We start from the raw sequence: 230,044 nt of genomic DNA, 5'->3' as shown, positions 1-230,044 counted from the left end.
TACAAACTATTACAGTAAAACACATCGACGAAAAATAAGTAATACTTACAGGTTGTGGCCCATAAACAGCTTCTGTTTTTAAAGTTGGAACTGCTCCATCTTTCAGGACAAGCCGTTGGGCGAATCCTGCATTGAACTCGCGAAGATTGTGGAAGCTTTCCTCCGTAAAATGAGCAGCACAGAGAGCAAGATTTGGGTAATAATTTTGAGGGACCGAGTTAAAAATAATTTTTAACCATTGATCCCTAACTTCCCCGTCCCTAGGAAGGCTGAACAAAGTGGACCTGCAATCCGGATGAAAATAACAGCGTTTCGTCGGCATCGCGGCAATGACACTCCAGCATACAACAACTCTTCTCAATCTCCACAGCAATATAAAATGGCCTCGCTCCCCACCCCGCCCCCCCTAATTTATTATTCTCGGAGGAGGGGTTTTGGGCTTAGTGATGTCAGCAACCCTGGAGGAATGTCGTGTAGTCCCTACCGGCCGTTTGCTGTAGTCCTTAGAAATGGATTTCTTTAAAAGCAAATATCTCCCTTTGCTTAAAACTTTGAACGTTGTAACTTTGCAGATGTTGTTTATGCTCAAACAGGAACATTACACACTAGCTAAAGTTAGAAAAGTGAAATCGTGTTTTATCACCCCTTTAAATACTGCACAAATAACACCTTAAACAAATTACGCCTAAGGACGTAACAGTTATGAGCGCGGGTAAACCGAAGGCTTGAATCAAGGGCAATCATCACCAATGACGCCATTACGTTGAGCGCAAAAGAACTAGTCAACCGTTTCTTCAACCAGTTTATTGAATCTAACTGTCCAAATGACTCAAGCTGTTAACTTTTTTAATATGGCTGACAATACCTCTGAGTTAAAACAAACCAATATCCCGGAGTAATTCATGCACTCAAACAGTACACTGACTGAACTGCTGTGAAGAGAGAACTAAAGATGAACGCTGAGCCAGATAACGAACAATAGACTTACTCGTTCACGAGTCAAGAACCGGTTGCATCGGTTTTCGGATCACCAGTACTTCACTTGGACAGTTTGATTCCATAAACCGGTTGAAGAAAACGGTTCACTGTTTAATGCGTATTGGAGACGCGAACCGTTTAAAACGATTCAGTTCGATTTGGTGAACTGGTTCAAAAAGATCCGGTTACATCGAATGATTCGTTCGCGAACCGGATATCACAAACTGCTGTGTTTTGAACTCTCTCTCACAACAGACACGGAAGAGAAGACAATGATGAATAAAGTCGTAGTTTTTGCTATTTTTGGACCAAAATGTATTTTCGATGCTTCAAAAAATTCTAACTGACCCTCTGATGTCACATGGACTACTTTGATGATGTTTTTCTTACCTTTCTGGACATGGACAGTATACCATACACACAACTTCAATGGAGGGACTGAGAGCTCTCAGACTAAATCTTAAATATCTTAAACTGTGTTCCAAAGATGAACGGAGGTCTTACTGGTTTGGAATGACATGAGGGTGAGTTATTTACATTTACATTTATTCATTTAGCAGATGCTTTTATCCAAAGCGACTTACAGATGAGGACAGTGGAAGCAATCAAAAACAACAAAAAGAGGAATGATATATAAGTGCTATAACAAGTCTCAGTTAGGTTAACACAGTACACGTAGCATGGGATTTTAAATAATATAATAAATAAAAAGAAAACAGATAGAATAAAAAAAAAGAATAGAGCAAGCTAGTGTTAGAGATCTTTACACATACACACACACATACAATTGCATAATAAATGAAAAGAAAATAGACTATAAAAAGATTAGAAAGGTAGTTAGATTTTTTTTAAGAATAGAATTAGAATAGTGAGTGTTAAAGTTAGAGGGTCAAATAAAGATGGAAGAGATGTGTTTTAAGCCGATTCTTGAAGATGGCTAAGGACTCAACTGCTCGGATTGAGTTGGGGAGGTCATCCACCAGGAGGGAACATTTAATTTAAAAGTCCGTAAAAGTGACTTTGTGCTTCTTTGGGATGGCACAATCAAGCGATGTTCACTTGCAGAACGCAAGCTTCTAGAGGGCACACAAGTCTGAAGTAAAAAATTTAGGTAAACGGGTGCAGAGCCAGTGGTAGTTTTGTAGGCAAACATCAATGCCTTGAATTTTATACGAGCAGCTATTGGAAGCCAGTGCAAATTGATAAACAGAGGTGTGACATGTATTCTTTTTGGCTCAATAAAAATTTAATAATAAAAAAATGAAAATTCAATGTTTATCTGCTTACCCCCAAGCCATCCAAGATGTAAGTGACTTTGTTTCTTCAGTAGAGCGCAAACTGAGATTTTTAACACAAACTCTTGCAGTCTGTCAGTCTTATAATGGATGTGAATGGGAATCACGGCTAAAACACACAATAAAACAAGCACTACAAACAAACAAAAAAAAACCATACACAAACAAAACCAAATTAAACCCTGTGGCTCGTGACAATGCATTGATGTGTAAAAACACAAAACAAGAAGACGCCTTGCACGCAGGCTTGAGAGTTTCTTGCACAGACCGATAGTTATGTGTCTTTACACATCAATGTATTGCCACAAGCTGCAGGGTTTAATTTGGTTTTGTTTGTATGATTTTAATTTATTTATTGTATGTTTTAGCCGTGATTCCCATTCACCTCCATTATAAGACTGACAGACTGCAACAGGTTGTGTTCTTTTGAAGAAACAAAGTCACCTACATCTTAGATGCCCTGGGGATAAGCAGATAAACATCAAATTTTCATTTTTGGGTGAACTATACCTTTAAGACCCAGCTCAACATCACAACATAAAGAGGAGAGGACACTTAACAAAACTGATTTCCATAAAGATAATTAATTTATTTTAAGTCAACATATTCTGTTACACCAAATACACAAAATAATGATCTTTAAAAAAAGCATCATAGGACCCCATTTAAGATGAAGCTGCTTTCTCCTTCCCTAAACTTCTTCGCAATGGAATATTTCCAGCAAATGTGGTATATTAAAACATAATTATAGTTATTTTTGAACGATTTTATTATGTAATGTCCTGCATGGCATGCCATCCGATGCTAGAAGCATCTCACCAACACCCACAGGAGTCTCGTCAGAACGAGGATGGCGCTGCACTGTGTGGCCGCTGGGTGTCAGTGGTGTACTGGGATTCACTATATTCACACAATCACTGCAGTAGTGTGTCCCAAATCATAGTACAGTACGTTGGAATGAGTATACCAAAGGTACCTGAATTATGCATCAATTTAACAGTGCAAATAAATATGATGGAAATGTAAGTCAGACCCAGTCATTTTTATAAAGATTGCAAGTAATGACATGGCGATTGTGCCTTCAGAGTCAATGCAGGTTTACTAGTGGTAATAACGTAACAGCCCACAAGGTGGGAGTGTTACATTGACAAGCGATCCGTGATGGTTATATTCTTCTGTTCCCTTTATAGGTTCACTTCTATGAAAGATATGCAGCGTCTTGTTCCCTATTCATGGAACCATGTTACAATGAACACCTGAAAAGTTGTAGTTATTAAGTTGAAGTATATAGCTGAAGTTATAATGCTAAAAGTTAAGAGTTACAACTTGTAGTATACTTTTGTAGTTTATTGTGGCCTTTATAGGTCTAAGGCAAAACAAACAGACCCATTACTGACGTGAGGATTTTTAATTGAATAGACTACTCCTGTAAGTATTTTTCTTTGTGTTGGAATTATTTCGAACGGGTCCTAAACAACGAAAGCATGAATGTGGCTTTTAGGATAAGTGATGAATATTAATGCCCAGTTAGATACTGTATATGAAAAGGCTAAGTAAGGAATAAACATTGACTTGACAAAAATCTTGGATGTGCACTGAAAAATCTAAAAATCTCTGAATCTAAATTGAATTTATTCAAAATATCTATATCTATATAAGATGGAATGGATTATAATAATGACAATTTACAGACTATTTGACAGTAGTTGCCATATCTAGACCACCTGACTATGAGGATAGTAGTGCATCTAGACATCCAGCATCATGTGACTTTTAATAGCAAGACTGTTTTTGGTGGAAAAACAGATCGTATTGATAGTAAAAAGGAAGAGCCAAATTCACAGATTCTGTACTGAAGTAATAGTACTTTTCCCATATTCTGTTATCTAGCATACAATTATATCTATTCTACTTACTGCCCACTTTTCAATGGCATTAACAATGGAAATGGCAAACCTAACAAACCTATTGATGGGTGTTGTGTTTGAGGTTTAAAAGTTCTCAAGATAGCCACCAGAGGTCAATAGACACCACAATTTTGAATAACTACAGCACAATGAACATAAGTGCTCCACTAAAAAGATATCAAATTTATATTTAAGCATTCTACAGAAAATAAATTATTTTATATTTATTTTATTTTTTAGCATAAATTCTACAATAAATTAACACATTGGCAAGAATTTCATGTAAATTTTAATTAGTAAACCTTACTTTAAAAAAACCATGCAAAACGAAAAAACAAAAAACAAGTGAAATAAGAATAGTGATCTGTAAAAACAATGATTTATTTAATGCTGTAAACATGCAAGTTCTGGTAACTCAGAATCACTATTTTCAACAACTAAATGATATACTATGTGTGTATTTCAAACACCTTATTTAAGTTGAGCTAACTCAAATAACATTTCCTCCATCTTGGGATTTCTAATTGTATTTACTTGAACAGCAATCTAGTTTACTTGCTAAAAGCATGGAAAACGATTGCCTTAAAAAAAACAAGCACTACTCCAGTAACTTAAGTGCTTCAAACATCCACTACAAATTCACAACAATGTTCTGTTCTTCACACATATACAATTACACATAAATTTAAGGTAGTGACAGTTCAAAGTTAATATATTTTTATATACTTTTCAATTCAGTTCTAACTTGTATTTCAAACATTTTGAAACAAAGCAAAAACAATCTGATTTAGGGTAAGCCAAACAGTGGAGGTAACAGAACGATGAGTTTAAGTAGGCACACAAGTTGCCTTTTTTTTTCTGTCTCAAGTCAAGCATCATACTGTAAGTGTTCTTCACAGTATTAGGGTAATCCAAACATAGCACAAGGTAGTCCAGAAGCAAATGGTCAAGGTAGACGCTGGAGAATTCTTTTTTGCAGTACTACCCTGAACAATGATGGCAGAAGGCACAGGGTCAAAACAGAGAAGATTTGGGAAAGTACATCATCTTAAATGATCGTCAACAATCCAACAGCAGGGCTGTCCAAAAAAAAAAATTAATTTCAAATATTTGTCAAATAATAATAATAGTAATAATAAAAATCAAAATTGCAAATTCGTTGCATTCAAACTTTAGGTCTGCATCAGCCGTCAGGCATATTTATCACATTTTCTAGAGGGACATCTATCAGAGTTGCACTTGTGTCTTGCACAAGAAAGCGGTATGTTTAGAAAGCCATGTAAAATTAACATGAGTTCAACTTTTAATAACATGTCTCAAGACTTTATGGTGTTTTTTCCCCCATCCTACTATATCTCATGTTTTTAAATTAAGAAAGTAGCCTATTCTTTGTGATTGGTTTTCCTGCCCTTTGTATTAAACTATTCATAATTTTTTCCCCTAATTGCTTAAGCATGTTTATTGATTATAAATGGTTTATAAACATTATTTTAAACATTATGCACTTTTTTCATGTTATTCATGTATATTCATGTTATTTGATTACGCTTTAAAGAAATGTGAATAAAATTTTGCGCGATGCTACTTCTTGTGGCCTCAGGAGAGAAGACTAAAGTTTTTGCCTAACTGAAATTACGCCTTTTAAATTTGAATAGAATTCTAATTTTGATGAGATTTAAGTAGCAAATTTGAAATTAGTTTTTCAGTCATTTTGAGAGCCCTAGTACCCAGACTGCATCAACATCAGACACCTGTGTAAAACCAAATAAAAACAATATTAGCAGGGAAATGTGGCTGATCAGTTTTCAGTGTTATCTGTCCTGCCTACACTGCATTTTGTTTATTTTTGTAATACAAATAAAGACATTTTCAGTGAAATACGATACATTTCTATCCTTCAACTTAATGTCTATTTACCCAGAACTGCAGACAGTTGATCATATATAAATCATGGCTCTTCTGCTTTTCCACTGTCAGGTCAAACCATTCTTGTTGCTAAGCCATTCCATTCTATGCCGATACAGATATTGTTTAATTCTTCCCTGTTGGGCTGTTAACAGAGCTCTTTGGAATGCAACATCAATGTGTCAGCAGTTAGTAATGCAAGAGTTAAAGGTGCAGTGTGTAAATTTTAGCGGCATCTAGCGGTTAGATTGCAAATTGCAACCAACGACTCGGGGCCTAAAGGGACTGTCCCAAATGGAAGACTTCATGTGCACTTGAGGTCTTACGGACTTATAATGGCCGCCGCATGCGTGTGTCTGTGTTCCTGTGGCTTAGTGGTAGGACATTGCATTATCAGTGCAAAAAGGCATGGGTTTGATTCCATGGGAACGCACATACTGGTTTAAAAAAATAAATAAATGTATATCCTTAACACATTGTATGTTGCTTTGGATAAAAGCTTTTGCTGAATGCATTAATGTAAATAATGCCATGCATGTGCCCTGCTCACCCAAAAGTCCCCACTCCAAGGGGGGATGATCAGTGTGAACTGTTTGGTACCGGCACACCCCAACTTGTGTAGTTCTGTCAAATCTGAGTTCTAGATGTAGAAAAACAAAGTTTAAGACATCCCAAAAATTACAGTACAAATATGTTTGTCAATAAAGAAGTTATTTACACGGTTTATTTTAAATATTATTAATAAATATAATAATAAAATAATAAAAATAATAAAAAATACTGAAAACACTGAAGGTAGCAACATACATTTTTAAGAGTTGTAGGGTGTGAAGTGTCCTCTTAGATTTTTCAAAAGAAAGCAAGAAAAGAAATACAGTGAAAAATATGGAAATTCGATTACAGGTATACTGGATCAGCAAGTAATTATTTGAAATTATAAATAAAGTTTAGCACATGATTGAGTCAAAAATGGCTCTACTGCTGTATAACAGTTTAAAATGAAAAACCTTACCGTCAGTGAAGACAGTTGCCACAAGCATGTTTCCTAAATATGACAAATAATTTTTCAGATAAAGGCAAGTTCCACTGTTGTGAATTGTAGATTACAGACACATTCATTTCTTGATATTTGCTTGCTTTACAAGAAAAAGAAAGAAAGAAAATTTCAATACATATCTACTTGAGGCCTCAGTCATAAAACCAGTTCAAAAGCAGCTTCTGTTTTCTGTCCTCTGTTTACTGTACTAAGTGAAATAATTACTGCAAGACAAGGAGCTCATTCAGTTTAAATCTTAAATATGTGATCAAGTAATGATTATGATTGTGATCCATTAAAAATATTGATGGTAAAATTTCCAATTGAAAAATGACTTTAACCTATGAAGTGGCCAAAGCCTCACAGTGTTATAAAATTATAGAGGGAAGTCAGGTTAACATTGCAAAATATTACTTTAAACCATTAATACTATGAGTGGCACATTAAGATTGACTAACTGTCAACTTTTACGTTTACTTCACTAAATCTTTATCTAATCATGACAAACTATATATCGTTGGAAAGGTCTAAGACTCCTAAACAGATATTTTACCAATCTTTTTTGTTAAAAATTATGTAGGAAAAGTAATAGATTAATTTATGGCAAGAGTGCACCCCAAAAACCTACATTATAACAGGAGTTCTGACCTTTGTTTAAAAAATTTGTTTCACACTTTAGAAATCATTAGAAATTATATATCACTTGAAAACATAAAATCTCAAAATTCATCCTTTGAAACCCATTTTAAATTCAAACATTGCATTACCATGAAAATGGTACATCAAATCATGTAACAAAATGGTTTTCAGTCATGAATTATAAAAATGTAGGTTTGTATCATGCACATTCAAGTCTATCTTCAAATATGTGAGTGACAGTTAAGGGGTTAAAACCTACTGTGAGCTCATCTTGGTGACTTTTAGCATGTTCTTGAACTGTATATTACCTTGGAATCTCTTTAATTTTGAACTAGCAACACATTTTTCAATTTGGCAAATAAAAAAAGTCTTACAATTCTCCAAAATGCACCACAAGTTCTGTTTTTCTGTAGTTTTTGTTCTAACAGCAGAATAGCAAAGATCTTTTGTGTCTGTTAGCTAACACCAGTGCTGACAATGAGTTAATGTCAGTTAAAATTAGAAGCACATAGAAAGATACAATCACACACAGATATTTGAAACTTACCATATTATTATTGTGTAGAAATAATCGATCTTTGTACAGTGGTTAAAAGCAAGCAGTCTCTTCTTCCAAGTTTCAGCAAAATTGGCGCACAAATTCAAAACATTATTGCTTGTTGCACATGCTCTCTATCTAGTCTCCGCCTCAGACGTCATGCCCACAGAAAAGTGGAAACATTCAGGAGTTTCGAAGTTGTCATCAGATTGATTGAATTATACAGGATTTCCGGGAGATGTGCGTGTCGCATTCTGTAACATTCCGTCTGGAAATTTATGCAGTGACGCCAAACACCCTCACGAAAGAAGAGAGCCATCATGTTTACAACTGTGACAACGAGCGCTTATTAGGATCAACTAAACAGTGGATTTTCAAAAGTATGTGAAAAAATTTAAAGTTTGTGGCAAAGAAGCTTTAAAACACGTCTGAAAGTTTTACACACTGGTCTGTTATTGTTGCGACATTGCCACGCCCCGAAATGTGATTATGAACGAAACAAACTGTGATTGGTAGTTTGACATGTCTGTCAAACGTGGGCGGGCCTTGACCAATGAAAGTTGCCATGAATTCCAGACCTCCAGCTGTCAGTCTGAGGTCTTTCTATAAAGTGGGGTAATACCAACTTTGCAAGGACAGCCTGGTGCTTCTGACCCACAGTCTGTAAGTACGTTTTCATATGTAAAGAATTTGCTACTGATGACTCAAACGCGAGTGTTGAGCAGTGTAAAATAACTTTTAGAGCTTTTTTTTTGTCAGATTTTATGTTTATGCAGCACGATATGCAACGCAATGCATAAAAAGACAGTGTAACTCATTTTAATCAGTAATTATGTCTTCACTGGATGCAACAAATTCTTTGTTTGAAATGGGTTTTATTGACTTTGACGGGACATATGGCATCACAGTATGGTAAGGGGCATAACATTTCCGTCACACACTTAAGGTATTCGGCCAATCAAAATGCACTGGATAGCTGGTCAGTCAGAGCACACCTCACTTTTCAGAACGATGAGCTTTGTAAATATCGACTCATTAAAAAAAAAAGGCGGACCATAGAGGAGCAACAATTATGTACAGTATGTGGACAATAATGTGTTTTTTGAAACTTAAACCACATAAACACATTGCAATACACCAAAATAAATAAATAAATAATTAATTTTAAGCAACATCATATGACCCCTTTAAAAATTGTCCTGGCTCTTATAAGCGGTCAGAATGGGAGTAGGAGGGTGTTTTTGTTCATCAGTCCCAAAGTAGTTAAGTGCATGGATAACTGATAATTTATATTATGGAAAATAAATATAGATCATTTTCTAACAAAAATGCATAGATTCGTAACAGGGGGCCTTTATTCATCCCTCAGAGCAGTGTGAGGCACTTTTTAATATGGATGGTTGTGCTTTATTTAACTACTTTTAGACTGTTGAACAAAAACACCCGCCTCACCTCATTCTGATGCTTGGAATAACCAGGACAATTTTTTATAAAACTCAGATTGGATTCGTCTAAAAGAAGAAGGCGGGTGAGAAAAACACTGTGTAATTTTCATTTTTGGGTGAACTAAAACTTTAATGCAGTAGTTTCACAAAGCTACATAAAAAGGAACCTAACTAAAAAAACTACAAACAGCGAGTGCAACTGAAAACAATAATATAATTGCTAGCAAACAAAGATCTGCCAAAGTACGAGGGCTATATATACAAAAGAGGGTAATGAACTAAAAAGACAAGTTCACAAAATAGAAAGGATGAGTAGAAACAGGAACGGAACAGAAGAGTCAACATGATACATACAGACAAGCACAGGATATGACTCTTGCTTCTACTGCATCTGTGGTCATGTCTATTTATGGTGTATAGGTAATAATTCAAGTAGTGCGGTTGCATCTTAGACACTACATACTAGGGTACAGTCTCTGTTCAGTGCAGCTGACCCAACAATATTTAAAAATATAAATTTTGTACCTTCATCTTACTGCATGCAACCTGTCTGTTAGCACTGATGAGAATGCACTCTCATTCTCTCTGATCACTTGTACAGTCAATATTTTCCATATGTTTCCACAATCTGTATATAAAAGTGTAACTTGAAGCAATAGGTTCATTAATTTTAATTCTGCTTTGATTCACCCTTTTAGATCCAGGTGTTGCAATATTAAACAATAATACATAGAGAAATCTTTAGTTTTTTATAATTGTGATGTTGTTTCAATTTTCATGTCCTGTCTTTGATGGTTGCTAAGACACAACCCGAATCCTCAGTAGATCTAGTGAAAGAGACAGAAGGTACATAAGACGCATGTCAAAAGAAATAAAGGGTATTGTTATAACTTTACAAGATTACCATTGCTCTCAATGGAGTTGTGTGACCTAAAGTTAACTGATGCATAGGTTACTTCATCAGCTGTTTGGACTGAAAGAAAATAAGAATATTTTTTAAATATTAACAGCCATATTAAGAGTAATTGACTTAATCATTAAAGTACTCAATTTAATATTAATTTAGTATTAACTATAATTAATAATGCACTCTAAAAGCAATTCAAGCTTTTATAATTGAATGCAGCTTTTTTTAAAGCGTTTTTTTTTTTTAAATTAAATAAATCAAAATAGTGATGTGAAAAAGCTGTTTTCTTGATGTCACAGTAGCTGACCAGATGTTAATTTGATTTAAATTGTTTTTATACAAATGTGTATGTTTTTTTTGTACATTTTTTACGTTTTTTTTTTTTGTGCATTGGGCAAACATGCATGAAACAGAAGTAAGCATAAGACTACTGACTGCTAATACTTACATTTAAAAACTTTCATTGCGATTATGATGATTACAATTAGCACTGCTCCTCCAACTGCTGCTCCAGCTATGATCATCCAAGGCCACCGGAAATCCACTGAAACAATGTTAATTGGATTATATATACTGTAATTGTGCAGTTGCAATCAAATTTATCAAATCCCCTTGACCTACAAGACATTTTGCTGCCGAGAACAATATTTTATGAAAACAGTTTAATAAAGGCATTGGTAAACTATATTACAGAAGGTTTATTAAAACACATCTGAGTGATTCTGAGAATGTAAAGTTAATGAATAGTAATAAAAAATATATATATTCTTTATAACCTCTAATAAACAATGCCTGTAAGTGCTTAGAAGCTCCTGTAACCTCTCTACTGCAATCTTAGACCATTCCTCGCCTGAAAAATATTTGGTTCGAATTCAACCAAATATTTTCAATGAGATTTAAATCTGGAGACTAAATAGGCCACTCAAGAACAATCTACAACCAATCCCTGAACACAGCGTGAGTAGATTTGGATGTATATAATATGGGATGACTGTCCACTGATTATCAAGCATGCACCAAAGGCATCACAATTCTTGCCAAAATGGCCTTATACTACAAATAATCCATGATATCATTCATATGGTCAACATTTCCACTTCATGCAAGTGCAAAAATTCCCTTTAATGATACTTATCCACCTCCATGTCTGACCAAGGAGATGATGTTCTTCTGCTTATAATTCTGCTTTTTGCACCCGACATACTGCTCGTTCAGTCAATACAGAAAGTTCCAATTTATTCACGTTACTCCATAAAACATTCTTCCAGAACTCCACAGGTCTATCCAAATTAATTATAGCTTGATGAAGTCAACATTTTATGTTCTTCTTAGTCAAGAGTGGCATTCGGCAAAATTTCTCAACATGAAGGCCATATTTGTTTAGTGTTCTTCTTACTTTCTGCATTGGATTTTGCATATCTCTGGCTGTATAATGCAGGTTTTTCTCAGTTGCTCTGATTAAACATTTTATGATATTGTGCTTTTTTTCTTCAACACCTTTGAGGGTTTTCTAGTAATACATATTTTATGCTTCGCAATGAGGCTGCCAGCTGTGTAGGAATGTCTTAGAAATCTTCATGTAGCCTTAGACTTCTAATGTAATAAAACTATTTCTTCTCTACAGCCTTTACCACATTTGCTACTCAACTACAGTGCATGGGTTCAGTTTATGTATGTGTAACAGCTCAAGTTAATTCTGTTTTTTTTATTTTGTTTCCAACCATACAAATAAATGACTTTAAAATAGCAATGCTGAATAGGGGTTGAATAATTATGACATAGTTATTAAAAAAAATCCTATAACTTTAAAAATATTACATTAAATACTGACACATTCACTTTTAATATACCAGTAAACTGTAACGGATGCAATTTTGATAAAATTCTGAATATTCAGAAAAGCTTGTATTTGTAAATTCCTATAGTTTCTGCATAATTTTGATTGCAACTATACATATTTTACCATATTGCCACCAAATGTAGCATGGTTTTGCAAACCTAATTTTAGATCTTGAAAAAAGTACAAGCACTGTGCACATGCACATATATTTAGACTCATCAGTTTTCATGGTGATTTGTCTCTCTTGACTGTGAAAATAAAGAAATAAGACAGTATTCTCATTTACCGTTGTGAAGTTCAATCCTCTTATAGGCCAGGAGACAGTTCTCTCTGAACAGAGAGCAGTGGTAGACACCTAAATCAGACTGCTGCACATTACTGATCTGGATGGAGAAGTCCAGCAGTTCAGACTCTAGTAATTTTGGGAATGCCTTAATCCGTCCACGTCGGTTATTCCAGAATTTAGTGTCACCATCCAGACTGATCTCCACAATTTCTCTTTTTGTTGAATTGAGGTGAGTCCACACCACACAAGATTCATTTGTCTGGTTTGAATTCAAGAAGTCTGATTCAAAGAAGCAGGGCAGCAGGACTTCAGACTGAAGCTCAGTAGGTAAACTGACATTCAAACCTTTAAAAAAAAACAAAAAACATTACTCAATATTGAAAAAATTACAAAAAATTGTTACCAAGAAGTTACAATACACTATTTGAAATGTGTATTTCATTATTTTATTATAATTTGAATGATTATTAAGAAAACAAAATCTACTGAAAAATTTGTGATATTAAACATACACTGAAATAAAATATTCATCTTACCATATGTACATGTAACTTCAATAATAAGCATCCTCATCATCCAGGAAATAAGGTCAGTTTTCACGCATGCCATTTTTCAGAAGAGCAGCAGCAGTGTTTTGTGTCATAGTCTTTACAAACAACACTATAAGAAGTCAATATTTTGGGGAGGTATCATTTTACTTCCGTTCAAGGACAAACCGCAGAAGCTGCAGCTGCAGCTACAATAGCTTGTGTTGTTTTATTCACCTTAAAATAAGCTGTAACTTAATAAAACCTAGTAAGTATAACAACTACGTAAAGATAACTAATTATACTTAAGTGAGGTAAGCTATTGGATTTTAAAGTGTGACTTCAAATCTGTCAAAGGAAACATTTTTATTCATATTTTCAAGACGGTTTGAACAAGATTTTGCATTTAAAGGGTTAGTTCACCCAAAAAAAAGAAAATTTGTCCATGTTTCACTCACCCTAAAGGCATCTTAAGTGTATATGACTTTCTTCTTTCAGACGAATCCAATCAGAGTTATATAAAACATTATCCTGGCTTTTCCAAGCATTAGAATGGGAGCAGATGGTTGTTTTTGTTCAACAGTCCCAGAGAAGTTAAATAAAGTGCATGGATGTCATTGAAAATTTATATTATGGAAAATAAATATGGATAATTTTCGAACAAAAATGCATAGATTCATAACAGGAGGCCTTTATTCGTCCCCCAAAGCAGTATGAGGCACTTTTTAATATGGATGGATGTGCTTTATTTAACTACTTTTGGACTGTTGAACAAAAACACCTGCCTCACCTAATTCTAACGCTTGGAAGGACCTGGACAATTTTTTATAAAACTCAGATTGGATTCATCTGAAAGAGGAAAGTCATATACACCTAGGATGCGTTAAGGGTGAGTACAACCCGAATTCCGGAAAAGTTGGGACGTTTTTTAAATTTTAATAAAATGAAAACTAAAGGAATTTCAAATCACATGAGCCAATATTTTATTCACAATAGAACATAGATAACGTAGCAAATGTTTAAACTGAGAAATTTTACACTTTTATCCACTTAATTAGCTCATTTAAAATTTAATGCCTGCTACAGGTCTCAAAAAAGTTGTCACGGGGGCAACAAATGGCTAAAAAAGCAAGCAGTTTTGAAAAGATTCAGCTGGGAGAACATCTAGTGATTAATTAAGTTAATTGATATCAGGTCTGTAACATGATTAGCTATAAAAGCTTTGTCTTAGAGAAGCAGAGTCTCTCAGAAGTAAAGATGGGCAGAGGCTCTCCAATCTGTTTAAGGCTGCGTAAAAAAATTGTGGAAAACTTTAAAAACAATGTTCCTCAACGTCAAATTGCAAAGGCTTTGCAAATCTCATCATCTACAGTGCATAACATCATCAAAAGATTCAGAGAAACTGGAGAAATCTCTGTGCGTAAGGGACAAGGCCGGAGACCTTTATTGGATGCCCGTGGTCTTCGGGCTCTCAGACGACACTGCATCACTCATCGGCATGATTGTGTCAATGACATTACTAAATGGGCCCAGGAATACTTACAGAAACCACTGTCGGTAAACACAATCCGCCGTGCCATCAGCAGATGCCAACTAAAGCTCTATCATGCAAAAAGGAAGCCATATGTGAACATGGTCCAGAAGCGCCGTCATGTCCTGTGGGCCAAGGCTCATTTAAAATGGACTATTTCAAAGTGGAATAGTGTTTTATGGTCAGACGAGTCCAAATTTGAAATTCTTGTTGGAAATCACGGACGCCGTGTCCTCCGGGCTAAAGAGGAGGGAGACCTTCCAGCATGTTATCAGCGTTCAGTTCAAAAGCCAGCATCTCTGATGGTATGGGGGTGCATAAGTGCATACGGTATGGGCAGCTTGCATGTTTTGGAAGGCTCTGTGAATGCTGAAAGGTATATAAAGGTTTAAGAGCAACATATGCTTCCCTCCAAACAACGTCTATTTCAGGGAAGGCCTTGTTTATTTCAGCAGGACAATGCAAAACCATGCTGCAGCTATAACAACAGCATGGCTTCATCGTAGAAGAGTCCGGGTGCTAACCTGGCCTGCCTGCAGTCCAGATCTTTCACCTATAGAGAACATTTGGCGCATCATTAAACGAAAAATAGGTCAAAGACGACCACGAACTCTTCAGCAGCTGGAAATCTATATAAGGCAAGAATGGGACCAAATTCCAACAGCAAAACTCCAGCAACTCATAGCCTCAATGCCCAGACGTCTTCAAACTGTTTTGAAAAGAAAAGGAGATGCTACACCATGGTAAACATGCCCCGTCCCAACTATTTTGAGACCTGTAGCAGAAATCAAAATTGAAATGAGCTCATTTTGTGCATAAAATTTTAAACTTTCTCAGTTTAAACATTTGCTATGTTATCTATGTTCTATTGTGAATAAAATATTGGCTCATGTGATTTGAAAGTCTTTTAGTTTTCATTTTATTAAAATTAAAAAAACGTCCCAACTTTTCCGGAATTCGGGTTGTAAAACATGGTGTAATTTTCATTTTTGGGTGAACTAACCCTTTAATGCAGTAGTTTCACAAAAGTTTCATGTTCTACAGTTCTACAATCTAGACATACAATAAAAAAAGGTGATGTAGGTAAAGTCAGAGGTGAGGAGAGACAGCATCCAAATGTAGATTAAATTTTAAGAAAGGATAACCACAACAAACAAAACACTACATAACAAGGAACCTAACTAAAACTCTATAAACAGTGAGTGCAACTGAAAACACTAACATAATTGCTAGCAAACCAAGATCTGCCAAAGTACAAAAGAGGGTAATGAACTAAAAAGACGTTGACAAAATAGAAAGGATGAGTAGAAACAGGAACGGAACAGAAGAGTCAACATGATACATACAGACAAGAACAGGATATGCTTCTAATGTATCTGTGGTTGTGTCTATGGTGTAGGTAATAATTCAAGTAGTGCGGTTGCATCTTAGACACTACATGGGTACAGCACAGTCTCTGTTCAGTGCAGCTGACCCAACAATACTTTAAAACTGAAATTTCGTACTTTCATCTTACTGCATGCAGTCTGTCTGTTTGCACTGATGAGAATGCACTCTCATTCTCTCTGATCACTTGTACAGTCAGGTTAATCCTAATCTTTCAAACTTGAGAAACAAAGTACAAGCACTGTGCACATTCACACATATTTAAACAGACTCATCAGCTCTAATGGTGATATGTCTTGCTTGACCTTGAAAATAAAACTTTTTAAGGCAGCATTTCAAGCAGCAGATGCACATCAAGACCGTATTCTCATTTAAAGTTGTGTAGTTCAATCCTCTTACAGGCTAGAAGACAGTTCTCTCTGAACAGAGAGCACTGGTAAACACCTAAATCAGACTGCTGCACATTACAGATCTGGATGGAGAAGTACAGCAGTTCAGACTGTAACGAATCAGCTCAAATGGGGAATTTGAATAATTAACCATAACAGGTTATAATTAATGATAAATATTTAGATGATCCATTGAAAGTATTTACTTGACATCTCAGTGTCAACTGTCTATCAATTCTAAGAACGTTAATTTCCTGGTTAAGGAAAATAACTTTCTTACTGTACAATATTACTCAGAGCGTGTAGCAAAAATCTGCATGATTAGGGGCTCCAGTTATGAGCAAACAATGAACAACCTCAAGTGTGATACAAGTAAGACTTTTTTAACTACATAAACACTTAAACTAATCACACACACACACACACACACACACACACACACACACACACACACATACACAGTGGGCATAGGAAAAAGGGTTAAAGCTTAAGCAGTAAAGAGAAGAGAATAAAAACATGAAGCTATGGTATCATTTGATATTCAGCAGATCTACAGTCTGAAGGAAACATTAGTTTCTTTGTTCAAACACACCTTTGTAAAGGGTGCAAATGATACTTAACGTATCAATTAATAAGACAAAGTCTGATACTTGGACATCTCGCCTGTTTGAAAGAGAGTCCTGATGCACTTTGGGGCTCCAGTAGGTTGGCTAAAGTTAGCTGATGAGAAAGAACCATTTTAAGTCAGAGGATTTTGATGAATGGAAAGTCAAGGCCGCAGACTTTAAGGGTTGCAGAAGAGTTTCTAGTTCACATCCTCATTCTCTTTCCATCTTTACCAACCTGATCTAACAGAACTGCAGATTGCCTGAGCTATGTGTTGGGGCCAACTGGGCATGCCTGCACCAGCTCAGGCGCTCCACACGGACACAGAAGACAAGAAGTCAGATTCGAAGAAGCAGGGCAGCAAGACATCAAACTGAAGCTCAGTAGGTAAACTAACATTGCTGATTTGATCTCCCCGACATACACTCAAAAAAATGATTTTTCAGTTTTGTTCACTTTACCTGAACAATTCATGTTGAATTAATGCCATTTTGGGTATTTTTCAGTTCAACATGATTGTGTCATGTTAAACTGACTTAAAACTGTCACTCGTTGGTTTAACATAAAGTTTTCATTTTGAAAGAACATGTTTCAATCAAGTACCTCAAAATAAGTTTTACACTTCCCATCATGCTTTGCACAGGACTGGATATGGGGAGAGAAAATGTTGAAATAAAGTGTTATTTTATGCAGTTTTTAGTAAAATGTGATAATAAGGAGACTTTTTCATGTCTAATGCTCTATTATGTGGGCATTTTAAAAGACTTTATATTGGTGTATTTTGTGCAAGTTACCATTGTGGTGAAGTGTGGAGCTTGTGGTTGGGTTGAGGACCTGCCAAGTTAGCTAAAATTATAATGTTGGCAATTTTATCTAGTAGGCAGGACAAAAATGTATATTGTTGACATGGCTTTGTTAGATATATTAGACATGACACAATTAAATGTAGTTAACAGGGCATTATTTTTTAGAGTTGGCATGGCAAAATTAGACCTAGTTAACCTGAAAAGATTTTCTCTATTAGGGATGGCAAAACTTTATCTAGTAGGAATAACACATTTTTTTTAAAGTCTTGACTAAATGAATTCAAGTTCATACAACAAGATTACAACAAATCATATCAAACAAATTAGATATTGTTGGAACAATGTAATTCAATTTCGTGGAAAACCTTTCCTTAATTTAATTAAGTTCGTTCAACAATTTTTTTTTTTGAGTGTACATTCAAACCTGTAAAAAAAAAAAATTATTACTTCTCAGTACCATCAATACTGAAAAATTACAAAAGAACTGCCTAGAAGATACAATTTGAAATGTGTATTTATTTATTTTATTATAATTTGAATGATTATTAAGAAAACAAAATCTACTGAAAAACTGGTGATATTAAACATGTACTGAAATAAATGATTCATCTCACCATATGTACATGTAACTTCAATAATAAGCATCCTCATCATCCAGGAAATAAGGTCAGTTTTCACGCATGCCATTTTTCAGAAGAGAAGCAGCAGGGTCATAGTCTTTATAAACAAAACTATAAGAAATAAATATTTTGGGGAGGTATCATTTTACTTTCATTAAAGCTCAAACTGTAATAGCTGCAGCTTGCAGTGTGTCCTTAATTGCTAACCTCTGGAGTCCCAAGGGCTTATACGTAAGCTAGATTTCTGAATTAATGTAAGAGGCACTTCTACACTGATTAGCTAAGGTTAAATAACATTTTTGAAACTGCTAGAGCTTTGTCACCTATGGTTATAATTCAAAATTTGAATAATGTAAAAATTAAAACAAAAAGATTACAAATCTATATAAAAAGACAAAGGAAATAAAAGCATAAAGCAAGTTAATTCTGTCAACTAATGTTAATACTGGAAACTAACTACAGCTAGTCAGCTGCTTAAGGGGATGTGGTTTTGTGGTAAGATGTTTCAAACTTTCGTAGGTCCAAGAGAATACACTCATACAAAAAATGGTGCTAAATATAATTACTTTAAGTGCTATATTGTGAAGTGGTGCAATGCATAAACATAAGAGGAACCTCATTCTCTTCCTTGAATTACTCCAATTTCATATGTTTGCTGAATGGGAATTTATTGCAATGGCAAAAGCTGTTCTGAATTACTTTAGTTTTTCTGAGGTCAAAAAGTCTCATGTAGTGTCCCTGAAATATTTCCTTATAGGGGGACCTTGGGGGCACAAAGGTTGAGAACCATGTTATCGTCAGTAAATACACTGTTTTTAATGTCATTTTTATTATCCTTTCCCAAAACGAAACTAAGAGAGTGTTATAGAACCTTTAAAGAACTATACAGAACTATACTATACAGGCTTAACAGGTTCTTTCTATGACAGTGGTGCTATAGCACCTTACCCACCCCATAAACGCTGAAGAACCATTTGTGTGTGTGTGTGTGTGTGGTTTATCACATTTACAGTTTTACTATAGTTATTCAAGTATTTCACTTCACCATTAAGTTGGACGTCTAGCACACACTGCTGTGTTATCTAATATGCATTTCTGTATGACAAATGATATGGCTGTTGCCTATTGATCAATGAGAGTTTTGAAGCCCTTAAATATTTCCATCAGCAGTAAGCAACAATGTCAGGAAGATCTAGCTAATATTACATCTTCACACAGTAATGAGCATCATTTTTGTAAACGTGAGGTTACTGAAAACACCTTTAAAATGTTTATGTAAATCATCAATCAATATTGGATCATTTCTATGAATCATTATGCAGCTTTATTTTAACACCCAACAGATCTCAGAACCCATCTTGCCTTATTTACATATTTCTGCTTTTCATTCAGTAATCAGTCATCTGAGTTTCGATACACAGTATAGTGGGCATTGACATTTCATCTTTGTGGTGATGGGCTCAATACACCTCTTCTGTTGCACCAGGTTTTGTGGCTTTAGTTCATGTCCTTACTGGTAAAGTCATCAGACACAAATAGTTTGCTGTTGAGACGCCTGTTTCAGTGGCAGTGCACCTTGTATATATAATTTTTTTTTAGTATAACTGGATAGACTGCCTGTGCCCTGCTGTTGTGTGTCTAAAGACAAAAGTTTGTTCTGTGCTATTCTATTTTTCTACAGAGAACCACTGTTTGTGCATAGTATTTACTTAGTTTATGATGAACAAATACTGATTCAGCAGACTGCGTGTAATACTAAAAGTACAGCACACACACTCCAGACATGCAAAAATAACAGTATCTTTGGTATTACAGCAAAAAGGTTTCCTGGAACATTATGACTCTTTGTTCATTACTACACTGTAAAATCATAGGATTACATGGTTGCTTAAAAAGTACCATTATTTTGTGTTGGATAATGTACAGCACGTTTCTCTTGATGCATATAGATTAAGTTCAGTGGACAAGCGCCACCGTGAGGCAGCTACTAATGTACAAAATGGAAAGGTGGATGCAGTTCAGTTAACATTGCATTTGAAGAAAATACAAAATTTGGTCCACTGAACTTAATGTGCAAATTCTATTGTTTTACGATTTCAAATTTTCTTTAAAGAGTTTATCCTCATCTTCAGCAAATAACACTTAATGTAGGACTGTTCTTCAAAAAGGCTATCATATGACATCAGAAGAATTAAATATAGTGCATGAGTGGCATTAAACTACGTTTATAATAGGCTACTTTAATTGTGCAAATAATGTTGGGGCTTGAAGTTTTCCTTTCCACATTTGTATTGCATGTAAAAGAACGGCTTCTATAAAACTGCTTTGTTCCACTGAAGAAAGAAATGAGACATGAGGATTTTTTTTTCCTTTAAATATATTAAGTTAGTATAGGTGGTATTTTTATTTGCTGTTTGTAATGTAATTTGCATGTAATGAACAGTCACATGCAAAATAATGAGCAAATACTCAAACACAACTTTCCTCCCACATGCCTTGAATTATTGACATTGCTGAACTCCACCTTTTAATAAATTTCTGCCCGTAAGTTATTTTCTCCAAAACCCTTAATCGTTACATAAATACAGTGTCAAATTTTTTTTAGCTCAAGTGACGTAAAAGTGAATGTAAATACACAACGAAGATGTACATACTGTTATGAATCAATTTATAAATTACCATTATTTCACTATACACATATTAGTCACATTAACCTTTTATACTAAGTGTAATAAATGTCCAAATGATGCATTAGTAGTCATCCATAAATTTATTCTCAACCATACATGTTGCCCTTTTTTAGTGCGTGTATGTGAACAATAATAAGATCAAGAGCTTAAGAAAACTTTTCAGTCAAATGACTGGTATAGTGTACATTTTTTCAGTACTTACCCAAGTTACTTGGCTATTTAATTAACTGTCACTCACAGTTTTGAACATACTGTAGACTTTATAGTGCTTGTTCCAAACTTTTTTTTTTATAATTCAACAATTTTTATAATTCATTAATGAAATTTTTTTTAACATGATTTTGATGTAACATTTACATGGTAATGCAATGTCTGATTTTAAAATGGGTTTTAAAGGATGAAATTTGAGATTTTAAGTTTTCAGTCGATATATAATTTCTTTAAAAAAATGTGATAGAGAAAAAGGCAACAAAGAAGTCTTTTTTTTTTTAAACAAAGGTCAAAACTCCAGTTATAATTTAGATTTTTGAGGGTGCACTCTTGTCAAAAATTAATCTATTACTTTTCCTACATAATTTTTAACAAAAAACATTGGTAAAATATATATTTGGGAGTCTTAGACCTTTCCAACGATATATAGTTTGTCTAGATTAGATTAGATTTGATTGTAATATAGCGAAGTAAATGTAGGTGTCCCGTATACGGGACGGGGTGACAGTTAAAGGGTTAAAATCATAGGTCAAATTGTATTTCACTGTGGATAACAATATTGATACTGATTTTTCATAAAAGCACCAATGAGTTTATATTATGGTTTATGTAAATATCTACAAAACAATCTATCTGCCATTACATTGAACGTGTGGTTTTGCTAGCTAAACACTGCCTGGCAGACTGTATGACAAGCAAACTGTATAACTGCAGTTAACTAAAAAATAAATAGTCATAAAACACAGATGCTTTTGATATGAAATATTATATAGCAGTGGCCTTTAAAAATCATTCCAGGATAACAGAAGCATCTGATTTAGCTTAATTTATATGTTCATACACTCAAAAAAAAAAAATATATATATATATATAAATTTTTTTCTGCTTACCTAATTTTCTAATACAACACGCTTTTTCATAATTGAGTGCACACAATTTAAACTTGCAAAAAAGCTATTGTGTTGGGATTACGAGAATTAATTTTACACAGTATGTCAGAAGATTTGCATAACACTGCACTGATGTTCACGCAAAGAAAGAGTACCTTTTATTCTTATTGTAGTATTTTTGTTTCCGCCGCTGCCATGTGGTATAGACGGTGTGTGTTTCACTGTGAAAGCAAAACTACTTTGTTTGGCCTTCCAAAAGAGGCCAATATCCGCTTCGTCATCCCTGGAGCTGATCTGTGCTGGTCGCTGAGGACATACATCAACTTCGCGCTGTGGATCGCTGTTTCATTGAGAAAGCAAAACTCTTTTGTTTTTGCCTTCCAAAAGAAAACATGACTATAAATCATGTTTATATCACATTTATAATGGGTTTTATGTCTATGTCTTGTTGCTCCGGACAGACAAGGCTTCACAATATGTTAAGAGGCATAACATTTCGGTCTCACACTTGAGGCATTCGTCCAATCACAACACGCTGGATAGCTAGCCAATAACAACACACCTCACTTTTCAGAGAGATGAGCCTTGCTCGGAATAGAGGACAAACAATAATGTACAGTATGTGGAAAATAATGTTTTTTTTTTTTTTTTTTTTTTTTTTTTTACCTTAAACCGCATAAACACATTTCTTTACACAAAATATACTAAATAATGTTCTTTTTATTAGTATCATATGACCTCTTTAAAGAGTTCCTTAATGTCGTGTCCACAGGTGAATACAATCAGGGCAATCACATGATCACTCGATACACACAGCTAATATAGTTGCAGGCAGCTCACTTGACCACATTACAGCTCCATATCACTTCGCATAGTTAACTGTAAAACCGGTCACGCAGTTTGCAGTTGTCAAAGTTAGCCAGTTAGCCTGCCCTATATAGTGTAGCAACTCAAAGGCTACACATGACATTTCTCACTAGCGAGGTAATAACAGTGCTGTTATGATGATGATGAGATGCGGAAAATGTACTTTTATCATCTTTCTGGCGCATGACACAAACATGAACCAAAACACAGCAAATAGCCTACTTGATGCACCTACTATATGTCTACATTACGATTATTTGACTTTAAATGCATCGATTAAGTCTCTTTGGAATAAATCACAGCACGTAACAGAAACGTGACTTATATAAAATATAAATATAAAAGATTATTAAAAAAATATATATTATATTCTTAAAAAGAAAATAAAAGCTATAGATTTTTTCCCTGCAGACCCTCTAGCACAGGGATAGGCAACTCCGCTCCTGGAGGGCCACTATCCTGCAGAGTTTAGCCTCAGCCCTCATAAAAACTCACCTGCCTGTATCTATCTAGTAATCCCGAAAACATTGCCTTGTTCAGGTGTGTTTTTAATTAGGTTTGGAGCTAAACTCTGTAGGACAGTGACCCTCCAGGACCGAAGTTGCCTATCGCTGCTCTAGCACTTTGAGAACTGCTGGTCTACAAAGAAGAAAGTGCTGTCTAGGCTCAGCCCCAGTGCAAGTTGTGTTGAGCTATTCATTAATCCGGTTGTTTGATGAAAAAAAAGATGAAATGTAGTTGGAATAAATGCATCAAGAATCCATACTCCTGCAGCAGGATGACTATGCCTCGTGAAACTGTGGAACAACTGATGACGGTACGGTTGACCTTCAGTTCGATTCCCAATTTTGGTTTTCTCATTTCAGAAGGAAAATCCATATTCCATCAACTACATAGACCTTGCCTCTATACAGTAGGCAGCAGCAGAGGACTATTATTTTGTTGAACGAACTGAGGATGATGTCACAGGCTCAGATTTGGTTGAACAATCGGCAGAAAGGGACATGTCATGACCGCCCAAAAGGGGAAAACAAATTTTTAAGTAGTTTATCCTGTCTTCTATCCGTAAACCAAAAAATAAAAAATAAAAAAATCGAACAAGTGAACAAATGAACAAATGAAAAAAAAAGAAAGAAAAAACGACCATTTTCTTGTTTCTGCTTATTTTATTTTGAATTGAAAAACGTACACAGACCCTTACGGGTTAATCAACATTAGTTCAGGAGGAATGATTGGGTTAATCAACATTAGTTTAGAAATTATGTGATGGTAAATTAACCCTGCTCACTGGAATGCCCAACCAGTAAAAATACCATAGATTATATAGATTCCAGATTAGTGGCTGTACTGGCTGCTAAGCTGTCTGCATATTGGAAATGTTAAATATATAGTTTATCATTCATGTTGTAACTATGTAGGCTAACGTTTGTCGTCGCATCGTTTCAATTACTATTGTTTTGTTCAGTCTCATTCAGAGCTGAAATATTAACTGAGTCTAACAATCCCACTTACTACAAAGTCACAAAATATGTGTGCTTATGTCTTGCGATCATTTCAGGTTTCCTAAAGGAATTCATGTAAAATATTTTGCTTTTGTTTTACACTCAGGAGTGAAGAGCCAGTTTTCCGTATCCATGGCCTCTACTCAAGCCACGATTCAGGCCTGTTACAGGGTGGGTGGTTTTAGTGTGTGTGTGTGTTAACTGTGTGTGTGGGACCATACCTGTTCATATAGTGAGCACTTAAAGGCACAATATGTCATTTTTCTGCTTTAAAAATAGCAGATATCACTATATCTATGTTATATATATTTTTTGTTGTGTACTTACATTATCCCGACAGTTTCCACGAACTTTCAAATCCGGAGAAAATTATTTAATTAGAAGACACGGCACGTTTCTTTATTTCCGTTTTGTCGCCCGTCTATGGCGTCATATAACCTTTGACCCCTCTAGTTTATCTAACTTCCTGCGGAACCGCCAAATACAAAGGTGAACAGAAGCAAAGACGAGACGAAGAAGAAAAAGTAGTAGCTAGCCTTGATCGAGACTATTATATTTTATATTTATATTGTTTATATTCGTATTTATACCTCAATCAATAACTTAGTTATGGATCATGATTATGCTTTGCCTGCACGTTCTGTGAAGCGCAAAAGTACGGGTGAAAAAAAATGACCTGAGAAGGTTTTGGGACGAAGAAGAAATGAGACACGGGTAAATATTGGAGTTGCATTTCCAAGATAGAGAGAGCTTCGTGACAAGCTGAAACTACAGAGAGATGCTTGCATTCTAATAAACAGGTATGCATCCATTCAGCTAACTGTATCTATCCGTATATTTTGTGAAACGATTATGTCTTGTGTAAAACGCAGACGGACTAGCTCTCATGTAGAGTATAATGTAAATCTACATGTGTTCTGTATCTAGCTGGATAAAGTAGCTTCAAATGCAGTTCACTATCTTGTTCGATATCATAGTATAAACGTAGCCTAATTATAATTATTAACGAAAGGCAACCGTGTTTTTTTTAACATATATTACTACTAGCTAGATGGAATATTGATTTGATAGGGGTCTGATAATTCATATATCTCTCCGTTCGAAAATACGTGATTGTCAAAATACTAAGGCCGATGACACACTGGCTGCGTGGCGTCTCTGCTGCGTGCCAGAAGCGTGGCGTGCAGCTGCTGCTGTAGGTGACATAGAGGGAGACTGCCGGCAGACCAGGCTCTTGTCTTCATGACAACAATATCTATACTTCATGTTGAACATAAATATAAAGCCTACTGATAAAGGACACCGTCAACAGTATTGACGGCAAAATAGACTATGTTTGACAGGTGCAATATTTGAAAATCGATAATTATTTATTTATTTTTTAAATTACATTTGTATCTGAATTTATGTCAACCTATAGACTTTCAAACATCAAAATGTCATGAATTAATATGTATTTGTGTACAAAATTACATATAAACATATTTTCCTATTATATTTTGCCTGGAAACGCTTCCAACACGCGTGCGTGTTGCGTGAAAAATAGGCGTCAAAAAGGGCGGAACGCCAAAGTTTCACGTGGAGCAATCGGAGATTTTTTTTTCTCCATGACAGGCTGCTGGCTCCCACTGTTAAATTTTTTATTTTTATTTTGGAAAAGCACTCTCTGTATTAGCTTAAAGCCCTAAAGTTTACATTGGTTACTGTATTCTTTCAATTGCTCTAAACAAGTATTTTGGGTGAACTTTTTTATTGAATGCTAGACATCAAGTTGTTGTTATTTTCATCTGAAAGAAGAACTTTTTTTCAGTAAGCTAGGCCCTATGTGTTCAGTAAGCTTGTTTCAGTAAGCTATGTGTTTTCAAGGCTTCAAGGTTTTATTGAATGCTATCTCTATACAATTGCAAAGTAATGCATTCTTAGTCAGTCTTTTATTTTGTAATTTTAAGAGCAATAAACATATATTGCAATGTTAAGGAATTCATGTTTTTTTCATTCAGATATGTAAATCAACATGTATAAATTGTTAGTAGTCAATTAATGGGGAGATAATCGAAATCGAATCGGCCCGAAAAAATTAATCGTTAGATTAATCGATGCATCGAAAAAAAAAAAAATAATCGCTAGATTAATCGTTTAAAAAATAATCGTTTATCCCAGCCCTAATGCCAACCCTCCCTAATTTTCCGGGAGACTCCCGAATTTCAAAGCCCCTCCCGAAAATCTCCCGGACCGACCTTTCTCCCGAATTTCTCCCGATTTCCACCCGGACAACAATATTGCTACACCATCCGTCACTGGGCGCCGTTTTAGACCAAACGCTTGCGCTCCCATGGCGTCTGTCGTTGCTATGCAACCAAACTGCGCTCTCCATGATGACGACGAAGAAGTATCAGCAAAGGATTAATTGATTTCTAGCCTCACCTCGGCTCGCATTAGCTTTACTACTAGATATATTTCTGGAGATGAGAAGGAAAAACCCGCCTGGAAAAAGTAGCGCACCACGTTGCTTCCATTATGAGCGTGCTCACCGCGGCCGCGCACCTATGGTTGAAATAACGACCTTGAGCGCGAAAAAGATGCGATATGTGAACGGCCCCTAGAAGCAGACGTCTGAAATGAAAGGCAAGAACAGCTATTTATTTAGCTTTAGACTGTTACATGAAAATTTAAAAATGAAATGTCATAATTATAATGTTTTGAGAGTTTACTTATGTAATTGTTGCATTAGGCTATGAATTAATAAATGTTTATTGATAAGATCTAGCTATTTCATATCTCTTCATTTACAGTAGCTAACAAATTAGGGTCTAACCTCCTGAGGAGAGGCCTTAAGAAATTGAATTTGTCAAATAAATGAATTACATTTTTCTTTGCGTTTGTGTATGTGATATTATATATGGCGACACATCGTTTGTGTATGTGATATATATGACGACACACAACCCCCCCCCCCGGGTCCTTTTTATAATCTCCCTAATTCTGAGGTCTCAAGGTTGGCAAGTATGATGTAGACAGCACTGTTTTGTTAACACACAGCTGGTAGAAACGGGCCTGGCAGCTCGCGCCAGTTCTAGACACGGTAAAAGTTTCCTGATTGTGACGGAAGGCCGAATTTACATGACACATTATAAATGAGCATAGTCTGCGATAGATACAGTGCCAAAAAGAAGAGAAGAGGATAAAGACAGAGGTAAAGAGATGTAGTGAATGAACAATTTATTGCATAGGAGTAAGATACTATAATTTCATGGCAGTTATTTTTACCTTAAACTTAATGTTAGCAGTTGTTCTGAGTTCTGAGTCCCCAGACTGTGATTTTGTACAATCATGTCAGTTTTAAGACGCATTTTTTATTATCACTTTTTTATTAATGTTTTACTCTACAGTTGTGCAGTTTTGGGGGGATACAGTACAGGCCAAAAGTTTGGAAACATTACTATTTTTAATGTTTTTGAAAGAAGTTTCTTCTGCTCATCAAGCCTGCATTTATTTGATCAAAAATACAGAAATTTTTTTAATATTGTGATATATTATTACAATTTAAAATAATTTGTTTTCAATTTATTATACTTTAAATTATCATTTATTTCTGTGATGCAAAGCTGAATTTTCAGCATCATTACTCCATTCTTCAGTGACATCCGGTCTATCACATGATCCTTTAGAAATCATTCTAATATGATGATTTATTATGAGTGTTGGAAACAGTTCTGCTGTAATGTGTGTGTGTGTGTGTGTGTATATATATATATATAGAAATCATGAACACAATGACAGGGTGAAATGGGCTGTGATGCATGGGGCGCCAGGTAAAATCTTGCCTAGGGCAGCAAATTGGTCAGGGCCGGCCCTGCATATGAAAACAAAGCAATGTCCGTTTTTCACGTCTCCCTTCATTATATCTAATGTGACCGCGCTGAACGCGCTATTCAGATTCTAGCCTCTTGTCACCTAGAAACTGTGATAGCTGCTGTAGACAAGTGACAGTAACATTGTACTTGAAGTGTATTTGACACAGAGGTCAATTCAGTAATTATGTTTTAAGCCATTTGTGATATTTCCCTTTTGGGGTTAAATTGTTCCAAACTTGAGATCAACTTGATTGTGTTACTTCACAACTTTGAAATTTTAGCTATTTCTACTCTTTCATTCTACTTAATTAAATCCTTAATATTTTGCTACTTATCAAAGTGTTTTACTTATTCAAAACTAGTTTATTCTTGACAAATATAACTTGTGTAAGTCTAGAATTTTTTCTGAGTAATTTTCTAAAAGAGAAGCATTTCATTCAGTGACATCAGAGGAGCCTTAATACAACATCTCTTTGGCATTTTTTTATTGAACCTGGTGCTGCTCCTTACTAGTCTGTTATAAAAGAAGGTAGGGGGCGCTACACTAGTCAATAATAAATATCATTGATCATCTAAATGCCCTGGTTCTTACAAATATAGCTGCACAGTCTTGTGGCATTTTCAATAAAGATGTATTGGTTTCTTAGTGTGAGTGATGAGCAGGATCTGAAATGTTGACCATTGCAAAATGGTGGACATCCAGACGTATCTGGAGCAGTAAAATGTGGCATCTACATATATCTATTTTCTATAAATACATATCTACATATATCTATATTTATACTTACTAATTATTGATATGACAATATTAGAAGCTGACATACGGTTGGCATAACCTACATTTCTGTTATGATGAAACAACACAGCTAAACGAAATGATGCAAGAATTTAAGAAGTTTAATAATAACAAATACTTAAAATATTATAAGTATGAAGACATTTGAAGGAAAATACAAAACAGTTTACAGTTTAACCCAAGATTAATTATAGACTGATTTGTGGACAGCACAAATTGACATCCATGAATATATAGTCATTTAAGAAAAGAAACTTGCTTAAACATCCATTTAAAACACCAAATCACAAATTAAGTAATATGATATGAAGCAATGACAGAAACTGATATACCGTTATATGTCAATATATTGTGAAATGCACAAGTTAATTATTTAATCATTTTAATTTTCACTTCTTTAAGGGATCCACAAAACATGGTGGAAAAAAATCTTCATCCTGTTGAGAATAAAAGACAAGGAAGGTGTTAGCATTAATGTAATATCCATTAAACAAAGATCTTGAGTCAAAGTCATCACTTACAGCAGTTGGTGAGTTGCTTCCATTCTGGAGGCACGTCAGCCTTTACAGATGAACAAGTGGACACATAATTATTGAAGGCATTGCAGAAAGCATTCTGACTTCCATTATTGAGACACATCTGGAAAAGGCAGTCAGCTGCAAATCGCCTCTTTGATATTATGTCATGGCACTGGGCAAATGGGCCTGTTTCATTCTCTAACAAGCCACAGTAGCTTTGTCCCCTATATAGCGATTTCTTTTCATCTGAGCAAGGTGGAAAGTGCCAGCAATTGCTGTTGCTTTCAGGGACACTCCAAGACTTTGCCCATTCTGTGATGTCTGTCATGCTGTTACCACTCGGTGTGACATAATCATCCTCCAAATCATTGTTGTAGGTTCCACACATCCCGACTATGTTATTGTAGTAGCTACTGGACAATGTCACCATAAGGGTATCTGCCCAGTTAAACTTGACCTCCAAGCCAAAATCTGTCTGCAAAACCCCTATACTGCCTGAGAGGGTGATGCTGATCCCCTCAGAATTCAAACTCACAGGAAGGATTGAAACTGTGCCATCAATCTGGATAGAAAAAAAGTAGAGGAAGCAACAGATGTCATTTCCAGAGTGTAGAGGAGCCAACCCTGCTCCTAGAGGGCTACGTCCTGTAGATTTGAACTCTAACCCAAATTAAACACACGTTAAATGCTAATCAAGATGTTAAAGACTACTTAAGGAAATAACAAGCATGGGTGTTATAGCAGGGTTGTAACTGAAGTCTGCATGGTTACCCTCGAGGAACAAGCTGGCTATGTCTGGTGCACATTATTACCACTGATATGTTTTAATATTGACTTGATGGATATTATGTCTGGAATTTTGATTTTTCTGTATTTAATGTTATGTACTGACTTACTGTCACACGATTGCGGTTGCCTTGAATGAATGTGATTTCATGTCCTTTGACTGTAATGGTGGCTGACTTCACGTAAGATCCACGTGTGCCTTTGAGCATATCATTCTTGTTGACAATGTTGAAAGTTGTCAGTGTTTGGTCTTTGCCTGAAGTTTTAACTAAAGTATAGGTGCAAGTGCCCTGGAAGGAGAAGTGGTTGCCATCAAAGGTTCTGTAATGAGGGTCTCCCTTGGCAATGCAAGAGGCCTTTGATTTTGCAATGCACATTGCCTTGTTGTCCTTCACAGTGCAGTACTCTTTTTCACGACACTCATGGTTACTGCAAGGATCTAAAACATGGATGCACATCTGTATTATAGTTTCATTTAAAACCTACAGTACTTGGGAAATGATGTACAAAGTTTGTACTTACCTTTCTTGTAACACCCAGTGACTCCTTCTTTTTTGTCACAGATCTGATCGGCACTGCATATCAAAGGTTCACAGGAGAATACTCCAGCTTTGCAGAGGCATTTTTCTGTACACTCATCCTGAATGACTGTCTCACCAGACTGCAAAACAATCAAGACACAATAAGTTTCAGTGACTTGTAGGATGTTTGACTACTGCAGGAATGAAATGGAATGGTTTCTCACCTTGTAAAATTTTCCATCTACTTGACAACCACAATCCTGCAGAGTCTTACATTCACCTCCATCAAACAAGAAGCCATCATCACACTGACATCCCTCCTGACATGGTGGACATCTCTTTGAGGTAGTCAGACTGGCACAGGTTGAGGAACAGGTGTCAGCGCAAAGCTCATAATGACTGTTACCTGAACACTCAAGTGCTGCAAGAATACAAGATTGTTTTAGGGACTGCTCAGGAATTTGTTTTGAGGGAGAAAATTTCATTCTACACCTCATTAAAGGCCACGTAAAGGCCAGCAATAGGATAAGAAAAAAGGTTATTTTGCAACCTGCAGCCACTTACGACAGAAGGTGTTATTCCTCCAGATGTTGATTGATGTTCCAATCTCTTGACAGCTGGCAACATACCTTTGTATGTGGCGACAGTGCACTGTCTTGTCATTTGGTTGGGCTGCCACATCTTTCACACATTCATCAAAGAATGTCTGAGGTGGTATTTTTTCGTAACAACCAGAAAATGGCCCCTTCTCTGAGATTAGTATACTGCAAGCTGTCTCTGCCTTTTTCTGTTGGTCTTTGTCGGGATTGAAACAATTGAAGGCACAGCCTGTTTTACACATCATTTTGTCTGATGGTGAAACCCAGGCCTCAGCAAAGTATTCCACAGAAGAAGTCTGAATGCCACCTGGCAGGAGAAAATCATCTGCACTGTTTCCATTGTAGTTACCGCAGAGACCTTTGACTGCATTTTTAAAAGTAGATGGGATCTCGATTTTGGCCATGGAAATAGTATCATATGTCAGTTTCAATCCAGAGTCTGTTTCCACAACAATATTAACACCACTCTGATAGACTTGGACAAATCCTCCATTTAGAGTCACTGGGAGATTGGTTTGAACTTTGTCCACCTGTAAAAAAAAAAAACCTTTTAGATAGTGGTTTTTGATCTTTTAAACTATGTTCAGTAATCGGTACATTACCTGAACCTCCCAGATGTGGCCAGGCAGCAAAGTTATGGTGGCTTGTCCTATTTGTATTTCAACTCTTCGAGTGAAGACAGTCTCAGAGGAGGACTGTTGTTTCACTAACACACTGAAAGAGCTCTCCTTATTTTTGTTCTGAGCCGTCTCTGCCAATCTATACTCACAGTCTCCTTCAACAGTAAAGGATTTCCCATCAAATGACTGATAAAGCCCTAATCCTGTCACTGAGCAAACTGCTTTGCCATCAGGGAAACAGCCCTGAACCCCATTCAGGACCTGGCACTTCTCGTTTGGTTTGCAATTGAATCCATCATCACACTGAACTCTTCCGTTCTCTTTGCACACACATTTCTGATTGCACTTGTCTTTAGGGAAGAACTCCTGGCCCAGCTGGTAGTACAGGTCCTTGTAAGTACAGCCACACTGCTGCGCAGCCACACAATCACCATCACTCAGGATAAAACCTTTGTCACATGTGCAGCCTTCAACACAGGGAGTGCCCTTACAGTTCTTGGGCTCAGTGGGGCCACGACAGGTCTGGGGGCATCCTGTTGCACAAACCTCATAGTGGCTGTTTGCCTTGCAGGTTGTAGCTGTAGAAATATGTCACTGTAAATGTCACTGTGTCTTTAATATAAACCAATAAACTACTGTAATGTGGATTTCAAATTACTTGAGATAAACAATGTAATACTAACGGCAGAAACTGTTGGTTCTCCAGGATTCCACTTGGCCAAGTGCCTCTTGGCAAGCAGCTGTGTATGCAGTAAGAGCACTGCAGAGGGCAGATGAATGGCCACCGTACATACACATATCATACACACAATCTTCATAAAACTGATTTGGATTCACTTTATCATGGCAACCTTTAAATGGTCCCTGTTTGTCTGTAATCTTGCTGCAAGGCTTTGTAAATGTGACTTGGTTTCTTTCTGTCGCATCACATTTAGGACATGCTTTGCCCTGACATGCATCTGAGCATCCAGGGTCATCTTTGACTTTCCAACTGGTTCCGAAAATTGTTGGGTTTGAAACAAGGGTGTTGTTAGGAGTCAGCAAATCATCATTGGCATTGCCGTTCCAGTTTCCACAAAGCCCTCCCAACTCACCGGAGTAAGTGCTGGGGAGAGTCAGCACTACATGGCTATCCCAGTTGAATTTTAAAGTCAGATCAAAGTCAGTTTTTATTACACCAAAGTTCCCGCTGTAGAATATTGAGAGGCGACCATCTTCTAGTTCAAATGGCAATTTCACATACAGATCATTGACCTTAAAGAAAAATGTATTCCATCAATTATGTTTTAATTCAAGCCTTTATTTTTTATTTTGGAGGTGAGTGTATAGTAAAATTAATTCATTGTATGCATGCAGTTATTCATATTATGGTGTAAAAGTGTGTTTTTGAAGAACTGACCTTTACTTTGCGTGGGCTTTCCTTACTTAAGACAATTGTGTATCCATAGACAGTTAATGATACAGTCTTGGTGAAAGAAACTGCCATGTTCCTTCCTCTGTTTTCATTCTTGACCAGTACCTCAAAAGGTATCAGTGATGGGTCAACTGTATTGAGTAGTTTGGACAAATAATAAGTGCAGGTTCCTTGGAAGTCAAAGGTTTTACCATCAAAAGTGCGGTAGTGTGGATCCCCTGCACCCTGGCAGGTACTATAGGACAATGGGTAACAGTCTTTCACTCCATTCTGTGTGCCACACACTAGAGAATTCTTACACTTTGTTGGTGTGCATTCAACATTTCCAGTTTGAGGGTTGCACACGCATTTCTCTGTGCATTGTTTCTCGCCCCAAAATGTCTGCTCGGGTAGATAATATTGGCCTTTGTATTCGCAGCCACACTTTTTTACAGGTATGCATTCATCCCCTTTAAGGACAAAACCTGCATTGCAGAGGCAGCCCTCTACACATGGCAGTTTGCACTCATTTGGACTATCTCGATTAGCACAGGTCAGAGGACAAGCTGAGCCGCAGGCCTCATAATGCATGTTGACTGGACAGTATGTGTCTTTTAGGTATTAAAGAAAGAAAAAAAAATGAATGAAACATCTGGCATATATGCAAATATTCTGCTTTTATGGTACACTTATTATAATTATTAATACCTTTGTTGTAGCATCCGATGGCACCATCTTTTTTGCCACAAATCTGATCTTTAACACATTCCAAGGTTTCACAGGAGAACACTCCAGCTTTACAGGTGCATTTCTCTTTACACTGTCCTCGAATTACTGTCTGACCAGACTGCAAAATAATATTTTGGTGGGAAAGACAAAAAGTTACAGTTTGATTACTATTAGCAAAAACAAAAAAGAACTGACCAGATAGATTCTCACCTTGTAAAATGTCCCATCTACATGACAACCACAGCTATCCAAAGTCCTACATTCACCTCCATCAAACAAAAAGCCATCATCACACTGACATCCTTCCTGACACAATGGGCATTTCTGTGACTTTGTCAGGCTTGCACAGGTCGTGGAACAGGTGTCAGCGCAGAGCTCATAGTGACTATTTTTGAAACATGTGAGTGCTGGAAGAAAAGAGAGCAATTAAAATTATTCAATTGAAGGTAGGACAATATATATACCAAATCTCCATTGGCATATCTTACAGGAAATTTAAAAGTATTAAGGGGCATTTAGATAAGCTATAGGAGAGTTATTGTTAAACCTGAAGAATGCAGTCACTTACGACAGAAGGTGTTATTCCTCCAGATGTTGATTGACGTCCCAATCTCTTGACAGCTGGCAACATACCGTTGTATGTGGCGACAGTGCACTGTCTTGTCATTTGGTTGGGCTGCCACATCTTTCACACATTCATCAAAGAATGTCTGAGGTGGTATTTTTTCGTAACAACCAGAAAATGGCCCCTTCTCTGAGATTAGTATACTGCAAGCTGTCTCTGCCTTTTTCTGTTGGTCTTTTTCAGGATTGAAACAATTGAAGGCACAGCTTGTTTTACACATCATTTTGTCTGATGGTAAGACCCAGGCCTCAGCAAAGTATTCCACAGTAGAAGGCTGAATACCGCCTGGAAGGAGAAAATCATCTGAACTGTTTCCATTGTAGTTACCGCAGAGACCATTGACTGCATTTTTAAAAGTGGATGGGATCTCGATTTTGGCCATGGAAATAGTATCATATGTCAGTTTCAATCCAGAGTCTGTTTCCACAACAATATTAACACCACTCTGATAGACTTGGACAAATCCTCCATTTAGAGTCACTGGGAGATTGGTTTGAACTTTGTCCACCTGTAAAAAACAATTACTTTTAGATTGTGTTTTTGATCTATTAAAACTATGGTCAGTAATCGGTACATTACCTGAACCTCCCAGATGTGGCCAGGCAGCAAAGTTATGGTGGCTTGTCCTATTTGTATTTCAACTCTTCGAGTGAAGACAGTCTCAGAGGAGGACTGCTGTTTCACTAACACACTGAAAGAGCTCTCTTTATTTTTGTTCTGAGCCGTCTCTGCCAATCTATACTCACAGTCTCCTTCAACAGTAAAGGATTTCCCATCAAATGACTGATAAAGCCCTAATCCTGTCACTGAGCAAACTGCTTTGCCATCAGGGAAACATCCTTGTAATCCATTCAGGACCTGGCACTTCTCGTTTGGTTTACAGGTGAATCCATCATCACACTGAACTCTTCCGTTCTCTTTGCACACACATTTCTGATTGCACTTGTCTTGAGGGAAGAACTCCTGGCCCAGCTGGTAGTAAAGGCCCTTGTAAGTACAGCCACACAGCTGTGCAGCCACACAATCACCATCACTCAGAATAAAACCTTTGTCACATGTGCAACCTTCAACACAGGGAGTGCCCTTACAGTTCTTGGGCTCAGTGAGGCCACGACAGGTCTGGGGGCATCCTGTTGCACAAACCTCATAGTGGCTGTTTGCCTTGCAGGTTGTAGCTGTAGAAATAGCATATTAAGGATGAATGTGACTATGTCTTTAATATAAACCAGTAAACTACTGTAATGTGGATTTCAAATTACTTGAGATAAACAATGTAATACTAACGGCAGAAACTGTTGGTTCTCCAGGATTCCACTTGGCCAAGTGCCTCTTGGCAAGCAGCTGTGTATGCAGTAAGAGCACTGCAGAGGGCAGATGAATGGCCACCGTACATACACATATCATACACACAATCTTCATAAAACTGATTTGGATTCACTTTATCATGGCAACCTTTAAATGGTCCCTGTTTGTCTGTGATCTTGCTGCAAGGCTTTGTAAAAGTGACTTGGTTTCTTTCTGTCGCATCACATTTAGGACATGCTTTGCCCTGACATGCATCTGAGCATCCAGGGTCATCTTTGACTTTCCAACTGGTTCCGAAAATTGTTGGGTTTGAAACAAGGGTGTTGTTAGGAGTCAGCAAATCATCATTGGCATTGCCGTTCCAGTTTCCACAAAGCCCTCCCAACTCACCGGAGTAAGTGCTGGGGAGAGTCAGCACTACATGGCTATCCCAGTTGAATTTTAAAGTCAGATCAAAGTCAGTTTTTATCACACCAAAGTACCCGCTATAGAATATTGAGAGGCGACCATCTTCTAGTTCAAATGGCAATTTCACATACAGATCATTGACCTTAAAGAAAAATGTATTCCATCAATTATGTTTAAAGTCAAGCATTTGTTTTTCTTTTGGAGGTGAGTGTATTGTAAAATTAACTAAATTTATGCATGCAGTTATTCATATTACGGTGTCAGAGTGTGTTTTTGAAAAACTGACCTTTACTTTGCGTGGGTTTTCCTTACTTAAGACAATTGTGTATCCATAGACATTTAATGATACAGTCTTGGTATAAGCAACTGCCATGTTCCTTCCTCTGTTTTCATTCTTGACCAGTACCTCAAAGGGTCTCCGTGATGAGTCAGCTGTATTCAGTAGTTTGGACAAATAATAAGTGCAGGTTCCTTGGAAGTCAAAGGTTTTACCATCAAAAGTGCGGTAGTGTGGATCCCCTGCACCCTGGCAGGTACTATAGGACAATGGGTAACAGTCTTTCACTCCATTCTGTGTGCCACACACTAGAGAATTCTTACACTTTGTTGGTGTGCATTCAACATTTCCAGTTTGAGGGTTGCACACGCATTTCTCTGTGCATTGTTTCTCACCCCAAAATGTCTGCTCAGGTAGATAATATTGGCCTTTGTAAGTGCAGCCACACTTTTTCACAGGTATGCATTCATCCCCTTTAAGGACAAAACCTGCATTGCAAAGGCAGCCCTCTACACATGGCAGTGTGCACTCATTTGAACTATCTCGATTAGCACAGGTCAGAGGACAAGCTGAGCCGCAGTCCTCATAATGCATGTTGACTGGACAGTATGTGTCTTTTAGGGATTAAAGATAGTAAAAAAGAATGAATGAAACATCTGGCATATAAACTAATATTCTGCTTTTATGGTACATTTATAATAATTATTAATACCTATGTTGTAGCATCCGATGGCACCATCTTTTTTGCCACAAATCTGATCTTCAACACATTCCAAGGTTTCACAGGAGAACACTCCAGCTTTACAGGTGCATTTCTCTTTACACTCTCCTCGAATTACTGTCTGACCAGACTGCAAAATAATATTTTGGTGGGAAAGACAAAAAGTTACAATTTGATTACAATTAGCAAAAACAAAAAAAGAACTGACCAGATAGATTCTCACCTTGTAAAATGTCCCATCTACATGACAACCACAGCTATCCAAAGTCCTACATTCACCTCCATCAAACAAAAAGCCATCATCACACTGACATCCTTCCTGACACAATGGGCATTTCTGTGACTTTGTCAGGCTTGCACAGGTCGTGGAACAGGTGTCAGCGCAGAGCTCATAGTGACTATTTTTGAAACATGTGAGTGCTGGAAGAAAAGAGAGCAATTTAAATTATTCAGTTCAAGGTAGGACAATTTATATTCCAAATCTCCATTGGCATATCTTACAGGAAATGTAAAAGTATTAAGGGGCATTTAGATAAGCTATAGGAGAGTTATTGTCAAACCTGAAGAATGCAGTCACTTACGACAGAAGGTGTTATTCCTCCAGATGTTGATTGATGTTCCAATCTCTTGACAGCTTGCAACATACCTTTGTATGTGGCGACAGTGCACTGTTTTGTCATTTGGTTGGGCTGCCACATCTTTCACACATTCATCAAAGAATGTCTGAGGTGGTATTTTTTCGTAACAACCAGAAAATGGCCCCTTCTCTGAGATTAGTATACTGCAAGCTGTCTCTGCCTTTTTCTGTTGGTCTTTGTCAGGATTGATACAACTCAAGGCACAGCCTGTTTGACACATCAATTTGTCTGATGGTGAAACCCAGGCATCTGCAAAATCTACCACGGAGGGTGCCTGAATACCACCAGGCAAAAGAAATTCATCTGCACTGTCTCCATTATAGTTACCACAGAGGCCTTTGACTGCATTTTTAAAAGTGGATGGTATCTCGATTTTGGCCATGGAAATAGTATCATATGTCAGTTTCAATCCAAAGTTTGTTTCCACAACAATGTTAATACCGCTCTGATAGACTTGTGCCAGTCCTTCATCCACAGTTGTGGGGAGATGGGTTTGAACATTGTCCACCTGTAAAGAAAACACCAACATAAAACTTAAAACTCTGTAGGCAGCAGTTCCTGATCTCCTAAAACTATGATCATTAATGAGTACATTACCTGAACCTCCCAGATGTGGCCAGGCAGCAAAGTGATTGTGGATTGTCCGATTTGTATTTCAACTCTTCGAGTGAAGACAGTCTGAGAGGAGGACTGCTTTTTCACTAATACACTAAAAAAGCTTATGTCCTCATCTTTGCCTTGAACCGTCTCTGCCAATCTGTACTCACAGTCTCCTTCAACAGTAAAGGATTTCCCATCAAATGACTGATAAAGGCCAAAGCCTGACACCGAGCAAACTGCTTTTCCATCAGGGAAACAACCCTGAACCCCATTCAGGACCTGGCACTTCTCGTTAGGTTTGCATGTGAATCCATCATCACACTGAACTCTTCCGTTCTCTTTGCACACACATCTCTGATTGCACTTGTCTTGAAGGAAGAACTCCTGGCCCAGCTGGTAGTACAGGCCCTTGTAAGAACAGCCACATCGTTCCATAGCCACACACTCACCATTGCTCAGGACAAAGCCTTCATCACATATACAGCCTTCAATGCAAGGAGTGCCCTCACAGGCCTTGGGCTCAATGAGGCCATGGCAGGTCTGGGAACATCCTGTTGCACAAACCTCATAGTGGCTGTTTTCCATACAGGATGCAGCTGTGGAGAAAGAGTATAGAAGACTAATTTTACAATATTTCTTGCATCAATTCTGAGTAATGTATAATTCAAAATCTTAAAGAGAGGTAAACAATGAAATAATGAAATGAATACTAACGGCAGAAACTGTCAGTTCTCCAGTCTTCCACTTGGCCAAGTGCCTCTTGGCAAGCAGCTGTGTATGCAGTAAGAGCACTGCAGAGGGCTGATGAATGGCCACCGTACATACACATATCATACACACAATCTTCATAAAACTGATTTGGATTTACTTTAACATGGCAACCTTTAAATGGTCCCAGTTTGTCTATGATCTTGCTGCAAGGCTTTGTAAAAGTGACTTGGTTTCTTTCTGTGGCATCACATTTAGGACATGCTTTGCCCTGACATCCATCTGAACATCCAGGGTCATTTTTGACTTTCCAACTGGTTCCGAAAATTGCTGGGGTTGTAGCAGGAGTTTTGTCAGGAGTGAGGAAATCATCGTTGTTGTTATTGTTCCAGTTGCCGCAAAGCCCTCCCACTTCACCAGAGTAAGTGCTGGGGAGAGTCAGCACTACATGGCTTTCCCAGTTGAATTTCAAAGTCAAATCAAAATCTGTTTTTATCACACCAAAGTACCCACTGCGGTATATGGAGAATCGACCTTCTTCTTGGTCAAATGGCAAATTCACAAACATATTGTTGACCTTTAGGACACAAATTACCAATTAATTAATTTTAGTTAAAAGTATTTTGAGTTTTTGTAGGTCAGCCTGTAATGACTTTTTATACACAGTTTTAATGTACTGACCTTCACTTTCCCTGGATCATCTTTACTCATGACAATTGTGTATCCATAGACATTTAATGATACAGTCTTGGTATAAGCAACTGCCATGTTTCTTCCTCTGTTTTCATTCTTGACCAGTACCTCAAAGGGTATCAGTGATGGTTCAGCTGTATTCAGTAGTTTGGACAAATAATAAGTGCAGGTTCCTTGGAAGTCAAAGGCTTTACCATCAAAAGTGCGGTAGTGTGGATCCCCTGCACCCTGACAGGTACTATAGGACGTTGGATAACAATCTCTCACTCCATTCCGTGTTTCACACACTTGGGATTTCTTACATTTTGTCACTGAACAATCAACTTTTCCAGTTTGAGAGTTGCATACACATCTCTCTGTACATTTTTGGTCCCCCCAAAATGTCTGCTCAGGTAGATAATATCGGCCATTGTATGTGCAGCCACACTTTTTCAAAGCTATGCATTCATCTCCACTGCGGACAAAACCTGTGTTGCATTGGCAGCCCTCCACACATGGCAGCGTGCACTTGCTTGGGGCATCTCGATCAGCACAAGAGGCAGCACAGGCTGTGCCACAGTCATCATAATGCATGTTGACTGGACAATCCAGTGCTTAGAGGAGAAGAGGAAAACCAAAATATAAATATTCTGATTATCTAGCACATTAATTGTATGTCAAATTTTTAACTCTATCAACAAAACCACAATTTTACAAACAGTACCATGTACATTTTCAGTTCACATTCATAAATCCAAATATGAAATGAATTTAAACTTATACGCATATACACACTTACGGCAGTTGGAAAGTGTCCTCCACTTTCCAGGAATCTTGATTCCAGCTGACATGCAAGCACCGACGTAGCTTTGAATGTTGTTGCAGAGGAAGTTTCTCATGGCATTATTAATACAGACATCATAGACACAGTTATCTACATACATCTGGGGATCAACAGTGTTGTGGCAAATAGCAAATGGCCCATCGGTTTTAGCCATGACACCACAGTTTGTGTCTTTTTTGTACTCCTCCTGAAGACTTAAAGAGCAGCTTGGGCATTGTCCATTGCAGTCATCATTGCAAAACAAATCATTATCTGGAGCTTTCCAGGTCTTAGCGAACGCAATGACATTGGAGAGCAGTTGGCCTTTAGGATCAATAAGTTCATCTCTTCGGTCACCATTATAGTTTCCACAAAGACCACCTAAAGTCTGGAAATAGCTACTTGGAGCTGTAATGTACAACATCATATTCCAGTCATATTTCACCTCTAAGCCAAAATCCGTCGATATAATGACATTCCATCCCCTCTGATCCACTTTTATTTTGCCGCCATCGATAGTTAAAGGCAGGTAAGTGTTTTCTCCATTAAACTAAAATGAGAAACACCAAAGAGAGAGATTTATTTATTGTTCAGAATGGTTATAATTACATTAAGTATCTAAAAGTTGTGAAGTGCTTTTCATTTTTACCTCTACTACTCCCCTTTGGCTGCCAGCCACCACTTTATGATTGTACACAAGGACAGAAACTGTCCTTACATATGCCACCCTTTTGCTTCCCCTGTGATTATTCTTTGCCAAGACGGTAAAAGGTGTGAGACCTTTTTGAAGCTTTGTATTGTTTACCATGATGTATGTACAAGTTCCCTGAAAGTCATACAGTTTCCCATCAAAAGTTTTGTAATGGGGATCACCAACTGCCTGGCATGTGGCAGTGGAAGTGGGAACGCAAACACCCTTTCTGCACTCCTCCTGCTGACGGCACTTAACGGTCTCACAGGGGTCTGGTGGAGCCGGCATTGTCGTAAAAGCTTAGGGAACAAAGACATTGTTTGTTTTTAACCCAGATTTAAGTCAGTTGCAATTCGTACGCCATTACTCAGTCATTTATTGTTATTCAGCCATGATTTCTTACCTGTGTTACACACTCCTGTTGTGGCATAACCATGCCTTATTTTTCCACCAAAAACATAAGCAGCCATCAGCGAATCACCAGATACAGTGATGGGACCTTTTCGTGTACCAAGTGACTTGGTAGCCCATACAAATTTTTGATTAGCAGGGAATGTTTTCCACTTCAATGAACCACTGATAGTGGAGGCTGATGCTGCTTCAGCAACAACAACAAGTGTGTTATCGTAGCCATCTTGAGCATGAATGGTCCATGATTTCGACATCTCAGAGGTGGGTATGACATTGGTTAGAAACTCATCATTGGGAAAATTGCTACTGAAATACATTACCATTACGTTTTTGCTACTTTGAATGAGCTTAGCATTTATGCTCAAATCAACCGCTAAAACGTCTCCAGCATTTAGCTTGTTCTTGTTGTGATACCAACTATGCCCACTGAAAACTGACACAATAGTGTTGTCCTCTGGAGCAATCACATAGGCTGTGTCCTTGCTGGAGGACTGATGCATTGCAGGGACCAGGTATTCATTGGCGAGAGACTCAACTGGCACCAGCTGCTCAAAGACATGCTCACAGGTGCCTACAAGCATGGAGCACTCGTGTCCTGCCAGAACAGCCACTGGAGACTTGGATTGAATTTTTGTTCCAGTCAAAGTGTCAAGACTGCGAAGCTGATAAACTTCGTAGGGAGCCAAACTAATGGTTCTGGTCTTTCCAAAAATGGCATTCCAAAGATTTCCTGAATTGGAGACAATCTCGACTGTGTTCATATAATTGCCATTGATTATGGCTACCAGCTTTTTATAAGGACTTGGACCCGTGTTTGGAGTAAAAACTACATAACGCTGGCCTAGTTGATTTATCGGGAAGATCACACTGCTGTCTCCGGTGAATTCCTTTATGTTGGATGAAACGACTGAGATATCGGCAGTAGAAGAGATGTACACGGTTTTGCGGAACGTTCCATCACCTTCAATCTCAGTGTTTTGTGGGAGGACAATCCATTTGGTCTCACCTTGTCCAATATTCACTATTTCACTGTAACTCAGTGCCTTTATCTCAATTTTCACAGTGGCAGGGGAATTATGTGCTGTTATGGTGAGAGTCAGACTTGCTTTTCCATATTGGTAATTTGTCATGAAAGCAGTGATGAATTCCCGGCCTATAGGACACCCGCTGACTGCTGTAGTAAAACAGGAAGACAGTATATATATTAATCACTGGGGTATATTTTTAGCAATAGCCAAAAACAAACAAACAAACAAACATTGTATGGGTCAAAATTATGGATTTTCTTTTATCCCTAAAATTATTAGGATATAAAGTAAGGATCATGTCCCATGAAGATATTTTGTAAATTTCCTACCATAAATATATCAAACCCTTTTTTTTGATTAGTAATATGTATAGCAAAGAAACTTTATTTGGACAACTTTAAAGGTGATTTTCTCATTATTTAGATTTTTTTGCACCCTCAGATTACAGATTTTCAAATAGTTGCATCTAAGTCAAATATTGTCTTCCCACATGGAAAGAACCTATATGAGGATATATGCGCATATATGAAACTTATATGCACATATATGATAATATATATGCTGCATATATGCCTATATATGCCACATAATGGCATCAGTCAGAGCGAGAAGTAGCCTACCAGTCAGGTAAGAAAATCTAAAGTTTTCCTTGTGTTAAGTCGAAGTCTTTAATTTCTATTTGAGTTTCCGTTTTGGGGTTTTGCATTCTTTCTAGTACTGTGTACCAGTAATTAGTTTATTGCGCCGTTAATAGATGATTTTGAACAGTTGGGAGATGTGAAAGCGCATGACTCTCTTGTAACGGTGGTTTGATCTAGTTTCTACCTAATGTGTGAGCCTGGAATAATGCGGTTCGACCAGTGTGGCTCTGTAGCGCAAAACTGTATTACAACTCTCCTGATTCAGTTGAAAAGAAGAAGACAGCGCTTCAGTTAACCTGAGAACCTGAGGTTGCTGAGTGGCATTTGGATGAGTATTTAAATATATACTGAGCTCCTTCCTCTCAATAACTAAATAAACACAACAAAAACTGACCGCGATGTAAAAGCAGCACTTAAGAACACATTTGATTACAGCGATGTGGATGTTTGCATGAACTCTGAGGTTCGGCACTCCAGTAAAGAAAAGTCCACCCACATGGAAATAACCTATATAAACATATATGTTTTGATATAGGTTTTTTTAATATATGTGACATATATAAAATTGGCCATTTTGTAATATAGGAAAACAGCCAATTTTATATATGTCACATATATTAAAAACCTATATCAAAACCTATATTAAAACATATATGTTTATATAGGTTATTCCCATGTGGGCTGACATGATACATCAATTGAAAGCTTATTTATTTAGCTTTCAGATTATGTATAAATCTCAATTTCAAGAAATGGACCCTTGTTACTGGTTTTTGTATTTGTATATTGTATATAAGTATTTATATATCGTTTTGTGGTCCAGGGTCACAAATACTATATATACTATAAAATATTATATATATATATATATATATATATATATATATATACTGTATATATAAATCACACATTATAAGTAGTAATAGTATAGCTTATCAAATAAATATTACTTTGCACTGAACAATTTTAAGTAGTAAAAATATATTACCAAAAAAAATATCTTACCAGTTACTGTTAAAACTGCCAGACAGAAAAGAAAAGACTGTGTCTCCATGGCTGAAAAAGAAGAAAAACATATTTACCCATCCTAAGGATTTTAGCTCTCTTAAGTCTTACAAGGAAAACACAATTCTTAAGAGAGAGCAATACTTACCTGTTGGCCAGGTTTCTTGTGAACAAAATATTTGATAAAGGGAGGGCTTATATAGTATTGCTGTGATGGGGAAAAAAACTTTCCGGAAACAGGAACTAATTTATAATGTAAATAAACTGTGTGTAAATTAAAGCTAATAAGCGTTCTGCATCACAGCTTTTGCAAACATGAAACTAATGACAGAAAGGCAGAAATAATGTTATTTTACACAATATTTGTGTTTCTAAAACAAATATACTTAAAGGAGGGAAGGATTCATATGGTTTGAAGTGTGTGTATATGGATTTAACTGAACACACCACTGTGTACATTTCCTCATTCTAAAACCAACAAACTTAACCATGTGTTTTCTAAATACATTGAAGATTCACGAAACATATGAGCTGTCACTGGGATGCTAGAACAGTCCTTTTGCAGTGGTGGCTTCAGCCAAAAATTTCCCATCAGTCACATGCTTATCAGAGTGTTCACATTAATCAATCAATGTGGGTGATTATGTTGTAAATGCATTTCAAGTATATTTGCGCAAATGCATATGATGTAATGTGAGTTTAGTATTTGATTTCTACAATCTTTGTCAGGGATGGAGTGTACTATGACACATTGTTCACACAGAAACAAGGCAGATGACTTAGGGTAGAAGATATTTGCGCAACTTTCCTGTTGAAATGGATTGTATGAGCCATTCTGACAGTACAAACAGAAACTGATGTGTTTTAATTACTTTGTTTGCCTGACATGTTTGCCTAGATAGTGTCGGTTGATTTTTTCCAGTATACTTTTTCGAGTCAAACTAGTTAATCCTCCACTTGAAGAGATCGGACTCCTCAGAACTGCTTCTGTTTATTTCCCTAATCCAATTCAAACCTGCCTCCAAAAAAAAGTTAATGAGTTCATGTCACCTGTCATTTGAAGATTAATATTACAAGATATTCGGTTGCACTCTTATTTAGGTTGGGGCCAAATAACTGAATTTGTGAATTCAACTTTTAATGGAAATCAACTTATAATGGAAATAACAAAGTGCCTTGAATCTGTCCATAGTATGATGACATCATAAAGAGGATATTTTCACACTTGGTCCTTTTTAGGGGCTCTGAGCGCATTCACGTGATTTTTGGCCCATACAATAAGTGAACAGTCCAAACGATCTCAGACCCCTCAGAAGTAGCCTGGTTAAAACCAGACCCTTTTCAGTTGAAACTGAGTTAGGGTCTGGCAAAGCCTATTAGACGTCTCGTTTCTAAAGGGGCGTCACCGACGGACCTCGTTCAAATGTCTCTGGGCGCAATTGGATAGACCTAAAACCAATCAGAGCGATGAAGGAGATGACGTATTCAGACTTGAAGGCTTCAAGTGTTGTTCTTTGCTCGGGTTTTAACGCAAAGTTAAAGTTTAAATCACTTAAAACAGACGCGATAACAGTTTCGAACGAATGTTCCTCTGCAGCATCCATCTTTGTAATGTACAAAATCTGCTTTACCGTCGCTGCGCTGTCGTCATCGTGTAAACCCCGCCTCAACGTTTCTGATTGGTGCCGCGATTTCGGCGGCACAGAAACAAGCTAGATAGTACGGTGGCCGAGAAGTGCAAAACAAAAATTTTCTGAATTGTCGTTGTGTTTTTGGATTTGTTATTTTGTTTTTGTAATTGTGATTTGTTTTGCACTTCTCGGCCACCGTAAGATAGTCCTCTTTGCCAGACTATTCTGTAGAGAGAATTGAAATTCGCCGGAAGTAGTCTGGGTTTTCCCAGTGTCGGGTCTCGGGGCTAATCACCTGTCTTTTTGGTGTGGGTGTGTGTGTGTTGGGATGGTTTGACAGCTCACCGCGTCTGCCTGTTTGTGTTTTCCCCGCCTCCCTTGTTTCCCCGTTGTTAACCTTAATTGTTCGCCACCTGTTCTCTATGTCCTTCTAATTTTTCCCCTTTATTATTCCCTGTGTTTCTCTGTCTATTGTCAGACTGTTGTTATTCATACCAATAGCTCCGATCATCTAGCAGCTCTTTGAACTCACCTTGTCGTGTCTTGTCCTCAGGCTCCAGTGTGTTTAGTTGATTCCTCTGCCCTTGTTCTTACAAGCCTTGAGCTCCTAGTAGCTTCCAGCTGTTCATCCCTCCGGTCCGGCGGTTATACGTACTTCTGTGAAACGTGACTCATCTGCTAGTCATCCTTTCACTGCGAGTGAAACGTGACTCATCTGCTACTCATCCTTTCACTGCGAGTGAAACCTGTGAGACGTGACTCATCTGCTACTCATCCTGTCACTGCGAGTGTAACCTGTGAACCGTGACTCTTCTCCTCTGTTTCGAATAAAGCCTTGAGTTTACCCGCATCTGAATCCAGCCTGCTTTCTCCTGACAGAACAGTCTGACCAGATTATGGATTCAGCGGGATCTGATCCGCTTCGCTCGGCTCTCGTTCAACAGGGAGTGTTGTTAGGGCAGCATGCCACCCAGCTCAACACCACCGCGCAGGATGTGGACGTTCTCAGTGCCCGAGTCTCCGAACTCCTCACACGGGTGGACGATCTTCAGCGAGAGGCAACGAGCCGGGGGCCCGTTCCTCACACCAGTATGTCACACGAGTCCGAACCCCATGCCAACAATCCGCCGGTCTACGATGGCGATCCTAACGCCTGTCAAGCGTTTCTCTCCCAATGCTCGCTGGTGTTTCCTCTGCAGCCCCGGCGTTACGCAAATGAAGAGACCAAGGTGGCTTATGTCCTTACACTCCTCTCGGGCCGTGCCCGCGAATGGGGAATCGCCGTATGGAGATCGCGGGCTCCCTCTTGTGCCACCTTCGCGGATTTCAGCCTAGAGATGGCCAAATTGTTTGATTGCTCTGCTCAGGGTGACGAGGCGGCGGCCCAGTTATCACGACTGTCTCAGGGGAGGAGCTCCGTCACTGACTATGCTATCCAGTTCCAGACTTTAGCTGCGGCATGCGGCTGGAATGAGAGCGCGCTGCGCGCTCGTTTTCTTGAGGGGTTGGATTTCGCCATTTCGGATGAACTCGCGGCCATAGAGCTCCCGCGGGAATTGGATAGGCTCATTAGTCTCGCGCTCCGCATTGAGGGTCGTCTTAGTCGGCGCCGCTCACAACGGCAAACACCCGCCCCGTGGCGCCACCTAGAGTCCTCCTCTGCCAGTTCAGCCAGCCGACAGCCCTCGGAGGAGGAGCCCATGCAGTTGGGTCGTCTACGGCTTACACCACGGCAGAAGCAGGAGCGTCTGTCGTCGGGGGCGTGTCTATACTGCGGCAAGGGAGGCCACTTCGCCCTTCAGTGTCCGTTAAAAGCCAGGGCCCACCAGTGAGGCGGAGAGTCCTGGTGGGCACGGTTCTCAGCTCAAGCTCTCCTGCAGCACGCACTCAGCTGCCGTTCCAACTCTCCTTCCAGAGTCGTTTACACACTGGACTCGCCCTTGTGGACTCAGGGGCTGAGGGGAATTTCCTTGATGCTGCCTCTGCTCAACGTTGGAGAATCCCGCTTGTTCCTTTAGTTAGTCCCGTTTCAGCATGGTCATTAGCTGGCCGTCCCCTTACCACCATCACCCACGTTACTCCTAAGATAGACCTCCATATTGCTGGCAGTCATCATGAGCGGATTGAACTGTTTATTATTGATTCCCCTAAGGCTCCTTTAATTCTGGGACACCCATGGTTGCACAAGCACAATCCCCACATTGATTGGGTTAGTAATTCTGTTTTAGCCTGGAGTCAGTCTTGTCACGTGTCATGTTTGGGTGCTGCTTTTTGTCCTGTCTCTGTGTCTTGTGTTCCTCAGGAGGATCCCTCTGACCTGACTGGTGTTCCGGCGGAGTACCATGATCTTCGGGCGGTCTTCAGTAGGGCCCGGGCCACCTCGCTACCTCCGCATCGCCCTTACGACTGTGCCATTGATCTCTTCCCGGGCTCTTCTCCGCCTAAGGGTCGTTTATATTCCCTTTCAGGTCCTGAGAGAGAGGCCATGGACAAGTACATACGTGAGTCACTTCAGGCTGGGCTCATCCGCCATTCCTCCTCTCCCGCTGGTGCAGGGTTTTTCTTTGTTCAGAAGAAGGACGGCTCCCTGCGGCCTTGTATTGATTACAGAGGTTTGAATGACATTACTATCAAGAACAGGTACCCCCTACCTTTAATGTCTTCTGCTTTTGAATTATTACAGGGAGCTCGGGTCTTCACCAAGTTAGACCTGCGCAACGCCTACCACTTGGTGCGCATTCGGGAGGGGGATGAGTGGAAGACGCCATTTAACACCCCTTCGGGACACTACGAGTACTTGGTTCTTCCGTTTGGTCTGACCAATGCTCCAGCCGTTTTCCAGGGACTCGTCAACAGTGTGTTGGGTGACATGATTAATCAATTTGTCTTTGTGTATTTGGATGATATTTTGATTTTTTCTTCTTCTCTCCAATTACACACCCAGCATGTCAGACGGGTTCTCCAGCTGTTACTAGAGAACCAGTTGTTTGTCAAGGCGGAGAAGTGCGAATTCCACGCTGAGTCTGTTACATTCCTTGGCCATATTATTTCTACGGAGGGGATCAAGCCTGATCCCGCTAAGATTGAAGCTGTTGCCCAGTGGCCGGTCCCTGACTCCCGGAAGGCTCTGCAGCGTTTCCTGGGTTTTGCCAACTTCTACCGGCGTTACATCTGGAATTTTGGTCAGATCGCTGCACCGCTGACAGCCTTAACCTCCACTAAGGTGTCCTTCAGGTGGAACCGGGAAGCGCAGGTAGCCTTTGACATTTTAAAGTCCCGTTTTGTCTCTGCACCTGTTCTGATGGTTCCAGATCCAGAGGCCCAGTTCATTGTCGAGGTTGATGCTTCGGACGTTGGGGTTGGCGCAGTTCTATCTCAGCGTTCCCTCCATGATGGGAAGGTTCATCCTTGTGCATTCTTCTCTCGTCGTCTCAGCCCTGCAGAACGTAACTATGACATCGGCAACAGAGAGCTGCTGGCGGTACGATTGGCCTTGGGTGAGTGGCGTCATTGGTTGGAGGGGTCAGCGCAGCCCTTCTTGGTCTGGACGGATCACAAGAACCTTGAATACATCCGTTCGGCCAAGAGGCTGAGCTCGCGTCAGGCCCGCTGGGCGCTCTTCTTTGCCAGATTCAACTTCACCCTCTCGTACCGGCCGGGATCAAAGAACACCAAGCCTGATGCCCTCTCTCACCTGTTCGGTGCTCCGGGAGGGGAGTTTGCGGCCGAGGCCATCCTTCCTGAGGGGGTGTTGGTCGGGGCTCTTTCGTGGGGTATCGAGCAGCGAGTTGAGGAGGCCGGTCGAGGGGTGCAGGTGCCGGGAGAGTGTCCGGCGGGCAGGTTGCCAGTGCCGGCTGCGCTGCGCTCTGAGGTCCTTGAGTGGGGTCACTCATCCAGGTTAGTCTGCCATCCAGGTATTCGGAGAACGTTGTCAGCCATCCGACAGCGTTTTTGGTGGCCTACTATGGCCGTGGATGTTAGACAGTTTGTGTTGGCCTGCCCCACATGTGCCCAAAGTAAGCCTGTCAATCGCCCTCCTGATGGTCTACTGCATCCTCTCCCTATCCCTTCCCGTCCTTGGTCACACATTGCCCTTGATTTCGTCTCTGGGCTTCCTCCTTCGAAGGGAAACACTGTAGTTCCCACGGTGGTGGATCGCTTTTCCAAAGCGGTTCATTTTATTCCCCTGCCCAAGCTACCCTCCGCCCGGGAGACTGCCCAACTGGTGGTGGATCACGTCTTCCGTCTCCACGGGTTACCGGTGGATGTTGTTTCAGATAGGGGTGCCCAGTTCGTCTCCCGGTTCTGGAGGGAATTTTGTAGACAGATTGGGGCCTCTGCTAGTCTGTCATCTGGTTTTCATCCTCAGACCAATGGGCAGTGTGAGCGGGCCAACCAGGATCTAGGAAGAATGCTCCGCTGTCTAGCATCCGAGTTCCTGGTGTCAGCAGCTCTCCTGGGCAGAATACGCCCATAACACCCTTCCTGCGGCCGCGTCAGGTATGTCCCCTTTTGAGTGTGCTGTTGGTTATAATCCACCTCTGTTCCCATCACAGGAACCCGACGCAGCGGTTCCATCCGCCCTGGCTTTCGTCCAGCGCTGCCGTCGCACCTGGGAGAGAGTCAGGAGGATTTTGGTCCAAACCTCTGACAGAAACAAGGCTGCAGCTGATCGTCGCCGGTCCTCTCCTCCTACCTATGTGTGTGGTCAACGGGTTTGGCTCTCTACCAAGGATCTGCCTCTCCGGGCGCCTTCTCGTAAGCTGGCACCCAGATTCATTGGGCCTTTCCGCATCACCAAGGTGGTTAGTCCGGTGGCGATCAGGCTCAAGCTCCCTCCTACTCTTGGTCGGGTTCACCCGGTGTTTCATGTTTCCAGGGTCAAGCCTGTGTTCTCTTCCCCCCTTAATCCTGCTTGCAGTCGCCCCACCCCCCCACCCCCTCGTCTTGTGGATGGATCTCTTACCTATACGGTTAAGAGATTACTCGATGAGCGGCGCCGCGGCAGGGGGTTTCAGTATCTTGTGGACTGGGAGGGGTATGGTCCAGAGGAGAGGTGTTGGGTGCCGTCCCGGGACATTCTGGACCGCTCGTTGATTGAGGACTTCCGGCGGCATCGAGGTAGGCCCCTTCCTAGAGCGCCAGGTGACACTCCTGGGAGGGGGGGTACTGTCAGGTCTCGGGGCTAATCACCTGTCTTTTTGGTGTGGGTGTGTGTGTGTTGGGATGGTTTGACAGCTCACCGCGTCTGCCTGTTTGGGTTTTCCCCGCCTCCCTTGTTTCCCCGTTGTTAACCTTAATTGCTCGCCACCTGTTCTCTATGTCCTTCTAATTTTTCCCCTTTATTATTCCCTGTGTTTCTCTGTCTATTGTCAGACTGTTGTTATTCATACCAATAGCTCCGATCATCTAGCAGCTCTTTGAACTCACCTTGTCGTGTCTTGTCCTCAGGCTCCAGTGTGTTTAGTTGATTCCTCTGCCCTTGTTCTTACAAGCCTTGAGCTCCTAGTAGCTTCCAGCTGTTCATCCCTCCGGTCCGGCGGTTATACGTACTTCTGTGAAACGTGACTCATCTGCTAGTCATCCTGTCACTGCGAGTGAAACGTGACTCATCTGCTACTCATCCTGTCACTGCGAGTGAAACCTGTGAGACGTGACTCATCTGCTACTCATCCTGTCACTGCGAGTGTAACCTGTGAACCGTGACTCTTCTCCTCTGTTTCGAATAAAGCCTTGAGTTTACCCGCATCTGAATCCAGCCTGCTTTCTCCTGACACCCAGGCTACCTCAGAAGCGAACCGAACCGAACGGAGACCATCTCTGGAGGTGGTCTGAGTACGGTTCAATAAAAACACAAATCGGCCTGGGCTTGATTTTTCCATTCACGAATTCTGTTGTTGTTTGGTCATCGGATGTCTCCGTACATTCAGCTGTTCATAATGGCTGCTTCTTCTGTCAGATCTCTACAAATTATTTATTCACAACGTACGCTCATTTATTTTAATTTCAAACTCTTCCGAGAGAGACGCATCTGTGCGTCTTGCCATTTTTGATATATGGTTCTACAACTACGATCACGCACATCCTAACCTGGGGTTACTAAACTATACTACTCTCTATTATGATTAAACTTTCAAAAACACCCATAGATCACATTAACAAAGTTGGTTTTGTCTCAATCGAATGTACACATATGGGAAAGAAATTGCATGTGTATCAATAATGATCTGTGCTTTACTGTAGTTCTACTACAACAGCCTATGACAATCAGTAAAATCTATATTATACTATCACTAATACGCTGTGGGGGAATAGTGGACTAGTGGTTGGAGATTTTGACTCCTAACCCTAGGGTTGTGGGTTTGAGTCTCGGGCCGGCAATACCACAACCACGGTGCCCTTGAGTAAGGCCCTGAACCACCAACTGCTCCCCGGGCACCGCAGCATAAATGTCTGCCCACTGCTCCGGATGTGTGTTCACAGTGTGTGTGTGTTCACTGCTGTGTGTGTGTACTTTGGATAGGTTAAATACACAGCACGGATTCTGAGTATGGGTCACCATATGATTGTTCCATACTTGAACGCTGCTTTCAAGGATACCTCAAGGCCTACTTTAAAAATTTAAAGCAGTTGAATAGATTTAATTATTTTTATTTTCTTTCCCCCACAATGTCTTCCTTGTGGTATAAAATAGGCTATATAAACAAGGAAAACAATTCTATTTTATATTTATTGTTACGACTGCTAGGGGTCAGCCGTAACAGGAAAAGGAAGAGAGTCTCAGAACCAGAGAGATGTTGAATAACAATAATTTATTTACAAGTTGGGACTTAGCATCAGGGGCAGACAAGGCCAAAATAACAAACAAAAATCCTCTTTTTTGTTAACCCTCTACACTTCCTAAATCAAAATGAAAGAAAACAAAATAAATAAAATACAGTTTCAATTTACCTGACTCTCTAAACCCAAAACAATGTAAAAAATGACATCAAAATAAAATGGCGTCTAACCCCCTACATCCCTCAACTAAAAAAAAAAAAAAAAAAAAAAAAAAAAAGATTAACAAAATGTTTACAAGAGATATATACAAGTTAACAACCAACAATGTACAATCGGAATCCAAAATCGTAAAATACAGAACATAGTCAATCAGACATGGGTCAAGTTAACCGGGAATATCACAGAATGGAGGCAAAGAAACAATACAACAGAATTATCACAGAACACAATCACAATCTTATACAGCAACACACTATCTCTCTGGTAAGACACTCAAAAATTTAAAAGCAATACTTAGCCTCCAACAAATTATCTCCAGGAACCGCCCATCTGAAGCAAACACAGAGAGAACACAAAAGGGGCAGAATGGAAACAACCAACAAATGACTTGGGCTCATAACTATATATATATATATATATATATATATATATATATAATTTAATATAAGCTCATAAAACAGAAAAGTAAGGTGAAGCGAAAGTCATGACATTTGCCAAGTATAGTGACCCACACTCGGAGTTGGTGCTCTGCATTTAACCCATCCAAGTGCACACACACAGCAGTGAATAGTGAACACCGTGAACACACACCCGGAGTAACCTAACCCTAACCATGAAATTTATTTATCCAACATACTACTTCATCAGCAATCCCATTTTATTTGAAACATTTAAAATCAAACAGGTATAGAAATGTATAACATATAAATTCAAAATATTACATAAAATGGAATAAAAAAATATTTAGAGACTAGAAATAAAACAGACTAATAACTAGAAACACAGACATTTTGTGTTTAAGTCATTCTGGTCTGAAAATACGGTTCCATTTTGTGTACCATGAAAGTCCAGTAGAAACACATGATATATCAGACATGAAAGTATGTATATATATTAAACTTATGATTGTTTTATACAACACTTTGAATTTGAAGAAGTGTTTTGAGGAGGGGTGTGAAGGGAATACAAAATACTCTTAACGTAACTTAAGTACGAAGACAAGAAGCAAACATCAGCTGAGAAGGTCAGAGGTCATTTGCTCTTACTTTGAAGAGATTCAGAAGTTATTGACATTTACGGCTAGGTTGTGAGTCACAACTTGTGGCAAGAATCAGAAAGACATTGGCGCCCTCTATAGGGAAGGTAAAGTCGTGGGAAACCAAATTTAGATAAACTGCAGTGGGATGTACTGTAATGTATTTTGTCTAGTCTTCTATACAGACTCTAGACCCATATTGTAAAGGCCCTATATATGTGTAATTTAAAAGCTGTAATGTATCTAATGTATCAATATATCTAAATAAGGCATCTAGGTTTACTAGTGATATCAAAATAAAATCTCTGTAGTGACTGTGGTTTACAAAGTTCATGTTACCTGTAAATCAATTTAGACCTGCCGATTTTTTCTGGAGCACCTGTTTGAGCTGGGTGTTTATGGTGTTTTGAGCAAGGCAGGTGAAACTACAGTACATCTTAAGCCATGTCTCACAGATTTGTAAAGTGTGAACCATCACAACACATCTGCATTACCACATTTCTGTCAACACTTCACCACACAACCTAAGAAACAAACGACAGAGGATATATGATTCCCATGTCTAGATAGATCTAACAATGTGAAGTTATTGCTGAAATAAGACCCAAACTTCCAGTTTATGCAAAAACTGAATAATCAGTTTTAAATTAAGTGAACCATTTAAAGTGACAAAAACATTACATTGTATTCCTTTTAGGACTTCAAATTAAGCACAAAAACAATTGTGTGTGTGTGTGTGTGTGTGTGTGTGCGTGCTGTATTCAGTCAGTAGATGTGTTGGCATCTACATACTTTTATGAGAATTTTGGAATATCAGATTTAAAAAATGTTGGATAGAAATATCAATATGCGCATAAATCCTAAACATGTGCACTAAAGACATATGTGCTCATTTGAAGTGAAAAATCCAGTGTTCCAGTGTTACTGACAATGAATTAGTGGCATCATGCACTTATTATTTTTGAGGGGGCACGAGTGGGGAGTGACGGGTGGTGGTCAGGGCCACTGCTGGCCAAATCGGTGCCCTAAGCTGAAATGTAAAAATAGAACTTTGATAAAAAGTTTATTAATTAATTAATTGTAATTAGATTATATTATTTACAAATTACAATTGTAGCTCTACAGAAAAAAATACAAACTAAAATTACACACATTAAATAAAACATTTAAAAAGATTAAATATCAAAATAAACAAATAATAAATTAAATAAAAAATCAACGACAGTGGCTGGAGGCTATTTACACTATGTGCAAATAGCAATTAGTTGCTATTTACACTAAGTGCAAATAGCAATGGATTCTATTTACACTAAGTGACAATAGTAGTATTTCTTTGAGATATTCTATTAACCAAGTGCAAATATCTATAGATTTAATTTACATCATCATCATCCCCGGCGCTACAGCTCTCAGAGAGCCTCGGCCTGCAACAGTCTGCCTCCAGAGGTCCCTGTCCTTTGTCAAAGTCCTCCATCTTCTGACTCCCATACGTCTGAGGTCATCTTCCACCTGATCTTGCCGCCTCAGTCTGGGGTGTCCTCCTTCATCCAGCATCCTTTCTACGTGACCAATCATCCTCAATCTTCCTTTGCGGATCTCACTGACTATATTTGGCCTCCCATAGAGTCCACTTCCATTATGATGAAATAGCAGGATTTTCTGAAATTTATACTAATTTCAAAAGAGTGGCAATTATCTGCACCTCTGTATTGTAGTAAAATATAAAACAGTATGCATTAATAACATATTGAGTGTAAATTATGATTTTAATAAAAAAAAAAAAAATGTATGCAACCTTATTGGGACAATAAAGCCCTCCCTACACCTCCCTACACGATACTTTATTTTCAAACTGAATAAATGATTTCCAAAAGAAATAAAGTTCGGCAAAAGGCGGATTCGAACTCGGGTCTTTTGTAGTGTTGATTATACCAACCACACGAAGGTGGACGGAGTTAGTGTAAATAGATTCTGCCAAGAATTTTTTTTTTTTTTGTGAATTGTTGGCCTTCTGGAAAGTATGTTCATTTACTGTACATGTACTCAATACTTGGTTGGGGCACCTTTTGCTTTAATTACTGCTTCAATTCTGCGTGGCATGAAGGTGATCAGTTTGTGGCACTGCTGAGGTGGTATGGAAGCCCAGGATTCTTTGACAGTGGCCTTCAGCTCATCTAATTTTTTTGGTCTCTTGTTTCTCATTTTCCTCTTGACAATACCCCGTAGATTCTCTATGGGGTTCAGGTCTGGTGTGTTTGCTGGGCAGTCAAGCACACCAACACCATGGTCATTTAACCAACTTTAGGTGCTTTTGACAGTGTGGGCAGGTGCCAAATCCTGCTGGAAAATGAAATCAGCATCTTCAAAAAGCTGGTTAGCAGAAGGAAGCATGAAGTGCTCCAAAATTTCTTGGTAAACGGGTGCAGTGACTTCAGTTTTCAAAAAACACAATGGACCAACACCAGCAGATGACATTGCACCCCAAATCATCACAGACTGTGGAAACTTAACACTGGACTTCAATCAACTTGGGCAATGAGCTTCTCCATCCTTCCTCCAGACTCTAGGATTTTGGATTTCAAATTAAATACAAAACTTGCTCTCATCTGAAAAGAGGACTTTGGACCACTGGGCAACAGTCCAGTTCTTCTCTTTAGCCCAGGTAAGATACCTCTGATGTTGTCTGTGGTTCTGGAGTGGCTTAACAAGAGGAATACGACAACTGTAGCCAAATTCCTAGACACGTCTGTATGCATTGAAACCAGCCTCAGTCCATTCCTTGTGAAGTTCCATTCTTGAATTGATTTTGCTTGACAATCCTCATAAGGCTGCGGTTCTCTTGGTTGGTTGTGCATCTTTTTCTTCCACACTTTTTCCTTCCACTCAACTTACTGTTAACATGCTTGGATACAGCAGCCAGCTTCTTTGGCAATGAATGTTTGTGGCATACCCTCCTTGTGAAGGGTGTCAATGATTGTCTTCTGGACAACTGTCAGATCAGCAGTCTTCCCCATGATTGTGTAGCCTAGTGAACCAGACTGAGAGACCATTTTAAAGGCTCAGAAACCTTTGCAGGTGTTTTGTGTTGACTAGCTGGTTGGCATGTCACCATTCTAATTTGTTGTTTGTGAATTGGTCGGTATTTGTTAAATGAGCCAAAATCATCACAATTAAAAGAACATCCAAAAAGCCAAAAAAGCTTCAACGGATTATTAACGTACCTGAAATGGATGCACTGGCTTCATTTGGGGCTTTTTTCACTTTTTATTTTCTCAGCGCCAGACTGCTGATGTTTTTTTCCCAGGGCATAGCTGTCCATCAATTATGATTATTTGCAGTCAGAGGCAAACATGAGGAGAGGGCGGGCGTGGACATCGATGCGGGAATGGTGCGTCATGTGTGCTTAGCCTAGCCTACTGTGTTCAAAGTAAAATGCATTTTTTATAATTATGTATATATGGTCATGTTTACATTTGTATTTGTATTGTATTTGTATATGCATGTTAATATTACTATAAAACAAAAGTATAACAACATAAAATTGATGGTATTTACTAGTTGCCATATCAACACTTGTAACAATTACAGAACCTCAGACACTTTGATCTTCTGAGACATACAATAGACACACAGTGCATTAACATACAGACATCTGTTCCCACATCTCACAGAAAGAAAATGCAGGAAAACACCTCTCACATATGCACTGGATAACTTCCTCTTACCCAGCTTACTCAAATTTATAAATAGTAAAATATAATGTTCTACGTGAATGCAAGTGCTATTTACAGTCATGTTTGGTGTCATTTGTATTGTCTCAGGGCGTCTGGTACAACAGTCTCAGTTTTACAAGTAGACTAAAAGGTGATAAAGATCCTAAGAGTTAAGAGATATTTTGCTCACTGTAGGGGCTGTGCCATTTCTCAATGTCTTTCATGCAAATGCCAGAAGAAGAAGAAGAAGAATTAGAGACAATCAACCAATTTGCCTTTCAACCTAAATTCAAGGTCATACTAAAATGGAGTCAGATTAAACAATAAAATCAGATTAGAATTTAACATAAATTGAATAACTTTGCGCACTGAAAAGACAGAACGCACAAGAATCCTTCAGCCAGCACCGGATACCTTCTTTGGACCGAGTGTGTGGACCTTACACACTTTACAATGAAAAAAGTGCGCCAAAATTCTAAAATCTTTTGAAGATATCGCTGAACATTTATTTAACCACAGTAAAAGTATTTCTGGCTTAAGTAAATTTTTCATCTCAGTTTTTAGTATTAATTTAAAATGAGGCAAATCTGCTATTACTCTCCAATCTGTTATTTATCAGTTTTTGTGATTTTTGTGTTTTTTAATGCTTCGCTAACTAGCAGAAGACACTTTAAATTCCAGTTGCAAAGATGGGGACCTTGTAACACTGCATTACAAAGTGCTATTCTTTGACATATAGCAATGTAATTTACACTATTTAGTTTAATGAAATGTAATGAGAAAACACAAGGAACAGGTGAATAAAGACTGACAGTCAATGTTTAATGTTTTTAAATGTTTAATGTTTAATGTTCAGACCTGATCAGAAGGTATTGTTTCAAGAAAAGTAAAGAACTTTTGTTAATTTATCAAAAACACCTTTATTGTATTTAAAAAAGTTAATAATTTTATTTTATTGACAAAATATTTTAGTTTGTCTTGTATATTTGTCTTGTATCATTATATAATCATGTTTATTGTAATTATCCCATGAACTTATTCTCTTAAATGGCCTGGGTATGCAGAGAATTCACATCTTATATGGACGAAACGCCACTAGTAATCTTTTTACATAACTACCACATATTGATGGTGTCATGCCATAACATATTTTTAATATGACATTGTAATTAAAGTGAACTTAATAAAAACAAAGTAAGTTACTAACTAGAACACTTTCATTGCACAGAAAGATAGTAAAGAACATTTATGCTACATTACCAAATAACATTATAATTTCATTATCAGAATTTCAGTCTAACCAGAGTTTAAGCACTCTCAAAATCTCTCATTTTAATCACTGAAGCCGTTTACACTGTGAAATGCATATCTTACTTGCATCGCATGCACTTTGCTGTTTCTGATGAGAGAATTCAGTAAGTGAGTGCGAACACTGAAAACAGGAGTTTCAGTGATGACTCATCAGAACGCTTCTGATTGGCTATTGCATTCATAAGCTCAGAATTGTGTGTGATTGGTTATAGTGCGCAGAGCTCTAAAACACGTCTTTGTCTGGCTCAGTGGCAGCAGTGAACACAGATATGAATTTAGCAGCTGGTGATGTGACACACTGAATGTTCTAATCAGATATATTGATTAAAAAATATTAATCAGCTATTTTTTGTCTTTTGTAAGCTGAATTCAAAATCTGAATTGAATAGCTGAACAACTGTTCTTTCAAGTCAGGTCTATTGTAAATCTAATGTACTGGCACAATTGACAATTGTAACATACACATCATTGAGCTTAATCTCATGTATTTTCACACAACTTTTCACACTATGTGACAAAACAGAAGCTATAACTTATTTGTGAAGAAGCTGATGGATATGAGAATTTCCACTCTGGTTTCCTGTGAGCATCTTGGCCTCGAGTAGCTAACTACTCAAATCTATAAGATGCTTCTTAACCATAGACACAGTTTATCCTGTCTTACTGTTGCATGTGAGGTTCTTTCACATTGTCCACAAAGAATTCAGTGGTTTAGGTGATAAAGTAGCTGAGTTTAGTTTCACACTCTTCATCTATAGTTACAACAACCAGCCTCATGCAGCTGAGCCAAGAAAATTATATATTATAAAATTACAAAAAACAACCAAGACATAAATATAAAGCCAATATACATGAATGATATACATTAGACTCTTTCCACAATTAGGGTAGTTATTAATACACATAAAAGGGTATGAATTAGTTTACTTTGGTTTCCCTAGTGCTTTAGAAAATGTCTTAATGATGTTACTTATTGTAACAATATCAAATATTTAGTATTTCTTGTCATATAAAACCAAACAATACAAGCTGGGAGTTCCATAAAAATATTGTCTATTTCTTGAGTGCTTTAATTTGTCTGTTTTGCTGCTCACTTGCTCATCTTCTCTCTCTTTGCTTGATGGTAGAGTAAAGGACCGTCTCTGGGTTGACGATGGTTTCTGATGCAGAGCCTTTTACAGGTTTAATATTCAGAAGAACTGATGAGGAAGTAGATAAAAAAAATAAGTAAATACAAAAATATAGTGAGAAAAATGTCTTGCAAAAGAGAGACTTTTTGCTGTCACAAGTTTGATGTAGTGTAAGAAAACGTCTGTAATAAAACATAACTCACAGTTACCTTCACTGTCATTGCAGTTGTGTGATTTAAGAACAACTGATGCATAGGTTATTTCATCATTTTTTTGTCCTAAAGAACAAAGAAAACAATAATGCATTTATATATATATATATATATATATATATATATATATATATATATATATATAAATTCCCATTTATATTTATATACAATTATATGTATATGTATATATATATACAGTGCCTTCCGTAAGTATTGGAACAGTAAAGACAAAATTTTTCTATTTGCTGTGGAGTCAAGAAATCTGTAACTATGATTAAAAGATGAATATCAGACAAAACTACAGAATCTCACATTTTATTATTGCGTGATTCAACACAAAGATGTTTTACCGGCTAAGATGATCAGCACTTTTAGGGTTTCATCTCCTTATCTGATGTGAGCATTCGTATTGGAACAGTTGCCTCACAGGTCTTTCTGTGTCCTAAAGTCTATGACGGCAGTAGAAGAATGAATTTGGAAGGGTACAAAATCATCTTGGCTACCAATATTCAAGGAATGCCAACAAACTCATTAGTAAGCACTTTATATTAGATCAGGACAATGACCCAAAACACTCCACCAGTTCAGTCAAGGTCTTTATCAGGGCAAAGAAATGGAAAGTCTTAGATCGCCCAAATCAATCTCCAGATTTCAATCCGATTGAACATTAATTTCATCAGCTGAAGAGGAGACTAAAGACAGAAACTCCCCAAAACAACCAACAGTTGGAATTGGCTGCATTAAAGGCTGGAGAAAAGCATTTCAAAGCATAAGACCAAGAGTCTGGTGATGTCTATGGGTTGCAGACTCACTGCTTTTAATCTTTTACTTAAATTCAACTGTTCCAATATTTATGCTTACATCAAATAGTGGGATGAACTCTAAAAGTGCTGTCCTTTTTATTTGGTAAAGCGTGTGTGTCGAAAGACCTTATAATAAAATGTGACATTCTGTAGGTTTGTCGCATATTCATCTTTTAACCATATTTGCAAATGTCTTGACTCCACAGCAGAGAAAGCAATTTTTTCTTTACTGTTCCAATACTTAAGGAGGGCACTGTATATATATATATTTGTAGTAATTCGAGCATTTCTCAAGATTACTCCATCACAATATATCCAGACTCATTCTAGACCACAGCAGGCATCAGTTTATATAACAATATACAATATACAGTATTCTGAGAAATAAGATTCACCTTCACTGTCATGGCAATTGTGTGACTTAGGAACAACTGACGCATAGGTTATTTCATCATTTTTTTGTCCTGAAAGAACAAAGAAATCAATACTGCCAGTTACAATCTTATTTTTTTTATGTAATTGAAGCATTTCTCAAGATTACTCCATCACAAAATAGCTAGATTCATTCTAGAGTAGACCACAGCAGGCATTGGTTAATACAGTATACTGAGAAATAAGATTTACCTTCACTGTCATGGCAATTGTGTGATGTGTGGTTGACTGATGCATCAACTGTTTGTCCTTAGAACAGAAAATATTCTTATTTGTTTATAAAATATAATACAGTAATCACCAAAATTATATGGGGAGCTAAAACACTTATTTACTTTAATTACTCACCCTCGTGTCATTATAAACCAAACCATTTTGGAATACAAATTAAGATTTTTTTGATGAAAAAACTACGGTCTCTAACACTGTTTGCTTTGTTCATAAAAAGTATACTTATAATAATAATAATACTTATATATAAAATTAAGGTTGAACCGCTGATGTCACATGGACTATTTTAACGTTGTTCTTACTACCTTTCTAGATCTTGAATGTGGTAGTTGCTTTACTGTCTATGTAAGGTTAGAAAGCTCTCAGATTTGATCAAAATGATCTTGTGTTCAGAAGACAAAAATGTTCTTATGGGTTTGGAACGACATGAGGGTGAGTTATTCATGACAGAATTGTCATTTTTGAGTTAAGGACTTGAGGTTCTCCTCAGTTTCACACAGGTGTCGAAGATGTCATTCTGGTCAGTTTCTAAATGTTATATTTTATGTATGTGCAGTTCAGCAATGAAATTAATAAAGTTTCTGGAAGTGCAGATCAAAGAGTTCATTTATAATTGTTTTTTCCTCATAATGTGCTACCTTATAAAATGCCACTTGTTTTAACAGGCTTCTCAAGTAACCATTCCAGAGACTGTATATCACATGTATTGAATATTGCCTACTTATAATTACTTTCACCAGCATTTATAACTAGCTCAGCATATTTTTTTTACATTTATATGGTTTGCTTTAACATCATAGCAGAGTGGTTAGACTCACGTTTTGTCCATGTACAGTAAACACACACAGTGATCAGACAGAGAAGCAGAAATCCTCCTCCTCCTCCTCCTGCTGCAACTATGAGCTGCCAGTTATTGAGCGGTGATAATTCAACAGCAGCCAGACCTGATCAAGATCATAAATACATCCACTTTATAACACAATATCAGGTTTCTACACACCAATAGTCTATTAATGTCCTTGTAAAGAGTTAGAATTTAAAAACTCACTGATTTCTATCTCTTTATAGCCCAGAGAACAGTTGGTATCTCTGAAGAGTTCACAGCGGTAGAGCCCCAGATCAGACAGCTGCACATCTCTAATCAGGATGGAGAAGTTTCCAGAGGCAACAGCAGCATCACGGAATGCCGTAATTCTATGGTGTCTGTTATTCCAGAAGCTTTCAGAATCATTTACTTTGATCTCTACAATGTTGTCAGTGATTTCAGTAATCTGAGACCACACAGCAACTGAACTCCTGTCCAGGTTTGATCCAGTGAGAGCTGCTTCAAAAAGGCACGGCAGCAGGATTTCAGACTGTAGTTCTGTGGTTAAATAGAGTCTGGTAATGAGCTTCCCTACACTGCACACACCTTGACCTGTGTGAAAGATTGACATATACAAGAGCTTGATAAAGTGGAAAAAAATCTAATAAGAAGTGCAATAAAAGCAGTATAGGTTATAATACAGATAATAAACAGAAGACATCTACCGACCTCTGCCATACACAAGACAGCAGCAGCACAATATGCCCACAGCAGAAAAACAGAGTCCAAACAGCTTCATGGTCTCATCTGATCACTGAAGCTGCAACAGAAAAGAACAGTGAGTTCCAGAGCAGCGAGGTGAGAATTTGTTGAGCATGTCACTTCCTGAAAAAGCTGAAAGTAGGTTTACTTGGTAAAACCACAGTGAAGATGCTCAATTAACAATTGGTAAATGGAAAACAGTTTTCCGTTTTCTTTTTTAAACAATTTCAAACAAATAAAACAGCAATTATTATGCTGTACAAAAAGTTTATATAATTTACATGGAATGTGTTCAGACAAGTGCAAGTTTTTGGTTTTCAATCTTCATTTCGCAAAAACCTCTTCATAGCAGCAGACACTGATGTTTATCTGCTTCAGGAAATAGATGCCTTTTCAGTAAAGGAATTATGATTCTGTTCTTCAAGTGAAGCAGTCAGTCTGTGTACTGATGCTGAAGCACAGCTGGCTCATGCTGCAAGACAATGATCTGAAACATGTCTCAGGCCTCAGAATGGTTTGAAAACAGGCACTTCATGTTTTGGAAGCCACACTTTAACTCCACTGAAATGCTGTGGCAACCCAAATCAAACCCAAAAATGACAATGTCACCGAGTAGGACTGAGACACAGCAGAGTGAAAAGCATAAATAACTACAGGAAATGTTTTCTGCAGGTTTTGCTGCTAATTGCGTTGTAACCAGTTCCTGAGTAATCTAAAGGAAGCAACCACTGGTTGTTACAGAAATACATCAAAGATGAATCCCATTTTTATTTGTTCATTATTCAGTTTTATGCATCCATAGGTTTTGCTTGGGGGAAAAATACAGAAAATCAGTCCAACAAAAACAAAACCATAAAAAAAAGTTACTCAAAATAAAGTAAACATTAACTTAAATATTATATATATATATATATATATATATATATATATATATATTTTTTTTTTTTTTTATTAAAACCTATAACAGTATATATTAATGACACTGAAATGTATTTTTGGTTCAGTTGGTTCAGTTTTTTAGCTTCATAAACATAGCATAGAAATAGTTTGATAATGTAAAAAAACAGTAATGGTTTTAAAATTAGTTTAACTAAATGGAACCAAGCAGTTAGAAAAGAAATGTCAAATTTATTTTGAGCATTGTTTTCTGCAATTTTGTTGCATTTGAATAGCTAGTGAAACTGAGTACATCTCACATGACACTTCAGCTGTTATCACCACAAACAGCCTTCTGTCGGTCGCCTTCGCCACAAAACAAATTCACTGACAACCATCAAAAGCAGAAAAACATCATTTTAGACCTACATATATAACACTGCTAGACACCGGGAACATGGATAAAGTAATCAGAAGTTATCAAACTATCCGTCTTTGTCCAAAACAATTCTGTATTTCACACTTCATCATGAAGAGCATCACAGAACGATTTACACATTAAAGAATAAAGCATTTTATAGCTACAAACCAAAATGTATTCTCTGTATTCTTTGCTATTCACCCAAAGGATAAATTAATAAAAATAAATTATACAAAATATAGAAGAACAGTTCAAATAAAGCCAAGTAACTTTCTGGCTGTATAGCCTGGCTATGCTCTATATTCCAAATTTGTATCCCTAGTATTTGTCATACTGAAATACACACTGGTGTGTTGAGAAAGACAGGTAAGAATGAGAATCTTAAGTGACTCATCTCTCAGGGAAAATAAAATACTTCAAAGGATAATAAGTTAAATTTGATATAAAAATAATCACTGTCCAACAGCAAACTGACACTTCAATTGATCTACTCCTGTTATTCCAGAAGTTTTTCTGTCCGATGGCGATGAGTGGGACTGCGTGCTGTGGAGGGTAACATGGTTTAAGAAGTAACATGGGAACATCACCTCAGCTTGCCTATTGCAGCTTTATGGTTAAGGTGATGCTACTCACTCACACCTACATCTTGCAAAGCATTACACTATCTGTGAGCTGTGTTCAGACCCTGTGAACTTTTAAGTCTATCTTTTGGAAAACGCACAGACTGGCTAAATAAAAATAAGCACTGTCTCACCGATGTTTGATGCCAATGGCTCCTCTGTGTTCACAGTGAAAGAGACCCTGATATTCTAAACTGAACTCAAGAACTTTTTAAAAACGATCAACATACATTTGATGGAATATTCATTAATGTTAGTTTAGTTTATCAGTATGTTAGTTTTAGTTTACAGTGGTTGCCAAAATGAACACTAGTGTTTTCACCAGCTAAAAGTGTTTAAGTCAGTAATTTTATCTTTAGCTTTAGTGTGTCAGAAGGAAATATCGATTTACATTTCCAAACATTCATTTTTCCATTAACTGTAATAATGCAGTGAGATTATTGTTTGCACAAGGAGTTTGGCGACAGCCAGCTCTCCACACAGAGATCCGATCTGATCATCATCAGTCTGTCTGGAATAACATGAAGAAACAGAACAAACTGAGACGGACTCAATCCAGAAGAACTGTGGCAACGTCTCCAAGATGCTTCAAGAGACCTGCAAAGCTCCAGTACTGTTAAACATTTTAGGCACTTGTGTAAAACTGCTGTAAAACGAGGGTACTATCAAAAATAATGTCATAAACAGATTTCCCTTTTCATTTATCTTCTATTAACTACATTTAATCAACAATTGGTGTGAGCATCCTTTGCATTTAAAGCAGCTTTTGCCCTCAGTGCACTTGTGCATAGTATTTCAGGTAGCTTTGCAGACAGGTTTCTTGGAGACGTTGATTGAGTCTGTCTCAGTTTGTTCGGTTTCTTCATGTCATTACAGACAGACTGATGATGATCAGATGATTCACTGACACCTAGTGCAAAATAATAATAAAAACTCACTGGATGGTTACAGTAAATGGCAAAATGAATGTTTGGAAATGTAAAACACATATTTCCTTCTGACACACTACAGCAAAAGAAAGAACTGACTTAAAACCATTTTTCAGCTGGTGAAAATACTAGTGTCCTAATCATTCTGGCCACCACTGTCTTATTAAACATAGTTCACTTGACTTCTAAAAGAAATGACTATTGAATAAATGATCCTGTGAGCATTTAGTCTTTTTGCTTTTTTCTCGACAAGAGCAGAAAGAAAGAGAGAGATGCTGAGAAGTATTCAGAAACTTCATTTATTCAGCTGCAACATTTATAATATATGACACAAAAACAGCTGATATTGATATACCCTGGTTTTGCAGTTTGGCGTTTTATTTCCATTATTCAGGAAAGGCTGGAAATTAGAGATGTGTTTGTTTATATGTTAGACAAGCAATGCATTTTACACACAGTACTGTTTATAAATGACAGGCTACTGTATCATTGTATTTAATTATGATATAAATGCACTCTTGCTTTCATATCAGTCCCTCATAGACAACTGTTGTGTAGGTCAGCGCATCAACTGCTGGACCTGAAAGATGATGTTAAGAGAAAATATTAATGATATGAAGCTTTGCACAATATGTTCTTTAGATTTAAGCATCTGCATTCTAGAGCAGTTTTAAATTGAAAACTATTCTATGGTGTCTTGAATTAAATCAGTCTGACCCAGAATTATATTGTCATCACACAAATAGGATTTTTTACTTGTTTTGTTTGTCTTCACAACATGCGACTTTCACTTCATTTGCTGTATTGTAGTAGCATGTGTGTTGTGTGAATTATTTTAAATGGTTACCGTTTGTTTTATAATATTAATACAATTTACTCATCAGGTCTCATAGCAGATTTATGAGACTCACGTTTTGTCCATGTACAGTAAACACACACAGTGATCAGACAGAGAAGCAGAAATCCTCCTCCTCCTCCTCCTGCTGCAACTATGAGCTGCCAGTTATTGAGCGGTGATAATTCAACAGCAGCCAGACCTGATCAAGATCATAAATACATCCACTTTATAACACAATATCAGGTTTCTACACACCAATAGTCTATTAATGTCCTTGTAAAGAGTTAGAATTTAAATACTCACTGATTTCTATCTCTTTATAGCCCAGAGAACAGTTGGTATCTCTGAAGAGTTCACAGCGGTAGAGCCCCAGATCAGACAGCTGCACATCTCTAATCAGGATGGAGAAGTTTCCAGAGGCAGCAGCAGCATCACGGAATGCCGTAATTCTATTGTGTCCATTATTCCAGATTCTTTCAGTACCATGTACTTGGATCTCTACAATGATGTCAGTGGTTTCAGTAATCTGAGACCACACAGCAACTGAACTCCTGTCCAGGTTTGATCCAGTGAGAGCTGCTTCAAAAAGGCACGGCAGCAGGATTTCAGACTGTAGTTCTGTGGTTAAATAGAGTCTGGTAATGAGCTTCCCTACACTGCACACACCTTGACCTGTGTGAAAGATTAGAAAAGGACAAGACTTTTATATTTTGCACATTTCAAAGGGTCAAATAAGATAAATGAACAACTGAAAAAATTCAGAAAATTTACTGACCTCTGCCACAGACAAGACAGCAGCAGCGGCACAATATCCAGACACCAGAGAAATACTCTCTCACCTTCATGGTCTCATCTGATCACTGACGCTGCAGTAGAAGTGAGAAAGGGTGTAATTTCCTCACAAATAGAACACATTCCGTGTTCACGAATGAATAAGCAGCAATACCAAATAACAGTCTTCACACATGACGATGAATGTGTGAATTCTGCTTCTGACAGTTTTTTGTTCAACCAATGAGATTCTTATTGGCATGTAAAGCTATAAACAGCAAAAACTCAGTATTAACCTCAGGCCAGTCAGATACTTATCTGACTTTTATCTACATTGAAAAAAACAAATTTTACTTTAATGTGTCAATTTATGGTTTTAACATGGCAATTATATTTTAATAAATTCAACTGCAATTACTCTTAAACTTTGACTCAAAAGAAATGCAAGTAGCTATAACGTAACAGTATATTAGATTTTAAAGTATATTTTTTATTCTTTTCTTGCATTCCCTGTGAATCAAACCCGTAATGTTGGCATTGTTAGCACTGTGCACTACTGTTTAAACTACAAGTATGTTGACCGGAAGAACTTACTCCAAGGGACAAAGACAAAAATTACATTAAAAACACAGGGTATACAGGCAGTACATAATGTGTCAAATTCTCTATTAAAATAAACATCTTTTCAACTACCAGTGAAGACAGAAACATTAAAGTTCCCACACAGAGGAAGGAAGAGATTTTTTTAAATTATTAGGCCACTAAACATCCCATCAGCTATTCTCTAAATAGCCTGTATTTACACAAACTGACCAAGACAATATTTTAGTTTTTTCTAGCAGCCAAAACTACTATTATTCTGTGTCAAGCAGAGTTACTTGTGTAGAAAATTATGTAAACATTTAGTAACAATTGCATCAACCTGATTTAGAAATGTCAAAGGTTGCCAATTTTCCAAAAGCTTCATGAAAAATCTGTAACTTAGTTTGGTTAAAATATATCAATTATAGTGTAAAAAACACCCCTTTTACCCAGTAAAATCAGCTGCATTTATGTAGATCGGGGGTGTATTCTCATATATATATATATATATATATATATATATATATAAACATGTAATCCACTGTCTTCAGCAGCTCAGATGTCAGGAAATGACGACAGCAGTTCATTGTAACATCCAACAACAGAACACCTCAGTCACTTCAGAGACATTCTTGTCTGATCGATCTGCTCCAGCGGTTTGGACTGATGACAGATCACTGAGAGCGGGTTTAAGGTAAGACACCAGTCCAGTCTGTGCCAAAACACTATATATACTATATGTCGATTACACAGTTGTGGGCGGGGCCTGTTTTAATGATTTTAGTAGATTAAAAAAAAAAAAAAAAACACCTCAAAACCCTGGTTGGATTTTTATATTTTTAGGGTGGTTGTGTACACATCGCCAACACACATTTCATTTCAAACAACTTGTAAATGTGCATGTAGCATCATATGACCCCTTTAAGTAAATGATCTGATGCTATAATAATCAGTTCTGTTCTAATGCTGCAGCATTCAGAAGTGATGCTGGGGAACTTAAAAAGGGAAGTATACCCCAATTATTGCCAATTGCCATCTTTTATTCTCCATGTCATTCCAGAATCTTCTTTCCTATATTATCTTGAATTTTTGGTATTTGATTGGAAAGAAACACAGTAGAGACAGGAAATACAGCGCTGTTTGTTTCAGAGAGGAGGAGCTCTGTTCTACTTTATTGATTGGTCTGCACATTTCTCATCCACTACCAAGGAGACAGTGACACAAACACTGGATTTTCAAAACCAGGGGACAAGTTACTTTTTTTTCCAAGTCTTGATTCAGAACAGACCAGAAAAAAAAAGAAAGTCACCCTTGCAAAGCTGGACTGTAAAATAGACTGATGTGATGAGCAATTAAAATTCTCTTTAATATTCAAGTTTCACCATTTTTTGTCAATGCATTTGTAAACACTTGACATCCTGTTAAAACAGGATGCTGAAAAATATAATAAAAGTACAAGCAAAAGTCCAAACATAAGCTCAACATTTTTTTTTTGACTTCTGAATAAAACGAATCCATCATATTAAAGGTGGTGTTATTCGAACAAAGCAGAAGCACATGAAGTGGGGAAAAAGATCAAGAGATGCCTCCATTAGCTTCCATCACATTTAACTATTTCTGCAAGTAACTAAAACTGAGCTTATTCACTTTCAGACCGAGATATTCAGAACTTCGATCGAGTGCTGCTACTCAGCAGCAACTAAGATAAATGGTACCGATTTTATACTAGCTCAAATTTCCAAGAATTGAAAATGCAGATGGAGTAAGAGACTGAAACATGAATATATCTGAAAGTGTCCCAGACCTCTTTATGACATTGAATAAATTAGATTACAGGTAGTATGATTTGAAGCTTCTCAAAATTACTAAAGAAAAAAAGTGCAACAATGGTGCAGAGATGTATCAAGTTTGGTACTTCCTCTTTTTATCTTTGTATTTTTGCTTTGTGGTCTAAGAAAATCACAAGTTGATAGAACATACACGTCATACGTGCTCCTTTATGATTAGTAAAAGAGGATTTACAAGTATATTCTCCGCAGAAACAAATTCATCTTCAAAAAGCAAAAAGGTTACAGGGGATGGGTGGGGGACCTTGTACAACCTCTAAGAAAACAGGCCGTAAGAACAGTTAGCAACCACAAAAAAAGCCAAACACTCCGATCAGATCTGCAACAGGCCACTACTGAAAACTAGAATTTGAAAAGAAAAAGAGAGAGAAAAACAGAAGAAACATTCATCTCAGGTCGAAGTGAATCAGACAAGCTCCTACACCAGAAAAGGCTGATGTTTTGTCCTCCTAATACAGCTGACGAATGATTGTGACTGCCTCCCTAAAGTAACAGGGCAGAGAACATCTCAACAGTGCTGCACAGACAGGCTCCGAATCTGGAGGGACAAAGGTAATGAAGTCCTTTTTGCGTTTTATTTGGAGTAGTTTCGATTAGATCATTACTGTCAGATGCTGGAAGCTTAACGCTCTTCGCCCGACTGACCACAAAAATCTCCACAGTGTCTTGTTGCACCCACCGATCCATCCAACTGGAATTTAAAAAGCAATGTTAAAATGCAGAAGAAGAAAAAAAAAAATGAGCTAAAGGAAAAACACAGCAAAAGGTTACTCTATTTACAGACATTGATTTTCTTTTTTTAAGACAAAAAAAAATCTTTACAAAAACATTTTCAGCAAACAAGTCTCTTTCTTTACAAGTTCTTCATCCTTTTGACGTTCACGTCTCTATTCACTTGGGATTTATCTAGTTCTCATCCCTAATGGGCCAAAAAAAAAAAATCATAGCATCGGATTTAATCCTGAAAATCAGTGGCTCTCTGCAATTCTCGCTCTGACCACCAATGGGCACCAAAGTAGCACCAAACGTGCATCCTCCTTCCCAGCAGAATCTCACTCTCAAATGGCAGTGAGTGGGATTCAGAAAGACAGCGAAAGGAGGGCGATGGTGAACAGGAGTGGGGCGTGGACTCTTGTGTAGGAGAGGGAGGCGGGCCCCTGCCTCAGTCGTCGCTGTCTGAGAGGGTCTCGTACTGCTCTGACAGAAGCGGTGGCTCTCTCTCCCATGCACGTGTTGAGGCCACGGGGCCAGAGGTGCCACTCTGTTGCTGCTGCTGGGACTGCATGGAGGGAGATGGGCAGGCCATGGAGGTGGGAGGGGTACTACTGAGCATGCGCATCGTCAGGGGGTTATAGGGGAACTGCATGGAACCTGAAGCAGGATGAAAGAGAGAAACATCTTAATTTTCAACTAATGTCACTAACAAAACAATTTCATCTAACAATACACAATCAAGGCGGTCACCTGTGGACGAAGGTCGGTCCTCCCAAGCCCAGGTGGGAGCCTGTCTGTGGTAATCGCCCTCCGAATGAACCGAGGACACAGAAGAGGGCCGCTCTCCAGCAGAGTACGCCTGGCCTGGGTTAGGAGACTTTGATTTCCTGCTGCTAGCTTTGCTCTGAAGCTTCTGCTTTCCTGCTGTGGAAACATAAAGATTGACAAAGATGTCAGCAGTGAGGTTTATGTCCTAGACACAGATTTGGTCTGGTCTTGAATGAAAACATTCAGAGCAGAGCAGAGGTATCACAATATTTTACTCTCTGGTTTTCACAGTAGGCGGTGAAATCACACCTTGTCGCTGGTTGCCACCGGTTACAAAACTGAAAGACGACAATGACGCATTTTGTAGATCTTACTCACGCACCAAAGCATGCTGGAAGTGATGACAGACAAAAGCAAAACACTCTACGTGCATGTAAAAAATATTATCTTGCTAATGTGTTTTTTTTTTTTTTTACAATTTTTTTTAGCAAAAACAAAAGTTGAGACAGTCTGTAGGAAGTGCCAATCAACAGCAAGCTGTTTTCAGAAACTTTTATACAGTTACAAACTCTCTCTCCACCTCCCTAAACTCATATCTGGAGTGAGATTAATTTGCCAAGAAAGAAGAAAACAAAGATAAATGTGACAGATCATCATTTGGCATGGCATGATTTATTTCTTTTCTTTTCTATAGATTTGATGAAAATATGAATATCATGAATTCTTTTGTCTGTGATAAACGATGTGACTGCCCTAATCCAGAGTGATAACCCACAGAAAACCAGTGTTAGCTGGGTATTTATCACACACCGATAACACTTTTTTGCAGCTATTAGCCAAACCACAAAGCAATCTGTAGAAAGTTCAGCATGTTGGTAGGTTTTTTTCTGTTTTAGGGAAAATGTATGTTCATTGATTTGATTGTAGAGTATGAACCTGTGTTAGGGGACGGGCTGGCCTCCTGTCGGCCGTCTGAAATACTGCTCATGCTGCCTGAGCTGTTTCCTGTCCCCAGCTGGGCTTGCTGCTGCTGCTGCTGCTGCTGCTGCTGCGGCTCCTCCTGCTTCTCCTCCATGTTCCCCATCAGAGCCTTTCTGATGATGTCCTCCAGACCCAGATTACTGGCTGGATCACTAAACGAGTGGTTTCTGGGGTTTACACTGTCTGTAGAACAAACATATATGCACATAATGGAAGCACAGAAAACCAATTTCAGTCTTTAAACTATAACAAACACAAACAAATGAAAATACATAAATCATACTGATGATGCTGTGAAACTCACTTGATGATGTTACTGCTGGGAGATTGAAGATCTCTGTGCCTGGCTGAGCATTACCTGTTGAGAAAAGGAGCAAATGGGAATAAGAATTAGGTGCTAATCAAGTGGCAACTGTCTAAATAAAATACATCAGTGTATCAATGCAGTGAAGTAAATGTTCTAAACTTGAATGTCAGTTTCTGAGAAAACGGGCTTGCTGTTGTCACTCACCGACTTCTGCTTTCCGGATGATCTCCTGCTTTTTGGACATAACCATAGGAGACGTGCTTTCCAGTTTGGTGAAGAATGAGGGGAGGTAACTGCTGCTGCCTGGTGACCGCGAGTCAGTCCTGACACAAAAGAAAGGTCTAAAGGTCACACAGTGCATGTGTCATAGGAAATCTGGGTAGCCCAAAATATCAGACAATAAACAGACAACAGTTTCAGGTATATAGGCAGTCCACATTGCATTTAAACTATTTTATTACATTTTCATTTTAGTTTCTTCATCGTTCTAAACAAAAGCCTGAAAAATGACATGTAATAATAATAAAAAAAAAGATAAATAAAGCCTTATACTTTGAAATGGAACAGAAAATTAATTTCTACCTCTGTTCAGGGAGATCCTGCTCTCGTCTCTGAACTACAGAGGCGTCCTGTTTATCCAACCCAGAATAACCCTGAGGAGGAGAGATGGGCTCATAGCTCTCTGGTCCTCGTCCTCGATCAGGAGACCTACCTGGCCTACGAGAGACAGATGGATAAGTTTTCACTGTTTTCAGTGTGTAAAAAGCATCTCATGCATTTTGGAAGGATTTGTGTAAGTGACCAAAAGATCTCAGATCAGGTTTCACAGATTATTTAAAGAGACTGTAAGCAATGTTAGTCCTTGTAGAACTTCAGCCAGATGTGGCCAATCAACTTTATTTTTTCAAAACCTGCCGGTGAAGACACTGTTGTATCAATGACAATGTTGTATTTAGAGACGGGGCAAAAGAGCAGTGTTGTCACAATTGTACAGCTAAAATGTCAGTGATCTGATTTAACTATTATGCTCTCAGCTTCTTACTTTACATAAAAGCCCATGAATGCCATTCCTGTGAATGAGCAAAAACTACAAGATTTGTGATTGACTAAAAGAATCTAACTTTGCCCCCCAATTGTTTTTTTTTATTATTTGGCAGATAACAAAACTTTTAGCATGCATTTAGGGGCACCCAAATTTTAAGTGAACCTTTACAGTGTTTTCAATAGAAACCATTTGTTGGGTGTGCCCATATACAAATATTTACATAAGCCATCATTTAAAAGTTTGGGGTAGAGCAAGGCCATTATAATGTTTTTGTAAGACTGAGTAAAATGTTTGGAGGTGTTCTTACACACTGTGTGTTTGTGTTCATATGTACCTGGCTCTGGGTTTATCGGAGGAGTTCTCGGGAGATACTCTGCTTGGTGGTCTCTGGTGGTGTGCAGTAGGAGCTGGGTTTTCAGGGCTATAGCGGTTATGGGGTTTAACTCGACCTACACCTCCTCCCATACCAGAGCTGAAAGTGGAGGAGAGTGAGGAGGAGGATGAAGAGGAAGGCAGCGAGCTGGATGATGGAGGAAGATCTTGGCTCTTGGCAAAGTCTTGCGTAATGATATGCTGCAAGACAGAGAGAAAAAGTGAGGGCAATGACAGAGGAGTGACGTGACAAAGCATCAAGAGTATGAGTGGGACTTACCGAAATGTGGTCAGCTAAGGTCATGATGCGGTGCGTTTTCGGGACAGGCCCATAACTGTCTGCCTGCGAGGAAGGGGGCTGTTGAGGTGCAGATGGTCCTGAATCTACCGACATCCTGAACCGGTTAAGGTCAAACCTTAATCCTATAAAACATAAGATCAGATAGATCAGTCTTAAATGGTAAACGTTTTTACTATTTACTAATTTTTTTCTTTTTGTTGGTGAAATATAACCTGGATGTGTTCCTGAAATATTTAACAAGATTCAGGGATCTGAAGTCTCACCTGAGCTCTTTTCTGATGGGAAATGGCCTTCGTTCTTCTCTTCTCTTAGGGCTGGAGAGTTAGCTGGGCTGATCACCTCAATTCCACCCTGAGCATCATAACGACTGGACGACACTGAACGACATATACACATGATGTTACAGCCTTTTAAGTAAATAAAGTTGGTTTGTTAGTATTGTAAGAAGAGGGTGTGCTAGCTACACCCTTAGCACACTGTGTTCAACCTGTATCTAAATAAACACTTGCTAGTGTTCAACAGAAAAACAAAAAAGTTGTTTGAAGACAACATATCATTGCTACAATTAAATCCATCTGTTAATATCTATGTTAATATTGAAACCTTAAGTGTGTATCATGGCATCCCCACAATGTGGCATAAAAAAATGAGCAGATTACCCAGAAGTTGGCATCGATTTCATTCCTGTGCCAAGAGCTACACTCCCTTTAATGGAATTACCCAGTCAAATCTGAGGTCAGAGGTTTGTGACTGTTGTCAGTCTCCGTTCCAGCTGGGTCACAGGTTGTGCTATCAAGGTTTGCTAAGACTATTAGGTCTCATGGCCTCAATGGCACTAGCAATCCTATTAAGTGTCCTGTCAATGCCCTCTGTTAGCAAATCCCTAATTATATGCCTTGACATTGTTTTTTTATGTTGTTCAGTTTCTTGAATTATTCTTTTTGCCTCTGAACAGGATATAAAGATGCTGGTGGCACTGTGACCAAATTGCACAAATCCTGCATATGGTGAAACATATCACTTCCTGTTTGCTCTGCTTTGTGACAACTACTGCTCAAAAGTTTGTAGCCAAGAAGATTTTTCTTTCTGAAAAGAGGATACTTCTATTTAGCAAGAATGCATTAAATAAATCGAAAGTATATCAAATACATTATTATTTCTAATCTAAGAATCCTGGAAAAATATCAGTTTTCACAAAAACATTTAGCAGCACAACTGTTTTCAGCATTGATGATAAAAATGAATGTTTTTGAAAACCAAATGAGCATATCTGAATGATTTCTGAAGGATCATGTGACACTGAAGTCTGGACAAATGGCTGCTTAAAACTCATAGGAATAAAATCACATCTTAAAATTGATCAGAAAGTAGTTCTGGTAAATTGTAATAATATTTCACAATGTAGCCTTGTAGGGTTGTTTTTTTTTTATTTTTAAGTCTGATGATATGTACTCAAGTCATAAACTGTACAGAGTTACGCAACCTTGTTAGTAAACTGATCATCATTATTATTACTCAACATATATAAAATAAAATAAAGACATTCTATCTGATGGCACTCACTGCTGCTGGAGGAGTCAGAGCTCTGTGAGCCTCTCTCACGGGAATCCTTATCTGGGGCAATCTGGCGCGTGATGATGACATCAATAAAGTTTGCAGCAGTTATGGTGGTCTTCCCATGTGTGCGTAGCTCCTCCTCCATGCGTGACTTGGTCGGTGGGGCTTTCTCTTTGCTCCCTGCAGCTCCTCCACCATCTGCATAAACAGGATGGGGAGGTTTCCCACTAGGAAGTGACACGTCCCCATATGGTGACTGCACGGAACGACGCTCCACCTCTTGCGACTCCTGTGCTGCTCGTCGTGATGTCATCATGTCATCCTCCCGGGAGCTACTGTTACTATGCTTGCCCTCCTTGACTTTCGCAACCTCCATCTGCGGGGCAGAGGCAGCAGCGTCCACCAGGGCGGCGAGGGCATCAGCTGCACTGTATCGGCTGGCTTGAGATGCAGCTGCTTGTGAGGGCATTTGCCTGGACAACCAAAACAGGGATAAGTTTAATAGAGCTTTAATAAGTTTAATATATATATTAGGGCTGGTAAGCGATTAAAATTCTTTATCTAATTAATTACGATGTGGTGATTAATTAATCGAATTAAATCGCACATCAAATTTGGAGAAATTACTCTGAAAAGTTAATTTATAGTCATTGTTGTGCAAAGCATCAAACAAAAAGTAGGTTCAGCAAGAAATATTTTGTTTGATAAAATTTATTACATATATTCTTTTGGACCATGTGAGCAAATGATGGCAGAAGCTAAAACTGCCAGTAGGTGGTGGTAAATGTCTTAATCGAGTCATTTATTCGATTCATTCAAATGGCTGATTCATTCAGGAGTGAAGAAAATGGTTCTTTATGAATTGTTGATTAGGCTTGTTCAACTTGAAGCGGATCATCACCATCAGACCGACCGGTGTGTGACATCAAAGAACCGCAAGAGCTTTGAGAGCAGACGACTCCTTATGCTTTTGAATCGCTCTCGCGGTACTTTGATGTCATACACCGATCGGTCTGTGCATTGCCACTTCAAAGCCAACACGACTATGGCCAATGGTTCAACCCGCCAAATGGTTCACCCAATTCGTTCAAAACGTGGATTAAGAAATGAAATGCCACTGTGTGTTGTTTAGAGATGAACAGTTCTGATTTTGTTTTTATCTTCTGGTTGGCAAAATTGAGAAAACAGACAACATTGTGTCTAAAATAACAATATTTACTTCTTATTAAACTGTAGTATGAGTATCACATTTGCACTCATGTGATATTTTATCGTGTGATTTTTCTTAATGTGATCTAAATATGAGAATTTCAAACGGAATTTTGCTCCATATTTTGAATTTTAGGGACATTTTCTAGGCTCCATCACACAGTAAGTCGTTGCTCTGCCTCATATTAGTCATCAATTGACTGTATGAAATGGCAGATGATCCACATAGGTCTGGGGCGGGGCAAGCCCTAATATATATAAAATGTTCATTTTATACGTGACAGCAAAAGAATTCCAAATGAATTGAATGGTTTAACCCAAGTGTTCTGAATAGGTATGATCACTGATGACCAGATATTTAGGCTTTTATTCACATGCACACATTGATCAACAAACATGGAAAGCAGAAGGCCAACTGTACTTGCTTGATGTTTGAGAACCAGTGAGGTTTTATGCTTCGAGCAAGTTAAAAATATGTTCATTAGTTCATTTTCACAATTGTATTTTTTTGTTTGGGTGAACTATCCCTTTAAAGCCAAAAAAAGTAAATAGATAAATAAAAACAAATTAGATAAAAATTAAAATTGAATTGAATTGAAAAAATGGTTTATAAGTTTATAATACAGTAAGTTAATATAAAGTTTATATAATACAAACAAAGTTAATGTGAGCATGTAATTATTAATAATAAAACTAGTAAATGATTATTAGATTGTGGTCATAAATAGTGCATTGCTCACATGAGTGGTGTAATGACGCTCTTGGAGTTGGTGCCCTGGAAGATGCTCGGCCGCTGTTGGACGACGCCTTCCTGTGATCTCACAGAAGGTGAAGTGGAACGCAGAAAACTACGGCTGCCTGGTCGGCCAGGTTGCTCAGAACCTGCAAAATAAACAAGTCCTGAAAATATTGTCAGAATACATCAGTTTGTTACAGACCAAGAAGAAAGGACCATTATTGGTGATATAATTTCCTTGGGAGTAGTCTTACCTCCACGCATATATTCCACCGATGCCCGTTCCCGTTCTCTCTGATCCATTTCTCGCACCCGGTCTCTTTCCCTTTCCCTCTCGCGTTCCTTCTCTCTCTGACTCTCTCTCTCCCTCTCCACAATAGCTGCAGTGGCACTGTGATGGGCAGGATGTCCTGTGAGGAGTGAAGAACAGGAAACACACAAAAAGTGGGGTTACAACCAAAAAGGCCCTTTACACTTGCTGCACTTTTGAGAGGGCCAGCTGTGCTGCTGTTAGGAATAGCAGAATGATATCAGTGATGTAAAATTGCACAGATATACAAATGTATATGAATAAACAAGGCACTAATCCATCAACCAAGGCATTCTCTTTAATACATGTTAGCATGTATTATTACCCCTTTTCCACTGAAATTGCTAATTCCCATGGGTGGGGGGAATTGCAAACTCTCCAAGACAAATAATAACATAAATAACTATATAAGTACAAAAGCTTCCCACAAACAAACATGCCTCACCTTTGTCTTTGTTTAGAAGTATTTCAAGAACACCAGGTTATTCACAAGTTATTTTCAGTGTTTTATGCAATCACAATCTGGTTTTGTTACAACAGTCAAGAGGTTACAACAAATACAATGCTAACCAATCAATGGACACACAATATTTGTAAATAAAATCAATGTGTTACAAGCAACACAACATATAATGGGATGTCTTCGAACTGTGCATTACTGCATCAGGTTTTTCATTGGTTAGAATCAAGCCATCTAGTTTCGTTGCATGCCAGCCATGCCCGTTTTTTCCAGGCGCTTCCGCACCGCATCGAGTTAAAAACATCTCAACTTCTCAGAATGACGCAAGCGCACCGCGGGTCATGTGACAAGAACCAACCAATCAGCTTCATCCTTTCCCGTAACAACTTTGAAAGCTCGGACAAGATGAAGGAACAGCTGACCATAGCTGTATATGGATTGCCATTTTGAAATAAATTTAGTAGCAGAGCTACTGCAATCGATTTTTAGAGCTGCAAATCCATTTATCCTTTGCTGAAATCTCCGCGTCTTCATGGAGAGAGCAGGTCATGGTTGCTTAGCAACGACAGATGCCTCAGGGGCGCAACTGCCCGAGCGCTTTGGAAAGAAGGTGAAAGTGGCACGCCTAGCGTTTTCCAAGTGTTTTTAGTAGCGATATGTGAACGGCCCCTTATACGTTATTAAATAAACTGTGTTTTGGTGAAGAGTCATCTAAATGGTAAACTCTCAGAAGAGATTAGGACTACTCAGATTACTATGTTTTAATTACACGTAAAAAAGTTTGCACCTCAATGTACTTAACCATATTAAAATATGTTTCATTGAAAGTTAAAAGAATCCTCATGCTTATTGGCTGCTTCCTCTATAGGAGCGTAACTTTGTGTGGTGGAGTAAAGAGCAAAAATAAACATGGACTATGCAGACACTTATTACTATGCTTCACCAGCAGACACAACAGAAGAATCAGTACCTGCAGAGCCGAACAAGCCGAAAAAGACTGACAAAAAAAATGAGTAAAAATATGGGCATCACTACTTAGGATTGTCTTTAAATCTTAAACCTTAATCTGACATTAAGCTTGCTTGTTTAAGATCAGCAAGATAGCTGCCTTTTTCTGGAATCGCCAGCAAATGTGGTTTGCGCACCAGCACCTTGGCGGTTGAAAACGGGTACAAAGCAAAATAATAAACTTTAACTATTCTTGTGAATAATGTGTACTATTAGAGTTGTTCCGATTCCGATACTAGTATCGGAAATATCTCCGATACCACAACAAATTCTGGCATCGGCAAGTACATGAACCCATATACCGATCCGATACCATTTTCAAGACCTAGTTATGAACGCTAGCTTTGCCTAACCGCTGCACGGTTCTTCTTCGCTGCTCAGAATGCATTGCAAACACAGGACGATGTGCTGTAATGCCACAAGCAACCCCTGTTTAGAGCAGCGAAGAAGAAATGAAAACGCGTTAGCAGCACTGATCTATATATGACTGGATCGCTCATCGCGTTCTAAACTGCCAACAGACAGTGAAGCCGCTTCAATATTACAGATCAGTGGTTAGCAGTATGTCCGCTGTTTAGCAGTATTTCAGACTGGACCAACCAGACAGTAAAACGGCGACTAGGGATGCCACAAGTACTGGCACTTCACTACCAAGACGGTGCTGAAAATTTTAAAATGTGATGATACCAGCATCTCTGTAGAACCGGTAGTAAGTTTGAGTATATTCGTTACCCGCAGCTGCGTTCAGTCGCTTCCGTGTTAGTCTAAGCGCAGGGCTCCAGACTGTAGCCGAATATATATACTAGTGTCTGTGAATATTAAACTGCAAAATACTATTTAAATATTACTCCTGCAAAGTCTACATCTCTGTGGGAGACGGGCGCAGATGCACGGGAGCTCGCTGTTTTGTGGCTTCTGCCGTGTGTCACTATATGAGGACATGAACGCATAAACCGTCACTTCATGAGAATTTAACGTTTCATTTGAGAAAACTGTCATATCATAAACACAGACACTCAAAGATCTTCATGGCGAGTAAATTGACAATATATTAAGCTACTGTTGTAGCCTACAGTAGATTTAGCTACGTCTCTATGTAGTAATAATACGTCTCTATTAATAATAATAATAATAATTATGCCTAGACGGTTGCTTGTTTTTTACTTGTTTTGTTGTAAAGAGATTATTTGATTAATATAGAATTTTTTATATTCCTAGACTTATTTGTTGCAGTTTTTTATACACTAATATTGTAAAACTAAAATACTAAAATACCTTTTTTAGTTTGCGGTGTTAGATTTTTGGCTGCATTTGAAGTTCTTTTTCGCTTAAGAAATTAAATAATATTACTGTCAAATTCATGTCAGATAATAAAAATACTGTAATAAATACAGTAGTTAACCATGTATTTGTTCATGTTTTATCAAGGGATAAGTCTGGAGCACACCATAAAATAATTCTAGAAATTTACACAGGGCTAGTAGTATATACAGCTGTATATACAGATACACACCCAGGTATCGGATCAGTACTCGGTATCGGCCGATACCCTGAGCCCAGGTATCGGAATCGGTATCGGGAAGAGAAAAAGGGTATCGGAACATCTCTATGTACTATAATATGTCTTGTATGCACTCGTGTTCAAGATTCAAACCATATGCAAGACAGCACATGGAATGATGCTAAAAAGAACAGCACAGAACTGGTGTTGTAGAATAACAGACACCGCAGCCATTAAACAGTTCGAAAAGCATACTCACACAGATAGCAAATATATCCAGCAATATAATTTTTTTGAGATTCACTTGTCATAATTACCCTCAGCTCTACTCACCTTCAGACCACCTGCGCTCCCAAGACAAACTTTAAATCTTTAAATTGATCTGAACAGATTGTGCATCTTCTTGATTGATTCATTAAAATAATTATTTGTTTGTGAATTCAACTAAACTAGTGCTGCATGTTTGGTTTCGCTAGTAGCCAGTGAAAAAATATATAAATTTGAGCTCTTCAGAGTCACACTAGATAGAAAAAACAAGACATTAACAAGTTTTGGTCTAACACACTGATGGGTGCCTTAAGCCATGGGTCGTGTGTGATATTAGTAGCCTTTGGTTCCAAGTAATTTTAAATGACTGTCCTGGAGATTAATATCAACATAAATTTCCTTGTCATTTAATGTGTGATTGACAAATTTTAAAGTTAACAAGATTTTTTGGGGATTTGTGGAAAAAAAGCACTTTTGCTAAAAACCCCCCCCCAACAATTATATCATAAATGTACAACTGTACAAAGTATTACAAAGGCTACATTATTTGCTAAAATGGGTTAAAATCTTAGAATTTCATCTACAAATAAGGTAAGATGATGGGACTACTTTTAAACCTACACATGCTGTGGGGTTTCTAATTTTTGTCTTGGGACATCACTGATTTTTGCATTCAGCTCCAAAAATAAAATAAAAAGTCTGCCGGGTCAGTCGGACTCGGGTTTGTCTGTCACAAATCGGGTTTTTCTTTTTAAAATAATAAATGATGCACATCTGGTTCGGGTAGGAAGCGATTTGGGTCAGGTACAGGTTTTAGGACCAAAAAAGATCTAGAATTGTTGTTTTTTGTATTGTAACAATAAATCGCAGCAATCAATTCAGACAAGCTCATACATCAGGTGACATGTAATTACTTTTGCCACAATGCTGTAGATTTAGTAGCAGAGCATTGCCACCATAGTGATGCAGAAAACAGCTGTAGTTAGTTTCAGGTGGAAGAAAGAGCCTCGATTAAAACAGCAAAACTGATCTCAGAGCAGCAGCGAAGGGCGAGTTTCTAAAGCACCACCTCCAGGACTAGAAGGGGAAGTTCAGGTGTTGGATAGGAGAGGAGGGGTGGGATCCTCACCTGGAGATATGGAGGCAGGGTTGAATGCCCTAGGAGGGAAAGGGGTCTGAGGTCCAGGGATGTAGGTGATGCGGTCCAGGGAGGGGGAACCTGTCCCCCCATGGTGAGGTAACAGGATGGTAGGTGGCATCTGGGCTAGATCAATTATTCCTTTTACAGACAGAAGCAAAGGGCCAGAGGGTGAGCATCCAAAACCAATCAGCTTCAATTTTAAAGAGCCAACACCCTCTTACTGATCTTAAAAAAATATCTAATGACTAAGAGACTAGAAGAGGAATTTAAAAATTTGAAGTAGCTCATTAACATCTTATCAAGACCTTAGTTACTAAATATAACAAGATACCAAGGCTGAAAGCTGGTTTTTACTAAGCAAAACAAAATCAAAACTAGAAAAATGGTGCAATGTGGATTGGAGATGTATACAGCAGGACCTGCTAAAGGTCTGAGCTTAAACTCCTTCAGATTGAAACTGTAGAATTACTAGGAATTCTTTTTTCAACTTTTAACAGGCAACCTTGTTCCTGTAGATGTTCTTGAACATGCATAACCAATAAAAAAAAATGTGGGCCTCTTTAACAGATGGGTCTAGTGGATGTTTAGGGAACAGCCCCAGTCCTGGATTTAAATATTGTTTTGAATTAAAAACAACTTTCACGTGCAATAAGAATTTGCTTGAGGGTCATTTGCTTCTGATGGTCTGGAAAAGGATGCCACTAGTTCACACAAACACAATATTTACAGACTACACTTTCATTCACTTTCACAAACAAACATACACATTCAGACAATCATGCCCCTTACCTCTAGCTGGTGGGTATGGGATGGCAATGGACGGTTCCCGTGGGGACAGTCCCCTCGTGACATCAGGGCGCGGTATGACCTGCATCTGCTGCGAGGTGATGTAATCGTTCAGAATGGTCTGCCGAGTGTTTTCCATGGTGTACAGCTGGTATGTGTTGGGGTAACCGGTCGGCGACTGTTGCCGTGGGAACATGTACGCTGTTGAAATGTACAGAGGACAACAAGGACGAGTGGTGAAAAGACAGCTGTTCTTATCTTGACGTCAATGCTGTGGATTTGCCACAGTAGTGGAGAGTTGAGCAGGAAATGCTATTATCTAATGCATGAGAGCAGGTTGAAAAACCAAAACATAATGTTTACCAATGAGATAGGAATAGTGCTTTTAAGAGAGAACCATTACACGGAACATCAATCAATTTTGTGTGTGACGCATGAACTGTTTTTCCTGCAAGCCTGTTTGTAGAAAGCATGGTTTCAGAACAGAACTCATTCATAATTCACAAATTTTCCATTCCTAGGCAAAGCTTAGCCCACTAGCCATGTGCTCTGAGCCCGATTAAGTAATGTATCAACGGGTCAGATTTAAAAAAAACAACTACTGTTTTTTTTTTATTATTATTTTCTAATATAGTAAAAAAAAAGAAAAGAAAAAAAATACTATGTTCTTTACAGAGACTTTAAATGGAGACTGTTCTATAAGAGACATTTTTAAAATCAGTAAGAATTGTTGAGTAAAGTCATTAAATTTGTTTTCTTTGTGCACAAAAAGTATTCTCCTAGCCTCATAAAATTATGGTTGAACCGCTGATGTCATATGGACTATTTTACCGATGTCCTTGCTATGTTTCTAGACCTGGGAACATAGCAGTTGTGTTGCGGTCTATGGAGGGTCTGAGAGCTCTCTGATTGAATAAAAAGCATCTTAATTTGTGTTCTAAAGATGAAAGAAAGTCTTGCAGGTTTGGAACGACATGAGGGTGAATAATTAATGACAGAATTTAACATTTTGGGTGAACTAACCCTTTAATGCTTCTTCCAGAAAAAAAGAAAAGAAAAAAGTTTTTATAAAGTTTAAAAGACCAACATGAACCACATTACATGAACTACATTATTAATCCAAAGAACTTTATTCTTAAGGAGGTTCCATAATGCCTTAAATTACCTGGGTCGAGGACTCTGTGGTGAAAAGCGAGGCTGGGGTCCAGGTGTGATGGTAGGTGAGTCCTGTACACTTCTCCAGGTACCACAGGTCTATGGTGGGGGTCAAACGGGCTGTGAGAAGCACGAGGTTCACCCCCAGACACCGGTGACTTGGCGGGCACACTGTCCCTCTGGGTTGGAGTCAGTGTGTTCTTCCTTTCATGAGAAGCTGGTTTACCTGTTGTTATACTTCCTGTTTGAGAAAAAAAAAAATGAAAAAAATCAGTTCAATGACCTGTACAATTGACTGCTAGGCATAAGCTAAGGATCAGGGTTTAATTGTTATGAGAACAACTGTCTGGGGACAATTGAAAGGGTAAATGAGAGATGCTGCATTCATACCGTCTTGCCCTCGCAGCAGAGGTGAACTTCTGGATATGGAGGTGCCGGTGTATGTAGGGGTTCTGCGTGCATTGCTGTCCTCATACATGATTGGACTGAGCTGAGATTTTCCCGCTTCTGTGTGTGTGGAGCGAAGGACAGATGTGGAGTTCACTACAGAGGTGTGCCGGACTCGTTCGGACGACTTCACATCATCGTACTTGGCCCTCTCACGCTCAGCTGCCTCCATGGCAGAGTGTGAGATCTTCATTGGGCTTGTGATCAGAGACTTAACATTGTGCTTGATGGCGGACGGGTTCACAGTACTGCTCTCGTACTTCAGAGGAATACCCTGGAAAGATGCACATTAAGAAAATTAGGAGAACGATAAACTGTTGTCTGAAGGCATCTTTAATTTGACTGATCTGAATGAGATTTGTGAATGTTCTTCATAAATACATTTCAGTGTGGGAAACACTAACAGTCTCAAATCAAGTACCTGAGTAATGGATCCTTCCAGAACTGGAGTTTTACGACTATCTTGAGTCTCCTTACGGGGAATCTCGTGAATTGAGCGGCCCATCTCCTTTATGGTGTTCACTGCCTCATACGGTTTACCCTTTGTGATGCCTCCCTCAAAAGAGCGTATGGGTGGACTTTCCCTCTTGATCTGTTTACCGTACATGGACGTCTCATCATAGACTTCAGCAGAGGCTCTTGGTGTTCCTGAAACATGGCAGAGAAGATTAAGCATGATGCAGAAATTGTGCAATTATTAAAATTATAGTAGTTATAGTTTTCTCCTTATGTGGCTCTTTTAGCTGTCAGAAATATTTTGCATTGTATTATTATTTGAAATGATTTGCAATTCTTTATACTAATACATACTAATCAACTAGAGTTGAAAACATCTAGTCTTTATATTTTGTATTAAATAAAAAATAAATGACATTTTCAGAATGGAAGTAAGGAAGTGGGATTTAAGCATCAGCATTACCTTGCATGATGGATCCTGTGAGTATGGCTCGATCCTTGGACTCGTGAGGACTTTCTCTTGGCAAAGCTCTGCTGATCAAACCTGACAGGAAAACAGGAAAAATGTCTTTAAAAAGATTCTCTAGTGGCAAACACACTCTCCACTTGAAATCTTTTGTGCTTTATTATTCTCCGATAAACAACATGACTAACCTTCATAAGGTGCTGTCTCACGTGTTGGGTGTCCACGGGCCCCCTCCATGATGTCATATGAGCGCTTGAGTGGGCTTCTAGTGCCCTCTCTAGAGTTCTTAATGGCTGTTGGAACATAGAGCGAGATTTATTATGGTAATAAAATGAACTAAGAACATCAATAGAGCATGTCAAAATAAACTCCTGGTAAGCTCTGGCGCTCCATAAAAATAGAAACTGCTCTTGTTGCACTGCTAACAAACATGTCATTTAGCCCTTGAAAAGAAGCACTTCACCATCCTACACCACTTGTGCCGGGAAATACAGCAGAAACTGATCACACTATAATTTTAGCCTTTTGACAATATAAACTATATAAAACATAAAAAGCATATTAAAATAACTCATTGTCACAAAAACAACTTAAATATTCAATATCACTGGGGTATACTGTTCTCAAGAGCACACCAGAAAGGAAGCAGCTCTGGCTCTGACCATCAAAAGAGAGGATGTGTCCGCTTTTGCCTTCGTAGATAACGCGAGCTTCAGCTCGGCTCTTCTCTGGGCTGCTCAGGTCCTCTGTGGCCAGTTTAGCAATAGTGCCTTTCAACAGATCTGCTGCTACATTGGACTGAGTCAGGGCAGGAGTGCCCTACAAAGACAGAGTGAGAGTGAGAAATACTACACAAGTTTAAATTAAAAGGACTCAAATACTACAGTAAGGCCTATAATGAAGATACCTGCGTAATGGAGCCTCCTCTGAAAGTCAAGCCCTCGGAGCCTTTTCCAGGTGGCCCTCTCATGTCTGGAATCTGTATGGGTCCTTATGTGGGGGCAGAGGAGAGGAAGAAAAACATTGTTTGGTTTGTGTTTGAATGCTAAGACTGTTTAAAATTAACCTTTATACGTTTCATAGTATATTTTTAGTCATCTCACCTCTGACAACTCCATCATACTGAGCTCTGGATAAGAGTCCCTCCGCCTGAGCGTTCTGTCCACGTGGAGAACACTCTTCCTGCTTAATATATGACACTAAGCACACACACAAACAAAATCAGGTGTTTAGATTACACATTTCATGCACCACATGATGTATTCATCTTCTTAACTTCATAACAAAACTCGGACACAGAAGCCACGGCTGAGTCTAGTTAAGCTGAGTTTAATTGCGGGGATTAAGATGTATTTATACTCTCAAATCTCTCTTGCTCACCAGGTTTGGCAGGGTCCTGCTGTCTTGGTAAACCGAGTGAGATTGACCCTCCTGTGGTCTTGACTACCTCCGGTACGTACACAGCGTGCGTTTGAGAAGGAAGGTACGTTCCTGGCGTTCCCTGCAGGGAAGACACAAATCTTGATCCCCTGCCTTGATCCCATTACATGTAGGAAGTATTTAAACTTAGCAGAAGCAAAAAGAGTCTTAAATAACACTTGAAAGCATTTCTCTTACCTGTGAAATGGAGCCTCCCTGAATGAAGGAGGGCTTGTCGGTGGGTTTGGAAGTGGGAATGAGGGGTGGAGGAGACGGAATGTTGGGCGGCCTGTGACGGGAAAACGTCATGCGGACATCTGAAAGATTCTGAACCGCCTGGTTTGGTGCTGGCTGGAGAACTGTGGGAATAAAAGGATAAGAGGCACAAGGGATGAAAAGAGGCGGGCAAATAGGATCACACTTTATCCTTGCACAGTTGACAAAAGTCTCTGTCTCTAAAGCCCAGAATATACTATGGTTTTTATGTGTATGCTAGGTAATGCATATATTGCTAGTGTCATACATTTCTTGCATACTGTAACCACACTTTTTTTTCTCTATCCTGGCCTGCATACATTGTGCGGTTAGCACATGTGCCTCGATTTTTTTGCACTAATTAGTTTGTGCACAAAGCAGCAACACTGCCCCAGCCCAATGTTTCACAGTCCAAAAAAAAACAAAAAACAAACAAACAACAAAAACAAACTACTGAGGCCTTAACATTGATAGATAGGCTACATCAGTTTATATTCAATATTTTTGGGAACAGTTCATTTATAACAGTTCATTCAGGGGAACAGTATATTTATAACAGTTCTATTACGGGAACCTATTAAGACTTACATTTTTAATATGATATAGCGGTCACAAGCTGTCAAATGTGGCTTTTTCAAGTTCTAGTGGAAACAGCATACACAATATTGCTTTGTTTAAGGGTGCTTCAGTGGTACTTTAAGGTTTATTATACTAAGTAGTTCTGTTCCTGACTTCTGATTGGTCAGCACATTGTTAAAAAGCATGGAAAAATCCACAACACTGTACCAGCTATGACATCAGACACTGTATCACTGCATATCTCTTATAGGGTATTGTTATGTTTGTTGCATAGCAAAAATCTGTTATATCATTGGCTAAGCATGTAACGATTCACTGAACTTGCGATGCGATACGATTCACGATACTGGTTTCACGATACGATGTTCTCACAATTGTTTGTACAAAATGAGATTTAAGAAAGATAAATGAAAAAGTTTCCTTTTATTATTTCATTCTCACTCAGACAAAATGCTGTACATTTCTTTTTGAAACTGAAATATCTTTGTCAAAAAACAAAACTAAATTGAAATATTAAAACAAATCCCAAATAAAATAATACAAATAAAATAAATATTTTCATATAAACAAACTAAGGCTTTGCCAGTGCTCTTTCCTAGCTTAGAATTTTTTTTTTTTAATTTTTTTTTTTACATTCACAATGTCCCCTGCTGATGAAAAAACCCTTTCACTAGGGACAGAGGTGGCTGGTGTGGAGAGATATGCTTTTGCTATATTGGATAGCAGTGGGTATAGCCTAGCATTCTCTTTCCACCACTTGAGTGGACAGCTATTGAGGGAAATGGATGTTTCAGCTCTGTACTTATTCATTTCTGCGTCAATCTGACTGATGTGCTATGCAACTGGTTCATCGAAAGTCCCTCCAAGGAGATCTTCCAATGCTGTTTTCTTGGAAGGAGGTTGTTTCAGCTCTGCTCCTGCTCTGTCTGTCTGGTCAAGAGGCTGCTCTGCTGCAGGGGGGGTGACCACTGGCACCTTCTTTGCCCTCATCCTGCACAGAGGAATAGCAGAAATAAAAAGACTAAGTAAAATCTAAGTACAACATTGACAGGGGTTTCACATTGTTATAAAGGCAAGATTTTAATATCATTTGTTATAATTTGTATCATTAATACTCAGTTTACACAAACACATTTGGAAACACATTTAGAAAAATATGCCATAATAAAAAAAAATCAATTTAGAGAGAGTAAAATAAATACAATTTAGAGAAAGAGTAAAATAAATACAATTTAGAGAGAGTAAAATAAATACAATTTAGAGAAAGAGTAAAATAAATACAATAGGCTACCTGGTTCTGCAACATCAGTACAGCTTTCTCCTTCAGTCTGTGGAATACATCATCGCGTTGGTCTGTCTCTAGATGAGGCAGAGCCCGGAATCTGGGGTCTAATGCGGTGCACTCAAGCAGGTGGTTGTACTCTTAAGTGTATCTGTTGTAAAGGTTGTTCAGTATAGCTCTCTTTATGTTGCTCACAGTGGGGGAATCTTCTTCGTTGGATGCCATGTTATGCTCGATCATATGCTTTAAGGGCACAATGAGAGACACAGTGGGGTTTTTTTTCGTCACACAGCACAGTGGTGGCCGTTTTGAGTGGCTTTAGAAGCTTCACTATGTCCTCCGCATCACGGATGTTTGAGCCATCCAAAGTATCGATGTCACGGACATTTAGTCGAACGTCGTTGGTCAGTAGAGTTGCTGTCACAGCCGCTTGCTGTTCGAGATAGCGTTCCGCTCCAGCAGCAGTATCTGTTTGGCTGCGAGCGCAGCTGTGGAGCTTCGGTGAAAAAAGGCAGCAATACGCCTCACTCTGCCCAACAAACGGCTCACGCGGGGCACACTCAAACCCGCCATTTTTGCTACTGTTTAAAGTTACAGCTTGTTCGCTGCTATCGCGCCTGCAAAGCGAAGTCAAAATATAGGCTACTGCTTCAGCGCCCACTGCTGTTTAACACGTGTATCGCGATTCGTTTAACATCTCAACCGACCCGAATCGTCATATATTATTATCGATTTTCAACCGGCTCGGAGTGCATCGTTACATCCCTATCATTGGCTGGATCTGGAAGGACACCACTTGAGGAATTTTCTCAACATAAAAAAAAAATTAAAAAATACAACTGTTAAAATCAACAAGTCACTCAAGGCTGTGCTTTCCTTTGAACTGCATTGAGCATCGTGCTTAACAATGACCTTCAGTCGTGACTATTCACACTACCGAATGGCTACTCTTCCCTTATTGCTTAAATGTAGACTCCAAGTCTCACAGGTCAGATTCACTGCTCAGTACTTCTGACCTACTGCACACAACCTGCCAAACTTGTGTAGGACCTGCAAATGACCTTTCTCAAAACTGACTAGCTTACAAAACCTAGACCACAAAAGACAAAGCTAGTTAAAAGCTCACCCAAATGGAAAGTGCCTCAAGCAAAAACCTGTGGCTAAAGCCAGACAAAGAAACACAGACCTGAGTCTAACCTGAAGCTCTTAGCATGGGAGGAATTAAGTCTTCCTTCACTGCTGCTCACCCGTGACTCAGACCTACTAAAAGCACCTCTCCCCTTTTCAGACAGCTCAGCCTCTCACTCATCTCTTCTGAAATATTGAGTCGTGAACTCTTGTCTCCTGCAGTGTAAAAAGCCTAGCGTGTAGAGGTGAGATCAGGTGGTCTCTGCGGTTCTGTAGTGCAGGGTGTGATGTTTTCTTAATGTAATCGCTTAATCCGTATTTTGAATGTATACGGATTAATGTTGTAAAGTATAAAAACAATCGTCAGGCCATTGTCGCCCTTCTACAGGCATTTGATATAATACATAATGTACCTAAGTTTTTATTATATTATTACATTATATTTTTCAACAGCTTTGTTCAATAAAACTGTATTATTACTTTGTTTTGATTCTTTTTATCTGAACAGTTATTGCCTAATTGCTATTATATAACTATTTTAAGTACTTTTAAAGTCTATTGTCTATTTTTATAACCAAAAAAAAAAAAATTACTTGATTAATCGTCAGAATTACCAAAATAATCATTAGTCACATCCCTAATGGTGAGCATAAGAGTTCTCAAACACAATAAATCTTACCGACCCCTAAATGTTTGAACGGTAGTGTACATTTTGATTGCATGATAATGTTTATATACATTATTTAATTTAGATTTAATTAGTTTAAAATTATAAAACAATGTTTATACAGACACAGTAATAACGATAATAGTAATAATAATAATATTTATTATTATTCCTCAAGTTGTTTCCTATTCTACAAAACCAAAGTATGATATCCCTAGTTTGTTCTGAACCTCCAAGTAAGGTAATTCCTCGTCAATTACAGCTGCCGTATCATCAGTAGCGGTCATGTTATTGATGTAGCATGCATGTAGGACACAGAGGTCAGTAACGCAAACATCATTCCACTCAGTCTGGGACTCACAGCAGAGGTCACTGAAGACCAAAGTCTCAAGCCAAAAGTTCATTATGAAACCTGATCATCATAAAACAAATAAACCTGCAGGAGTGACACCGTCCTAACGGAACATTCCGTTTACTTAATGGATGCTGTATTTGTATTCTCTCCCTGAGAGAAACATCTAGTGTGTCTCATAAGTGCTTGTCTCCATGAGAACAGTTTCCAGGTTGTAAGGGTAGGGCTGATAAGGGAATCAGTCACATGTGCTGAGCCTCGTGAGAGCTTTAAGATTTCCTTCAGGAAGAAACTCACTGACCTGACTCGTAAAAGCCATGCAACTTACAAACAAATGAGAGCTATTCTAAAAGACGGAGAAGCACAGGCTGGGTCATAATCAGTTTTCTAGTGACACAAACACCGTCAGGTTACACCAGGGGTGTCAAACTCATTCCTGGAGGGCCGGGGCCCTGTAGAGTTTTGTTCCAACTTTGCTCCAACACCCATAACATGTAGTTTTCAAATAAGCCTGAAGAAGGACTTGATTAGTTGGATCAGGTGTGTTCAATTAGCGTTGAATCTAAATTCTGCAAGTTTGACAACCCTGGGTTACGCGCTCCAGACAAAGTTACTAATGACTGAAATAAAAAAAACCTGTGTACTTAATTGTATGCAGGTCTAAATAAACACAGAAGCAAAAACATTTCATATGGCTTGAAAATGTATGACAAAGTAAAACAGAAATGTATTATATTTATTATAATTATTATTAGTGGTGGGCATAGATTAATTTTTTAAATCTAGATTAATCTCACTGTGATCTTGAAATTAATCTAGATTAATCTAGATTAACATGGCTCATTCGAATTCTGCCGAAGGCATTCAGAATATGTGTGTTTCCCAAATAAAATTGACAAACAGTAAGTCTTGGAGAAGGGGTTTTTTAAGCTAGGTGGTGCATTAGAAAAGGGGCTCATCTCCTGTTTCCAAAATGCATCACAAAGTGCTTGAAAAAGCTGTAAACTAATTCCACATTGCACAAGGTGCAAACAACCTTACGCATGTTTCACACATACTCCGTCTGCAGTGCGTATGCGTTGCATATTTTTTTATGCACCCATGTTAACGGATTCCAGTTGCGTTCCAGGAGCGTTGCGTCTGCAGCAGTGCTGCGATCGTTTACGTACCGAGTGGCAAACTGCAAACACATCCTGTGTGAAAGCACATCGAGTCCATTCTGCACCACATACGTAACACCCACGTTGAGCAGGGCCGTAGCTGGGGTCAGCGGGGACCCGGTGAAGGTTGTACCAGTGGGCCCTGTTTGAAATTGTTTCATTTGTATGTTCGTTTATTTTTATTTATTTGTGCTATTTACACAATGTTTAAGTTTTTTTTAAGTTTGTGGGTGTCAAGGTACAGAAACCAAATAATTAAATGTAAAATTGCACTGGATAGTCTTCAATGTAAAAATGAAATATACAATCAAACCTACATTTATTCAGACACCTTCAACATTTCTCACATTATTACGGTTTTGCTATATATATATCAAATATTATATCTGGTGTCTGAATAATTTTTGGTTTGACTGTTAAAACTACAAAGTAATTCAGTCAAGAGCAGTGAGTGATTTTCATTTTAATTTTCTTGGATTAACATTACAGCAGCCAGTAGCTAAATTAGGCGCGGTCACTTTAAGAGACGATGAACGCATCCAATATAATACACATCCCATTTTTTCCTCAACTGTTTACTTTCACTTAAGAAATAACTGACAGTTTTTTCGAGCATAATTTCCAAGGTGGATATTTTGAAATATCTTGTATGTATTTGTCGACACAAGAGCAAAAATAAGCAAATTCGATATTCAAGCGTTTTGAGACGCCTTTCTCTGCGTGAGCCCTGAACACCAGAACCCCGCAGTGCTGAATTGGGCTCTTTCACATCTTTTTGTTTGTTCAAACTGCGATTTGTATTTGTTCGTTCAGGTGCAGGAGGGACTTCGAGGAGAACTTCGCAGAAGAGAGCTCGGTTCAGTGTCGCTGTCCGTGATACGCGGCTCTCGATCTCTCTCTCGCACCGAACACAGCGGGCGAGTAACCAGTTACTCTGTTCAACTTTTCCGCGTCTTTTGTTTGGATGCTTTAATGTTTAAATCGACAAGCGGTAAGGCTTAAAAACACGTAAAAAAAGATAAGCTTTCGTGACGATGCGCAGCAGTGGCCCGTCAACTGTCCTGAGCATCTTTTTAGGCTGGCCTCAGCCAGTCGGTTATATAAAATATCAAGGTGAAAGTCTTTATAGCTTGCTTAGTATAGACCCAGCTCCCAACCCAACTTTGAGAATAGATTAACGGCGATATTTTTTTATCGCCCGATAAGAGTCTCACATTAACGCAGCACTTTAACGCCGATAACAGCCCACCACTAATTATTATATATATTTTTTTGTTTATGTTTTTCAAAGTGACTTCCAGCAATGCATGCTTCAAATTTTCTTGTAAAAGCCAACAATCTTTGAAGTACACAAGTGCAATGTAGATTAGTACACATTCCAGAGAAGATATAAAATCCAGAAAAGTAGACAGTTAACTTTTTTAATTTAATTTTAAATAAAAATCAACATATTTGTATTTTTATTATTTGTGTTATTAATTACTAGTTATGTTATATATTATTTATTAAGATATTTTGAAATTTTTCTACCGTAAATATATCAAAACTTAATTTTTGATTAGTAATATGCATTGCTAAGAATTCATTTGGACAATTTAAAGGCGATTTTCTCAGTATTTCGATTTTTTTGTATCTCGGCCAAATATTGTCTGATCATAATAAACCATATATCAACGGAAAGGTTCAGCTTTCAGATTATGTATAAATCTCAATTTATTGGCACTCAAGACTGATTTTGTTGTCCAGAGTCACATCTTACTCTCATTTGGTGAGTGTTGCTGAGAGTTTATTTTGGAGCTCAAACCTTCTTGAAAAAAAGCTGCAGGTTTCTAAAAATTTGGCCTGGATACAGGGTGTACAGAGTGCTTACCTGGAGGTACACTGTAGCGGGTGGCGTTACTGGCATCGGGCTGGGGTGAGGCCTTGTTAGGCTCACGAGGAGAGAGTCTGTACGGAGAACCCGGTCTGCCCACTCCACCGTGAGATTCCTGCTCCATCAGCTTCAGGTCATATGGCATATAAGTGAATGGCTTACCTGGGGACGGAACAGAGAAAAAAGTCAGTTACTCACAGACACCAAGCAGACAAAGACGTCAAGTGTCCTTTCTATTTGCGGTCAAGAAAACATCTTATTCAAACTATACAGACTCATCATGCATTAATCACAGGAATAGAAGATATAGAAAGGTTAATTGAGTGCTATTCATTCAAATGCACTGGTAAGAGAAATGTCAAGGCAGGTTTTTATAGCTACAGGCTGCCGGTCTGTAAAGATGAGGTCGACCAAAACTTGGTGTTTCTAATGGATATCACTACAAGAGAGTGACCTAATGTTCCTTTTGGTTGGCTGCGTCTGTCTGGCTCTATCAAAAACAGCACTGTGTTTCTTAGCTGTGAAGAGCAAAGTCCACTGTCTCTCTCCTGTGCGCTCGACACCCTTCAAAAATCTGTTTTGGAGACCCATTATAAAACAGAGAGGAGGAGGAGGAAAAACAGAAAAACGTCTGTCTTTGCTCAAACTTCCTGGCATGTAAAAACTGAGCGAGAGTGCATGGGAGGATAGAACAGAGGCACTACAGGCACATCCCAATCTATTTGTTTTGCAGCGGTCCATCTGCTTGTCTTTCAGTCTGTTTGTCTCAGGGGTGATTCTGTAACCTCAATTTTGTATTGTTCACTGCTCTCTTCCCTTCAGAGACAGTTCCTTTGGCCAGGAGTTCTCCCAAACAAAAAGTGACAAATGCTCCATTCGGATGAGATTACTTTCATATTGAGGAGGTTAGGTTGATGTCATAATTACCAAAGCTTCTCTGTAAACCCCTTATTAACTGCCCAAGATATTAAAATGTCTGGACATTATATGAAAACGCACACACACGTATAATATATATATATAAATTGCATTTCATTTAAATGGTAAAGCATTTGAAATGCATATATATTAAATGCATGCAATTTATATATATATATATATATATATATATATATATATATATATAGATAGATAGATAGATAGATAGATAGATAGATAGATAGATAGATAGATAGATAGATAGATAGATAGATAAAATGAAGAAATGCCCACACACAAACAAATTCACATGTTGGTTCAATCCATTTAGTTATTGTGAACAATTCATCCATGCATCATGCGTTTCATCTTTTAACATTTGCTTTGACCTCATAATAATTATTCAAACATTACTCAGCCTTCTGATGAAAACAACTTCTCTCTGGTGGTGAATGCTGGATTTCAACAATCATTTAAACAATCAACTGCAAGCTCACATTCAGATCTGCTCCATCCAATTAACCATTTGGTAGATCCCAAAAAAATTCTTACCAATTCCACTTCTTCATGACTTTATAAGCTTGTGAATCTACTCGGTCTGAGAATCTCAACAAGTGGATATTGACCAAAGAGCAAAGGGACATTTCAGCAAAACACTTGGTGCTGGATTTTTTTTTTCTAAATTCACCTTAAGTGTTTTTGTGCATTATTTCTCTCTTTCCTTCTGCGTCTGACTCACCTTCTCTGTCCACTACAGTGGGGCTGTGGGTGGTGACCCGCGGTCTGCGGTCAGACTCATTCTGATCCAGTCTCTGCTTGTCCTCCTGCACGGACTCATGTACAGCTTTGATTTGGTGCTGGAACATAGCAAAGCCGCTCAACGGTCCTCCGGGAACGTTGCTGTGACCGTATGGAGCTGAAACCTAAACAAACCATTCAGGAACAGAGAGGATTCAAATGGGGGCTACATGCTGGACTAATGTTCACTGCTCCATTTGAAAAAATTTAAATGATTAAATATTTAAATGCATGACTATTGTTTGCTGTGCACCAATGCTACATTTTCATGAACCTTGTGAATGGCCAATCAGGGCCTCAGTTAGATTAAATCCATTTCACAGCCACACCAAATCGCCACAACAGACACCAACAAAAAGCACAACTAATCAGCCCAACAGAGCAGCCAAACGTCGTCATTTCAGTGAGGAAAATCAATTGGTATTTGCTGATTCGTTTGCTGATTGCCGCAGAAGCGAATCACAGCGCGGGATCTGCGGAGGTGGAGATGGAGGCAGGACTCACGTGGCGGGGTGGCTGGGCCCTGTCTCTGTCCAGAGGGGCATATCTGAATGCTAAGTGGGGGTAGAGGCTATGGGGACTGACCATAGGGGGGATGGTGGCGGCCCGATGCTGTAGCTGCTGCACGTTGAGGAATTTGGGTGAGGACACGACCACTGAGCCTGCAGGGCCAAGCAATGACGGCTTCTCCAGAGAGAAAAGTCTGCCACAGGAAGGAACAAGATAATAAAATGCATTAGCTACTGAAACTCTACTGCTAGTCACATTTAAAGGGGTTTTCACATATACACAAAAACACAGACACATACCCTTAATACAACAAAATAAAACTAAAACTATATTTAATAAAACCTGAAGCAATATAATTAATTCATTACACAGAGCACAACAGTAAGTTTCTTTTTTTTTCTTTAAGGCTACAAGAACTGAAATTAATAATTTACATTTCAAATTTAAATGTATATTTTTATTATTCATAAAAATTTTCACACATATACATTATCTTTCAATTAATACATCACCACCCTTATCCATGCTACTAGAACCCAATAGCACTGTATGTCTGAAAAACCCATAACAGAACATGAGCATTGGCGTTCTCACCTTTGTCGGTCAGGTTCAGCCTCCACATCCTCATCCGCACTGCAGGTGGCGCTAGAGTCATTATCGGAGTGGTGTTGCTCCACCTGTTTTTCCTCCTTGTCCTTCACCTTCGGCTCAGTCTTCACTTGCACCTGTGCTCTTTCGCTGCTCGGAGTGGTCATCTCCACATCCTGTGTCTCACTTTTTGGATGGATCTGCATTTCGTATGCAGAGTGTGCACGCTCATCCTGAGGAAGCATGTCTTCAGCTCCTCCTTCTGGACTCTTCTCAACTTTCACCTGTAGCTCACCATACGGAGGCTCCTGGCCCTTGGCTTCTTCTACTGGGCCTTTGTTTGCCGTGACGTCCTGGTCCGACACACCGTCCAGAGCTGAATTGGGATGAGTTAGCCCATCGGATTTGGTGGGATCTGTTTGAGTTGGAGAAGGCGCACTCTCTGTGTCCGAACTGTAATCGGGACCTGAGGAAAGGAGATGATAAAGCGTATGATTGAGCCATCACATCCTCTTTAAATTCTTCACAGAGAGTATCAAACCCAATTTATGTCAATCTCTGCTACAGAAACACAAAGGACGAGAAGCAGAGAACCCAAACAACCCTTCCGTGGCAGAGAAGAGGCAGCATTTGAGGTCACCATCGCTGCACATGGCATCACACAATCAAGTTAATGGACTTCTGAACAGCAAACATCCTTTGGCTAATCACTACCTTTCCACTCTTGCCATTTGATGACATACCCTCCAGGGTCACAGGAAGTGCAACATATAAAATACATGAAGCACTGCATAAACATACTATTCAAATGTTCAGGGTTGGTACATTTGTTTTGATGTCTTGGACAATTCTGTTAAGCTCACCAAGGCTTCATTTTCAACAATGCAAAGGTCTATATTGTAAATTATTCAGTGACCTTGGTGAATAAAAGTTTTTTTTTTTTTTTTCATTCTTACTGATCCTGAAACTTTGAAAAGTAGTGTGTATACATATATAACCTACAGGCTAACTTACATATCCACATCACAGGCAAAAATCACAGATGCCCACAGGTTGCAAAGAGCCAAGTTGCCTCAAAAGTAAAACACATCCAACCACTAGGAAGCAACTATGCTTCTCTCTGAAAATGACTCCTCTTCCTCATCTATAATTCCTCCCTCCTCTTACTGTGTGGACACTCTCTGCCACTCTCACAGTCTATCTGTTATCTGTCCCTCTGAGAAGGGGATGAAGGGTAACCTGCTTGGCTCCAGGTGCCTGTCAGCAGGTGCTACTCCAAAAAGCATATATGGAAAGAAAGATAGAAGTTTGAGGGAAGGAGAACAGAAGAAAGCAGCATCTAGCACATGACAAGGAAAGCAGACTAGGGAAGCAGCCTTGCAGGTTTCTTTTTTAGAAAGGAGAATCTGAATAAAGTATATAATGCACCAAGGCACAGTATTATGTTAAGAGGAAAGAAAGTATACTTTACTTTTATTTAGCAAGGATGCATTGAATGAGTTTTACAAAAGATTCTATTCCAAATAAATGATGTTCTTTTGAACTTTCTATCCATAAAATGTTTCCACAACAATACTAAAAAGCAAAAACGTTCAAATCAGCATATTAGAATGATGTCTGAATCATGTGACACTGAAGACAGGAGTCATGATGCTGAAAATTCTGCTTTGCAATCCCAGGAAGAAATTGGCCCCAAACTTTTGAACGGTAATGTAGATGGGCTGGAAGAAGGTGAAGTGAACAAACAGGCACCCAAAGGGAAGGAAAGAGTTAAAAGACGTGTAACTAATAATTACTTTACTTTAATTTAAATGCACAAGTGTTGTTCCAAGAATGCCGATACAAAGGGTTGGACCAGACAGGTATCGCTAGGTCTGAAATGACTGATTTTTTATTTTTGTGTGCAAGTAACTACTCTTATGTTGTTTAAAAAGCAAGCTACTCAGTATGAAGTAATTTGGTATAGAATCAAATAAACACTTGAAGCTGTGTTGTAGCACTAAAAATCACACAACCATATCTGAATAAAAGCACAACAGATCAAACATGCTCGGCAGGAGCACTTGGTTTCCTTACGGTGTACTTTTTTTTGAGGCTTTAAAGCCAGGGAATGCTTACATAAGAGCGAGTGTGGCAGACAGAATTAGACCAGATCTCTTATCCTTTCTGCACATTCCCCCAATTTCCACTCTCTTTTCTTTGTTTCTCTCTTATTCACTTGTTTCCTCTCCCTTTCATCCAGCTCTCCCCCACCCGGCTGGTTCTCTCCTCATTTGCGCCTGATTCTCACTCATTAGGCGTACAGACAGAAGTAGAGGGAGGATGTTGACCTCTGTGGCAGTGCAGAGCGGTCTGGGGTTTTGCTGTCAGATCTAATCAAACGCACTGCAGTCAGACAGGTCAGCACACTGCTAATACTGCTCCCTCACTTCATCCCTCTTTGTGTGTCAGTCTGTCTGTTTCTGCTCTCATTACATTATGGCTCGGCTGCTTCTCTTTCTCTCTGCTTGATCAGACTCTGGGTTCATGGGTCACAGAGCAAGAGACTGACAGCGATGGGTTTTAGGGTGTTTGTTTAGGCATTAGAGCTTATGTTGGAAGCAGCCGGCTGTAAAAGACTTTAAATCACAGCGAGAGATCATACCGTCACTCTCCTCATCATCATCAGGTGCAGGATCGCTCTGTGATGGGTCTCGGTTTCCACGGAGCCGCCGGGAACCCTGCACACAACAACATAAGAGGTGCAAATCATAAGATACAGGTTAAGAATAGTTCACGACAATGTATGACACCACAGCCATTTTTCAGTTTTTGTCTCCCTACAGCACCCTTTCAGTGACGCGACTTTCTGATGCCTTTCAAGTGTCATGCTTAAAAACAGCAAAGCCACTGTTACTAGTAGGGGGTCAGTAAGATTTTATTTTATTTTTTAAAGAAATTAATCATTTTATTCAGCAAGGAATTTTCCAGAAACTTTTCATGGGAACTTCGTCTGGGGAATTTTGGAAATATTCCAAGTTGTAAACTTACCAGGAATTTACGGGAAATAATTGGAAATTTGGGGCAATTTAAAAACTGTCATATACAAACATATTTTGTTTTGATCATAAACTGATTTATTAAAAAAAAAGACAACATTTGGGGAATTTTTGGGTGAATCTGTGATGCTTTTTTCAGGATTTATTGATGAATAAAAACTTAAGAACTGTTTATTCAAAATAGAAATCTTTTCTAACAATATGCCTTTACTATTACTTGTTATTAATTTTACATCCTTGTTGAATAAAAGTATTTAAAAAAAAAAAAAAGATAAAAAAAATTCTGACACCAAACTTTTGAACAGTAGTGTATTGTTAAAAAAAGATTTGTACTTTAAATAAATTTTGTTCTCTTTATTCATCAAAGAGTCCTGAAGAGAGGATCACAGGAAGTAAAAAAATACTAAGCAGCACAACTGTTTCCAAAATTGGTAATAAATCATTTCTGAATCTCTGAAGAATCATCGACACTGAAGACTAGAGCAATGTTGTTCAAAATTCAGCTTTACGTTACAGAAATACATTATATTTAAAAGTATATTAAAACAGAAAACCATTATTTTAAATTGTAATACCGGTAATACTGCGCAATATCACTGTTTTGTTCTGTATTTTTAATGAAATAAATTCAGGTTTGATGAGCAAAAGAGATGCAATGTTTAAAAACATTAAAAATGTTAATGTGTCCAAACTTTTGACCAGTCTTGTACTTCTGTATGATAACAGAAAGCTGGCTAGCAGAAAGAGCATCACAGCTTGAGCTAGCTAGCACATACCTAGCCTTATACATTTTCAATGAAATAAACTTGCTTAGAATTTTCATATATTGATTTACTTGATAGCTAGCTACTTTATAAACACTTTTTTGGTATTTACTAGTTAAACATGAATCCCATAGATTAAATATATTTAGAATATCAAAACCTAAATGAAGTCTTTGGGCTCAAATGCAGCAGGTGTGGCTTCAGAGAAAATGAAGAGAAATCCCCCTCTTAGGTGACTAGAGGGGATTGTGTGTGGGGGAAGGTCATTTTTAGACTTGTTTTATTATTATCATCACCTAAATGTTTGTTCAGTCAGTGTATTTGTTTTTACAATGGTATAATTAAGTTGCACAGTATATTACACACAGTACTAGGAACTTTTAAACTGTTTGTAATATATTCACCAAGATGGACATTTTGATGTCTTTTGTGCAGGATTTAAGAAATTATCTGTGCAAGTTATGGAGGAATGCACAGTGCATGCAGTGTGCTGTGTGCATGTGATTAAGCAATATGTAGGGTAGAAATTAAACTGAAATTGTTTTAACCGAGATTACGCAGCAAGATACATTTAATTTCCCAGCTCCTGCAATTTTGCAAATTCCCAGTTTATTCCTGTTTACTCCCATATAAAGTTTCCAGTCTTGAAAATTCCGGAGCATTAAATTGATCAAAGGGTGATAGTAAAAAGAATGTAAATTTAATGCTGCATTTCTGAACTTTTCTATTTCTCAAAAATAATAATAATGTTTCTGAAGCACCAAATGCTTCTATGATTTCTGAAGGATCATGTAATTCTGAAGACTGGAGTAAGAAGACTGGAGTGAACATTTTGCATTAACATCACAAGAATAAAAAAAGAAAATGTGCACTAAAATTATAATAACATTTTGCAATATTACCGTTAATTATTGTATTGTTGACTATCTAAATGCAGATTAAATGAGCAAAAGAGACTGCTTTCATAAATCTTTCTGACCCCAAATTTTTGTACAGTAGTTTAAATATCTAAACACAGAAATATTGACCTCCTAAAAAAATTTTTGGTTTGGATGTAGCAGATAGATCTGTACCTGTACCTTGTGTTGCCGTAGTAGATTGTCTAGGCTGTATCGTCTCTTGTTGTTGAAGTAAAAGTTCTTACACTGAGCTTCACTTTTAGTGCCTACCATCTTAGCAATGGCAGTCCAATCCCTACCATGTTCAACCAGCCCTGTGCACAAGAGAAAGTGGGTAAGGTTATGAATGTGCAGACTGGTCACTGATGTCAAACAAAACCCTTAGTAATTAACAGTTTACATGTATTAATAATGGTTTACTTGATGGATGGATGGAGCCTAATATTAACCACAAGATCGTTCAACAGGTCCCGCTGTGAGATGAACACCCTCTATCAGCACCACTATTTCAACACATGAAACATGTCTGGGTTTTAGTTAGCAATGACTGTGCCACTCCTCCTGCCTCGGCGGAGCAGATAATCCTGCCAGCTTAGCTAGATTGGATGAACCAGTCAAGGAAGGATGTGCAGGGCACCACAAGGTTGAAGCAGCCCGATTAGCTGAACTCCTGATGAGCATCGGCATGAGGCTCAGCCTGATTTTACAATATCCCAAAAGACGACATGTTATTGATGATTCTTAAGGTTGCAAGGGATGTAAAATCACTTAACATTAGGTCAAGAAATCAGAAAGGACAGCTATTTATAAATATCTTAACAATAACTGCTCACTCTCTTAATGTGATATAACATTAGTTAAATATCTACTAAAGTTTGTACAAATGCCCATTATCAATAGATCGAACCAAATCTTAACAGCCTGACAACAGTATGAATGGCAAGACTACTGAAGCAGTGGTTTGGAAAAATGTGTTTGGTTCTGGCTTTTCTCAGGTTCTTGAAATGTCCCAATTTGGTAGCAAATTAAAATGAATAAATAACTGAAAAAAGATCAATTTTAGATTAAATTAGTAAAGGGACTTTACCCTGCGAATGTGTGTGTCATCTGTATTTGTCTAATCAGGGTTCTAGTACACATGACCAGGACCACACGCATGCCCAAAAGCAGTTGTCAGCTTCAGAGATCAAATGATTAACACTGAATAAACACACTGTTTTCCCCATGTATTCCTTCTTTATTATGATATTGTAAGTGATCTCCATAAAGTACTTGAGCTACGCAAACAGCACAGATAACAAATGATGTCTGTGATGCTGTATGTGGCTTTGTGTTCACAAATCAAAGTTTGGACCAGATCAGAGCAGATCACGTCACTGATCACAACCATGACCATGCATGAGATATTTACATGCACAAATGTCCTATATATATATATATATATATATATATATATATATATATATATATATATATATATATATATATAGATATATATATATATATATATATATATATATAGATATATATACACATATACACATATATATACACACACACACACACACACACACACACACTTAAAGGAACACTATGCTTTTTTTTGAAGATAGGCTCATTTTCCAAGTTAAACAGTTGTGTTTAGGGCTGCACGATATTGGGAAAAAATGACAATTGCGATATTTTATTTTTCTGCGATATATATTGCGATATGAAATCTAATCTAATTTTTTCTTACAAACAAAAATGGGGTGAGCACAATTACATTCTCATTTTAAATTATTTAAACATCTACACCATCGCGTCGATTGATTAATATGCGCGAGGGAGAGAGAGCAAGACAGCGCTCGTGTTGTTTGAAGACGGTGAGCGTGCGGCCGGGGCTCTCTCGCTCTCTCACTTTTAGCTTAGCATAGATCATTGAATCTGATTAGACCGTTAGCATCTTGCTCAAAAATGACCAAAGAGTTTCTATATTTTTCCTATTTAAAACTTGACTCTTCTGTAGTTACATTTTCAGGCGCTGAGTAATATCACTGTGCCTGCTGCACCCATGGTACTGCAGCAAAGTTCCTTGATTATTACGCCAAAAGGAGAGTATAGTTCATAGTCATATCAGTCTAGAAAATCTCAACTTTTCATTTTCCGCCTGTCTTATTACACGATGTAACTACAGAAAATTCCAAGTTTTAAATAGGAAAAATATAGAAACTCTTTGGTCATTTTTGAGCGAGATGCTAATGGTCTAATCAGATTCAATGAGCTATGCTAATCTAAGATTAAGCAAATAATAAAATGGCTCCAAAGACAACATGCAACTGTACAGTAGCAAGTTGTGGAAAAACTTTGTATCACCTTCCTTATAATCCAAACATTAGAAAAGAGTGCATAAATTTAATGCACTGTAATGGTGCACCACAAAAGTGTGAGTAATTGTTTTTATTACGTGGTCATTATTGCTTTATCTGTTATTACAGATTGTTCGATATGTACTGAGTATTGTTTTTAACCTAAAGTACAGCAGCATCAATCTATGAAGGAGGTAGGCTGTGAACATACACAAACATTAGCCAATCACAGCAGTGGGCGTTAACTTCTACAATCTGCCACGGTTATTCAAACAGAGCGTTCTGATGATGGGGTTCAAAACAGGACAGAAAATAGCCTATTATTTCTTAATATGATGTTTTTATTTCCTGAAATGACACAGGTTTAAGTGTTTGTCATTTGTCAAAATCCTGCATAAAACAATGCCACGGTTCTTGACTTAATCTGTAATCGCATGTTGTAGAAGTTGGCCACAGTGTGCTGGAAAGGAGGCCACAACCAGCACCAAAACTCATAATGAAAGTGTGTGGGATGTACTGACTGAGTACTCATGGTGTCATGAGTACTGAATTAATCACTGCCAACATCATGGTTCAAGATCGACCGCAGTGGTTTACCTTGATACGGTCCTAACACATTATCTTTTTTCACTAGCCCTGTGCGACAGTAAAACCTGGCTTATGCTTGATGTGATAATACAAACAAGAAGGTGAGTGATTTAATGAACTAATTAAACTTCTGATGAGCTGTATATTTTCTGCTCATGGCCACCTGTGTTCCAGCAAACAGAGCAGCGCCTCTCAGGTCTGCTTGGCAGCTACAGTGGTTCTCAACAGAATATGAAACACTCAGTTTCTCTAAACAAATACTCAAGCTCAGTGTGCAGTTCCCCTAGTCCCCAATCTGTCATGTTAAGACTGTCCTCCAATTAAACTGAACTGTGCAGTGACATTGATGGCTCACCTGCGGTCTGTGCAAAAGATACAGGGAGAAACACAAACAAACACACACCATGTTTGTTCCTCAGTGGAATGAACTTCCCCTCCACTAAAGAGAGGACTAAAAAAAGAGCACAAAGAAAGAGGAAGCAAAAGGAATGCACTCAGATGACCGCAGTCTGACCTGAAAACACTTCTGCAAACTCTGATGCTTTAAAGAGTCCTTGGGGTAGTTTGGTACTTTAATGCTTCTGTGAGTGCTTTTAATTTTTTATTTATATAAACACTTATTGCACTTAAATTTGTGTATCTGTCAATATGTGTGTCAATGTTCTTAATGCAAAAATATAATGTGCCTTCATCTTTGGATATACATCACTTTATATTTCAAAAGTGATATATAAATAATAAACAGTCTACAAATCCATAAAGACCAGGTCTCAGAAGGGTTGATCAACAAATTCAGAAAAACTGTTTCACAAGAGTTGTGGTTAAAATCTAAATAAAGCAAATTTCTACTGTCCTCCTTTCCAGACAGTTAATACAATCAGTCAAAAACAACAACCAGTAAATTACCAGTGTTTGATTCAGTGCAAACAAGGCAAATATTATTTTCCTTCATCAATTTCTGCTGTGACACTGACAATGACTAGGGATGCATGATATTATTGGACCATTATCGGAATCGGACAATAATGGCTTTATATGAAAATATCGGCATTGGCCCGATATGAAAAATTATGCCGATATGTCTTGCCTATAAGAGGAATACATTAACTCACATGTGCTCAGGATGTGCTAGCGATTAGATCACGTCAGCAGTGTGGCTAATTCTTGAAGCAAAGTTTTGCCTGAATGATGAATGATCATTTGAACTGAGAATGCACATACAGAATGAAGCCTTTGGTGTGAGATTTAGTCAATTCAATTTAATTCAAGATTATTTGTATAGTGCTTTTTACGATACAAATCGTTGCAAAGCAAATTACGTTTCTACAATATTTAGTAGTAGGAGTAGTATCAGTGGTGACTGTCAGTTAATATACATATGTCAAATGTATGGAAAAATAAATGTAAAAAACGTAACCAAACAGATGATGAACACTATAAACCGCAATTATTATATGATGCAATCAAACTATAACAAAATTTGGTATTTCTTTATGTTGTTTCAGGGTTGGCTTCTTCTGAGGTCCTCTGATATAGTCAACAGTAATAACACATGTAGCATCAGCCTCCCCCGGGTCCTAATGCCCGTTTGGTGAGGAGTTTTAATTCCGTAGGGGGTGCTGTTTGCCTACTTCTAATAAAATTTAAGAGAAATACACATAATATTTAGTCTTTCTGATTAAATAAAGCAGTAACTGATGCCATAAAATCATGAGTACGTTTTGATTTAAAAAGGTCAAAAGCTATAGCTTTTGTGTTCTGAAGATGAACGGATCTCTTAAGGGTTTCAACAACATGCAGGGTGAGTAATTAATCACAGAATTCACAAATCACAAACATGGCACTCAATTAATCTGATATATACAGACTTATTAATTAATGTGTAACATGTTTTTTTTAAACAAATTATGAGTTCTTAAATATTTTTAGAATTTTACAACTCTTGCTTTAGACCATTTACAAATATTAAATAAAAAAAATAAAATATTAGGGTTACCACAGCATCTTTCTGAGAAAAAATGGCAGTGATTAATATATAGTTTATTAATAGTTATTTTCAAATCTTCAATGTACTGTAATTATAAAATAACGTTATTAATGTTTAATTCTAACAAATAAGTTATTGTTACAAAATAACAAAATTTAAAATAATTATATATCTGTATCGGCTATCGGTCAAAATGAGTTGCAAATTATCGGCATATCGGATATCGGCAAAAATCAATATCTTGCATCCCTAACAGTAACCGTGGCTACACACTTGCAAACTGAACCTCAACTTGTTCAAGAGAATCTTGTGAAAGCTGTCAAGATCATGTCCAAGTCATATTTCACCAATAAATCTAAAGGAGGAAACTGGAAATTCTATTCTCTTGAAAAAAGTGAACCACATTTAAAGACCTACTAAAAAAAAACTCATTACTGCAAATGCAAAAAATACACTATGTTAGTGTCTTGCAAATATGAAGAAAATACTGTAATCAGTTTATTTTAGCAATCAAAATTAAGGAGATTCACTGTAGAATAGTTAGTATCTTGGTTACATATAAATGTGCAGATGAACACAGCTGATTGAGGAAGTGCTCTCCTCTGTGCTCGATAAACAATGCAATGCATTTAAAATTTTGAATACATTTGAATCAGTAAAATATAGACTTGAACTGACAATTTAAAATAGTAAAACTTATTTGTATTATTATACACAATATATCTCTTCTTCAGGATTCTTGATGAAATAAAGTTCAAAAGAACGACATTTATTTAAAATAGAAATTATAACATTTTAACTGCAACATTATAAATGTCTTTACTATGACATCAAATTAATGTGTGTCTGCTGGAAAAAAAATATTTTTCTTACAGATCCAACGGTAGTGTATATTTACATATAAAATTTACATTGCATTAACCATAGCTTTTTTTTTTTTGCAGGTATAAGAATTTAGTGAACTGTCATGAAATAATGAAATAATAGTAACCTGGGCATGCTTTCAGAGAGATTTGCTTAAAAAAAAACACTTAATTAAAAACCCATTAAACTAAGACCTGGGGGTGAATTCTGTCTAGAAATGATTGGTCGTCTTGTAAAGTTTCTAGTATGTCAAACAGTCACACAGTTACTTCAGTTTCTTCTGTACAATCCTAATCTGAATAATCACTACAAAGAGGATGCTCACAAATGCAACCACAACCAACTTCCCCCAACATGAGAAAACATGCAACACCAGAGACATCAAATAAGTAGAGCAAAAGTGAGGTGAAAAGTTTGTGTATGTGTGAAATCATATGAGATCAGACAGAGCCAATTGAGAACCAGAGAAGGAGAGGGGGTGGGGGAGGGAGATGAAGTAAAAGTCAAGCAGTACCATTTTTGGCGATCTCCATCTCCTCCTCCGTCCAGCGAGACGTCTCTCCAGCTTCAACTGCGCCTGTAGCGACACACACTGTCAGTGTCAGTGAGGAATAACTCGAGCAGAGCTACACGACACGGCTCATCTCACACCCTCCCTTTCTATCTGTTTACACTCGAGCACTGCGGAGACCTCCAACCTCCCACAGTCTCACTCTCTCTCCGTCCTCAAATGCTTTCTGTCCTTTTCTCTGTTTATTGCTTTCTCTCCCTGGTGCTTACTGGACTCAACTAGGCAGGCTCACCTCTCTCTTTCTCCTGTCTCTCTTGCTCGGTCTCTAAGAGAGAGTCCAGTCAGCTGATCTCAAGCAGACAGTGGAGGAGTGCAGAAGCACCACCCTTCTGGGTCTAAGACCAGCACACACTCTCACTCCCTCACCCATATCATTAGGCAGTCTGTCTTATAACAGTAGCCAAACTGAAGCGAGCAGCGCAACAACCCCTCCCTACATAATTTCCACTCTAACTACAGCAAGAGTGAGAGAGAGAGAGAGAGAGAGAGAGAGAGAGAGAGAGAGAGAGAAAGACAGAGACCGAGAGAAAGACAGCATGGTAGAGAAAGACAGCCTGTGCTCTCCTCTCCCGCCCATCCTGAGGTTCTCCTTGAAATTGACTAAACACTAAGACAGATTTAGCACAGTGTGAACCTCTGACATTTATGTGAGAGTGCGTGTGTGTCCCCGCAGTGTTTGGATGACTTGTGCGGCGAGTCTCTGCTAAAACTCTTCAAATAAACGTCTCTTTGGTGACCCACTAGACACTGTTTGCGTTACCCCATGACCCCTGAACGTGTGTGTGTGTTACATGTATATGCTTGTAGTCCACGGTTTTATCATGTTGATGGCGGTTTGGACATGGAATTGGTGCATTATGGCTATTGAGCACAGAATGATTAAAAAAAAAAAAAATCAAGCACAGATAAGACTTTTTGAGCAAAGCGAAGAGAAAATCTGGGCCAACGAGGGCTTGAGGTTTAAAGAAAAAAAATCAAACAAAAATGAAAATTCTGTCATTAATTGCTCACCCTGCATGTCGTTGAAACCCTTAAGAAATCTGTTCATCTTCAGAACACAAATAAAAATATATTTGATGAAATCCGAGAGCTTTCTGACCCTCCATAAACAGCAATGCAACTGACACATTCAATGCCCAGAAACTTAAGGTCATCATTAATCAGTGGTCCAACCATAATTTGAGAAGCTACGACAATACTTTTTGTGCACAAAGAAAACAAAAATAACTTTATTCAACAATTCTTCTCCTCCTCATCCCATCCTCTGCCATTGTTGAGAATACCACGACACGTGCATGCTGCTGCTGCTGATGTGGAAGAAGCATGCACTGCGCCTTGTTTACAAGCTGAGGAATTCATGCACAGGAGGAGAAGAACTGTTGAATAAAGTAATATTGTTTTCTTTGTGCACGAAATTCTCACAGCTTTATAAAATTAAAGCTGAAACACTAGTCACACTGACTACTTTAATGATGTCCTTAATACCTTTTTAGGCCTTGAATGTGTCAGTTGTGTAGCTGTCTATTCAGGGTCATTTAATCAAGAATATCTTAATTTGTGTTCTGAAGATTAATACATTTCTTACAGGTTTGGGACAGCATTTGGGTGAGAAATTACTCACAGAATTTTCATTTTGGGTTGAACTAACCCTTTAAACAGCTTTACTGGTCCATCAGATCATAATACAGAGGACGAAGGTCAGCCTCTGAGTCTGAGTCTAAAGTTTAGTTACCAGAAACACACCTGGTGAATAAACTTCAAGGTACAGCACGCAAATCAGCTACAATTGTTGACCAGGACGCTGACTGCGTTCAGGGGTAAACGTAATGAACACTGTTGACTGCACAATGAGGTCTCTTAATTCATTTTAAAGTGGCAACGAAAGCTAAATGAAACAAACAGGCCGTTCTTTCATTCCTCTTTTTTTGCTCTAATCAAACTCCTCCTGAGACTCGCCGCGTTTACCTGCCTCTCATTATTGTCTCCATGGCGATCCCTCCACCCGCTGTCACCACGGCAACACAAACTCAGAGACCTTGAGTCTGGCATTGGGTGGCAGAAAGAAGAGAGGGACAAACAATCTCACAAAAAGTGCACGAGAGAGAGAGACGGAGCAAAAGAGCAGCAGCAAAAAGAGGAAACAAAAGAGTGCAAAGGGAATAAACAGTAAAATGAAGAGAAACAGCCTAGATGTCATAACAGTGAAAGAACAGAAGAGAAGTATTGGTGATTTGTCAGCCTCAGGGATAAAATCCTCAGTGTTTCTGTACTGCAGCCCTGCGATCACGATAACATTTGAATCAAACACCACTAGTGCACACGTAGACCACATTGCGGCCAAAGAAAGCAGCAAACTAGGTGACATTCAGGCTTTGTAATGAGGTCACGGAGGAACCGCTCACAGACTGACCATATGATCAGCAGACAGACAGACATCACGGCACAGATGCACCTTCTGAGAGGTGACTGTGAGGGAGTGTGTTAATGTGAGAAGCTATTTGAACAGAAAGAGAGGGAAAGTATGTGGGGAAGAAGGTAGTGCTTACCTCGTGTCTCTGTGCTGGCTGCAGGTGAGGGTTTTGCAGGCTCTCGTGTTGGTTTCTGCACCGGCTCGGGTTTAGAGGAGGGTGTGGGCTCCGGCAGAACTAAGCAACACACAGAATAAACCACCATGACTTGGCCTCATTTGTGCATATGTGTACGTGCCCTATTATTGGGAAGTTGGATGCATTATAAGCAAATCAGTTTGTTCGGACTAATCATAAAAAAAAAAAAATCGAGTTCTCAGTTGGTCCCGTTGTTATTTTTTACATTTCAGTTTGTGAAACTGTTTTACTGAATAAAAATGAGTTAAATTTATAAAACAATGTAAGATTAAAAACAAAACTTTTTACTTATGTTTTTTCGGCTACTTCTCAGAAACTCATGTTTACTTACAATTTTACTGGCCCCATATTTTAATGTCTTGTTTTGTTCGCCTTCATTTATTTTATAATTCTCATTTGATGTTCATTTTCTTTTAGAATTTTTTTGTCTTTCTTTTCTTTCATAAAATCATTTAACAGAACAATTTATTAGGTTTTTGATTAGCAAATATTGCTCAAAAGTGACAGTAAAGACCTTTATATTTTTAGGATTTGGTCACACTTTATTTTAAGGTCCAATTCTCATTACTAACAAACCATTAACTACGACTTTTTCCTCAAACTCATGATTTGCTGCTTATTAATAGTTAGTAAGGTAATTCTTACGTTTAGGTATTGGGTAGGATTACGGATGTAGAATATGGTCATGCAGAACATGTGCTTTAGAAGTACTAATAAACAGCCAATGTTAATGCTAATTACCAACTACTTAATAGTGAGCATTGGTCCCCTATACTAAAGTGTTACTTAAAATTGCATTTTTTTTTTTTTACATTTTCATTTAATTTCTATTCATCAAAGAATCCAGACAAAATGGAATTTACACACATATTAAGCATCACAACTGTTTTTAGAAAAGCTGATGTAAAATGAATAGCAAAAATATTTAATGCAAGACAAATCTTTAAGCTTGCATGGCAAAAAACACATGCTCAACAGATGTTACCTGGTTCAGGTGGTTGTGGAGGTGTTTCCTCTGCCACCACAGATGCAGCTTCGTTATTGGCCATGGAGCGGGTGGTGATGCGGCCCTTACGGCGTCCCTGGCTGTTGGCTGTCTTTCGGCCGCGTGCCGTGCTTTGCTCCTTACCCTCTTCCTCCTCTCCCTCACACTTCTCTTTATCTTTACTGATGTCCCTGCGGAGGCAAAGGCGAGGAATAAAGGCTCTCCTCTGCACTGATCTCAATTCAAACATCTATTCAGAGGTCAGAGCGAGCAGAACACAGAGTTACGAATGCAGATCCTGTGCGATTTTCTCCCCTGCTGATGTATTAGGTCTTTAGAGTTTATCACAGAGCTTCCATAACATGAGCTCTCACAGATTTTAAAACCACTTCTGTACTGTTTTGGGTGTTCACAGAAAATTCAAAAATCCCATTTTTTTTCATAATTAATTCTACTTTTTGTTGTATTCTTGGTAGTGACATAACAGGTTCCGAGTAAAAATGCAGTCTCCTCCAAACCAAATAAGTTAATGAGGTTAATCTTAAGCCCCTGTTACAATAAGGCTCACCTCACAGAAAACAGATCATCTCGCCTACTTTAAACCACTGCACATTTAATAATAGAGCAATCTATCCATTATTTGGGTGGTTTGTGTAAAAAGGTTATTTCAAACATTTGGAGAACATTGTAATTTCAAGACTTAATCTTGCAGTCTGTACCAACATAACAATAAATGTGCTGTTGTCACTTACATTTTCAGTGTGCATGTGCCCTTTAAGATTTCCCAGTGGGATTGGAGCAAAAAGGGGAGTTGAGGCCAGTTCATCACAACTATCTAATGAAAATGGTAGGAAAACAAGGACAAAAACCTGGGACTTACTTAGAGTCCTCTTTTTCATCTTTCTCCTCCTCTTCCTTCTTCTCCTCGTCCTCTTTCTTCTCCGATTTCTCTGATTTTTCCTCTTCGTTCTTGTCGTCGGTCTTGTCTTCCTGTGACGGTCGTGTTATCTGCTTTTTAAAAGGAAAAGAACCACAATGAAAGCAGCATTTAGACAGCTGAATTTAACAAGAGCACAGACTTAGATAGCCATCACTGGAATAATCAACAGTTCACCTCAAATAGTGTCAGAGGGGGCACGTTCCCCCTCAAATTTCTGAGCCAAGTATATTTTAAATGCAGATTCCAAAAATACAAAAATAGGAGAATAATATTTTTATATTTGATACAATCACACTGGTGTGATTCGATCGTTCAGTGCGGCACAGCATCAGCTGCTAAATTCAAATCTGCGCTCACGCTTTGTCTGGCGCTGAGCCAGAGACAGACGTTTTTGTACAGCGCTGCTGCCTTATAACAAATCACACACGATTCTATTGATCTTATGAATGCAATGGCCATTTATGTAATTTATTCTTACCTACATTAAAGTGTTATTTTTACATACACCTGTACGGCTTTTACTAGCTGGGCTTTTCTTGCCAAACTGAAATGTATTGTTTAACTTTTCTTAAGCTTTTTTTGTTATTCAGATATGTTGTTATTCAGAGTATTTCTATTTGTTAACCAAACAAGGTTAATTTTTTTATAAAAATGTTTTAAAGCATTACAGTTGTTTTAAAGCTAAAAGGCTAAACTAGTATATGTTTAACTCAAATTGAAAGAATAAAGACTTTAATTTCTATTAAGGTTTATAGGGATTTTAAGATGTAGCCTAATTAGCAATTTGAATAATTAAGTTACTTGTTGAGTAACTAAGTTACTTTTCAGACGGAGTAATTTGCTTAGTTTGGAAACTTTGTCAAACTTTTGGGAGGACCCGAGTTTTCTACATTTCATTGTTTGCTACTGTGACAGATCCCACAAAACGAATCTCACTTCAGTTTAAAGCCAGATGGCAAACCGAAATGCATGCTCCAAATCGTTGCTGCTATGGGCTGAATCAGACAAAATTCCTGTCTGGTTACTGATGATCTATCTCCGTCTCTTCCTTACTTTTTTCCATGAAGAAAGATCAAAAACAACATTTCACACACATTCGATCATCACATCCCTTCAGGCCTACTTTCCTAACAAGGAAAGTAAAAAGCATTGCAATTCTACTTTTTTTTTATATGTTCTGAAAACAGAAATGTAAAAAACAAATATGAATATGAAATCAGATTTACTGTGCAGTGTGATAAGCACAGAAAGAAAGGGCCAAGAAGTGGTGGAAAAATATGAAGAGAGAAGAGGCAGATGAACAAGTGAGTGAAAAGCTAAACAGAGCAAGTACTGGCCAATCAGAACAAACTCCTGTAGGTGGAAACACCATCTACACACACAAAACACAATGAGCCCAATGTTTTATGCTGTTAGTGTAAGTTTAAAGAGTTGTCTCTCATAGCAGCAGAATTCAGGAGTAAAATCCATCTTTCTCCAATGTTCATGAACATGCATAAACAAACGTACCACAGACCTGATTTTCAGAATTAAAAACATTTTCATTACAGATGTTTTTAAGTCACAGTATGAATTTCATTTTCATGTAATTTTTTAAATAAATTAATTTGACAAAGAATATTATGTTATTGGACCATATTTTCCCAACAGGTGCAAATAACATTATACAGCATCAATAAAGTTGATACTGTACTATAAAATATCTGAAGGGCAGCATACTCAGTGCAGAAACTTAAAAAAAAAGCAAATCTGATTTAACTTGATGTTTCACTTCCATTTAAACTCTCAAAACCATCTAAGCGTTGCAAGAAATCAATAGAGAAGTATTAGGAAATTAAGTTTGCAATTTAAGTTTGCAATTTAAGTTTACTTGACGGCCTTCCAAACATGAGATCTTGTTATTAACACACTTATGTACATTCACACAAATGTAGGTTACTCATAAAAAACAATATAAACAAAGCATCATTGTCTAAATACTAAATATTCAGGTTTTTAATGTGAACATACCCAGCGTCTAGAGCGGCGTTTCATATGAAGGCTGACAGTCAGACAATGAAGAGAAAATGTAAATAATTTTACTAACTATTATTAAAACAACCTGATGCTGTTATGAGCAGACCAATTTTGTGAAATTCAGCTCAAAAGAAGTATCAGCACTTTGAAGTTGCAAATTTAAGTTGTAAGCTGTAAGTCGCGTGTGGAAACGTGACTTGAAGCGTGACATTGAAGCTGATACTGCTGATACTGCGACTATTCTTGATTGTATGTTTTCCTTCGCTGGCGTTTTCTACATTTAGTTTTTCTCCAACACATTTTTCCATTCTGATGCTCAATTTTACCAAACTAATGGGTGCTGATGACTATTTGAATTGAATTCACACTTGTAAGTGTTCGTTAAATGCGTAACGTTAAGTACGTGAGTACAGGTCTGCTGACTCTGCTCATGTCTGAAAATTGTAAAACTGAAAATATATTTTAAATTGTTTTCAGCATGAAGGGCTGCATATGAATATTTCAGGGGCCGCGGGTTGAGAACCACTGGTCTAAGTGCAGGACTGCAGTTGGTGGAGACGCTCTTTTTTCCTTCTTTGATGAGGGATCCAGTGTGCTAATGGCCCAAAGTTCTTTATCATGGTTGCTGGCGCGGACAGAGGAACTGAAGCCCCTCCTCCTGCTCCGTCTGTTCCACGAAAGAGAAGCAAAGCACTGGAACAAGCAGGGCTCAGCCAACACAAACAAGCTGTGCAGCTGCCAGATGAGACCAAAAAAAAAAGAAAAAAAAAAAAGTCAGAACCTCTGCCACAGAGACGTAGAACAAATAAGGGGGGAAGGAAGCGAAACGGAGATAATTCAGGTCAAAACAAAAATGACAGAGAAAGAGGCCAACACATGAAAGACATATAGCAAGCATGGAGCGGACGCAAGATCAATCATTCATTCTCTAGGCTGAAGGGCAGGAGGAGGATGTGCTTGTTCCAGTGCTCTCTTACAGTTATAGCACATCGACAAACTGACACATGGATCACAATAAAAGCCCATTTCTGCCATTCAAAGCTCAGTTTACAATGACTTTACTTTCCATCAAAAGACTTTCTTTACAGGCGAAGTCTGTTTTTTTTTTTTTTGGACAGCTTATATGGGAATTTTGATTTACATTATAAACTTATAAACAATGTTGTTATCATTAAAAAATAAAAAAATAAAAGATTTAACTGAAATTAAACTGAAATTTAGGTTTCAGGTGTCAAGCGAGGATGGAAACGGTACAGGGGACGAAGCAGCTTCAGTAGAACATCAGTAAACTGTGGTCAGATGAGATGTTAGGTCACATCTTCCTGTTCGGTCAGCTGATATACTGTGCTCTTGCATGTGCTCTACAATCGCACGCACAAATATGGGAGCGTGTGCTGTGTCATGTTCAGCAGCGGCAGCTCTTAAAGTAATAGCAGCAAAACAGTTTACAAAGAATTTGACTTAAACATTCACCTGTACACATTAAACTGTGAAATGGCTTCAGAACACTTCAAATATAGGGCACAAAAACTTTAATGTACTTTATAAATGTTTGTGGCTTTCGTGGGGCTTAATAATAATGACACAATAGTATACATACTATGTCAGATTTGGATCAGTCTCGTCTGACTGAAAAAGAAATTCAACAGAAATCCCAGTATTGCCAGTCAACAAATCGGACTTTAGGAAGAATGTAAGTAGGCTGGTTTAGGGTTCATTGGGACATTTTCTTAAAGACACCTTGTTTTCAAAAACAGCTGAAGCACAATGGAAAAGAACAGAATGCAGGATATCCTGAATCTGAAGGAACATGCAACATGCAGCAGGGTTTTTATAAGCAGTTATTAACAACACTTGCACACTTAGTACGTACAACATCTTATTAAAGTCTGCATGAATGGAAATATTGTTTTCACAAGCTTTATTAACAAACTGGATTTTTTTTTAAGCAGGATAAATCTTTTCAAGAGAGAGATATTAGTAAAATAGTAAGAATTAAAAATTAATCTACCATCAATATTCTAATGTCACCTTATCTTTTATTGGAAACTTTAGCTTCATAGCTTTCAGTGTACCTCTGGACACACTTTATTTTGTATCTGTAGGTAAAGCAGTGGTTATGACAAACTGCACTACAAATAATTACTGGAAAATTCTGCATTTGATCAGATAACAAAATGTCATATGATCAAAACATTCTAAGTTTTTAGATTCCCAACAAAAGTGACTTAATATATGGTGACAAATGTGAAGAGTGGAAAAGAGGCTGATTGCATTATAAATTACTCTAAATTAACATTTTGCAGTGAAAGATGCAAATCTAATACAAAGAAAGTTCAGTAAAAATAGTATCTTGATTTTCTTAATCAGGTGAAGTAACACGAAAGACGGTCACAAGCTCCTGCTGTAGCTAAGATAGACCAATAAAGAAAAGGAGAGAGAGGAGACCAGGCCAAGAAAAACTAACTTGCAAACAAAATTGAGCATCAACAACTCTAGCAGTTTGCAAAAAAAAAAAAAAAAAAAAGAAGAAAAAAAAAACTATTTTGATTAGGTTTGATTCATAAAATCGATCTTCCTTTTAATCTATGCTTTTATTTTGTTTTCAATAGCTGTATGAAAATTTGCACAAATTTATTAGCAGCACACCTCCCATCCTGTAGATGTCACCAAGTCAATAGCACATCCAAGCTAATCACCGCCGCACACATCTTACGTACATGGTATGCTACTATTGGTAAGATGACAGTAACTGATAATGATTATTAGTTTAAATAATAATAAAGGTAAACCTATATTCCCAAAAAACTAAAATAATAATAACAACAATACTATTAACCATAAACAAAATACATAAATGTTCTTTTATATATAATAAATAAACAAACCCTAACAAAGCCCTAGCAAACAAACAAACCTTAACCATGGTTTGCACCTCTAACCAAAAACAAGAATGTAGCTCTACAAATCTCTACAAACAGCCTCCATAAGCACACAAAAACTACTCCACATTCACACATTCATACAGTACCTTCATCTAGGTTTATCTGCCCCTTATGAGTGTCCTTTCTTTATGCCATTATATATCCCAGAATGCAGTGGCGCCGAGGCCAATGTTAGTGACAGGAACAGGCTGAGCAGGAGAGTGCGCCTCGGGCTGCCTGGCAGCAGCGTTGTCCTGGAACAGATCCTCAGATCCGGGACCCGGCTCGCAGATCAATGGCGCATATTCTGAGAAAGCATGCCACGGGGTTGTTTGAGCCTGCTAAAGAAGCGGTGGCATCTCCATCTCACTCACACACACACAAACGTGTGCGAGCGCTAGCTAATCTGGGTGCTAGGGTCAACCCAGGTAATCCCCGCAGGGTGGAGGGGAGAGGAGACTGACCGATCTTAACCCAGCCCCGTCAGGATTTTGATTGGCACAGCAAGCTGCTCCACAACTTTCTCACTGGTGTCGGTACAAATGGCGCATACCACTGCGCAGCTAAGGAGGGGTGTCTCGTGTACACACATTCTCCAACCCTCCCTCTTTCTCCGAAAAAGCTCTAGAGGGACGGCAGAACACATGGGCTGCCAGTTTAAGATGGAAAAAAAGGAACAAAAATGTGTTCTTCTCGTTTATGCATATTTTTCTGGCTTGTTCTTTCGCTCGCTTTCTCTAAAACATTCTCGGGGGACTCTGGGAACAGAAAGCTTGAGCAGAAGTTTGTTTGGAACAGTGTTCAGTACTCCACGTGAGCTGAACTCGACTGACACAAACACTTTTATGGGTCTCTAATGTGGGGCAGGGTTATACACTCCACCCACACACAGGCAAGTTCGGTAACAGACTATACTGCGCACACACACACAGAGCACTTTAAAGATAAGATAAAAACTGAACCTGCTTGCCCTCTCTTTTTAATCATTACGTGAACATAAGAGTGATAAAGAAAACCAGGACTGCACTGTATATATCCAGGTAGCTAAAGAGACACCAGGAATCAGTTACGGCCACATATGCAAACAAAAACAGCTGCATATACTCCTTCTTGCTGAAAGCGCCAGGGGCTACTAGGGGCTGAAGGGTCAGGCAGCGTGAGGGTGTGTATGTGTGTGGAACAGATCAGATCATCTCCTCATTACTGCAGCTCAACTCCTGACTCAAAGACACATGCTTTCAATGAGCGGCAGCTTCAGCTTGTGATCTGCATGGCAGCGGTACTCACAGAAGTCCTCTGTTACACACACTTATCCAGCGCTGTGTGCACTGTTTAGATTGAAGCATAGCTGTTATTAATGCCGATTCTGTACAGCAGCTGCTCACACACACACACACAGGCGACAGAGGGCTAATCGAGTTAGACCAGCCGTGTAGATGCTCATCTCATATCTATGATAATATCCAAGATGTATCATATGTACATCAAGCAGCGCTTGTTAATTTAGTTTTTCTGGCATTTGCCAAATGTTAAACACATTTACTCATAATCCAATATTTTTTGTCAGAAAAAGATATGCGGTTTATTGGTTTATTGAGTTTCTTAAAAAACATTTTCATGGTAAAGGATGCTAGCATGTCAAACTTTATGTGAAAATAAAGTTTTAAAGCACCCCCATGAAAACAGGCCAGGATAGAGAGGATTTAATGGGAAGTGGGAGCTTAAGGGGATAAATAATTTATGGGATATTGTTCATTAAACTAGATGATCCAACTGCAATACCACAATCCTAGTGTCTATAGTATTTCACCCATTGCGAAAGCAGAATACCAAGAAAACCCAAGTGCGTTATAAGACTACAAGAGCAATCTTCTTGTGGCATCAATGCATCCTTAAAATAATGAACTTTACATTATTTTACATTATTATTTTATTTTACTGAGTAATGAAATGATAGCTTGCAGTTTTGTTGGTCAAACCAGTTGTTAAAAAAAATTATAAACAGAACTTTTTAGTTCCACAAGTTAATCTAGTTAATCTCTCAATCCTTAAATCTTTATTCAAGGGAAAGTTTACCCAAAATGTTTGCACTCTGATGTGGTTCCAAACCTGTATGTTCTGTGGAACACAAACAATGATATTTTGAAGAATGTTATTATAAAACAGCTTTTTTTTTTTTTGATTCACAGAAAAGAGAAAGTCATGCGGGTTTGAAATTCCATAAAAGTAAATGATAACAGAGGTTACATTTCTGTCCCTTTACTTTCACTTGTATGTGTTTTGCCAAGTGCAGGTAGGTACAAACCAAAATTCAAGTTCAAAGCAGGCTATTGATTATTTATTTTTAATGACATAAAATGCTAATATTGAGTTTATTTTGGTGCTGTCAAATGATTAATCAAGATTAATTGCATCCAAAATAAAAGTTTTTGTTTACACATAATGCATGTGTGTGTACTGTGTTTATTCATTATGTATATATAAATGTACACCCATGCCTGTATATATTTAAAATAAAACCTATGTTGCGTTTATATATTAAATATATTTATATGCAATTTCACCATTACAGTTGAATGATGAAACAGACCAAATATTCAGAACCAAAACACAGGTGTAATGTCCAATTTTTTTTGTTGTCTTAAAAGTTAAAATGATACATTGCATTAGCAATGCATTTTACTTCCATAACTGAGGATTAGTCCCCTCACTGCAAATACAAACTTTTTGACTAGGACATGGAAGCTGAAGGTCAAGCTCTGCATTGTCTTGAATGACATAGAGAAAAAAAAAAGGTGGAAGAACACTAAGAAAATAAATGGGGTTTCAATTTTTACTTGAAATCATCTATCCATCAGATAATCACCTTGTTTGGGTGTCATAGCCAGATTAAAACACTGTCTGACTAAGTAGGCATGTGAAAATAAGAAGCCTCAGATACTATGCTCCAACAGCTTTAAAGTTGGAGTTCAAAACTAACTCATGTTCGCTTCTTTTCCCTCTGTGGTCCCTGACAACAGCATGGAGCCTCTCGGCTGTGCCAAACAGATAAAACAGATTCCTGGAAAGCTGTGCAGCCCTCCATAAATCAGAGAGAGCAAGAGAGAGAGACTCTCAAAGCACAGATGCATTTTTGCCTGATAACCGACGCACACACAGTTCTTATAAGACATCGTCAACAGCTTACAAAAACAACCACAAAACACACCCTCTCATAAAAAAGAAAAAGCACAACCTCACATTAAGCATGATTCAAACACACCCCCCTCATAAAAAAAGTCAAAACACAGAGTCATTTAAAAGCACACACTTTCTCAGACTGAGCTGTTGAAACAGTGCATACCCAACACTAGGGGGCTTCTTGAGTACTTAAACTGAATCTTAAACAGTGCTTCTGCTTGTTTGCAATCACAAGAATGAATGCAAATTCAACTTATCCCAACACAATAGCTTGCAATTTTGAATTATCTTTCCAAAAAAAAGAAGAAAAAACTCAGGAGGAAAAAGGATTATGACCTACCTAAAATTCTGTCTTGCAATGAATGCCAGTCTTGAAACATGTCAGTTGCAAATTTACAGTATGTAGCTGTTAATATTGACAATATGCATTCAGTACTGTCATTTAGTGCTTACTTTGTACAGTTAAAAAGTTTGGGGTCATAAAACTTAAATGTTTTATAAATGTTACATGTTTTTGAAGGAAGTCTCTTATGATTAGGTCTGCATGATTAATCGCATGTGATTGTGATGTGCGTGTAGTCAGTAAAGCCGGTTCTGTGATTAGTACTAAATATCCATCACCTGCTTTCAAATGGAGTGCACTTAACATACAGAGCTGTAGTTCGCTGACAAGCTTTACTGACGACACACACATAACAATCACATGCGATTAATCGTGCAGCCCTACTTATGATCAAACCAAAGCTGCATTTATTTGATCACAAATACAATAAAAACCATGCAAGTTTATATATATATATGTATAAAGTTTTCTATTTTTGTTTTGTTTTATTTATTCCTATGACGTAATACTGCATTTTCGGCAGCCATTACTCCTTCAGGTTTGGTGCTTAAGAAACATTTCTTATTATCATTAGCATTTTGAAAACAGCTGTGCTGCCACATACATTTTGTTCAGGCTTTTTTTGATGAATATGAAGTTCAACAGAAACTTCTGATCAGCAGTGCAAGTACAAAAACATCTACATAATATTTAATTATATAATTATTATTGGATATTCACTGCACAATAACACAAACTATAACGCAAACAATGTCTGAGAAAAGTCAATGCAAATGCAATGCAATCATTTTGGGACCACAATAATCAGAAAAAAATCCTCCAAAATCCTGGTGCTGCTTAAAAACAAAGTCTATATTTAATAGCTTTCATATTTCTTCTTACAATTCCTGCAGTTTATAGTAGTGTACTGTACACAAACTTTCTTTATCCAAAGAACAATTGGATAACAAACTTTGTCATATCTATGCTTAGACGAAGTGAAAAGTGCCTAAGTCAAGATAATTTGTTTTTTTAAATACCTGATTCCTTCGTCGCCGATTCCCAAAATTCCGTCTGACAAGAGTTTTAAAGTTCTGACTCTTCTTGGTCAAATAATAGTACAGCACACAATCAGACACACACTGCAGAGAGAGAAAACAAATACAGCTGTATCACTTGGGCTTGAAATTGAAAAGAAAATACCATAATGCAATGGGTGTGGAAGTGTGATCTGAGTCAGTAAAGCGGTTACAGCGCTTCAGTTCAAACATCCACTGATTAACATTTATTTATTTGCACAAGTCATACATACATAACTTCATTCATTCATTCATTACGTGCATGAACGAATAAAAGAAAAAAAAATGGGACAGGAAGAAGAAAATCTTATGGTACCTGTCGCTTATTTGTGCACATAAAAATAAAATAAAAAACAGCTACTTTATAAATGGATCAACCCCAATCCTCACCCCAAACACCAAGTATTTTCAGTAATACCTATCTTTACACTTAATTATCATCATTTTAAGCGTGTTAGTCATCATTTTTCTTGTAACATTCCTGTATTTTTTTTTTATACAATTTCTTAAATTTACCAACACTTTTGCAGCACTTCAGTTCATAATCCAAGGTGTTCCATAGTTTAACTCCGTAAATAGACAAACACATCTGTTTTTGTGTCGTACGTGCAAAAAGAGTTTTAAAATGATATTGCCCTCTATGGCCATCTTCCTCTGATACAAGAGTAAATACATTTTGTAAGACCATAGGAAAAACTCTCTGCTTAGCTTTCCACATAAAAAGGGACATCCTGGGTGTGACAGCAGTCCACCATACTCAAAGTCACAAAACCGAAAACCCACCTTTCTCTCCAGAAATGAAGCAATGAACCCAAAGTTTTTTGGATGCTGCACAAACCTATACCACCAGAAGAGACAAAGGTGAGAAAAAACTGCAGCACATTCACACTCATTCACTTAACATGCCCAAAAAAAGCCATTGCTACTCACTTCTCCTTGAAGATCTCCTTCTCGTGTTCGGTCCAGACATTCATGAACTGGCGGGATTTGTAGACCTTCATTGGGTCGTCCATCAGACCGTTCATGTTGATAAACTTCACTCTCCGCTGTTCGGAATCGTACATCATGGGAGGAATGACGGACAACTGCCTCATCTGTTTCTCATTGTTCTACAAGAGACAAAAAGGTGTCCAGGATGCTTCTGCAGTGCTAGTTCATATTACTCTAGTCTCAGCCTCTGACAGCACACCCACAGTCCATTCACTGACCGTCCGATGCATACTGCACGGAAACTTGCAACTTACGAATAAATCACAAAGCTCCAATAAGATTACTCGGTTGAAACAACTTCCAGGACTAGGAACCATTTTTTTTATCAGGCCTCTAGGAAACAAAACTGCACTTTTTCACAGGATTTGCCAAGTAAATGGCATCAAATCTTTAATAGTTTTACTTTTATACTCTTAGCAGACACTTTTATCCAAAGCAACTTACAAAAGGCAAGCAAAAGCAATTTTTCAAATAGCCAACACTATTTGTGATATTATAGAACTGCTAGATTTGGAAGCAAGCTTGAAAACCGTAAATGCAGTAATGATATTAAACTAAAATCCTCAATCAGAATTGTATAACCGGTGTCGTTTTCTTGTCTGTAAAATAATCAGTACTTATTTTCGGACTAATATCAGTTATGATCACAAATCTATGTATATTTCTTCTAGTTATTCAGTATTGTTTGGATGATTGTTTTAAGTGTCTCTTTCAGGTAGGCCTGACATTAAACAAAAGCAAAAAGTTTGGTTGGACTCCATTCCCCCATTCCCTCTCTCATATCTAAGTGGGTGATTCTTAATTAAAATAAGCTGCAAAGCACATCAGATTTAATGCTGCATAATCTGGTTGTGAGATGATAAAATGACTGCAATGGCTCACAGGAAATAATAAAGTCTGATGTACAGGAGACGGCCAGGGTGCATGTTTAACTGCTACCCTACTGAAGCTCTACAACTCTGCTGGCTATTACATTGTCTGTACCTGGGGTAGACTTTTTCTATATGGATCAGACTTCGGATATATTAATCAGTGGTTTACCTCCTGCTCCGAGAGGCCATCAATGATCTCAGATATCTCGTGTTCACTTCTTGCGATGGTGGCAGACAGGCCTGTCCCCCTCTGGCCCACCCTAAAGACAAGAACGATGAAGCAAGGTTAGAGAGTTTGTCTGTTCCTGGCTTTGTTGTCTCCGTACCATGTAACAGCGCTTTCCCAAGCAAGCTACTAGACCAGAGTCCCACCCTGTTTCTTCTCCCACAAAAAGCCTTTGAAGCAGTGGTTACAGCTATTGGCGAGATTCCTCCGGGTCTATTCATGAGCACTGGAGCTCTGAAGTTCTTTGGTTTAGAGACTCTTCCAGCAACAATAGCTACATACTCTGGCTTGTCTAAACAAACGACTGACAAATAGTGCTCACTATTCAAGTTGGATGGTTTGATCTGAAGGAACAGAACTACAGACGTGAGTCCTGCAACGTTTATGAGGTGAACAAGAAAAACCAATTTAGGGAAAAGAACGAATTGCCAGAACTAACAAGAAGGTCTGAGATGGTCATGCAGAGGGTTGAGAAGTAAAATTATTTTTCAAAACTGAAACAGTTTTTTAAACAATGGTTATAACCAAATGATTTATGACATTTGACTTCTGCTAATGGCTTTCAAATGTGCATTTTACTGTACTGTACGGATCTAATATAAAATGTTACACATCAGATGTTTTTCCCCAACAGTTCCCCAAACCTTCACTTAAAACATAACAGATTACATCTGCTTGAATAGCCTACTTAAATACTGTAATTCTGTGTATACGGGATTGCACGCTGGTGGAAGTGCCTTTATGTGCGTGATTTAAATTGTCAGTCAGCGTTGTCAGTTCTCCTCTCAGAAAACGTACAAATAAAGATCATTTAAGATGTTTAATTACTATTTGGACCATTAGGATTGCTAGACTAGGCCTTAATTAATTAATTTTTGTGGAAACCTTAAAATCTACACTTTTCACTTTTCTTGTCTGTAGCTCAAAATTAGCCCGCACGCATTCTGAATGATTTTGCCAAAGCAGTTCACATTTACAGAAATCCGGATTTGTGTATCAGTATTTAGTCCATGTATTCGGTCGTAAAGTGACACCAGCTTAATATACCTACTGCTGGTTGTGTTTAATGTTAATCAAACAATAAAAGAAAAATAGAAATTGACCAACATTTGTGGATTTAATAAGAATCGATGTATATTTAAGGCGTACAGAGAAGATTACCAAATATCAATCTTGATCTGATTTATTTTTAATTAGCCTCACTCACTCACTGACTGAATCAGTCGGAGCAGTTCAGTTCTTCAATTTTCATCTTATGTTTAGGTGAAGTCTAAGGCGGAAAGCCACACTGGCAAAATCTTGTGCAATAAATATTTCTGTATCTATAAACGGACTACTTTGCTTGATAAGATTTTGTTTTATCAGCAAAAACAACAGCGTCTGTGTTTCTGGTTAATCAAGGTCAGCGGTATGTGATGTTCTTCTGTTCTGCTTTAGTGCTGTTCCAGAAAGATTTCCCTGTAATTCAGGGAAGCCCTGTAACCTCTGTACCAGGAACTATCACAGATTGACCTCTGACCCTAGCACCCACGCGATCCTCAATGCTGATTGGCCAACTGCTGAGTCAGGACAGAACACAGTGCCTCAAGTGTTTACACAAGATGTTACATCACATCTGTGTCAGGGAAACGCAATACTGTTAAATGTGTATGACAGAGCGTTCATTGGGTCATCATAGAAACTTGGGAGCCTGACTGACCTCTGGAAGCGCTCCTGTTGCTCGCGCTGTTTGCGGATCTCAGGAAACTGCCTCTCGTAGTATTCACGTGTGCGGGTTTCCTTGGCTTTGCGGCGTGGGTTGTTTTCCATTCGCTCGACTTTTTTCTCCCACTCCGTCATCAGCTCATCATACCGCTGGCAAATTTTCTGTTCCTAAGGCCCGTGCAGAAAACATTTTAGCAAAGTAAAACTAAATCAGTATTTGACAGTGATTATGAGTAATTATCCAAGTAAACAAAAATAATATTCACTTAATGTTTTTTTTAATGCAGTCAAAAGCACACACACAAAAAAAAAAAATTAAAAATAATACTGACCAAAGCATGAATTTTACTGATGGTACGACTAGAACTATTTAAATGAACTCCTATTTGCAAATTGATCTGTTTGATAAAGTTCTAAGTGTGACATATAAACCTGAAAGGACAGAGAGAAAGAGTCAGACGAAGATACAGTGAGCCAGAAACAACGAATGAACAAGAACAAAGAGGTTCAACAAGCGGAGCCTCAATAAAGACCTGCAAAGAGAAACAAGTGTGCTTGTGTCTGTACCATGGTACACACAAAACAAAAAACAGCTTGTTTTTCATCTCTCTGAACAGTTAACCTTCCTCTTGGCTTTTGGCCATGTCACCAGTCTGACTGTTCTTGGTCCAGAGGGTCTGACCGACCCGGTCTACTAACAAGCAATTGCACTGAACCATACCTTCCTGAGAACAAACCTATTTATATATATTTAAATCATTATGCTTCCTTGCAGCTTAAGAAGCTTATTTTTAGCACAGCAGTTAAAGAAAACATCAACCATTCAACAGTCCTGAACCACAAAAGAAAAAGAAAGACAGACACACACAGAGGGAACGGGCCAATCTTCATAACCATGGGCGATCTATAAGGGGTCCCTAAACAGCACAACACAGTGCTGACAACACTTTTAGTGACAAGACTTTTTTTCAGTCCACAAAAAAACATAACAGGACATGATAACAGCCATGCAGAAGACATAATATTTCATATACAGTTATGTGGAGCAGAATTTCTACCGAGCACCTTTTTTTCTTCTTCACTGTGCCACGTGTAGTTAGGCCACAGATTTAGATGTATCACAACTGTTATAAAGAGACATGAAAACAACCTCTAACCTCTTCTGGCAGTGTAAATCCAGACACAGATGACAAATTATAAGATCACAAGAAAAAATTGGACTGAAATGCAAATGAGGGCATGTCTAATAAGACATATATAGAGATCAACATGGAACTCATTATTTGTTTTTTTAATTAGTCATGAAGTAACATCTCCATACAGCTTAATAAATATTTGCCCCACACATACACTTAACTTCTTTACCATAAGCACAAACTAAACGTGATCATAAAGTGCACATAAGCAGATGTGTTTGTATGCTTAAAAAAAAATGCCATTTATGAGACACTGTCTACAAAGTCATTAACATAAAATGGTGTGAAAATGCACCTGCAATTTTGTTAACACCATTCTTAATTTTCCCACAAGTATTCTAGTTTCTCTGTAACTTCAGTCACCTCACCTGATGGAGGAGCGCTTACTCAACATGCACTCAAACTCATGCGTTCACTGACACAGCACAGGAAAGAGAGACACTTACCCTCTGTTTGCGTGCATGGTTCCTCCTCTTGAAAAACAGAATCAGTTTCTTCCTCATCATCTGATTCCTGCAGCAATAAAAACCAGTGTGTTTACATTCCCTGTAATAAAAGGAGCAAACACTGCCCACTGACAAGCAGGGTGAATACAGCCTCTTAATGAGTCCTGCCAACTCCATCAGAACAGCCGAGTTCTCTCTAGTCTCTACTTAAAAAAAAAAAAAAAAAAAAACGTCTCAAGATACAATTCTATGACTCACAAGTTTTTTGAGGCTTACTTTCTTACTCTTTAAAAACCTTCTCTACCCTTTTACATCGTCTCATCTCCAATTCTGCAGCGACACAGACTTTTGTATCTCTGCGTAATTAATGTGGCACTTCTCTAGTTACTGTCTCCCTAGCATGACTCACATTTCTTTCTTTAGATAAAAGCACCTGATAAATGAATTAATATTAAGTACTTTTAAACCAGGTTTGGTATCATATTATAACATTCAAAGTAACTTGTAGGCTGAGCAGAATGCAGTTTATTTTAGGCTGCTTTTATATATTTACATTTTAAAAGTTTGGGGTCAATTAAATTGTTAAATGTTTGTGAAAGAAGTCTCATTATTGCCAAGGCTGCATTTATTTGATTCAAAAATAGGGCTGTGATGGTATGGGATTTTTCTCGCGGTGAAGACACAACAAATCACTGCGGTTTGGCGGTTAATCACAAACCCCCTCCCTCGAGGAAATATAATGATTTAAAAAGGATGCTTGCAGCTTGTAAATGAACATGGAAATTAATAATTAAGCAGTCTGTCTTCTTTAATATTAAAACAGCTAATTATATTAACAATAATAAAATAAAATTGTATTTTAACTTTTTTTTCGATATCTTTTGAGTTTAATAGGAATTATGGAATAGTTTTTCATCATTTAACAAGGCTACAACTTAACAAGGCTACATTTATAACAACATTTTTAAAGTGGAACATAACAGATGCTTTTTTTCCCCTGATTTCGGGTTTATCAAAGTGCATCATAAGGGAACATCAGGAACATCATTGATAATCTACTGAGCCGCTTAAGTGAACCGGCAAGTCCTGCTGCTTTATTTTTCAGTTTTGAAGTTTCTTGCCAGGAAAACCAACATGTTCACTTTGATTTCAGCAAAGATCTTAATGGAGTGATGTTGCCAGCTGCACTGAATACACTCTCCAAGGGAGGGCTCGTAGCGCATATAGTCATTTATTTTCCGGCAACTTTCGAAAGATGAGGGAATGGAGTCTGAGCCCTGCATTTCAGCCCGGGACCGTAGGCCCCAACTTTTTTGTGCCCCTAGGGCCTGGGCCTGTTTAAGGCTTCTCCTTATTTTTATATTTTAGGTGTCCATCAATTAGTGATCATTCAGTTCATTTTTGTACTCCTGTTAAACATTGTTATATGCTTGAACTGTTTTATATCTATAGATTTTATTTAAGGCTAATCGTGATGATTTGAGAAGGCTAAAATAATCAAATATAGGATCAGCTCACTGTCTGCTGCTGGCCGCTTGGTCATTACTTAAAAAAAAAAAACTAAAACTTATATTTAACAAACAAAAAATGCTCCAAACATTTTTCTAAATTAACTTGATAAAAAATAAAAAAACGAAATGAAATACAATCACTTTGCTATTACATACAAAACTGAACTACTTTAATTGCTGAAACAGTAGTATAAGCTGTTTAGGGAGAAGGGGGAAAAAGACGGGCTCAGGCCGGTAATTCGTATAAGCTGTAGGACATTGGCCGGGCTAGGGCCGGAGCATCTCGAGCCTAAATTTGAGGCCCGTGCAGGAATCTAAGCCTGATTATCCCGCCACCAGGCAAGCGGATCAGAGTGCAGATCAAGGGCTTCCTCCTGCACATACCTTGCGACTTCAGTGTCTGCACGGATTCTTTTTGGTACCGGATTGGATTGATATTGTGTATTTATTGAACTGTAGACATACTGAAACCTAGCCTGGTAATTAATAAGAAGAAGACACACACACACAAAATAAACCTCCCGTGTGTTTAATGGACTGTCCCTCTCCCCTGCGTGGGAAGCCGTTTTTTTTCTCCAGCAGCCCCTTGAACTTCGGAAGGAACAGTGGCATCTGCAGATGTACGGCTGTACGCACTGTGTGTTGTACATGAGTGCTCAGACCTGAGATAAGTCTTTATATAAAAGCGGTTTTTAAATCATTTGCTGCATGGATAAAAAAAAAAAAAAAAACAGACTAATAAATATATTCACGAGACAAAATTGCGTTGCAGCAAATCATTTTATGGTATTCAGAACAGAGCAACATAAAATTCAGAACATAAAAGCAGCTTTACAATTTTAAGCCAAAATAATTTGTGTTTATTTTTTCATTGTACCAAATTCTAAAATAAAACGCAAATTTTAATTTCCTTATTTTTATATTTCAGACATCCATCAATTATGGTGATGAAAAATCAATGATCTCCTCAATGGATATGCCTTTAATGGGAAATGCATGACTTACACAATGCAAGAGATCCTTTTTACGATTTGAATTATTTCAAAGTAGTAATTTAATGCACTCTTGTTCAAGCCAGAGATGGCAGAAAGTGTTTGTTTTTTTTATTTTATAAACGCAATGTTTTGGTGATATTGTGAGTGTACACAAACAAAAGTAGACCTTTAAAATGACGTATTACTCTTACCTTTATGAGCAAAAATGACTGCCTATTCTAAGTTGTTTCCATTGTTGGAAAAAAATTGCAAGTGATAGCCCTGGCACCTCCTTGGCCTGGAGCTTCCACTCTCCTCACAAACGATCGGATATGCGTCTAACAGTGCACATGTATCTAGGTTAAACCTTTAAACTAACATTGTGATATGCTTAAACTATATCTATATATTCTATTTTAGGCAAGTCATGATAATTTGAAAAGGCTAAATTGATCAAAACATAGGCTATGATCAACTCATTGTCTGCCACTGGCCGCTTGGTCATTACTTTAAAAAACAAAAACGTACATTTAACGAACAAAATAAAATGCTCCAAACGTTTTTCTAAATTAACTTTATAAAAAACCTAAACGAAATAAAATAACTTTCCCATTACACACAAAACTGAACTATTGAATAGCTGAAACAGTATAATATAATCTGTTTTGGGAGATGCAGAAAAAAAGATTGGCTAGGGCCTATATTTGAGATCCATGCAGGGCTATAACCTACTTCATCCAACGCTGTTTTGTTCTCTGTTGTTTTCAGTGAGCATGCTCTTGATATAAGCATTTATATAACTTTCACGAGCCAAAAAAAACTATTTTTAAAAAAAAGGTGCAGTGATGGTGATGACTTCAACACCGTGGTTATGCGGTTATCGTCACAACCCTATTAAAAAATATAGAAACACAAAAAATTTTAAACGGTACAATTTCAAAATAACTTGCCTATTTTTATATATTTTAAAATGTCATTTATTTCTGTGATGGCAAAGCTGAGTTTTCAGCAGCCATTTTCTTCAGTGTCATGTGATCCTTCAGAAGTCATTCTAGTATAATGATTTGGTGCTCAAGAAACTTATTAATATAAATATTTTGTAAGATTATACATTTTCTTTAGCCACTTTATCAATTTGATGCATCCTTGTTTAATATTCATATAATTTAAAATAATTTACTAAAAATCAGATCTTTTGAGCCAAAACATTTTTGAATAGTAGTCCACGATAGAACGGTTTCTTCTGATTCATGATAATTGAGGGTTTTCTACCTCACATACACACCCTCTATGTGTGGAAGACTGTCTGAGTCGACCGGATGCAACACACAAACAGACTGACCGACGTTGACCTGTCTACATACACACAGTAGTTTCACTTTAACCCACCTATGATTAGCTGGCGAGTCACTGTTTGCCTCATTTAAATGACTCAGCACACACCATACCACATCAACTGTCTGTTGGCTGCTTGAAGGGGACTGACAACCAAGATGATGTGGGTGAGAAATTAAAGCTTACATACAAGAACCTCAAGGTTCATGCTGCTTTTTTGAAAAAAAAATAAAATAAAATACTTGATATAAAATACCCACTTGTTTGCACCAGCCTCCAAAAAAAATCTGCCTTCTATTCAAAACTCCAAGGGAACAGACCGTTTTCAGAGTCTGCATTGTGTATTGACTTTGCATTGCACTGCATTGACAATAACCATCATATTTTTACATTTTGCTATTTGTTAATATCACACACACTTATATCAGAGATAATTCACAGTCAGTCTGGTTGATGCATTAAACATAGAAGGTGGCAGTCTTGCACCTTAATGCTGGTTGCCACCTGTCATAAAAAGACAACCCCAATACAGTGTGTGGCTGCTACTTAATGCATTATTGATTTATTTAATCAACATTTCTATAGATACCATGATAATACCTTCAATGTGATTACTTTTCAAACAAGTCATATGGTGAAAATATGATGTGACGGCTTTAAATGGGACACACAAATCGCAGGTAATAATAATAATAATTCATTACATTTATATAGCGCTTTTCTAGGCTCTCAGAGCACTTCACACTGTCAGCTAGTATACAAGATATTAAAATTTAAAGACAATAGTCTGTATGTGTCATTTCGTCTTAAAATAAAAGTATAAATTGCATTTAAATGTGTAATTACATTAGTAATGTTTTTAGAGACAGCAAAGGATTACTTTAGGAATGTACGGTAAAAGCCACCATTAGAATTATTTACTGTTAGCTTGCAGAAAGCAGATACTCACGTATTAATGTTGTCATGGTAGACTTTAGTATCAGAGGGCTGGTTATACAGAGGCTGTGGAGAGACAGAGGAAATGGCTGCAGATTATCTAGAAGAGCAAACTCACACACAATCTATTGCATCAGAAAATCATTTCACACAGCACTCACCAGCTCCACTTTAGGCCCCAGCCCTTCCAGTATCTTATGGGCTTCTTCTGCCTTTTTCTGTAGCACGACAGAGACAGAATGTTGGTAAAAGAGACAGATGTATGTCCTTGTGGTTAGATAAACACCACACTAAACGAACGAACTGTGCTCTCATTTGTTGACTTCTAACTTTGATGCAGACAGAATGTGTGAAGCTTTGTGCGTTTCAGCAGCAGAAACACAAATTGTTTAAGCTGACAAACAATTTATTACTTGTTTGGAAAACATTTTCTCCTCCAGGGTGAAAGGGAGTAAAAATAAACATGCCAAAAAAATCACCATTTCCTGAGCTGTAATGTTCTGTCTGGGAAACGCCTCCATTACACAATCCCACAATTCTTTACACTCAAATCTACAATCTGTTTTTGTAACAGCTGCAAGCACCTACCAAATATGTGTTGTGTGCGTGTGTGTGTGTGTGTGTGTGTGTGCAACTGCTTCTTGATGGAAGCAGGAAGTCTATTGATGTTCCCAGACCAGGGTGCTGTAGTTTTGCCTCATCTGGACATCAGTACTTCTTTCTCTCTCACCCACTTTACCTAAGTCTCATCCGTTAATGTGCTCAGTTAACTTTCCTTCCAAAACAAGCAAACAAAAACCACATATGCAGATAGCTAGCTGTAAAGTATTATACAGATATATACCAACTTGTGGAAAATGGGCATCCGATGTCCCCTTTAAAGTTCATACTTTGCCTTGTCTCCTATTTAAAGCCATATGCTCTTAGACAGTCACATCACACTCTGTCAACAATAAAATGTCCAAAGAACCCTCTTAACAGAGTTCAATTAGTAATTGATTATCTTTCCCCAGAGGTGATCAAAGACTCTAAGGAAACTATTTGCACTCTGCGACATGATTGCACAACTGAACATGATCTGTAAAGAGCACACTCTGCTAGGTTTCTGAGTGTGAGAGAGACATCAGGTGTCAATGGGTTCATACCCGGTTTTCATCATAAATGATCTGGACGATGCTGCGATGTTTGTGTTCCACAGGAGGCGGAGTCACCGGCTTTTCTGGCTCAACTGGCTTTGCTGCCTCCTCCTCCAGTTGTTGCTAAGACACAACAGACATGACAAAAATACCTTGAACCTAAAGTCTGAAACAAGCATTTAAACAGACATATACAGTAATAAAAATTTTCTGAACATGAAACCAGGAATTCACCCATTTTGATAGCTCAAGTTAACTCACAAAACATATTGCTTTGAAAAGTAAAAACAGACCTTTTTTAGCACACAAATTGAAGCATCATTCATGTCTTTAGCAGAAATGGTGGGGGAAATTGGTTATAAGTATGGTTAAAAGTAAGAGCAATAATTACAGTGATACTTGCCTCAGTAAGCACCAATAATCATAGGGATGAATGATTACAGCAGACCCAATAAAACCTTCTCACAAATATCAAAGTGATGTGCAGAGGTGTACTATTACATTCATGTAAGTTCTCAACAAATTTCCTCTGTTGACCTCCCTTTTCAAACTGCAGTGCATTATTAAAGTTCTGTTGAAGTGAGACTTTCTTCATCTCCAATACCACAAGTGAACAAACATGTAAAAGACAAAGATCTTTTAAGACAATAAAGACAGTGGTATAAAATGTAAGATAACTGTTTGTTGTTTTTCTGTCACATTTTCACCATCGGGTCAGAAGGGAAAGTATCTGAAACCAGCATCCTAGTTTCTCTTTAATCAGATATTTAAGAAAAAGAAGATAGTAGACGGAGTGAGGAATGAATGTGTACACTTGCTGCCTATCAAGCCTGAAGGATTTGGCATCGCCATCAAAAAGCAAAAACAGTTGGATAAGAAAAAAAGGTTGTGATGAGCAACATTTCACCACAAGGCTTATTCAGTCCCTTCAGGATTTCATGGGACTTTTTGAAGATTTTTGTTGCCAAAAATGATTGCTGCAGCTTTTCTAAAGATTTATGGTGATATTTGTGACATTTCGTATTGTTTTGCAGTGAAAATATACCACAGACAACGTTCTTCTAACATTGTTATGACTTTTCTGACTTCGAGAACCATTGTAGGGCTCCAGACTAACATTTGAGGACACCATAACCAGTGCCATTAAGCTCTACAGAAGGTGGCACCAGCACCTGACAGTAAAGCACTCACGCTAATCGCACATGTACATCTCAGAGATGTCTATTTGATGTCTGCATTTACTAGGGATGTAACGATTAACCGTGAGCCAGTTGAAAATCGATTAAAAAAAATCGATTGAGATGCTAAACAAATCAATTAATTTAGGGGTAGGAGTTTACATGAATGCATGTCTGAGGGGAACTTAATGTCTTTAGAAAAGTTAAGATGGTATTTTTTCTTTTCATCTTGCCTCTGTATAATGTATATTAAAGTTCATAACTACAGCACTGCATTTGTTTACAGAGGGTACCAAGGAAACACTTTAAGCTCCACCTGCTGGCAGAGAGTGAAGCTGCATCTCATTCAGCTCGTCTGATGTTTCATGCAGATATTTTTTATGAATAGTTTCACAAAACTGAAGTCAAATCATTCTGATTTTGCTTCAAATTTCGAAATTATACAACCCTATTTAGGTAAAAAAAACTGCTCATGTTGCAAGTATGCAGCATATTTGTTTAGATCATGATTAAAATACAGTGGTTGCCTAAATCGGGGCAATACTTAAATTCGGTAATAATTAAAGCTTTGAAGTGCTGGGAAACGTTTTTTGAAGCATTTAAAAACACTCAAAAATATAATTTCCTGTTCCTGTAGTTTTAAATCCATTGTGAATAGTGGTGATTTGTGTTTAGTGAACAATGTTTTTCCTTATTTCCACATCAGTGGCGTGTGTTCTGATATCTGTAGCTTTAACAGAATTTGAATACTTCTCGTTCTCACAAGATTTCACAGAGATTTTATTGTTTCTGCAGTGAATTTGACTGCTCTCTTCACTATCTCCAAGTACTGTGTATCATCACGGGACAATGCGATGACGTCACGGGGTATGTCTAAACAAAATCTGCGGCAATTCCGAAAATGTATGAGCTCTTGCTAAAATTGCAGTGTTCGCTTAATTTCGCGATAAACTCAGTGATCGCAGAATTGCAAAATCCTGGAGGGACTTCTTATTGATAAATACAGAATCAAAAACCCAGTCTGCTTCTAGCGGTGAAAACCAGAGTAAAGTCGTGTTTCCACCGCTGGAACTTTACCCAGGAGCTAGGGACTTTGGGCTGGTACCAGGAACTAAATTAAGTTCTGAATAAAAAAAATGCCCCTCAGAAAGTCCCTGCTGGGGAGGTAGTACTTTTCCAAAGTTCCCAAACTTTCGGGGGCGGGACTTGGGTGCTGAGCATGCTGATTGGTTGAGTTCATGCAGTATTGTGATTTCAACCACCATTTATTTGGATTATTTTCAAAATATTACTGTTATTGTGTCATGAAATGTAATTTTAAATGTATTTCAGGCGAGAATATAGTTGTTTAAAACTCAAATCTGTAGTTTATTTATAAAGACAGCGCCTATTTAAAAATGTTTTGCCGATTTCGGAGACGGTCAGCTCCACGCGATCAGCAGGAGCTTAGTAATCAAGTGTCCGCCGAGAGCAGCCTCACCTCGGCTAGACCTTCTGACATTTACCATTGGCTCTGATGTCTATTTAGTGGTTAAAGATAAAATATCATTTGTTTTGGGTAAATCTAACAGGTAATCTGTCTGTATTCAATTTATCTATATGTTAAAATTTAATTAAAAGAGGCAATTGATATAATATAAATTTTCATTGTAATGGCTGTATATATACACATTTCCCTGAACTAATCACATTTCTGCGGCAATTATTTTGTTTAAATGAAAACGAAAGGAGGCAGTGGTATTTCATATCATATTTAGTTTTATTGTAAATATACAGTGAGGAAAATTGCAGTAGCCAAGGCGAGCTGACTGATGTTATCAAGTACACTGCTCTTTGCAGAATTACCGGATTTGTGTCATCGCGGACATCACACTCCCGAGTCGGATGCGCAAAGTCCGAACTACCGAGGATGCAAGTCCAAAATTTGCGTACTTTGCATTGAGAAACGCACCCAGACGTATGTCACCAGACTATTTGCCTAACCTTCACGGTGCTTTAAACCGTGGTAGAAACGCAGAAAGCAACAGGTCTGGGGAGAAAATAGTTTCTGGGGAAAAAAGTTCCTGGTACAATTGATCCGGGTAATTTTGGTGGAAACGCGACATAAGGGAGCTTTAAACAAACAAACAAACAAAAACAAACAAATCTTGTCATCACAAAACTAGCAACAAAATTTGCCATTTATTTGCAAAATGAACTATAGCTTAGAGCTTAAAACAAGTAGTTCTTGAGCAGTAGCAGTGTTAAAGTCTCTCTGTGCATCTGTGTTCAGTCAGGGTACACACCTGTTTCTTTTTCAGTTTGAAAATCTGCTGCTCGACCTTGGCAATCTCACGGTCCACGCGGTCCATGCTCTGAATCAACTCCTCTTTGGAGAGTTTGGAGGGCGATGTGTCTGCATCCTCACCCACCTGTGGAACTCCACCTGGGGACGAGGCCTCCACCTTCACACTAAACTGGGCTTCCTGTCCCAGAAATTGGGGGAAAAAAGAGAGAGCACAAGAGTAAGTACAAACCTTCAAATCACCTTTATAAAAAAAAAAGCAAATAGCATTTTGTTTTATAGAATGAGGACATATTTAAATCTCTTACATCCACACACACACTTATTACCTTCTTGACCTCTCCAGTGGTCCTGATGCTGTCCTGTATGCTCTGTGGAGGGTGCAGTACGATGCCGGTGGGCTGAGCTCTTGAAAAGTGTGTTTCAGATAGGTTCTCGATGCGGGGACGCTTGGCCTCGAGAGTCTCCTGCTCCTGCTGAGCCGAGATGGCATGAAACTGTTGCTCATAACCATGTCTGCGCTCTGGTGGCCTGCAGGATTTGGAAGAGATACTTATAATGACAATTATTATGCTTCAAAAACCTCAGCAAAAAAACAATATTACTGAAAAAAAAAAATTTGATCTCAAAACAATTACTTGTGAATCGCAACATAATGCACTTATATTCCAATCACATATTGTCAACCAAGAACTGCATTTCTCTGGGATTTGGAATTAGTAGCATATTAAACAACTGTCAAACACACACACAAACTCAAAAGTTTGGAGGCTCAATGGTTTAAAAGAAGAAACACACTCACATATTTCTGAAAGAAAATATGGTCATTTTCATCATACGCTATCTTTAAATAGGGCAGAATTAAATTTAAAACAATGATTATGTCTCAACCCAGAGGAGAGGCGGTTGTGTCACCTCTCAGTCCCAGGGTGGAATTCGGACAGAAGTGAAGGCCTGCGGCGCTGCTGGTCCTGCAGAGGGGTACGGTAGTCGGGTACCGGGAACTCCTGAACAAACAGACGCACACATCAGATAGGAACACTGGGCAAAACAAAAAGCATAAGGACCTCATGGATAAGGACTCAGAAGCCTTAAAGAAAAATGACAAATAGTGTGTATGTATGTGAGAAAGAATGAAAGGTATAAAGAGGAAAAAATACACTGTGACAAGACAGCCACCCCAGAGAGTCAAGAACACACCAGCACAAGTCTGTTTTACATTCTAGTAGAACATTGTTTCAAAAAACACGGACATACAGCTATCTGTAACACATTCACTGCTATAGAAGAGATTGATCATCAAACCCTCAATTCACCATTCCATTAGAAAACCACAGACACCAGCAAACTATCAGACTAAAGTTCAGTTTTAAAGAACCAGACAAAAAAAACTACAACAGCAAGCTAAATAATTATTTCCATTATCAAACGTGACACTATCAAGCGTTACAGCGCTCATGCATCACAATTATTCAGTGCAAATTTTATATTTGAAACTCACCAGTTATGGGTTCTTAGAACAACTAGTTGGTCTTAAGTAATTCCTGTTTGAATCATCAGACTAGCTATGGTCATGTATATAGATATTGTTAATCGGACACTTGATCAGATACATTTCTCAGAAATACGCTACCATTCCAAAGCTTAGGTTTTGTAACATTTTTGAAACAAGTCTCTTATGCTCATCAAGACTGCATTAATTTGACCAAAAATGTTGTTGAAACAGTAATATTGTGAAACAATATTAAACATTAATTACTACATAGCTGTAGTGGTGGTGCTCAAAGATGTAATGCTAAAACTAAAAAAAAAAAACTATTTTTAACAAGAGCAAGCACAAGCATTTGTAACTTATGCAAGGCTTTAAGCTTCCAGTTATTATAACAGCAAAAAAAGTCAGTCAGGCAGCTTGATAATGCAAACTGTTATTTCAACTCTCTACGGACACCTTTGTTAATTGAATCGCCATTAGCTAGTAAATTTTTTAGTTTACTCGCCAGTCAGTCAAGCAATCAACAAAAATTGGGAAAAAACCTACAAAAATACTGATGAGATAATAATAATAATAATAATACGATTCCTACTAATAAGAACTATAAAACTTACTAAGGATTAGTGAGCTGCTGGATTCATGAATATTAATTAGGTTTTGTGTGTTCGTTTGAACTGATTTGCCGAAATCAGAACAGGTACGATAATAGGTGAGCGCCAGCCAATGAGATTGCCGTTCGTGCATTAACTCCACCCACTACCGGAAAATCTGGTAGTTCTTGAATGCTGAAGACTTCCATAAGAACGCCGTTATTTTGACAGGAAAATACAACAAAGAATATTGTTTAAATGTAGCGCGTCAATTCTCTCTCTCTCTCTCTCTCTCTCTCTCTTCGTGTGTGTGAGAGAAAACGACGGCGATTTGTGCGCCTTAACACTAGAGTTTATGGTACATTAAATACAGGTGCGCTGCGCATCCATTGAGATGAACTGAAAAAAAAATAAGCACAGATCGTCTGACGGAGTGTTCGCGAGTGAAATTATATCTGTGCCTCGTTATATACTTAGCCTCCAACTAACACACTGCTGAGTAAAATCTACGAATTTATTAGCCATTGGCTAATATTAGACATCATTTAGCAGCCAGAAGGAAGATTTAGTCGCATATGTGAGTGATTTACTTGCAATGTAGATGGTTGTATTTGTTATTATTTTAAAATATTTTTCTTAAACCATCCTTAAAGCCAAAGTATACTTTGGATTTTACACATACTTGCAGGTCTGCATACCTTGCGAGTGATGCAAATTTCGTCACCTGAATAGAAGTTTTGTTATCACACATAACTTGTATGACCAAGTCGCATACAGGTGCATCTCAATAAATTAGAATGCCGTGGAAAAGTTAATTTCAGTAATTCAACTCAAATTGTGAAACTCGTGTATTAAATGAATTCAATGCACACAGACTGAAGCAGTTTAAGTCTTTGGTTCTTTTAATTCTGATAATTTTGGCTCACATTTAACAGAAACCCACCAATTCACAACAAATTAGAATACTTCAGAAGACCAATAATAATAATAATAAAAAAAAAAATTTAGTGAACTGTTGGCCTTCTGGAAAGTATGTTTATTTACTGTACTCAATACTTGGTAAGGGCTCCTTTTGCTTTAATTACCGCCTCACAATTTGAGTTGAATTACTAAAATAAATGAACTTTTCCACAACATTTTATTTCATTGAAATGCACCTGTTTGTACATTGAGTTGGTTTTGCATTAAGCAGTTTTTCCACAAGGTGGCAACACTGACCCGACCCATCATTTCACGTTAGAAAAGCAAAACTAAAGAGATGGAACAACAAAATAGCCAAGACTGAAACAACAACAGACGCAAGCATTGACAAGAGCTTGTGTGAGTGTTACGAGATAGCAGCAACGTCATTTTAAAAGAGTACAAAGACATTTTTATCCATCATAACTTCTGGAGAAAAAAAGAGCAGACGCTACACAAAGATCATGCTTTCTAGAGCATGTGTCAACTGCCTGCATTCACACACATTACATTTACATTTATGCATTTAGCAGACACCTATCCAAAACAATTGTTTTAATCAGTATGTGTGTTCCCTGGGAATTGAACTCACAACCTTTTGCACTGCTAACATAATTCTCTACCACTGAGCCACAGGAACATTATCAAATGTTATATATTTTAAAGGGAGCAAACCAAAGAACACTTTGGGCTTTAATCACAAACAAAGGGTAAAGCAGTAGTGAGTTAAAAGCAGTTACAATAATAACTCTTTGTAATTACAGTCATTATTAATGACACTGCTGTGCACAGCTCTTACAACTGAGACAATGAACAGTGACTAATATCAGTTCAAGCGCATCTTAAAATCAGCTAATCAATTTGAATAACTCTCAGATCAAAGTTGTCCGTCTTATTCATGATTAACTATGTTGATTTTTAGGTCTATTCAACTAATGAAAACTCAAATTCCAAACAAGTTATTTTAGTGTTTTTAAGTTTGAGTGTTTTTATCATTTAGAAAAACATGCCCAGAGTTTCATGTTATAAAATGAATACTGAGGCACGGTTTTGTATGGCTAAATGGTGACAACGGGATCACAGTTGTCTGAGTTGGCTGTGGTACAGCAGGATTACTGCAAGATCTGCTGGTATGAGGTCACCTCACTGAAATAGACAGACATCAGATTTCCTCTAGAAGCCATTCACACTTCATGACCATCTGTGTTAGAGGCGCTTCTAAACTGCTAACAACCCCAGAACAAGCATGGCCATGTCTGTGTCTGCAAACAGGAAATGTGTAAAAAAAAATTTAATTGCTTGTTTAATCTTTGTGATTATTTTCTTCATGATTTTACTATAATTTTACTTTCTTTTATGTAAAGCACTTTGAATTACCATTGTGTACGAAATGTGCTATATAAATAAACTAAAAAAAAAAAAGATGTGAAATAAAGAGAAAAAGCGTAAAGAGAGAGAACAGCTGGGGTTTGTTTATTTCTGCTTTTCTACAGTGATAACCAAATTGATTTAGAATGTTGAGGCCCAGCCATTTCTGGCCTCCTTTCATTTGAGACAGAAAGGGATGTTGAGGAAGAAGAAAAGAGAGAAAATAAGCATATAGGGGCGTTTACACATACAACGTTGCCCATCACTCAATATCAATGAGAGCTGGCGATTTCCAGAGACATGAGCAGCAGAAATAGTTGGCAATGCATTCATTATGTCAATTAGTATACATGATGCAACCACTACTAATAGGAGTGAAGATACTGGAGAAAACTTGATCATTATCTCCTGAGAGACACTGTTGTTGACTAAGAAAAGACAAAGGAAAAGCTAATGTCAAAATCACTGCTCTACAGTTTACCGGTGCCATCAACAAATCATTCTGCTTACTAAATCAAGTTGCCCCAAAACAATTTCACTAGCTAAAAAAAAAAAAAAAGAGGAGTAAAAATTAGGGGTACTCTGACTTATCGGCTACCGAACACTATCGGCTGATAATCGCTTTGGGATGTTTTATCAGCGGTCTCTAAAAAGGCAGATCTTGAAAAAACGATCTCAAGCTGATGACACACCTGCCATCAGAGTATTGGCATGACTTGCAGTAGTGCAGTCTCAGTCTCTGTCCAGCACTGGTAAAATAATTATAATGCAGAAGGTGATGTACAATTCAGATTTCTTCATTAAAAAAGCAGTCGAGCTGGCTATTTCTGCAGTGGTAAGTTTTAATTTAGAATGTTTGTGATTAAAGGAGTCATACCCTCGTATTACCTTGGATACCTACTGCTGTATTATAGTCTTTCAGGCCCTTCTAAAAAAGAAAATTGGAAAAAAAATAAACACAGAGCTCCTCAGACCCTTATATCTGTAGGCATTATTGTCTCGCGAGATCTGATGCGATATTTTGGCTGTCGTGGACAGTCATTATAATAATGCAAATGAGGAGCACGTTGATTGGTTGCAGGAAGGAGGGGGGTTGACACCGCAGGTAACGCGACCGGCTTCCCGGCCAGCGCCGTTTAGGGCTTAAATCAAACTTCATTCACGCACACATATGAAACACGCTTGCATATATACTAAGTACTGACGTCAAGACGGGGAAGAAATCAAAATCTCGTATTTGAGTGCGCGTGCACGTGGGCTATTTAACAAACCCTGAGGTAAACAAACGCTTCACTTTTAAATATCGGCTTCCCGGCCAGTGTATAATCGTTAGGCAATCATAACATACATTGATTCTCGTGGAAAAGTGAAAATTGTGGGTCATGACTCCTTTAAATGTTTTGCCACTTGCTTGAGAAACTGTTGTGTTGCGTGTAAGCTATTGCGCAACAACTGCATGAGTGTCACTTGCCATTTTAGAGAGTATCACATACGGAAACAAGGCATGTATGCGGATACGTTGTTTACATACAGATCAAAGTGTATACAACGTAAATAATGTATCCGCGTATATACATGGCATACGCTGCATACGTATGTGATACTCTCCATAAATGGCACTACAGGGTGACAAGGAGGAGACGAATTGCTGAATAAAGTCATTATTTTTGCTTTCTTTGCACACAAAAAGTATTCTCGTAGCTTCATAAAATTATGGTTGATCCACTGATGTCACATGGATTATCTTAATGTCCTTGCTACGTTTCTGAGCCTTGATCGTGTTAGGATCCTTGCTGTCTATGGGAGGGTCAGAGAGCTCTCAGATTCCATCAAAAATATCTTAATTCTTTGTTTTTAAAAATGAACAAAGGTCTTAAAGGTTTGGAACAACACGAGAGTGAGTAATTAATAACATAATATTTTTGTGAGCTATTTCTTTAAATTGAGGCTAATTAGATTTACTAATTCATTTCTTGGTTATGTATTTTTTCTGCATATCACATGTGGCTGCATATGGTATAGTGCATTAACAAGTTGGTCATTCAGATTAACTTTCCCCAGCAGCGCAACTTTCAATATAAATTTCCTGCTTGTGCAAAAGATATCATGTGCAAAAGATATCATTTGCTTTTCTGACCATTTACAAACAGTGCAAAATCAAGTGCATCGGAATATTACGAGAAAATAAGAAAAGAGACAAGAAATGGGCTCTGTCCTGCTTGTGTCTGCCACTCTAGTCCCTTTCACACTGCAAGTTGGTCTCTGAAAATTGCCGGAGCTCCTTCTGTGTGAATGCTAACAAGTGCAGCGCAGCGCAGGATATATGATGATACATTTATCTTTGTCCCTGTTTACACTTGGTATTAAGATGCGTTTTGGTCCATCGGCCCACAAATGGACAACGCTAAATACAGATGTAAACGGGGTGTGAAAAGTTTTGAGCTTGTCGACTTTCGACCACTTCCAGAGGTAGTTGAAAACACATTCGACTGAATTGCTTTCGTGGTGTAGACGTTGAGGTGATCAAATGTGTTCAAGCAGCCAAAAAAGTCCGCCTACTGACCTAATACACATGTAATCATTGCGAAACATACAAGGACTCATGCTTATCAGATGCGATTTAAACTTTGATGGGCCAAATCAGAAGTATTATTTTATGATAAAACAAAAAAGAAACACCAGCAGTAAGTACAAGCAGCCGTAATTAAATCAGTAAAATCATTAAAAGTCTAATTTGTATATTGTGAATACATTGTATGTATACAATCATGTAGTGTATTCCTATCTCTTGCATAAACGTTAAATTATTTGATCATTTTAAAGAATAAAAATTGCTGTATTAAAGTAACATGTTATTGTCTGATAGGGCATTACAAACAGCTATTCTGTGTGGTCTGAATCTGATTCAACTCAACAGGTGCACTGAACTGCTCATGTCACCAGCATTGCATCCCGTTTGAGGTCATATTTTCAAGGGTTGTGGGCCCATTAATAACTTAAGATCATTGAGCAGTAGAAATGCTTACTACAAATCTTATTACATTCACTCTAGCAATAAAACGTCTGTACGTGCGAACGCCCCATGACACAGCACTCGCGATACAGAGGTGAACAATTAAGTGGGATGGTCTGGCTGTTAGGAGAAAGAAGTTAAGCTGTGTGCAGTAGCTAAGCTTTTTTGTCACATACATCTCACTTTTAGAGAGGAAATGACAGCAGAGGAAAAGAGACAGTAGGATATCTGCATGTCTAGAACTAATGTAGGTTTAAAACACATGGGTTGGTGGTATTAACATCCTACACAAGGTGTTGACATTTCAGGCTAAACAGAGGATGTTATGCCCTTTTCCTGTTTATAAACTTTACCAAAAACCGCTCTGATTAAACTAAGGATGTGTAATAGCTGCTTTCAGCAATATTTATGACTGCTCTGTTGCCAAGAATAGGTGGTTCAAGCCTAGTGGTTCAGGATCTGCACTGTACACACAAAAATTAACAATTTCAAAGTGTGACTGACACTAGAACAGCAAAGTTGCAGTTACTGTTCTACTTTAGCAGCATTCTTGTTATGTGGTTTGTCTCAGAGTAATGTGAGGTGCAGGTAGGAGTGTGTGTGGTACTAACCGACGGGTGGCGTGTGGAGCTGAAAGTGTACTGCACTGAGTGAGGAGGGTAACGGCTCTGCTCGCTGCTGAAGGACCCCTGGCTGGGGGGAAAGCCTGAACTAGACATGCTGCAGCTGTCTGGTTGGGTGCTGGAGGCTCAGACGGGGCCTGGAGCACTGCTACTCAATCACGGGCTCAACGTTGGCATGATTGTGCGGCTAAACCACCTGAGGAAGAGAGAGAGAGAAAGAGAAGGAAACATCAGAACATTTCATGAGCCAAATATTCTGAAGGAGTCTTGAGTACAATGAGTACAGTGAGTGCGACCAATTGGCAGCCATTTCTAGTGACGGAACATGCTTTGTTTCACAGGATTGCTATGCAAGTGTTCTGCTTGGTTTTCCAGAAAAAAAGTTCTGGCTTCCTGAACAAAAGACATTTTGATTCTAACAAGCCCATGAGATTTGTAATGATGTTAAAATTTCGACACAAAGCACATCAAAGAAAAGGACTGCATCATGTGGCACCGGTCTTCTCAAGAATGACTCAATTCTCAATGACTTTGCCTTTCTGCTGTTGTCTTTTAGGTTCCTTTAGCTCACTTCACTACTCATGGAACTAGGGCTGGGATAAACGATTATTTTTTTAAACGATTAATCTAGCGATTATTTTTTCGATGCATCGATTAATCTACCGATTAATTTTTCCGGGCCGATTCGATTTCGATTATCTCCCCATTAATTGACTACTAACAATTTATACATGTTGATTTACATATCTGAATGAAAAAAACATGAATTCCTTAACATTGCAATATATGTTTATCGCTCTTAAAATTACAAAATAAAAGACTGACTAAGAATGCATTACTTTTCACTTGTATAGAGATAGCATTCAATAAAACCTTGAAGCCTTGAAAACACATAGCTTACTGAAGCAAGCTTACTGAACACATAGGGCCTAGCTTACTGAAAAAAGAAGTTCTTTCAGATGAAAATAACAACAACTTGATGTCTAGCGTTCAATAAAAAAGGTCACCCAAAATACTTGTTTAGAGCAATTGAAAGAATACAGTAACCAATGTAAACTTTAGGGCTTTAAGCTAATACAGAGAGTGCTTTTCCAAAATAAAAATAAAAAATTTAACAGTGGGAGCCAGCAGCCTGTCATGGAGAAAAAAAAAATCTCTGATTGCTCCACGTGAAACTTTGGCGTTCCGCCCTTTTTCTATCGTGTCTAATGATTTTGGTTAATATTCACGAGGGGTGGGGGAAGAGAGAGAGAGAGCGCTCGTGTAGTTTGAAGACTGTGAGTGAAACTGCGCGTGAAACTTTGGCGTTCCGCCCTTTTTCTATCGTGTCTAATGATTTTGATTAATATGCACAAGGGAGGGAGAGAGCAAGAAGCGCTCGTGTTGTTTGAAGACTGTGAGTGCGCGCGCAGCCGGGGCTCTCTCTCGTACGCGCCCTGTCACTGTCACTCACCGATCAAATAAGGCTTTGACACCCGCCAAAAAAAAAGATCAATGCAGAAAAACCCCTGGATTGGTTATATAACGTTGGACAGAATGTTGATCCGGCCATCGCGTATATTCAGTGCACATAAGGTAAACGTTTTGCAAACGTTTTTTAGATAAATAAAAACAGGTCGACGAATCGATGCGCATATTTTGCGTCGACGTATTTTTTGCGTCGACGTCATCGATGACCTCGACGCGTTGTCCCAGCCAAACATGGAACCATAACAAATTTCAGTACTCAATAACAAAAGCAGTGAAATTTCAAAGCAATATTTAATAGCAATTACTGAACACAATAGTTGAAATTTATATTAATATTAAATTCTCATTTTAATATTATAAACCTCATGTCATTTCAAACCTTTATGACATGGAACACATAAGATGATTTTGGGGAGAACAGTTTTTGATTTGCATTGTATGGTCCACAGAAGATTACAAATTAAAGTTATACAGGTTTGGAACAACATGAGAACAAGTAGCATTTTCATTTCTGAGTGAACCTTTAAAATGGTAATGTAAACATTAAAACAATGTAATCTATTTCTCAAATAAACACTGCTTGAGCAAAATGCAACAACAGTAAACCCAATTACAGCTGGGGTAACTTCTGTTCCTCTATTCAAGTCAATGTATTAACATCACAGCACACGCTGAACCATACATGTGCATGTATTACCATTTTGTTTAACTACTAGCTAAATGCAATATTTTGTATATCCCCAAAATAAATATTTAGTGCGTTTCGCGAAGACCTTTTCATATCAGTTCAAAAGGTCAAGAGCAGTTATTTGGCTTTTAGAGATCACGGATAATGCTTCTATACATAAGACCTCTGTCCCATCTACCAACACATAAGTCTGTTTGCATATCCAAATCAGTCAGCAGGAATCTCTATGACTGGAGCAGGCCGACTCCTTCTCCATTCAGAATGTGTGTGGATGGGATTTTCCATACACCCTTTCAAATGCTTATCTGTCAGAGCCTGAGCAAGACCTATTCAGGAGGAGATACAGCAGACATATTGTTTGATATGTCCACACTTCACTTTTATACCTTTCAATCATTCTTTCATCAACACACACCTCCATCGTATTGCTTCCATTCATGCCAGAAATATAACATTTATATTTATCACTTCCCCACAAAATATGCCTCAGGCTAAATCAAAAGTGATTCACAAAGTGAATGGCACTAAACTAGCACACTAACTTAAGGCAGAGTTCGCCAAAAACTGAAACTTCATCTATAAATTAAACCTCACGATGAAACTAAATGGCTAAATATTCAGCACAGGAGAGCAGACAAAGCAGGAGACTCCCACATCCTACAAAATCCAGGATTTGTCAGAAACACCTGTCACACTGATATCATTTGGCCCCATCAACACCACTATAGAGAAGAATCACTAAACTTCCATTCTGGACATGATGCGTCAAGCAAAGACAAAACTCTTTATAAAAATAAAAATAAATTAACACTGAAAGATCCACATTCATTCTTTCTGCTTTCTGTATAAACTTAACTATAATAATGATCTGAGATCAGTTTGGATGCTCAAGATTACATTAGGGAAGAGGAGGATCAACATAGATCAGCATTAAATGGCAAACTCGCCCAGAGGGAGTCTCTCTGTTGGCCAATCTTAAAGGGTCAGTTCACCCAAAAATGTTAATTAAATCACAAAACTTTTTTTTTTTCATCAGAACATCTCAGTGTCTTTTCCTTCATACAATTAAAAGCTAATGCTGTCCAATATTCTTCTAAATATCTTCTCTTATGTTCCACAGACGAGATAAAGTCATACAAGTTTAGAACAACATGAGGCTGGGCTAAATGACAGCACTTTTGTATGAACGATCCCTATAAATGGGTCATGAGATGGACAATCAAAATGTTCTTGATATTGACACATATATAAGAAGTTAATCAAAAACATACTGCAAGCTTCAAAACTCCAAATTAACTTATTATTTTAACACCAGGATTTGACATCAGGAGAAAAATGACATCATGATTCTCATCTCCAATTAAAATGCGTCATTGGTATTTTCCTGAAGGAAATAAACGGTGTATTGGAGGCAGATATTAAGGTCTGGACCGGAATATCCTGCTATGATATTTTTTTTCATGAAAAATTAAAAGGTTGCATTAAAACAAAATAAAGAAAAAAATGAAGAAGAAAAAAGGAAACATATGAATGAATCAGAAAACAGATAGGGTGAATTTCCATTTCACACTGACTTGAACACATTTTTTTGGTATCTATGTAGGGCTGCACAATTAATCAAATTCTATCGCAATTACAATTATGGATGCCACAATTACTTAATCATTCAAAGCATCAATTAATCATTCATAGTCCACTTGTGTTATTCTGCATGCTTAAGACGTGTTTTTATTTTCTTTCTACGTTATCTTAAGAGTTTTCCCCCATTATTTTAATATAACATAAAAAAAGTGAACATATGGTATTATAATAATTTAAAGAAGGTACCAATCCGATTTATAGTTGACATTAGAGGCTTAATACTATAGAAAAGCACTAAAAAAATTCAGTTAGAGGGATAAGTTGTTTATTTCCATAAAATAATATGGCATGCAGTTGCATCAAACAATGGTATAAAGATAATTCAATGTAAATTGTGGTTTTTGATTAATCATAATTAATAACCACAAATACAATTTTAAGGGAATAATCAACAATTATGCTTTTTGTCATAATCATGCAGTCCTATGTCTTGTACAGATTTGGAATCCTTGAACATCTCTACAAACCACAATAGCCTTCACAGGCACCGCTCTGCAACAAAACAACCCAAGTGTAGCCCAGTCATCTGAACATGATAATTAGTTAACTGATAATCAGATCATTTAAAACAACAACAAAAACTATTTTATCAAGACGGATGAGTGAGAGGATATATAAAAGTCATAAGGAATGAAACCCCTCCAAAATTTAGTCAACGTGGCAGCTTGCCTCTCGAGCATTTTCTGGTGCTTTCTTGCTCACTAGCATTACTGTGCCACGCTTGGCCACAGACACGGCAGCACAACAGTTACAGGTCCTGTGTTCCACTCCACTGTCCCCCAGCCAGCACATTAACCAACGCTTATAAAACCCAACTGCATTGAGAAATGGAAAAAAAACACAGGCCTGGCACTCTTTACAGACACACTGTATCTCTCCTGATGGAAAGCCTAATTAAGCTGCAAGTGGCGCCGCAAACAAAGCTGGGTTCTTCTGCAGGGTCATGATAGAGAGAGGCGTTTTATTATCCTTCAAACAGCATTGCTCTGGAAGTCATTTATGAACTTTTACACACTAAAGGCAAATCAACAAGGTCTGTCACCTTGAACAGAACAGTACAAAGTCTGGGCTGTACGTGTGAATGACAGCAACTTTTTTTTTTTATCCTATCCAGTTATGCATGTTTACTGTGAATTTCTGCTTTAATGGCAGTCTAGCCTAATTAACACATTAACAATAAAAGTGTTGAAACCACATTCAGGGGGTTTCTGCATGCTAATCGACATTTAGACATGCCAGAAGTTGACACTCACCAACAACAAAAGTTGGCTAAAACATGTTACCCTAAATCTCATCAGAGTACCTTTCACACTCTACTAACCAGACGATTGGGAATGATAAAGATGTCTCTACGATCTTCTTTTGGAGAAATATCATAGTATGGTGCTATTCTATTACAAGTGAAAATTATTCTAGTACAAAGTGAAAAAAACATTCACATCAGTGTTAACTCAGCAGTAGAGTTACACTCATAGAACACTGCACTTATCCACAATCACAAAAGTGTGAGATTTGTATTAAAGCCTTGCTGGTTAAACATTTCATATGCATACTGTTCTGATGCACTTTTCCAGTGCGTACACCTGAAGCGCTCGCACACTAAAGGCCTGTCAAATAGAGCACAATTACTGAACTAAGTTATGCATCGCATCTGATTGCGCTAATACTGTAAAGTTTACATATAAACACAGTTGCATATGTCTAAAGTGAAAGTAAACAACTGAGAGAAGAAAAAATGAGTGTGTGCCTGTATATTAGATGAGTGCAGCTCTTAAAAGGACAGTAAGATAAGAAACATGCTGCCGCTTGTCATTAATGGGATAGTTCATCCAAAAATTATAATTCTGTCATTATTTACTCACATGTTGTCCTGAATCTGCAATTATTTCTTTATTGTCCGAAACACAAAATAAGATATTTTGAGTAACCAAACAATAGCTGGTCCCCATTGAATTTAATATAACATTCAACTGAAAAAAAAAAGAATCTCATTCAGGTTTAAAACAACACGAGAGTCAGTAAATGATGGTATACAAATAAGACACTATGACAGAATTGACAGACAGATGACAGAATTTTAATTTTTGGGGGAACTATTCTTTTAATGTACATAGAGATGTTCCAATACCCTTTTTCTCTTCCCGATACTGATTCCGATACCTGGGTGTGTATTATGGGTGGGCGATATCTCGATATTTAAAATATATCGAGATATTTTTTAAACACGATATGGATTTTTACATATCGTATATATCGATATATTGCTTATATTTAATTCTGATTCCTCCACTTTCCTTGTTTGCCTTCTCTGTGTTGTGCTCGCCCCCGCTCGCTCACCCCCCGCCTCCTTGCTTTTGTCCCCCCTCCCCTCGCGTGTAGAGAACTAGTCAAAAAAAAATAAAATAAATAAAAGTAAAAAAAAAAAGAGGACAACTGGCTCCTTTATATGGAGATATTTTGGTTTTAAGGTGTGGGGCGAACAGCAGGCAGATGTCTACTGTAGGGCTCAATGATTTCCGCGATGCAGAAAATGCGGACGGAATCGCGGAATCCAGTCATAAAAATGGAATTTACAGTTTAACGCGGAATGTCACGGAATTTGTCAAATTTTGAATGAATTAATCAAAAGTAGGTCATGCACTTACATCAAATCGCAATATGGACTAATATCTGCAAATATAAACCTGGAAAAGTCTATTTAAATATGAATCCTGCATGTTCAGCGTGTCTGTGTTAATGAATGGCGCAGAAGCGCGTCTTCATTCATTAAACACACGGAAGCGCGCGTGACGCTCACGCTGATTTCAGCGTCTTTCCTCTCACTAATAAAGACGTGAACACATGAGGAACATCTCCAGAACTGCGCTGAGAGTCACTTCATGAGCATCTGACCGTTTGATTTGAGTAAAACTAGCGTCATATCATATCCTAGACTGTAGTATCACATACACAGAACTGTAAAGGTAAACCAGTCAAAATAAAAGTATTTGAATGTACATAGCCCACTACTATTACTACTATTAAAATGAAACGAACATAATTTTTTAAAGAATAATCACACAACATTTCTTTCATGTTTTATTTTTAATAGTAAATCCCCTTTGTTTACCAAAAAATAAAGTTTGCTTAATTTTAAATAATTAAAAGATAAATTAAATGAATGTTTTATGCTTTCATTTGATAACCAGAAAAATTTAAATGGACAGAATGTCTGAAAGGAAAAAAACATTTCAAATAAGGCAATTTTAAGAATTTTTTTAACTAATTAAGATGTTTTTATGCATTTAAATAATTACACATGCTAAAACACAGAACTAGGTAATAGGGATGGGACGATAACCGGTTTTATTGATAACCGTGATAAAATGTGCTGAAGGTTAGTAATATCGTTTAAAAATGAATTATCATTAAAACCGTGTTTGATTATCGCGGTTTTAATAGCTCACTATTAAATCATGTCCAGCCAGCAACAGTCTGACGCAAGCGCAGCGCACAATGTTTTTTTTGTTTTTTTTCTAGAAGGATTGGCGAAAGTCAGTGACTTTTCTATGCTTTTCTATGCTTCTACACTTTTCATTGTAAGGAAGGAAATGCCACAGAATTTAATCTTTCTTTAAATTAAGTGCATAGAGTTGCTTGTTTTATTAGTTGTTTGTTGATTATTAAATATAAAACTTGCTGAAATGTTTTCAGTGTGAGCATCAACTATTTTTGAACACTTTCATCTCGTTTCAACAAAACCGTGATAATATTGATAATCGTGATAATTTTAGTCACTATAATCATGATATTAAATTTTCATACCGTCCCATCCCTACTAGGTAACAATAAAACATATGGTGAAGAAAAAAATCAAATGTATCATAGGGCCCTAAACATGTAATATTTGGCATATTTGTTTTTGCAGTAGTTTTTGGGGGGTTATTTTTCCTATAAAGATATCGAGATATATTTTTTGCTCCATATCGCCCAGCCCTAGTGTGAATCTGTATATACAGCTGTATAGACTACTAGCCCTGTGTAAATTGCTAGAATTATTTTATGGTGTGCTTCAGACTTATCCCTTAATAAAACATGAACAAATACATGGTGAACTACTGTATTTATTACAGTATTTTTATTATCTGACATGAATTTGACAGTAATATTATTTATTTTCTTAAGCGAAAAAAAAAAAACTTAAAATGCAGCCAAAAATCTAACACCGCAAACTAAAAAAGGTATTTTAGTTCTACAATATATCTGTATAAAAAAAACTACAACAAATAAGTCTAGGAATATAAAAAATGATATATTAATCAGATAATCTCTTTACAACAAAACAAGTAAAAAACAAGCAACTGTCTAGGCATAATTATTATTATTATAAATAGAGACGTATTATTATTACTACATAGAGACATAGCTAAATCTACTGTAGGCTACAACAGTAGCTTAATATATTGTCAATTTACTCACGTTAAACCGAACATTTATTTTGATGGGTTGCCATGAAGATCTTTGAGTGTCTGTGTTTATGATATGACAGTTTTCTCAAATGAAACTGTAAATTCTCATGAAGTGATGGTTTATGCATTCGTGTCCTCATATAGTGACACACGGCATGAGACTACAAAACGGCGAGTTCCTGCGCATCTGCGCCTGTCACCCACAGAGATGTACGCGGAAGCGACTGAACGCAGCTGCGAGTACCGAATACACTCGGGAGTCGGTAACTTACTACCGGTACTACAGAGACGCTGGTATAATCACATTTTTTTAATTTTCAGCACCGACTTGGTGGTGAAGTGCCAGTACTTGTGGCATCCCTAGTCGCCGTTTTACTGTCTGGTTGGTCCAGTATGAAATACTGCTAAACAGCGGACATATTGCTAACCACTGATCTATAATATAGAAGCGGCTTCACTGTCTGTTGGCAGTTTAGAATGCGATGAGCGATCCAGTCATATATAGATCAGTGCTGCTAACGCGTTTTCATTTCTTCTTCGCTGCTCTAAACAGGGGTTGCTTGTGTCAACACAGCACAACTTCTTGTATTTGTAATGCATTCTGACCGTGCAGTGGTTAGGCAAAGCTAGCGGTCATAACTACGTCTTGTTTAAGAAAATGGTATCGATCGGTATATGGGTTCATGTACTCGCCGATGCAGATGCCAGAATTTGTTGTGGTATCGGTGATATTTCCGATACTAGTATCGGAAACAACTCTAAATGTACATAAAACAACAAAAAACAAAGAGAATAATCACTCACTGATCTTGACTGAAGACCTTTAATATGGTTTCTTTCATAAGAATCAATGCACAATTGATGTATATATTGTTTAAAGTATATAGGTTTTCCCTTTTTATATTTTTTATTCAATACTACTAAATACACCTACTGTACATGAAAAAGCAGTTTGTTTTATTCTTATGTTTATTTGTAATGTGTATCTTTTTTCTTATTTTTGTTTAATAACAAAGATAAAATAATGACAAAGATTTTCATCTTAACTCATTTTGGCCTAAATATCTGCTATTAACTAATGGGATTTTGTTTGGCTGTACTGCTCAGACAACTTCCAAAAAGTAAAAACAACATGACAAAGAATCGTGATAAAATCATGATATTTTGCCATATCGCCAACCCCTACTGACCAGTCATGAGGGGTTGGTGGTTGGAACTAAAATACTGGAAGGTACTTTCCAGTTAATATATGTGTCCTATAATGAACCCACTGTGAAAGCAAACAAATCTATCTCTTATGCATGACGCTTGTATAGGGGTGCTAAACTTAAACGGGAAGAAGGGCAATATATGAGTATTTAGATATAGGTGTATAAACTTTTGTCTAACAGATTATTTCTTCCAAGCAAGCCATGTGTAATCAGCGTGTGATCTTTAAGGTTGATAATTACAACATTACTCCCTAACAGACAACGGTCATTAGTTGTGAAACATATATAGGTGCACAAGTCCAAACTTTATGTGATTACCAGCCAGCAAAACTGACACATGCAGCAGGTTTTATATCCAGCATTCAATTATTCTCGTTTCAAGCATGAATTTACAGACTGTTTAGTTTTACATGCAAGAACAGGATACCACATGTATGAGAAGCCCCAGCTCATGTTTTATTTGAAAGAGCAGACTTCATTAGTGATGATTTTCTGTAAACTCCAGGCTGTGGTATAAACGCACATTAATGGCCTTACCCAGGAAGCTACTGAAAACTATTTAACCGGAAACCACATACATAACATAAATGCATTGGCTAAACAGAAATGCAAATCAACCGCAAAACAGAGCATCTAAATTAATATACAGTGTAGAATGAGACGGGAAAGAGTCTAAGGGAAAGCGCCGTTAGCTGAATGTTTCACCTTTGCTATCAAACCCGCGTCGCCATCTTGAGCATAAACGCTCAGCTCTCACTAGCCTGCGTGTAATTCACCATAAAGCAGCCGAGATATATTGACATTAAAAAATACACTCACCTCATGTCCTCAGAGACACCCCAAATAAGCGCTGAAAGGTGAGTCTGTGTGGTTCAAACGTGCGGTAATGTAATTCGTCGGCAGTGAGACTGCGCGTGCACTCACACACTTCAAACACAGGCGAGTTATTTGTCCTCACTGAGTCGTGGATATAAATTCAAGTCGCTTTCTGTACGATTCTGCTCCAGAAATTAATATGCATCACAAGTGTAAAGGTTTCTTCTTGTTGAATGCCCGATGACTTGCATTTTGCGCAGCTCTGGTGCACCTGAGGTGACGAAGTGAAAGAGTTTTTCTCAAGCAAACAGGATGAAACGGTGTGACGTTCAAACTCTCCCCACAGGCGGCCTTCACCCCACCCAGTCCTCTATCTCCGTATATTACTGTTATACAAGAATTACAGGAAATATATGTTTTATTATTTAAAATAATCTTTTAGAAAAGAACCAATTCCCTTATTAATAATTGTTTTACATATGCTTCCGCCTTTGAAATTATTCCGACCAAGATGTTCGTTAAAGATAATTTAATAAATTATGTCATGCAATTGTGCCTTTTTTTGGGACATCAACATTATATGCGGTATGTATTTTGGAAACAGAAATAATATTAAAGTCTTCTACAATATTTTTTTTTTCCTTGTAAACAATTCGCTCTGTCTGTAGGTCTATGGGAACCATTGGTCAGGAAACGATGTTCCACACGGACTCTTTCATGGCGCGGTCGAGATGTTTGTTTTCATTACCATCATATTTGTCTTTGTGGCTTACACTATTTCCATTAAGTTTGTGTATTACAGATACAGTCAGTTATTGCCACACTTACGGAATAAAATATCCACCCCTTTATACACCGTCGGAAACGCGAGTTTTTGTCCAACTCAAGAGAGGTCCAGCGCGCTCTCACGGAACTCGGAGGAAGACGCGCCGCGTGTGACCGCCAGCGAGACTCGAGCTCTGTTCGTCACTGCACATCCAGATGATGAATGCATGTTCTTTGCACCTACAATCTTAAAACTTGTTGAATCACAAGCAGCTGTTTATCTGTTATGTTTGTCGACAGGTAGGTTCACTAGTCCCTAAATAAAACCATAACCTGAATGTTTTTTCAGTTGTAATGAAAATTATTGGTTATTTATATAATATATATATATATTTTTACTTTGATCTTGCAATTATATGTTTTTTAATAATGCAATTTGTACAAATACTGTACTTTGTTCTGAACTGATTAAATCAATAAATAAATAAATATTTTGGACTGCTGAACTATTTGGGATGCTTGTATAAAATAAAGAGAGACGCTTAAAATCTTTCTGCAATGCTCAGGCAATTACAACAGTGATGGACTACAGCGCAAAAGGGAACTACTTGACAGCTGTGCAGTTCTAGGAATCCCATCTGAACATGTCACCATCATAGATGACAAGTAAGAGCAGCACACACAGGTTTCACCTTAAAATGTAAAATCATGTCATCATTTACTCACCCATATGTTGATCAAAACTTGGGGGGGGGGAGTTAATATTAACTGTCCCTAATATTATGTCTAAGCTAATTTTTTTGTGTTCCACTGAAGAAATAAATGAATATGAAAGAAACAACATGAGGATGAGTTTTTTTAAATATATAAAATTTTACCATCTTCCTCAGAAATCATCTGAAGAACTTTTAAAATGGAAATCCAGATAATTAAGATCATTAATTATCTTATGTTCAACAAGGTTGCATTTATTTGATCAAAAATACAGTAAAAGAGATATATTGTGAAATATTGTTACAATAAAAAAGTTTTATATTTATATTTTCGTTGTTTTTTTTTTCTAAAATAAAAATAAATATTTTTATTCTGTAAGGATGCATCAATTTTTTTTAAAGTGATAAAATATTTATATTTTAAATAAATGCTGTTCTTCTGAAATTGGTCAAAGATTCCTGACAAAAATGCATAATGGTTTCTACAAAATATTAAGCTGCAACTTGTGTGTATAAATATACATACGTATGTTGATGCAATGCCATTATGTGACAGATTCACAGTTTTTTTTCCCCCACAATACAGTTGCTTCTAATAAATTAAATGAATATTTCCATTAAGATAATATAGACAAAAAAATCAGCTACCAACACTGACAATAAGCCCTACTCTATTCTTAGTGTGGGTGTTTCATTAGTCCTCCAAAAATAAACGTTCAGGTCCCAGGAACACTCCACCGTTTTTTGAAATAGGGCTTATTCACATTATTTCCTACATTTAGATAGGTGGGCAAATGCATTTTTGTGTCAGTGCATGGATTGTTTTAGTTTGACTGGGTCGGCGTTAGCTTAGCTTAGCACAATGAATGGAATCCTTTGTTGCCAGCTAGCATGGCCTGAGTAAAAGTGATCAAAAAAAATAAAAAAACCCACCTAATTACTTCTTGTGGCCAGCGTATTCACAACGAGTACAAATAGCGATCCAGATTAACACTAGGCGATTTCCTAGGCAGATATTGACTTGGGACTATATTATGGGGAAGCACAGGCGAAGCACTGCTGCTTAGGCGAAGTACTGCTACTTCGGTGCAATAATGTGAATAAGCCCTATTTCAAAAAACGGTGGAGTGTTCCTTTAAGTGTGTACCACGCTGGGTCCGGCCCCTCCTCTTCTCCCCTGGCTGCCCTGTGAGCAAACAGTGGCAGGTCTACAAATGAAACACCTCCATTCTTGTCACAACAGAGGCACAGACAGATCAAGCTGATGTATGGATGCTCGCTCTGTCACTAGAGGACATAAAAGACCAGGCTGGGAGACTAAAGAGGGTATTCCTCCACCCGCCTGAGAACTCGATGCTGACACAGCCTGAAAAAAAGAGTCCATGTGGCAGGATTGTCTTAAATAGTCGATGTGATTCTACAATATCAGTTTGAAGATGTTATGAGCTCCTTCACATCTTAATCACGGTCGAATTTTCAGTGTTTTCCTGAATCATCAGCTGTTTTTCTCATTCACTATAATAACTGTCAGCTATATTACAGATTTCCAAAATACAGGCCGCCTGAAAAGTTTTCCTGCTACCCACATATTCCATCATTGCTTAACTGTGCCAGAGTCTGGCTAAGCTACAGATTGGCAGCAGTAGTCTTAAAGAAACACGTAGCAGTAATATGTAATTTATGTGTAATATAAAGTTTTTTATTGGATTTCTATTTCATATAAATGCTGTTCCTTTGAATTTTATTCTTCAAAGAATGCTGGAAAAAAGTTTTTATCATAGTTTCCACAAAAATATTAAGGAGCACAACTTTTTTCAACATTGATTATAGTAATAAATGTATCTTGTCCATTAAATCAGCATAATAGAATGATTTCTGAAGGCTCATGAGACACTGACTGGACTGATGGCTAAATATATTAAAGTAGAAAACAGTTGTCATAACATTTCACAATATTACTATTTTTACTGTACATAAACACAGCTTTGGTGAACATAAGAGTCTTTTTTCAAAAACAAAACAATCCTTAAGAACCCCAAACTCTGAATTTGTGTAAGTGCTGAATGCCAGTTGTCCCATCCATGGTTCATACATACACATACACAGGATAATAGTGATCTTGACTTAAAAAAAAAACCAGGCTTATCAGTGCTGTCTTTTGCAACAAAGGACCTGGATAGATGAGTTTTGCGTGCATTCCCAGTGAAAGTATCATGGTGATGTGTTCCTTATATCCTCAGTGCCATGAGGTTAGTAAGGCAAATGCTTTTATCCAAAGCAACCTACAGGTTATTTATTCCAAGGACAACCTATAGTTAAGTGCCTTGCTGAAAGCCACAATGTTAATGGGCTCAGAAGAAAACGGCAGACTTTTCTGTGGTGATTTTAGGGAAAAATCTACAGACAAGAGTGAGATAAAAAGGAGCTGTGAGTACATTTTGCGTCCTAATATTTAGGAAACACACAATGTGTTGAACGTATGGCAGATGTTCTAGTTCTGCTGAAATCTGTAGTTCTTTCTGTAGATGTCTTGACATACAGGGCCTGGCGATGGCTTGTTCGAAGCCCTGCTATGAGCTACTTCACCACCACCATACGTTTATATGTCTGTATTTTTGGTAACTGGCATTAGCCACCATTGGATGTTTTTATGTGACTCAGATGTTGTAATATCACCTGAAGTTCTGCCAGGCAATGTGCTGTCATTGCATTTATGCAAACCATCTGTGTGTGAGGGAGAGATCATTTTAGACCTGATTAAAAAACGGTGTCTCTTCACAGCATACTTCTACTGCTAACACCTTCTTTCAGAATGTTGAAGCATTTTCACTCATTTAATTTTTTTGTGCTGAATAAACTAAATCCTTTTTTATTCCCAAAGTCCCTAAATCCACATTTGGAAAAAAAAGTGTTAGGAAGTAATCCTTCAGCTTTTCAGATACCACATGGATTTGGATTTTAGCTTGCAGCTGGACTGAAAAAGTAATTTTCTTAATGTTTAGATGTTTTATTTGAAAACAGTGTTCTTTGATCTAACAAAGTTTAGTGAAGTTTATGCTTAAAATGTGGGAAAAAAATTGCCAGTGGCTTCAGAAAAATTAACTTTGGAACGGACTCTATGCACAATCTTTATTGGCTCTGACAGGACAAAACAATCTTGATATGATCCACCTTTACGCTATTTACATATATATAGTGTTGTCAAATGATAAATCGCATCTAAACTAAAAGTTTTTATTTACATAATATATTTATGTGTAGTGTGCATAAATACGCACACATATAGTATATATTTAGGAAATATTTACATGCATATACATTTATATTCTTATATTTTATATTATATTTAAACATATTCAATATATTAGCATACTTAAATCTATACATGCATGTGTTTGTATTTATAGATATATAATAAATATTCACAGCACACATACATATATTATGTAAACAATTTTTTTTTTTTTTGGATGCGATTATATCATACATTTTTTTTCTTCTATCTACACTATAGTAAAAGTCCATCCCAGTCAAAATGTGCATTTAGAAATAGGTTTTATAGTTATTGTAAAAGATTTGTAAAAGTAGGACAGGACGATAATAAACTCCAGACAGTTTATACTCATAGTCTTTAACTGGTCCAGATCCTCTGGAAATTATTGCAAGCTTCTTGATGAAATAGCATATGAAGGCATTTTACATGGGGATTTTTTTTTCATAAACTTTGCTTCAATGGGTTTTTGTTAAATGACATAAGCCAGAGTTTTCCTGTCCAACCAGGGAACGGCAAGCGAAAATATAATGCATGTGTCACAAATTCAAGTTCTCCCAAAAGAATTTGCAGAGTCATGGTAATGTGTTTTCCAGGCTGTTTTCCAAGTGCTGTGACTCACCCTGCCTCCAGCTCTTCCCTGCATGAATCCGTTCCTTCAGTAAAGTGTACTCTAAGCTTCCTTCATGCCGTTCGTCTTATCGTGCTTAAAGGCTGCAGAGCCCAAGAGGTCCCAAACACCATCGGTTGGCTGAAACCTTTCCACATTTAGAGTTTGTTAGTTCTTGGAAGCATGGAAAACTAAAGCATAATGGATTGACTAGCTGTCCCCTGAGTATGTGTGTGACTGATTGTTTCAGAGATTATACTTTTACTTGGACTGACATCTAAGCATTCCCAAATTTAAAGAGACAATATTTCCTGGCTTGTTGTATGATCTGACACTGCGATACGCCCTTGTTTTGGCTGCTTTGGACACAGATTTTCAAATTTACCTCTATTTGGGTCATCAGCTCTAACATATGAAGTTACTTGCAAACCCTGTGTGTGTGTGAGTGTGTGTGTGTGTGTGTGTGTGTGTGTGTGTGTGTGTGTGTGTGTGTGTGTGTGTGTGTGTGTGTACGAACCCTTTGTGTAACTGCAGGGTCAATGACCAGCCGTCTTGTTTTAGACTGCTCTAGTGGCGGTACGTGGAAGCAGGGTGTGTTCTGAGAAGCCTGGGAGTGTTTGTATGTGTGTTGACTAGGTCATAAGTATCATGACACCCACCTGGAGCTTTCATAATCAGCTGGCAAGACTCCCGATCCGCTTGTATCTCTCTCTCTCTATTGCTCGCCCCAGCTTTATTTTTTAACCTAATATACACAGAGAATAAACTTTGATCCTTTCTGACTCACTCTATCTTTTCCTGGCTCACCTTTCCCATCATATCTCAGTCTTCTTTAACCAGGAGCTGACACTGTAATCTTTCTGATCCTTTTCTCTAGTCATTTACAAGCACGTACACAAATACGCAAGGCTTTAATCTCACCAAAAACCCAGATCATGAATGACAATAAGTACAGCATAGATCGCTTCACTCTTAAATACTCTTTTCGGGGTCATCCTAATCTGTTTTTCTATTTAATCTACAGTATGTTACAGAATTGGCTGGAGATTCCAACCAAAGCATAGTTAACTGACAACTGCAGTGAACTGATAATGCATAAATTTGAAAGATGAGCTTCTGGGTCTTGTGTTTGCATAGCATGACCTCAGCAGACTATGGTAATCTCTAGCTTTCATGTGCACGTTTAAGCTTTTGTTTGTGTGTGTGTTTGAGCATCTGAGTCCAGGCAGGGTCATCTGGGCTCTGAGCTGGTTCAGGAAAGGTCACTGTGTAGTGATCAGGATTGGTGCGCATGCAGTGATCCTATTCATTCCCTGCTGTTAGCAGCACTGAACGCTGTTGTACAGAGAGTTCTGAACACACACACATACACACTCAAACGAGTAGATGAAGGTTACATAAGTGCATGTAGTTAGAGTGACAAAGACTTGTGGACTTTAGTCTCAGTCTCAGACAGCATGACCACAGACTGCTCACTCACTCACTCACTCACTCACTCACATACATTGTATGCAGAACTGGAAAAAACTGGTTGAAGCTCTTAGTTCATCAGTCCACCAGGAAACAAAGTTGTTTTTGCAAGGTGCTTGGTCTAGTCGCTTGATTTACAAAGTTACAAAGAGACATTCCATTTAAAATAATTCTTCCATTTAAAACAATTACTGTTCTTTTGGACTTTTTATTCATCAAACGTGTCTACAAAAATTAAGCAGTGCTTAATAATAATAAATGTTATAAATAAAGTCATATTCATTTCTAAAGGATCATGACACACAAGACTGGATTAATGGAAATTGAAAATTTTTTCCGCTTTTTGTCACAGGAATAAATTACATGAAAACAATACTGTGTTTTTAAAACAGGTTTGGTCAATATTAGGTATTTTTTTGGCATATTTATTTGTTTATAACTATTTTTGCCTATTATTAGATTTGTTTATTTTTCTACTTATCTAGTGATAACAGGAACATTTTGAGTTTCTTTCATCTCATAATGAACAGTTATCCATAATTAATTAAATAACGTTAATTTGACATTAACTAATCTGCTGATTTTTCTTTTAGACAAAATACAATTGATTTTAGTATCAGCTTATCGATATCAGTTAGAATTTTCTTTTCAGTGCATCCCTACCCTTATCGTGAAGAAAACGAACAGGCTTGACATTGTACGTGTTGATCAGACAGCCTCTTCCTGTTTCCTGTGTTTTAACCAGAATCAACTGCAAAGTGGACAGACTTTATGCCAACTCTCAAAGGTCTGAAATGTGAGACTGTGTAGACCTCATGAACTTGTGGTTATCATCTCTAATTATATCTACATAGACTTGTTTGCTGGCAATTTGAAGTTGTGTTTCTGATTCAGTGAATTGTAACGACATGCACAGCATATGTGAGTGTGCGTGATATCCATTTCATTTTACACTCTGATTGTAAAGTTTGGTTGTAACTTAACTTGTGTCCTCTCAGAGTGTGTCCTTGTGGGCTCTGAGCTCCTTTGGTCTCTCCAGTGCACAGCTGCACTGACCGCCTACACTCTGACTGAGGCAATGCATCATGGGAGTGCTTTTGTGATAAGAGCACATCTGAACACGCTCCACTGAACTTGTACTTAGTCGACCCCCACACTCTTTTTCTCTCTTTTTCTGTATTATTCATTGAGGCAGACAGATGTACTCTCCGTTTCTCTGAGCACAGACCACACAGTCCACCTGCCTGGCAGGGTGACATCAGGTTGGGTGCCTGACAGTTCTCTCTCTCTCTCTGTCTCTATCATGGGTTGAGAGCTTTCCGTCGGTGTTAGATTAGTTTTTGTAAGATTATCCTGCATGTTTTCCTTGAACTTGGTGGACATAAGTATGGTTTCTCAGGAAAGAGCTCTTGCATTTTCACAGATGCTGTCTTAAGGTTGGACTGTGTTCGACAGCAAATATTTTTTTCTTGTTTGATTTCAAATCAAATTTAATAATTAAATAATTAAATGTGACTTTAAAGAAATGTACTACTAAAGAAAATAACTATTATTAATATAGTAGTATAACAGCCAATTTCCAATAAATAGAAGAAAAAACATGCTAATGGTAATAATATGTTAATAAAATAACCATAATTCTGACAAAAAGTATATGATTAAAAGTTGCAATAAATAGATATTAAAGGGATAGTACACCCAAAAATGGAAAATTGTGTCATTAATTATTCACCCTCATAGGATGTTTTAGGAACACAAATTAAGATATTTTTGATGAAAATTTTATTACAAAGCTACAATAATAATTTTTGTTGCACAAAAAACTAAAATAATGACTTTATTCAACAGTTCTTCTTCTCCGTGTCACCCTAGCTCTATTTTGGACAACATTGTTTATTTTTAGATCAAATCACATGCATACGTCATGGGCTTTAAATTAAAAAAAAAAAAAAAAATTCCGCACACAAAGGTCTTACAGGTTTGGTACAACATGAGAGTGAGCAATTAAAGGTGCTCTAAGCGATGCCGGGAGTCGTAACTTCTTGTTGACATTCGAATTGTTGTCAAACAAAACAAAGGCTAGCTAGACCCTCCCTCCTCCTCATCCGCGCACTAACACCCCAAACCCCACCCCCAAATCTTTCTTGTCGGTTATTGGCTGTAACAGTTTGTTATGTTTCGTGGTGTGGGGTGAGCCCAGTTTGTTTTTCTTGTTGTTTGTGGAGCCTGTGGCGTCTAGAGAGACCGCATTTTTTTACAGTGTGTTCAGGGGAAAGGCAGTTAGCGGATAGTGAGGAGATGTTTGCTGGATGTGACAAAAAATTTTTGGCCTAAAAAACATGTGACATCACTTAGAGCACCTTTAATGACATAATTTTCATTTTTGAGTACTATCCCTTTAAGTCAGAATTATTATTAAAGTGTAACTAAACCCCTGCTCAGAGCCTGACTCCACCCACTGACAATATTTGAAAAATGCTGAAAAGTGGGCAGATCACAGCGGAGATAGAGGGGAAGAACCGAGGGCGGGGCTGAGCGAGTGCGGCGTGATCCTGAGACTCGCTGTGACGGATTGATTGACAGCTGCTGTCGGAGACGCTAAAATGGAGAGTGACTGTAATGACGCAAGTAGCTTTGCAACAGAGCGATCATTTGAAGTAGAGGACTTTTCTCCCCCACTTTTACCTGAAGTGGAGGGTGTCGAGGTGTCTGTTGATATCAATTCGAGCCGCTGGCTCAAACTGCGGTCTTACCTCCCGCACCGCGTCGCTTTTCAGCGCGAGCTGTGTGGAGAAGCCCATTTCCACCTCCATTGCATTGGAGAAGCAATCCCGTGTAAAACGCAGTTTGCACACTCGAGCTCTAGGCGGGAACTTGTGGTCTTCCAGGCCAAATGCATGCAACCACTGGCGCTTAATTTTAAAGTCTGCTGGTAAACTATGCAGTCCAGCAGTGCTGTAGCAACCAGCAACACACCTCCGTACCATCCTTACCACTGTACTAAATACAGATAAATCTATGCTAACTTGAAGATCTAAATAACTATATAATTGCTATGCTAAATAGATGCTATATTAGTCTATCCTGGTCGTTACCAATACTCGCAATTCCAGCTCCTGACTCACTACAGTGATTTTGATGGTTTTATACTGCCAAGGGCGTGGTAGCTCGTACCAAGGGGCGTGGTGAGCTGGAAACTGCTTACGTCACCTGCCACCGCTTACGTCACTTGACACCGCAACATCCAATAGGAAAAATCAACTGCAGTAGCCACCTTTCAACCATGAAGAGGGCAGCACTCACACGTTTTTACACCATATATTGTAGAATTAAAACACTATACTCAAATGTCAAAAAAGTTACTCGAATCAATGAACAGCACTAATAAAGCCCCATTCTTATACAACCCGAATTCCGGAAAAGTTGGGACGTTTTTTAAATTTTAATAAAATGAAAACTAAAGGAATTTCAAATCACATGAGCCAATATTGTATTCACAATAGAACATAGATAACGTAGCAAATGTTTAAACTGAGAAATTTTACACTTTTATCCACTTAATTAGCTCATTTAAAATTTAATGCCTGCTACAGGTCTCAAAAAAGTTGGCACGGGGGCAACAAATGGCTAAAAAAGCAAGCAGTTTTGAAAAGATTCAGCTGGGAGAACATCTAGTGATTAAGTTAATTGATATCAGGTCTGTAACATGATTAGCTATAAAAGCTTTGTCTTAGAGAAGCAGAGTCTCTCAGAAGTAAAGATGGGCAGAGGCTCTCCAATCTGTTTAAGGCTGCGTAAAAAAATTGTGGAAAACTTTAAAAACAATGTTCCTCAACGTCAAATTGCAAAGGCTTTGCAAATCTCATCATCTACAGTGCATAACATCATCAAAAGATTCAGAGAAACTGGAGAAATCTCTGTGCGTAAGGGACAAGGCCGGAGACCTTTATTGGATGCCCGTGGTCTTCGGGCTCTCAGACGACACTGCATCACTCATCGGCATGATTGTGTCAATGACATTACTAAATGGGCCCAGGAATACTTTCAGAAACCACTGTCGGTAAACACAATCCGCCGTGCCATCAGCAGATGCCAACTAAAGCTCTATCATGCAAAAAGGAAGCCATATGTGAACATGGTCCAGAAGCGCAATCGTGTCCTGTCGGCCAAGGCTCATTTAAAATGGACTATTTCAAAGTGGAATAGTGTTTTATGGTCAGACGAGTCCAAATTTGACATTCTTGTTGGAAATCACGGACGCCGTGTCCTCCGGGCTAAAGAGGAGGGAGACCTTCCAGCATGTTATCAGCGTTCAGTTCAAAAGCCAGCATCTCTGATGGTATGGGGGTGCATAAGTGCATACGGTATGGGCAGCTTGCATGTTTTGGAAGGCTCTGTGAATGCTGAAAGGTATATAAAGGTTTTAGAGCAACATATGCTTCCCTCCAAACAACGTCTATTTCAGGGAAGGCCTTGTTTATTTCAGCAGGACAATGCAAAACCACATACTGCAGCTATAACAACAGCATGGCTTCGTCGTAGAAGAGTCCGGGTGCTAACCTGGCCTGCCTGCAGTCCAGATCTTTCACCTATAGAGAACATTTGGCGCATCATTAAACGAAAAATACGTCAAAGACGACCACGAACTCTTCAGCAGCTGGAAATCTATATAAGGCAAGAATGGGACCAAATTCCAACAGCAAAACTCCAGCAACTCATAGCCTCAATGCCCAGACGTCTTCAAACTGTTTTGAAAAGAAAAGGAGATGCTACACCATGGTAAACATGCCCCGTCCCAACTATTTTGAGACCTGTAGCAGAAATCAAAATTGAAATGAGCTCATTTTGTGCATAAAATTGTAAACTTTCTCAGTTTAAACATTTGCTATGTTATCTATGTTCTATTGTGAATAAAATATTGGCTCATGTGATTTGAAAGTCTTTTAGTTTTCATTTTATTAAAATTTAAAAAACCTCCCAACTTTTCCGGAATTCGGTTTGTAGATCATTAACTAAAAAAAGTTGGTTTAGGGTTTAGTTACTCTTTAAGAAAAAAAAGTACAAAATAAATAAATAAAATAAAAACCTGAGATAGTAAGTGATAGCTATGAAAAAAAACAACTGATAACAGGCCATTGAATCGCTGAAAAATAATGCACACCTGAGGTGTTAATGCAGCCAAGAAGTGACTCTCAACAGTGTTCAGCACTAGCAAATAATAGTGTAGCTCTAAGTTTAACTGATTCAAAAAGGGGACGTTACCACAACCTTGCTACTGAGAAATGTCGTAGCTTTCAGGTCACAAACTATTTTATCGAAAAAGTTTATGTTGGGGAAGCACTGACAACAAGTTTCTGTGTCCTGTGTTCTTTATGTAATTATGATTTTTTAAACTCATTTTGACTGTTTATCTCATATTATTACTTTGTCATAGTAGGACTGTGTCATAACTATTACTTTTTATTTCATAATTCCATTTTTCTTTTTTAAACATTTTTTAATTTTATCTCATATAATTGGGACAGGTTTGAGTATCAGTGGCTTTATTATGACTTAAATGTGTACTTATTATTTACCAAAGCATGATTTGTTTTATGCTGTGGAAATGGACTTCCATAAAATAGCTATAAAACAACCAACATATATTAATATTTTAATAAAATGAAAGTGCATAACTACTTTGAACCGTAGTGACGAGGAGAAAAGAATGGCATTCATTGCCCACCATGTTTAATTATAAATTGATTCTGCAAGGAAATTAAACCGTGTGATTTATAGGCTGCAGGAAGAGGACAGAAAGTCAGGTCGGGTGGGTGTTGGGGCTGATGGCAGGTCAAGACCCTCAGAGAGATGAGCTCTGTTAACACAATTACCAAACAGCACTGCAAATCCACTGCCTGGCAAGAGCTTGTCATGGAAAACTTTGGGAACATTTGGGGTTTCTATGTCTTTTCCAAGGCAGAAACATGCAACTGATGTGTTCGCTACCATTTGTCTTGATTTTCTCTCCCTGCTTCTTTTCATCATAAAGCAATGTTCTCTGTATTATATCTTGGAAGCTGCAGGGCTGATTTGTGCCAAGTATTTGAAATTGTTATTCCATTTTAGTGTTCTAAATTTGGCTGAAATAAGCTGTTTGGCTGCTCCTGAACATCTAAATGAATGGAGAATCTAGCTTGAGCTTTCCAGCTTTCTGCACTAAAGAGCTACCGACTGATAAAAGTGCTTCTTAAACTCCATAAATCTGTGCAAATATGACTGCGAACCTGAGCTCATTTCAGTCAACTTGTTTGTGCCAGAAGGGTTAACTGACGTTCAGCAGTTCAGCGTTTCCCAGCATGCACTGGGGCCTGTAACGGAAAGGCCGCCAGGGCCCTCATGTGACCAGACAAAACAAACGCTGCCAGACCCCCCCATCCCCCCACCCCACCCTCTCTACACACACACACACACACACACCACCTCCTCAGTAGGCTAAAGTTCATCTGCTGCTTTCAGATGCCTGCAAGCAATTACACATCCACATGCAGTGAGCGAGCAAGAGAGAGAGGAGGGAGGGAGGGAAAGGTTACTATGGGGCATTTGACACTGTTGCTATAGCGAGGCCAACACTCTGCCTTGATCCATCCTGAATAAGGTCAGATAGAGCATGTGTCTCTTTCTTTTATTGTTCTTCTCTCTTTCTGTCCTATGTTCCCTTGTTCTTGGTTCTGGAAGGTTAAAAGTCTAATGTGTGATTTTTGTTTTACTAGCTGCAAAAAATAGTCCAACTGGGCTGGCCACGACAATGGCTCAATCAGTGGTGTTTGGGACAGGACTATCTGTTTTCCTAAATTCACCCACAAGTTTGTCATCATCAACTTATCATCATGTTGTATTGATGCTGCATGACTGTCTTTTTTTTACTTTGGACATTGAATGTGAAGTCTTGAACAGTATCCTGGCAGTTCCATAATAAAAAAGTGAAAGGGGTCCAGGTTGTCAAGCTCAAAAATGGCAAAAAAACACTATAAAAGTACTGTAAAAATTGCCAATATCACTCATGTGCTACATTTCATGTCTTTTGAGGTTATATGATATTTTTATTTGAAAACCAGACCACTGTGACAGACATGTGAGAGCCAAAGCAGTTTGACATCACTGATCAGAACGTCATCATTTTTTGTTGAATGCGACCTATGCAGTCCATTGAGAGCTTCTGCTGAGGGAAACATTATCAGTTAGTTAAGACTGGTCTATTCACACAAATGAAGACTTGATACTTTGTGATGCTTTGGGCTTTTCTGTAATTTGGAGCTTGACGTAACCAGTTCTCATTCACTTTTTAATTATGTGGGAAAAGAGCAGCTAAGATATTCTTCAGAAATTCACCTTTTGCATTCCACAAAGTAGACAATGTTATGTTGTATGAATTTAGAACTGTGTCACTGTTATTTAAAGAAGATTCTATTAATGTAAGTCAATGGAAGGTTTTTGAACTTGAATATTATAAACTTTAAAATGTCTTTAAAAAATAAAACACAAGGCAAAATTAAAGCTGAACGTGTCCACACAACAAAAATAATAATAATTTCTGTATATTTGTAAGGCTTGGGGTAAACAAATTGCCAGACATTTAATGCTGAGAGGTGTAAGACTATCAGAATAAACCCTAATGGTTGAGCGATTTAAAAATTAAAATTAAAAAAAAATAATTAGTGCTGACCTACAAGCTAATAATTGTACTTTTGCTTCAGGTCTGCTGCAGAATATATAATAAGACATCAATTCATGACAATATTTGTATAAAATCAACTTTTTCTATAAATTGTGTAAGATAAGCACATAGAAAGTCGTCCAGGCATTCATATCTCTTTTACTCAATATCTACTCAGTATCTTTGTACATGGCCATACTCTCATCTCCTCATATCCTAACTGCTACTGCACCCGTTATCTCCCAGTCAAAGCCTTTTCTATAGCCATCACATCATCTCACACCCACCCCACCTCACTCCTCCAGAGCCGACCCCATGACCCTGACCAGCATTTGATTTGTGTGCAGATCCATCACAAAAGAACAGAAACAACTGTCAAGCCCCATTGTGAGTATAGGAGAGGAGAGAGGGAGGTGGCCTCAATTCAATTCACACTGTTTCTCTCTATCTTTTTATCTGTCTCTGCCTCACTCTGACTTTCACTCCCCCCCTTCTCGTCTTACCCTGTGACCTTGAGCTGGGATTTTGCTGCTGGCTGTCTTTAACACATTCAGTGCCAATGGTATGCAATGCCAGCTCAACCCTCTCAGCCAATCACAATCCGCTTTACCCTGCCATGTCCAATATCTGACCACTGAATCAGTTTATATAGAGTGTAGATAGAGTCCTCTAGTGGTTTTGTTTGCCCTTCAGCCAGTCAGAATGCATGTTTAACCTCTTTAGCTTCTTCTCTTGCTTTCTCTGACTCTGTTTCAAAAACATGATGTTAAGCTACTGACATGAAACAATAACATTAATACTGTAATAATATTACTGTATTTCTAATCAAATAATGTAGATACAGTCTTAGAACTAGATATTCTTCTTTAGAATTTGGCAAAAATGCTTTGGATCCGCCTTCACTTCTCAAATACACCTACAATGACTAAAAATACTGTCTATGTAGGCAGCCTACTATGTTTTGGAGCGTGTGTCTCTTATTCTTGACCTATAGATGTTCTCTTTATCTTTCCACTCTTCTAATATTTGATCTTTTATAAAGGTGTCTACGACTAAAATTAGCTAGAGAACAAAAAAAACATGCGCTTAACTGATTGTCTACAGTGGGCGGCGCTTCTTCTGACCCCAATACATTACACAGCAGCTATGTGGGGTGTTCAAGTGAAAGTTGTGTGTGTGAGAAAGAGGAAAAAAGAAAGAGATTGATGCATGGCTCTTGTTTTCCCTGAGCTGTAGTTACAGATGAATGAGAGGGAAAAGCCCAGGTGACCTTTGATCCCAGATTTCAGAGAGGACTGTGGGATGCTTTCCAGCTGAGCGGGAGTGAGACTGTGGCAGTAAATCAGATAGAGAGACTCTCGCTCACCAGTGCAGCCCTCAGGCCAAAACCTGCCCTTCCAGGACCTTGCTGTTTTGTTGCAGCTGTGTGTGTGTTGGCCATAATTGCTTTTTTGCTCAGTCCAAATCAAACTTACACGTAGGACATGGACAGAGCTGTATATACACACACCCGATCATTATATATAATGCTACTCATTATTTGTGCTTGTGTGAAGACAAAAGTCTGTTTCCACACAGATGGAAAAATTGATGTGCATTGATAGAGAGAGCCTGTTTCTCAGCAAAAAGATAGTAATTGGGACTTTCTCCCAATGTGGCTTTATTATTTTTGCAGTGTCACTTTATATCTCGCAATTGCACATGAAACTGTATTTTTCACTTCATTGCACAATAACTTTTTTACTTTTTACTTTGCAGCAGAAACAGAAATGTAAAGTGCACACAAGTTGCCTACATGTCTCAGTTTTTCTTTTTCTCTGTAATAAAAGTGTGTGAAATCTCCATATAATGCTTTTGTGTTTTTTCCTCCTCTCCGTTTGTTCATGCAGAGAGCTTCCAGATGACCCCACGGTCCAGTGGAGCACTGCACTGATCTCCTCTCTGATCCTCAAACACATCCGAAACTACAGCATAAGTGTGGTAGGAAACTTCTAGTATGTTGATAACAACCTTACCCAGAAGACTGATGAGTATGTGTACAATTTAACATGACAGTGGTGAAGTTGAGAGCACTGAGAGGCCTTAGATCTGTGAAAAAGCAGAGTGCACTAAAAAATTCTGAAGAAACAGGAAACAAGTGTGTGCTTTTTTGTAGAACGTTCCCAAAGGATTTTTAAAATGTTTGTTTTGGTTATTATTAATAATTAATTGAGAAAGAATCAGTACTTAGACAAAAAACATGGTTGCAGGTGAACTTTAGCACTTGGCGAAAGATGAATATATAATCAATGAACATTTTTAGATCTTTCTAAATAGAAGCCATGGTTTACAGTGAATTTATAACAGCTGAGGGGTTCTGCTAGAAACTGCTTAGCTGTTATAAATTCACTGTAAACCATGGCTTCACAGGGCTTATTGCTCTTATAAAATGGTTATTCCATGTCCGTACTAAGGTTTCACAGAATAAAACAGAGCAAATAAAGTGTAAAGATAGAAATAAAAACAGTATTCTTTCACCAACCAATGTAGTTCCTCAGAAAACGTGGTTCCAACAAAATGGTTCCCGATCAACACACAGAAGTAAACAAAGGTGTATGTTTGTAGTGTCATTTACAACAGTTTCGAATGTGGCTCAACCAATCAGATTCAAGGACCAGAACTATCCATTTTATAATAAGGTTTTTAGTTAAGCATAAAAAACTGATCCGGGATCCAAGAAGCATATATAAAAAAAATTCTTAGCCCTAAAATCTATTGTTTCTGTTAATAAAAAATATTAAAACAATTAGCCTTGACATAACTATAGTCGAAATATCTTAGCCTATATGGTGGGGGGCTTGAAAAATATGTTGGACAATGAGTCAGAGAGGTTGAGAACCACTGATCTGAGCGTTTGCTGAAGAGATTTCCAGAGACTCCAGCTTTTCACTGTGCTTACTTTCCTATCTGATAGTCTTTCTCATGTGGTTGCTTTGAGTGAGACCTTATCAGTAAGATTAATTCACTCAGGCGAACTTTTCATTGGCCCCCTGAATTTAGCCCTAATTACACATGCTGTAATATCCCATAATACCACTGAACTCGGCTGAAGCAGACACATGCGGTTCCCCAGGGTCACTGCTGGCAAGCTAATGCACAGATATCTATCAGCCTGCACTAAGGACTTCCAGAAAAGATCCCCAAAAATACATGAACAAATATTTTCCCTCTTGCAACTCCTCTCTCTTTCTCATGTGCACTGTTAAGAGTTTTCTTTCTCCTTCCCTCTCCCTCGTTCTCATCCTGCATGCCATCAAATTCCCAAAGAACGCCAAGACTAGCATAAACAAGCCAGTAAACAAAACACTGTTCTTGCAGCATGACTTGGTTTACCTCCATCGACTATCATCCATAAGTGTTTATGCAAACACCAACTGATATCCTTCCTGCCAGACTTCCAGCTACACCAACACACCAGTCTGACTTTAAACCGCACCTCGCTATTTCAGACTGAATCCAGTGGATCTGCACACGGTTCCGCTGCACCCTTAATTTCATGTTTGATTTAAGCCGTAGAGGCTGTGGGGATGGAAATAATGATGTTGTGCTATTACATTACACTCCAGTTTGACTATGGCTTTCAGATGTGTGGGAAGAAAATGGTGGCCATCTTGTGCGCTTTACCACTCTCTCACAACACGCAGAAGATTGTAGGTAGGGCTCTATTACACAAATAGCCTCCTCTGATTTAAACAGATGTGCATTACTGCTGTTTGTACCAGACTTTGATTCCGATTCAAACTAAGTCTTTGACTCCTTATGCTTTACATTAAAATGTATATGTGTGTGCAGACATGTTTACCTCATTTTTCTAATAGGCAAGTGTCAGTAAGTGTGCTTGCATGCTCTTGATTGGACTGAAGCAGTGATTTATCATTTTAAAGTGTTATGTAAACGCCTTCATCTGAATGAAACCGTACCAGTCCGATTTTTGTTTACATGTAATCAAACTAACAGACACAGATAACGGAATTGTAAGCATGGTTTCATCCAGCATGTACACGTTATTAAAACTAGGATTGGCCATCATCCGAAAGACAGATTTTATGTTTTAAATATTACAGACTGGTGGTTAAATTTCACTGTAGCTCGATTATTACCATGTATGTAAACATATTTATATTCGGTCTCTCAGCTATTCACAGCATTTGGATTTTTCCTCCCTCTTGTTTATGCCAATAGTCTCTTCTGAAAGCTGACTCACTCGCCTTGTTGTGTTTGGCACCAATCTACTTACCTGCCACAATCTATTATTTTGTCAACCATATTTTCCCCCACCCTTGGCACTCTCAAGCTATGTGCAGCAGCCGCTTGGAAAGCACCCATTCCCAAAGACAGAATCCCTCGTTTGGTGACACAGCAGACGATACACAGATAGAAGTGTTTCCACACAGTTCTGGCAACAACTCCCACCAAGTCCATTGCTGAATCTTCAAATTACTGTTTTTCTTTGGCTTGTGTTTCATCTTATTTTCAAGTTCTTTTCTTTTGCTTGTTTTTTCATCTTGTGTTCACCTTCTCACCCACGTTCTTCAGTGGGAAGAAAGAATGCAGATGGGAAAAAAAGCTTTCAAGTAGGGGTGGGTGATATTGCAAAAGGTTTTTTTTATTTATTTTTTTCAAGAGATTCACAATTTTATCACGATTCTTTGTCATGTTGGTTTTACTATTTTGCAAGTTGTCTGAGCAGTACAGCAGTATATATATATATATATATAGAGAGAGAGAGAGAGAGAGAGAGAGATAAAATAATAAAGAATGGCAGACATTTAGGCCAAAGTGAGCGAATATTAAAATATTTCCATTATTTTATCTTAGTTATTAAAAAAAAGTAAAGTTACACATTACAAAAGCATATACTGTAATATACCATTAAAACAGTGCTTTTATTTTTCATTGAATGATCAAATATAAAAATAAAAACACCATATACAGGTCACTGTATGAATTATACATTGATTCTTATTAGAACAATATAGTGAAATAATTTCCAGTCAAAACATGTTTTCTATTTGTATATATTTAAAACGTAACCAATTCCTATGTTCACAAAGCTGAATTTGTCACATAATTCTTCAGAAATAATTTTAATATGCAGATTTAATGCTCAAGAAACATCTATTATTATTATCAGTTTAAAAAAAAGTTGTGCTACATAATATTTTTGTTGGAACCTTATTTGTTTTGATGAAAAGGACAAACATTTAAAAGAACCACATTTATTTGAAATATAAATCTTTTATAACGTTATAAATGCATTTACTGTTACTTTTTTAAAATGGTATGCATCCTTACTGAACAAAAGTATTAATTTCTTTCAAAAAAATTCTCTTATTCACCCAAACTGTAGTGTAGGTTAAAGTATTGTTCATTGTTAGATCATGATACTTTGTTCATTAACAAATATAAACAAATTATTTGATTTATCATTCTCTGTTTTATGTCATGTTTTCGCAGTTACTGACATTTGATGGCAGCGGTGTGAGTGGACATGCAAATCATATTGCCATCTACGTGACCCTCAGGTAACCTTATGCTGATGTCATAATGCAAGAATTAACTCCACAACAACAGGATGTGAGAAGGACCTGCAAAGTAAAAAAAAAAAAGTTGTAACACATTCTAAAAATAAAGCTACAGTTAAAATAGCTTCAACAAGAACAGAGACTTTCTGACATTACATCAGCTGTTTGATGTGTACATATTGTTACAGTTTCAAAAAGGAAACAACCTCATATTGCTTATTTAACATGACCCAAGTTATTTTTTATTAAAGGTAAGTTAAACCAAGTATATTAGGATCCAAATGAAATGGCAAAGAGCTGATATTGCCCGCATACCCTGCTGAACAGTCTAGCATCTCAGCTAGTTATTTTAGCCTCATCAGCACAATGTTTTTTTCAAACAGTTTTACCATCTAGATTTGGCTGATAAACGGCAAGACTGTATTAGCCCACAAGTTAAGCTATTACCAAACCAGATATACCCAACATAAACCAGCCAGGACCAGCATAGACATACATACTGGTCTCACAGTAGGATGGTGTGAAGATAGTTCATGTTAAATCTGAACATGCCCAGGCTCTTTAATATACACTTATATTTGGCACCATGTAGAGCAGTGAAGTTGAATGCAAATGCACATTTTAAATAAAAAATGACATACAATTCATTTGGATCTCTTATTTTTGTAGAAATTGTGAGGGGTTTATAAAACTATAGTTGACAAATAATGGCTCACATTACACACATTCCAGCAGAGCAGCAAAACACTGAATCAGTTCAGCAGGAGAGGGAATCCAAACCATTGGTCTTGGATCAGACAATTTGTTGTTTAAGTGTTTGCAACAATTCAGTGTGAAGCCGGACTTTGCCCCATACCTTCATGCTGTATGAATCTCAATCCTTTCTTCTGCACTAGGGTATCAAAGCTTAGATCATTAATACGGGTGATAAAGGCATCCAGACAACAGGAGATAAAGCTTTCTGCTGGTGTGAGGCAATGACTTGCATGAAGCTTTGCAGTAAAACAGCCAGAACAAACAACGTTCAGTTGTTGAGCAATGTTTGGTTTTAAGAAACCAAGCCAATCTTTTCGGACATCTGTCTCTTCTGGGCTGTTGTAGATGAATTTATTTGTCTGTGTGAGAAGGAGAGCGAGAGGAAGCAGTGGTGAAGTTGGCGCTGGGACTGGGTCATCTCGGCTGAGCTCTGGGCCAACACAGGTGGTGTGACTAGGAGAGCCAGGCCATGACAGACAGTTCCAGGAACTGCATATGGATTTAGAGCTCACTCTAATCTGAGAAAAACCCAGACCTCAGGAAGTGTGTGTGTCCTTAAAACAAACACACACACACACACAGAATAATGGGAGGAAGAGAGACTCTTCAGTTTCGGTATTCAGAAATCTTAATGCTTTAGCATTCCAAGACATTTTGGACAATGCTTCGCTTTGTGGGAAGGCCCCTGTCTGCTCCACCATGAATGTGACCCAGGTCCATAAAGACATGGATGGATGAGTTCGGTGTGGAAGAATTTGACTGGCCCAGACAGTGCCCTGACCTTAACCCCATCAGACACCTAATATATATATATATATATATATATATATATATATATATATACCGGTATATATATATATATATATATATATATATATATATATATATATATATATATATATATATATATATATATATATATAGTAAATCTACATCCACAAAATGCTTACAAAAATGCTTAAAATTCTGTCAGTGCCGCAAGACACAACATATATATAATTTTTTTTTTTTTCATTTTCTGAAGTATTTACATTTTGTATGGTCTGTTTATAAGGTTAATTTATTTCCTCATTGAGAATTAGTTATTAGAGCATATGCGCTTATGAGTTTGGTGTGTTACTTTAATCATATTTGGGTGATTCTCCTTCATGTCTTTGGGAACAGGCATCTAGCTTCTGCAGGAAGACTACCTGAAGGTGAGTCTCGTTTTAACTATTGTTTTAATGATTAATTATTAGTAGAGTAAGTAAGACTAGACCGTCTCCTTCACATCTTGCTGGTATTGTTTTCTAGGCAAAGTACTCCACCCACTGGTCACTTGATTAAGTACACTCTAGAAAACACTTCCGGTATACTTCCTCGAACATTTTCCCAGAACAGACCTCTGAACTAGACCAACCCTCTCTTACTTCCGAGCAATGAAATGTCTGAGGTCACAGTTCTTCTGTGTCTCCTTTTTGTCTAAAAGCAAAGAATGATGAGGCTAAAACATCTGATAGATTAAAGCAGAAGCAGATGCGAATGAAACGGTCAGTTCATGACTCAGACCACTAGGGGTCGATATGCTCTCACACAAAGAAGTGTCTTATGCTCAGTGGTCTAATGATAAAAATATTTATTGAACACTGTTCTTTCTGACTCCTTTCTAATTTGACACGCCACATTTAAAAATCGTATTTGACACATTAAATTCCCAGCTGAATTTCTTTCTCAGAGTCAGTCCAGCCATACTGAGGACAGGTTAGTCCTGTTGATCCAGTGTTGTCCATCTGCTAGATCTGACTAGATAGATCCTATTTTACATAACATATACTCAGTCAGCCTCTAGGCCCTAGTGTTTCTTTAATCAGCCAGATCTATTTTCTGATGACCCTGTCATTAACTGTCAGCATTAAGTAGTTTATTCATGCCCTTTATACACAACTATTTAAAAGTTTACCCTAAAAAATTACTAAAGCTAATAATTTAGACTCTAAATCGTGTAATCTGGATGACCGAGCTTTCCTTATGTTGGAGGCATAACATACAGTAAAGTTCCTAATAAAACCTTTAACAGCATCCCAGTCTGTCCTTGGGTCATCCACAGAGCCTTTATTTATATTTACAAAATCTGATAGTTGACTTTGAAAACTTGGTTGTAAATGCTTCATCTCAGAGTAGTGAGGTGTTAAAACGCCATCTAGGGGCTCGAGCTGGATTTGAATTTAACAACACAGAAGCAATCACTGCATTATGGTCAGAAAAAGCCACTGGTAATAAGTTAACAGTAACAATATTATAGACCACATCTCTAGAAGAAAAAATAAAGTCAATTCAAGAGGAAGATTTATGTCTTGAAGAAAAATAGGTGAAGCCTTTAACACCAGGATTTAATACACGCCAGAGATCCACCACCCCAGTATCATTAATCCAGGAACATAAAGCCTCAGAAGCATATTTTTGTCCTGATCTATCAACTGAATAGAATAGCACCTATTACGAATTTGAAGTCAGAGAGCTATGGCAGCACCTTAGTGAGCTGTTCATAAAATTATCTTTCAAAAGTATTAGGGGCATACATTAAGACCAAGGCAACATTTTAAATTTCTATATGAACTTTCGCAACTGTTATTCTGCCTTTGCGATCTGCCCAAGTATCCAACAACTTAAAGCGCAAATTGCGCTGACATATGATTGCCACCCCTTTCGATGTGTTTAAAGCTGACGAGCAAGCAACTACCCGGTAAAAGCGATTAATCGTGCGATTTGTATCCCTTTTTAACAGATGAGTCTCTTGTAGGAAGGCTATATTAATTCTTTGTTTCCGCAAAAAGTCCAAAACAGCAACTCGTTTCACTGGGTTATTCAGGCCTCTTGCATTGAGGCTGAGAATATTCAACTTGGCACCATCAATCATTTAAAAAGTAATAGCAAGGTAAACTATGCAGTAAACAAGAAAAACTAACTTTCCATAGGGGAAAAAGATGGGGAGGAAATAGGAACTTCTCTGGTTCAGGCTTTGAAAACCTGTTCAAAATCCCAGCTTAAATCAAAAACTTCATGATAATATCGGTTTACACATGTGAAAACTCTCCCATTCCTTTTTTTTTAAACACCCATCATTGAATAACTGTACAATTTTTTTTTAAATATTCTTTGATTAATAGAAAGCTCAGTCAGCATTTATTTAAAGAGGAATCTTTTGTAACATTATAAATGTCTTCACTGTCACTTTTTGTCAATTTAACAAATCCTTACCGAATAAAAGTATGAATTTCTTTAAAAAATAAAAAAAAGAATTTAGTTTAAAGAGTCCCTAAAAAATGTAATTTAAATAGAAGAAACAAACATATGAGATGCAGGTCAACCTATTAGTATTTTGTGAATACAGTCTCTATGAAATAATTAAATCATAATATTATAATAAGAAATGGCTGCAAAAGCCATAAAATTGTCCAATTCATTGATGAAAGATGTGGAAACCCTGCACTAAGTTTTAATTGTATTTTTTTTTTCTATCTGTCTGTCTGTCCCCACAGGTTGTCAGATCTTGTCTCTCCACTCCATCAGCTTACTCAGAAAGTACGTGTCAGTCCTAGAGTTGCCGGTCAGCTGGCTCCTCCCCTCTGATTTCTGCTGCATCATTGGTTGGAAAGAGTATAAACGTGCCAAGGTGCGTCATCATTCATGTTTAAACAAAGAGCTTAAAGTCTGATTATACTTAATGACCCCTGAACTAAAACAAGACACCCTGAATCAGTTATGATCAGTTATGACTTCCAAACTTTACAATGATTCAGCTGTTTTCAGGTGAATTCCCAAATACATCCCAAAATTATGAATACAGAGCATTCATAACTTGCGTGCATAACTGAAAAGCTCCTTCTCAAAAAACAGTGACTATATTGCAGATCAACACATTGGTACTTTGAACCTTTACTGTAAACATTAACTAACCTTCTGAAAGGTTCCTCTGTCTGACCTGCCGAAGCCTGAACTGGCTCTACCAGTCTGCTTCCTAACAGTATCATGCAGATGATAGCATGTTCAGTTTGTCATCTTGAGTCAGGTCATCCACTTAATTTCATTAAGTTGTATTAATATAAGAAATGTATAAGTCATATTAAAAAAAGATAAAAGTCCTCAGAGTTAGCTACTCAAAAACTGCATGTCATTGCTCTAGTCTTAAGGTCTGTTCATTTGTTCTCTCCTCTTCCTTCCTCAGAAAGCCATGCTCTGTCATCGCTCTCAGCTGCTGTGGTTCCGCCGGCTCTACATACTTTTCTCACGCTACATGTTTGTAAACACATTCCAAGCCATCACCGTGGAAACAAAGAATGTGAAGATTTATTAGCTAAGACTGTCTTGGGCACTGTTCCTGTCCTGAAGTTATGCACTGATTTTATTTTTAAATAAAGGTTTACTTCATGTTTCTTAACTTAATTCCTAATAAGATGTCATTAAATTACTATACAGTGACAGCATATATCATTAAGGTTAAGTCAGCATATCCAAACTGCATACACTAATGGAGAACTGCTGCCACAAAGAACCTTAGAGAATGTTATACCAAACAATACAAAGTTCTGAAAGCCGGATTTCTGGGGAGGTTTAGGTTTTGAGGAGTTAAGCGCTTTAGTAGAGTTAGTTAAATCCAAAACACAGATTGCGCTGTTGAGTATGCAGGGGATGAAGGACAAAATGTGATTCTGTATATTGTTTACCTTTTCTGTTACTGTTGTTATTGGACTTTGTTTCTGTTGTTATTAGATTTATTAAAGTAGAGTTCCAAGTAAAGCACTGGTCCAAATGGATCAATAAGTAATGTACCAAATCTTATGATTCAGTACGGTTTCAAAACTGACTTGTATTTCTGATTTCTTTGAGCAAAGTCTGAAACTCTGTTAGTATATGTTCTGTGATGACTTCAAACTTATACCACTGTAGAGCAATGCAATAATTTTGTTTAATATAAATTTGATAAAGAGAAAAAAAGACTGATTTTTTTTTTATAAATACATTTGTATTATTTTTACTCTTACCTGACACCCACAATACAAACAGACATTAACATAATACAAACATATATCATTCAACAATCTTCAACAAATATCTATATTGTCCAAATAAACAGCAATTTGCATTTGCCCTGAAGGAAATCACAGAGGCCGAAACATGTTGGCATGTTTTTAACGGATAGCCGAGTTTAAATAAAGGCTTTTTAATTTATATTCCTTGTGAGTGCCTCAGAACTACTGTTTTTTTGGGAAACATTTTGGATCTCCTAGCTGAAGAGCACCAGAGGAATACATCTCTCAACACCCAAGTAGCACTCCTAGTAACTCATTCAGTTTTGCTAACTTTTTGTTCTATGATATGCAAGTTGGTACATTTCTTAAAGGAAGAAATATATAATTTAGGAGGAGTTGATGTGTTCCTTCTAGACTAAAATAAGCTATTTCATCTGTGTATACCGGTGCTGTGTATACAAGATGTTTCATGAATATTGTTGGTACAATTTCTCAGAAAATAAATATTGTAAATGTTTATATCTGTTAAAGTTTGATTCATGGTGTCACTAATATATCAATAAAACTGCCTTGAGAAGTAATAGGGTACAATTTAGTCTTAGATCTTATTCGGCCAATAGAAACAGTGAATCATGTGTCTGTTGTTTGTTTTGACATACTTATAGTCTGAAGCTTCCACACTTTCCTCCCAGTTCTGCCCACAGAAGTCTTCTACAGTGACACTGCTCACTGTTCCAGGGTCTACTCCTGTAAACACATGGCAGATTTATAAGTGGTAAAAAGACACATATAGAACTGAGCAAACTTTTTTCTTCAACGAGAACATTTATAATTTAATAGAAAGCAAGGTACTGAGTCTATAAACAATTTTCATGCAGTAAAAATTAACTATAAAAATTAAAATGAGTAAATCAAACAAAACTCCCAAAAAGCTTTCAGAGAGGCGTGCAGAACCTGTGCTTGGCCATGTGTGAATTAAATGTGTATGTGGTTAAGTTTTCTGATCCCTATGAAACATGATAATTGTATGATTTAGGATTATCTGCATTCTAAACAAATGTTTCATCTATTCTACATTCAGCCTCTAAAGCTCCAGTGTACATGCTTCAGTCCCGTACCTGCTGAAGGGGAACTGGGTACAATGAAGTGCTAATTCTGTTGCTTTTTACAAATACTGCAACCGAGACACAAGAAAGTGAAACAATCATGTGGGTTACTTCATGGAAAAGGGACTTTAGTCTCTTATGAAAACAATGACTAACTGAAAAGCCGACACAGATCGATAAAGATAATTTCATTATCATCATCATTAATTTTCATCACATTTTCGTCCTACATCTGTCCGTGATGAACTATTTGAAATAGTTAACTTGATCATAATTTGTAAACAACTGATTATTTACAATTGAATTGTTTTTTTGTAGAAATATCAGCATCAAAACTATATTTTACCTAGTAGTGCCCTGACATTAGATGGCTACAACTGATGGCATTAACATTTAAATACATCCTTTGCCTAACAGAATGATTTAACGCTCTTCATTATGTAAAAATATCCCAATTTCGTTTGAATGACCCAGATGACACTTTCCACTTAAAGTATTCAGAAAGCCACCCACGTGATCACACAATCACCCATTTTGACCATTGTACAGTGAGCGTGTTAATGGCTGTAGATGGTCCTTCATTGCAACTGAACACACGTGTGTATATCTGAAGCAATCAAAACCTCAAAACGCGCCACAGTGGCAACCTCCGGTGTGTTTCACAAGACCATCACCCTCCCTGGAAAAACAAGTTGATAAGTTCTTGAGACGATCTGTATCTCTTTGGCTTATGTATTTACCAATGTAAGCGATCAATAGACTTTAAATAAATATAGTTATTTAAGGGATTGTTTTTTAGTCGGGCAGCGATATAAATACCCTTGTATTTTGTGCTTAATGTCGCTTTTTTCGATCTCTCTTTAGGTTCACAACACGGTGCATGACGCAGAGAATGATAAGGTTACCTAAAGCCTACATTTTGTCTTTAGTTAGTTACGTACGCCATTCGTTTAGCACCTCTGACTTACTGTATGATAAACTGGTTGCTTATCATCTCCAGTCTAACCAGTTTAAACTGTTAAGTCATGCTCTCCTGTAGAACATTCCATACTTTGTTGATAACCATCACTACTGCTTGCAAAACAGAACAACCACTGTTGTTCGACTGAGCCTGAGTCACATGCTTCAGCCAGCTCATTTTGCCCTTGGCGTCATGTGGTTCCACCCGTTCAGCTGTTGTAATACAAGCCCAGACAAAGTCCAGGATAAGATCAGAGCAGAAAAACTTGTTTTCTTCGAAACAGGCCGAACTGTAATATATAAATAAACTGTAAATATAGACTAAGTCATGTATACAGATGGTCTATGAACATTAGTCAAATGACTTTTATTGGGGCCAGTGTGTTGTTAAATTAATAACAATAATAATAAAGCATGGGTTGTTATTGATTTCCAAAATGAATTTAAACTGATTTATTTCTACAAAGTTATGTTTTATATATAACTTTATATAGATAGATAGATAGATAGATATATATTTGATGTGATGCCAAAAGTCTTCCATCAATGACAAAGATATTTAAACAATATGGTGAAACTTTTTAACATGGACCAGTTATATAAATATTAGCATTGCAGCTTATTTCTTAACATCCTTTATTTGTATTGTCTGGTGTAAATATCAGATTAAATTACAGGCAGGAATATATTGAACATTTCAAATGATACGCACACACTCCTGAAAGTTCAAGGTACACAAGATCTGGATCTGAACAAACATTCTTTTGAGTACAGTGATGTGGCAAATCATGTGACATGTATCAGCACGTGTCAGGCCATAATAACCAGGAAATTTCTAGTGAATTTATGTTATGTATTTCCTGTAATTTACCGTTCCTTCAATAGAAAGCACATCTTTGCTTTTAAGAACACAAGAAGAGCAGTGAGGTAAAAAAAAAAAAAAGAGATCTCAAATTTTTATTAACATAAATGCTGACCAACCCGTGATATTATTAGATCACTTTCATATGCCAAGTGTCAGTGAGTTAAGATCTGCAAATGTAACAGCAGACAAGACCATATCTATAATCCTAAAAACATACTGATGACACCATCTTAAAGATCTAAGACATCTTAGATAAAGACATCTTAAAGTCTTCTTAAACCTTTACCTCATTGTTTTTTTCAATATGGGAGTAAAATAAGTCTAAATGTAAAATCTTTTTTCAAGAAAACTTGCTTAGTTGGGTGATCTAGATATAATCTTGTAACAGCTGTTCATGCTCACGGAAGAAGGAAAAGGGACCACAGTGATACTAATCCACTAAGTGGATGACTGTCCAGATAAACAAGGCTCAAAGAATGGTTTCACAATACAGTCTCCTTTTGAAGTCCAAGTCAGTTAATGTTTACTCATCTGGGGTAATTATTTTATGGTAGCCTATTTTATTTTAACATCGCACCCACAGTACTGTACATTCTGGTAAAAGAAACAAACTGCTTACAGCGGGCAGTAACCATAAATACCTCAGGGAAACCTCAGAGCATAATTAGAGCTGGTTCATCTAGTTTGTAGTTTTGTTCAAGCATGCTTGTCCTTTGCCATGGTAACACATAAGTCACATGGGTATTAAATTAATGAAGCCATGAAAATTATAATAACTTTAGCATTAGACATTTCTGTAATAAAAGAGGATACTGCCAAGACTAACAAAGTAAAACGAATTATTTATAAGTCAGGTCCTACTTCATAACAGTGGTGAATGTCTGTTACCTTAGCCAGAGAAAATGACCTACATTACTGCAACAGATACTGCAGGCAGCATGTCTGAGGTCAACTTGTTTCAAAGCAATGCCATCTGTGTCACACATTGCATCCTATATTAAGTGCGCTGGTTGACACAACTCTGTAAAGCCTAGGCTAAAACACAAACATGGAAGCACAGCTACAGTTAAGCTGATTTTTGTAAACAAACCATGTTTTTGAGCAAACACTGTTATGAAGACATCAGCCTGTCATTTCTGAGCTATAATTATCCTTTAAAAACACAAAAACAAAAACGTGCAGAACTGGTCCCATAACTTTGGGATTGTAGTTTTTGATAAAATTATTAGCAAGAATATTAAATCTTCCAGACCACTCTATTTGTGTTATTACTGCTTTACATAGCCCTGCTCTTTGCCTGGACCAGATTCCAAAGGTCTGAATGTCCAATAGCAAATCGAACAAACAACGCAACCAGCCAATCACTACCCGAAGCGTGTCCCAAAAGACCAGCCCATTCTAGAATATTCTGGAGACTTCCTTCTTTGATACGTTGTGATAATAATTATACATTTGAAATATATATACAAAACACGTAATTCTTAAAAAAATCATATAAATATTTAGTTTTAAATCGTATTTGAACGTTTTAACAAATATACGTTTTGGCTGCGGAAGGATCTTGTCATGTGACGTACCATGAACGTCACTCCCTTGGGTTTGTATAAATACAGTAGCACTCCCGTCCACCGGCAGATTTTCTGCGAAGAGGAAACAGATTTTGTGAAGAAATATCTGAGTCTACAAGCTTTTCTAAAAGGTAAGAATGAATATACAAGTGTTTGAGAATATTCTTCAAGACTTTAAGAATATATTCTTAATGTGTCGTTGTATTATACTGCTTATTGTCGGTATTCTTAGATGGATAAGTTAGAAAAACTAATTAAAAATTATTTTAATCAAAGTTAGAAGCGTAACATCATAAGTTACGTTAAACAAATGGATGTGTTTGCTTCTTATCCGTGAAGGTATTATATTCGTGCTTTAAAATCGGGTTAAGTTTCGTCAGATATAATTTTGCTGAATCCTAGTACTCTTTGAACAAAGAGCCCGGATGTTACTGTACCGCAGCCATTTTAGAGAAAGGAAAGATTGTATGGTGTTGCGCAGTACAGTTTTAAAATAGAGAAATACTTTTTGAAAACTATTAAAGATTATTATTATTAGATAACCTAGTGTGTTATACTTTGATAATGCAACATTAGTATATAATAATTCATAAGACGGTTTAGCATTATTATATTAAATAATAAAATATTATTATTATTATCATTATTATTATTTAGTGCTCCTGTAGCTCAAGTGGTAGAGCATTGCGTTAGCAGCGCAAGGTTGTGGGTTTGATTCCCAGGGAACACATGTAAGATAAAAAAAAATGTTTGCCTGAATGCACTATAAATGTTAAGTCGCTTTGGATAAAAGTGTCTGCTAAATGCATACATTTATTTATCATTTATTTAGGCGTTTTCTACTGCCAGTATTAAAAGGTAAAAAAAAAAAAAAAAAAACTATCTGAAAAAATCCTTTTGGATAGGGATTCCTTATCACTGTTTATTATGTTATTCTTATTTAAGCAAATGCATTTATATTAAAGTGAGGAGAAATACAAATAGAATGTATCAATTAAATTTAAGTCATGCTAATAGTGTAGTAAATTGTAAACCACGATAAACTTGTGTAAGACTTATTACTTCTGCCCTGAATTTGTGGCATTATTTGTGGTTGACCGAGCTGCCTTCAAGCTTTTCTAGTTGACCTATCACAAGTGAGGTGCAATGAAATACTTGACTTGTTATAGCATAGTGTTATCAAAAACAAGTGTGTTTTTTTTTTTTTTTTCTGCGTTTTGTGTGGTGTTTAAAAAATCTTTAAGAAACCTAAAGCATTCATCTGAGCTCTGCTTTCATTTTTGCTGTAAATTAATGTGTACCAATAGGTTTAAATGAGTTGATGCATGTTTTAATGTATTATTATTATTTTTTTTTTTTTTTTAAATAGATGCAGATCTTTGTCAAAACCCTCACTGGCAAGACCATCACCCTTGAGGTTGAGCCAAGCGACACCATTGAGAACGTCAAAGCAAAGATCCAGGACAAAGAAGGCATTCCCCCTGATCAGCAGAGGTTGATCTTTGCCGGCAAACAGCTGGAAGATGGTCGCACACTGTCTGACTATAACATCCAGAAAGAGTCCACCTTGCATCTGGTGCTGCGTCTCAGGGGAGGCATGCAGATCTTCGTCAAGACATTGACAGGCAAGACCATCACCCTTGAGGTTGAGCCAAGCGACACCATTGAGAACGTCAAAGCAAAGATCCAGGACAAAGAAGGCATTCCCCCTGATCAGCAGAGGTTGATCTTTGCCGGCAAACAGCTGGAAGATGGTCGCACACTGTCTGACTATAACATCCAGAAAGAGTCCACCTTGCATCTGGTGCTGCGTCTCAGGGGAGGCATGCAGATCTTTGTCAAAACCCTCACTGGCAAGACCATCACCCTTGAGGTTGAGCCAAGCGACACCATTGAGAACGTCAAAGCAAAGATCCAGGACAAAGAAGGCATTCCCCCTGATCAGCAGAGGTTGATCTTTGCCGGCAAACAGCTGGAAGATGGTCGCACACTGTCTGACTATAACATCCAGAAAGAGTCCACCTTGCATCTGGTGCTGCGTCTCAGGGGAGGCATGCAGATCTTCGTCAAGACATTGACAGGCAAGACCATCACCCTTGAGGTTGAGCCAAGTGACACCATTGAGAACGTCAAAGCAAAGATCCAGGACAAAGAAGGCATTCCTCCTGATCAGCAGAGGTTGATCTTTGCCGGCAAACAGCTGGAAGATGGTCGCACACTGTCTGACTATAACATCCAGAAAGAGTCCACCTTGCATCTGGTGCTGCGTCTCAGGGGAGGCATGCAGATCTTCGTCAAGACATTGACAGGCAAGACCATCACCCTTGAGGTTGAGCCAAGTGACACCATTGAGAACGTCAAAGCAAAGATCCAGGACAAAGAAGGCATTCCCCCTGATCAGCAGAGGTTGATCTTTGCCGGCAAACAGCTGGAAGATGGTCGCACACTGTCTGACTATAACATCCAGAAAGAGTCCACCTTGCATCTGGTGCTGCGTCTCAGGGGAGGCATGCAGATCTTTGTCAAAACCCTCACTGGCAAGACCATCACCCTTGAGGTTGAGCCAAGTGACACCATTGAGAACGTCAAAGCAAAGATCCAGGACAAAGAAGGCATTCCCCCTGATCAGCAGAGGTTGATCTTTGCCGGCAAACAGCTGGAAGATGGTCGCACACTGTCTGACTATAACATCCAGAAAGAGTCCACCTTGCATCTGGTGCTGCGTCTCAGGGGAGGCATGCAGATCTTTGTCAAAACCCTCACTGGCAAGACCATCACCCTTGAGGTTGAGCCAAGTGACACCATTGAGAACGTCAAAGCAAAGATCCAGGACAAAGAAGGCATTCCCCCTGATCAGCAGAGGTTGATCTTTGCCGGCAAACAGCTGGAAGATGGTCGCACACTGTCTGACTATAACATCCAGAAAGAGTCCACCTTGCATCTGGTGCTGCGTCTCAGGGGAGGCATGCAGATCTTTGTCAAAACCCTCACTGGCAAGACCATCACCCTTGAGGTTGAGCCAAGTGACACCATTGAGAACGTCAAAGCAAAGATCCAGGACAAAGAAGGCATTCCCCCTGATCAGCAGAGGTTGATCTTTGCCGGCAAACAGCTGGAAGATGGTCGCACACTGTCTGACTATAACATCCAGAAAGAGTCCACCTTGCATCTGGTGCTGCGTCTCAGGGGAGGTTCAGATATTTAAACTGATATTTAAAATAAAAGTCTCAGAAATGGACATTTAATTATTTCAGCATCCCCTGTTCATGCACTCACCACATTGTCCCCTCTTCTATCCATACTCTATTACTGAATCCAGTTATATTTTATTACTACCTTTTTTTTTTCCCCACTTTATTTTTAATGACAAAATAAAAGCATTGAAATGTATGATTGTTTCCTTGTCTTTGTGCACTACTAGTACAATATCTGGTAAAAATTTAAAAGTGAAATAAGACATTTAGTTTTATTTTTTTTTTTAAAAAAAAGAAAATGAAATGACACCAAGAACAGAATTGTTGTAGCATGCAAAAGGGACCAAGCAAGTCATATTTTATGTAAAATTTTAATTAAATTAGAAGTGGCTTTATCTCCTAAGCCTGTTAAACTATAAATTTTTGGACCCTGTCACTTAAATAACTAATAATATATAATAACTAATTACTAGACATCTTGTTTTTAAAACAATTATTAAAAGATACATGGCAGCTGCCTAATTTCTTACTCGTATTTGGGAGACTTTAGGGTGAAAATCTATTCTGGTCTAGTCTGTGGTGGGCCTGTTAAACAGCTGCTGCTATAAATGGAAAAGTGGTAAGATGGTGCCACCAAGTGCCTGTTCTTCTAAACTGGGTAAAATTACAAGAAAGCCTTGCATAATCATAAAGTTGTTTGCGCCTTTGTTGGTTCAGTGGTCCAGACCTAAATCAATAATTTGAAAAAGAATGTAACATTTTTAATAAAGTTATAGAAATAATTTTAATATTAAATCGAAATTTGGCCAGCATCTCTCAGCCTGTGGTTTTCAAAAGTTACTAGCCACACAGCATTTTTACACACTAAAAAATGTTGGGTTAAAAATAACCCAACTATGGGTTGGTATAGCACCTTCCCATTTATGGGTTTTTTCAACCCAACCCATTGGGTTAAAATCCTGTTAAAAGTTACCCAACTGTTGAGTTAATTATAATAATAAACATCAGTATTTTTTATTAAAAATTACTTATTGCAACCATATTTTGAAATTACTTTGTTGTAAATTACAGATTTTATTTTAATATACAAATAACACATTTACAAATATATTAAAACATATTTTATTTAAATGTACAAGAATGTGTAAAAATACCTGGTTGGACCTGTAACCCGAAAGTCGCAGGTTTGAGTCTCGGTGCTGGCAGGAGTTGTAGGTGGAGGGAGTGAATAAACAGCGCTCTCTTCCACCTGCAGAACCCACGGCTGAAGTGCCCTTGAGCAAGGCACTGAACTCCCAGTTGCTCCCTGGGTGCTGGATCTATAGCTGCCCACTGCTCCAGGTATGTGTTCACTTCTCACTGCTGTGTTTGTGCACTGATTACTAAATACAAAGTTTTTAAGGAGAAGACAGTGTGCAGAAGGAACTATTAAAGACTGTGTGTTCCAAAAACTCTCAAATGGGAGCAGAGGACTTTAGGTAGTAGATGTCATATACAAAGAAAAGTTTGAAACACAGATCGACTGCTTGTAGTATCGTCTTCGGTTCGATCGCCTCCCTGTTTAAAATAATAAAAACTTGGGAGGAGTTTTCCTTGTCACCAAGCACCAGGACATGTGGATTCTGGCTTGTCTCATGATTCAAGTACAGCACTAATTAGTGCCAACCTTAAAAAAAAAAATAATAATAATGTGCATTGTGATGATAATTCATTGATACACTCACTTAACAAATGAGTGAATTTAAATGAGTTAAAAGCTAAATTGGTTTAAGTGATAATTCACCCAATAAGTGATAATTCTGTCATCATTTTTTTTTTTTCAAAATATCTTCTTGGAACGATTTGTATTGTACAACGTGTGTCTTATACAAAATAAATAAAGGTGACTTGACTACACAGGGCACTGTAATTTTAAGTGTTGCTTTTACTTACAGGTTGAATGTCAATGAAGGACCGCTTCATTTCCGTGTATGATGTTCACACCATTTTTCCATTTGTGTGGTACTGTATGGTGCAGATGGCAGGAAGGGTCTTAAAGACAATTTCTGCACGAAGGCCTTTAAATGACAAAAGTACAGAGAAAGCACAAGTTAAAAAAAAACTTAGCTTACAGTTAAAATTTTTACAGTCTTTGTGGGGATCTACTATCATTTGCACTAAGAGACAGACTAAATTCAATTCAAGTTTATTTGTATAACGCTTTTTACAATACAAATTGTTACAAAGCAACTTTACAGAAAATTATGTTTCTATAATATTTAGTAATAGCTTATAAGTGGTGACTGTTAGTTTGTGCACGTATGACAGGATTATTAGAAAAATTAATACAAGACGTAGTCAGCCAGATGACATTGATGACAACATTATTTTGTTGTTTGATGACAACATTATTAATAATTAATAATTATTACATGATGCAGTCACACTTGTAGCAATATTTGTTAGTTCTGTTGTTGATTCAGGGTTAGCATCATCTAAGGTCCTCTGAGGGTCAGCATCATCTCTTCTCAGGTGTTCTGGATCCAGACTGGAGCTTGTGTAAATCCTAGTTACCTCGGGAAAACATAGAAACAAATAGAGACATCATTAGCATAGCTGCTGATCCAACAAAGTAAAATTAATTAGTTTAACCCAAGCTAAAGAATAAAAATGCACATTTGATCAGATGCAACTACACTCAAAATTTAAGATACATTATTTGAATGCTGGGTGAAAGAGATGAGTTTTAAATCTAGATTTAAACAGAGAGAGTGTGTCTGAACCCCGAACATTATCAGGAAGGCAATTCCAGAGTTTGGGAGCCAAATGTGAAAAAGCTCTACCTCCTTTAGTGGACTTTGCTATCCTAGGAACTACCAAAAGTCCAGAGTTTTGTGACCTTAGGGAGCGTGATGATAGCGTGGTAGAAGGCTAGTTAGGTACGGAGGAGCTAAACCATTTAGGGCCTTATAGGTAAGTAATGATAATTTGTAACTGACACGGAACTTAATAGGTAGCCAGTGCAGAGACTGTAAAATTGGGGTAATATGATCATATTTTCTTGACCAGGTAAGGACTCTAGCTGCTGCATTTTGGACCACCTCTAGCTTGTTTATTGAAGAAGCAGGACAAACACCTAGAAGTGCATTACAATAGACCAGTCAAGAGGTCATGAATGCATGAACTACCTTTTCTGAATCAGAAACAGACAACATGTTTTGTAGCTTGGCAAATGTTTCTAAGATGGAAGAATGCAGTTTTTGTAACATGGGAAATATGATTTTCAAAAGACAAATTGCTGTCTAATATAGCACCCAGATTTTTGACTGTAGAAGAAGTAACAGTACATCCGTCTAGTTGAAGATTGTAATCTACAAGATTCTGTGTAGTGTTTTTTGGTCCAAAAATTAATATCTCTTTCTTATCCGAATTTAATTGGAGTAAATTATTGGTCATCCAATCTTTAAAATTTTTAACACACTCTGTTAGCTTAGATAATTTAGAGGTTTCATCTGGTCTCGTTGAGATATATAGCGGAGTATCATCAGCATAACAGTGGAAGCTAATTCCGTATTTTCTAATAATATTACCAAGGGGCAACATGTATATTGAAAATAGAAGGGGACCGAGGACGGATCCTTGTGGCACTCCATATTTTACTGATGATAAATGAGATGACTCCCCATTTAAGTAAAACAAAATGGTAGCGATCGGACAGGTAGGATCTAAACCATCTTAGAGCCTGCACTTGAAAACCTGTATAGTTTTGTAATCGATCCATGAGTATGTCATGATCTATGGTGTCGAACGCAGCACTAAGATCAAGTAAAACTAGAAATGAGATGCAGCCTTGATCTGACACAAGAAGCAGGTCATTTGTAATTTTAACAAGTGCAGTTTCTGTGCTATGGTGGGGCCTGAAACCTGACTGAAATTCTTCATACAGATCATTTTTGTGCAGGAAAGTGCTCAATTGAGCAGACACAACTTTTTCAAAAATTTTAGACATAAATGGAAGATTTGAAATAGGCCTATAGTTTGCCAGTTCACTAGGATCTAGTTTTGGTTTCTTAATAAGAGGCTTAATAACTGCCAGTTTGAATGGTTTTGGGACGTGAAGCGGTTCTTCGGCTACAGGAAACAACTCTTTCAGTAATTTAGTGGGTACAGGATCTAATAAACATGTTGTTGGTTTAGATACAGTGATAAGTTTATTTAGCTCTTCCTGTCCTATATTTGTAAAGCACTGCAGTTTATCTTTGGGTGCGATGGATGAAACTGAAGTGTTAGACGCTGTAGAATCTACATTCGCTATTGTATTTCTAATGTTATCTTTTTTATTAGTGAAGAAATTCATAAAGTCATTACTATTAAACCTTGATGGAATATTTGAATCAGGTGGCGTCTGTCTATAGCAATTCTTAAAACTTCCAAGTTAGTTTTTCTCCATTTTAATATCAGTGATATGCAGCATGCACGATACGAGGAAATGTTCTGTAACATCATCACATTGAGGTACGATATCTATAGTAGTAAGATCGATTCCATGCGATATAATTAAAGATTCCATGCAATATAATTAAATCTAGTTTATGATTAAAATGATGAGTGGGCCCGGTGACATTTTGCTTGACTCCAGAAGAGTTTATTAGGTCAGTAAACGCAAGTCCTAATGCATCATTTGTATTATCAACGTGAATATTAAAATCTCCCATGATTAGTGCCTTATCAACTGTAACCAGAAGGTCTGTGTCACACACCTGGACTCATTTTGTGTGTTTTTGCCCCTGTGACCCAGTTTCTGTCTCTATGTGGTTTGATTAGTTCCCAGGTGTGTCTAGTCTTTTCCGCATGTGTTCCATCTCCCTGTTAATTTAGTCATGCCATCCACCTGTGTTTCCCCATTATCCATTGTATAAAAGCCTTGTCCTTTCAGTTCTGTTTTGTCGGGTTGACTCGTCTACGTGTCAACTTGTCCACTTGCCACCTGTTATTTTGCTACTTCCCTTGTTTATGTTTGATTTAATAAATCCTTGTTTCGTTTATCCCTCGGCTTCGTGTTCCTTCCAGCAGCGTAAGCCGTGACAGAAGACCCGACCTAAAAAGTTATAAACTGCGTGTTTTCCCTCCGTTTTGTTTTCCGTTTTTTTCAGTCTTTTTTCTTTCCGTAGTGTGTCATGGATCCCCTCTATCGCCCCGAATACCTCCTCCTCCTGCTGGAGCAGGAGGGACTGTCTCTCGAGGACCATACCAGACGGTTTCTCTGGATAGCTAATGCCACCAGCTACCCGGACCACGCGCTCTGCACCTTTTATCATGCCAGCCTTAACTCCAGGTGCAGAGCGTTGTCGTCCGAAGATGGTCCTCGGGAGGATTTCTCCGCCTTTATAGAGTGGAATCTGGTGAGAAATGGGTCACCTCTCACGGTCGGCCCAATGGAGGATCTCGCCAGGTCCACTCTGGACCCAGAGCCCAGCCTACAATCTCCCCACGGTACGAGGCATAAGCCCGAGCCCACCGATGACGGAGAGCCAGAGAGCAACCCGTCAGACCAGGTGCGAGAGCCGGCGACACTGCCCACCACGAGGGAGCATAATGTGGAGCGCCAAATGGGTCAAAATGAGGGGGTTTCCAATGCACCTATGCCAGATCCTCCTGTAAGCCCAGGACGGGCTCCTGATTCCCCGTTAAGCCCAGGAAGGGCTCCTGTTCCCCCGTTAAGCCCAGGACGGGCTCCTGTTCCCCCGTTAAGCCCAGGACGGGCTCCTGTTCCCCCGTTAAGCCCAGGACGGGCTCCTGATCCCCAGTTAAGCCCAGGACGGGCTCCTGATCCTCCTTTAAGCCCAGGACGGGCTCCTGATCCTCCTTTAAGCCCAGGACGGGCTCCTGATCCTCCTGTAAGCCCAGGACGGGCTCCTGATCCTCCTGTAAACCCAGGACGGGCTCCTGATCTTCCGTTAAGCCCAGGAAGGGCTCCTGATCTTCCGTTAAGCCCAGGACGGGCTCCTGATCTTCCGTTAAGCCCAGGACGGGCTCCTGATCCTCCTGTAAGCCCAGGACGGGCTCCTGATTCCCCGTTAAGCCCAGGACGGGCTCCTGATTCCCCGTTAAGCCCAGGACGGGCTCCTGTTCCCCCGTTAAGCCCAGGACGGGCTCCTGTTCCCCCGTTAAGCCCAGGACGGGCTCCTGTTCCCCCGTTAAGCCCAGGACGGGCTCCTGTTCCCCCGTTAAGCCCAGGACGGGCTCCTGTTCCCCCGTTAGGCCCAGGACGGGCTCCTGTTCCCCCGTTAGGCCCAGGACGGGCTCCTGGTCCTCCGTTAAGCCCAGGATGGGCTCCTGGTCCTCCGTTAAGCCCAGGACGGGCTCCTGATCTTCCGTTAAGCCCAGGACGGGCTCCTGTTCCCCCGTTAAGCCCAGGACGGGCTCCTGTTCCCCCGTTAAGCCCAGGACGGGCTCCTGATCCCCCTTTAAGCCCAGGACGGGCTCCTGATCCCCCTTTAAGCCCAGGACGGGCTCCTGATCCTCCGTTAAGCCCAGGACGGGCTCCTGATCCTCCGTTAAGCCCAGGACGGGCTCCTGATCCTCCGTTAAGCCCAGGACGGGCTCCTGATCCTCCGTTAAGCCCAGGACGGGCTCCTGAACCCCCGTTAAGCCCAGGACGGGCTCCTGAACCCCCGTTAAGCCCAGGACGGGCTCCTGAACCCCCGTTAAGCCCAGGACGGGCTCCTGATCCTCCGTTAAGCCCAGGACTGGCTCCTGATCCTCCGTTAAGCCCAGGAAGGGCTCCAGCCCCAGAGCTTACTCCAATGCCTGCTCCTCCAAAATTCCCACCCTCCCACCCACTCCTGCCTCCTCCTCCGCTGTCGTCTGGCTGCCCCTCTGCTCGCCCTCAGCCTACCATCATTGTGGTGCGAGCTCAGCGGGACCGCCATCCTCCAGCGACGCCTTGGTCAGCGTCTCCCTCACCTCCACCTCCAGCCTCTGAGGCCTGGACTCCGCCTCGGCCCGTTGACCCGTCGGCTCCACCATGGCTCCTAGCTCCTTCCTCTCCGCCGTGGCCCGGCAGTCCGCAGGCTCTGCCTGGCTCCCTCGTCCCTCCGGCTCCGCCTTGGTCTGGCGTCGTCCATCCTATGCCTCGGGACTCCACTCCTCCGGCTTCGCCTCGTCCCTCCGGCTCCGTCAGGCTCCTTCATCCCCTCGGCTACACCTCAGTCCTTGGTCACTCTGGCCTCACCGCGGCCTTCCGGATCCACATCGCCGCGTCAGTCACCAGAGCCATCAGTTCCGCCTAGGACCTCCGGCTCCTCCCCGTCACCCTGGCTCTTCGGCTCTCCGTCTCCACCTCGGGCTCCTCCTCCACTTGCTTCGTTGCCGTGGGTCGAGTCTCTGGAGTCTGTGACCATTCCTCCTCCATGGCTCCTTCCACCGTCGGCCCCACCTTGGGCCGTTATGGCTGTGGCCTGGGTCCTGCTGGGTACCTCCTGCTTCAGATCCTTCCTGTCTTCTCCCTGGCTCCTCCCTCCGTCATCTCCTCCCTGGCTCCTTCCTCTGTGGTCCCTGTCTGCTGGCCCCCTCCTGGGAGGCTGTCCTCCACCGGAACCTCCTCCCAAGTTCCCACCCACGCCTCCCTTTGTTGTTTCTACGGTGCGAGGACGCACCTACCGGGAGGGGGGAGTACTGTCACACACCTGGACTCATTTTGTGTGTTTTTGCCCCTGTGACCCAGTTTCTGTCTCTATGTGGTTTGATTAGTTCCCAGGTGTGTCTAGTCTTTTCCGCATGTGTTCCATCTCCCTGTTAATTTAGTCATGCCATCCACCTGTGTTTCCCCATTATCCATTGTATAAAAGCCTTGTCCTTTCAGTTCTGTTTTGTCGGGTCGACTTGTCTACTTGTCCACTTGTCACCTGTTACTTGCCACTTGCCTCTTGCCACCTGTTATTTTGCTACTTCCCTTGTTTATGTTTGATTTAATAAATCCTTGTTTCGTTTATCCCTCGGCTTCGTGTTCCTTCCAGCAGCGTAAGCCGTGACAGTCTGAGAGGAAATCTGCAAATTCTTTTAGGAATTCTGTATACGGCCCTGGTGGTCTATACACCGTAGCCAGAGCAAGAGATACATTAGATTTCTTTTGCATGTCTGACAGTGTAACATTAAGCAGAAGTATTTCGAATGAGTTAAACCTGTATCCTGTTTTCCGGGTAACATTGAGAATATCACTATATATTGTTGCAACACCTACAAGACCAGTCTGACGGGGCTCATGCTTATAACAGCAGTTTGGTGGAGTGGACTCATTTAGACCAAAATAATCATTTGGTTTTAGCCAGGTTTCAGTCAAGCAGAGTACATCAAAACTATTATCTGTGATCATTTCATTTACAATAACTGCTTTGGGTGTTCTAATATTTATGAGCCCAAACTTTAAAAAATGTTTTTGTTCATTTACTTTACATGTTTCTGGTTTAATCACGATAAGATTTTTTCTAGATCCTACATTAAATTTATATTTTGACCTCACTATTCGGGGAACAGACACAGTCTTAATAGATTTTACAGCGCAAGTACTTTTATCATTTAAAGCGGGTGGAACAAAAGTCATCATAATAGTTATTTGAGAATTGTCTTACTAGTCTTACTAGTCACATGGAGCAAAGTGTCCTGGAGATGTTGTCAGAGAGCACCTCCGCTCCGCCTCTGCTGGGGTGCAGACCATCAGCGCTAAACAGCCTAGGACGCTCCCAGAAAAGATTCTAGTTATTAACAAATAGCTGTTTCTGTTCTTTACACCATGACAACAACCATTTATTTAAAGCAAAAAGTCTACTGAACCTTTCGTGTCCTCGTCGATACGTGGGCAGTGGTCCTGACATGATCGTCGCCGCGGGCATCGTGCTGCGAACCATCTCGATCAGGCTCTTGATAAACCAGTTTTCACTCCCTCCAGAAAATTTGTGCCAATATTTGCGGCTAAAATGTGAGTAAATTTTACCACCCTTTACCCTTTAACTGATTTGGACTTGTAGGGAGGAACGAAAGTACACTGTAAATGAAAAGAAGCTTTGTTGGACAGAATGGGGAAATACTATTTCACCTCATTTGTCTTTTTTCATAATTTTTGGAAGTCATAGGTTTAAGTAAAATTTAAAACGTATGTCTCATTAATTTAAATAGGTTACTTACCTTGAAATGTTTCAGTTAACAGGCAGAAATTCTATTGTTGCAATTTTTCCTTCACGAAAAAGTCCATTGTCTAAAACATAAGTATAAAAACATTTAGTACAACACATTTAAAAAACATGTCAACCAATCTAGCATCACAAGAGAAATTGCTGTAAATAGGGTGTTCTAATAGATGCATAACAATATTCAATATGAATAAACCATTAAAAAACTTTTACTGTACAATTAATTAGTGCTGGTGCGCTAAGACGAATATGGCTTCTGTTTTACGCTCCCTAAAGGTTGGTTGTAGGAGTAACGTTATGTAAATTTGGGGCACTGATATACATTTTCGCTGGAAGAGCTCTTTTCTTTCGTCTGGGTTTTGAACTTTTATAACAGAAAATTGTAGGTTCATTCAAACGATTCTCACGGAGTCTGCTGTCTGTCGCATGACTGATGTGTGAGCTCAGCTCGCTCGAGCAGCTTCTTTCACTGGTCCGATCCGATAAATGGTCCGTGCGGCTTTTCTAGCTTAATTCTAATGATTTCGTCAAACTTTCACATTTCACCAGACATTTTTATTAACTTTTATTAACTAAGCAATACTTGTCTAAAAAGTTTTGCAGCTAATCTTTTAATGTATTAATGCTTGCGAACAAACAGGAATAGCATTCATTTACAATCAATCTGATTCTCTGGGGGAAACAAATGGACTTAAAGGAATTAAAACTTTTTTTAACATATAAAAAATAATAATTAACGTATCAGACACATTACTTTATGTTATAACAGTTATATACATCATACGATTATATTAACAGTTACTTACCTTTCATAATCATGCAGGCTGCAGCTGATGTCCCCGCTTAGTCGCTGACTTATAAAGGTAAATCAGTAGCAAAACTCGAGAGGTTGAAGATCTGAATGTGAGAACTTGTCATATTAATATTTGTATTTGTAAGTTAAAATTTACACTCATGGCTCTGATGTGAAGAGTTGAATCTTTCAATTTGCACACACAGACAATGATCAAAACACCCGTGTTTTGAATTGGAAGTTGTAGATTAATAGTTACAAATGTGTAGAATGACATTCACACAAAGAAAATGACATACACACATGTTTACGACATATTTACTTTTGCACTTTACTTCAGTTTCGCTGCACAACGTCAAGTCGGCACTTACAACCTCTCAGATCTGGAAGTACAAGTTCAAATCCTAGCGCTCTGACTTTTGCTACTCTTTTAGCGGTATTCTGTTGCAAAACTCACTTGTGCACTTGTATATGCAGATGTGAGAGAGCAGAGCTGGGGGCGGGGCTTTGGTGCGAATGAGAACATTTTATTGGTCGATGCCCGACCAATGAACAACGCCAATTGTTTTCACTGAATATCCTTAGCTTTGACAGGATTTTAAGACACTGCATTCATTTTGCCATTCAGGTATTATCTGGTAGACAAATAATGCAACATATTTTATATGTATATCCCACTGCATATCACTGTACCAGAGTTGCAATATAATGCTGTTTTTATTATTTTTATGTTTTGTAAAAATAATTTAACATCTTCATTGGGTTAAATCCCTAATTTTCTTGTCAGTAATGAATCTTTTTAAATGCAACATTATTATTATAATTTTTTTTTAAATAAAAATCGAGTGTTTAATAATGTCTAAATGTACATTAAACAGCAAAACCTAAAAAATAAGCACTTATGACCAGAAATACTGTTTTGAGCAACTAGTAGAGCTAAATACATGTATTTATTAAACATCAACAAGGCCATCTAGTGTTTAAGAAATTGAATTGCATATGAATATTATCTTTCTGGCCACCAAATGCCTCTAATTTAAAGCGTGCCTCTTTGCACTGGAATTTAAACCTAAATACTAGTTATTGTAGTATAAATTATAACCATATTACAAAATGTTATATTTCAAATGGTCATTCACGGATCATAATTATTGCGCATAATATTTAGTACCATGATCTCTTTAAATTAACTAAACAGGACTGAGTTAACATGTAGTACAGTTATTTTATTGGTTAAAAGTTACACTTAATTGTTTAATCACATTTAACTGCTAAGGAGGAGTATGAGAACATAATGCTGTTACATTTTCCAGTATAAAATGCTATTGTAACCCAAGTCATTAGTCAATGTAGTTATCCATGCATAATCAATGCACTTTAAGTGTTACAAATTACTAGAAATCGCTGCAAATATAATGAAACTACTGTCTGTCCCAATTAATACATTTCAAGCATATTGACAAAATGTTTAGTTTAGTACTATTGATAGCTCCATGAACCACGTGACCGCGTGCCGGTGAGATCAAAGCAAAGCAAAGTACAGCGAGTTTACTCTGCAATATGCAGTGGGATATACATATAAAATATGTTGCATTATGTTGCAATATGTTGCATTTGTCTACTAGATAATACCTGAATGGCAAAATGAATGCAGTGTCTTAAAATCCTGTCAAAGCTAAGGATATTCAGTGAAAACAATTGGCGTTGTTCATTGGTCGGGCATCGACCAATAAAATGTTCTCATTCGCACCAAAGCCCCGCCCCCAGCTCTGCTCTCTCACATCTGCATATACAAGTGCACAAGTGAGTTTTGCAACAGAATACCCCTAAAAGAGTAGCAAAAGTCAGAGCGCTAGGATTTGAACTTGTACTTCCAGATCTGAGAGGTTGTAAGTGCCGACTTGACGTTGTGCAGCGAAACTGAAGTAAAGTGCAAAAGTAAATATGTCGTAAACATGTGTGTATGTCATTTTCTTTGTGTGAATGTCATTCTACACATTTGTGACTATTAATCTACAACTTCCAATTCAAAACACGGGTGTTTTGATCATTGTCTGTGTGTGCAAATTGAAAGATTCAGCTTTTCACATCAGAGCTGTGAGTGTAAATTTTAACTTACAAATACAAATATTAATATGACAAGTTCTCACATTCAGATCTTCAACCTCTCGAGTTTAGCTACTGATTTATCTCCATACTGACTGGACCGTTAAAATTTGAGTGAAGCGGGGAAACATATTTAACCCAACAGTTGGGATATAACTAAAAATAACCCAACGACGAAAAAAAAATGACCCAACAAAGTTTAAGATAACACAACACATTGACCCAATATGTGTAACCCAATGGTTAGGTTAAAAAAACAACTCAACGTTTTTTACTGTGTACTAGCCACATTTTTGTTGTTGGAAATTACCTGATAAAAGTTGACTATGGCATGCTAATATTTACTTGAACTAGATTTACAACCCTTTTAAATGTAAAACCACCTGTACACACCCAAATTAAAACTATATAAATTTATAACAATATAGGTCATTATCATTAGCTCTGATAAGGTTGTGTGTAAAGCTCCTTTTTTTTTAAATAAAACATGTATTAAAATAAAGACATAAAAAGTAGCTTCTTATTGCATAATAAAAGTGGTGCATGGATGTAGAAGATTAATAAAAAATTTAAAAAACTAAACTGAAAAAAAAAACCTTTAGCATTAGAAACACTGTCTGTTAAAATATCAGACTCAGAATTACTTTATTGAACAACACTGGGAAATTCTTTGTTACAAGTTGCAATGGAAAGTAGGTCCGTTTTGAAACATCACTAAAAATGCATGCCATAGTTTGGACAAAGTTGCTTTTATCTTCATTAAAATTTGAGGGGAACGTTCCTCTCATCATAAAGAAAACATTTCAGTTTGTGTAATTTTTGTGCTCAGGCCCTTATAATGACTACTGGTTGCAACCCTCTACGGACTCCTTGGCAAGTGAAATCACCATTGGCTAGTAAATAATTTAGTTTATTCACCAGACTGTCCTATCAATATGGGCCAACATTTCTAAAGAATGCTTTCAGCACCTTGTTGAATCAATGCCACGTAGAATTAAGGCAGTTCTGAAGGCGAAAGGGGGTCAAACACAGTATTAGTATGGTGTTCCTAATAATCTTTTAGGTGAGTATATATATATATTCTATAATTCTACGTGGCATTGATTCAACAAGGTGCTGAAAGCATTCTTTAGAAATGTTGGCCCTTATTGTTAGGACAGCTTCTTGCAGTTGATGGAGATTTGTGGGATGCACATCCAGGGCACGAAGCTTCCGTTCCACCACATCCCAAAGATGCTCTATTGGGTTGAGATCTGGTGACTGTGGGGGACATTTTAGTACAGTGAACTCATTGTCATGTTCAAGAAACCAATTTGAAATGATTCCAGCTTTGTGACATGGTGCATTATCCTGCTGGAAGTAGCCATCAGAGGATGGGTACATGGTGGTCATAAAGGGATGGACATGGTCAGAAACAATGCTCAGGTAGGCCGTGGCATTTAAACGATGCCCAATTGACACTAAGGGGCCTAAAGTGTGCCAAGAAAACATCCCCGACACATTACACCACCACCACCAGCCTGCAGAATCCCAGTAACTGAGCAGATTGTGAAATACTCAGACCGGCCCGTCTGGCACCAACAACCATGCCACGCTCAAAATTGCTTAAATCACCTTTCTTTCCCATTCTGACATTCAGTTTGGAGTTCAGGAGATTGTCTTGACCAGGACCACACACCTAAATGCATTGAAGCAACTGCCATGTGATTGGTTGATTAGATAATTGCATTAATGAGAAATTGAACAGGTGTTCCTAATAATCCTTTAGGTGAGTATATATATATATAAATATATATATATATAACATATTTGTAAAATGGCACAGTTTTTTTAAAAACACTTTTAACATCAGTACACTTTTAACATCAGTCAGTCAAGCTTTATAATAATCAAGTATTATTTATTATAACTAAAGTAATTAGAAGTAAATTTAACAACCATGTTTGAATGCATATTAGTCATTTTAACTGAACATTTTAACTTGAGAGGTGGTTGTTTTTTCTGTCATTCAATGTGTGAGGGACCAAGCAGTCAAGGGCAAAGAATGCAGGATTTCCAAAAAACAAGAAAATGATTTATTAAATGCCAAACAAAATTACAAATTAAATTACTTGAAAACTGAACAAAATAAAGTCAGGTCTAGGCCCAAAAACAGGGTCAACTGAACAGAACCAAACTTAACAGTAATCAAAACCAAACTAGACAAAAAGAAAACATGACCTCTCAAATGACACACATGGGGAACTTATATACACAAAGGACTAGTCCATTACACATACACAGGGAATAACACCAACATTACTTAACACAATTCAAATAAATAAAGTAATAAATTCAGAAACATGAATAAATGGGTCATCCACAAAGTAATATAGCCAAAGAATCATACTCAACAAAATATACATAGAATTATAATAACCAAATAAACAGATATAATTAATCTGGCACCCCCAGCTAATTAGCAACATGGTTTAATCCAACAGAACAAAATGGCAGCCACTGACGCCAGCCGGTCCTTTATCGGAACGGACCTCCACCGAAGCGCTACGTCCCAGACAGCACCAACCCTCCACTCTTTCCACGTAAGAACTTAAACTCAAAAGAAATAAATGTTAACATGCCAGTAACAACTAGAAAGTGTGCACCCAAACTAGAAATTTATGGCAGAAAACAAATTTGAAAATAAAACAATGAACGTAAACTAAATCTGTGTCTGTCATTATTATGAAATATGCGAATAGCGTGATCTGTAACCAAGGTATCTGTAACAAATGTGTCATGAAATACTAAACATAATCTAAAATAATTGTGTAAACAACCCAGAAAGAGGGATGCATGTGTGCATGGGTTCTCAGTTACTGCCCCTTTGGTGTGGCCACGTCCTCGGCCATCACACAATGTTTCTGAGAAAAAAAAATGGGGGAAAAAACTAACAAAAATACTGATAAGATAATAATGATACAAATTCTAATAATAAGCACACTAAGGATTACTACGGATTAATGAGCTGCTGGATTCATGAATATTAATCAGGTTTTGTGAGTTCACTTGAATTGATTTGCTGAAATCAAAACAGGGACGATAATAGGTGAGTCCCAGCCAATGGGATTGCCGTTTGCGCATTAACTCCACCCACTATTGGAAAACCCGGCTGTTAAAAGCTGAAGACTTCCATAGGAACGCTGTTGAAAGTCAGCATCCAGGTGGGATATTTTGTATGAAATACTAGAAAATCTGTACAGAATATACAGAATAGGAGTAAACATTTAATTTTTTATGGGTTCCAGCACATGTGGGGGTAGAGGGTAATGAGAAGGTTTGATCAGATCTCTGAAACAAAATGTAATAGACATTAATGTATCACTAGTAAAACTGAAGTTAAAGCAATAATAAAATCTGCTCTAAATAAAATGTGGCAACAGAAATGGGATAAGGAGACAAAAGGTAGACATCTGTATAAAATTCAAAATAAAGTTGGGGTTGAGAGAAATAAATACGGAAGCAGAAAGGAAGATTCCATAATACGGTATCTAGGCTTCGAATAGGGCACAGATGCCTTAATTACTCACTGTTTATCATAGGAAAAAGAGAATCTGAGAATTGTGATAAATGTGGATTGTCAGAAACAGTTGAACACGTGTTGATTCACTGCACAGAATACAACAAAGAAAGAATCAATTTTACAGAAGCATTAAGCTACATAGGTATAAATACATTATCAGTAAATGTATATTTTAAAACGCACAGAAAGAAACAAGGATTTATAGTGCTTTAATGAGGTATCTAAGAGAAACAGGACTGATAAACAGAATATAGTTTAATATAAAAATGGGGAAGGTAGTTTTTTTTTTTTTTAAAGGGGTATTTGATTATTTGCTTCACTCAGTTAACGCTTCACACTCCTGTCCAGTGGCGGTAAATGCACCTTTTAGCTGGTTTGCCAGCCGCCTTAAAACTCTGAAAGAAGAAGAAGGAACACTGTTATTTTGAATTTGACAGGAAAATACCATAGACAGTAAAAGAAATGGACACAGCGACCCCATTGGATTCAACAGAGACAAGTGAAGTCAATTAGAAGCACACACTTCCTGGGGGTCAAGCGTACTGCGCAGACTCAAACTGAACTTGATGACGTAAATGTCACGTGAGCAACCTGTAAGTCTTCTAACCGCTGTGCCAAGAGAAATCTGAATCACCCACCGAATCTTGCAGACGTTGTTGAATAATTTTGTCCCATTGCCTTTATGGACTCTCTATGGGCTTCTCCCTTGACTTCATGCCTCCACGTCCCCCTGATTGCTTCATAGACAGTAAAAGATTGCCTGCGAGCTTCTCCTCCTGTCCATACGGTAATTTCTCTACTGTGCGACAGAGAGTCGCAGGTTATGATGCAATCGTTAGCCTATTTTTACAATAAACTGCTTCTACGGGGCCACAACGTAAGATACAAGGTAATGGGGCCTTTTATACATTTTCGTGTTTCTTTAGAAATAATGAATGGACAAATGGAGTCTTTAAACGCCTAAGATGTAAAGTTATTCGCTGTCAACGTGACACCAAAATGAATGGGAGTCAATGGAATGCTAACAGCAGGTGGGGGTCCGCTAGCCAATGGCGGCGCCCAGGGGTGCTTCAAAAAAATATGAAACCCTGCCCCCTGGAAAAAAATGGTTCACAGGTTCTTTTACGCTCGACGTAATGACGTCATTGGCGATGACGTAGAAGCAGTTTTTGTAAAAAATAGGCTAACGATTGCATCATAACCAGCGACTCTCTGTCGCACAGTAGAGAAATTACAGTATGGACAGGAGGAGAAGCTCGCAGGCAATCTTTTACTGTCTATGAGGCTATCGGGGGGACGTGGAGGCATAAAGTCAAGGAAGATAATTAATCAGAATACTTACCAAAATTTGCTCCTGTTCACGATCGCCTTCTCTGCAAGATTCGGTGGGTGATTCAGATTTCTCTTGGCACAGCAGTTAGAAGACTTACAGGTTGCTCTTGTGACATCTATGTCATCAAGCTCAGTTTGAGTCTGCGCAGTACGCCCATAGACAGTAAAAGAAATGGACACAGCGACCCCATTGGAACTCAATTGAGACAAGTGAAGCCCATTTTTAGCATTTTTTTGCACTTCCGTTTCTGATGCGCAGACTCAAACTAAGCTTGATGACGTCAGCAACCTGTCTGACAGATGTAAATCTTCTAGTAGCTGTGCGTGAAAACTGCCATCGTTAATCTTGCAGAGACGGCGAGCTTGAGCGGGGAGTTCTTTGGCGTGAGTGAGCAGGAGTAAGTATTCTGATTAATTATTTTGTATAGTATTTTAAAATGTAACGCCAGTACGCCATATTAAGTTAATTGCCTGAGAGCTTCTCTTCCTGTCTGTACGGTAATGCGACAGAGAGTCGAGTGGTTATGACGCAATCCTTAGCCTATTTTTACAAAAACTGTTTCTACGGGGCCATAATGTAACATAGAAGGTAATGGAGCCCTTTATACATTGTCGTGTATCTTCAGAAATAAATAATGGACAAACGGAGTCTTTAAACGCCTCAGATGTAAAGTTATTCGCTGTCAAAGTGACGCCAAAAAGAATGGGAGTCAATGGGAATGCTAACGCAAGTGAAGTTCTGCTACAAGATGACGGCACGCGGATGACTTCAGCTTCCGGTTGACTTCCTTGCCGCCTGAGTACGCCCGACCCCCAGGAAGTGCGTGCTTCTATTTGACTTCATTTTTCTCCGTTGAATCCAATGGGGTTGCTGTGTCCATTTCTTTTACTGTCTATGGTTTTTTCGACCGGTTTATTGAATCGAACCGTCCGAAAGAACCGGTTCGCGGGAAAAGAATCGAACTTCCCATCACTAGTGTGTGAGAGAAATCGACGGCGATTTGTGCGCCTTCACACTAAAGTTTACAGTACATCAAATAGGTGCGCTGCGTATCCATTGAGATGAACTGAGAAATATCACAGATCGCTTGACGGAGAGTGAAACTCTGAAGCCCTTCTCAGTCAGAGTGTTCGTGAGTGAAAATATATCTGTGCTAAACTTATACTTAGCCTCCAACTCACACACTGTCAACTATTCAACCTGCCGAAGTAGCTATTCGGAGTCACTGTGTTACCCGCCATGAGCAAAATCCACCCGCATTTGACGGGTTGGCGGGTGTTAATGTCAACACCTGTCTATAAAGTATGATCTAAAAATAAATCCAGTAACGACTGAAAAAGTTGTGGAAAAGTCATTAAATTTCTCAAGTCAAAATGCCCTGCAGCCCTGGACATAGGAGGACTAGAGCTAATATTATGAAACTCAGTTATAGCAACTTTTATAATATGAGTTTAATGAGATAGCATTCACCGCATTTATCTAGGTTAATGTAAATTTTTATAGTTTATTATAATCCTTAAAATACCTACTAGTAGCTATGATCTAATGTTAATCTGTTAATTTTGGTTTTAAACCTAGTTTAAAAGTTTAATGTTGGTATTAAACCATATGTTAGTACATGATATAGACCAGCATTAAGTAATGTTAATATATATGTATATATGTATATATATATATATATATATATATATATATATATATATATATATATATATATATATGGATATTTCCTACGCAGAAATAAACTAACGTTAGCTCTTGTCTGAAAGCTCCTTAAACGTTACTTTTGTTTTGTCCGTAAAACAGCTTAAGCACGTACTGCTCGCATCGGCGGTTGCAATAGTGATAGTAATACTTTCAACTTAAAGAAATATTTCCGGAACGAAAGAAAAAAATCTGATGAATCAAAAGCATAGATTAGAAGACACAACATTTCGGGGAAAGAACCGGCTGCACCGCCGTCTGCGCAGAGCAGTTGACAGCTGCTTTGGCGCTGTCAGTTACACAGGAGCATGGCTCAGACCGTCGGTAACTTTTTCTTCTCTCTACTCGATTACAAGACCGAGAAATTTGTCATCGCTAAAAACAAAAAGGTCGGAGTACTGTTCAGACTCTTTCAGCTGGGAGTGATTGGATATCTGATCGGGTAGGTGTCTCGTGCTTTCTCTAAATCACGACGTTGAGGTGAACGAGCGGGCTCTGTCTGTGTTTCGAAGATTGACTCTTTAAAGCACATATTATAATAGGTCATTAAGTGTTGGTTCATGTTAAAATGGTTACTGTAAATGAATTTCAACATACCGAATGTAAGCCGACAGTTAGAGCACCATATCTCGGATGTTATTTATATCAAAGGAAAAACTGAAAGCATTGCAGTGTCCCTGCACTGTTCGACTTGCTGGTGTTCGGTTTGCAAGTTTTGGATATATGCTAAAAAAACTACTTTTTTTATTTTTTTTATTCAGATTAGTATTCTCCATTTAGTCGATAGATTTACCAGAACCAGACAAAAACGTTATACGCATTTTATTTTTTAATTTTCAAATAGTGTTTGGCGTTCTTACACCATGAAAGTGCAACAAAAGCTGCTGGATGTAAGATGACTCGGATTACATGTGCTGTGGCCATATGCTACACACAAAAGCACCAACCTGATTGGCCTATAAAACTGTTTAATAGTTGTCCTTTGCAAGAAATAATGAATCTAGAACTTACAATATCGTCCTTTGGGGTGTGTTGGTTGGCCATATATACTGTAAGACTTGCGATTTATAGGAAATGAGACAGCATTGCTCTCTGTAGCTCACACACAGATCCTCTTCTTTACACTCTAAATAACCAATAAAATGTATTTTTATACTTTCCAAAATCTTAAGTTGTTATTTTTCACACTGTTTATTTACTTTTGCTTGTGCATCTTCTTAAAGGTGGGTTTTTCTTTGGAAGAAAGGATATCAGGAGACTGACGAAGTCATCCAGAGTTCTGTGATCACCAAACTCAAGGGTGTAGATCTCACCAACAGCTCTCAGTTTGGTCTGCATCTATGGGGTGCAGAGGACTATGTCATTCCCCCACATGTAAATACACCCCTTTCTCTTATATTCGCTTTGGAGGAAATATATTTGAAAACCACCTGTTAACGGTCTTTCTCAAAATCTCTGTTTTATATATTTGATAATGGATATTCCTATAAACAGTGACGTGACAAAACTCTTTTGCTTTGAATTAGAACACTGAACATTTAGTTTGTCAGTTTATGTAAATCATGTTAGACAATGAAACATATATTTTCGGTTATTTTAATATTAGTAGTGCTCTAAATTAACAGCTCTCAGCATTTTGATGAAGATTGTTTAGATGGAAGAAGTTTTAAGAAATAAAGATTGAAAAAAAAAGCTTGTTTCTGTCGTGGAAAACAAGCTGAAGTGAGAGCATCATATCTGACAGAAATTTCAGTTTTCTGATCAGTTAATTTGCTGTTTAAAATGTCTTTTGCAAGAACATGTCTTTTATTTTATTTATTTTCACAAACAGGGGGACAGAGTCTTCTTTATTGTGACAAATTATGTAGTGACACCCAACCAGAAACTGGGTTACTGCCCTGAGGTAAGAGAGGTTGTTGTTTTATTTTGTTATTCCCAACACAAATTATGCAAACAAAGATATGAGGCATTTGTGGGAAAGAGCAATACTGTCTCTCAATTAGAAGGCTGTGTTTGTTTAACAGTTTTTGATCTCAGTACATTTTAAAACCACTGAGTTTGTTGTATATGTTTGGTCCATTTTACTTATTTCAGAGTCCTAAAGTGCCAGATGGTTTTTGTACTCATGACAGTGAATGTGTGGAAGGGGAAACTGTCATAGCAGGCCATGGTAAGCACAAAACCTATATGAAATACCAAACCTTTTGTTGTTACAACCATGGCTCGAATTGCGGGGGGATGGCATCCACTGGTGGAAACAAATTACAAAAAGCATCCCTCCTAACCATTACCTTCAGATTAATAATGTTGTGTCTTATTTAAAATTTATTGTGCAATTTAAATGTTAAAGGGGTCAAATTATGCTTTTTAAAAGGTCATTATTTTGTGTATATTTGGCCCCTTTCCATAATCGCGAGCTTCATCTTTTAAAATAAATGTAAAGGCAATTAATAATGTTTTTATTTTGTAACCAGTGCAGTCTTGAGTTGGAAAGAGACTTAATAATAATAATAACCAACTCTTTATTACTTTTGTTATGGCATTCAGTGTATGGAAAATAACCATCATGACAGAAATTCACACATTTATAAACTGTCAGAAGTAAAAAGCTACAATCTGAGACCAGAAACGCAGTAACTGTAAGAGTAAATAATAATTATAATAATGATGAGGATGATAATAATAGTAATAATAACTATGCGCCTGTCTGTAAGGAAGCTTGTAAATTAATTTCTCTATCCAATGCTGTCATGTCACGTGACAAAAGAAAGAAGGATAGGTTAAAGCCTTTTATATGTTGTAAGTAATCTTAAAGATTCCTAAATGCATCTACTTTCGGAAGGCCAAATAAAGTGCCTTTGCTTTCTCCTAGATACACACAGCATCTCACTGACATGGCTGCTTCAACACTAACTGCAGTTACTGAAACCACACCTTCTTTCTTTGTGTGGACATTTGGGCGGCATTATGCAAATATTTCCATATAGTGCCGTAGACATGTGGGGGTGTATTTGAATGAGACGTTTTAGCGGGGTTGTGTTAGAGTCTTAACTTTGATAAAGAATATCTCTTTGAATTTGAGACTAGTCTTTGCAACTTTACAGTTCTTCTTTATGCACCAAGAGCTTGCAACATTCCAAAGAGAAAGAAAAAATTGAAATCGCATCATATGACCCCTTCAAAATTTCAAATTATGATTATTCACGAACTAAATAACAGTGATTGGCCAATCAGAACTAGTTTCTGTAACAAGCTGCCACAAGTTAAAGCAAGTTTCCAACATTTTTTGTGCAAAATGGTTCAAGTGCAACTTTTGAAGTTCTTTAAAAAGAAGACAACAGAAGGTATGATTTTTCCTTGATTAGAATTTAAAGACATTCCCCTGAAATATGTCATTGTGACTGTGAGGGACTGAGATGATAGGAGAGCTGACGAGTATGTCACCAACTTAAACAAAGTATGTCACCAAACAAAAACACAACTTGAGAGTCCAGAAGCATTCACTGCGCGATTAAGTGAATTATAATGCAGTTAGAATGCTCTTATAATTCAAGCAATGAATACCCATGTATGAGTTTTTATGTTTATATTCATTGCACAAGCAATGTATTTTTCTGAATATCAGCACATAAATATGCTAATTATTTTATACAACAGTGTAGAGCAACACAGTGTTTTATTCCTTGAATTAATCTGTTTTTGAATGAATCATGTGAGTCAGTGATTCAACGGTCCATTTACTTGTTTCGTTTCTAGTTGAATCAGCTGTTTTGAGCGAATAGTTTCATTTGAATGATTCAGTAAATCATGGGCCATCTGTGGGCGGTTTTATTGTCATATTTATTTATCCATGATATTCCTAAACCAGCCAAGGTGCCAGCACAGAAACACATTCAGCAAAATATTGTTTAATTAGCAGTATTGGCCAAAAAATTGACAAATTTTGTAATCATGTAAAAATTAGCTATGGGACAAAAGAAACTGACCACACTATCCCCCCCATTTTTTGTTTTTACAATTCGACCACTGTTAACAACTGCATGCCTGAAGTTATATAAAAGAACAACCTTTGTGAAAGTGCAAGATTCTTATTAAAAAAAAGATGTTACATTGTGTTTTACTACGACCCACTGGCATGTTTAAATTACTGAGCCTTAAAGGGACTACATTTTATTGTTGTTTATTCAGGATTGAAGACAGGTCGCTGTATAAACGAAACAAGAACGTGTGAGATTCATGCCTGGTGCCCTGTTGAGCATAGCAGAACACCATCGTAAGAAATTTTTTTTTTACCAATTTCTTTCAATCCATGTTCAGTTGCAGTACATCTACCTCACCTTTTTGCACTATTATACAGTCTCCATGCCTAAATGAAACTATATGAAGAAAAAAAAACATTATTTTTGTACCTGTAATGTTTCAAATGTTGTAACAGGCAGCCATTGCTGGCAAAGGCAGAAAACTTCACAATCTATGTAAAGAACTTCATCAAGTTTCAAAAATTTGCCTTCTCCAAGTAAGTCAAATTAATATTAAGTAAGTCAAAATAAATGTTATCACTTTTTTAAAACCAAATCATTGTTTATACTCATCTGTGCATGATATAACTGAACTAACATGCAATAGTCTTTTTTAAGCTTTTCATTTAGTTTTTTCTACAGCTTAATATTTAGCACGTTATTGCCTTTGCAAAGCACCGTCTGTATTTTAGGTGAAGCGACTATAAAATGCGTAAAACATCTTTACCCCCACAGGATGCTGCTGTTAACACCCTTCCTTGTGAAACCTCCAGGTCATTACAAGAAATTCTAGTTTGTGTGATAACAGACACCCCCTCAGTATCTATTATCATACATAAATGACTTTAGTTTTTCCACTGTCCTTCTTGTCTGGATGTTTTAGATGCTGCAGTGAAACAGGTTTGTTTCTGTGTTAGCACAGGATGTTTGGTTGTCATTTCAGACTCCTGCAGAATGAAAAAGTTCATAGTTCACTCACAAGTGCATAGACAGGATCATTTCTATGGCTTAAATACAGTGTCATCTGGCAAGCTGTTATTTAAAAAACAGTACTATGCTTTTAAATGAGCACACAAACTAATCAAAACTGAGCTGCCATTGCAATATACCAAAAATAAAGTGAAAAACAAATACCAAACAAATGCTATATACAAAAAATTCTCTAAATCTCCCACCATGGAGCAGTGTGAAAGAGCAGACTCGCTTGCTTATGTTGGGATACTGATGGCACAGCATGATAGCACAAGCTGCTCTGAATACCTCTCACTTACTCATCTCTATTTATACCAGCTCATCATGTGGTGCATGAACTGAGATTTATAAACTTGCTATCCTGTGCCTTGCCTGTTCCACTGACAGAGTGACAGTTGTTCCTCTGTCCTTACTGGCATGATCTCTGCAAAGTCATCACATTGTAGATCATGCAAATGGTAGGAACCATTTCAGATACTGCTTCTAATTTTTTTCTCCCTCACTTTAAGATCGAACCTCCTGCCTACCACCAACAGCACTTATCTGAAAATGTGCAGATATGATAAGGACCATCATCCCTATTGTCCCATCTTTGGTGTGGGAGATGTGATTAACTGGACTGGACACAGTTTCCAGGATTTGGCAACAAAGGCAAGTGCTTCAAACGACAAAGCAAGTTAAAACGAAGTCTCCATCACTGTAAACACACAGGTAGTTGATGTTCAAGCAGCAGCTCAATGTAAGTGAAAGTGAAAGTTGTGACATTTGCCAAGTATGGTAACCCATACTCGGAGTTGTTGCTCTGCATTTAACCCAACCCAACCACAAGAACAATTTTTTACCAGAAAAGTGACCTGTGAAGCATCAGTTATGGATTGAAAATTCTAAACAAGTTTGCACTGTATGCCAGTATTTCCAAGCAAAAGTGTGTACTTGCACTAAAATGAATACACTATTTAATACGAATGTATTATTTATTTATGCTATCATGCTAAACAATAAACTTTAATGACTTAGATTGGAAAAATGAATTGCCAGAACTGCAAAGGAATATCATGATGCCCTATATTTAATGCAGAGGGTAATTTTATTAACTGATATCCTTGTTTTCTATACACACACAGGGTGGTTCAATTGCAGTTGGAATCGAATGGAATTGTGATTTGGATAAAGATGAATCTCAATGTAACCCTGAATATAGCTTCACACGCTTAGATTCCTTTAAAAATTCCAAGAACTCTGCCATTTCGGGATACAACTTCAGGTATTGCTCTGATTTATTGATTTTATCTCATAAAACAAGGTTCTGTAAGTGATTCAGTTGTTTTGCTAACTTTGCTAACCGCACATGATTTCTTAAAAACTCCACTCAATAAAACATGCCAGCAAAGCTGAATGTAATAAAAATGATTCATTGACAAAGAGCATTTTGGAGTTCCTAGTTTTTTTTAATCATTTTATTTATTACTATAAAATTACTTAAACCTTTATTTTTTGCTTTTGTTAAAAGCAATTAGATTTTTTTAAATAGTATCATTACATTGGGGGACATGTTTCTCTCTTTATCCAGATTTGCTCGATACTACAATGATGCAGCAGGTCAAACCTATCGCAATCTATTTAAAGTGTATGGCATTCGCTTTGATATATTAGTTAATGGAAAGGTAAGAAATACAAATTTTCCTTAAAATTCTTAAAGATTCCTCTGATTAGGGTTATGGTGACATTATAAAAATATGGTGTTCATCTGTTTTTAGGCTGGGAGATTCAGTATCATTCCTACAGTGATCAGCATTGGCTCTGGGCTTGCTTTAATGGGTGCTGTGAGTATATAAGCTAGTTACAGATGTTGTCGCTTATAACTGAAGTATAAAAGGCACAAAAGGCAAGACAAGTTTATTTATATAGCACATTTCGTACACAATGGTAATTCAAAGTGCTTTACATAAAAGAAAGTAAAATAATCATGAAGAAAAATAATAACAAAAATAAAACAAGCAATTTTAAAACTTTTAAAATGATTAAAACATTTACTTAAAATTAATTTAAAAACAGTTAGAAAATGATTTTACATAAAAAAAACAGTGAAAATATAGTGCAATCAGTTCGGACATAGCACAGTGCTCATTCAATAAATGCACAGCTAAACAGATGGGTTTTGAGTCTAGATTTAAATGTGACTAGTGTTTTAGCACATCTGATCTCTTCTGGAAGCTGATTCCAACTGCGGGTAGCATAGTAACTAAAGGCGGACTCCCCTTGTTTTGTGTGAACCCTTGGTATTTCTAACTGATTCGATCCTAGTGATCTGAGTGGTCTGTTAGGCTTATATTCAGTGAACATATCTGCAATATATTTCGGTCCTAGGTCATTTAGTGACTTATATACGAGTAAAAGTACTTTAAAATCAATCATCCCAAATGTAACTGGAAGCCAGTGTAAGGACCTGAGGACTGGTGTGATATGCTCAGATTTTCTGGTTCTAGTCAGAATCCTGGCAGCAGCGTTTTGGAAGAGCTGCAGCTGTCTAATGGTCTTCTTGGGAAGGCCGGTGAGGAGCCCATTACAATAGTCCACCCTGCTGGTGATAAAGGCATGAACTAGTTTCTCCAAGTCTTGGCTGGAAACAAAACATCTAAATCTTGCAATGTTTTTTAAATGATAGTATGCTGATTTAGTTACTGCTTTGACATGAATACTGAAACTAAGTTCTGTCTCCAGAATCGCACCAAGATTCCTGACTTGATTTTTAGTTGTTTGACCCCTGTAGTCATTTAGTCATTTGGAGATAAGCTCAGGACGACAATGACACAGAAGCAATTGATTGCACTCTCCCTGTTTACCATTGAATTTAGAACATACCGTCTACAGCCACGAGAGGGCGCTCTATGCTGCTCAGTGCTCCTATAGTCTACACTGAAAACATAGAGCACCCTCTCGCGGCTGTAGACGGTAATGTTTTCTCTTGGTTCTAAATAAATGCAACTTATAGTCCAGTGCGACTTATATATGTTTTTTCCTTGTCATGACGTATTTTTGGACTGATGCGACTTATGCTTAGGTGCGACTTATAGTCCGAAAAATATGGTAGTTGGACAAGTTAATAAATTACATTTAAGAAATCACCTTAATTATGTCTTAAAAGGGGGGGGGGGGCTTTTGAGGTACACTGTCTTAATATGGCCCTGATAATAGCCTCTCCCTTCCAAGTAGAGTACCATCCCAGAAAGCCTGACCCAGTTTTCCAGTCTCTCTAGTAGTATGTTATGATCGACAGTGTCAAATGCAGCACTGAGATCTAGCAATACCAGCACCGATATTTTGCCAGAGTCACAATTTAAGCGAATATCATTTATTATCTTAATGAGTGCTGTCTCTGTGCTGTGATGCAGTCGAAAACCAGATTGAAAATTGTTCAGGTATCCATTTGAGTTTAAGTATTTGTTCATCTGATTATAAACTACCTTTTCTATAATTTTGCCTATAAAAGGAAGATTAGATATTGGTCTAAAATTGCTCAAAATGGTCTTATCAAGATTGCTCTTTTTCAGGAGGGGCTTAACAACTGCAGTTTTTAGGGAGTTTGGAAATGTCCCAGAAAGAAGTGAGGCATTCACCACTTCTAAAAGATCTGCTTCTAATCAGTTAAGCACACTTTTGAAAAAAGATCTGGGAAGTGTGTCAAGACAGCAGGTTGATGATTTTAGGTGCTGCACTATGTCTTTCAGAATTTTGCTATCATTTGTTTCAAAAATAGACATAGTATATTTTTGATATTGTGGCCGAATCTGTCTGACCTCTGCATTACTTGAGGATGTGCTAATCGCCTTCCTGATATTGATGATCTTCTCAGAAAAGAAGGAAGCAAACTCATTGCATTTGCTGTTTGATAGCATTTCACTGGGAATCTGACTTGGGGGGTTTGTCAGTCTCTCAACAGTGGCAAAAAGAGTATGAGTGTTATTTAAGTTACTGTTTATAAGGTTTGAGAAGAAATTCTGTCTATCTGTGGCTAGTTTCACTTTAAAAGCCTGAAGGCTGTCTTTATAGATGCTATAGTGAATTTCAAGTTTCGTCTTCCGCCACATCCGCTCGGCTTTTCTGTATTGTCTTTTCATAGTCTGAACTGCTGTTCATCTTCTCCAAACTGATTTCTGTCTGTTTGTTTTCTTACTGACTATTATTGGAGCAATATCATCAATAACATTCTTAACTTTTGAGTTGAAGGAATCAAGGAGAATATCAACAGAGTCTGCAGAATTGCTTGGTGTTAAAGATATAGCCTCCATAATGAGTACACATGTGTGTTCTCGTTTATGCATCTCCTTCTGACAGAGACAGATCTAGATTCAGTGGTAGCAGAGATCAAAATATCAAAGAAAATACAGAAGTGATCAGATAGTGCTATGTCCTTAATAACAATGGATGAAATGTTTAGACGCCTACTGATGATTAAGTCTAGAGTGTGTCCAACCCGGTGTGTGGGTCCATGCACGTGTTGAATCAGGTCAAAAGTGTTTAGAACCGTTACCATTTCTTTTGTAGTTTTGTTTTCTGCATTATCTATGTGAATATTAAAATCCCCTGCAATTGCAAAACAGTCAAATTCTGAGGAAATTATTGATAACATTTCTGTGACCTCTTCAACAAATGCTGGAGAGTATTTTGGAGGCCTGTAAATAATAATAAACAGAATGCGTGGAGCACCTTTCAGCACAATCTTTAGATATTCAAAAGACAAGTACTGGCCAAATGACACTTGCTTGCATTGATAGACATCTTTAAATAGAGCAGCTACACCTCCACCTCTCCTAACAGTCCTGCAGACACTCATGTAAGTGAAGTTAGGAGGGGCTAACTTTCTGAGATTCTTGTGTGATTGGTGTTCGTCTCGTTCCACAGGGGGTTTTTGTCTGTGACATGATTCTTCTTTACATGATGAACAAAAGCTCCTTATACCGAGAGACAAAATTTGAGGCAGTCACAAAGTAAGCGTGTGTCTTGTCTTCTTAAAAAGATTTACCTGAAAGATTCTAAAGATGCAGTGGATTATTATATACGATTTCCCCCCACAGAAAGCAATCTGGAAAGCAGAGAGAGAGAAAGCATGTGAGACACCACTGTCATCATCACCAAGATGGGCGGCACAAGAGAGAGGAGAAACAGGGAACAGAGGTGCAGCCATTGACATCAGTGTCATGTCAGCCCAATAACAACCCAGAGAAACAGATCCAGCCCATAGGCTCAGCACTCAAAACCCACAGTTCTGAGAGAAGGCCACAGGGCACAGTGTCATTCAGGACTCAGCATGCTACCGAAAAACAGACCATTTCTCCCGTTTCCACCCTGAGAACACCACGCAACCAGTAGAGGATTTTTTGATGCTGAATCCCATTGGATTTACTGTGAATGTATGAAAGGAGGTATTATAGCGGGTCTATGCTTAGTCATACCAAGGAGGAATACTGCCAGTGGTGTTATGTTCTCCTAGTGTTTTAAATGGCATGGAAGTTTTTGTTACAAAGTATTTGAAATAAGATAAATATAAATGATTTAATAAATATGGCCTGACATCAAAAATTTTCAAATCAAGGTTGAATAAATGTTAACATATTTGACAAAAATGCTTGGGTCATTGTATTACTTTCATCTTGAGTAAATGTGAAAAGAGTACAACAAAGATGCAAACTGTGACTTGGACTCGAGTTGCACTAAAGTTGCATAAATAAAGACTTGGTACTTGACTTGAACTCGTGAACAGCTGACTCGTGACTCATGAGACTCGTAAAAAAAGCAAGTAATTTGGTAAGGGCAGTACCGCTGCTCTCTATACGCAACGTATGCAATTTGTTTAGGGAACCAACTCCCAGGAAGGACCATCTCAGTTGCTCGGATGCAAAAAAAACAATACATAACATCTAAACATGAACATATATATTAGGGATGTAATGATTCACTCGACTCACAATTCGATTCATGATTTTGATTTTACTATTCGATTCAATTTCTTTTTTTTTTTTTACAACTTAGAAATTAAACGGTGTCCTTTTATTATTGCTTGGACAAAATGCTTGCATATTATTGCTCTTTTGTTGGTTTTGATTGTTTCTATTTTCCTAATTTGTAAGTTGCTTTGGATAAAAGCGTCTGCTAAATGACAAAATTTAAATATAATGTAAATGTAAATAACAAAACTAAATTGACATTTTAAAACAAGCCTCAAATCAAATAAATAAGTAACACAAATAAATTAAATATCTTCATATAAACAAACTAAGGTTTTGTCTGTGCTCTTTCCATTTAAAATGTAAAGGTGATCACTGCATATTAATCATGATCCAAACAAAGATGCTAAATACATTCAAAATTAGCAGTTCCCTTTCGAGGCGGGAACTCAACATTAAGTTCATTCCAGTTCTGTGTGACCTGCCTGGGATTCTCACACGGACCACACGTGCGCCCACTGTGCCGAGCTGCCAGTGCGCGCCCTCAGAGCCAGAGTGGCTCGGAAAACAGCGGGAATGAGGCCCACTGCCGCCAGCGAGCCGCTGGTGGGCCCTCCCCCGCCCGAAGACGAGTTGACGTCGGCGTGGTGGGCGATAGCTTCCGCCCCGCGAACTTCGTCCTCTTCGGAGCTGGCGAGGAAAACGACTCCATGTCGCTTTCGACGTCGGAAAAGGTTTGGACCTCTCAGTAAAGAGGGATCGCCCCGACCAAGAGGGCCCTGCAGACCTCCAGGGGGAGCTCGTCAGGGTCTTCGGAAAGGCCGTCACAGAGCTGGGTCTTGCTTGCAACGCACCTGACGAGCCTGTGAAAGGTAACTGGACTCGTGGCTCCTCCAGTCGAGCTGCTACCAGACGGCATTGAGGCATGCAAGAGTTCGTGGTGAAGTCGTGGGCTGCACCCCAATCGGCGTGCACCCACTCTGATTGCTATGTGTGTTTGAATGCTGTTTGTGTGAGTTCCACAATAGAAGCATGTACACAATCAACAAAAGAGCATTTCTTTCTCTTACACTCAACACTGTGTCACTCACCCTGTCTCATAGCAGCGCTGAGCCACAACCCATGATTATAATGGCCTCGCGAGGGAGCGAGAGTGCCAACACCACAAAAAACACGGTGTCACCCTCCACGTTCAGATGCATTATGTCCCCCATGTTCCTTCGGGCGACGATTGCTATGTCTGTTTAAATGCTGTTTGTGTGAGTTCCACAATAAAAGCATGTATACAATCAACAAAAGAGCTTTACTTCCTCTTACACTCATCACTGTGTCACTCGCCCTGTCTCATAGCAGCGCTGAGCCTCAACCCATGAGTATAATGGCCTCGCGAGCGAGCGAGAGTGCTAACACCACAAAAACACATGCATCGTGTCCCCCATGTCACTATGGGTGACGATTGCTATATGCGTTATATGATGTTTGTGTGAGTAAAAATTTTACTTTAGAAGCATGTATCCAAATTCTTGCACCCAACATTGTGTCACTCGCCCTGTCTCTAACAGCGCAGAGCCACAAACCCATGATTATAATGGCCTCTCGATGGCGCAAGAGTGTCACACCATTACGCGACGCGACCCGCCCTCCCGCCAGTGCTTCCAGCCTCGCTGGGGCGGGGCCCTTGTCATAATAAGCCATCCGTGGCTGTAGAGGTAACGCGTCCGCGGTGTTATTTCATGGACGGTAGAAAGGCTATCCCGGGCGTTTCACCGTGGATACTGGGAATATTCACGATGGATATTCTCTCTTATTCAAACGCAGACCTCCCCGCTTCAATGGCGTGGTCCCGTCACTGACTTTGCCCCAGAACCGTCCTGTTCTGCGACAGGAAGTTCTCAGTCTGCTCGATAGGGAGCGATAGAGCGAATTTTCCCCTCAGATCGAGCGGAATGCGCATGTTGTATTATTTGGTCGATTGGCTGATTTTAGCCCACTCAAGAGATGTGCTATCAGTCACGTGAAAACAATGCTTTGCCGTTTGGATACGCTGGGACTGCGTGTGAATAAGCAGAAGAGCGTGCTTTTACGAGTCAGACTGTAACATATCTGGGAATATGTTTGGACTCGATGGCGAAGCGAGCCCATCTCTCTCTAGAGCATTTCATCGACTCTGCGCTGTTTCAGACCGGGCAGGTCGTTTACACAGGGAATTTCAGAGGCTTCTGGGACTGAATGGCGGCGGCTTCTTCAGTGTGCCATCTGGGTCTGCTACATTGCGGCCGCTACTATTTTGGCTGTAACTCGAGTTCCGCCGAGGGCGTGGTCTTCGGTCCACAAACACATACGGTCATTCACAGTTGCGTCAGCACTCTGAGACCGTGGAACAGCCCGGATATGTTCAGCCCAGGAGCTCTTTTCTCTACGAACGCATCTACTTCAGGCTGGGGAGCAGTGCGTCTGGGCGTACCTGCCTCAGGCCTGTGGTCGGAGTCACAGAGAAGGTGGCACATACACCGTTTGGAATTGAAAGTGGTGTCCTTAGCCCTGCAATCCATTCGGTCAAAATTGGAGCGGCAACTTGTACTGATACAAACCGACAACACGTCTGTGGTCTCGTACATAAATCGCCAGGGCGGCGTGCGCTCCAGAGCTCTATTCAAACAGGCAGCGAGGCTCCTGTTGTGGGCGGACCGACACTTAATCTCCATAAGAGCGTCGCACATCCCCGGTACTTTGAACCGTGGAGTGAGCATGCTTTCGAGGAACGGGATTCCTCAAGGAGGCTTCACCCAGGATCAGATCTAATGATTTGGGAGGGAGGAAATGGATTTGTTTGCCACGAGCGAGAACGCACACTGTAAGACGTTTTTCTCGCTATCTCACTCCCCCCTGCCGGGAGATGCTCTGACATCGCGTTGGCCGGAAGCCAGGCCTACACGTTCCCTCCGGTGAAGATTCTGCCTGTGTTGTGCAAAATCAGGGAGGAGAGAGCGTCAGTTATACTCGTGACCCAGAACTGGCCGAATCAGCCCTAGTTCGTGGACCTGAGAGAGTTAGTGATGGCTCCCCCATGGCGAATCCCCCTCAGGCAGGACCTGCTGTCTCAGGCGAACGGCACAATATGCCACCCCAGCCCCGAGCTGTGGAACCTTCATGTGTGGCCGCTGCGTGGACCATAATAAGCGGGACGCTCTGCACTCACGAGTGCTTAACACACTTACGGAGACGCGAGCACCATCAAACATTCACTGCTACGCGCAGAAGTGGGGAGTTTTCACAAAATGGTGCAAGGACATTTATGTTGACACGGGGACCTGTTCCGTATCGGATGTTTTTCGCTTTCTACAGCACAGTATGGATAGCGGGAGTTTGAAACCATCCACGCTGAAGGTGTATGTGACCGCTAGTGCCGCTTTTCGTTCCCCGGTTGACGGGCAAGCGATCGGTAAGCACACTCTGGTAATCAGTTTTCTCAGGGGAGCAAGGAGATTGTGTAATTCATGGCCGCCCTCCGTGCCGCCGTGGGATTTAGCTCTAGTTTTGAGGGCTCTATCTCTTTCTACCTTACTACTCTTTGCTGCTGGCTGGTCTTCCCAGAACACAATTGCCAGGTTTTACAAGGTGGATGTACCCTCTGTTGCGTCACATGTACTTTCGGTGAGTTAAGTTTTATTCATTCTGTTATAACCAGCTATACAGTAGTTACCATGGCTGCTAACTCTGTGTTATTGTTTAAATGGTTTATGCAGTTGTCACCGCTAAGCTGTCGACTCTGTGTTTACTCTCAAGCTTGAGTGCTTTTGTGTTGTGTCTGCCCTGTTTAGTGCGGGCTTCACATTTATTGCATGAATATATGCTAATTTTGTTAGGGTCGGAGCTATGTCTCATTGGTCTAGTTCCGCCTATCAGATGCAAGCACTCTTAGCGACACGGCCATTGGCTAGAACTGTCCTGCTTATGTGTGGGGGTGATAGACTCCGTTCAGGGCTTATCTTAACTGCTCTCACGGCGGGATTTTATACAGTTCCCATATACGTCTTAGCTGACGTAATGTTGAGTTCCCGCCTCGAAAGGGAACGTCTCCGGTTACTATCGTAACCTCGGTTCCCTGAGAGGCGGGAACGAGACATTACGTTAGCCGCCGTGGTCACTGTTTGATCAGCTGTGCTAGCGTTCAGTCGTGATTCTGACGTAATTTTCGCGCCCATGCAATTTATACTGCCCGCGAACCTGTCAGTATTTGCATGCTTCGCGTCAATTGGCCAGCTGCCCCCAGCTGGCGTTAGCCAAAAAGATTTCAGCAAAAGTGGGAGAAGGGAGGAGTTCCCATATACGTCTTAGCTGACATAATGTCTCGTTCCCGCCTCTCAGGGAACCGAGGTTACGATAGTAACCGGAGACGTTTTAAATCTAAATTCAATTGTATAATTTCAAATTTTGAATCAAAAACAGAATGGTTGACTTCAGTTTTGTGAGACTTTACATGAAAATATCTGCATGAAACCGCTGGACGAGCTGAATGAGACGCAGATTCACTCTCTGCCAGCATGTAGCCTACTGTTTACACTGTAAACAAAGCAAAGCTGTACTTATGAACTTTAATATGCATTACACAGAGGCAAGATGAAAAGAAAAAGTACCATCTACACTTTTACAAAGACAGTAAGTTCTCCTCAGACATGCATTATTATAAACTTCTACCTCTAAATGAATCGCGATTTGTTAAACATCTTTACCGATTTGAATTGTCACATATCTGAATCTATTTTCAACTGGATATATATATATATATATATATATATATATATATATATATATATATATATTCACAAACCCGATTACAAAAAAAGTTGGGACACTGTACAAATTGTGAGTAAAAAAGGAATGGAATAATTTACAAATCTCATAAACGTATATTTTATTCACAATAGAATATAGATAACATATCAAATGTTGAAAGTGACACATTTTGAAATGTCATGCCAAATATTGGCTCATTTTGGATTTCATGAGAGCTATACATTCCAAAAAAGTTGGGACAGGTAGCAATAAAAGGCCAGAAAAGTTAAATGTTCATATAAGGAACATGCCTCTCAGAGTGGCAGTGTCTCTCAGAAGTCAAGATGGGCAAAGGACCACCAATTCCACCAATGCTGCGGCAAAAAAACAGTTGAGCAATATCAGAAAGGAGTTTCTCAGAGAAAAATTGCAAAGAGTTTAAAGTTATCATCATCAGTGTCCCATCTACAGTGCATAAAATCATCCAAAGATTCAGAGAATCTGGAACAATCTCTGTGTGTAAGGGTCAAGGCCAGAAAACCATACTGGATGCCCGTGATCTTCAGGCCCTTAGACGGCACTGCATCACATACAGGAATGCTACTTTAATGATAATTACAACATGGGCTCAGGAATACTGCCAGAAAACATTCTCTGTGTGCGACTAAAACTCTATAGGTCAAAAAAGAAGCCATATCTAAACATGGTCCAGAAGCGTCCAGCTTACACATCTGGAAAGGCACCATCAATGCTGAAAGGTATATCCAGGTTCTAGAACAACATATGCTCCCATCCATACGTCTCTTTAAGGGAAGACCTTGCATTTTCCAACATGTCAATGCCAGACCACATACTGCATCAATTACATCATGGCTGCGTAGAAGAAGGATCTGGGTACTGAAATGGCCAGCCTGCAGTCCAGATCTTTCACCCTCAGAAAACTTTTGGTGCATCATAAACAGGAAGATGCGACAAAGAAGACCTAAGACAGTTGAGCAACTAGAAGCCTGTATTAGACACGAATAGGACAACATTGCATCAGATCCTTGTTTAATATCAGAGGCAGACAAAGTGCACAACTCCATTAAAGTTAGCTTATTTAAGTGAAAGTAGCCTACAGAAACTGCTGATCAAATATTAGGCTACTCCATTACAAGTAACCTTAAAAGTTGTAAAGACAAATTTTTACTTAAGTAAAAGTACAAGTTAGTTATCTCCTTTTAAAAGTACTTCCGTACCAAAAGTAAGTTTCCTTTTTCATGTTTTATTATTGTGGCATGTAAAACTTTTGGGCCGATAGACGATGATCACTGACAGACATCACGATGTTAAGCTCACGTCTGATTCCTTCACGATGTGATCTGCAAATTAATCGCCATCATCATATCAGACATTTCTCCTTACTCTGTGTATGTGGTACTGGCAAGTGAACTTTCATGTACAGGCTACCGTTAGCAAGCGGCTAACCTTATAGTGGCTCTGTGGAAGGCCTTATTTGTTTTACGCTTTGGGCACACCCCTAAAACCCAGCAACATAAGTGTATTGGTATAACTTTACAACAGCAACACTGCTTTAACAAAAAAGCAAAACAGCAATTTGACATCTAAACAACATTTTTAAAAAGTGCTAATCACTCTCGCTGTACTTTGATGTCATACACAGAATGGTCTGTGCTACAGTGCTACTTCAGTCAAACACCTTGTGTGTTTTATTAGGAGACGCACGACATTTCTTCTGTGGCTTTATAGGTAATATTTTCACATTCACAATTTGGCAAAATCAGACAATATTGTTTCTAATATTAACCACAATATTAACTTCTTATTATTGAATTGATGTAAATTAAATATCACATTTGGAACTGGTCAGTGCTCAAAAAATGCTAGGAAGATCATTTCATGTAGCCCCAAAGGTGATTACTGATAAACTGTCTGAAAAAAAAACTTTTAAAAGCTTTAGACTTTTAAAGCTGTTAATGACTTTCTGCTTTGAGGATCTTGATATAAATGTAGTGGAGTGAAAAGTAAAATTCAATAAATTCATAAGATTCCAGAGAAAAATAATACTCAAAGTACAGACAAAAATTGTACTTGAAATGGAGGGGTTCGTTGGTGTATTCATTTTGGGGCTGTGAAACTGTAGGCAGTCTGTCAGGATTGAGAGATGGTTTCTTGATTGTAGAGAAGCACTCAATGGAGTCGGTTGATGTCTGCTGCCCTACAAAGGCAAAAGATCTTAACTTGCTAAAGTGCAACTGAAAAAAAAAAAATTTAAACATTTTTTATTTGTCCAGCCAAAATAACTATAGGTAGGACACTGGAAATTTGGAAATGAGATGTTTTTGTGATTAAAATTATTTACATTAAAAATTTCTGAGCTCAAACTTTATTTTTACCACTATTTTGAAGTTACTGTACTCTGCATTTGCATTGTCTACAAAATGTGACAAAATGTTTATTGCAAAGGCAATAAAAGGCAGTAACTTCCACATTACCAATATTTGGTTGCTGATCCCCATTTACAAAATTGTTACAGTAACACCTGTATAAAATCTAGTGATCATGGGCTATATCATATAGCCTACTGGATCTAAACATGTTGACTAAATATTTTTGGACCATAACAAGGAGACTAAAAGTTGATTTCATATAATACTGTAAATGAAAACTCATTACTTGTCTGAATCTCTATAATGGAATATAAGCTACGAGTCATAGAAAGAATTAGGGCCCTTGACCAATTAGAATGAAACGCATCCAAACTGGATAAAGGGGCCTCAATATTTTTCACCTTACAGACATAATTACGTTTACACTGAATCATTTAGCAGACACTTTTATCCAAAGCGACTTACAAATTAGAAGAATAGAAGAAATCAGACCAATGAGAAAACAACAACAGTATGCAAGTGCTATGACAAGTCTCAGTTAGTCTAGCAGAGAACATGTAGCTGTTTTTTTTTTCTGGAATAGAATAGAAAAGAAAAGGTAAGTGCTAATATTAGTTTGTCAAGTGTTGGTGAAAAAGATAAGTCTTTTTTAGATGTTTTTTGAAAATGGATAAAGGCTCAGCTGTTCAAATTGAGATTGGGAGGTCATTCCACAAGCTGGGCACAGTCCAGGAAAAGATCAGCGAGAGTGATTTTGGGATGGCACCACAAGGCACCGTTTACTTGCGGAACGCAAGCTTCTGGAGGGCACATAAGTTTGAACCAGTGAGTTTAGGTATATTGGTGCTGCGCCAGTGGTCGTCTTGTAGGCAAGCATCAGTACCTTGAACTTGATGCAAGCGGCTACTGGTAGCCAGTCTAACCTGATGAGGAGAGGAGTGGCGTGAGCTTTTTATTGGCTCATTGAAGACAACTCTTGCTGCTGCATTCTGGATCAGTTGCAGAGGCTTTATGGTACATGCAGGAAGGCCCGCCAGGAGAGCATTACAATAGTCCAGTCTGGAGAGAACAAGAGCTTGGACAAGAAGTTGTGTGGCTTTCTCAACAGGAAGGGTCTAATCTTCCTAATGTTGTAAAAGGCAAATCTGCAGGACCGGGTCATAGTAGCAGTATGGTCTGTGAACCTTAACTTATGACAGATCACCGAGAGTTATGGTTGACAAACACAGATGTATAGAGTAGTTGTGATGAAATGGTGGGTTAGCTGGAACCACAAGCAGTTCTGTCTTAGAAAGGCTGAGCTGAAGGTGATGGTCATTCATCCAGTTAGAAATGTCACTCAGACAGGCTGCAATGCGAGCAGCTACCATCAAATCATCTGGTTGGAATGAGAAGTACAGTTGAGTGTCATCAGCATAGCAGTGATAGAGAATGCCATGCTTCAGAATGACAGATCCTAATAACATCATGTAGATGGAGAAGAGAAGTGGTCCAAGTACTGAGCCTTGAGGAACCCCAGTAGCAAGAAGTTGTGACTTAGACCCCTCCAAGAAACCCTGAAGGATCTACCAGAGAGGTAGGACTTAAACCACATGAGTGCGGTTCCAGAGATGCCCTTTCTAAGGGTGGACAGGAGAATCTGGTGGTTAACCGTGTCAAAAGCAGCAGACAGATCCAGCAAGATGAGTGGTGGTGTTGGCGTAGTGGGTAAGACACATGCCTTTGGTGTGAGAGACCCGGGTTTGAATCCACTGTGAGACACCAATGTGTCCCTGAGCAAGACACTTAACCCCTAGTTGCTCCAGAGGCGTGCGACCTCTGACATATATAGCAATTTTAAGTCGCTTTGGATAAAAGTGTCAGATAAATGTAAATGAGTACTGAGGATTTGGAAGCAGCTCTTGCCAGTCGCAGGGCTTCAGTAACCTAGACCAGGGCAGTCTTAGTTGAGTGGCCACATTTGAAGCTGGATTGGTTGCTGTCCAGGAGGTTGTTCTGTACAAGAAACATAGAGAGTTGGTTGAACACAACTCACTCAAGTGCCTTTGCAAGCGATACCAGTCTGTAGTTTTCTATAAGTGCTGGATTTAGAGATGGTTTTTTTAAGCAGTGGGCTGTGAAGAGAGGTGAGTAAGTGAAGGTATGACTGAAGAAGAAATGGCCTGCAGGAGGTGAGTGGGGATAGGATCAAATGGACAAGTAGTAGGATCATTGGAAAGGATAAGTTTGGAAATGTCCATCTCTGAGAGTGGAGAGAAGGAGGAGAGAGAGTGTGTATTAGTCGTTATGAAGTTATTATCAGTCTGCGGTGTGGAGAACTGCAGACTGTTTTAAGTGGGATATTATGAAAGCAAAACACACTAAACAAGTCCAATAACCTTAATTTATTAACCTATTAACATACCATGATATGTTCTTCCAAGTCATTTGAACACAGACAACTATAGTTTCTGCTTGGACTTTTGACTAAGTATACAAAAACCTATAGATCTCCTGGAAGATTTGTTTTGTTTGGATGATTCTAGAGACCTTCATGATTATGTAGATAAATACTTTTTTATACTTTGCACAGCAGTCTGATTTACTGAAGACTTTGTGGGTATACATGTGTGTGGTTTTTCATATGTACACACACCGTAACCCAGTATAAACTTGAGGTCAATGTCTTTAAAGGGTCATGAAACCCCCCTATTTCAGCGCAAGTCTAGCTCACACTGTTTTTGAAAAATGCAACTGAAATGGGCGTGGATGGCTGTGAGAAGGGGAGGGGAGTGTGGATGTGGTATTGCACGGCAGGGATAACTGTTATTGCATATCATTACAAATGTGTCGTAAAACGTAAGCAAAAAAAGTTTTTTTTTAAAAAGCTGGCAATAC

The 230,044-nt window shown here is 38.3% G+C and overlaps 7 protein-coding genes across 21 annotated transcripts; 3 read left to right on the top strand and 4 right to left on the bottom strand.

Annotated features, from left to right (window-relative positions):
- Positions 1-29,530: 29,530 nt before the first annotated feature.
- si:dkey-65b12.6 (IgGFc-binding protein) lies at positions 29,531-45,276 on the bottom strand. Its single transcript, XM_059550290.1, has 25 exons — positions 45,170-45,276; positions 42,488-43,669; positions 42,043-42,383; positions 41,370-41,943; positions 40,580-41,184; positions 39,905-40,475; positions 39,188-39,786; positions 38,534-39,098; positions 38,176-38,372; positions 37,944-38,082; positions 37,241-37,845; positions 36,526-37,096; positions 35,821-36,416; positions 35,185-35,749; positions 34,827-35,023; positions 34,596-34,734; positions 33,894-34,498; positions 33,178-33,748; positions 32,477-33,072; positions 31,840-32,404; positions 31,500-31,696; positions 31,277-31,415; positions 30,865-31,193; positions 29,972-30,530; positions 29,531-29,887 (listed from the first exon to the last, which is right to left on the bottom strand). Coding segments are annotated over exons 1-25 (11,058 nt in total). The 5' UTR covers positions 45,219-45,276; the 3' UTR covers positions 29,531-29,885.
- Positions 45,277-60,240: 14,964 nt separating this feature from the next.
- Positions 60,241-64,440, bottom strand: si:dkey-65b12.12 (uncharacterized). Of its 2 annotated transcripts, XM_059549165.1 has the most exons (7): positions 64,202-64,440; positions 63,716-64,084; positions 63,486-63,611; positions 62,629-62,685; positions 62,400-62,468; positions 61,199-61,267; positions 60,241-61,058 (listed from the first exon to the last, which is right to left on the bottom strand). In XM_059549165.1, the coding sequence occupies exons 1-7, from the start codon at positions 64,269-64,271 to the stop codon at positions 60,958-60,960; spliced, it is 861 nt and encodes a 286-aa protein (XP_059405148.1). In that variant the 5' UTR covers positions 64,272-64,440; the 3' UTR covers positions 60,241-60,957. The 2 variants fall into 2 exon arrangements, with proteins under 2 accessions (XP_059405148.1, XP_059405149.1); XM_059549166.1 differs by lacking the exon at positions 62,400-62,468.
- A 3,079-nt stretch (positions 64,441-67,519) lies between these two features.
- Positions 67,520-69,037, bottom strand: LOC132140374 (uncharacterized). The gene is made up of 4 exons (XM_059549164.1): positions 68,694-69,037; positions 68,222-68,590; positions 67,992-68,117; positions 67,520-67,660 (listed from the first exon to the last, which is right to left on the bottom strand). Exons 1-4 carry the CDS (start codon positions 68,761-68,763, stop codon positions 67,605-67,607), a joined length of 621 nt encoding a protein of 206 aa, XP_059405147.1. The 5' UTR covers positions 68,764-69,037; the 3' UTR covers positions 67,520-67,604.
- A 1,363-nt stretch (positions 69,038-70,400) lies between these two features.
- Positions 70,401-157,782, bottom strand: LOC132141079 (nuclear receptor corepressor 1-like). 14 transcript variants are annotated; one of them, XM_059550274.1, is made up of 48 exons: positions 157,682-157,782; positions 146,568-146,775; positions 139,449-139,540; positions 138,863-139,064; positions 138,535-138,714; positions 135,081-135,194; positions 134,097-134,153; positions 133,949-134,001; positions 129,180-129,246; positions 127,533-127,705; positions 125,777-125,867; positions 124,676-124,854; positions 124,529-124,583; positions 123,707-123,808; positions 114,165-114,295; positions 113,285-113,475; positions 112,240-112,338; positions 109,637-109,699; positions 103,510-103,649; positions 101,279-101,354; positions 98,641-99,100; positions 98,041-98,239; positions 97,478-97,661; positions 95,818-95,982; positions 88,723-88,883; positions 88,486-88,606; positions 88,209-88,304; positions 88,013-88,095; positions 87,741-87,924; positions 87,294-87,398; positions 87,103-87,183; positions 86,605-86,831; positions 86,127-86,457; positions 85,747-85,977; positions 84,585-84,782; positions 83,784-83,933; positions 79,363-79,518; positions 79,113-79,272; positions 77,170-77,636; positions 75,870-75,983; positions 75,586-75,728; positions 75,268-75,506; positions 74,471-74,605; positions 74,093-74,211; positions 73,886-73,939; positions 73,537-73,764; positions 72,583-72,756; positions 70,401-72,489 (listed from the first exon to the last, which is right to left on the bottom strand). In XM_059550274.1, the coding sequence occupies exons 2-48, from the start codon at positions 146,673-146,675 to the stop codon at positions 72,281-72,283; spliced, it is 7,347 nt and encodes a 2,448-aa protein (XP_059406257.1). In that variant the 5' UTR covers positions 146,676-146,775; positions 157,682-157,782; the 3' UTR covers positions 70,401-72,280. The 14 variants fall into 14 exon arrangements, with proteins under 14 accessions (XP_059406257.1, XP_059406256.1, XP_059406259.1 ...); XM_059550273.1 differs by lacking the exon at positions 157,682-157,782 and adding an exon at positions 156,857-157,184; XM_059550276.1 differs by lacking the exon at positions 157,682-157,782 and adding an exon at positions 156,857-157,184 and having other exon boundaries at positions 114,165-114,292.
- LOC132141080 (N-acetylglucosaminyl-phosphatidylinositol de-N-acetylase-like) lies at positions 157,547-183,019 on the top strand. Its single transcript, XM_059550289.1, has 7 exons — positions 157,547-157,918; positions 158,185-158,284; positions 173,268-173,358; positions 176,875-176,942; positions 178,863-178,894; positions 181,217-181,350; positions 181,903-183,019. Exons 1-7 carry the CDS (start codon positions 157,585-157,587, stop codon positions 182,029-182,031), a joined length of 888 nt encoding a protein of 295 aa, XP_059406272.1. The 5' UTR covers positions 157,547-157,584; the 3' UTR covers positions 182,032-183,019.
- A 4,164-nt stretch (positions 183,020-187,183) lies between these two features.
- On the top strand, positions 187,184-190,596 carry LOC132141078 (polyubiquitin-C). The gene is made up of 2 exons (XM_059550272.1): positions 187,184-187,337; positions 188,576-190,596. Exon 2 carries the CDS (start codon positions 188,576-188,578, stop codon positions 190,409-190,411), a length of 1,836 nt encoding a protein of 611 aa, XP_059406255.1. The 5' UTR covers positions 187,184-187,337; the 3' UTR covers positions 190,412-190,596.
- Positions 190,597-209,153: 18,557 nt separating this feature from the next.
- Positions 209,154-219,670, top strand: LOC132141077 (P2X purinoceptor 5-like). The gene is made up of 12 exons (XM_059550271.1): positions 209,154-209,507; positions 210,289-210,439; positions 210,897-210,968; positions 211,160-211,235; positions 213,254-213,338; positions 213,501-213,581; positions 214,566-214,707; positions 215,181-215,320; positions 215,627-215,720; positions 215,814-215,879; positions 218,959-219,044; positions 219,132-219,670. The coding sequence occupies exons 1-12, from the start codon at positions 209,374-209,376 to the stop codon at positions 219,424-219,426; spliced, it is 1,422 nt and encodes a 473-aa protein (XP_059406254.1). The 5' UTR covers positions 209,154-209,373; the 3' UTR covers positions 219,427-219,670.
- The last annotated feature ends 10,374 nt before the right edge of the window (positions 219,671-230,044 follow it).

The sequence above is a fragment of the Carassius carassius genome, chromosome 5 (assembly GCF_963082965.1).
Source record: "Carassius carassius chromosome 5, fCarCar2.1, whole genome shotgun sequence".
In the NCBI taxonomy this organism is placed as follows: domain Eukaryota; kingdom Metazoa; phylum Chordata; class Actinopteri; order Cypriniformes; family Cyprinidae; genus Carassius; species Carassius carassius.
This window is presented reverse-complemented; position numbering and strand designations above follow the sequence as displayed.

Coding starts and splice junctions, on each gene's coding strand:
- si:dkey-65b12.6 (XM_059550290.1), bottom strand. CDS start 45,218: ATGGAGACACAGTCTTTTCTTTTCTGTCTGGCAGTTTTAACAGTAACT. Junction 36,417..36,525: donor GAGAACCAACAGTTTCTGCC/GTTAGTATTACA, acceptor CTATTTCTACAG/CTACAACCTGCAAGGCAAAC. Junction 31,416..31,499: donor TAGATGGAAAATTTTACAAG/GTGAGAAACCAT, acceptor ATTGTTTTGCAG/TCTGGTGAGACAGTCATTCA.
- si:dkey-65b12.12 (XM_059549165.1), bottom strand. CDS start 64,271: ATGAAGCTGTTTGGACTCTGTTTTTCTGCTGTGGGCATATTGTGCTGC. Junction 64,085..64,201: donor CTGTCTTGTGTATGGCAGAG/GTCGGTAGATGT, acceptor TCTTTCACACAG/GTCAAGGTGTGTGCAGTGTA. Junction 61,268..62,399: donor CAATTGCCATGACAGTGAAG/GTGAATCTTATT, acceptor TTTGTTCTTTAG/GACAAAAAAATGATGAAATA.
- LOC132140374 (XM_059549164.1), bottom strand. CDS start 68,763: ATGAAGGTGAGAGAGTATTTCTCTGGTGTCTGGATATTGTGCCGCTGC. Junction 68,118..68,221: donor CTATAAAGAGATAGAAATCA/GTGAGTATTTAA, acceptor GATCTTGATCAG/GTCTGGCTGCTGTTGAATTA. Junction 67,661..67,991: donor TTACTGTACATGGACAAAAC/GTGAGTCTCATA, acceptor ATCATCTTTCAG/GTCCAGCAGTTGATGCGCTG.
- LOC132141079 (XM_059550274.1), bottom strand. CDS start 146,675: ATGTCTAGTTCAGGCTTTCCCCCCAGCCAGGGGTCCTTCAGCAGCGAG. Junction 79,273..79,362: donor GGTGGAATATATGCGTGGAG/GTAAGACTACTC, acceptor CAATATTTTCAG/GACTTGTTTATTTTGCAGGT. Junction 74,606..75,267: donor TCCGATAAACCCAGAGCCAG/GTACATATGAAC, acceptor TGTCTCTCGTAG/GCCAGGTAGGTCTCCTGATC.
- LOC132141080 (XM_059550289.1), top strand. CDS start 157,585: ATGTTTGTTTTCATTACCATCATATTTGTCTTTGTGGCTTACACTATT. Junction 158,285..173,267: donor GTCACCATCATAGATGACAA/GTAAGAGCAGCA, acceptor TTGTTCATGCAG/AGAGCTTCCAGATGACCCCA. Junction 173,359..176,874: donor GAAACTACAGCATAAGTGTG/GTAGGAAACTTC, acceptor ATGTTTTCGCAG/TTACTGACATTTGATGGCAG.
- LOC132141078 (XM_059550272.1), top strand. CDS start 188,576: ATGCAGATCTTTGTCAAAACCCTCACTGGCAAGACCATCACCCTTGAG.
- LOC132141077 (XM_059550271.1), top strand. CDS start 209,374: ATGGCTCAGACCGTCGGTAACTTTTTCTTCTCTCTACTCGATTACAAG. Junction 210,969..211,159: donor AACTGGGTTACTGCCCTGAG/GTAAGAGAGGTT, acceptor TACTTATTTCAG/AGTCCTAAAGTGCCAGATGG. Junction 213,582..214,565: donor CAAAAATTTGCCTTCTCCAA/GTAAGTCAAATT, acceptor CCTCACTTTAAG/ATCGAACCTCCTGCCTACCA.